Below are 257,118 nucleotides of genomic sequence, written 5' to 3'. Positions count from 1 at the left end.
ACTGATGTGAATGGAAACAATTAAATCACTTTCTTAAAAAGTTTACTTATTTATTTTTAAACAATCTCTACACCCAGTGTGGAGCTTGAACTCACAATCCCAAGATCAAGAGTCGCACATTCCTCTGACTGAGCCTGCCAGGGGACCCACAAGTTAATCTTCTTTTTTAAGTAGGCTCCACGCCCAGCATGGAGTTGCATGCGGGACTTGAATTCCCAGCCCTGAGATGGAGACCTGGCCTGAGAGCAGGAGTGGGACACTCAACAGACTGAGCCACCCAGGCACCCCTAAACCATTCCCAACGAATGCAAGAATTAAGAACCTACTAATTAGCAATATCTTGAATTTTTTTACCTTGGCTCTCGAATTTTTCCAGAATACTAGCTCTGAGTACCTTACTTCCCTTGGGGGAAATGCCAACTCAGAATCTTGTATTTATTTCAGTAGGCTAAACACCATCATTGCCACTGATGTGGAATATACTTGAAGCTTGCTAGACCTTGGTAATTCTGGTCTTTGTACAGTCTGTTAGACCAATGTTCCATCCCACAGCCTATAAACAAGAGCAGATGAAGTAGAAGAGCTATACTAAGGAAACATACCTTTACCCTTAATATTTATTATAGTCTCTGACATGTAGCGAGACCTCAATAGATGCCCATTAAATGCTGAAGAGAAGTGAAGGATAGTATCCTAACATTAGTGTCCTAGGGAGGCCGACTAACCTTTTCATGCAGTGCCAAAATAGATTCTAAATTTATATATGTATCAAAACAGGTATTCATTGTAATGGCACTGACTTTAAAAAATGTTAAAAGTTGAACGTTCTGGGGCGCCTGGGTGGCTCAGAGGGTTAAAGCCTCTGCCTTCGGCTCAGGTCATGATCCTAGGGTCCTGGGATCGAGCCCCGCATCAGGCTCTCTGCTCCCCAGGGAGCCTGCTTCCTCCTCTCTCTCTGCCTGCCTCTCTCTACTTGTGATCTGTCTGTCCAAAAAAAAAAAAAAAAAAAATCTTTAAAAAGTTGAACGTACTGGGCTAAGTCCATGCATATTAAAGATCTTTGGGAACAAGCCTCTTGGCTCAATCAGATTGTTAGTGCAGTGAGAGGGCACTGAGGGTATTGTGGAATGTCAGGTGAGAGGAGAAAGGGTGTAAGGTGTGGGTTCCCATTGAAGTGGGTTCCCAGGTGTGGATTCTGTGAAGGTCTTGGTATCAGAAATCGGTCCCTGTTGGTTACTGTTTCAGAGGCGGATTGGAAAAGAAAGGAGGTTAACTAGAGATTGGGTTGTTTCGTGAGCAGAAGAGAGTGTAGTACCAGTGTGTGTGGGTTGCAAAACAAAGGTGGTGTCTGGGGTAAGAAAGCAAGTCATTTACAGAGAGGATTGTTATGTCATGTATGGGGTGAGTTTAGGAGGTGAGTTTCTTAAGGTTCTTCTGACACCTGGGGAAGTCATCCTGATTGCATGACTTTCGGAGAGACCGTATTTCCTCTTAACTTTGCTCTGGCTTTATCGGTGTCTTCCCAGCCTGATCAATGGCACGATTGCTTTTTTTTCTTTTTGGTCCAATCTGATTTCCATTCTTTCAGTCCTGGATAGCTTTCTCTTGCAGTGTTCATTATTGAATTCCCACAGTGGTCCTAAATGAGTGCTATTATCTCCACTGCGTAACTGAGGAAACCGAAGTTTAGCAGGGTTATGTAAGTCGTCCAAGGCCTATCCGCCCCCATCGAGAAGCCTAGTAGGGGCTTGCTTGTGGGGGTCTGCGTGACTCAGTGCCGTATGCCCCCCCGCCTTGGTAATGTGCTAGGAATGAATGCTTGAGGAAAGCCCTGGCTTTTTCCAATCTCTAGTTAACCCTCCTTCTTTTCCAATCTGCCTCTGAAACAGTAACCAACAGGGACCAATTTCTGATCCCAAGACCTTCACAGAATCTGATGTTACCCTACCTAGACGTTTGAGCATCTTTATTGTACAAAACCAGAATAAATGCAAGAAAGGGTCTTCTTCCTCGTGAATTTTCTGCGATTCAGATCATCACCTTCCCATAAACGCAAATGTAGCCTAAACACGGTGGGCACCTAGTTAACTTAGAGTGCGTGGAGTTGACCGGGCCCCTCCAGCACCCGCGAACCTAAATCAGAAAGTAGCACGTGCTCAAGACATAGTCGGGCGCAAAGAGGCTCCCGCCGGAGGAGTGGGACCTGTGCGTGTGGGGTACCTACCCTTCAGGGGACACATTCGCAAAGGGTCTTTAACCCAGGTGGTGTGCTCTTGGCTTCCTTGAACCACTCTGACCCGGGCATATGAAAGGGGGCTCATCCCCCGGGGCCGTCTAGGATCATGGCAACAGGGAAGGGGTTGGCGAAGGAGAGGAGGTGGGCATACAGGCCTCCTTTCCGTCCGAGAGCCGTGTGCTAAGTCGCGGGCGCCTGGGTGCCGCCGGCTGGGCAGGGACCGCGGCCCGCCCCTCCCAGGGGCGCGTGCGCGCGCGTCGCCGTGGTAACCGCGCCACGAAAAGGCGCTGAATCACGGGCGCGCGCTGCCCCAGCTCCCGCGGAAGCTGCTGCGGGGGGCCGGGCGGGGGTCCCGGGCGGGGGTCCTCGTCGGACAGCGGCAGAGCCCCGCGGACCCTGGGCTGGGCGCAGACGGGGCGCCAGAGCGGCGGCCGGGCTCGCGTTCGCGGCTGGAGGTAAGCGCGCCGCGGTCGCCTCCGCCGGTCCCGGGTTCGGACCCGAGTCGCTCCGGCGGGGCTCTGTCCGGGGGAGAGCGGGCGGGGGCTTCCCTCGGCGGAGCGGCCCCTCCGGTGAGGCGGCAGCAGCGCGCGCCTGCGTGCGCGTGGGAGCGCGTGGGAGCGCGTGGGAGCGCGTGGGCGCGCGCCCGGCGGCGGATGACGCCGACGAGGAGCAGGTGCGACGGCGGGGGATGCTCCCCGCGAGCCCGCCGCCCGGGCCGGGAATGCCTGGCGTCCGCGGGGCCTGCAGCCCGCGGGCGGAGCGACGCGAAGCGGGGGCGGCGGGGAGCCGGGTCCCGCCCGACGCACGGGGCCCGGGCGCCCTGAGTTTCCGAGGTGAGTTGCTGGGGCTCTCGCGGGGGAGCGGGAGGAGCGTCCTCGGCGCGGCGGGACCGCGGCCGGGTCGGGCGGCGGCGCGAGCCCTCACGTCTTTCCCGGCCTCGCGAGCTGCATTCCGTAGCCTGTGGAACCGCGTTTCTAAACTTCGTCCCGTTTGTGTGACGTTTGCCGGCCTCTGCTACGGCGCCGGAACCCGAAGCTTAAAGCCGCTTCACGGCTTCTCTCGCTTCCCTTGGCGCTTGCTCCGCGGAACCGGCAGGAATCAGGGCATCGCCGACCGAGCGCGTCGCCTGGCGGCCGGGGGTCCTCGCTCTCCGCCGTCCCCCCGCGCGCGCACGTGGACACGATGGACCTACTCGGGGCCAGCTTCACCGCCGGCTCCTCAGACCTTGTTGTTGGCGGGCTCCGGGTTAGTGGCTTAGGGAGCGCTGGCGTGGAAAGTTGGAGATGTTTCTGGTAATAGTAAAAGCAAATTGCGCACAGCCTCCTTCGCAAAACCAACCAACCAACCAACCAAAAAACAAGGATTTCTGCGACGAACGTTAGTATGGATCCCTTTATTCCCGAAATGCATGTTCCGTGTCTGAACACTCCAAACTGCTTAGACAGGAAGATCATGGAGACCACTGAAGTTGTGGCAAAGACAGTATTCTGTTTTGGTTTATTATCTTACATCACTTTTCATATAAATGAGGGAAACTGGAGATAATCCAGTCACAGATGTAAGAGTCCTAGAGAAAGCGGAATTCTTCTGTCACTGAGAAAGAGAGATGGGAACATTTATCAAGACTTCTTGGAGCCGCAGTGGACTCCTCACACTTTGCCATGTATAATGCCAGTGCGGGGACGTAATTTTCTTCCAGAAAAACAAAAATAATTCAGCCAAAATCTTTATGTATTAAAAATAATCAAAAGAGAGTTTCAGTAACTTCTCAACGTCAAAGAATGGATTTGCTGTCAGATTTTCTTGACTTAATTTTTTTGTAGCCAAGCAGAGAAAACGCGTGCTCTTTAAATAAATATGCAGAACCAGGCATGACTCTTTCCTGTTGGGGAGCAGTTCATGTAGATTTCCAGGTCAGGTGACCTGGGTTTGGTCGTGGTCCTGCCACTCTGTGGCTCTGTCACATTTGGCAAATTCCCTAGTCTCTCTAAGCCTCAGTTTCTTTATCTGTAAAATAAGGATAATAATAGGACTTACTGAGAGAATTCCTCTAAGAATTAAATGAGGTTATATGTATAAGGGCACTTTGCTCAGTGCCTGACATGCAGTAACACTTCAATAAAAGTTATGATCATCCTTTTTTTTTCTTCTTTTTTTTTTAAGATTTTATTTATTTATTTGACAGACAAAGATCACAAGTAGGCAGAGAGGCAGGCAGAGAGAGAGGGGGAAGCAGGCTCCCCACCGAGCAGAGAGCCGGATGCGGGGCTCAATCCCAGGACCCTGAGATCACAACCCCAGCTGAAGGCAGAGGCCTAACCCACTGAGCCACCCAGGTGCCCCCAAAGTTATGATCATTCTTGAAATAAGTTTTCTTTTCAGGAAGTATGTTCTGTCCTCAAAATAACTTGGCAGTAAAAATAGAATTATTTTGATGTGACAAAACCTTGTCTGATTTATAATGTCAAACCATCATAAACTACATAATTTTTCCTTGTAGTATTATTAAAACAACATAACAATGCGAAATATAATAACAATCTTAAAGGCATGTAATTCCAGATAAGTATATTTAATACCATAAGGAAGAGTTTTGGTTTAGTAGGCCTAGAGTAATTAGTAATTTCTTGTTCTGTTTGTTGTTTTTTTTTTAAATCTGTATTTTTAGACACTATTCATGTGAATTCAATAGTGAGAAGCTATTTTATTTATTTCTACTAAGTGGTAAAAAGAGTTAGGCCAACATAACACCTACTTTTGCATCATTTTTCAGAATCTTTTAACAATAAATGTTTGAGTTTCAGAGCAAAGCTTCTTACAGAAATAAAAGGCAGATAGATAAAGATATACAGTATTGGAGTTTTAGCTCTGTTCCCTTCCAAATGACATTGGTAGAATTACATTAGCAGTTGGAAAGCTTTTCTGTGTCCAAACAGCTGCACATTCTTTTCCTGAAGTTCAAAAAAAAAAAAAAAAGGATTCTAGTAAACATCTATTTAATTTAAGCAGTGTAGCTAGAGTAAGAGCATAATTCAGACCTCAACATGAATTTTTAAAGGTGGGGTCTTTCCATGCTGTAATTGAAAGCACAGAATTATGAGAATAGAGGAGAAATTAATAAATTAACTCCAGTTAATTTGTGGAGTTAATTTGTTACCTTTGTTAATTTGTGAATTTGTTGTTGAATTTGTTAATTTGTTAAATCTGTTGCCACCCTCAGATTTGATGTATTCCATTTTGCAGTATGTTTCTTCATGAGGTGAGGAGGCACACATTGTTCCTTTCTAGGATGAGGAGGACCCTACTGTTCTAGGATTGTGACTAGCAGCATACCTTAGCATTTTTTTTTGGTTTTTGTCCTGCCTTCTGGTCAGTGTAACATACTTGTCTTTTAAAAGAACTATCATCTTCACCATCTCTCTCAAGTGTATTTGTATTTATCAGGAAGTTGAAATATCTTCCGTTAGTTCAGTATCTTCAACCTTCTTGTCCTAAAGACTTGAAACCTCCAAATTCTAGGTGCCCATGCTTCATATTTTGCTGGAGTAAAAGACTTCTCTAGTCATAGGACTGAGATCCCCACTCCCTGTCATATGTGTTTATGAGTGATGACTAACTAGTCTTCACCCTTTTGCATTGGACCTACCTGCCTGCCTCCTTCCTTCCTTTTTTTAAAGATTTTATCTATTTGACAGAGAGAGACACGGCGAGAGAGGGAACACAAGCAGGGGGAGTGGGAGAGGGAGAAGCAGGCTCCCCGCTGAGCAGGGAGCCCAACGTGGGGCTTGATCCCAGGACCCTGGGATCATGACCTGAGCTGAAAGTGGACACCCCATGACTGAGCCACCCAGGCGCCCCTGCATTGGACTATTTTATCCATTGCCACGCTGCAACTGCTCTTCCAAATCTGGAGAAATTTTTTGACCTTATTATTCTAGTCTTCTTCCACTCAGTTGACCAGTCACACTTTTTTTTTTTTAAGATTTATTTATTTATTTATTTATTTATTTTTTAAAGATTTTATTTATTTATTTGTCAGAGAGAGAGTACACACAAGCAGGCAGAGAGGCAGGCAGAGGCAGCAAGAGAAGCAGGCTCCCTCCTGAGCAAGGAGCCCGATGTGGGACTCGATTCCAGGACCCCGGGATCACGACCCGAGCCGAAGGCAGCGGCTCAACCAACTGAGCCACCCAGGCGTCCCTATTTATTTATTTTAGAGAGAAAGAGATAGAGATAGATTTTGCATTGCTTCTGCCTAGAAGTTTAGCCATGTGTTAATGAAAGATCTGTTGTTGCTGTATGCACGTGCTCCACTTAGCCTGGGTTTGGAAGGTCCTGGGTTGTCGAAGCAGAGTCCCTGTGAAGAGGCATGCCTTGGCAGGCCAGGTTTTTTTCTACCTCACCATGGCATGCCTCGGATTTCTTCTAGCCCCTATGCATTAGTTTTTCTAAGCTGCAGTGACACCTGTGAGGGGCTCTGTAATATTTCATGATGTCGGTAGATGTCCACCGTCTTTCCTGCCACACCAGTTTGCTGTTGCCGCAGAACAGAATAGCGCAAACTCTGGGGCTTAAAACAATACCTATTTATTAGCATGAATTAGGGTCTCCCTAGACCCACATCAGGTTATCAGCTGAGCTCATTCTCATCTGGAGGCTGTGGGGAGGAATCTGCTGCCCAGCTCATTCAGGCTGTTGGCAGAAGCCAACAAGACCGAGATCCCCCCTTCCTGCCAGCCGTCCCTGTGGTTGCTCTCAGCTTCTAGAGGAGCTCTCAGGTTCTTTCTAGACGCTCCCTTCATCATCAGAGCCAGCAACAGAATGTTTCTGTCATGCTCAGTGTCTTCTCTCTGACTTCCCTTTCTGTTAGCAGAGGGAGATGACTGTTTTAAAGCCTCTAATGATAGGTTCGGATTACTCCGATGGGCTCCCTGTCTTCAAGCCAACTGATTAGTAACCTTCATTATATCTGCAAAATTATCCTTGCCGGGAATCCTCATGTCATCATGGGAGTAACACCCAGGGATGAGTGTCATGAGACCACCTTAAAATTTCCTGTCACCCTTGCTGATTACTGTTTGCCTGTTTTCCTGACTGCACACAGAGCCGCAGTCAGCCTTCTGTTTCAGTCTTCACTGTGATGCTCCTTCTTTGGTTTTGGTAGGTCTGGTAAGATCATTTGTACATCTTTAATCATCCTCTGTGGATTACCATTTCTCTGGAATACAGGTTATACCCCAGAAGAAGAGACTGCAGCAGATACAATAAGACCTCATGTTCTAGAACTCACTTGGAGTGGAGCAGTGTGTGTTATGGGGAGTGTGTGTGTGTGTGTGTGAGTGTGTTGTGTCCTGCCTGGCCATTCGTCTGTTGGAAGGAGGGTCCCCATGCTGGTCTGCCAGGCTCATCCTCGGCAAACCCGCCTTGTTCGTTTGTATATTCCCAACATTGAGTGCTGGATTCATTCATAACAGGCATTAAATTAAGCTTTTTGGAGAACACTTTTTAATTCCACGGATCTTGAATATTTTGTGTTTATCTGCCTTGTATTTTGTAGTATCTAATTCCTTAATTGTCCCAACTTATTTTGGCTCTGCATTTGAAACCAAATTATGTTCGCTCCTTCTCCTTAATTTTTTTCACTATTGACATTATTTTGTTTGTCTTTTGAACATTCAGGTAAATCTTGCCCTCGTGTGTAACATAGAGTCGCCACAATAGCATTTATCACGTCATAATTCCCATCCCATTGTGTTTGGGTTGTGTTGTTGTTGTTGTTGTTCCTAGTTAGTTATGGAGTGAGCCATAAAAAATGTCATTTTAGTTCCTATATTTTAGATGGCTTTTGCCTTATAATGAGTATTAGAATCTACCTTTACTTTTTCTTCTAATTCCCCAAATATCCTTATATCGTTCTGCTTGTTTATTTTTTGCAAATGAATCTTATTTAGTACTAGAAAGCATTCTGCTGAGTTTTAATTCATACTCCGTTCCTTTGCGAACGTCTTTGACATCTGTTACCCTCCTAGGGCGAACCACGTCTCACCCCCCACTTCCTCTTCCATCATCTCTGTCAGTACGGTCTGTGTAATTCTGCTAAAAAAGAGACGGATTCTCTGTCGCATCTTTGTCATGCTCCTGGCCGCGCCTGGGAATGGGATCTCTCACACTCGTGCCCGTCAAGCTGTGTATCCGTCTGCCCTGCGCAGAGATGCTGCTGCTTCGAGGAACTTTGCTGGTCGTCAGCAGCCAGGTCGTACTAACCCTAATGTCAGTGTTTCTTTCATTAATGCGGTGGATTTAATAACACGGAAACATCTCCTGTTCCTCTCCCACCATTTCACCAGTATGATTCTTAGAAAGCTGACAGATGGGGGCGGCTGGTCCTTGCTCTCTGCCTGTTTTTTCTCCACCTTGTTCCCTGATCTGCCCTCGGAGGGCCCCACAGAATCTGCTCCCTCCCCATTCCACACCAGTGCCCTTCCTGTGTTTAAAACCCAACGGCTGGCTGGATCGTGTTTCCCTTAAATCTGTTTGATCTCCTAATAGGGTGTCATTTATCCTGTAATTGTAAGGCATTATCTCAGTTGCCAGTAAAATCCTGGGTAATCCTCTGTGTTGATTGGCACAGGTTTTCTAGAACTTATTTTACCTTATCAGCTTCCAGTGGAGAAAGTTAGAGTGTAGACTGTGGTACTGAAATGCTGCCAAGTTTTACGGTCTCGGCTTAGCCCCTAGCTGAGTGTATTGTCTAGGTCTCCTTCCGTCTCCCTCGTTTGCCCGTGAGGATGGGGGGGGCTGTGTGCACCCCCCCAGAGGCAGCAGCAGCACCCTGACTGTCCTGCAGGGGCTCCCTGAGAGGTGTCTTCTCCACCCCTCTCTCCAGGCCCGTGCAGGTCCGGGGTGAAGGGGTATGACTCCGGGACTGTTCCTCACCTGCTGGGTCAAGGGAGACTGCTGGGAGTGAGAAGGATCAGGGCTTGCTTTTATCTTCTGTGTTCCCGACCCGTTGAAAACTTCAAGACTCGTTTTGGAGTAACTGGAAACTAACTTCTTTAGCCAATTCATCCAAAATGTTCGTACACCTGTTGAGGGTCAGAATCTCTTTCCTCTCAGATGGTAATGGGGAGGCTCAGCTCGGGCGCTTGGAAGGTGCTGGTTTAATTATCATAGTGCAGGACAAAACATTTACTTGGGTAGCAGTGATGGCCCCATTAGGTAGGGATTGAATTCAGGGAGAACTAAAAGTGCTGAACAATCGAAAACTAAGCTAGTTCCATAATTAAGGGAGATAATTTAAAGCCCCATAATGTACACTCAAGGTTTTACCTGCTAGAATTTTTCTTTTTAATGTAGGAGGAGAGTCTGCAGGAATATAAAACTGGTGTTATTTACGGCGTGAGGGCTGGGAGGCAGTGTCTTAACTTTGTAGAGTTTAGGAAAGATGGTAAAATACTCCAGCAGCTGGCCGATCGGTGCATAAATAAATATGAATATAAATGTCTTTTTACCTTTTCTTCCCCCAGCGTATACCCTGTCACTACATGTGGTCTCTCTGTCCTTTGAATTGTTCTTGGACCTGCTTTATCCAATTATGCCCAAAAGAGCAGGCGGGTCGCCATGTTCCTTTCTAGCCCTACTGTTCCTCTGACTCCCTGAATCCAAGATGTTCCGAGGACCCGCCCCGGCCGGCGATCACCCCCGAGGTTGAAGGCTGCCTCCGCCAAGACCGCTTCCGTCGTCGTGACCCAGTCGTGTGGGAGGCGGCATCGTAAGAGAACATCCCGGGCAGCCTCAGCGGCCGAGTGGAAACAGAAGTGCAGCCCGTGTTGTCCGAGCCGGCCAGCTCTGAAAAGCAGGGGTTTGCCCACTTGGCTTTGTCAGTGAACCACAGGAGGGACGAGCGCTGAGCACAGCCTGACAGCCTGGAGGAAAGTGCTGCCCGCCGATGCGGGCGAGGCCGCCTTGAGCAGTTCTCCTTTCCCTGGGGCAGAGCAGGCAGAGCTGCCGCTGGCTTTTTTTCTGAGCCTGCGGAGGCACCTCCCACCGGCAGCATTTATGTGTCAGAGACCAGAAACACTGTGAATTGTTTAGCAGTAAGGAAATGGTGAAGTAAATTGTAATAATCACCTCCGGGAATGTTGCAAAATAATAAAAAAAGAATAGGTAGGGGTGCCTGGGTGGCTCAGTTGGTTAAGCCGCTGCCTTCAGCTCAGGTCATGATCCCGGAGTCCCGGGATCGAGTCCCTCATCCGGCCCTCTGCTGAGCAGGGAGTCTGCTTCTCCTGCTGACTTTCTCCCCTCTCATGTTCTCGCTCTCTCTTTCTCTGTCTCACACAAATAAATAAAATCTTAAAAAAAAAAAAAAAGAATAATTACGCAGAATGTAACAATGAAGAGTCACTTTTGTGACAGAAGAATAAATGAAAATAACTATTAATCTCAGATGATAGCTTTGCTAACATAAATGTGTACATATTGAATAAATGAAAGGAGAACCTAAAAGAAGAAAATAGCCCTCTGTTAGTATGATTTGATTATAAGTTTTTTACTGCACATTTTTTTTAGGCTGTTTAAAGCCTCCATTAGGGCAGAGCTCACAGACACAGATAGAACCAAGAAAAGCCAGTTCTTCTAGGATATACCTCTTTGGGGTTTTTGCAATATGTAATTTTAAAAAACCATACTTATTCCCTTGATCAAAAATTTTAGCTCAGATAGAGTGCAGCGGCCAAGGGGCAACCAGGTCTCAGTGCCCAGCATGTCTTTCGTAGCTTATTTCAGGTTTTTATTTCAAAAACCGGTGGCTGCCATGGTGAACGCCTACACCTTGGGGCCACAAAGAATCATATTCTGGGGGCACCTGGGTGGCTCAGTGGGTTAAAGCCTCTGCCTTCAGCTCAGGTCATGATCCCAGGGTCCTGGGATCGAGCCCCGCATTGGGCTCTCTGCTCAGCGGGGAGTCTGCTTCCCTCTCTCTCTCCCCGCCTGCCTCTCTGCCTACTTGTGATCTCTGTCTGTCAGATAAATAAATAAAATCTTAAAAAAAAAAATCATATTCTGGGACAAATGCTCCACGTTCCAACCTGCTTTGTCATGGCTGCCGCCTTGGCTCTGTGTTGGCATGTGGACATGACAGAAAGCCCCAGGTATCTGAAGGTCAGAGTTCTTCTCTCTTCTCGCCATGAGGAATTTGGCTTTTTTCACTCTTACACTTAGAAAATGCTCTCTGCTCTTGGTACTCCATGGGTTAGGATAAGGGGGCAAATTCCAGAAAGACTGTCTTTTGAAAAGTACAGAGGATGGTGTTCCAGGTTAGACTGTGTCCCCCCAAAAGATAGGGTGAAGAATTAACCTCTCTCCCTGTGGAATGCGAGTTTATTTGCAAACAGAGCCTTTGCAGAGGTCATGGAGTTCAGATGAAGTCAGCAGGGTGGGCCCTTAATCCCTCGCACTGATGTCCCTATAAGGGAGATGTGGATTTAAGTGCCTAAAGGTACACAGGGAGGACACCATGGGACCACAGAGGCAGAGCCAGGAGTGATGTCACTGCAAGCAAGGGGTGGGAGGGACTGCCATCCAGCACCAGGAGCTGGCAGGAGGCAAGGAAGGGTTCTGCCCGGGCTCCGATTTCAGACTGCTGTCCTCTAGAGCGGCGATGGGATGGATTTCTCTTCTAGAAGTCACCTAGTTTGTTGCATGTTATTATAGCAGCTCCAGGAAACTGACACAGACGGTAAAATGCAAGGATCGTATTAAAGAAGCACGTACTTTCTTGAGTACCTAATGGGGACATAGAAATAAGAAGTGTTCTGGACCTTGGCTTTTAATAGCAGCCTGCGGGGTGATTTTACATTTTGTAACTTCTGATGAATCATATATGACGTATTAGAATTAAGCAATTTAAAGAAGAGAACTCGAGGTTAGGAGACAGGAAAAAGAGGGTTACTCTGAAAAATTATTGGTTTGAAAGAAAAAAATAAAAAAAGTGAAAATACATGACGTTTGCAACCAGTGCTTCCTGTAGAACAAGTTAGATTTTATAAAGGCAAAAATCTGCTAATTTATCTACGTAGGAAGTTTAGGTTTTTAGGAAGCTGAATGCCACTGTATGGTTTTTCATTGCTTATGTTCGCAGTCATTACCAATGCCTTCTAGCACTGCCTGCTTCCCTCTCCCCACTATTCTGGTGAACTTTTATGCTGTTATTTGTGGTCTTTAAGACTTTTTTTTAAGAATATTTTTATTTATTTATTTGACAGACAGCGATCACAAGTAGGCAGAGAGGCAGCCAGAGAGAGAGGAAGGGAAGGAGGCTCCCCGCTGAGCAGAAAGCCCGATGTGGGGCTCGATCCCAGGACCCTGGGATCATGACCTGAGTTGAAGGCAGAGGCTTTAACCCACTGAGCCACCCAGGCGCCCCTGTTTAAGACATTTTGAATAGTGCATATAAATGACCCACCCGATTAAATGTTCCTCTTCCACATCATCTGTGGGTTTTAACTAATAGTTTGTCAGATAATTTTATGGATTTTTAAAAATTTGACAGAGAGCAAGCACAAGCAGGGGGAGCGATAGGCAGAGGCAGAGGGAGAAGCAGATTCCCCCCTGAGCAGGGAGCCCAATGCGGGACTTGATCCCAGGACCGTGAGATCATGACCTGAGTTGAAGGCAGACGCTTAACTGACTGAGCCATCCAGGCACCCCAGTTTTATGTATTTTAAGACCATGACATTGGTGCCTGAACTGGAACGAGCAGATAGCGTTGCTGGAAGTAGTGGCCTTTTTCTCTAGTCACAGAGTAGCCAGAATTACCGTGGTCCTGGATGGAAACCCCCGTTTTCAGGCTATACATCCTGTTGGTTTCTTAGTTCTGCCAGGACCACAGCTCCTGACTTAGGAAGGCCCTTTGCTGTTGATCCCTCCCTATATCATCCATTCCTTCATCCTGATCTGTTTATCAGGCGATGATCATGTCTGCAGGAAGATGGGGGGGAAGGAAATATGTTCACGCAGACCTGACCACCCTCCCTCCTAATTTATCCTCACTATGGTTCCGTCTATGGCTGTGACTGAGCTCTAAATCCCCAGCAGACATTTTGAGCAGGAAGTCACTCTGGCCAGCCGGCAGTGGCCTCTCCCGGTGCATTTCTCCACCGTGCACGTAGGGTATCCTGTCATAGCCTGTCAGCCTGTCATGCCTATAGCATTCTTTCCATCTAGCAGCCTCCTAACAATAGCCAGCTAAAGAGAAGAGAAAGTCCTCTTTTGTCACTAAAGATATATCACTGTTCTATTATAGAAAACAGAAAAGTAGAAAGAAGAGAGAGACAGTCGCGTTCTGCTCTCCTGCCCTGCGCTTATGAATTGGTCATTGCTTCCTTTCTGAAGTGCTCTCAACCTGTAATTTCTAGAAATCCCCTTTATTGCCTTCCTGATAATCAGAACTTTTATCTTAGAAGCCTCCTAGAGCCTCTTTTTTTTCTTCCTCCTGGAACCTCTCTTTTTCCCCATAAATCTGCATGGTTTGCCAAGACTAATTGTACTGTCAAACCTGCAGACTCTTTGTGTATCTTGGGACATACTTTATCTGGGCCTCCCACTGGAATATGAGCTCCTCGAGGGAACCGGATCGGCAGAACCTAGAATACTGCCTTGTGTATGCAGGTGCACAATACACTTAAAAAAAATTTTTTTTTACAGACTTTTTATTTGACAGAGAGAAAGAAAGAGAGCATAAGCAGGGGGAGTGGGAGAGGGAGAAGCAGGCTCCTCACTGAGCAGGGAACCTGATACAGGACTCGATCCCAGGAGCCTGAGATCATGACCTGAGCTGAAGGCAGATGCTTAACCAACTGCTCACCCACGTGCCCCTATATACTTTCTTTTAAATAACAGCTGCATTGAGATATAATTTACATACCACGAAATTCACTCTTTCAAAGTATATAATTTAGTATTTATGTTCCCAGATATATACACCTCACCCTGTCTAATTTCAGAAATCTTCATCACCTAATTTAAAAAACCCTCAGACCCAGTAAGCAGTCCCTCCTGTCAGTCCCTGGCCCCACTGATTTACGATCTATTTTTATGGATTTGCCTGTTCTGGACACTTGATACAAATGAGATCACATGATATGTGTGAGGCCTTTTGTGACTGGCTGTTTTCACTTGACACAGTGTTGTTAGGATTCATCCTCACGTCTCTTTATTGCCTATAACATTCGCTTGTCTGGATATACCACTAGATACCACATTCTGTTTACCCATTCTTTCTTTTAAGATTTTATTTGTCTAAGAGAGTGCGTGTATGAGGGGGGTGGGGGGACAGAGGGAGAGAGAGACAGAATCTTGAGCCGACTCCCTGCTGTGCACAGAGGGCCCCCCCCCCCAACCGTGGGACTCGATCTCCTGACCCTGAGATCATGACCGGAGCCAAAACCAAGAGTGAGCCGCTTAACTGACTGCCCCTGTTTAACCACACACTTGGGTGATTTCTACTTTCTGGCTACTGTGAATAATGCTACTATGAATGTTCCTGCACAGGTTTTTGTGTGGACATATATTTCCAATTCCATACCTGGGAATGGAGTTAGTAACTGCCTAACTATTTGAGGAAGGGCCCAAAGTGTTCTCCAGAGAGGCTGTACCATTTTACATCCCCACCAGCAATGTACAAGGGCTCTCATCTCTCCACATCTTCCTGACCCGTTTATTAGAGGTATTGGATGATTCCATCTTGGTGGGTGTGGAAGGGTATCTCATGGTAGTTTGGGTTTGCATTTCTTTAATGACTGATAATGTTGAGCATCTTTTCATGTGCTCTTTGGTCAGTATGTATCTTCTTTGGAGGAATGTCTGCTCGGACCCTGTGCCCATTTATTTTTTTTTTAACTGGACTATTTGTCTTTGAACTGTCGACTTATAATTCTGAGTAGAAGTCCTTCATTAAATATATGGTCCATAAATATTTCCTGCTGTCAGTTGTGTGTTGATGTTCTCGATGGTATGGTTTGAAACATAAATGTTTAAAATTTTGGTGAAATCTATTTTGTCTAGTTTTCCTTTTGTTATATGTGCCTTTGCTACCATACCTACGAAACCATTTCCTAATCCAAGGTCACAAAGATACATATGTTTTCTTCCAAGAGTTTTTATAGACTTCACTTTTATAATTTTGGTCTTTGATTCAAGTTAACTTTTGTATATGGTGTGAGGTAGGGGTCCAACTTCATTCTTTTGCATGTGGCTGTCCAGTTTCCCCAGAACTATTTATTAAAAAAACTATTCTTTCCTTATTCAGTTGTTCCACCTTTGTTGAATATTAGCTGACCAGAAATATAAGGGTTTATTTCTGGGTTCTCAGTTCTATCCCACTGATTTATGTGTCTGTCTTTATGCCAGTGCCATATAGTCCTGAGTACTATAGATTTGTAGTGAGCTTTGAAATTGGGAAGTGTGAATCCTTCAATCTTGTTTTTTTTCCCCCCAGATTTTTGTGGCTGTTCTGGGTACCTCGTATTTCTGTATGAATGTTACAACCAATTTCTGCAAAAAAGACAGTCATGATTTTAACAGGAATTGCATTGAATCTGTAGATCAGTTTGGGGACTGTTGTTATCATAATCATATTCAGTACTTCAAACCATAAAATAGGTTGTCTTTCCATTCACTTAGGCATTCTTTAATTTCTTAAAAATACTTTGTAGTTTTCGGGGTGCCTGGATGGCTCAGTCGGTTAAGCAGCTACCTTCAGCTCAGGTCATGGTCCCAGGGCCCTGGGATCAAACCCTGCATCGGGCTCCCAGCTCAGTGGAGAGCCTGCTTCTCCCTCTTGCTCTGTCTGCCTTTACTCTCTATCTCTATGTCAAATAAATAAATAAACCTTTAAAAAATAAAATAAAATATTTTGTAGCTTTCACAGTACAGATTTTATACTTTGTTAAATTTATTACCAAATATATATTCATTATGATGTTATGGTAAATGGAATTGTTTTCTTAATTTTATTTTTGCTTGTTTATTGCTATAGAAATACAATTGACTTATATATTGATCTTCTATCTTGCAACCTTGCTAAACTCTAATAGTATTTCATAGACTCCTTAGGATTTTCTCTATGTAAGATTGTGTCATCTGCAAATAGAAATAATTTTACTTCTTTCTAATCTGGATGCTTTTATTTTACTTTCTTGCTAATGTCCCACCCAGAACCTCCGGTACAGTGTGGCATAGAAGGAGGGAGAGTAAAAACATCCTAATCTTGTTCCTGATCTTAGAGGAAAAGTCTGTCACCGTTAAGTATGGTATTACTGATAAGTCTCTATAGATTCCATTTATCAAGTTGAGGAATCAATAGATATCTGAGAATGAGCAAATTTGTATATAATCATTTCTGTATTGTTTATATTTTTTGCTTTTTGGGTCTTGTTAATAAACCTATTCCTAATCAAAGGTTATAAAGATATTTCTGTTTATATTTTCCTTTAATCTTAAAACTTTCCGTCTCACAGTTAGACCTGTAATTCATCTAAGATTTATTTTGTGTACGAAATGAGGTTGACATGGTAACTTTATCATTTCTCTGGAAAGCGCCATTTTTATTCTTATTCTCCTCGGTGGACAATTTGATGGAGATGTAAAGGGAGACAGGACTTGCTACAGGATGGTGCACTGTCCAGCTCTCAAGGCTGAGCCCAACTTTGACTAGGACAGGACCATGTGGCCAAACCCCACCAGTTCACTGTTCCTTCCCTGTTGAGGGACATCAGGAGGGAGCCAAGGCTTCACTTCCAACTTCCAAATCTCACTTGACTGTATTTCAGGGGTTTTAAACTGCAGTCTGAATCCTAAATGCCAAGAAGTCTGAGCAACCTAATTTTTACATTTCCATCTCTACTCTGTGAAGGGATGTAGGAAGTGGTGCAAATGGATTCAGAGTGTCTGGTTTTGTCCATTTATCTTCTAAGGGTCAACTTCTGTTCTTTTTCTGTTCTTTTTTTTTTTTTTCCTGACTATTTTGCCTTCTTCATTGCAGTGTTTTTCATAGATCAGGTCATTCATCTGTTTCTCAGATTCCCTTTTTTTTCCATCTGTTCAAATGTCCTGCCTGCCTTCTCTCTCTCTTTTGATTTTTTTATTTTTTACTAGGAACATTAGAAATGGGGAATAGATCTGTATGCAGTCTGCCATTTTATTTTTATTTTTATTTATTTTTTTTTAATTTTTTTTATTTTAATAAACATATAATGTATTTTTATCCCCAGGGGTACAGGTCTGTGAATCGTCTGGTTTACACATTTCACAGCACTCATCATAGCACATACCCTCCCCAATGTCCATTTCCCCACCACCCTCTCCCATCCCCCTTCCCCCCCCCCGCAACCCTCAGTCTGTTTCTTGAGATTGAGTCTTTTATGGTTTGTCTCCCTCCCAATCCCATCTTTTCATTTTTTCTTTTCCTACCTCCCCCCAAACCCCCCCACCTTGCATCTCCACTTCCTCATATCAAAGAGATCATATGATAGTTATATTTCTCCGATTGACTTATTTCGCTAAGCATGATACCCTCTAGTTCCATCCACGTCATCGCAAATGGCAAGATTTCATGTCTTTTGATGGCTGCATAGTATTCCATTGTGTATATATACCACATCTTCTTTATCCATTCATCTGTTGATGGACATCTAGGCGCTTTCCACAGTTTGGCTATTGTGGACATTGCTGCTATAAACATTCGGGTGCACGTGCCCCTTCGGAGCACCACGTTTGTATCTTTAGGATATATACCCAGGAGTGCAATTGCTGGGTCGTAGGGTAGCTCTATTTTCAGTTTTTTGAGGAACCTCCACACTGTTTTCCAGAGTGGTTGCACCAGCTTGCATTCCCACCAACAGTGTAGGAGGGTTCCCCTCTCTCCGCATCCTCGCCAGCATCTGTCATTTCTTGACTTGTTAATTTTAGCCATTCTGACTGGTGTGAGGTGGTATCTCATTGTGGTTTTGATTTGTATTTCCCTGATGCCGAGTGATGTGGAGCATTTTTTCATGTGTCTGTTGGCCATCTGGATGTCTTCCTTGCAGAAATGTCTGTTCATGTCCTCTGCCCATTTCTTGACTGGATTATTTGTTCTTTGGGTATTGAGTTTGATAAGCTCTTTATAGATTTTGGATACGAGCCCTTTATCTGATATGTCGTTTGCAAATATCTTCTCCCATTCTGTCAGTTGTCTTTTGGTTTTGTTAACTGTTTCCTTTGCTGTGCAAAAGCTTTTGATCTTGATGAAATCCCAATAGTTCATTTTTGCCCTTGCTTCTGTTGCCTTTGGCGATGTTCCTAGGAAGAAGTTGCTGCGGTGGAGGTCAAAGAGGTTGCTGCCTGCATTGTCCTCAAGGATTTTGATAGATTCCTTTCGCACATTGAGGTCCTTCATCCACTTTGAGTCTATTTTCGTGTGTGGTGTAAGGAAATAGTCCAATTTCATTTTTCTGCATGTGGCTGTCCAATTTTCCCAGCACCATTTGTTGAAGAGGCTGTCTTTTTTCCATTGGATATTCTTTCCTGCTTTGTCGAAGATTAGTTGACCATAGAGTTGAGGGTCTATTTCTGGGCTCTCTATTCTGTTCCATTGGTCTATATGTCTGTTTTTGTGCCAGTACCATACTGTCTTGATGATGACAGCTTTGTAATAGAGCTTGAAGTCTGGAATTGTGATACCACCGACTTTGGCTTTCTTTTTCAATATTCCTTTGGCTATTCGAGGTCTTTTCTGGTTCCATATAAATTTTAGGATTATTTGTTCTATTTCTTTAAAAAAAATGGATGGGATTTTGACAGGGATTGCATTAAATGTGTAGATTGCTTTAGGTAAAATAGACATTTTCACAATATTTGTTCTTCCAATCCATGAGCATGGAATATTTTTCCATTTCTTTGTGTCTTCCTCAATTTCTTTCATGAGTACTTTATAGTTTTCTGAGTATAGATTCTTTACCTCTTTGGTTAGATTTATTCCTAGGTATCTTATGGTTTTGGGTACGATTGTAAATGGGACTGACTCCTCAATTTCTCTTTCTTCTGTCTTGTTGTTAGTGTAAAGAAATGCGGCAGTCTGCCATTTTAAACTAGAAAGTTTTCTTTTTACTTTTTGCCAGAGTTCTTTTAATGAAGGTGATTTCCCCCCAGAAAGATTAATGTGAATGTATTTGCTGCCTGTGCTGTGTCTCTGGACAGTCCTCGGAATAATGGTGACCCTTGTCTCCAGGATCTTCCTCTTTACAGAGATCAGATACTTTGAACATCAAGGATGGAACCAACTTTCTGTTCTTTCCAACCATGAAACGAATCCCTGGGTATTTGGTCTGTTACTACAGCATCCTGGTTCTCTCAGCTTTGATGTTAACCTACGCGTGTTAAGTAGTAGCTGTGACTAGAAAGCCCAAGACAAGCCCCTGTCCCCCACGGGTCTCCCATACCACCCTCTGCCAGAGACTCCCTTGGTGCCCAGGAATCTCCTTATGAAAGCCTCCTGCTAGCCTCCTCAGAAAAGAAATAAGAAAGAATAAGACCTAAAGGCTTCCTGACCCACAAACTACAGTGGCCTCCCACCGCCTCCCTAACCTTATGTCCCCGTGCTTTCCCTTCTCTCTGGGCTGCCTTTCTTGCTGTCCCTGGAACACTGGGCACGTTCCCTCCTCAACGTGTGTACATTCGTATCCTCTGCTTTCAGATGCCCACGGGATTCATTCTCTCATCTCTTCTCTTCGATCCGATAAGACTTTCTAAGTTCATTAATTCTTCAGCACTGCCTCCTCTAGTCTGCTACTTAACCCATCTGTTGAGTTTGTTTGTTTGTTTGTTTGTTTTTTGAAGTAATCTCTTCACTTAATGACATGGGACTGAAATTCATGACCCCAAGATCAAGAGTCACTCACTCTACTGACTGAGCTACCCAGGTGCCCCCATCCTTTGAGGTTTGGAGTTTTTCTCGTTGTTGTTGTTGTTGTTGTTGTTATTGGTTTTTGTTTTGTTTTTGTTTTTAAGATTTTATTTATTTATTTGAGAGAGGGAGAGAGATCAGAGCAGGGAGCAGAGGGCAGAGGGAGAGGGACGAGCAGACTCCCCACTGGATGAATAGCCCGACACAGAGCTTGATCCTAGGACACTGAGATCATGACCTGAGTTGAAGTTGGGTGCTTTACCGACTGAGCCACCCAGCTGCCCCCACGTTGAGCTTTTGATAGCAAAGATGATATCTTCTTATTTTTGGAATTTGTGCCTGGCTATTTTTCAAATCTGTCAGGGTCTTTTTGTTGTACAAATCTTACACCTTATTATTGATGTTTTTTCCTTAAGCATTTTTAACATCTTATTTTCTATTTCTCTGTGCCAGAATTCTGTTATCTGAAAATCACAGAAACCTAATTCTCTTGTTTGTTTGTTTGTTTTTCTGTTGCCTTTCTTGAGGGTGCCTATATGTTTTGAAATTTTGAATCCTAAGTTCAGGTTTGTCTGCTCTTGGGAGACCAAACTTGGAATGAAAAGTTGAGCCCAAATCTGTGGTTGCCAATTCTAAAAAGAAAAATTTTTCTTCATACAGAGCCCTGGGGCCGAATTTTTTTTCTTATTCACCCTTTCACCTGCAGGGATCTTTCTGAAAGGTTTTTGGCTCCACGGGGGCACTCTGTTTCCAGCTTCGGACTTGAACGTGCCCAGGGCTCTGGCTGTGCCCTTTCTGTGTCAGCAAACTCAGGTCTCTGGGCTCTAGAAATCTACAGTCTCTCTGGCGGCCGTTGCCTCAGGGTTGGTTTTCTGCCCTGTTTTCTAGCTGCCTGTTTGCTTTAGTGCTTATTCTCTGGGGGAGCAGGTAGGGGTTTAACAGGGTGTTTTGCATCGTATTTTCTCTGGCAACCTCAGTAGTTTACTGGCTCGCCGCCTTGCTAGACCCAGAGATCCAGACCTCCCCACACATGTATGGTGCTGTGTTTTCCATTCACAGTTCACGTCTTTCATGCAATATTGTATCACTGACTATGTGGTAATACGTGAATATTATATATTCATGGGATATACAGTAATACTTAATCATACCTTAATATAGGACATTTGAGATTCCAATTTATTATTTATTGTTATATTGTCTTTTAGTTATGATGACTGATTTTATTTAAAATATTGCTTTTTAATTATCAATTAAAGTATCCATCCCTAAAAACATCAAGATAAATTGAACTTTTACAGTGTTTGGATATAATGAATTTTTAAGAATGCCTTGAGGGGTGCCTGGGAACTCAGTCAGTTAAGCATTCGACTCTTGGTTTTGGCTCAGGTCATGATCTCAGAGTCATGAGGTCGAGCCCCATGTGGGGCTGTGTGCTCAGGGGGGCGTCTGCTTAAGGATTCTCTCTCTCCTTCTTCTCTGCCCCCCTCCTGCTTGCTCATTCTCTAAAATAAATAAGTAAATCTTTTGAAAAAAGGGGTGCCTGGGTGGCTCAGATGGTTAAGGGTCTGTCTTCGACTTGGGTCGTGATCTCTGGGTCCTGGGATCAAGCCTCATGTTGGGCTCTCTGCTCAGGGGAGAGTCTGCTTCTCCCTCTGCCGCTTCCCCTGCTTGTGCTGTCTCTGTCTCTGTATCTCTCTCAAATGAATTAAAAAAAAAAATCTTTTAAAAAAATACCTTGAGGGACGCCTGCGTGGCTCAGTCGGTTAAGGTCTGTCTTTGGGTCAGGTCATGATCCCGGGGTCCTGGGATCAAGTCCCACGTTGAGCTCCTTGCTCAGTGGGGAGCCTGCTTCTCCCTCTGCCTGCTTTGCCTGTTCTGCCTGTAGCTCTCCCTGCTTCTGCTCTCTCTCTGACAAATACATAAATAAAAATCTTTAAAAAAATTTAAAAAAAAAACCTTGAGAGGATCATGCTGGATCTTTTATATTAACTGATAGGGTTTAAAAGGGGCCCCTGGGTGGCACAGTCAGTTAAGCGTTTGACTCTTGTCTTCAGCTCAGGTCATGATCTCAAGCTTGTGAGATTGAGCCTCATTCGGGGCTCCTTGCTCAGCACAGGGTCGGCTAGAGATCCTCTCTTCCTCTTCCTCTGCTCCTTCCACTTGTGCTCTCACTCAAGTAAGTAAATAAATCTTAAAAAAAAAAAAAAAAAAATCTTCACCGGCGCCTGAGTGGCTCAGTCCCTAAGCGTCTGCCTTCGGCCCAGGTCGTAATCCCAGGGCCCTGAGATCGAGCCCCGGATCTGGCTCTCTGCTCTCTCCCCCTGCTTGTGTTCTGCTCTCACAATCTCTCACTCGGTCAAATAAATAACTAAAATCTAAGAAAAAAAAATCTTCCATCTTATACCAATTTTTGTAAAACCTGGTATCCGAACAGTGTTTCAGGAGAGTGTAAGTCACCACGAGACACAGGGTAGTGAGCACGCACCACAGCAGACAGCGTCGTCCGCGGAGGAGTCTGGGAGGCCCTTCATTCTGACAGTGCTTTTCTTGGACTCCGGACTCCATCCTCCTAGAACACACGCCGTGCTTGGAAGCTGTTCATCGTACCAGGAGAAACTGGTATTTTTTTATCCTGTTCCTTCTTGTGTGAAGAGGGATTCCCTCTCTGATACACTGAATGTAAATGGAGTAAAAAACTGTGATATGGCCAGGAGGGATGCTGTAGGGAAGGGCAAGTGGGTGTGCACCCGTGTAAAGATGCGGAAGAGAGAGTTCGAGATGGAAAACTCAAGAGAGAGTTTGAGATGGTCGTGCTAAGAACTGTATTTTAAAAGGTGAAGGCGAGTACCAGAAAGCAGAACTGCGGGTGTTGAAAGTGTCTGGCCGCTCCTTCATAGTGGACCTGGGCATGGGGAAGGAGGCTGTTTTGGGTGCTCTCTGCCTTCAAAGTGGATTAGCGTAAGAAGTCTAAGACAGAACGTCACATTATCTAGAATAGAGGTATATAAAAGCATACTCTGTGAGAAGTCTCACTCCCACCCACATCTCCCCCCTCTTCCAATTCCTTTTCCCACCCTCTACATCTGCCACTTCTCTTTGTTTCTGTTATGTGCTTCCATGATTTCTTTTGCAAATACAAGCAAGCAGGAATCCTGTCTTCTTCAGAAAGGTGTCTTACTATAGACACTGACCTTGCTTGCCTGCTTCATTTAGTATCCAAAGATCTTCTGATATTATCAGTGTGTGTGCATAACATACATGCTAATGTGTGTATATATATGCATACATGTGTGTATGTATGCATGTGGTATATAATGTGCACTGTATGCAATATATTCATAATACATACACTTGTGTATCTATGCATATACATTCTATATTATGTTATACATAATAGTATATATACATGTATGTATCCGTATAGTGTTTGTATATATGTGTGTGTATATAAAATTCTCTTTTATAGGTGCATAGTATTCCATTACCAGGATAGATCATAATTTGTTAACTACTTTCCTGTCAGTTGACATTGACATTTGGGTTGTTTCTAACCTTTTGTTATTATTAACAGTGCTGCAATACCATATGTCATTTTGCGTGTATGCAAATAAAAAACAAAGTAGAATTAGAGATATAATGTAAAATAATTAAATCCATGTTAAAAATTCATAGTAATTTGAATTTTAAAGTTAAGCATCGCAGTTAACTCTTGCTTATTCAAGGAGAGTGCTCTATTCAGCAACACATATACTAAAAGTAGAACAATACAGAGATGATAAGCGTGGCCCCTGCACAGGGCTGACAGGCAAACTTACTCATTCAAGAAAAGAGTTACCATTCATTCATTCATGCATGCATCCATTCCATACATCTGAGCTCCTAGCATGTCCTAACCTCTCCTCTAGTTTCTGGGGTGAGCGTGGCAACCAGTCCAAGTCCCTGCCTCTGTAGTTTACAATATGATGTGTGGAAACTGGGCTTTGAGATGCCTAGGGATGATGGCACCGTGAGGTCACTTGGCAGAGAGGACGAGCGACAGAGAGGGACTGGCAGGTAACACAAGCCCATTCTGCTAGACCTAGTTGCTTAGATTTTCTATTATATTTATTCCTTTTATAACTTAGAAGAAAACTCGATTAGCTGTTTTTTTTGTTTTTGTTTTTTAAGTGTAGAGGCAGCACACAGTAGTGAAAAGAACATATTCTCTGGTATCAGCCACACTTGAACTGGGTTCCAGTTCTTAGACATCTTTGTATTTCTGAGCCTCAGTCTTACCGTCTATGAAATGGGGATGATAATAATGTAATGAGGTGTTAGAGCACCAAACTAATGCATGTACAATGTTGGGGACATGATGAAATAAATAGTAGTTTCTATAGTGCGAATTGTTTTTTGAATACAGTGTGTGACTTTTGGCGATAATGTGGCCTCAGGACACCTCCTGAGGAGGGAGCCCTGACTTTGGCTTGGAGCCGGACGTCAACAGCGTAGGGGAGAGAGTATGGGGAGACTGATGGACATCAGAAAGAAGACTGGGAGGAGGAGGGCAGACGGAGACGTGGTGTGACCAGTTTGCTGTCCAGTCCTGAGGTGTCTGTCCTGTCCAGGCATTTTTTTTAAAAAAGATTTTTATTTATTTATTTGACAGAGAGGTCACAAGTAGGCAGAGAGGCAGGCAGAGAGAGAGGGGGAAGCAGGCTCCCCACCGAGCAGAGAGCCCGACTTGGGCTCGATCCCAGGACCCTGGGATCATGACCCGAGCCGAAGGCAGAGGCTTAACCCACTGAGCCACCCAGGTGCTCCCTGTCCAGGCATTTTTAACACCAGCTCCTGTCATCGTCTGAACAAGGCCGTGTGACATGTACACAATCCCTCCCAGTCCTGGGAGGCCGACCAGTGGCCACTGGGGTCCTTCTTCCTTGACCTGAGTTCATGGGTGACAGCTCATGCAGTGACTTCTTCCAGGATCAAAAGTGAACTCCACTGCTGTGAGATGGGTAACTGTGGGCAAACCTTACCAAAAAACAAGACCCTTAGGAAATAAATATCAGGAATGTTGGATTCTGGCTGTCACATACCAGGTTTTATTTTTTCATACACTCAGCTCCAGCTGAGATGAAACCTGTCAGCTGGCTTTGAAAAAATATTTCAGAGAACCATGGTCACTGTATGTCTTTGCAATTGGGACTGCTGAATTTAAAAAGTTGAAAATTAAAATATGAAAACGTCTTTTTTTTCCCCATGGACTGGGTTTCAAGTCTTTCCCTCACTCTGGTTCTCCCTTTCTCTTGGAAGATGGTAACTCCTTGTGCTCCGTGTTTTGTTCATAAGCTGCTCGTGCCTACGTTAAACGATCTCATACATCAGTGGGGATTCGGCATGATGACGGGTCAAGCGGTTACTTCCATGAGTGAAGAATCCATGTCAGCTCTTTGTCTGGACGGTGTGGCATGTGGACCCTTCTTCTGGAGAGGGACGTATGCTAGTCGTGTTTCTGATTAGCTGCCCAGTGCAGCCTAAGCGTTTTCTCAGAGCTAGTTGTCTGATGAAATACAGTGTAAATATGTCCTAAATATTGCATGATAGAAAAAATGATTTACCCAAATTTCGCATTTAATTGGGAATCCTGTATGCTTATTTGTTAAGTCCGACTGCCCTGTTCATCCCCTTTCCCTCTGTGAGTTACATCCATTTCCCGAATGTAACCTCGCGTGGGCTCTCTTTTGCTGTTGGATTTACTGCGGCTCTTGATGCCGAGCAGATCTAAGCCTCCAGTGACCAAGCATAATAGCAAGAATATTTATTTATTTATAAGATATTAAAAACATTCACGGGACTCAAAGGGTACAAAAGGCTATTTGCTAAAAAAAAAGAGAAAAAGTCTCTGTCCCTGCCCTCTAGGGAGGGCGCAATAAATATTAATGGTTTCTTGTATATTCCTCCGGATGGTAATTTATTTTCAAGCAAATTCATATTTATGTTTCCTCCCAACCCATTCTCTTTTTGCATAAATAGTAAAGCCATAATCGCCATTCTGCATTTTCTTTCTTCATGTCACAAAGGACCTTGCTCAATGCCAGCACGCTAAGCGTCTTCTCTTTCATCACAGATGCATGGGGTTTCACGACAGGAGTAGACTGTAATTTAGTTGACCGATTCCCTGCTTACGGAAGTTTGGTTGCTTCCCGCCTGTTGGTTAGGACTAGGATTGTACCCGGGAGTAACCTACTGTGCATATGATTTCCCGAGTGCCCAGGCTTGTCTGTGCCACAAATCCCCACCAGTGGGATTGCTGGGAGTACACAGTGCCACCTGCCCTCCAGAGAGGCTGCACCGATTACACTTCCATCAGCGAGGACTGAGAATGCCCGGGGGCGGGGGGGCGGGGGGAGCAGACTCTCACCAACAGAAGAATGTGGGAAGGTTTTCTCACATATGACCATCTCGAGGTGAAAAAATGAGATCTCTTTTTATTCCTGATTTTGAGCATCTTTGGGGGATGTGTCCTCTTTTTATTCCTGATTTTGAGCATCTTTTGGGGTAGTTAAAAAGCATTTATATTTTCTTTTCTGTGTTCTGTCTGTTGATGGACTTTTTCCATTGGATGATTATTGGTTTGAGACCATTCCTGTTTACTAGGGAAATTAGTTTTTGTAATGTGAGTTGCAAATATTTTGCCCACTCTGTTGTTTACACTGACTTTATATATGGTGATGTTTCTATGAAATTTTTTGTTTATATCCCTACCTTTTTAAAAAAAATTTATTTGATAGAAATCACAAGTAGGCAGAGAGGCAGGCAGAGAGAGAGGAGGAAGCAGGCTTCCCGCTGAGCGGAGAGCCTGATGTGGGGCTCGATCCCAGGACCCTGGGATCATGACCTGAGCCGAAGGCAGAGGCTTAACCCACTGAGCCACCCAGGCTCCCCTCCCTACCTTTTATTAATGGATCAATTTATTCCTATTTTTTGTTGTGGCTTCTGAGTTCACATCATTCCTAAGCCTTCCTCAGTCAAAGATTATATAGTTATATAATTATATGTAGTCTCCTGTTGTTTTTCTTAAAAACAAAAGCTTTATTGAGCTATAGTTCATATAGCATACAGTTCATCAATTGAAACGGTGCAGTTCAGTAACTTTTTCTATATTCACAAAGATGTGCAACCATCACCACAGTCTGTTCTAGAACTTTTTCGTTACCTCAAAGGAAATCCTGTGCACATTAGAATTCGCTCCTCATTTTACTCCAGTCTCCCAAGCCAGGCAACCATTCACTTACCTTCTGTAAGTATGGATGTCTCTTCTGCTTATTCTGTATAAACAGAATTATTTAATTGGTGGTGGTTTCTGACTGGCTTCTTGCATTTAGCATAACGCTTTAATTTTTTAGCATAATGTCATCAAGGTTCATCTGTCTTGTAGTATAGACCCGTACTTCATTTCTTTTTATTGATGAATAATGCTCCACCTATGGATAGAGCATGCTATCCAGTTTTCAGTTGGTGGGCGATTCAGATGGTTTCTACTCTTTGGCTGCTGTGCTTAATGATTCCGTGCCCACTCGTTCACAAATTTTTATGTGGACACATGTTTTCATTTCATTTCATTTCTCTTGGGATGCGTACACAGGAGTAGAATTGCCGGATCATATGGTAAGTGTGTTTAACTGTTTTAGGGGCTGACAGACTGTTTTCCAGAATGTCCATGTCACTTTACATGCACCAGGAATGTGTGAGAGTTTCTGTCTTTCCATATCTGCGACGGTTTTTATTGTTTGCTTTTTTGATAAGAGTTGTGCTATTAGGTGTGAAGTAGTATCTCTTTGTCCTCTTGATGTGCATTTCCCTGATAGCTAATGATGTTAACCATGGTTTCATGTGCTTATTGGCCATTTATATATTTTCTCGGGACAACTGTCTAGTCATATCCTTGTCTATTGGAAAAATTGTCTTTTTATTATAGAATTATAATAGTTATTTATGTATTCTAGATACAGTTTCCTTATTAGATATGTAATTTATAAAAACTTTACCCCATTCTATGGATTTTCTTTTTACTTTCTTAATGGTGTCTTTTTAATCACAAAAGACTTTAAATTTTGAGGTCCATTTTACCTATATTTTTCTTTTTTTGTTTGTTTTGGTGTCATATTTAAGAAACCACTGCTTAGTCCAAGGTCATAAAGATTTACACCTTTGTTTCCTTCTAGTAGGTTTATAGTTTTAGCTCTTACATTTCAGTTTTTGGTTCATTTTGAGTTGATTTTTGTATATGCTAGGAGGTAGAGGTCAAATTTCATTATTCTGCATATTGATACCTGGTCGTTGCAGTGCATTTGTTGGAAAGACTGTTCTTTTCACACTGAACTATCCTGATACCTTTGTCAAAAGCCAATCCTGTGGTTTATTAGAGTGCTTTTATGTTTGTTTTTATGTTTGGAATTTATCTTAGTATAAGGTGTGAGGCAGGCATACAACTACTATTTTTTTTAAGTGGCTAGCCATTTTTCCCATATCATTTACTTTAATAATTAATCTTTCTCCATTGATTTGAGATGCCATTTTTAATTATGTCCTTTAGTCTTGTAACTGTTTGCCCATTGCTGAGTGTCTGTTCTATTCAGGTATCTATTGTTGCACCTTTACCAGTCTGTTTCAACGATTGTCACTTTATAGTATGTCTCACTCTCTGGTAGGACTAATTTCCCCTTATTTCTCTTCTCTTTCAAAAAATTCTTGCCTCAGGGCGCCTGGGTGGCTCAGTGGGTTAGGGCCTCTGCCTTCGGCTCGGGTCATGATCCCGGGGTCCCGGGATCGAGTCCCGCGTCGGGCTCCCTGCTCAGAGGGGAGCCTGCTTCCGCCTCTCTCTGTCTCTGCCTGCCCCTCTGCCTACTTGTGATCTCTCTCTGTCAAATAAATAAATAAAATCTTAAAAAAAAAAATTCTTGCCTCCCCGTCTTGTTTATTCTTCTGTGGGAACTTTGTAACCAGTTCTGTCTAGTTTCCCATTCCCCCAATTAAAATTTCTGCCAGCATCATTCTTATCGGAAACATAGAAATGAATGGGTTAATTTAGGAAAAATTGACATTTCTGATATTGAGCTTATCCATCCAAGAACACTTATTCATGTTTTTCTCCATGTATTTATTGTGTTTCCCACAGCTTCCCATTTTTAAGTCTTAAAGTGGGCAAGTACCTTGGTGAATTCATTCCTGGGTCTTCTGCTTTTTATTATTTTGTTTGTTTGCTGTTGTTGCTGCACTTCTGTGTTATATCATTTATGTTCTTTTCTTTTTTTAAGATTTTTTTGGAAGATTGTATTTATTTGAGAGAAACAGAGAGAACACAAGCTGGGGAGGACAGAGGGAGAGGGAGAAGCAGACTTCCCATTGAGCAGGGAGCTCGGTGTGGGACTGGATCCCAGGACCCTAATCATGACCTGATCTGAAGGCAGACGTTTAACTGACTGAGCCACCCAGGCAACCCCTTTATATTCTTTTCTTGTTGCTATATTCTCCCATTATTTCTTTTTCTTCTTTTTTAAAAAATTAACATATAATGTGTTGTTTGTTTCAGGGGTACAGGTCTGTGAATCATCAGTCTTACATAATTCACAGCACTCACCATAGCACATGCCCTCCTCAATGTCTATAACCCAACCACCCTATCCCTCCTCATTCCCCAGCACCCCTCAGTTTGTTTCCTGAGATGAAGAGTTTCTTATTGTTTGTCTACTTCCCCGGTCCCATCTCATTTCATTTTCCCTCCCTTCCCCCCACAACTCTCTGTCCTGCCTCTCAAATTCCTCGTATCAGAGAGATCATATGATAATTGTCTTTCTCTGATTGATTTATGTCACTATGCATAATACCCTCTAGTTCCATCCATGTCGTTGCAAATGGCAAGATTTTGGGGGTTTTTTTGATGATTTTTTTGATGGCTGCATAGTATTCCATTGTATATATATACACCACATCTTCTTTATCCGTTCATCTGTTGATGGACATCTAGGTTCTTTTCCATAGTTTGGGTATTGTGGACATTGCTGCTATAAACATTCAGGTGCACGTGCCCCTTCGGGTCACTACATTTGTATCTTTAGGGTAAATACCCAGTAGTGCGATTGCTGGGTCATAGGGTAGCTCTACTTCAACTTTTTGAGGAACCTCCATACTGTTTTCCAGAATGGCTGTACCAGCCTGCATTCCCACCAACAGTGTAGGAGGGGTCCCCTTTCTGTGCATCCTTGCCAGCAACTGTTGTTTCCTGCCTTGTTAATTTTAGCCATTTTGACTGGTGAGAAGTGGTATCTCACTGTGGTTTTGATTTGTATTTCCCTGATGCCGAATAATGTTTAGCACTTTTTCATGTGTCTGTTGGCCATTTGGATGTCTTCTTTGCAGAAATGTCTGTTTCCCATTATTTCTTCTAACTGGTTATTATGAATGGTGGAAATTCTAAGAAAAACTAGACACAACTTAATCTTCTGATTTTTTTTAATTTAATCTTTGGCTTTTTGAGGTTTAAAAATAGACAATTATGTGTCTTCTTTCTACTATATAGTCATCTGGTTCACTGTGGGGGAATGCAAAGTTATTTGTTATGTATACCAGCAGTCCTGAAATCGTCTGTTACTTAAGTGTTTTTAATTAAAATATCCATATTTTTATTTAAAATGTGTGCTTACAGTAAATAGTAGCTTTTTAAAAAACTAAAATCATTAATGTTAATAGGTGAGAAATTTTTAAATTAGAAATCAGAATATATCAACTTATGTTTTAAGATTGACCTCTTTCCTCCAGAAGTTTATAATTTAGTTGGAGAGAAAATACACAGGGTGCCTGGGTGGCTCAGCTGGTTAAGTGACTGCCTTCAGCTCAGGTCATGATCCCGGAGTCCTGGGATCGAGTCCCACGTCAGGCTCCCAGCTCCATGGGGAGTCTGCTTCTCCTTCTGACCTCCCCTCTCATGCTCTCTCTCTCACTCTCTCTCTCTCTCTCAAATAAATAAATAAAATTTTTTAAAAATACACATATATCTGAAAAAATTAATTGCCCCCATAAAGAAGCATATGCTAGCTAGCATCTAAGTGGTTTCAGAATTCTATCAACCACTTTAAAAAAATTACTAAAAGTTCTCATAAAGTTTTGGTCTTATATTGTATTTGAAATCTTCTTTTTAAAATTTTTTTAAAAAGATTTTATTTATTTCAGAGAGAGAGAGAGTGAGAGAGAAAGAGAGCACAAGTGAGGGGAGAGGGAGAGGGAGAGGGAAAAGCAGGCTCCCCACCAGCAGGGAGCCCAGTGCAGGGCTCGATTCCAGGATTCTGGGATCATGACCTGAGCTGAAAGCAGACGCTTAACTAACTGAGCCACCCAGGCGCCCATATTTGAAATCTTATGATAAAGTTAATTAATATATTGGACCCAGAAAATGGAGGCTGCCCTCTGGACCAGCCCACATTACAAATCTAAACCTAAGTTACAGAAAACACCTGTCAAAGAATCCTAACGCGTGCAAATGGCAGTCCTCCAACTCCGCTTTGGCTGACTCACCTCACCTAGGAAGTAGGACCTGCTAGGTAGGTCCTACCTACCTAGGTAGGTAGGAGGAGATGCGGGACCTCCCAGCCAGACTCCCAGCTTCTCATGCCCTTGTATGCATTGCTGCTTCTAATGCTCAGTAAAACTGGCTCTTGCCCCAAATCTCTCAGGAAGCTCCATTGCTTGTGGAGAACTGTACTCCTCCAATCCATGGATTGTTTTTTTTTTTCCTTGAATAAAGGACTTCAGAGTTGTTGCTACATTGTATTATTTTTGTCATTTGACATTCCATAAAGCAGCTGTTTCTGTGTCTCTGCTGTGAGCTTATCTGTACCTAAGCATTTTATATCCCATAAACTGAACAACAACAAAAAAGCCTGAGTAATGTTACTTATTAACTAGAATGACATCTAGGTCCTTATAGTAGTTCAAGATAGGCAGTGGCTTAAAGGAGATAAAATGTTATTTCCTCCTCAGAAAAACTCAAAGGTCGGCAGCCCGGGCTGCTCTGGCAACTCCACGTTCATGCCTTCTAGCACTGGCTAACGTTCTCGAGGTTTCTTCATGGTTGCAGAGGGCCGGCCACTGGAGTACTTTGTACTTTGCCCGTGCTTGGGCTCACCCCATTCCTACATCTCATTCATTCTCTGATCCTATTCCTGAGCCTTACTTAACCTCATCTCTGAGTCGTCACTATCATCCAGAGAGAAAGAATGTATTTGGGACAAGGCTTCCAGCATGGTCTAGCGGTCATGGACACCAAACACTCAGATAAGGAGGGAACAGAATGAGGCCAGAAATATCAAGGGTCAGAAATAACCGTCTAGGAGCACCTGGCTGGCTCAGTCAGTAGAACTCGTGATTCTTGATTCTAAGATTTACAAATTGTATTATTATATGTCATGGCAGTGGTCTCTTCTCATTCATCTTGTGGGAGGTCCTCTCTGGAACAGCTGTAAGTTCCAGCTCCATGTTGAGGGTAGAGATTACTTAAAAATAAAACCTTAGGAGAGGAGAAAGATGGCAGAAGACTAGGGGACCCGGTTTCAACCAGTTCCCTGAATTGAGCTGGATATCTACCGGGCCATTCTGAACACCCACAATATCAGCCTGAGATGTAAAAAGATATATTCGGATCTCTAGAAACGAAATATCTCCGGCTGTTGTTCTCAAGGTCTGAAGTGGAGAGCCGTGATTCTGCAGGCAGATATCGGAAGATAAATGGAAGGCGGGGGGGGGGGGGGGGGAGCTGCCGTAGCCTCCTGAGCCAGGAAGGTGAAATGACACAGGAGCACAAAAAGCCTCCTGGGCTGGGGACCAGGCACAGACTTGCAGACCAGCAGCCGCGGGGAAAGGAGTTTAGGACAGCCCCCCAGACTGAAACCTGGAGCTGTGGAGGCTTGCATGCGAACTGGGGGCGGCTGGCGGTTTTAGAAGCACAAAGAACAGAGACATATCCAGACCTGGAAGTGAGGGCTGAGAGTGCTGTTTTGGGATGCACAACCCAGGACCCTGTGGTTCTTAGCAGCACAGACAGAAGTGGAGTCAGCGTGGCCTGGAGAGGTCACTGAAGGTCAGACTGCAGTCTCTCTGTTCTGAGATGGAGGATTGGATATGGTCACTTCTGCTCTGACTCTCGGAAGAGACATGGAAAGCCACCAGGGAAAGCCACCAGAGAACAAAAGCCCCCCAAAACTAGTTTTCATGGGCGCCTGGGTGGCTCAGTCACTAAGCATCTGCCTTTAGCTCAGGTCATGATCCCAGGGTCCTGGGATTCAGCCCCACATTGGGCTCCCTGCTCAGCGGGAAGCCTGCTTCTCCCTCTCACACTCCCTCTGCTTGTGTTCCCTCTGTCACTATGTCTCTCTCTGTCAGATAAAAACACAAAAAACAAAAAATCGGTTTCACTGAGCCTGTCCACCCCCCCGCCCCACCACAGGCGGCAGGGCAACTCTGCCCAGACGGGGTTGCCTGAGTAACAGTGCGGCAGGCCCCTCCCCCAGAAGACAGGCTGGAAGAGCAAGAGGCAGACAACCCTCAAGTCCCAATAAAACAGGTGCATCTTGGGGCGCCTGGGTGGCTCAGTGGGTTAAAGCCTCTGCCTTCGGCTCAGGTCATGATCCCGGGGTCCTGGGATCGAGCCCCGCATGGGGCTCTCTGCTCAGCGGGGAGCCTGTTTCCTCCTCTCTCTCTCTCTCTGCCTGTCTCTCTGCCTACTTCTGATCTCTGTCTGTCCAATAAATAACTAAAAAAAAAAAAAAAAAAAAAAAAAATTTAAAAAAAAATTTAAAAAAAAACAAAAAACAGGTGCATCTTGCTTGGGTTGTGCTCAGTAGTTTGGACTGTGCATTCCCTCAACCACCCCTCAACAGAATGACTAAGAGGAGGAACCTCCAACCAAGGAAAGAACCAGAAAAAGTGGCCTCTCCCACAGAACTACTGGATATGGATATAACCAAGATGTCAGAAATTGACTTGGGAGTAACAATTATCAAGGCGATATCTAGGCTTGAGAAAAATGTTAACAACAATATAGAATCTCTAAGGGCAGAAATGGGATCTAATCAGGCCGAACTTAAAAATGTGATGAATGAAATGCATAAGCTGGATATGCTGACTTCCAGGGTAAACAAGGCAGAAGAACAAATTCATGAGATAGAGGATAAGATGATAGAAAAGATGGAAATCAAGGCGGTGTGGGAAAAACAAATTAAAACCCAAGGAATCAAACAGAGAGATTAGTGACGGAATGAAATGTTCCAGTATCGGAATTATTGGTATCCCTGAGGGAGTGGAGAGAGAGAGATCTAGAAGATATATTTGAGCAAACTGTAGCTGAGAACTTCCCTAACCTGGGGAAGAAAACAAGCATCCATGTCCTAGAGGCAGAGAGGACTTCCCCCAAGATGAATGAGAACAGACCACTGCCATGACATATAATAATACAATTTGTAAATCTTAGAGCCAAGGAAATAATCTTGAAAGCAGTTAGAGGGAAGAGATTTCTTACGTACAAAAAGAAAAGGGAATCCTCTTACACTGTTGGTGGAAATGCAAGTTGGTACAGTAACTTTGGAAAACAGTGTGGAGGTTCCTCAAAAAGTTAAAAATAGAGCTACCCTATGACCCAGCAATTGCACTACTGGGTATTTACCCCAAAGGTACAGACGTAGTGAAAAGATGAGCCATATGTACCCCAATGTTCATAGCAGCAATGTCCACAATAGCCAAACTGTGGAAGGAGCTGAGATGCCCTTCAACAGATGAATGGGTACAGAAGAGATGTGGTCCATATATACAATGGAGTATTACTCAGCCATCAGAAAGGATGAAGACCCAGCTTTTGCATCAACATGGATGGAACTGGAGGAGATTATGCTGAGTGAAATAAGTCAAGCAGAGAAAGACAATTATCGTATGGTTCCCCTTATTTGTGGAACATAAGGAATAGCAAGGAGGACATTAGGAGAAGGAAAGGAAAAGTGAGGGTGGGGGAATTGGAGTGGGAGATGAACCATGAGAGACTATGCACTCCGGGAATCAAACTGAGGGTTTTGAGGGTTGGGAGCATGGATGAGCCTGGTGATGGGTATTAAGGAGGGCACAGTTTGTGTGGAGCACTGGGTGTTATACACAAACGTGAATCATGGAACGCTGCATCACATCAACAACTAATGATGTACTGGGGTGCCTGAGTGGCTCAGTGGGTTAAGCCTCTGCCTTTGGCTCAGGTCATGATCTCAGGGTCCTGGGATGGAGCTCCGCGTCGGGCTCTCTGCTCAGTGGAGAGCCTGCTTCCCCCTCTCTCTCTGCCTGCTGCCCTGCCTACTTGTGATCTCTGTCAAATAAATAAATAAAATCTTAAAAAAAAAAAAGAACTAATGATGTACTGTTTGGGGACTAACATAACATAATAAAAATAATGTATATGAGAAAAAATAAAAATAAAATCTTAGAAAAAGAAGAAAAAGAAATACCCATTCTATACTTTTTAAATAGCTCCCATGTTAGAATGACCATGTCGAAATACTAAGCTTTCTTTAAAAATGAAAATTATAATAGTATCTTATGAATGCAAAGGTAAGATGTGTTTGGTTTAGGAAAAAGAAAGAAAATATAGGTAAGAAAGGAAGAGGAAAATTATTCTCACCAATTTTCACCTTGGGAGGGGCATTTCTTTCAGATCTTTATGTGTATTAAGTTGATCCATCCAGAGTTTTTGTAAGGTTATGTGGGTTTGTACTATTTATAACGTTTTGAACTTGTTAAGCCTTCTTTTAAAAGTCCTATTTTATCACTATACAACCTAACCTTTGATGGAAATTTTTTGGGAAGGTATCCTTTACTGAGGACATAAAACAACAGGAAGGTGGCAAAAGGCGAGCAGCGGGAGAGAGCATGACCCTTATCAAGGGAATTGACAATTCAGAGGCTGAATAAATCAGTGAGGTCTTGTCAAGGAACCTGGAGTGGAATGTGCTTGCTTCGCAGAACACAGATGTGGCCGGGGGCTGCTGCAGGGCAGGCTTGCGCTCTGACTCTGAAACTTGGTTTCCTTTCATGTAAAATGGAAATAATAAGAACTAGTTCAGAAAGGATTGTTATTTGGGTCATATAGGAAGATATGTCAAAACATAATTTAACCCACAAAGTACTACCTATGTATTTAGAAATGCAAAACTTAGAACGTGTCAGAGCTGAAAAGACTTTTGGTAACAGCTGGTCCATGTGCCTGTTAATGTTGAGGAAATGGAGGCCCATTGTTTGCTCATATTATGTACTAAATAAAGAGCCCCTTAGCTGTGGTACTGAGACTAGGATACAACCTTGTTACTGAGAACCGTTTGCCCTGAGAAAATGGCAATGGATTGCCGTCCAGGTACCACGTAATTGTGAAAGTATATTGCACAAGTGTATCTGCCGAAGTCCTGAGGGGTTGGAAATTTGGCACACCGTCTGCTTGCCAGGTGGTGAACCTCTGGAGTGGCGCTGCCCAGAGCAGTGCCTTTTCTTAATTTGGCCAAAGGTACCCGAAGGTCTGGCGGAGGACTGGTCTTTATCCATGGGATTCTTGAGCAGCTCTACCTGGCTGGCAGCAGCACTGGTATCATCAGGGCAGCATCCTGGGCAGCTGACTGAATGCTGTTCCCGGAGACCCAGCTGCCCTTCTCTTGCCTTTTGGGTAGAGAGTGGTCAGTTACTGCCGATGGGAGGTGGCCAGTCTTCCCTTCTATCCTCTTGCCATCTCAGACCACACTTTCCTTGCTGGACAGAAAGGAAGTTATTGGTGGCAAGTTGTTTGCACTGTCAGGTTTTCTTTCCATCTGGGGTCTTCGGTAAGAAGCTTATGGGACTCTTACTAAATGCTGACATTCCCTGCTTCACTTTCTGGACGTTAGTGTTCTGATGGCCTCTCTTGTTGTGACTTGGAGAAGTGTTAGCCATCTCCTGACTTTTCCTTAGATCACCCGCACTCCTTTCTGGTTTCTTAGTCTATGTCAACTCAGTAACACAAGGCCTTTTGAGGCCCTCGTTGGCCTCCCCTGGGCCTGGGCCAGTGACGGTTGCAGGGTGGGCAGCAGCCTTATTCCAAGGGGTCGATGGCAGAGCTGGTCAGCAAAGTCGAACAGGAGGCATTCTTGTGATTTGAGTTTTTGCTGATAAAGACTCAAAAGCAAGTTCTGGCAGTTCCAAAATCTTCCTTCCGTAGAAAGCTGTGTTCAGTTTTGTTTGCAGACTCCTTGTCCCTTCCAGGTGCATCTGGTAAAGTAAATTTGTTTTAAGGACCCACAAATGGAGGCTGCCCAGTGGCCCAGTGATGGAGGCCATCACAAATCTAACCCTAAGTCAGCCTGCACTTACAGAAACATCTGTCACGGACACCTAACATATGCCAGTCGCAGTCAACAGCTTTAGTGAGCCTACCTGACCCTAGAATATAGTTCCTGCTAGCCTTATAAGGAATCCCCCATCTCCTAGCCAGTCATGCCCTCTTCTTTGTTGCCTCTTCTAATACCTATAGGAGCAGGAAAATTTTCCTTCTAGCCTTCTAGATTTTTTGGCTGCTCTAATAATCAAATTGACACAAGGCAGATCGACAGGAGAAAAACTAATTTCATATGTGTGGGAGCCCCACAAAAATATGAGGATATGAGACCCAAAAGCAAGCCAGGTAGTTAAGGCTTATATATAACATCCTGAATTGAGGAAAAGAGGAGCGGTTTAGAGACGCACAGTGGAGAAAGGCCATTTACAGGAAAGAAGAGTATGTTTGAAAAACAAAGGTTGTGCTGTCACGCAGATAAGTTTCTTAGGTAAAAAGCTGTCTCCAGTAATAGCTCTCTTCCTGGAAGCGGCTGCCTTTCCAAAGTAGATGCAGGCACTTGAGGGGGAGGTATAGACCTTTTCCTGAGTCTTCTGGGCATTGATTACCTTTAGCTCAAAGTAGTCGTCACGCCGAAATGGCATGCTTTGGGACGACCAGTGCTCCCCTTCACACTCTACAGGCTCTCTTTGCGCACAGCCCTTGGGAAGAGTGCCCAGTGACGGTGAGGCACAGGATGCCCCCAACCCATGGATTGTTTTCCCTCAGACTCACTTTGGACTTGTTCTAGCTTTGTCATTTGATCCTCTCCTGTCCCCTAGATTACCACATCAGTCCTGAATAATGGCCAGGAAGCCTGGGGTGAGGCATGTCCCACTCTTTGTTATCTGTCCTCCCTTCCTCCTACGCTCCAAAATTTCTAAATGTTCTGGGTTGCTTCTAGAACGGATGATGCAAGGAGGGGAAGCAAGGAGTTTTGTAGTCTCCTAAAAGGCCAGGTTTATGGGTAGAAGGGGAGGGAACTAAGGTGCAGGTGGGAAAAGAATGGTTCTCACCACAACTACAGTCTCCTTGATGAGAACATAGAGACCTGCACCCACAGCAAGGTCCGACACACTCACAAGGAAGCCTCTACCCAGGTGCGCTTACTCCCAGAAGCCTTTGACGTACTCGAAATAGCAAGTACTCGTGTCACTAGTCCTCTTGCTCAACCATACACCCCAACAGTTAAAACCAGAAGTAGAGAAGACCCCTTAACTGATGCTCTACCTGGGACCCGTTGTTCTTGTGTCTGAGGCATTGACAAAGATGTTTTGCAGTGACTGGAACATTCCAGCCACCAGGCCAGAAAAGCTCTAAGTGATGTAATGCCTGGAAGTCCCTACCCCACACCCGCACGTTCCCTCTCCTGCTCATGATCGTGTGCTGAACATCTGCCCACCCCCGTCTGTGACCACACGCTCTCTGCTCTCTTGGAAATACCCCCTGAAGCTCTCTCCCTGTGAAGGGGTGTCTCTGCTGCTGGCGGGGAGGTCAGTTGGTAGGGCTTAAGCCTGCCACCTCCACCTGCGGCCGGCACCCAAAATAAACCTCTTCCGTTCTCTTTTCCAAACCCTTCTCTCCTGACTGGCTTCTCTTGCAGTAAGTTTACCTGACTTTGTTCAGCAGCCTTGTTGGAAAGCTCAGCCGGGACCTCTGCTTTCTCTTTGTTTAGCATCCTTGAGATTGCCTGGAAGGGGCCAGTTGAAGCAGGACGCCAGGCCTTACCCGTTTCTTTCCTGAGTTAGTGATGACCAGTAACGCTAGTACTGCTTTGTCAGCCTTGGGCAAATCAGTGAACTTTTTTTTTTCTTTTTTGAGATTTTGCTTATTTATTTGACAGACAGAGAGAACACAAGCAGGGGGAGGGGCAAAGGGAGAGGAAGAAGCAGCCTCCCTGCTCAGGGAGCCTGACAGGGGACTCAATCCCAGGACCCTGAGAACATGACCTGAGCCAAATTCAGACTCTTAACCAACTGAGCCACCCATGCTCCCCTCAGTGAACTTTTTTAAGCTTCATTTTCATCCTTTTTTTTTTTTTTCCAGAGATGGAGGTTGGGGGAAAGGCAGATGGAGAGGGAGAGAGACAATCTCAAGCAGACTCCGTGCCCAGTGTGGAGCTTATCATGGGGTTTGATCTCATGACCCTGAGATCATGACCTAAGCCAAAATCAAGAGTTGGATGCTTAACTGACTGAGCTACCCAGGCACCTCTCATCATTTTCTTTCAAAGATTTATTTATTTGTCAGAGAGAGAGAGAGAACGTGCGTGAGAGCACACAAGCAGGGGGAACAGCAGGCAGAGGAGGAAGCAGGCTCCCCACTGAGCAAGAACCCCAATGCAGGACTCGATCCCAGCACCCTGGGATCATGACCTGAGCCAAAGGCAGAAGCTTAACTGACTGAGCCACCCAAGCATCGAAACCCCTCATTATTTTTAAAACAGAGATAACAAGACTGCCTGGGTTGTTATGAAGATCACACTGAAGAAAGTGCCAGACAAAAAGTGCCAATATTACTACATTTTTTTGACACTGTGATGGTAGTGATTATAAGAGACCTTATTATTTTAAATACCACTAGGGAAGAAGAAAATTCTGTCAGTTACCCACAGCACATCATTTTCTTGTCAGAAAATTTCTTCACATTGAAACAGATTTATTTGGACAGATTTTTATAATAAATCATCCTTGTACATTGGTAAAAAGGAACTATAAGTGAATATAAATTAAGGTATTCTTAAATTTCCCTACAGTCTTGATCTACTGCTGCTGAATCATTTGTTAAGGCGGTTAGTGCTATCAGAGTTTTTCCCACACAACATTGCCTGTGTATCATCGTGAGCACTGGGGATGCAATATTTCTTAGAAGAGTGCTTCATACTGTCTTTCTTCCAAGCCAAGATTACCAGTTCTGCATAATCAATATGTACGCACAAGCACTGGCGTCTATTTCCTGCCCAGTGCTTGGCCAACTTAAGACATCCTGATTCCAGGGGTACTACAAGTATGAAAATATGTAACTGTTAGAATTGACAAAATATAGTACTATCATTGATTTCGTCTTATTTCATAGGTTTGGGTTTGTAAGGGCAGCAAGTATTGGGGACAAAAAATTTCCTCTTCCATTTAAGGTCCTTCTAGCTGGACTAAGAGTCAAATTGACAGGAAACAAAAAATTTCCTCTTCCATTTAAGGTCCTTCTAGCTGGACTAAGAGTCAAATTGACAGGAAACAGATTAACAGGAGGAAATCAAATTTAATAGTGTACATATGGGGAATCCACACAGGCATGGAAATTCCAAAGACAGTCAGGCAGTATGAGGCTTATATGATGAGCTAAAGAGAGGGGAAGGGATCTGAGAATACCAAGGGAGAAAGACCACTAGCAGGAAGGTGAAAGGAGGTGTTTGGAAACCACAGGTGCCCTATAATGTAGAGAAGTTTCTTAGGTAAAGAGGAATCTTTGTTAATAACTCTCTTCCTGGGGTGCCTGGTGGCTCAGTTGTTGAGCATCTTGATTTCAGCTTGGGTCATGATCCCAGGGTTGTGGGATTAAACCCCACATCAGGCTCTGTGCTCACTGGGGAGTCTGTGTGAGGTTCTCTCCCTCTTCCTTTGCCCCTTCCCCTGCTCACACACGTGTGTTTGTGTACATGTGTTTGCTCTCTTTCTCTCCCAAATAAGTCAGTAAATCTTCAAAAAAAAAAAAAAATAGCTGTCTTCCTGGTACAAGTAGGCAGTTGAGAGGAGGTAAAGAGTTTCTCCTGAATCTGCTGGGCTTGGATTGCTTTTAACTCAAAATAGTGTTCATGCACAAGTGGCCCATTTTGGGGCTGCCTGCCCTTGGACCCTACGAAAGCATGAAAGCCTCTGCCTCATCCCAGAAAGTATCCTTTCTGTTTGCACAAACTTAGAGTGGACGGTTTGCCTGGAATATGACCCTGTGGTGTTAATAGGACAGGCTTCCCAGTGAGATGGATAAGTCATAGAAATTATCTTGTGTGTTTCCTCATTTACCTATTCTTTTTCTTTTTTCTCATTTACTTATTCTTCTTCCTGTCTGCTTTCTGATTTTCCTTTGAAGTTCCTGAGTTCAAATCTGGTTTCTAAGAAACATCAAAGGAAGCCTGCGCCAGAGGCCTCCCAGGGTCTCCTTGGAAGCTGGACTCCATCCACTGTGTGAGACGGAATGGCACTCCCCACTAGTGTGCTCTCCTCTTTACTGCTGCTGGCCACTGTTGCAGGTAGGAAACCATCACCCTGGAGACCCTAGCATCACACATGAGCTTCCTGTCTTTGGTTTAAACAACTCAGATCAGAAACAAAACCTAGGGAATGAACCTAGGGGAAGGGAAAGAAGAATAAAATAAGACAAAATCAGAGAAGGAGACAAACCATAAGAGACTCTTAATCGTAGGAAACAAACTGAGGGTTGCTGGAGGGATTGGGAGTGGTGGGATGGAGTAACTGGGAGATGGGCATGAAGGAAGACACATGATGTAATGAGCACTGGGTGTTAAGTAAGACGGATGAATCACTGACCTCTACTTCAGAAAGTAATAAACAATGAAACAACTCAGATCAGCCTGAAATGAAGGTGCTATGTGTTTGCTTCCCAATAGAATTATTTTACATGTAAAAGGCATAAAGGCCAACCTCATGCACCAGTGGTTTTCTGGAAATGGGAATTTAAATAGTTTTTTATTGTCATGACGATTTTTTTTTAAAGATTTTATTTATTTATTTGACAGAGATCACAAGTAGGCAGAGAGAGAGGAGGAAGCAGGCTCCCTGCTGAGCAGGGAGCCAGGTACTGGACTCCATCCCAGGACCCTGGGATCATGACCTGAGCTGAAGGCAGAGGCTTTAACCCACTGAGCCACGCAGGCACAACTGTCATGACGAATTTTGAAAACATAAAGTCACAGTTTGTATATACTAGGAAAACTTTATATATTTATTTAAAATAATTGCATAGTAGATCTTTTTGGAAAGCAAATGACCACACTCTTTTATCATAAATCTTTATTTTCATATATTCTGCTCTGCTTGCTCAGTGTGGACATACCCATGACAGGAAATCACTGGTGAGCTGCAGTGCTGGCGATCGGTGTCCTGGCTAGGCCAGCCAGGGCCCTTTTGAATTTACCGAGGACTGAGAGTAGAGATAGGACCGGGGAAACTAAGTTTGTGTGCGGGGATTATCCAAGTGTGGTGAAGCCATAATGAGGCTTACCTGTGTTAAAACAGAAATTCAGCTGAGTAAATTTAAAGATCTAATTAGCTTTATTCAAGGATTGGTGACCTGGGCAGCATTCCGTCGAGAAGGTAGAAGGGAGCTTGAAGGAGCTGTACAAAATGGAATGATTTTACAGGGAGAAGTAGGCAAGGTGACTTTCCCTCAGGGGAAGTCAGAGAGTCTTACCATGCAGATGACCTCAGGTGTAGGATGTAGACGGTCCAGACTGAGAGTTTCAGTTGCATTCCTGGAAGAGGCAGAATCTGCAGTTACAATTAGGCCATCTCAGTAGAGCTTAACATAAATGATTCCATTTGGGGGCTGTTTCTTTTTAACACGGAGAGTGATCCTTGTTAAAATGCAGTTTCCTCTGCTCCAGACCTACGGAACCAGAACACCTAGCAGGTGTGGCTCAGGGGTCCGAAGCAGCTTAAACCATTAGAAGCACTGTTGTAGAGCATGGAGGGGCCCCCTCAGAACACCCTGCTGCTGGAGAAGCCCTGTCATTCCCCCAGAGATTACTAATATTTGAACACTTTTTTTCCCTCCCAAATCCCCACTTTTTCATTCCTTTCTGTCTTTTTCTTGTGATTTTTCCATTAATTTAAAATTCCTGAATTACTTTATTGTAACATTATGTGCAGTTTGCCTGTCTTCCCTCTCTATCTGCTCTACCTTTAACAAAATGCTAACCAATGATTTTACCGATTTGTCAGCAATCATGGAGTGACTATGGACCTAGATTGGGTGGGGACAATGGTAGAGGGTACGAACATGGGTGATTCTTCTCTGGTCTCTTCAAGAGCTTTCGTGGAGTGAGTCTGAGAGAGTCTGAAGTAATTTTGGCCACTTGGCCCAACGGAAGCATGGTTTAGTTGTTAGAAACCCTCTCAGACTTCTTCATTGAGCTCTAAGACCTCTGCGTTAGATACTTCTGTCCATGCGGATCATTCAGGTGATGTTTTTGCAAAACAAAGGGATTATGTACTCCCAGAAGTGTATGGCAGTTTCCACCTGATTGAAAACTGCTTTAAGCTCTTCCAAGTCTTCTGCCACGGCCAGTTCTCCGTAGCCACTGAAACTGTTGGCTTGCTTTAGGAGTAAAGCCTGCCTTCTGGATAGTGGTTTCTGACACAGTTTTGTAAGTTGGTTTTGAGCTGCCTGGTGGCCAACACCAGAGATGAAATGAGGCCGTCTCTGTGGCTCACGCTGTCCAAAAGAAGATGACCTAACAGTGTTTCCAGGGAAATGAAACGTATCTTACCATGTGTGTTTGAAAGAAGTTTCTAGCTTGGGTCTTCATTTAAAGGCCACTCAGGGATGTAGTGGTATCTTTACAAATAAAGGCGGTAGTTTTGAGAGTACAGGTGGGAGTCAGAGATTAACTGTCTGCTGTACACCCTTCATCACTTGGTTTTAATTAGAGATTTTTTTTGTGTGTTCAGCTGGAGGTCTTTTTTCCCTCTCTGTATCTGATAGTAAGCTTTTTGTAAGAAAATAAAAGGCTGAAACTACTAAATAGATTTGCATTTGAGAAAATATCCTTCCAGTTGAATTAAAATAGTTTGTTGCTAGCTTATTCATTTGGAAAGATGCATATCTATTACATCTAATTCCTCTTAAATTGGACCGATTAGACTTTCCTGTAGAGTCAGTGTTTGACACTGAACAGTTCTTAAAAGTGTATAATGATGCTCATGTGTACACAGGTAAAAATAAAAGGGACTCCATTTCTCTTCCCTTCAGTTAGAAGTCTCTCTGATTGTCACTATGAGGAAAGTAACAGTAGTTTAAAAAATTGTCAGTGACGAGCGCTCACAAGAGACCTCTGCCAACAAAGAATAAAGGTGACTTTGCCTTTGGCTCTCAGGGAATGAGAGATTGCTGCAGAAGGTTCTGAAAGTGCCACGGGCTGTCACTGTGTCTCATGGGCCTGCACCACTGTGTCTGCAGAACTCAGCTGGGGGTGGGGGATAGCGCTGCCCTCACACCTGCCCAGTTTGCTGACTGGAAATATTTGTAGCTATTTAGAATCTGATTAGAGCTAGTTGCTGCAGAGGTGCCTGGGTGGCTCAGTCGGTTAAGCAGCTGTTTTCAGCTCAGGTCATGATCCTGGTCTCAGGGTCCTGGGATCGAGCCCCACTTCTTTGTCTCCCTCTGCTGCTCCTCCTGCTTGTGCTCTCTCTTTCTCTCTCTGCTAAATAAAAATCTTTAAAAGAAAACCCAGGGATGAGTATTAAGGAGGGCAGGTATTGCATGGAGCCCTGGGTGCTATACGTAAACAATGAATCATGGAACACGACATCAAAAACTAATGATGTACTATATGGTGACTAACATAACATAATAACAAATAATAATTATTTAAAAATTCTAGAGGGGGAGAAAAAAAAGAACCAAAAGCCTAGTTGTTACAGACCTGTACTGAGGACACGTTTTTCTCTCCTTTGATATTTCCCTGTCAGTTGAGCTATCATCAGAATAACCTGTGAGATTGGAGAAAAAAGAATCAGGGGCATCTGGGTGGCTCAGTCATTAAGCACCTGGCTTTGGCTCAGGTCATGATCCCAGAGTCCTGGGATGGAGCCCCACGTGGGGTGGGCTCCCTGCTCAGCGGGAAGCCTGCTTCTCCCTCTCCCACTCCCCCTGCTTGTACTCCCTCTCTCGCTGGGTCCCTCTTTGTCAAATAAAGAAGTAAAATCTTTAAAAAAAAATCAGTTTAACAACAGCAATAATGTGATGTCCCTAAAGTAAACCTGCATAACTGAATTTTGGGTGAGGAGCAAAATATTATAAATAATAGAAAAGCAGTACACAGATGGAAAAGGATGCTTCTGGGCCCCCCGTGGGAGAACATGGAGAGAGAGGATGGAGCATCCAGTGGGCAGGTGGGCGAGTGTCACGACAGGTGCGGGGTGGAGGGGTGGAGGGGTGGAGGGGAAGGACGCGAGGACAGACATGTCGATGGGTGTGGCAATGGGGGGACTGTGAGGCACGGCAGGGGAATTTCTTCTGGAAATGCTGGCCAGACATGACTTGGCTCCTTTCCTCATCAGAGACTGTGTCCTTTGCAGGTTGTGCCTGTGGCCAGTGCAGCGAGGGGAGGACATTCGCCAATGCCATCATTTCACCAAACCTGAAAACTACCCGAATCGCATGGGTGCCTCAGACCAGCCCCGTGGCGGACTGCACGGCTGCGTGCTGTGACCTGGCCCGCTGTGACCTGGCCTGGTGGTTTGAGGGCCACTGCTACCTGGTGAGCTGCCTGCCCTCCGAGAGCTGTGAGCCCAGGGAGATGGGCTCCGTCAGGTCCTACCTCACCTTCGTGCGCAGGCGGGCCCGCAGGCCGGAGCAGCTGCTCGACTACAGGGAGATGGTGCTCCGCAGGAGGTCCCCCTCGGGACGCTGGGGGGACTCGCCTGAGGGTCTCAGAAAGGACTTGTCTCCTCTGGGCCCCGCTCTCCGCCTGAGAAGGGCGTCGGAGTACTCCGATGACTACAGGGACCCTGAGCAGGACCCCTTCCAGCTGTACACCGACTGGGGCCTGCTCCCGGGTGGCCCCTCCGCTGGAGACGGCCTGCCCTGGGCCGCCGAGGAGCAGGAGGACACTGAGTGGGGCCCAGAGGAGACGTCGGAGTACTCCGATGACTACAGGGACCCTGAGCAGGACCCCTTCCAGTCCCTCAGCAAGCAGGAGTCCAGAGGCAGTGCCGAGTACACCGACTGGGGCCTGCTCCCGGGCGGCCCCTCTGCTGGGGACGGCCTGCCCTGGGCCGCCGGGGAGCAGGAGGACCCTGTGCTCCGTCAGCTGAATGGGTCAGCACGGACCCCGGCCCCGAAACGGTCCTCGGAGAGCAGGACGTCGCCGCCCTGGGTGAGAGCTCCACCTTCCAGAGAGGCCTTGGGAAAGGAGACTGTTCAGCTCCAGGAACCACCCAGCAGTAGCTCTGGGGAAGAGGTGGGCCCGGTAGCTCAGGGTGGGCGGTGCGTGGAGGGGCTGTGCGGGCGGGAGATGGGGGGGCTGGACGCACCAGAACAGAGCCCTCAGAGCCTCCGGGAGCCAAAGGCATCTTGTTGCTCTGCTGCGCCTTTGGGACCGGAGTGTGAAAAAGAACAGTGTTTCTGCCCTCACAAACCAGTCATCTCGTGATGATGACTCGGCACTTCTGCCGTGGGATGCCTCTCCCAGTATCCCCGGGCAATAAGGATCTACAGACGTCCCAGCAGCCGGTCTGTAGACACGGCACACTTCCCCAAAGAAAACTCACAGGCTCCAGGTGCAGTCATCAGGGCCCCTTCCCCAAACCAGGGCTTAATACCCAGCCCGACTGCCGTTAGCCTTCCCCAGAGACGTCCGTCATTCTGGAACTTCCCAGCCTGCACCAGTGAGGTAATCCGCTAATGAGATCCTCTGGTTCCCCAAAGGGAGGGGACCTGCCCTGAAATAATCCCTTTTTGTTGTTGTTTACGATTGCCTTGTCCTGCATTTAAAAACTGACCCTTCCTGTTACCCTTTAGAGCTCCTTACTATTGCTAAATAGGGTGCTGCCCAATTCATGAATTATTCAGTAAACCCAGTTAGATCTCAGAAACATACTTGGTTGAATTATTGTGGGTTTTTTTTTAAAAGATATTATTTTTTAACCAATCTTTTCACCTAATGTGGGGCTTGAACTCACAACCCTGAGATCAAGAGTCACTGCTCCACTGCTGAGCCCGCTGGAAACCTGGAATTGTTAATTAACAGATTTGGCGGCAGTCACAGGGTTGGGGGGGGGGGGCCTGAAGTGCCCTGCTGACGGCATTCAGGGACTATGAGAAACACAGCCGTGGCACTCGTGGGCCCACGGCACTCGTGGACCCCTTCCTCTCAGTTCTCTTTCTTGCCTTTCCCCAGGGCCGAAGGAGAGCCTCCCTCGGGTCTGGGCTCTGCTCTCCTTGTGTTAAGCTCCCGATCTCACTTGCTTTCCAAAGTTCCCCGTCTGTTTGGAATCATTAGCCCCACACTGAGAATTGATGTGATTTTCTGTGAGGTCCCAGAGCAAACCATCAAGACAGAATTCTTGAGATATTTTCAGTGCAAAAGAGGTGGTTTTATCTAAGCTCTGGGACAGGACCCTTGGGCAGAAGGAGCTGCACTGGGATTGTGAAGAGCCATTGGTAATAGACTTTGAAGTTGAAGGAGTAGAGACAAAGGAAGTTTTCCAAAGGATTGGAAGGGGGTTGTGTTGGTAAGAGTTTACTGTTGGCAGAGGCATCTATGACTTCGGGGCTGTAGTCCTTCCACACAAGCAGCAGGTGTGCCCGTTGCGCCCAATGCTCCCGAATGTGGAGACCCTCTCTCTTTTAGCCAGGCTGCGTCCACTCAGAACAAGACGAGCATGCACACGCCTTACTAGAGCCTCAGTGAGCAGGTGACAGTGCAGCGTCTCGGCCAAGAGAAGTCCTGGGCGCAATTCCAACATCTCCCAACGTGGAACCCGGGCTCGGGAAGGGGTGCGACCTGCAGACCTCAGCCTGTGGGAGCTGTAGCTGCCCCTGGGCCCGAACCAGGGTAAGGGCTCCAGTCAAATGGGGGGCTGTGGTCCAGATGGCCAGCAGTTCCTGGTGTGCAGGACAGAAGCAAAAGGAAATGTAGATAAAATTCAATGTCCTTACCTCTTGCAGCCCCTTGACAAATACTGGAGGCGGGCAGAGTGTGACATTCCTCCAGGAAACTCCCAACTGTCTTCAGGCTAGTGCTCCCCTAGAGTCAAAAACCACATTAGCTTGAGGCTAGGCTGGCCCCCAGGACCCTGGGAGTCGTCTTTAAGTTCTGACAATCCTTTGGAAAACTTCCTTTGTCTCTACTCCCCCAACAATTAATGAGTTAATCAGTTATAATTGTTTTATAAGTGAGTCCACTGAACCCCAGATTCATAGATCAAGAACATTGAAATAAATATGCAAATGGAGGCAGAACTGGTTTTTCTAGGGGAAAGTCTCCATGTCTATAGACAAGGGTTATTTTGCAGTATTATCAGTTACCTACAGCTGGTAAAGTTGTACAATAGCTCAAATACAAGAAAGTCTAGAATCAGAGAACTGGGAGAACCTATAGACCGTAGTTTACACTGAAATACAAAATTTGCCCTACATTCTAATTAAGTTTTTTTGAACTGAAGGGAGTTGTAAATAATCCTTGAATTAGTGTTGATAAACATTAGATCTGCAGCATAAGAAATATAATTTTATTCTCCTAAAGTAAGAAGTTTGGAATTAATGACAAAAACAAAGATTTCTCTCACCAAAAAAGTATTTAAAATAACACAATTGTATTAAATAAAGGTGCCCAGAAAATTCCATGGGGTAAAGAATTGTCTTTTCAACAAACAGTACTAGGACAACTGGATATTCCAGTACAAAAACTGAATTTAGATCCCTACCTTGCCCCCCACCTCCAACATCTCTCCCTGCCTTCGGTAGAATAGCTTCCTTATTTAATTAACTTAACAGCATTCATCATTCATCTTTAGGAAAATGCAAATCAAAGCCACAGTGAGATACCCCTTCCCCTGGCTAGCTAGAATTTAAAAGAAAAAGAGCAAGTATTAGTAAGGATGGAGAAATGAGAACCCTCAGGCACTGCTGGGGGGGGGGGTGGAATAAAATGGTACAGGCCCTTGGGAAGTCGTCCAGCGGTACTTCAGGAAGATAAACTTAGTGGGGCACCTGGGCGGCTCAGTTGGCCGAATGTCGTGATCTCAAGGTAGTAAGATCAAGCCCCGCCAGAGGCGCTATGCTGAGCGTGGATTCTGCTTAGGATTCTGATTCCGTCTCCCTCCACCCTTCCCCAACCTCTGCTGGCACATCCACTCTCTCTGTCTCTAAAACAAAACAAAACAAAAACCTTAAAGAAAAAAAAAAAATAAACCTAGAGTCACCGTATGACCCAGCCATTCAACCTCTAAGTCTTTACGCAATAGGAACGAAAACATTTGTGCGTACAAGGACGTGTAGCAGCAGCATTCATAAAATAGTGTGACCAAATAGAACATATTCAAGAACTTTGAAACAAATGCAGATTAAATTTGTAGAGGATAAATGATGTTTCCTGCAGTTTTGTTTTTAAGTAGGCAAGATCAGACAGACGCCTGTACAAGAAGTTGTTTAGAAAGTAATTAAGAGGGGCTCCTGGGTGCCTCAGTGGGTTAAAGCCTCTGCCTTCGGCTCGGTTCTTGATCTCGGGGTCCTGGGATTGAGCCCCACATGGGGCTTTCTGCTCGGCGGGGAGGCTGCTTCCCTCTCTGTCTCTGCCTGCCTTTCTGCCTGTTTGTGATCTCTCTCTCTGTCAAATAAAATCTTAAAAAAAAAAAAAAAGTAATTAAGAATAGAAAAAAGAAATGGGGCATTTGAGACTCTTGTTGACGGGGCCAGGCTATAAACTGAAGGCCGAAATGGGGGGTGGGGGTACCCACTGCTTCCACGGAGGATCCGTTTTCTTTGGGTGGGGTACGTCGAGGAGGACCTGCGTGCTGATGGCCTAGTCAGGAGCTCTGTGTGGAGGTCACGGAGACAGGGCCCAGGAGTGCGTGAGGAACTGGCATGGTCTTCCAGCCTAGAGAGGCGCCATGAGGGGGAAGGACGTGGTCTGGACTGGAGGCAGGAGTGGACTTGTTGTCCCCTCGGCCATGACCTGGTGGTGGCTGTGAACCCTCCGAGAGGCACCTTAGTGTTTCCCTCCACAGTCCGTGGACTCCGTTCTTTATTTCAGCTTGGTGGTAATTTTTCAGGACTCTCTAAAACTAAACAGAACTGGTTTATCTTTACGGAGGCTGTGCGGTCTCCCGATTGGATGGGGGGGCCACCAAAGTGGGGCAACCTGGTCAGATGGAGGCTGGGGCCTGGGCAGTGACGAAGTCACGTGGAGCAGAGCAGAGGGGGTGGACGTTTACTGAATGCCCTGCAGGGAGCAGGGGGCAGGACAGCAGAGCAGCGTGGTCTGCCAAGAGCCAGTGCTGGGGGCAGTAGCTACGGGGGAGGGTGGGGAGCGCGCGGGGAGGTGTGGGGACGGATGCAGTTTTCCCTTTCTGGTACCCATGTTCAGGTGTTCGTAGCCCGTTGGTCACCTGGGCTTATGGATGTTTCCGGGCGGGTCGCCTTGGAGCCTGTCTATTCAGCCGGGGGTTGGGGGGGCACTGTGGGCCCGGAATTTGCTGTGGACGATTTTACCAGTTGTCTGGTCCTACCTGGCACTTTACGAGCCGCGGTGTCTGGTATCCAGTGAATATTCGCAGTGACGCGAGTGACCAGGTGTCCAGTCATAGATGTGCTGGGTCTGCACGTCCCTCAGCTGCAGCAGGGTCACCAGCGTGCAATTTCTGTGGACACCACTGGCCCCTTCCCTGATGCACGTCGGACTTAGAGCTTTGCTCTCTGTGACTTCTCGCCGCACCTTCCCCCCCTGGATCTCCTGCATTATTAGCCTGACTTTCACTTCCTTAGCCCTATGGTCCCTGACAGATGCAGCTCAAAAGAAGCATTTTATTATCATATGATGAAACTTTCCTCTCCGGCATATCGTATATAATTTAAGAACTCTAAGTTAGCTGGGGCACCTGGGTGGCTTAGTCAGTTAAGCATCTGACTCTTGGTTTCGGCTCAGGTCATGATCTTGGGGTTGTGGGATTGAGCCCCACATCAGGCTCTATGCTTAGTGGAATCTGCTTGTCTCCCTCTCCTGCTACCCCTCCCCCACTCAAATAATTAAATAAATCTTTTAAAAAAAACCCTCTAAGTTGGCTAACTAGAACTATAATTTCCAGTTACAATTTATACAACAATAGATGGTGCAAGTAGAGATCATTTACTCTAGAAGCCTGGTCGTTGGATTACCGGACTGTCTTCAGTTTTTGCCTTACGGACTAGTTTAGGAGCCCACTACAGTTATTTTCTCTCTTTCATCTCGAGTGACTGCCTGTGTGTGTTCACTTATAATAACTGTCCAACCCACAGTTTTCTTACATTTTTTTAAATAGATAGCAGAGAGAATATTTGAAAGAGATGGTCCAGGGATGCCTGGGGGGCTCAGTCAGTTAAGCGTCCAGTTAAGCGTCCTGGTTTCAGCTCAGGTCATGATCTCAGGGTCCCAAGATCAAGCCCTGTGTCAGGCTCTGCACTCAGTGGGGAATCTACTTGAGATTCTTTCTCCTCTCCCCACCCCCACTCACACACACATGCACATACACTTGTTCTCTCTCATAAATTAATTAATCTTTTCTTTAAAAAGTAAGAGACGGTCTAGGGTTCTAGCATTCTGTGATAGTAGACATGGTATTTTGAAGACCGTTTATGTGAAAGGTCCGTGACATTGTGTTGCTCAACGAGGTCAACCATTTTTTGTTTGGTTTGTTTTTTTTCTTTCTTTCTTAACAGTTTGTCTTTGTGATTGATCTCCTAGGTTCTAATGCCTTCCCGTCATCCTTCTCCAGCCAGACTGGAGTTCAGCCCAGCCTCCACTGAGGAGAGCCCACTTCTCACAGTCCCCACAAGGAGCCCGGATCATGGCGCTCCAACCCGTCCCGCTAGCCTCATCCCTGCTGAGCCCACCCCATCAGAGCAACCTGCATCTCCGACCACTGCTCCCCGGACAGGTAACTGTGGGAACAATACAGCTGGAAGAAAAGTAGCAAACATGCTGTCGAATTACACTAGGGCAACGGTAAGGTTCGCTCGTTCCCTCCCAGTGCGTCGTCAAGCCTCTCTCCTGTGCTAGAAACAGTGCTCCACACCAGCCACGAAAACACGGACTTTGCCTTTTCCCTCAGTGATCTGTAAGGCAGCAAATGCGAGTGACAGGAGAATAGCTGGTTTTCATATCCTGTGGTAAGTGCTGTGACAGGTGCGATGGGAGTGGAGGGAGACACCCCGCCTGACCTTTCAGAAGGGCCAGGAAAGCCTTTCCAGAGGCGATGATGCTGGGATAGAACAAGCCAGCTGACGTGGGGTTGGCGTGTTGTTCAGGTCGGGGCAGCGATGTGTTAAAGCAATAATGATGGTTCTAGTCGGTGAGAACCCACCGAGCGCGGGGCACTGTGGCATTTTTGGGAGCGCTGTCGGGAGGTCAGTCTGGCTGGCGCTGGTCACGTGGGTGAGAGGGAAGGGCAAGGCGTGAATCCGGAGCGGTGAGCGGGGTAAGACTTTGAAAGACCTGTGATGTGTACTAAGGAATTTATGCTTTATCCAGTGAGTGTGGACAATCTCTGAATGAGTTTAAGCAGGAAAATGAAATGATGAGATTTGTTTTCAAGAAAATAACGTGGAGTTGACTGGCGACAAGAGGATCCGTTAGGACTCGAGGGGAGCGGCCGCAAGGATGGGGAGGGGGAAGCAGCCTGAAGAGCTCTCGTGGGGCTGGGATCGCCAGGATTTGGTGAGGGGCTCACTGCAGGACCCCGGGACTCCGAGGTCAGTGAGCGTGTGGGACCGGACGCTAGAGGAGCAGCGGGCCGAAGATGGAGGACCAGGCGGCATCGGCACAGAGACTGAAGGCTTAGGGCACGCGTGGGACCTTCCGGGAGGGTGGCGGGTGAGCTCGAGAGAGGCCTGGGCAGGAACCTGGGAGACGTCATTACCTCAGGAGCTGGAGGGCCGGAAGGAGTCTGCAGAGCTGGCTGAGGGGCCTTGCCAGAGAGGCCGGACAGGAGGAGGAGGACATGGGCTGAGGGAAGGAGAGAGACTTCCATGCAGGAAGGTGTCATGAAAGAGCCAGGGCTCGCGGAGGCCATGGGCAGCACTGAGGAGCTCCCGTTAGAGTTACTAACGAAGGCGATACTGGAGACCTGTTTCCGAAGCTGTTCTGTGGGGATGACCCTCTCTGCCGTGTTGATTTACTTTGATCCTGAGCTAGTGTACAGAGAAAGGTAATAGCAGAAGAGAAGATGTTCGGTGTTCAGGGAGAAGGAAACCAGTCTGGGAAGTAGGATCCTTGGGTTCTCATAGGACCTGTTCAGGGAGGTGTTACAAGCTCAGAAGAAGTGATCATTTTAAAGTCCTTGGAGCCGAACTTGGCACAGTGTAATCTGGTATGTGTGTTTGTTGAAATGAATACATTTAAATTAATTATTGGTGGATCTCTTATTGTTAACTATTCGTGTAACTTTGAGCAATTACTTGACCTTTATAGGCTCAGTTCCCTCGTCTGTAAAACGATAGGTTGGGACCAGTGTCCCCTTTGGGTCCACAGTTGCTGAATTTCAAGGCAAAGAATTGGGAGAAAGGAGCGCAAGACACCCAGGAGGCCCCTGCAGCCGGCCCAGGAAGGTACTGGAAGGATAGAGTACTGACTGTGAGGACAGGTGCAGTCTTAAGCGAGCCACCTGGCTCCCCAGCATCTCCAAGGAGCTGAGACGTCTTGAACACTCTGCTTAAAAAACAGAAGAAACCAAGGCAAAACTCTTCTTTTCTCTGTGTAATGTCTTGACATGTCTCAACTGTATTTCACAAGTGAGACTGAAGCCAACTGAACACAGCAGTGTTCTGCTGGTTATAGGGAAGGAGAATGAATGTGGTCCTGAGGGCTGTTTTCATGGATAAGTGCTTTGGACGAGCATGAATGTCCCATGGCCTGAGTTAAAATCGCCTTTTTATGGAGGTTGACTGGGTTTTCTCTTGGAAAGCTTCCAAGAGCAAAGCCGTCAGCGGTAATTCACGAGGCTGCTATCAGAATTGAGCAGCGTGTGACTTATGATCCAGAAACACGATTACACTCAGTTTTAAATAAAAATAGCACATACCAGGGAGTCAAGAAGTGCTGATGATAAGTGAGGAAAGAGAGTCAACCCACACAGGAACCCTTGTTACCCAACACTGTGCTCAGTCAGCCCAAATCATACTTTTCTTCACCTTGTCAATGCCCATGGATGAATGAAAATTTATGAAATCTGGCCTGCAATGGAATATAGGTCATGGTATGGTTACTAGCCAGAGGAAGGATGTGTCTTAGATAAGATCAGAGAGAGAGCGATTACAGAAATATGTTCTGTTATCTTATCTAAAAAAAAAAAAATCTAGGGATGCCTGGGTGGCTTAGTTGGTTAAGCATCTGTCTTCGGCTCAGGTCATGATCTCAGGATCCTGGGATCGAGCCCCGGGTCAGGCTGCCTGCTCAGTGGGGAGCCTGCTGCTCCCTCTGCCTCTCCTCTCTGTCTCTCGTGAATAAATAAAATCTTAAAAAAATGAGTAAATAAGTAACATATCTGTCGTCGGGCAGTAGTATAACATCATTATTGTGTGTAAAGGACTGTACCGTTTCCAATCAACTTGCAGTGAAAGAACTCTCGGTGTGGGCTGGCGAGAATCAAATCGTGACTTTGCCGGAGCACGAGGTGGAACTGAAGGCTTCTGTCGTGCCCGCGCCGCCTGCAGGTGAGAGCTTGCCTCCCCTCTGTGACAGCAGAGGCCAGTCACCCTCCGCCCGGCTTCGAGGGTTACTCACAGCAGCACGGCGAGAGGTCGCCCCGAGGGCCGGGGGTGCGGATGAGGCTTTGGTGGTCGTAAGCACTCGACCCTACGGAAGTAGCTGAAAGTGGAGGGAAAACGTGGGAGACTGACCACAGGGCCGAGCCTTCGTCAGTCAGGACACAGAGTCACGCGTTGCTGAGGACACGAGGCGAGGGGCGTGTCAGAGCAGGAGAGGTGTCCCCGACCCAGAGTCTGACCTGCGGCGACCCCCTGCAGCTGGGAAGATTGCCCCGTGAGGAGACGGGCAGTGTCCCCGGAGCTCCTCTGACAGGACAGTGCTGCCCACGGGGCTCTGAGGTTCTCAGGACACCCCACAACAGCTCTTCAAAACATGTTGCTCAAAATGCCCTTTCTTCGGCTTGAGCAACGCTCTCCCCTTCAGCCAACATGGGCGCTGTGCCCTGACCTGTCAGACGTATTCTTTCTCAGGGTATGTTCGCTCTTGTCGTGTTGAATGCTTCTCATTCAGCTCAGTTCCTTCGTGTCCCCCCAGTCACATATGGGTTGGCCTCAGCGCAGAGATGGTATTTGGCATTTGCCTTGAGAGCCGTTGGCTGAGGCCCTTCACCCTTGAACTGCTAGTGTCTCACGGTGGGAGACAACTCCGTCTTCATACGGGAGGTTTAGTCCGTGTTTGTGTCCTTAAACCCCCGCAACAGACGCTACAAACGGAGGTCTCCTTGCCTTTCATTAGAAGGAGGAGAAGTACAGTGGATTACACCTTGTGGAAGTGTCTGTGTAGACAGTCACCCTGAAAGGAAAGCCATCAAATGCTGCATGTGAGATCGGGGACACGATTTTCTTTTTTTCACTTCCTCCATTTCATGAGTTTTCCATAAGCTGTATGTTCTTCTAATGAAACAGAAATTTTACCTTAAAAGGGTAGGAAACCTTGCTATCCCTTACCTGGCTGAGCGCTGGCGGCAGAGTTCAGAGTCTCGGGTACCCCTCCTGCTGGAGTCGGGGCTGTCATCCTCTTCCCTCCAGATGGCCTACGGCGACCTTTCCGAACCCGTGACTACTCGTATTTCTTTTTTCTCTCTCAGAAACCACCTACAGCTATGAATGGAGTTTAGTAAGCCACCCTGGAGACTACCAAGATGGAATAAAAGAAAGACACACGCAAACTCTTAATCTCTCTCACGTGAGTCACTGGACACTGGTTGTCTCTGATGTCCCCGCAGAGAACTCGGTTACCGCTTTAGCTGTCGAACCTGAAATCTGTTTTATGATCAAGGTCAGAAGAAGGTGATAAATGAATAAAGTTCCAACCATGTAGACAGACAGATGGTGAGAGGAGGAGAGAAGACTTTCGGATAACTTGAATTTACTTGAAGGACTTGGCGTATCGGCTTGGAGAAAAGCGGCCGGTTGCCCAGGGGTCTCTGTGGTGAGGCTGCAAAGTCTCTCTTCTAAGTCCCATTCTCTCTTGTTTTCTCTCTCTTTTTTTAATTTCAAAGATTTTATTTATTTATCAGAGAGAGAGCAAGAGAGAGCGTGTGAGCAGAGGGGAAGGGGCAAAGGGAGAGGGAGAAGGAGACTCCCCACTGAGCAGGGAGCCCGCCGCGGGGCTCCATCCCAGAACCCTGAGATCATGACGTGAGCTGAAGGCAGACGCCTCTCTGACTGAGCCCCCCCAGACGCCCCAGTCCTGTTCTTTGCAGGTAGAGACATTCCGGTTATCTCTGCTTCCCAAGCAGGCGCGCTTCTGAGCTGCCAGTAATCCCACCCCAGCTCACAAACGCTCGGGCTGTGAAATATTGCTCCAGCAGGTCCGCCCCTCCCCAGAAGAAACCCGCCCCCCTCCTGGACCAGGAGCAGGAATAAACTGACTGAGCTGCTGGGGGTCTGGTTTCCCACCCGACGATTATCTCTTCTTTGTTCCTGAGGCCACACAGCGGTGGGGGCAGCGGGAGCTCCCCTCTCCCTGCGTCACGGAGCCCGGCTGCTCCGAGTGTGGCACCCAGACCGCTGACCGCCGAGCACACGAGTTCACCAGCTGCTGCCCTCGGCTGCTCTGGCCCCTGAGCGTCTGTGACGAGGCCGTGGGCCTTTCTGGGTGACCTTCGAGCTGGGGGTAGTGTGTGCACCGCCCCAAGGAGACGCCCCCCAGCCCCTGCGCTCTGCTCGCTCCAGGACAGCGGCTCCTGCGAGGTGTTCGGACTTCCTAGGCCGCAGACCTGTCCTGTCTTTCGCGTGTTCACCGGCGTCACTTTCTCTGTGTTGCAGTTGTCAGCAGGACTTTATGCCTTCAAAGTAGCAGTGTCTAGTGACAATGCCTTTGGAGAAGGATTTGTCAATGTCACCGTTAAGCCAGGTAAGCCTGCAGGAGAGGATGGCCTCGAGTTGTGCAGCTTTGTCTCCGGTCCGGGTGCCCGAATAACTTTGCAGTCTACTTCCTATTCTTATATTTGGATTCTCTTTTGCTCTTCTGTTTTCCTTCCTGAGTTTTGTGTAATTCTTAGTCCTTGCTTAACCCTGCTGTTCAAGGTTGCCGGGTTACCGCTGGCCTGAGGGTAGCGATCTGCTGGCCCTTTGCCTTCTCTGCGGCCGCCTCTGTTTCCCTTCCCCGTGACCCAGCCTCGCCTTCTGCAGGGGTGTGGTGCGCCTTTCAGACACCGTCAGCTGAGCCCCCCAGGGGGCAGTGAGCGCTCAGGCCGCCACCCGCCCACAGGACAGCACATTTGTATGAACTAGACACAGGGGCCCATAGTCCAGGTGGGCACAGCCTGCACACCCGAGGAGGCCCACCTCTCTGCCTGCTCTGCCTCCCAGCCAGCCCTCGGGCTTTGCCCATTCAGCCAGAGCTTTACTCCGGGCCGGAGCGTGGTGTTGGGGTCCCCGGGGTGGGGGTACCTGCGGTGGAAGAGTTAAGCCCCAGGTGACCGTCGTAGGAGCTGGAACCGTACTCCACTCCTCCTCGCCTTCTCCTCATGGTCTGTGATGACGCCCTGTGTTATTAATACCCACGGTCCCTGAGCCCGCGCTTGCCCACGGAAATGTAAATCTTCAGACAAGCCCCTAAAACTTAACAGGAAGGTTCCAGAACTTTGGGAAATAATCTCCACAGTTGAGGTCTGTAGGATAAATGCCTTTTTCTTTTTTCTTCTTCTTCCTCTTTTTTTTTTTTTTAAGATTTTATTTATTGGGATGCCTGTATGGCTTAGTCGGTTAAGCGTCTGCCTTCGGCTCAGGTCTTGGTCCCGGGGTCCTGGGATCGAGTTCCACATCAGGTTCCCTGCTCAGCAAGGAGTCTGTTTGTTCCTCTCTCTTTACTCCTCTCCTCTATGTGTGCTCACTCTGACAAATAAATACAATAAAGTAAGATAAAATAGGAAACAAAGATTTTATTTATTAGAGGGAGAGAGTGTGAAAGCGCAAGAGAGACTGGGCGGACTCCCCGCTGAATGAGAAGCCCTATGCAGACTCGATCCCGGGACCCTGGGATCATGACCCGAACCTAAGGCAGATGTTTAAGCAACTGAGCCACCCACGCGCCCCAGGATAAACACCTTCTGACAGGATGTTTAAAACCAATTTTTATTTATTTATTTTATTTGTTTTTTTAAAAGATTTTATTTATTTGTTTGACAGAGCAAGATCACAAGTAGGCAGAGAGGCAGAGGGGGAGGGGGAAGCAGGCTCCCCGCTGAGCAGAGAGCCCGATGTGGGGCTTGATCCCAGGACCCTGAGATCATGACCTGAGCCGAAGGCAGAGGCTTAACTCACTGAGCCACCCAGGCACCCCTAAAACCAACTTTTAAAAAGCAGATGATTTAATGGGGTTATGATCTGTGCTCAGTCAGTGTCCTTTTCTCTCTCACACAGCTGGAAGAGTCAACCTGCCCCCCACAGCGGTGGTGTCTCCCGAGACGCAAGTGCTCACCCTGCCTCTGACGTCAGCCTTCATCGACGGCAGCCGTGGGTATCTGTGACACTCAGGGCCTCTCTGCCCTGCGTGCTGCAAGGTTTCGTGGTGCTGGGAGGGCTCACACACCCGTGCGGACGCAGTGGCGTCTCTGTCGTTGGGTGCGTGGCTCACAGCCCTTGGGCCCCTTCGTCGCAGCCCCTGCCCCGTGCTCCCCTTGCAGTCAGCTGTGACCCAGCTGTCCATGGAGACTTCTTCAGGGCCTAGCTGTTTGTTCTGGAAGTAAAGCAATTCCTAGAGAATCTCCTTTTGATGAGGTATATGTGGTGAACAACTGGAAAATCACTTGAACAGAAGAATGGTTGCCTTCGTCTAGGGTGGGCGGTGCTTGTTCCTTCAGTCGGACATCATTCCTTCTCCTCTGTGTGAGACGGGGCGCGTCTGACTCCGGGCGTCCGTGCCCATGAGAATGGATGAAAACATTCCCTGTGTTTGACAGTATGTTAATATAGACAGATGCAGATCTGTGACCGTGTACAACAAGATACGTTCAGTCTCAGTGTACCCGGTCTTTGCATTTATGTACATTTAACCACAAAGCTACTGCCACACCCTGTGGCGTCCGGAGTGGTTGCGTTGGTCGGTGGGAGAAGGGTAACTGTCCGCTGCTGGGGCTGCTCCGCTTCGCAATCTGCAGCCACACCGAAGTCACACTGACGTGATCATCTGTGCCCACTCAGATATACATAGCCTCCTGACATGTCCTCCTTACAGCATGGAAACAAAGCGTAGTTTAGATGAAAATATTTACGTGAGGAAACGTAGCACGCTTTGATTTCTCCAACACCGGATGGTTTAGGTACAGGAAACTGGGATGATTAATCTGTCACTTGAACTAGTTTGTTCTTTAACTGAGTTGGATGCAGCCGGCTCCCTTCCAGCTCTGTCTCTGTGACTCTATGGAACACATTTTGTTTGCTCTCTTCTAAAGCAGAAAAGGGAAGTTTTCTTGTAGGATATTCCTTTTCTGTGGATTTACACTTTAATGATGTCGGTAGGAAAGGTGTATTGTATTTATATGTAAGCATCTCTTAATTCTTTTTTTTTTTCTTAAAGATTTTATTTATCTGTTTGACAGAGGGAGATCACAAGCAGGCAGGTAGAGAGAGAGGGGGAAGCAGTCTGCCTGCTGAGCAGAGAGCCCAATGCGGGACTCAGTCTCGGGACCCTGAGATCATGACCTGAGCTGAAGGCAGAGGCTTTACCCACTGAGCCACCCAGGCGCCCCACATCTCTTAATTCTTTGTCAGTCTGTCAGTTCAGATACCTTTGGAAAATGCTAGAAAGTTATCACATGCGTTGTTGAGATGAGTAGAAGTAGCATTTCAATGTGGTACATCTGCTTGATTCCTGTTCTTAAAAAAGCAAGAGTGCCTGGCACTGTGGGTTTTTTTTGGTTTTGGGGGGTTTTTTTGGTCTTAGTTCACAACTGAGTGAAAACAGCCTCACTCAAATCTGATGGAAATTCAGGAGGAAAATAATGATGACAGTTTAGGGAGAAGAAGAAATCCTGCTAGCACATAAGACATATCCATTGAAATCTATATAATTAAATAATTTCATGCAAAAACAAATTTAAGCATGAAGATGATAAATTACAAAATTTATGTTTTACTGTTGTTGCATTTCATTCTAGCCTTCAATTATTTTTTAAATTATTTTTATTAACATATAAGGTATTACTAGCCCCAGGGGTACAGGTCTGTGAATCATCAAGCTTACACAATTCACAGCACTCACCATAGCACATACCCTCCCCAGTGCCCATCAGCCAGCTACCCTATCCTTAGCCCCCCACCCCCCAGCAACCCTCAGTGTGTTTCATGAGATTAAGAGTCTCTTATGGTTTGTCTCCTTCCTGATCCCCTCTTGTTTCATTTTTTCCTTCCCTACCCCCTACATCCCCCTGCCCTGCCTCTCAAATTCCTCATATCAGAGAGATCATATGATTAGCCTTCACTTATTTTTAAATCTTTCTAGAAAGTACAGATGACACTAAAATCGTGAGTTATCGCTGGGAAGAAATTAGTGGCCCCTCCCGAGAGGAGAAGACCCCAGCTGACTCCCCTGTCCTCCGTCTGTCTAACCTCATCCCCGGAAACTACACTTTCAGGCAAGTGGTTTCCCTACCTTTGCTGTGCTTTCCGAACGTGTGTTGTGGCTGTTTGCTCAAACTGATGCCTCTACCCTACGCTGGGCTTCTTTTCGTTGTGATCAAGAGGTCAAGGCCAATTACGTTTCCTTGGGAGTTTTGGTTGACATCCACTTTCGACTGACATGCTCGTGGATGACTCTGAATTAGAAGTGCCTGTTTGTTGGAAACATTTGGTTTTGGTTGTCAGGAATGGTCCACGGATGGCCTCTTCTTGCTGTGTCGTTATGTGACAGAAATTGTATATCTTCAAAGTGAGGCAGGGTTGTATGATTTATGTGTTTCTTAGTCTTTTTCTTTTCGTAACTTTTAAGGATATAACTGAAGTGTAATAAAATATGCATGTTTAAGGTATAACACTTGATGAGTTTTGACATGGGAATATCCGGAAAACCATCATCACAATCAAGATAAGAAACATGCCCCTCAACCTGGAAGTCTCCTCATGCCCCTTGGGTTTCCGTCTCTCTCTCCACTCTGTCCTTGGGTAACCCTTGAACTGCTTTCTGTCAGTTTAAATTATTTTGTACTGTCTAAAATTTTACATAAATGGAATCATGTGATATGTACTCCTTTTTACCCGTGTTGTCTTCCTCTCTGCAAATGATTTCAATTCATTCGTGTTGTCTCTATCGAGTCTGTTCCTTTTTATTGCTGAGTACTATTCCTCTCTGTGGGTGCCACAATTTATTTATCCTTCCATCCAGTATGGACATCTGGGCTCTTTGCAGCTTTGAACTACTACAAATAAAGCTGCCACTGACCTTCATTTTAAGTCTTCGCATGGACAGATATTTTCATTTTTGTGGGGTAAATTGTGGAGTAGTGGGAAGGTCCGGTTCTAAGGTGAGTTTGTGTTTAACATTTTAAGAAATTGCCAAACTCTTTCCCAAGGTGGGTGCACCAAAGTCCATTCCCACCTTCAGTATATGAACATTCCAGTCTCCATGTCCTCACCAATACTTGCTATAGTCAGTCTTTTTAATTTTATTTAATTTAATGAGTGGTAGTATCTCATTATGGTTTTAATTTGCATTTTCCTGATGACTAATGATATTAAGCATATTTTCAGCTGCTTACTGGTCATTCATATACTTATTCTGTGACGTATCCCTTTCCTATTTTATTTTTTTAAATGTTCCCTTTATTTTTTTAAGTGAACTACCCCAACATGGAGCTCGAACTCATGACCCTAAGACTAAGGATCGCACATGCTCTATCAACTGAGCCACCAGGTGCCCCTCCTTTCCTTATTTAAAAAATTGCGTTGTCTGTCTTATTTAATTTGAAGAGTCCTTATACATTCTTTTTAAAGGGTTTTTATTTATTTATTTGACACAGAGAGAGATTGGGCATACAAGTAGGGGGAGCAGCAGCAGAGGGAGAGGAAGAAGCTGTCTTCCTGCTGAGCAGGGAGCCCAGCATGGGGCTCGATCCCAGCACTCTGGGATCATGACCTGAGCCAAAGGCAGAGGCTTAATCGCCTGAGCCACCCAGGCACCCCAAGTCTTTATACATTCTGAAACAAGCTCATTATTTTATGTATGTGTTGTGGATATTTCCTGCCAGCATATGATTTTTTTTTTTTAATGTTTCAATAGCTTCTCAACCTTTTGGCTAAGATCAACTGTATTATCTTAATCTTCGAAAGAGCAGGAATTTTATGTTTTGATGAAGTCTAATTCATCAATTCTTTTTCTTTTTCATGCTTTTTGTGTTCTAATTAAGTAATCTTTGCCTGTCCTAAGATAGTGAAGATTTCCTCCTATGTTTTTTCTAGAACTTCTATAGTTCTAGGTTTTTATATTTAGATCTATGATGTCTTTTGAGTTACTTTTATGTATTGTGTGGTATTTTTGAATGTTTAATCAACCTTGCATTCATGGGGTAAATGGTATTTGCTCATGATATCCTTTTTATATAGCATTGGATTAAATTTGCTAATATTTTGGTAAGGATTTTTTGTCTACATGAGAGATATTGGTTAATGCTATTCTCTCTTTTTTTTGCAATGTCTGTGTCAACTTTGGGTATGAGGATCACACTGGCCTAATGAAACAAGGTGGCCTGTGATCTATTCTCTTCTACTTTCTGAAACATTTGTGAACAGCTGGTAGTATTTCTTCCTTGAATGTTTGATAAAATTCCCAGTGAAATCACTAGGTCTGGAGTTTTCTTTCTGGGAAAGTTTTGGATAGCAAATGCAGTTTTTAAAATAGTTGTACGGCTATTTATATTTTCTGTTGCTTTTTTTTTTTTCTTGTGTAGGATTTTGGTAAGTTGTATTTTGCAAGAAAATTGTCTGTTTCATCTAATTTTGTCAAATTTGTTGGCACAAAGGGTTTTATAGTATTTTCATATTATCCTTTCATACTCATTAGATCTGTGGTGATAACCCCTTTTTCATTTACTTTATTGGTGACCTATGTTATCTCTTTTTTTCTGATCAATCTAATTATGAATTTTGTTAGTTTTGTTTATCTTTCCAAAGAACCCCTAACCGGAGCTGTGTTAATTTTGTCTATTTTCTAAGTTGTTGGTTTCTGCTTATATCTTTATTATTTCTTTACTTCTATTAACTTTTGATTCACTTTGCTCTAAGTTCTTAGAGTAGAATCTTGGATCATTCATATTAGATCGCCCTTAAATGTCTATAAAACTTTTAAAGCTTTAATTTTCTTCTAAGTACTCTTTAATTGCATCCTACATATTTAAACTTAACTATATTTTTAAGAATCTACTGATTTCAGAGCAGTCCACCTGTCCATGCATCCATATATTTATGAATCTCCCGAAGTCTGCGTAGGTTTAGAAACTCCCAAGCATCTGACTGGATTCATCTTTGACTAAACCGTTCACAGAGGTACTCTGGAGTGTTTTACATTGTCCATGTGTCATGAAAACATTTGTTTTGGTTTATTCGAAATCTCGGCGTAAGAAGTAGTTTACCCCATTAGGATGGCCATTATTTTTAAAAAATGGAAAATAAGCGTTGGTGAGGATGTGGTGTCGTGGGAACCCTTGGGCGCTGCTGGTAGGAAAGTAAAATGGTGCGCCCATGTGGAGACTAGCGTGGCAGCTCCTCACACATCTGCCATGGGATTGCCGTGTCTGCAGTCGCGCTTCTAGGTGTGTACGCAGCGGGACTGGCAGCAGGGGCTCCGACAGATGCTTGTACACTCGTGGTCTGTTTGGGTTGTTATAACAAGACTACTGTCAATTGGGTGGCTTCTAAATGACAGAAATTTGTGTCTCATGGGCAGTGCAAGGGCAGACTGGGCAGTACAAGATCAAGGTGCTGGCGGATTGGGTGTGTGGTGAAGGCCCGTTCCCTGGTTTACAGGTGGCCGTCTTCTCCCTGTGCCCTCACATGGCAGGAGGGGTGCGGGTGTCTCCGAGGTCTCTTACAAGGGCGCTAATCCCATTCTCTGCCCTCATGACCTAATCACCTCTTGAAGGCCCCACTCCAAGTACCAGTCACATTACGGATTAGGTTTCATCTTAAGAATTTAAGCAGGGGGTACACGGATACTCAGTCTATAACTTCACCAATGTTCATGCCACTTTATGAGGTGCTTTTGATTCTTTTTTTAAAATTTCAACTTTTTATTTAAATTCTAGTTAGCCAACATATAATGTAATGTTGGTTTTAGGAGTAGAATTCATTGATTCATCACTTACATGTAACACCCAGTGCTCATTACATCACGTGCCCTCCTTAATGCTCCTTAATGCTCATCACCCAGTTACCCCGTCCTCTGCATTCTCCTGCCCTCCAGCAACCCTCAGTTTGTTCTCTGAAGTTCAGAGTCTCCCATGGTTTGCCTCCCTCTCTCTTAATTTTTTTTCTTCCTTCCCCTATGTCCATCTGTTTTGTTTCTTAAATTCCACATATGAGTGAAATCATATGATTTTGTCTTTCTCTGACTTATTTCACTTAACATAGTACTTTCTAGCTCCATCCACGTCGTTGCAAGTGGCAAGAATTCATCCTTTCTGATGGCTGAGTAATATTCCATTTTATCTATATCTATATCTATCTATCTATATATATGTGTGTATATATATCTACCTACCTACCACATCTGCTTTATCCATTCATCAGCCGATGGACATTTGGGCTGCTTCCATAATTTGGCTATTGTTGATAATATTGCTATAAACAACGGGGTGCATGTGCCCCTTTGAATTAGTATTTTTGTATCCTTTGGATAAATAACTAGTAGTGCAGTTGCTGGGTCATAGGGCAGCTCTATTTTTAACTTTTTGAGGAATCTCCACACTGTTTTCCAGAGGGGCTGCACCAGGTTGCATTCCCACCAACAGCGTAGGAGGGTTCCCCTTTCTCCGCATCTTCGCCAGCATCTGTCCTTTACTGACTCGTTAATTTTAGCCATTCTGACTGGTGTGAGGTGGTATCTCATTGTGGTTTTGATTTGCATTTCCCTGATGCCGAGTGATGTTGAGTACTTTTTCATGTCTGTTGGCCATCTGGTTGTCTTCTTTTCCGAAATGTCTGTTCATGTCTTCTGCCCATTTCTTGATTGGATTATTTGTTCTTTAGGTGTTGAGTTTGATCAGTTCTTTATAGATTTTGCATATTAGCCCTTTATCTGATATGTCATTTGCAAATATCTACTTCCATGCCATAGGTTGCCTTTTAGTCTTGTTGACTTTTTCCTTTGCTATGCAGAAGTTTTTATCTTGATGAGATCCCAGTAGTTCATTTTTGCTTTTGTTTCCCTTGCCTCTGGAGACATGCCTAGTGACAAGTTGCTCTGGCCAAGGTCACAGAGGTTGCTGCCCATTGCTCTCTAGGATTTTGATGGATTCCTATCTCACATTTAGGTGTTTCATCCATTTTGAGTTTATTTTTGTGCGTGGTGTAAGAAAGTGGTCCAGTTTCATTCTTCTGCATGTGGCTGTCCAATTTTTACACCACCATTTGTTGAAGAGACTGTCCTTTTATACTCGATATTCTTTCCTGCCTTGAAGATTAGTGGACCGTAGAGTTGAGGACCCACTTCTGGGGTCTCTATTCTGTTCTACTAATCTGTCTGTTTTTGTGCCAATACCATACTGTTTTGATGATTACAGCTTTGTAATAGAGCTTGAAGTCCAGAATTGTGATACCACTAGGCTTTGCTTTCCTTTCTCAAGAATGCTTTGGCTACTTGGGGTCTTTTGTGGTTCCATACAAGTTTTAGGATTATTTGTTCTAGCTCTGTGAAAAATGCTGGTGATATTTTAATGGGGATTGCATTAAATGTGTAGATTGCTTTGGGTAGTATAGACATTTTAACAATATTTGTTCTTCCAATCCATGCGCATAGAATGTTTTTCCATTTCTTTCTGTCATCTTTGGTTTCTTTTATAAATGTTCTATCGTTTTCAGAGTACAGGTCTTTTACCCCTTTGGTTAGGTTTATTCCTACGTATCTTTTGGTTTTTGGTGCAACTGTAAATGGTATTGAGTCTTTAATTTCTCTTTCTGCTGCTTCATTGTTGGTGTATAGAAATGCGACACCTTCTGCGTGCTGATTTCTCTTTTATAGTGCCTGTTCTCTTGTGTAGTGGAGTCTTTGGTTTTACTACCAGGGTAATTCTGGCCTCAGAGAGTAAGTTTGAAGTTTTCTTTTTTTTCTATTTTTTGGAACAGTTTGAGAAGAATAGGTATTAACCCTTCTTTAAATGTTTGGTAGAATTCCCCTGGGAAGCCTGGATTTTTGTTTGTTGGGAGATTTTTAATTACTGCTTCAATTTCCTTGCTGGTTATGAGTCTGTTCAAGTTTTCTGTTTCTTCCTGTTTCAGTTTTGGTAGTTTGTAAGTTTCTGGGAGTTTATCCATTTCTTCCAGGTTGTTCAGTTTGTTGACATACAGTTTTTCACAACATTCTCTAATACTTTTTTTGTATTTCTTTGGTATTGGTTGTTATTTCTCCCCTCTTATTTGTGATTTTATTTAATTGGACCTTTTCTATTTTGTTTTTGGTAAGTCTGGCTAGGGGTTTATTTTATTAGTTATTTCAAAGAAGCAGATCCTGGTTTCATTGATTATTTTTCTTTTTCTTTGTTTTTTTTTTAAGTTTCTATGTCATTTATTTCTGTTCTAATCTTTTTATTTCCCTCCTCCTGCTGGATTTAGGCTTTATTTGCTCTTCCTTTTCTGGGTTCTTTAGGTGTAAAGTTAGGTTGTATATTTGAGATTTTTCTTGCTTCTTAGAGGAAGACCTGCATTATTATGTATTTCCCTCTTAGGACGGCCTTTGCTACGTCCCAAAGGTTTTGGACTGTCATGTTTTTATTTTCATTTGCTTCCATGTATTTTTTTAATTTCTTCTTTGATTTCCTGGTTAACCCATTCATTCTTTAGTAGGATGTTCTTTAACTTCTGTGTATTTGTGGTCTTTCACAACTTTTTCTTGTGGTTGACTTTAAGTTTCATAGTATTGTGGTCTGAAAATATGCATGGTGTGATCTCAATTTTCTTGTATTTGTTGAGGGCTGATTTGTGACCCAGTATGTGATCTATTCTGGAGAATGTTCCATGTGCACTCAAGAAGAATGTGTATCCTGCTGCTTTAGGATGCAGTATTCTGAATATATCTGTTAACTACATGTTGTTCTCTTTGTCATTCAAAGCCATTGTTTCCTTGTTGATCTGCTTAGACAATTTGTCCATTGATTTAAGTGGGGGTGTTAAAGTCCTCTACTATTATTGTATTGTTATCAATGAGTTTATGTTTATTATTAATTGATATATGTACTTGGGACTCCCAAGTTAGGGGCATTAATATTTACAGTTGTTAGATCTTCTTGATGGATAGACCCTTTAATTATGATATAGTGCCCTTCTTCATCTCTTGTTATAGTCTTTATTTTAGAATCTAGTTTGTCTGATACAAGTATTGCTACTCTGGCTTTCTTCTGATGTCCATTAGCATGATACATGGTTTTCCATCCCTTCACTTTAAATCTGGAGGTGTCTTTGGGTCTAAAATGTGTCTCTTATAGATAGGATATAGATGAGCCTTGTTTTTCATCCATTCTGATACGCTATTTCTCTTTATTGGAACATTTAGTCCATTTACATTCAGAGTGATTATTGGGAGATATGCAGTTAATGACCTGTAGAGTCATTGTTTCTGGAGATTTTCTCTGTTCCTTTCTAGTCTTTGTTGTTTTTGGTCTTTCTTTCCCACTGTTGCTTTTGGTTTTTCTTTCCCACTCAAAAGAGTCCCGTTTAATATTTCTTGCAGGTCTGGTTTATCGTTCATGAACTCCTTTAGTTTTCGTTTATCTGGGAAACTCTTTAACCTCTCCTTCTGTGCTGAATGACAGCCTTGCTGGATAAAGTATTCTTGGCTGCGTATTTTTCCCATTCAGCATGTTGAATATATCATGCTGCTCTCTTCTGGCCTGCCAAGTTTCTATGGTTAGATCTGCTGCTAACCATATTTGTCTTCCCTTATATGTTAGGGATTTCTTTTCCCTTGCTGCTTTTGGGATTTTTTCCTTATCTCTGTATTTTGTGAATTTTACTGTGATATATCTTAGTGTTGGCCCGCTCTTGTTGATTTTGATGGGAGTTCTCTGTGCCTCTTGGATCGGATGTCTTTTTCTTTCCACAGATTAGGGGAGTTTTCAGCTATAATTTGCTCAGATAAACCTTGTGTCCCCTTTCCCACTCTTCTTCTTAGGGGATTCCTATGATGTGAAATGATATTGTGCTTCATGGAGTTGCTGAGCTCTGTAAGTCTACATTCATGATCCAATATATTTCTTTCCCTCTTCTTTTCAGCTTCATTATTTTCCATAATTTTGTCTTTTATGTCACCTATTCTCTCCTCTGCTTTTTCCATCCTTGTGGTCATTTCATCTAGTCAGTTTTGCATCTCAGTTACAGCATTTTTTATTTTGGCCTGACTCGTTCTTGGGTCTTTTATCTCTGTGGTAAGGGATTCCCTGATATATTCTATGCTTTTCTTAAGCCCAGCTAGTATCCTTATGATTGTTGTTTTCAATTCTGGATCAGGCATATTGGTTGTATCTATATTGATTAGATTGTGGCCGTGTCCTTTTCTTGTTCTTCTTTTTGGGATGAATTCCTCTGTCTTGGCATTTTTGGCTAGGTCTGTATCTTCTTCTTTGTGTTAGGAAAGCCTGTTATGTTTCCTGCTCCTGAGAGTAATGGCTTTGTAAGAAGAGGTCATGTGCTGTCCAGGGCCTGGTGCTTCAGGAAGTGTGTCTGGTCTGTGCCACATGCACTCTGCGGCTGTGTTTTGGCTGCTCTTTCCCTCAGGTCAGCCCTCCGCTGAGTTTTTCCTTGCCTGCACTAAGGAGTGTTTGGACTTCGTCCAGTGTGTGATGAGTTTTAACTAGGTATGCTTTGGTCTGCTTGTTAAAAAAGGCCTGATCCTATTTCCACTAGGCCTGCAGCTTTGTAGCACTCTGATCAGTGGACTTGGCGCATTCGGGGAATTTGTGCTGGTTTTTTGCGGGAGAGGCCTGCTGCCCTGACTCTTAGGCATACTTGCTCTAGCATTGAAGCCCCTGCAGAGGTCAGGGGGTGGGGCTTTTTGTAAGTGGCTTCAGCCTCCCCTGGCAGTGGCGGGGGGTTGGGGGACGAGGAGGGGGGCACTCTGTTGCTCACTGAAATCCAGTGATGCTGTTGGGTGGAGGAAAAAAATGGCATCCACGCTTTCCCTTGGTCCCTGACAGGTGAATTTGTGCCCCACTGTTCAGTAAGCCCTCACAGAAGAATGAAGAATCTGCCCTCTTGTGCCAGGTATCCCTCAGATCTCTGCCTTCACTGTGTCTGTGTTGGAGCTGTCTACCTGGTAGCACATTGCTTCTACGTTTTACTTCTGGCACCTGGCAGAGTTTCAAAACTCCAAATTTTTGGGACTCAGCACTGCCTGGACCCACGATGATCCTCTGGAGGGGGGTCTTGGGGCCCTGGGGCTGGTAGGGGTTTGTCCCAGAAGGGCAGTTGCAGGAAGGTACAGGTACTTGGGGTTTAGAGTAAAGCACAGTAAAGAGCTAGCATCCAGGTTAGCTGCCATCTGCAGGTGCCTCTGCCCTGTGCTAATGAGCGGGGCAGTGCAGTGGCACCCACCATCTCCTTGTCCCCTGCAAGGCAGTGCTGCCTCTCCCAAATGCACTCCAAGAAGGGGGGGCTGTCCCTCCCAGTGTGATGCAGGGGGTCTTCAGACCACACTGCCCACTCCTGGGCCTCTGCCCTCCTCCACAGGAGCACCGCTGTGCCCCCAGGCTCCACACTGGCTGTAGGCAGACTTCTAAAACTTCAGTCTTCGAGCTCCGTTGATTATAAAAACTCACAATAAGAAGCCTCTCTCGTTTTCCCAGTCATTGGCTTTGGGGAAATGTTCTTGTTCAATCCCCTGTGCGCTGCTCGCTCGCTCGCTCGCTCTCTCTCTCTCCCCCCGCCCCTCCTCTGTGATCAGGGCTCCCCACCCTCTGCAGCACCCGGGATTCTTTTCTCCCCCACATCACATCTCTGCACCTCCTACCTTCCATGATGTGACCTCTCTTCTCCCTCTTGTTGGGCAGCCCTCAGATCGATTTCCTGGGTGTTGAGAATGATTTGATATTTACCTAGCTGTGTTCGAGTGACAAGGCAAGCATAAGGTCCCCTTATCCCTCTGCCATCTTAACTCCTCCCCATTTCATTTTTATTTAATTCGTCATCTGGTTGAGGCACGTTACTGCTGCTGTCCCCATTTAACCATGAAGAAATCCCCTTAGGGGCCCGGGATGTGTCTTGATGGCCTGGCTGAGGAGAAGCGACCTCAGATGCTTGGTTTGCTGTCAGAGCCAGAACCAGAATTCGGATCTTGGTTGTATGGAGTGTGTGGGATAGTGTGAAGGGATGCACAGAATGCACATGCCCCATGCACAGACCTCACTACACGTAAGGCCTGTGTTCTTCCCATAGCTTCATTATCATATTCCTGTTAACACCGGTGTAGAATTCATCACTGTTCAGAACTGTCATCTTTACCCCAGATGGATGAAGTGACCATATTTCCTGATCTGTGACCTCATCAGCAGTGAGTTTACCACAGGAGGTCCTCAAGGAGTGTCTGCAGGGAGTGTTCTGAAAACATAATTGTATTAAGTCCTCTAGAAAAGAATAAAAAAATTCAAAAGCTTTGTAGATGAAAATTGATGAGTGATGTACTGTCTCCATGTGCTCAGAGCTGAAGGCAGGACCTAAACTCAACACATTCTTTGTCTCAGGTACTAGAGGGAGGTGTTGGTGTTGGTTGAGGAAGACTTCTTCATCTGGCATCTCCAAGACTAGTCAGAAACCCACATAAGATAAAACTCCATCATGTGACTGTATTACTAGCTAAAAATAAAATAAACCAACAGCAGCAAATTAAAAACAAAAAACCAGAAACCTCAGGTGCTCTGTTCTTTCTCAGTCACATCCTCAAATTTCTGTTTACACCTCTGCTGAGTTTTTCTGAGAAGCGTATTGTGGGCAGACTAAATGGACCATTTGTCTTAAGACTTGGCATCTTCTTGCAATATGATGGCTTCCTCTCCTTTTTGTAGACTGACTGTTACAGACTCGGATGGAGCCACTAACTCCACAACTGCAACCCTCATAGTCAACAGTGCTGTGGACCATCCTCCACTTGCTAATGCAGGACCAGATCAGACCATAACTTTGCCCCAAAACTCCATCACTTTGAATGGAAACCAGAGCAGTGATGATCACCAGATTGTCCTCTATGAGTGGTCCCTGGGTCCAGGGAGTGAGAGCAAAGAGGTGGCCATGCAGGCAAGTTCTCTATCCTGCCTTCAGACTTTTACTTGTCTATCCATCTACCCACCCACCCACCTACCCATCTAACCAACCGCCTACCCATATACCTACCCACCTATCCATTCATCTACCCATCCGTCGGTCCATCCACCCACCCACTGTCCGTCCGTCCACCCACCCATCCATCCATCCATCCACCCGTCCGTCCATCCATCCACCCACCTGTCCATCCATCCACCTACCCATCCGTCTATCCACCCACCCACCCACCCATCCATCCCTGCATCTACCATTCATCCATCCACCCACCCACCCATTCATCTATCTACCCATCCATCCATCCACCCACCCATCCATCCATTCATCCACCCACCCACCCACCCACTTACCCATCCATCTATCCATCTACCCACCCACCTACCCATCTATGAACCCACTCATCCATCCATCCACCCACCCACCCACCCACTACCCATCCATTGATCTACCTATCCACCCATCCACCTACCTACTCATCTAACCAACCATCCATCCATCTGTACATCTGTCCAGCCATTTAAAACTGTTCACACATCTATCTACCTTCCTATCTACCTAAATTATTTTTATGTGGTGTAGATCCAGAAAATATGTTTTATAAGATTGTTTGATATATTACAACTGTTAGAAGAGCACCTAAAGTCATAGATCTTCCAAATGTACATCCTTCTCCCTCATGCATTCTCTATTAGCACAGAATAGAAACTAAGTGGGTCCTGTGTTGATAGCTTGATCTTGAGGCTAGTTTGGGGAAAGTCTGACCCAACATTTGCTCCAGAAATATTATTTTATTATGGGGAGAAAATTTAGAAATAATCCAACATACACTTTATCATCAGGGAATTTTCCTTATTTTGTTTCTCACATTTTTAGAAACTTCATTTCTAAAACAGACCCAGAAATTTCTGGATCTAGTGATTTATTTTTAAGAGCTTTTAGTATCTAAATTTTAATTTGCTCAAATCTTAAATATATTTGTCTAAAGACATACTACCTATCATAGACACTTTTGCCATGAGTGGTATGTGTGCACATAACTGTGTATAAGCTGTTTCCTTCTTCTTTCGGTGATGGCCAGACTATTTGGGTTTTTTTGCTAACCACCTTGCTATTTTCAAGTTGTTCTATTATTTGACAGTTTTCATTTTATTCTTTTTTTGGTTATTTTATGTATGTATGTGTGCGTGTATGTATGTAGGCCTTCACCTGGGCTTGAACTCACGACCCAAAGTGCAAGAGTCTCATGCTCTATTGACCGAGCCAGTCAGGCACCCCTTTTGTTTGTATTTTAATTCCAGGTAACATACAGCGTTCTGTTAGTTTCAGGTTATTATTTGGAAGTTTAATGGGAAAAAGGTAGAATGTTATATTGCCACCTTGTACTTCAAATTCCATCTCATCTGTCCAACATTAGTTTCTTGTTAAAATTTTAGATGAAGTCAGATATCCCACGAATGCTTGCCTACTTTACTTTCTGATGTTTCTGGACAGTATTTTGCAATTATGATGAATTTAAAATGACTGGTTGGGTTTATGGAACTTGAGGGCCATGTTGTAGTGTCCACCTCTGCCTAAGGGTTGTGGTATGTGCTGTTTGCTTCTGTTGGGCTATGAATTCTGATTCAGAGGGCTTTGGATGCAAAACAGAAGGATGGGATATTTTGTATTTCCTTGGTTAAAAGAATAGTCCAGGGGCGCCTGACTGGCTCATTTGGAAGAATGTGCAACTGTTAATCTCAGGGTTGTCTGTTAGAGCCCCTCATTGGGTGTGGAGATTACTTATAAATACAATTTTTTAAAAACCAGAGTTTTCTTTCCTTTAGTTCTTGAGAATTGTGTGCCCAAAGTTCACACCCCAGAATTTATCCATGTCTGCCCGACATGTGTCCAAGCTTCTCCACACCTATCCTTCTGCAGCAGACACTCTGAGATTATCCACAGTAACAAGGTCATTGCCTTGTGACTGATTGACGAAGATGTTAAAAGGGGTGATCTTTTTATTAGCTGGGGCAGTCACCAAGATGACTCCGTAAACTGGAGTCTTGGTCTAAACATCGTGCAGGGCGTCCTGCTGAAACCTGGGATAAATTCACTGCTATTACCTGGAGGGTATGGTGACTTTGAGGGTGTTTGGGGATGTGTGTGAGTCTGCCCACTTCCCATTTGCCACAACATTCCCTGTACCGTGAGCATAAGCATTTATGTAACCATATTAATTGTGAATTAAGTACTAGGAAATTATAATTTTGTGGAGTTTTTCAGAGCAAACTACTTTGCTTTATTTCAAAGTAAAAAAGCACCTTCTCTAAGTTCTTAAAAGCATGTATTTCAAGTTTCACAAGGTCGCCTTGTGATAATGCAAGTGATTTTCTGTCAGTTTTCTTTTTCAATTTTTCATTAAAACCTTTAGCAAATATATGCAGATACATTTATCTTTAGACAACCTTGGGATTTCTAAAAGTAAATAAATTATAATAGGATTTACGATTAAAAATCCTTTCCATGATGCCATGAATCTCAAACATAAGCAGTAATCGGAAATGTTACCAACAGCGACACAATAGCAACAAAGTGAAAGATTATTAACCTGGAGACAAGGGTAGCTATTATATACTCAATTGAAAAAAAAAAATCTTATTGAAAAACTTTATTGTCTTAAGAGTTTTAAAAAATTATTTTTACTTATAATAGTAATTCATGAATTGCTTCTTGTAGTTAAAAAAAGTTAACTTCTGGGCACCTGGGTGGCTCAGTGGGTTAAAGCCTCTGCCTTCTGCCCAGGTCATGATCCCAGGGTTCTGGGATCCAGCCCCGCATCGGGCTCTCTGCTCAGCGGGAAGCCTGCTTCCCCCTCTCTCTCTGCCTGCCTCTCTGCCTACTTGTGATCTCTATCAAATAAATAATAAATAAAATCTTTAAAAAAAAGTTAACTCCCAATAAAGTGCAAATACACCTTGATCATACCCCAGTCTCCTTATGGAGATGATTACTTTTATCAGTTTAATGTCCATCCTTACAGAATCTTTTCTGTGTGTTCTGTGTATATGCATATGTATGCATAGAAATACCTGTCACACTATATGTATTGTTCTGCAACTTTCTCTTTTTGCTTGATGATGTGTCTTTAACATCTTTGCATTTCATTATTTATAAGCTACAGACCTTTTTTTTTCTTTAAGTAGGCTCCACGCCTAGCATGGAGTCCCACTCCATTTCAGTAGTATAAATCTGCCTTATTCTTTTAAGCTTTCCCCAAACTAGCACTGTAGTGTATTATGGTGAGTCTGGCCATGCCTTGTTGATGAACATTTACTTATGTATGTATGTACGTACGTATGCACACATGCATTTATTTAAAGAGAGGAGAGAAACTCAAGCAGACTCCCTGATGAGTGTGGAGCCCAGCACAGGGCTCGATCTCATGACCCTGAGATCCTGACCTGAGCCGAAATCAAGAGTTGAACACTTAACTGAGCCACCCAGGCGCCCCACTGTTACTGAACAGTTAGACTGTTTCCACTGTTTGCAAAGCAAGGCTTCTGTCGGCATCGGGTGTGAGGCTCCTGTGTGCACGGGTGTTCTCTAGGGTAGGTGGTTAGAAGTATAATCACTGGGGAGAGTGTGCTCATTTACCATGTCACTGGATGTTGCCAGATGAGCCTCCAAAATGCCAGATTAATTTATACTGCTTCAGCAGTATAACTTTAGTTTGCATTTTCCTGGGGCACACATATTTCTTTCTCAGGCAGGATCTCCATATTTAGCAAAAGCATTCGTTTTTCATTACATCATACTACTTACTTTTTAAAATTATTTTTTCTTTTCTTTTTCATCTCTATTTGCTATTACTTAGGGCGTCAAGACACCATACCTACATTTGTCTGCCCTGCAGGAAGGAGACTATACATTCCAGCTGACGGTGACGGATTCTTCAAAGCAGCAGTCCACGGCTGTGGTTGCTGTGACTGTCCAGCCCGGTGGGTGAGCTGGAAGAGGGCTGTGGCCCCAGAGATTAAGGCAGAAATGACACCTGGGCTTCTGGGCTTCAGACAAGCCAAATTTGGAGGCAAATTCTCTAAATCTCTTAACTATCAGAAAATCGGGGCTGGAGGAGCTGGATCTTAATATAAAAGCCAGGTTTCTATTGTGGTTCAGAATCTTGTGTTAACTGTGTCTTGAAACCTTGGCATGGAGACCCAGACGGACATCCTCAGGGTCCCTCGAGGGCTCCACTTGCCAGATAGACAGTCCCCCACGTGTCCCACTCTGCTGCAGACCTCCAGGGCCTTCTTGAAGAGTCTGGTCATGATGTGTGGCCTGGTAACTCCGTGGTTCATAGCCAGATGGACACTTGACTCCAGGTCAGCTCCCAATTCGTTAATGGTTTCATGAAAACCCAGGACTCTGCCTTCCTGCAGATTTAAATAACCTTAAGGGCAGTTAGGTTTTTGCTTGACAGTGCTCTTTGCTTTAGAACTTTTCTAGAAAATGCTGCTCATCCTGGTCACTGTCCAGTATACTGGCAACTGAAAATATATTCAACTTATAGGCAATACATTTGTTTATTTTATTTATTCAGTTAATATGTAGTAAGGGCTAGTTGTTAGACCTGGGGATGTGGAATTAAACAAGACAGACTTGGTCTCCGTCCTCCCAGGGCTCATGGGGAAGTCCACTGAAAAACCACAGGATCAGTGCATTTCTAGGGGATGAACGCACAGGTGTGCAGCTGGCCAGGTGAATCTGGAGAGAGAAGGGCAAGGGGAAAAGGTTTTTAGGCAAAGGAAACAACATATAAAAGCCATGGAATGAAAGGGAGTTTGGTAGTTGAAGGAATGAAGAAGAGTGTGGTGGGAAAGAGAAAGCAGTGAGGACGAGGGAGTGTGAGGACAGGGATCAGAAGGCCAAGAGATGTTGTGGGGAGAAACAGGGGCTCACGGCAAGGGCTTTTGTAGTGGTGGTCGCGTGAGTGTTGTATCCGAAGGGCTGGAGAAACCCGGGACCACTGAGCTCTGTTGAGCAGCACAGCGAGGCTTGGACGTGGTCCAGATACTGAGTATTAGCTGCTTCGGTATTTGACTCTGTGACTTTCTTTCTTTTTTTTTTTTTAAAAAGATTTTATTTATTTATTTGACAGACAGAGATCACAAGTAGGCAGAGAGGCAGGCAGAGAGAAAGGGGGAAAGCAGGCTCTCCGCTCAGCAGAGAACCTGATGTGGGGCTCGATGCCAGGACCCTGGGATCATGACCTGAGCCGAAGGCAGAGGCTTTAACCCAGTGAGCCACCCAGGCGCCCCTGTGACTTTCTTTTTAACAAAATTTGACTATTTCAGTTCCGGTATCAATATCAGCAATACTTTATATCTTTTACTTTTTTTTTTTAAAGATTTTATTTACTTATTTGATAGATCGCAAGTAGGCAGAGAGGCAGGCAGAGAGAGAGAGGAGGAAGCAGGCTCCCTGAGGAGCAGAAAGCCCAATGCGGGACTCGATCCCAGGACCCCGGGATCATGACCCGAGCCGAAGGCAGAGGCTTTAACCCACTGAGCCACCCAGGCGCCCTCTTTTACTTTTTTTAATCTTTCTTTTAAGATTTTTTTTTTAAGTAATCTTTATACCCAACGTGGGACTTGAACTTCAACCCTGAGATCAAGAGTCACGTGCTCTACCGACTGAGCCAGCCGGGTGTCCCTTCTATCTTTTACTATTGTTCAACATTTAACTGAAACGGTTCAAGCATTTATTATTTACCAGGCCCTGTGTTAGGCACTGGGGCTACAAAGACAAAAGGGAGTAAGTCCTGCTTGAAAAAGCAACTGTCGACTCACTTCCTTCCAATTCCTGCCTGCCTGCCTCCCCCCCACTGTATCCCCAGTCCTTCTTCTCTGCATCTGCCCATGCTGTTCCTTTTCCTTCTCTCTCGACTCCATGACTTTTGAGTCTTTTCTTTATTTATTTGTTTGTTGGAGAGAGAGAGAAAGTGCACATGCACACAGATGCATGAGGAGGGGGGAGCTGAGCTCAAGTGGACTCCCCACTCAGTGTGGAGTGTGATGTGGTAGGGGGTTCGATCTCACAACCCCGAGATCATGCCCTGAGCCAAAATCGAGAGTTGAACACTTAGCCAACTGAACCACCCAGGCACCCCTTGAGGTCTTTTAAGGAAACCAAACATGTTATGTATTAGGGAACAGTATTTCCTGCTGTCTGGACGCCCCCCCCCGTCTCACCCCAAAACACTGAAGTCTTCGCTCAGCCAAGAGCCTGCAGTGTTTCTCCCAGGACTCCCCCAGGACACCGCACACTCTAATAGCCCCCTGATCCAAATAGGAATAATTTGCTTCAATCAAGAAATCAGGGGATCACAGGCTTCATGCAAATAGATAATAGTGTTTCACATCATTTCTGTAATTCTAGAAAGCAACAGGCCTCCGGTGGCTGTGCCTGGCCCTGACAAGGAGCTGAGCTTCTCGGTGGAGAGCACCACGCTGGACAGCAGCAGGAGCACAGACGACCAGGGCATCGCCCTCTCCCACTGGGAGCACGTCAGGTAGGCTTTCTTACCACTGAGCCGTTGGGGTCACGCCCCTGGCCCAGGGCTAACACTGCCTGCTCTCTGGAGGGTCCAGATTAAACAGTCACCTCGAGCACACTGGGGAGTCAGGAGCATTGTTGCTGAAGAGTAGATCGAGCGTGGTCGGACAAGATAGATGTTCCCTGGCAGTAGGGGGAGGTGGTGCCATGCCAGGTGGATGGGGCCGTCTGGGTGTGGGTGAGTTTCATGACACACAAGGGGCTGGGAGACGTGTGAGGCCCTCGTGAGGCCTCCTGTCTACACTCACTCAGACCATCTGCTCTGCTTTTCAGAGCCTGGTGAGGTCACTAGCCTAGGTTTGCCTGGACAGTAAGCGGGGAGCTGGGTCTTTTCGACGAGAGGGTCCACGATCTTAATGACCACACTGTAATTCCCCTGAGGAGACCCCTGGTCTGGCTCATCCCCTCCTCTCCCATACTCTCTGTCAAGACAGATGAGGGTGTAACCTAATTTCATTCAGAGGAAATGGGAGTGGTTTCTAAGACTTCGTTTGGCAAAGAGATCATTTCACTGATAGCTCAATTTAAAAACAAAAACAAAAACAAAACAGTGGGGCGCCTGGGTGGCTCAGTCAGTTAAGTGTCCGACTCTTGGTTTCAGCTCAGGTCACAATCTCCAGGTCCTGCGATCGAGCCCCACGTCAGGCTCCACATTCAGTGTGGAGTCTGCTTGAGATTTTCCCTCTCCCTCTGCCCTTCCCCCTGCTTGTCTGCTTTCTCTTTCTCTAAAATAAATAGATAAATACATTCTTAAAACAAAACAAAACAAAAAAAACCACAAATCCTCTTCCTAGGAATCCTGTAGGCTCAGTCTAAAGTAGGCATTACTTATGACCTGTAACCTGAACTAGAGAATATAAGTGGATAAAAAGTCATCTTAGAACTCCCTAGAGGCTATGTTTTAGCTGCAAAATGGGGCTCTTATAAGGACACAAATACCATGCCTGCCGTAGTCAGAACGCCGTGCCCGCTTCGTCTGTTGTTTGCCTCCCTGTTTCACAGAGGCCCCGGCGCCGGGCAGGTGGACGATCCCGATGAGGCCGTAGCCGCCGCGCGGGCGCTCCAGGCCGGTGCCCACCGCTCCCGTCTGACCGTGACGGACCCGCAGGGGCTGAGCGGCACGAGCACCCTCACCGTGGCCGCGAGGAAGGGTGAGTCCCGGCACCGCGGCCGGCGGGCGCCTTCTGCTTTCCCGTGTCACAGGCCCCTCAGGCACGGCTGTTCAGGAGCGCTGCCGTTTATCGGTTCGCAGCACACGCCGAGCCGAGGTCGGCCGAGAAGACGCCGTTCGTTCTTCCTCTGCGCACGCTCGCTGCGTCCAGCCTCCGTCTGCGGAGAAACAGCATTTCCTTTCGTGTGTCGAGTGAGCCTTCGGTGGCCTCACGCTCCTTGTGTGACCACCGGCCATGAGACGTGACGGCACCGTGCTCTCTCCTCCCTGGGAGTCGAAGAACAGACATGTTTCCGAGTTCCATAGTGTTTCTTAACTTGTGGTCTAGTCTCGTGCCACTCTGCTTGAGGACCTTTGTTCCAGACATTTCCGTGTCCTCTGTGTCACTGTGCAAGGCTCATGGCAGCTCGCAAATGCTGGGTGCTGGAAGGAAGGGATGCGTGTGCGAATGAACGCAGGGTCATGACGTGTGGAAGCACAGAGCTGTCCAAGGGCGCGCTGGACAGAGAAAGTCAAGGACGACAGAGCAGCCCGGGGCAGGAGTGCTGGGGAGGGCCTGAGCTTCTGAAGGGTTGAGTGTCAGGCGGAGGAGGCGGGGGCCTTCATCCACTGGCCAGGCGGGAGAGGCTGGAGCAGTTTTATCAGCAAAGGACGTAGATGGGGATGTTTTCAGATGTTTATGGTGGAGGTTTTCAACCGTATGTAAAAGCAGAGAAACTAGGCTCAGTGGACCATTATGTCCCCATCGCTCAGCTTCAACAGCTGTGAGCAGTTTGCCGATCTTGTTTCATCTAGCCATTCATATTTTCTTTTAGTTTGGTTGGAGTATTTTAAAGCAAACTCTCGCACCATGTCATTTTACCTGAGAGGGTTGGAATTTTACGAAAGGTTTGATGGGAAGGGAGGTGAGCAGCAGGGAGGGCAGAGGGGAAGGGACTGACCAGAAAGACATCTTAGAGCTGAAGTCCCAGGACTTGATGCCTCGGTGGTTCTGGGGGGAAGAAAGATGGTGGGTGTCTCGGTGACTCAGGGCCAGTGACTTCAGCGCACAGGTGGGCGGGTGCGCCATGCTCTGGCCTCTGTCCAGAGAAGAGCAGTGGGGCTTGAGTTTGGCCGTAGTGGATTTGAGGCGATGGATTGTCCGGAGAGTGCCCGGGGAGCCTCCTGACAGTGTTCAAGATGGCGGGGACATAAGCATGGAAGGGAGTGGCTGCCTTCGTCCAGCCTGGAAGTGAGAGAAGGCCCCGTAATCATTTCTCACAGAAGGAGTTTCGGGCTTATGCAGTCTGCTGCAGTCTGTTTCTGTGGTTTCCAGCCTCCCCGTGGTCCACAGCAGAACTAAGCCTCCTTAACACCAGGTCCTCCCCACAAGTCATACCAGAAGGGGCGTGTGGTGACCGGTGTGGAAACGCTGCTAACGGTACCAGGTACCTCTGCTCTAACCTCTGGGCTGTTTTCTCCAGAGGAAAGTGACTGGTGATTGGCGGGGTGCTCCTTGCTCCCTTGGATCAGCGTCTGGATATCCTCACCCCATGACTTTTGCTTGACTTGCAAGGGGTCACGTAGGGTCCCAGAGGGCACCTGAACAGGCAGGATTTCCCTCACAGCAGTTTCCCTTGTCCTCACAGTGGAGCTGTGCCTTATTCTGGTCTCCCCCGCACCCCATTCTCTCTGGAGCCCCTCTCTCCTGAGGTGATTGTATCAGAAATGGCTCTTACCTTGTTTGTGCTTGTTTAACACCCCGTCGGAGGAGTGAAGCCCTGATTATTTTTGACTCAAGTTTTAATGACTTAAGCAAGAGGTGGCACTTGTAGAAATAAGTATTTCTGGGGCCAGATAGTGTGGACCAGGACATAATGATTCAGAATATATTTTAAACTAAAATATTTTCACTTTCTGGACCCTGATAAGGAAGGTCATTGTCTCTTTTTCAAAAAGAGGAAAACTGTCGTGGTATTAGAAACCTCCCCAGGGTACAGGCTGCGAAATTACAACCACACGTAAACCGAGCTTTAAGGAAGTCTACATGACGGGTGGGAAGCAGTGCCTCTGGACACTGCGGATCTACACACGTGCAAGGGGGAGCCATCGCGGGTGGTCCATGGCCCACTTCTGCCACCTGCATGTCACATCCGTCTCTTTGCTTTCGTTTTTGCTGTCTTTGACGCAGCAAACAACAGCCCTCCCAGAGCCCACGCTGGTGGCCGCCGTGTGCTTGTGCTGCCCAATAACGGCATTACCTTGGATGGTTCGAGATCTACCGATGACCAGGGAGTTGTGTCCTACCTGTGGGTCCGGGACGGCCAGAGCCCAGCCGCTGGGGTGAGTGCTTGACCAGAGTCGTCCCACTTCCATCATGCGGAATCAGTCTGCTCGGGCTGCTGTGAGGAAAGACCACGGACTGGGTGGCTTCCGTGACAGACAGACATGTCTCCCCGTCCTGGAGGCTGTGAAGTCCAAAGTTAAGGCTCAGGATGATTTGGCTGCTGGTCAGAGTTCTCACAGGGGACTTCCTTTTCACTGTGTCCCCATGTGGCAGAGAGGGAGGGCCCTCTGGGGTGTCTCCTTCAAGGATTTTAATCCGTGGAATCAGGACCCCACCCTGTGACCTCGTGTAACCCTAACTACCTCCTCACGGGCCCTGTTTCCAGCACAGTCAGCCACGCCAGCGGCTGGGGCTTCAGCGGATGCGTGTGAAGGCCTGGACACAGCGCAGTGCTCAGCAGCGTTTCTGTTGGGGCCTCATCTCCCTTTCCGTGCTCCCCACGAAGGTGTTTATGCTTCTTGGTTTCCTCGGAGGCCTGGAGGCAGCAAGCGGCTCTTAGATTCAAACAAAGGCTGAAGCCCTCTCTGATGTTTTCCCACCGGACTTTGGGTGGGGCAGGAAACCATAGCCCGGGGGACTTGGACGTGGAGTCTCCACTGGGACTCATTCTGCTCCTTGGCTTCCCCGCTGTTCCTGTTTGGGTCCGAGTGGGTTCTCCCCTTTTCTCCTCATCGTGCCAGATGGGTCAGTTGGCCAAGGATTGCCACTCCCATTTCACAAGTGCAGGAGGCGTGTTGCAGAGATGAAAAACATCTTGGACAAGGTCAACCAAGTCATGCTTAATCAGACCAGACAGACCCAAGTTTTAGCTCCTGGCAGACGTTTCTCCCCATTAGATCCGTCCACTCCTTAGGCTATAAATGTAGGCGCGTTTTCATTCGTGCTGTTGCTAAGGACTTCGGAGTTGCAGATGTGCTCTTGGATGTGCATCAAAGAAGTGGTCATGGGGGCCGGGGGAACAGTGCCTGCGAGGCTCAGTCAGCCAGGTGTCTGACTCTTGATTTCGGCTCAGGTCATGATCTCAGGGTTGTGAAATCGAGCCCCTTCTCCGGCTCCATGGGCAGCAGAGTCTGCTTCTCTGGCTCTCGGTCTGCCCTTCCCCCTGCTCCCACATGCGTGCCCTCACCTTCTCTCTCACATAAATAAATCTTAAAAGAAATAAAGGAAGTCGTCACAGGGAGGGAACTGAATGTGCTTTACGCTTTCTGAAGCGCCTCTGGAATGAGCGCTCTTCAGCCAGAGGGGAGATTAGCTTCGCAGGATGAAGGTTCTCCGTTCAGAGCACACGTTACCTTTGCTTAGCCCCCCCTCTCTTAGCAAGTGCTGACCAGGGGCGTCCAGGGTTCTTCTCTAATTCTTTGGAGCTGGGAGCCCCCTGGGAGCAGAAATACTCTCCTTGGGCTCTTGGGTCATTTGAGAAGGTGAATGTGATACGTTAGGAGGGAACCCAAGGTGAGACTACTGTAAAACTGTGTCAGGGTGCTTGACCCTCATGTCAACGGTTTTTCCCTCTGTTGGAGGAACTGAACGATCTGGTAATGGTTGGACGGCCCTCGGTAAGCGCAGCTCAGATGTCCCGGCCAAGGAATCTGAGCGCCCCGGCGCTTTCTATGGGAGAATCGCTGAGGAGCCCCTCTCTTCAGCTGACCCGCCGTCTCCCTCTCCAGCCTGCCCCTTACAGTCATGCACACATGAAAGAGTTGGGCCCCCGAGGTCTGCGATCAGCAGTGGGCCCGAAGTTGGGAGCTGAGCGTCGGCTGGCGACTGACGTTATTTTGCAGGATGTCATCGACGGCTCCGACCGCAGCGCGGCCCTGCAGCTTACCAATCTGGTGGAGGGCGTCTACACGTTCCGCTTGCAAGTCGTTGACGGTCAGGGGGCCTCGGACACGGACACGGCCACCGTGGAAGTGCGGCCAGGTGCGCCTGGGCTGACGTGCTGGTCTGTAGTCTGGGCGGCCCACTTTCGGGCTCTCTGCAGTGGACAGGGGCCCCCTGGGTGGAGTGGCCCCCGGGGCTGGCTTTGGCTCCTGGCCAGAGCCACGGCACGGCTTTCCCTCCTCTTCGCTGTTTACCCCCGAAAGACTCAGCCTCCAAACCACAACGGTGAGCTGGGATCTCGTGTCACTTCTGTGTTTCTGCGGCTCCCGAGGTGGCCACGGGAGTTTCAGTGTGGGAGTGCAGAGGGGGGCAGCTCCGACGAGGGGCCCCCATATCCCCCATGTCACTGTGACTAGAGCAGCAGCTGCCGCCGCAGAGCCCGAGAGAAAGGTGTGCAGTGCCCAAATCTCAAGGTAGCCCAGAGGCTGTTTAGGTGCCCCTGATTATCTTCCGGGAAGAAATTAATAGACACCAGACTTGGGTAAAACAAGGAGAAAGCCCTCTCAGACAGCAGCCGCTGTACTATTTGGTAAACTGAGTCCAACCTTAGTCCTAAGAAGTTACCAGGGATCATTTTAAACTCTTTAAACCTTTGTGCAGGCCTCGCTCCTTGCGTTGTCCAGCATGATTTCCAAGTGGAAACCCCATGTGCTCTCTTTTCCCAGACCCCAGGAAGAGTGCACTGGTGGAGCTGATCCTGCAGGTGGGCGTGGGGCAGCTGACCAAGCAGCAGAAGGACACCCTCGTGAGGCGGCTGGCAGCCCTGCTGAATGTGCTGGACTCAGATGTTAAGGTTCAGAAGATCCAGGCCCACTCAGACCTCAGGTGTGCGCCGTACACCTGTCTGGCAGGATCCTGTTTGTTTCCTTTGCTTGTTGTTTTGCACACACTTGTATCTCATCCATACATTCTTTTGCTCAAAGGGCAGCAGGAAGGGCAGTGTCATTCCAGGTCCCTCCTACAAGTCTCAGTAAATACTGACTGAGAATGTACCAGATGAGGGAGTGAGCAAACACCAGCCGGAACTGGTCGTTTAGCTCTGCTGTCTTTGGAGGTCATACAAATGGCTGACCCAGAGCGTGTCTCACAGCCAGGCTTCATCTCTGCCCCACATTCCAGGACTGAGGCTTCTCTCGGCGTGAGAGGAGCATTGCTCACCGTTGCTGTCTTCTGAGAGCCTAGGAGGCTAATCCTCCAGCCTTTATTTCTTATAAGATTTATCTATTTAATTATGCTTTTATTTTTGAATGCTTATCCATTCTATGAGTAGTAGGGGAGGGTGGGAGAAGAGAAGGGATATGGGAAAGAAAACCCGCCATTCCCAGAAAATCCATCAGTTACTGTCAGCTACTCTGTTTGAATTGTTTTCTGGACAACTGAAGTTTACTTAGAAAAATACCAAGTTAAAGGAAAATTATATTTTTTCATAGAACTCTATCAAAACAAATCACACATTTCCCTTACTTACAAAATACCAAACATTGAATGGAACAAGTCTGTAAGTCAACAAAACCAGAGGCTATTTCTTTGAAAAATCAATGGAATTGATAAACCTTTAGCTAGACTGACCGAGAAAGTAGAGGACACTCAAATTAGTAAAATCAAGAATGAAAGGGGATAGGGACGCCTGGGTGGCTCAGTTGGTTAAGTGGCTGCCTTCGGCTCAGGTCATGATCCCAGCGTCCTGGGATCGAGTCCCACATCGGGCTCCTTGCTCCACAGGGAGCCTGCTTGCTTCTCCCTCTGCCTCTCTGTCTGCCTGTGGTCTCTCTCTCTCTCTGACAAATAAATAAATAAAATCTAAAAAAAAAAAAAAAGAATGAAAGGGGATAATCCTACCAACCACATAGAAATAAAAAGAATTGTTCTATGACCAATTGCATGTCAACAAATTAGTTAACCTGGATGAAATGGTTACAGTCCTAGAAAGAAACAATTATACCATCTGACTCCAGAAGAAATGAAAAATTTTAATGGACCTATAGCAAGTGAAGAGATTAAGTTAGGAATCAGTAACTTCCTACCAAGCCCAGGACCAGATGGCTTCCCTGGTGAATTCTACCAAAAATTTAAAGGTTTACCACCACTTATACAAGTTCTTCGAAAACATAGAAGAGGAGGGAATACTTTCCAACTCATTCTAGGAGGCCAGTTTTTACTCTGATATGAAAACCAGACAGAAGGGCACCTAGGGGACTCAGTCAGTGAAACGTCTGCCTTCGGCTTGGGTTGTGACCCCAGGGTTCTGGGTCGAGCCCCACGTTAGGCTCCATACTCAGCAGGGAGTCTGCTTCTCCCTCTGCCTCTGCCCCTCTCCCCTGCTCGTTCTCTCTCTCAAGTATATAAAAATCTTTAAAAAAACTAAAAATAAAACCAGAGACGTTCCCAAGGAAAAAGAAAAAAAACTACTGACCAATATCCCTTATGAATATAGAAGCAGAAATGCTCAAAAACAATACTTAGAAACTGCATGCAGCAACATATTAAAAGAAGTAGACACATGGCCAAGTGGGATTTTTCCCAGGCATGCAGGGTACGTCAATAAATGTAATAAACCCTTTTGTCCTGTAATAAAGGATAAAAGCCATATGATCATCTTAGTAGGCACAGAAAAAAGCATTTGATAAAATCCAGCAGCCTTTCATGCTACAAACACTTGTAGGCTCCTCAAAAGCTGTGTCTCCTCAAAGCTACATTTACGTCCTGACCTCTACTACCTGTGTGAGCCTATGCAGGAACAGGATCTCTGCAGACGGAGATAGTTGAGATCAGGTCATACTGCTGTAGGGTGGGCCCTTCACCCAGTGTGACTGTGTCCTTATAAGAAGAGACTCAGAAACAGAAGCCCAGGGAGATGACCACGTGACAATAGAGGCAGAGGTGGGGTGGATGCCTCGGGGAGCACAGAGCGCCGACCATTGAGAGCCTTGAGAGTGGGGAGAATGGTGGGGGACAGGTTCTCCTCTAGCATCTTCAGAGACAGGATGGCCCTGACAACACCTTGATTTTGAGCTTCAAGGCTCCAGAACTGTAAATAAACTTCTGTTGTGATAAGCTCTCCAGTTCATGGTACTTTTAATGGCAGCCTTGAAAACCAATACAGATTTGAATGGAAAGGTCTTCAGAGAAGACTTACCAGTTGCTAATCAGCACATGAAAGGGTGCTCCGCATAGTGAGCTATTGGGAAATGCAAAGCGAAACCCCTTTGAGAAGCACCTCACACCCACTGGGATGGCTCTAATCCAGAAGACAAACCCAACTGGAGCAAACACTGGTGAGCATGTGGAAAAATCGGAACCCTCAGCATTGCTGGTGGGAATGCAGAGCTGGGCGGCCGGTGTAAAAACCAGTGCTGAGCAGGTACCGTGCAGCCCAGAGACTCCACTCCTAGGTCCATACCCAAGAGAAACGATCAGTGTGTGTCCATACACAAACTTGCACACCAACATTTACACATTCAGCCGAATCCATACAGCCCAAAAGGGGAGACAGTGTGAATATCATCAGTGGCTGAACGGGTAAATTCAGTGAGGGATGTTGGTACAATGGACTAGGGTTTGGCAGTCAAGGGGAAGGAAGTCGTGGTGCACAGAACGATGTGGATAAACTGTGAACGCCGCATGCTCGCTGGAAGAAGCAGGACGCGGAGCGCCTCGTGTGTGTGTCATTTATAGCAAACACAGCAGAGCACCTCGTGCGTGTCATGTGTAGCAAACGCACAGTCAGACCGGGAGAGACGGAAAGAGAATGATTTGTTGCCAGAGTCCGGAGAGAGGAGGGCATGGAGGGTCACTCCTTCTAGGGTACAGGGTTCTGTCCGGAGGGGTGACGATGTTCTGGAGTCACATGGCGGCCATGGTGGCCCAATGCGGTGAATATGTGAATGCCACTGAGTAGTACCGTTGGGAAGGGTGAGTGCCAGTGCAAGTAAAGTCTGTCTCAGTCCAAGATAAAAGTCGACGTTGCCCTGTGGACAGCTGAGCCTGTTTCCACATGCGGGCGCATTGCCCCATTAATCTAGAGGTGTGTCTGTCACCCAGTGACTAGACAGCTCTGGGACTGAGGAGTCTATATTCATGAATAGACACAGATCAATCAGTTCCTTGGCCCACAAGAGACGCCCTGTGTCCTTGCCAACCCACCCAGCTGGGGCAGTCAAGACCCTCACCGGTCAGAGGGCAGGGCGGACCTGTCCTGTCGGCCGCCACCTGACCGCGTGGCTGTCCTCCCCCCTTGTCTTCTGCAGCACCGTCATTGTGTTTTATGTCCAGAGTGGGCCGCCTTTCAAGGTTCTCAAAGCTGCTGATGTGGTCCGAAATTTGCACAGACAGCTCTCAAAAGAGAAGACTGATTTCTTACTTTTTAAAGTCTTGAGGATCGACACAGCAGGTATGTCTCCTATGGGAATGTGCCTTCTTTTAGGGGCCAAGTAATATAAATATTTGCTGTCTATTCAGAACTGGGTGGCGCTGAGCAAAGCGTCCCATCAAATTCAGTGCATCAAGAATCTTACAGAAACCTAAATGCCCATTGAGGTTGAAGTGGCAGATTTCTTGGGAAAGGGGATCTAAGATCTGTTTGCAGTCTGACAGGACAGAGGTGAGGTCACATAGTCTTTTTGGACTGACTGGGCATGAAGTCCAATATTAATTTAATTAGAAATTAAATATTGAACTTCATTCCTCCAAGAATATGCCTATGGGATAATTTCTCTGGGAATATTGTAAAAGAATCAGACTCAGCCTTGCCAGGCATGGCTGAGTTTTACTGGAGTGGAAGGAGGAGTGAGGTATGACTATTTTCACGTTAGCATCCAGAAACGTGTTGTACATTTAGTTCTACAGTGGGCTTCCTGCAACACGTTTGCCAACTGCTCTTTGTCTCTGAGGGAAACAAGACCAACAGTGGTCATGGGTCAGGTTTTTTTTTTTTGTTTTTTTTTTTTCATGGGTCGGTTTTTAAAACTATACTCCAGATAGTGGTCATTGTCAGGAATTTCATACTTAAGCATTCAGGACAGTGGTAAAGACAGTGTTATGGGCTGGAGAAGCTGTGTTCATACAGTTTTTCCGCTGGACCTCACACTGGTGTGACAGTGGTGTTTCATAGACCGCTGGAAATGCAGGGTGACTTCTGAGCGCCTTCCACTGTGTCTCCGTCCAAGCTCCTTGTTTGCTCACCTGTCCTGGCACCAAAGTGATTCATGGGTGTAGTCAGAAATGTGGTCTTTGTCCAAGTTCTCAGTCATGACCTTATAAGGAACGTGAATCCCTCATGATGTTGAAGCAGCCGTTCCAGCAGGCGCTGAGGACTGTGAGAATCACGAGAGACACACAATGCTGGGTAGTACGGTGTAGCTTGTGTCAGATGTCTGTCCGGAATTGACATGCTCAAGGCTAACATACACTAATATAATTTTTTAAATAATCCCTTTTTTCTAACTACAAAAGTAATGCCTTATTTATTATAGGAAACTTGGAATATCCAGAAAGGCAAAAAACTTAAACAATTCTCTAGGTCCTTGAGCCTAGAATCCCCACCCTCCAGACTTAACTTTCGTTAGTACCTGATGCATTTCCTTCCAGTTCGTCCATCTCTGGAAACACGTGATACAATCAGGATAGTGGATAAATATTTTTAATCTGTTTTTTAACTTCAAATCAAATCATGATCATTTTTTTCAAATCTTTTACAATTTCTCCCTCAGTAGGGTACTTACAGCTACAGAGCCCTCCATCCTGGATGTGTTCAGGCAGTCCTCTACTCCGGGACGTGAGGCAGATTTTAAATAATGCTCTAAGTGTAGACAAGTCTTTGTGCATATCCCCAATTATTTTCTTAGAATGTATAAATTCTTAGCATGTATCTTTCTTAGGCCAGAGGCCATCTTTCTTGGTCACACCAGTGTGAGGTCCAGGGAAAAAAATGTATTGGCTACATTTTTAAGGCGTTTGTCACCTGGTGTGGAATGGTTTTTTTCTGCCATTTGCTTCCTGATGAGAGAGACCCCCTGGGCCCCCTCTAAGCCATAGAGGCTCTTGACTCAGCAAGATGTGTCTGTCGGGGCCGAGCTAATGCAGAACCACAGTGGGCAGAAGTCAGGCCCCCCCGCTTCTGCCTGCTGCGAGGGCCTCAGCCGCGCCCACCTTTTGCAGGCTGCCTTCTGCGGTGCTCAGGCCACGGCCACTGTGACCCCATCACGAAGCGCTGCGTGTGCTCCCAGCTGTGGATGGAGAACCTGATTCAGCGTTACCTCCAGGATGGGGAGAGCAACTGCGGTGAGTCCGGGGTGGGGGCGGGGGCGGCTGTGGCCAAGGAGTGTGGGGACACAGCATTTTGCAATACCAGAAATATCTGCCCCACTCTGCCACTGTAAACATTCCGCTCTCCTCACCTGAAGCCAAGGAGGAGTGAGTTAAGATCCGCCCCATACCTACCATGCCTGTGGACCTAGGCTTTTCCATAAAACTTCCTGATAAGGAAACCCCCCTGGGCAGAGCAGAATTGGCTAACTGCCCCCAGCATTGCTGAGAGCGTTGCTTTGTGCCCCTGGGGCCGTTGTCTGGGTGCCCCTGCCTTGGTTTGGGCTCTGTTGGCCTTCTAGTGAAATGTTTCCTGGTGTGGACCTGTTGGACGTGGATGAACAGCAGAATCAGGCCCACTCCGGGATGTCTGCCCGGGCTGCACCAACAATGGGACACTCGGTCTCCACTGACCCCGCCGGTGCCCTGATGTGTCCTCTGGGGAGGAATCCATTTTAATGCCCGCCTATTTCCAAGAGTAATTTTGTTGCCTTGGGGACCCAGGTGGATGTATATGGCTGAGAAATTTGAAAATAGCCAGCCCTTGGATCGTTTTTCCAAGGAGCAGATATTTAATGGAGTTAATCCTTTGTCTTTGGGCCCTTGGTTTCTCTGTCCCGAATTGTTGTTGCAAAGCTTTTTACACTGGATGTGTACGAGGATGTGGGAGGAATACAGATCAGGTAGTTCCTGAATTACTGTCTGGCTCTGAAAAGTGTCTTCGTGTCCTCGGCAGCCAGACAGATATTTTATTTGCCTGTTTAAAAACTGAGCCAGAGCTATTTTGGTGGGGAGAGCTATGTTCTTTGTGATTATGGAATTAATATTTTGATGTGTCATACATGGGTGTTCACAGCATACATTTTAATTAATTTGTTTTTGACAAGTCTGTCCTTAAGTCAGCATGAAATATACCTCCTGGGGAGGTCCCTGACCCAGCTGGACAAAAGTAGGGTACTTTTAAGTTGTTCCTGATTTGTTTATAGTGAACCTTGTTTATGCTCTGCGGCCAGACCAATGAGGCCACAGATGGCCTTTGGTCATAAGAACTTGGCTAATATACATCGTGAAGCACGGAAATAAAGTTTTGTGAACAGCGTGTAACCGTGTCTGCTCTGGCTTTCTTGTTTTCCAGAGTGGAGTGTGTTCTACGTGGTGGCGTTGGCTCTCACTGTCCTCGTGCTGACCGGGGCTGTGCCCTGGCTTTGCCTCTACTGCAGGAGGTATGCGGCAGCTCCTTTGTTCATGGCCCTGGGAAAAAGACTCACCAGGAAATGGCAGCTGTAGTAGCCTTTGCTTGGGTTTGTTAAGCTACTGAACCATTTGACAATCACTTTTACATGAAGACAAACGAGGCTTTCAGAGTCCTTTATAGGGGCTGCCTGGCTGACTCCGTTGGTGGAGCATGGGACTCTGGATCTCAGGGTCATGAGTTCAAGACCCACGTTGGGTGTGGGGCAGATAAATGCAATAATCCCAGAGGCCGCTTTTCATAATGCAGCTTTCCTCTTCCCTGCAAGGCTCAGAGATTCTGTATCAAGTCTAGTGTTATTTTCTCTGTCTCACGTTTGTTCACGGAGACACTCCTGGAATAGCCCATTAGCCCTCAGGAGAGGGAGGAGTTCTAGAAGCGCACGATGCAAATTTAGATTTTGCTTCTTCTGTGTGAAGCAACAGTGGACTCTGTCTCAATCCTGTTGAGTAAATGCAAAGCTTTAATCCAGGCAGGAGGATCACGGAAGAGGAGTTTTGCTTGAGGTGTTTCCTTCTTCCTTTTTCGGGGGTGCTGACCTCCGAGAAGCCTCTGAGGGCCTCCAGGTCTGAATCTTCCAGAACCCTGTGCCCAGCCCTCTGTGAGGAGATTTGTAGGGACGGTGATTTCTCAAGTCCCGGAAAGACATCCTACATAAAACACCACCATCCTACACAAAACACTGAATGCTCCCCAAAGAAGAGAATGATTAAAAAAAAAAATGTTGTGATCGTAATTAATAGTTATATTTTGAAACCGCTCATATTATCTTCTTGGTTTTACTTGTGATTGCTTTCCCTTTAGTGATCCCTACAGTGACATCGCAGAAGGCTGGGGAAGGGGAGCACAGGCACCCAGAGGCCTAAATCCAGGAAGCTTTCTAGAGCCATTTGGGACCGTGGGCACCCTGCTGTGCTTCACGTCCAAAGTCCTGCAAAAAACAAAAATAAATGAAAAATTAAGAAAATACACATTCTGCAGTTTTGTGGCCATATGTATTAAGCAGATGACTGTGATGATGAAGAAAGTATTTGACTGTGACCATTTTAAGTATTAACAAGTAATATTAAGTATCTGCCATTCTCTGTCAGCTGTGTGCTCTCTACGCTCTTCAGTCCTCCCAACAACCATACAAAAGGGGGCCGTTTGGACTCCCATTTTACCAGTGGGAGCGTGCGGTCATAGCTGGGAAGCACTCAACCAAGGCTTAGGGGCCCATGCTCTTAGTCACCCTCCCGTGGAAAACTGTCCTCAGCATAACCTCCCCATGGCTTTGAGGTGCATTTTCACATAATCCCCTGAGGCCCGGGATGACGCACGAAGGACTAGCCCAGTTGCTCTCATGCGTTGTGGAAAATGAAATCCTGGGTTGTTGCCACTTAATTTTGGGAATCCGCTATATTTCTGGTTGGTTGGTTTGTTACCCCCTGGTTGCTAGTTTCCATCATCTTTGCATCTTTGGACCTTCTAGGCCAGTATAGTTTCAGGGGGCCAGTGTGGGCGTTCAGGTTTCTCCGAGTGAAGCATCACTCACGGGAAAGCTCGCTGTGCCAGCACGCAGGTGCTGAGAGACGGCCCTCAAGGGCCCCGGCCCGTCAACCCCGGGCTTAGCCGGGAGCCCGCAGGTAGGTGGGCGCCGGGGGCGTGGCCGTGCTGCTCCTGTGTGTGTTCCGGATGCGCGCGCGCCGTGCCTCAGGAGCCCGGAACGCAGACCGGGCTGTGTGCGCGCAGCGTTCCCACCGCGCCGGGCCCTGCGTTCTGAAGGCCGAGTGTTTCCTCTACTGTTTTAACTCCCGGCTCCCGGTTCCCTAAGAATCTGAGTCGAGCTTTTTGTTGTTCCTTTCAGACGAAAAAGGACTAAAATAAGAAAGAAAACCAAGTATACCATCCTGGACAGCATGGACGAGCAGGAGAGAATGGAGCTGAGGCCCAAGCACGGTAAGATGGCCTGCAGGATGCTCCCCGGGGCCTTGAGAGGACCGGATGCGGGCGCTTGCCCGAGCGCTACCTTGGTGGGGGGCGGAACGACAGGCCAGAGCCGGCAAGTTAATGGGGAAGGAACAGTGAGTCTGAGCTTCTGGGAAGAAAAACCTACATCTAGCCCACGGATAGGTGATGGGGAGGCATAGCTGTATCCAAATTCCATGAGATTTTGGTGACGCACTTAGAGGCCTTACCGGGTGAGGGACGGGAGAGGCCTGGTGTCCGCTGAGCCCCCATCGAATGCCCGCAGGCAAAGACTGCTTTTCAAGCAGGTTTTTCTCTCGTGGTTGGGGTGTGGGGCGTGTGACAGCGTTCCACACCAGCTCGCCTCTGAACACTGCCCTGCGGGTCTGCTCCCTGACAGATGCGGCCAGATGACAGGCGGGCTCCAGCTTGGAGCCTTGCCCTTAGCTGACTAGCCAGATGTGGGTGAACCCCATCTTCCACCCAACACTGTCTCCACAAAGCGCACAGACCCTGATGCTCCGAGCCACCTCCCAGCCACCCCGCGAGCTTGCTGGCTCTCCTTCGTTAAGAACCCTTCCTGGCCCTCGGAGGCTGCTTAGCACTCGCTTGTATGGGTCCTTCATAATTCTGCATTTGTAACTACATTCTCACCGAGGGACATAATCACTTTCAAAGTTGTGAGATGCAAAACGTCCGTAGTAAATGCTGAGTGCCTGCCCTCTGCGTGGACACCAAGCAAGGCCCGGGGGGAGCACAGAGCCCCGGCCGGAGAGGGTAATCCTGCAGCAGCCCGGACGGGACTGGCCGAGCACTGAGGTCCGCGTGGCTGACGTCCGGGGAGTGTGGCCAGGGGCTCTGGCAGGTAAACGGACACGAGGACAAACCTAATCAGTGCACGTGTGAGCTCGCCTCTCATCACATCATGGGACACCAGCTTTATACAGCAGCTTTAGACCTAAGAGCTCAGAGTGCTTAATTTTTTTTTTTTAAAGATTATTTATTTATTTATTTGACAGAGAGAGAGAGACCAAGAGAGGGAATACAAGCAGGGGGAGTGGGAGAGGGAGAAGCAGGCTTCCTGCTGAGCAGGGAGTCCAATGCAGGGCTCAATCCTAGGACCATGACCTGAGCCAAAGGCAGATGTTTAACCAGCAAGCCACCCAGGTGCCCATTCTTACACCAGTTTTGAAAGAAAGAGTGGTTTGTGTGTACAGGTCCTTAAGAGTTTCATTCATCACAGCCTTTAGGTCAAAACAAAGTACTGGGGTGCCCAGGTGGCTCAGTCGGTTGGTTAAGCATCCAACAACTCCTTGTTTTTTGGCTCGGGTCATGATCTCACAGTCGTGGGATCGAGCCCCACATCAGGCTCTGGGCTCAGCTTGGAGTCTGGTTCAGATTTTCTCTCTCCCTCTCCCTCTTGATCGTGCACGCTCTCTCTCTAATAAATAAATAAAATCTAAAAAACAAAACAAAAAACACAACAAAGGAAGTACTGGCAGCATGCATTAGACCATCTGTGAAGGGAGGGGAGTCTTCTTCCCTATGAAAACACTTTCATGATATGGAAATGCTCAGCCACGGGGATGTTTAGGCATTGGTTCAGCTAAAATGCACGTGGGTGGCCTCATTAACCTCTGGAGACCCCTATTACTAAATTACCACTTGCTCTAATATTAGCTAGTGATCCTTCTTTAGCTATAGTGTGAGTACAACCTCAAAACCACACTTTTGTCAACCTCGAGCCCCAAGGCCATCACTGCAATCTCATTCCTCTGTCCTTCACGCATAGCATGTGGTGAATAAATGTTTTAATATAAAAATAAGTATAAATCTAGCCTTTATTTATAATCATAGAGCAAAGATACCTCACCTGCCATAAGTACTGAGTTGCCAAAAACAGAGTTTATATTAGAATTAATTTTATCTATGTTTTGTTATTGTTGTTTGCATTTTTGGATAGAATGCTTTAATTAATCAATACCACTGGAAATTTACACTTTTCTTACATGAACAGTGTTTATATAAGACAGTGCAAAACTCCCTCTGTTTAGCAGTAAAATGGCTCTTTTGGAAATCTGCAGGGACTTATTTCTGACATAAGAGCAAAACAGCTTAACTGCCATTTGCAGAAAAGTGATCGCAGACCCACAAAATTAATGAAGTAGAGTCAACTTCCAAAAATACACAGGAAAGCTTTAAGGAAAATAGCTATCCGTAGAATTCCCCGCTATAAAATAAAGGTTGAATAGCTACCTCAAGTTTAACTATGGTTTCAAAAATTTTTTTTTAAATTTATTTTTATATATTTTTAAAGATTTTATTTATTTATTTGACAGACAGAGATCACAAGTAGGCAGAGAGAGAGGAGGAAACAGGCTCCCCGCTGAGCAGAGAGCCCGATGTGGGGCTCGATCCCAGGACCCTGGGATCATGACCTGAGCTGAAGGCAGAGGCTTTAACCCACTGAGCCACCCAGGCGCCCTGGTTTCAAAAATTTTAGGGAAACTCTGAGTCAATGAAATTCAAGAAGGAAGTTAATCATTTTCATTTGAATATTTTTTTCTACCATTGCTAAGTTCCCCAACATCATTTAGGGTCCAAATGACAGAAATTACCCTCGATATCTTGTGGGCTTTCTTTTCTTCGGCCAGTTGCCCCATTTGTTGTGTAAACTTGCAACTGCTAAGCTTCCAACACTTTCAGCATTTAAATATCCAGGTCTTATCATTATAAACACAGATATTCCTACTTGAACAGAAATAAATGAACTATTCACCAGTCAGCGTGGAAAACTAACCATCCCAGGACCCCGGGATCATGACCCAATCCAAAGGCAGATGCTTAACACCTGAGCCACCCAGGCGCCCCTCAACACACTTTGAGGTTGCATTATGTCACCTCCTTCCTCCTAGAGTAACCTCGTCTTTCTCATGTCCCAACCCCCATTCTTCTTCCTGCCGGGCTCTAAACCTATTGTTGGAGCCTTGTTCCCACTCAGCCCACCCTCTCGCCTAGTCTCTCATCCCCTCTCCCCAACACTCTCATGACCCCTTCAGCCCCTCAGGATCTCAGCACTAACTGTACCTGTTTCAGACGTACTACATCCTGTTCCAGGCACGTTACCCGTTTAATCCCAGGGCAGCCAGCAGCTCTGAGACATGTACTTGTGATGATCCCCATTTCACAGAAGAGGAAACTGAGACATAGGAAAGCTTAGCCGCTGGCCGGGTGTGACAGAGCCGGTGAGGGCCCGTGGCAGGTAGGGCCGGGTCACCTGGTTCTTCCAGTATTTCTGGTGCCCCTCGGCACACTTCACGCCCTCCCTGGTTCTCCTGTCCAAATCCCAGCCTGAAGCAATGCCAGCCAATCGGTGTGCGTTTATCCGTTCTTGATCCCTGTGAGACTGATTTTTCAACATTTCTCGACTATTTTGAACTGTCTTCTCATGAGTCTTTGTCTTAAACCCTTAGCTAGATACTATAAATTCTCTGAGAGCAGAGGTCACGTCTTATACCACTTCTGTCTCTTAGTTTGACCACAGGCAATCACATATTCTACCCAAAATATTTTGATGGAACTGAATTGTAAAACCCTAACAGCTTGCACCTAGTGAGTGCCTCCTGAGTGCTGACTGCCGGGCCTCGGCTTCACTCGCACTGTTTCACGGAGTCCTCACCCCGAACCCGTGGAGTGCGTACCTGACCTCTCCCAGTGTTGATGGTTCTGGAGACTGAAAGCCCAGAGAGGTTAGGCATCTTGTCCAGCACCACACAGCTAGCCAGTAAGTGTCAAAGCTTGGGCTCAAGCTCAGGGCTGACTCCAAAGCCCCTGTTGCTGCTCACCAGGGCCTCCAACCCCTGCCGTGTTGTGAGTGTTGCTTTGAAGGTGCAGAGAGCACAGCTGGGTGCATGGGACCTACGACCAGAACAGCAGCTGGGAGTGAAAAGGCCGTTTCCCCCAAGATGCATCTTGTCTGCTTCTCCCCAGGTATTAAACACCGAAGCACAGAGCACAACTCCAGCCTGATGGTGTCCGAGTCGGAGTTTGACAGTGATCAGGACACCATCTTCAGCAGAGAGAGGATGGAGAGAGGGAATCCAAAGGTTTCCGTGAATGGTTCCCTCGGAAATGGCGCTCCCTTCAGCCATTGCTCAAAGGACAGATAAGGAAGCAGCTGTTAACTCGAAGGCTACCCACAGGGATCCCTGAATCCAGGACTGGTGAACTGGAGTTAACACACAGAGCTAACTCCTGTGAGAATCGTGCATTAAGGTCCTTTCACAGCGGGCTGGATGTGTGTCCCTGTATTTAAAAGATCTGTTTTCTTGGAGCGTTTGAGATACGTAACAAAACATTAACGTTGCTCTTTTAGTAGAGATGCTTGCTGATAGGGATACAGTTTGGGTGAGATACGAGGTATATACTTAAGAGAGTTTGTGCTTTGTAGCTGGCACAGTGTTTGTGTTACCTTTGTGAAAATAAGGATGGACTCCTGCGTCTGTCTGCAGACCTCTAGGTAAGTTAAACACACATGCAGAGAGGGCTGATTTCTCTTCGGAGCTGTGATTGCCTTCAAGGACGATTTTCCAGACATGGTTTCTCTGGTCGGGCCCCCACCGTCCCAAGGCTGCTGTGTCTGTTACAATAGCTTATTGGAAGTGTGGGTTGTCTTCTGTGTAGTAAGTTTTCTGTGGTGACCGTGACACCCGAACAGAGCAGAACCCCCCGGGACCTTTATTCCTGGCTATGGCCAACCACTGTTTCTGCGTGCTCTGTAGACAGCAGCTCCTGGGAATCCGAGAGCCGAATGAGAATCACGGGACGAGGACCAGAGGCACAGAAAGGGACGTGGGGGCTTAATGGCCTGTAGGTTGAAAGTTGAAGGTTGCATGGCAACATTCTTGGCCTATTCTTTCTTGTCGACAAAAAAACTACCCTGAAGCCTCTCCTAGCCCCAGTGTACATTAGACAGAATAAAAGTGATTATTAACTGATGGAGCATTGATTATGTCCATAGGCCGTGCATTTGCATTGCCATAGATAGGAATAATGACTCGGCAACTTTGTGCATAGTCTCAAACTCAGAAATACAGTCTGTCTTAATTAGGACGGTACGTTCATGGTCATTGGCCTACAGGTTCTTTCCGTGGTAACAAATTGACATAGACATTCACTTCATATGTTTAAAAAATACATTAAACTTTTTTTTTTTTAACCAAATCTTCTTTTAAATGTATGGGGGGAAAACAGAACGCCACCGAGCAGTGACCTGGAGTGAACCGTAGCCGGCGGAGATGGCAGGCTCATGGTGTTTCTCTACCCACCCAAGATGGGTGGCCCGGGAGGGGCGCCTTGGCATTCTTTGGAGAGATTAGAATAGAGGTGGGGCCCATCACAGATCTGAACCCGTGTTGTGGCCTCAGGCGGGAACACACCTGGAGAGTATCCTGGTGCACAAGTTTCTGTGAAACTGGGATGGCTTTACCACGATTAAGTGGAAAAGCAAGAGGATTAAACGACCCGCATTAAACCGTCAGGGTGAGAACAAATGAGAAGATAGTTCCCGTGGGTCCCTGAACAAAATGAAGCTTGCAGATGCTTTTGTTCTCTCTGGTCGTATCTATCCTCGTGAGATCATCTTGTTTTCAGTTCTTGTACTTTCTGGGGGACAGCAGAACTAAACAGCGTGTAAGCCTATTTTATTTAAAAAATAATTTCTTTGCTTAGGTTTCCTCTTTCCGCATTGCTAGTCAGTTCAGTCTGCTATCTGGGATGTGTGATGTTTTTTACACCAGAATTTATCTTCATAAACTTAATATCTGGAGTGCCTCGTGAGCAGAGTTGGGGGGTTCTGGGCACCCCCAGTCCACCAGGACTTTCTGGACTCAAGGACCGCAGAAGAGGAGGTGGATGGAGCGCAACGATGAAGACGGGAGCGAGCGCGTGCTCAGTGTTTATGTGTGTGATGCACGTATTAGAGATGCCCAGTGGGTCCTTACAGTCAGCCTTGGAAAGCAGATGTGATTATTCTCATGTTGCAGGGAATGACCCGGAGTCCCAGAGAGGTTAAGTACCTTGTGCAAGGTGACAGCCAAAGAGTGCTAGATCTGGGAACCGAATGCAGATTTTTTAAGCTGTCAAGCCCCTGCTTTTCATCCTCCTCCCTGACTACACAAGGACCTCCCACCCTCAGCTGGTGGACAGCAAATTCTGGCCGTTCTTTTGGACCATTTGTTCCTGGGACCCAGAGGACTTCCTTCAGACGGTGGAGAACACAGGACACAGAGAAACCTCCCTCGACCCTCCTGCGGAATCACACGGTGCACCGTGGCTCTGGGTTGCCGAGTGCCACTTCTGCCTCCCCTGGCCTCACTTCCTGCACAGGTGCACCCGGACCTCAGGGGCACCAGGAGCAGTCTGCCCTCCCGTGGCGCATCCCCAGGGCCAGTGGAGGGAAGGTTCTGCAGCAGCTTGGAAGGAGAGGGCTGCCCATGAGACCCTAACAGTCAGTGCAAGAGGAGGGAGCTAAGAGGCCAGCTGTGTTTGTGATGGAAGATCCCACAAGGCTCGCCAGCCGGAGGACGGGGGTCCCAGACGGTCCAGGCCGCCCTGTGCTGTACGTTATTTCCCGGGTCAGACCAGGTCTTAATGGCAGGACAGCATGTACGAGACTAAATCAAGTGTATTTCTGTAACGCCACCTCGGAGCTGGGGGGTACTTCATGCCTCCCGCAGGGGGCTCCTCCCCTCGCTGGGAGCCGGCCAGCTGGCCCGCGACCTGTCCTGTGCAGCCCATGCACCCGTGGCGGTTTTCACGCTTCCAAATGGTTGGAGAAGTCGTAAGGCTGTTGTGAGACTCCAGTGGAGGTCGGATTTCGGTGTGCACCTTGCCGTGATGGAAGGTGTGCCCCTCGCTCCTGCTTCTGCTGGACGTCAGAGGAGCGGGTCCAGGGCCGTCCCAACCCCAAATACCCACTACCTGGCCCTTCGCAGAACCACGTGCCCAGGCCCACAGCTGGGCACTTCCTACCTCCCTCAAGGCGCCCAGCTTGCAGTCCGCTTGAAAGTTTCTCCGCCCCTCCCCTTGCATGTCCACTCCCTCTTTCTCTCTCCATAATAAATACGTTTTTACCAACAAAACAACGCTAGTCATTCCAGCAGGGGTGCCGGCCGGGGCTGGCAGTGTTCTGTTTCTTGCTCTGGGTGCTGGTCATGAGGTGTCCTCAGCTTGTGAAGGTTCTGTAAGTTGATCACTTATTCACTTACGTACTCTTTCTGGCATGCATGTTAGAGTGAATGAAATTTTTAAAATTTTGAATTTAAATTCAATTTAGTTAACTTATACTGTGTTATTAGTTGCACGGGTAGAATGTAACAATTCATCAGTTGCACATAACACCCAGTGCTCATTACATCCAGTGCCCTCCTTAATGCCCGTCACCCAATAGTAAGAAACCTTGCTGAGTGATTTCACTTCCAAAGCCAACTACATATAAAGGGAGAGCATGGGGGATTTCCTTGGTGGTGGTGGTGGTGGTGGGACAGTTCTGTATCTTGATTGTGGCGATGGTGACACAAACCTTCCTACTGATGGGATTAAGTTGGATAACACACACATTCACAGAAAGGAGTGTACAGGGCACTGGGGACGCTGGCCTGTATCAGCAGGATGATACTGATGTCAGTTGCCTGGTAGGAGTTATGTATGGCGGTGAGCACTGGGGGAAGAGGGTGGAGGACATAGAGGAATCCACCGCTTCTGCAACCACCCATGAGGTTGTAATTATTTCAAGACCAAAAGTTGGAAGATGCTGAGGGGAAACAGCCAGCTTCGTGATCAACAGTGCCATACTAAAAGTTCTTCCATTGAAGTACAAGACAACCAGGATTTCTCCAATGGAGCAGTCTCTTTTTGAGGTGAGTTTAGGGAATGGCCAAATTTCTTGTATTTGAAGCCTACTTAGTACTGTCACCTCTGTCCTGAAGGTGACGAGCCCAGAGTTGCAGGCCCGAGGTCTTAGCACAACAGGAAGAAACCACACAGTCTTGCCTAATCTGACACAACACCTGCGAAAACGTCCATGTCCCCTGCATCACCAGGACGGGATTTGTCTGTGGCCTGCACTGTGGCAAGTCCTTCCTAGTTAGCTGAAAAAAGGGATGGATGATAAGTAAGTCTTCAGACTGCCAATTTCCAAACACATTTCCAGTCATTGATACATACCACATGAAGACAGAATATGCTGGTAGCCTTTCAGCGCCCTTAGATGAAGCAGGACCTGCTGTTTTTCTGGAGAGGTTTCCCAGACTATCAATGAAAACCACGCTAATTTGCTTTTTAATTTGTTGCAGGCTAAACTAAGAATGAAGCTGTAGCATTTACATTTACTGATAGAGAATGGAAGAAATAGGAGGAAGATGAAAGTAACACTTGCTTTAAAGCAGAGGCCTAGGCCAAGTGTGTAAAGAACCCTCAAGTTGAGAGGTAAGTGGATAACCTCCTGGTAATCAAGTAATTTTAAAAATCAGCAGCAGGTTCAGCAGAACAGTAGGCATCGTCTACATAGAGCGGGCCTTCCTGGGTTCTTTGATTCCCACATTCAGTGCCCTTCATGCGTTTTCTGACCCTGTCCCATTGTAGAGAAGAGCAGTGTGAAATGCAGATTCCGGTGTCTTGAGAGTCTGACCGGCCTCCCTCCTGCACGTGGAAGGAGCTAGTGTACTTCCATTCGGACGTTCCTTTCAAGGTTCCTCATCCATATAAATTTGTGGGAGTTTTTGGGTTCTCCTCTCAACTGGTTATAATGCCCTTACCAGCTTCCTCATTAATGAGTTAAATAAAATACTTACCATAGGTTCATTTTTTAAAAAACTAAAGCAGGTGAAAAGAAATGCATGAACTCAGTAGAATGACAGAAGGAAACACATATCCAGTGGCACAGTTCTTTCTTCCAGTGAAAAGCTTAATAATAAAATAAAAAATAATGAGCACTGAGTGAAAATATAAGATACATTGTTAAAATAACTAACCGTGATTATACCCAAATAGTAGGATTTCTGGGAATTTCTTCCTCATGCTTCTCTTTATCAGAAAAACTCAAACCTGAGGAAAAGTACATAATGGGTAACAGTGGAGTGAGTAGAAATTTGAGAAAGCTGGAGAATGCTCCTTTCTCACACTTACAAACCATGTAAATTTTCAGTCTGAGTCAGCAAACATTTAATGAGCACAAACCACGGGACAGATCTTTGTGAAGATGCTAGGGTACAGAATTTCACATGCAGGCTCCTGGCCCACGGCATTCACTGACTAGCAGCTCTCCGGGGAGGGAGCACTATTTACACCTGCAGGAGAGGAAGAGTAATTTTCCTTCTACCCTTCTGAGTTCTTGGCTAAATAAAAGCTAGAGGAAAAAAACAGGGGCTTATTACTATGTATGCCTCAGGTGTACATGAGAGATGCCCAGGAAAGAACGAGGAACTCAGAGAGGCAGCTTGAAACTCTGGCTTACGTAGCATCCTCAACAAAGAGCAGTACATTTGTGGAGAAAAGACAGGACAGAGGAAAGCATTTGTAGGCTTTCAAGGGCTGAGACAAAAGCCAGTTGGTAAAATCTGTCCTGTAGATTCCTTTGGTGCCTCTCCAGGCCCACAGGGTCTAGAGTTGTCTCCGGGGATCAACATTTATCCTTCCTACCGCAGGGGTGGGGGCACCTGTGTAAATTAGGTCCTGCTTTTAAGAAAATAGGAGGAGGGCAGAGAGCTTTTCTGGTATCTGTTTATTTTAGACATCTTCAGCTCATGGTAATTGCTATACCAAAGCAGCATACTTTGGGATAGCATATTCTGCTGTATTTCATGCATATCTGAACTGGGCTAATAGTATCCAGTATAAACAGAAATGATGAACTGGAAAGGAGGAAACCACAACCAGAAACCTTAACACAGAAACAGGAAATTCTGTTAATGCAACATTTATTAATTATACACACACACGCACAACTCTGCTGATGAGACTGATACACGTAAACAATTATCAAAAACTGGAAAACAGTTCTAGGCACATTTAAAAAGCAGAACATTCCCATACTTCCCACTACACTTATTCCCAGGTTTTATCCTACAAACTAAGCACACACACAAAATCACAGTATCAATATTATTCAAGTAAAATGCTAACATAGCTGCACATGAATGATTAAAACCCTGGGCTGCAGCCTTTGGAGAAGGCAGGCCCGTGGCACAATCTAAAACTAACAGTTTAACAGTAAAACCAGATTTATTTGCATCGTGCTTCTGATGCTTATTTTCATGGAGTCTCTCCCTAAGAATAAAGGAGAAAAGAAAACAACGCCTGACATAAAATCGTGTTTGAAAGCCACTCAGAGGGTAAGTGCAGATAAGCTATGTCAATGCAAATCCCTGCCTAGCTGGGGAAAGTGAATGGAGTAGTTTTCTCGAGGCCAACAGACTCCTGTTATCCAGTAATTTCATCTGATCACAGGATCATTGCTGGCAAGTTCTTGGTGAGAACTCGTTGGAGCAATGCCCAGAAAAGTACCTTTTACACAGGTGTTCAATGAAATAAAACAGTGCCTGATAAACGCAGGAAGGTCAGATCTCCCTCAGCATCAGTAGCTCTACTACACCTCGGGTTGGCAAACTTTTTCCACAAGCGGCGAGTCCATACTATGGGCTTTGCAGGCCGTGCTGTTGGTCTGTGTTCCCAGTACTCAACTCTGCCGAGACCAGCTGCGGATCCGATGTTGAATGAATGGGCGTGGCTGTGTTTCACTGCAGTACTATGGATGGAATCTGAAATTGGAATTTCCTATAATTTTGTGATATGAAATACCGTCCTTTTGATTTTGCCCCCAATCATTTGGAAATATGAGCCCATTCTTAGCTCTGGGCTACACAGAAACAGGTGGTGGGCTAGGTCTGACTTGTGAGCTCTCTCTCTCGTCTGCCAACCACTGCCTGACTTCACCACACGGGGTTACCTTATTGAAAAATACCCGCCCCCCGAAATGTTCAGTTAGAGACACTTTTCTTTCTTCCCACAACCCAGAACAGTTTTACTCAACAGGAACCTAGTTCCTTCTCAAATCACTTTAAGTACACAATTAAAGACATTGCAGTGAGTCTCTGGACCTCAATTTATGGACCCGGGGGGGGGCCAAATAAGCAAGAAAACGCCAGTCTGCTGCCCAGACAAGGAATCCACTGGCTTACCAAGCTACCCACATACGTGAACTCATTCTCCTAACACCTCCTGGTGTCCGTGTTCCAGACTTCTAACAAATAATGTTACAGCATCTTTATTGTTAAAACAGATGGATACATCCAAATCTTAAGTAATTAGAAAGTTATAGAAAACCACCTAAAACTGTAAAAGAAAGAAACCATCAGTATGCTGCACATGTGATTCTGGACAGGGTGTGGCTGAGATACGTTGGCGGGAGGCGGAGGTCAGCTGGTCTCCTCTGTGGGAACCGGGAGATGGCTGGTGCGAGGCAGGCTAACAGAAGGAGCCCCAGGACCAGGGGTGAGTTCCTCTGTGCCCATGGGCATTCCAGACAGTGACTTAACCTCGGCTCTCCAGGGCTACAGGGAATGATGCTAACTACCAGGGGGCAGGGAGGGGACCCCCCTCCCCAGCATGCCTGCCCTCAGGCTCTCCTTCAAATGCCCAGAATATCCACGGAATGACAGTGCATTCCACACATGGTGGGAAAGGAAAGTTCTATCACTGCTTACTCAGCCACGAACAGCCTTGATTCCTTTTCCTCAGTGTCAGTACGGACAGGAGACACGTCCAGAAAAGCCTAGAATTTTCTGAATCAGAGTTCCTCTTTCAGAGTGACAGGAAACACCGGTCATTTTTGTTTTAAATAATGAACTGTAAAAACTCTTACTGGATAAAGGGTGCCATTCAAGGCCTCACACCCCTTCTGCTAGGTGGATGGGCCCTTATGGAAATCTGTTTTCCTCTCAGGATCGCTGTGGAGAGACTGTGTTTGTCCTCCTGGAGGTCAGGGAGCAGCACCCCGAGAGGACAGGAAGAGCAGGCTGCAGGTGACAACCGCTTCATCTCAGGTAGGAGAGCGGGTGGGCACCAGCCTCCCCCATCTTGGCAAAGCCACAGCTCGATGCCCAAGGGGGGCTATGCTGCTACTACTACTAACGGCCCCTGTACTTACACTGATTTTGTTTTTGCAAATATTTCGCTTTCTGCCCATTGAGCTAAGTAAGGCATACCCGGAATCTCCCGTCCACAGGAGGCACAGGGGTGCTGAACAAAGCTACTGGGGCAGGGTTGGGGGGGGAAGGGGAGGAGACGCCAGGCCTTCCCTTCCCTTCCCTTCCCCCAGCTGAAGCGGTGCAGGGCTCTGCTTTACACTTAGGCTCGCTTCCTAAAGGAAACAAAATGAGATGGAACGCGGGATGGAAATGAAAACATGATCTTTAAGTAGTATATTTAGGACGACGAAGCCTTCAACTTAAAAAATGGTCCAGGGGCACCTGGCTGTCTCCGTCAGTGGAGCCCGCGACTCTTCATCTCGGGGTCATGAGGTCCAGCCCCATGCTGGGTGTAGAGACTACTAAGAAATAAACTTTAAAAAAACAAAAAAAAAGGTCCGGGAAAGGGAAAGGTGCTCCTTCACCGCCCACAGAAACACAGGCAGTTCTGGGCTGTTTCAGAGGTCCGATTACTTCCGCCTGTGCGGCCAGACCTCCGAACGCGCAGCGGGGTCTGCAGTGCTGAGCCGCCGGGTGGCTGGGGGTGCTGTGCCCAGCCCGGCCAGCCTGTGCGTCGTGCCCAGGGCTCTTTCCTGCAGACCTCTGGTCGGAGCGCGGGGCCCCCAGGCGCCCAGGCAGTGATGGAGCCTCTGTGACGGGACCCCAGGGCCGTGCTGGTTCCTGGGGGGACAGCCGCCCCAGGCACGGGGCATCTGTGGGTCCCAAGTCAGGTCCGCAGAGGGGTGGGATTCACCTCTGCTTGAGATGATGAGCACTGGATGAGTCTTCAAAAATGCCTAATCCCAATCACCTACAAGTTAACTTAAAATAATGGATGGCATGTCCCCATATACGTAGGCTATCTTCCTTTTTTATTTTTGAAAAAACTAGCGAATCCTACAAGCCCCCGAAACACACGTATTTGAGTTCCAGATACTCATCAATGCCGTACTTGGAGCCCTCTCGCCCGAGGCCCGACTGCTTCACGCCCCCGAAGGGGCACTCCACAGACGAGATCAGCCCTTCGTTGACGCCAACCATGCCGACTTCCAACTGCTCTGCTACTCTCCAGATCTGGGCCGGGTCTTGAGAGTAGAAATAACCTGTCATGGGGATAGGGGACATACATAGGACAGCCATTAAAGACATCCCATCTGACACCAAGGAAGCCAGGGGCGACGGTGTGTCTTGTGGGGCCTAGAATCCCACTGCTCCCACAGGGCCCTAAGCTGGTCCTGTCCTTGTCTTCATCTCAGACCCGGGGGACATCTCGTTCTGCTCCCGTCCCACTACGAGGGATCACTTCACCACCTAGCAGGACTGCAGCCGTAGCCTCCCCAGGTCCTGCCGTCCGCGGCCCAGTCTCTCACGCACACTCTGCCACCCCAGTGAGACTGTCCTCGTGCTGTGTTTGCCCTACCCTTCCAGTGACTCCCTGCTGTTTACAAAATAAGGTTAAAGTCTTCCGGGTACTTGAACCCAGCGTTTTCAGCATTCCCTTCCATCACGCCATTCGCCAACCATCTTCTCTGAACTCTGCGACCAAACTGTCCTTGTCCTTTCCTCGTTCCTTCTTAACTCCCATGGTCCCCTCCACCCAGAACCTCTCTGCTCCCATCTCTGCATAATCAGAATGCTGCCCATCACTGAGGACCTAGTGCGGGTGCAGCTCCCCTCATCCCATCATGAAGGGAGGGAGCCCGGAGCGCAGTGTCCCAGAGGCTCTGCAGCACCCCTCTCACCCGAGCCCTAGGACAACTCTGTAGGTGCTGTGGGGGACCCCGCAGCGTGGGGGAAGGGCCCCCATGGAGCATCTTGCTCCATACTCCCCTCACTGCGGACACTGAACGTCAGTATCCAGCAGGTGTGTGCGTCTAGTGATGTCAGGGTGACGGGGTAGTGCTGCAGCCGCCCTGACCATCTCCAAACTAAGAGGATGGCGGCCACTGAGGCTCTGTCTGCACACATGCCCCTTGCCTCTTCCACCATCCCTGACGTTCTGCTGCCGCCCTCAGTTTGGGCCAGGCTGCCTGGAGCCAGGAGGAATGGAAGAAAAAGACTTTGCAGGCATCAAATCTCGGAGAATACGGGGCTTGTAGGGTGTGGGCTGCCCCACGAGCTGCCCCACTCTTCTCCCGAACTCCCTCCACTCTCACCAGGGAGCTCCCAAACATAGAAGGACCATGTGGCAGACTGTGCACTTGCACAAACCCCCTTGTGCCCCGGAAAGTAACAGAACACACCCCACAAGGGCGTCTCCTCAAAACCCAGGGTGATGTTTCAAAGGCACGCCCGGCACCAGCTGGAGAAACGGGAGCCTCGCACAGCCCGAGAAGGACCACCTACCTGCCAGCCCCACGTCGGCCGCGTTAGCGATCGCCACGGCCTCCTCCTCCGTGTCGAACCTGCCAGAGGGAAATGCGTGGTCAGCAGAATCTGTCGGCCAGAGTAAGGAGAACCAGCTGTCTTTTCTCCTGACCAGTTTCCCAAATACTGGCAAAGGGTAAATGGCAGTTCTGCACAGAGACCCCAGGGGAGGGGACAGAGGAAAGCAGCCCACGGCTCCACACGCTGGCTGCTCTCTTCCACGAGAACAAGAGGCAAGCAGGCCTGCGGAACACAGTGTATCCGGAACGTCTGACCCCGCGCCTTCCGAAAGGATGATGCTCTGCTACCTGCGGGGGCCACGTAACAATCAGCACCCACCCGAGAAGCAGGCGTCATGCAGCGGAAAGGCATCCAGAGGGGGAGCGCCGGGGCTCTGCGCATGCGGCGCTGGGGGCCTGCTCCTGCCTGAAACGAGGATCGGTCCTTCCAAAGCCCTACGAGGTCCCTTCCAGCTTTATCACTTTATTTCTTGAACAATATCTGAGAAGCATTCTCCTGGGGCAGAGGGCTCTCAGGCCCCCATTCTTAAATTCAGAGATCTGCTGGCCGTGGACGCCAGGCATCTCTCTGAAGGCACTGGGCAGAGGCAGCGGGTCGCCTTGGGCCCCCGTCTACACAAGAGGAAGGGTGGGAGAGAAGAGGGCTCCAGGGGGAGACCAAGGAGGGGCACCCCAGGAGGATCACTTGTCCTGAGGCGGAGCAGCCGCATCTCCTGGGCCTGTCAACTTGCAGACAGACAACAAGCCGTCCTGCCCACCGGAGCACAGAAAGTCAGTCACGGCTGATGTTCCTACGCCCCCTTCCTCACACGGTCATCACATCACTGACTGTGGCATCTCTGAAGATTTTCACCTTCCTGCCAACACTGGACTTGTGCGCCCGCCACCCTGTGCCCACAGCAGAGGGGTGGTAAGACCAGAGCCCACTAGTAACAACCTGTCCCCCTCCCCGACTTCACTTTTTTTTTTTTCCAATCTCACTCTTTACGTAACAACAACCATAATGCTAGCAGGCACTGGGCTTAGTGCTTTATGCACACCACGTTAACTGAAACTTCTGCAGAGCAAGCACTAGTCCTGTTCCTTTCCCAGGAGAGGACCCTGGGGCTCCGAGAAGTCAATCCGTCCAAGCGCACACAGGTAGGACGCAGCAAAGCCTGAATCTACACCAGTTCAACTCCAAAGCCTGCACCCCTCACCACCGACTGCATCCTCTAGGCTCCTTGAAAATGTCAAGTTCACATGCTAGGTAAAACAACTGTTATTAGGACAAAGACAAAAGTTCTTCCCGTGTTCCATTTCTGGTGGGTTAATATGTAGATTGCATTGGCAAGATGGTAACAAAGCCGGGAAACTGTATGATAAGAGGGACTTCTGCCCCAGACAAGATGGCCTGGGGAGCTCCAGGGGCCAACTCTCCCTGAGAACCGGATGCTGGAGGAGAGAGAAAGAATCTGCTCAAAAACCCTCAATCAGCAACTAACACCCAAAACAGAAGACGCTTCTGAAGGCTGAGAAGGTGGTGGAATCCTCAAGGAATGTTGGCCTCAAGTGGGAGAGGGCTGGGGGCCACCCATGGAGGGGTGGGAAGGGCCTGGGATGATGGCAGCCTGCGTCGTGGGGGGAGGGGAGGGGCTGCACCTCCCCACCGTGCCTGCAAATTCAGGTGCTGCTGCCTTCAGACCTGGGTCCCTGGACCAACGGTTCAAGTCTATGGGCAGAAAAGCAGCAGGGCCAGCTCAGGGTGGGGGGCCAGCCAGCACTTGAGCCCAGCCGGCTTGGTGAGTCAGCCAAAACGAGTGCAAACAGCACGAACCAGAGGACTCTTCCCTCGAATGCCTCTCGTTACACCAGAGGTAACAACAAAATACCCCAGGAAGCCAAACCCCAGGAATACCCAGGGCACAGGCAGTTGTGCCGAGACTGGGTCTTCATACTAGAAGCTACTTTCCTGAGGCTCAAATGTATCGGAAGCAGCCCAGACTAAGGTCTAAGCTTTTTACCGCAACTCCGAGGCAGACACTACCAGTCAGGGCTGCGGAGAGTTCCTGGAGCTCCAGACGAGGCCACATGGGAAATGACAAGACACCGGAGGAGCTCTGACAAGGAGAAGGAGACATACAGAATGAGCCACACCGCAGGAGGCGGAAACAGAGCAACAGAATAAAATACAAGAAACGGATAAGCATCCACAGCAACATAAGGGGGAATAATGAAGCGGGAAGAACCCACGATGGGGAAGAACGATCTGGAGAGACGAGGGACGGCAGAGTAGCCGAAGGCGTGTGGTGGACTGGCAGGGTAGCAGCGTGCATGCCTCTGAGGAACGGGGGACTCGGCTGCGGGGGAGGGGACCGAGGGTCTCAGAAGGCTTTGGGAATGGATGAAGACGTGCGACGAAGAGACAGGTGTGAAGAGAAGTGGGGGGTGACACAGACGTGTCACCGTCACAGACTTCCTAGAAGGTCACTTCAGAATGAAAGGAGGGGAGAGGAGTATCTGGAGAAACGATGACCAAGGATTTCCCAGGACTAGAGAGACAGCTCGGATATGAGAGGACGTCGACAGGACCGCAGCCCGGAGACGTGCGTGATGGGCCTCACCCGTGAGACTTCAGGATGTCAGAGACGGTGAGAAGTCCCAGCAGCCTCCAAGAGAAAAAGGAACAAGAGCCCGACAGACACCAGCTTCCTCGGTAACAACCCCGGAAATAAGTAGGTAAGTAGTGATATCTTCAGAGTGCTGAACCGAGAATCTTATCCGGGTGAACTACTACCGGCCTCCGGAAGTGAGACAGAACATCACCGAAGAACCACTGACTCCCTGGGAAGAACTCTTTGAGGATGTGCTCCACTGAGGAGAAAACGGACTTCAGCCCAAAGCGAGACGAAAGAAGGCGAAGGAAAGAATCCCTATTTAGGGATCTAAATAGGTGATAATATTGTTATATGTTATACATGTTACATATTACATATGTTATATGTTATACATGTTATGTATGTTACATATGTTAATATTGTTGTATGTTATATATGTTCTGAGAACCATGAATAGTTCTTGGCTCTTCAGCTGACATAACAGAGCTCCGCTCTGCAGCTCCCCCCCCCCCCACCCCTGGCCTCAAGACAGCACTCCAGCGGTGTTCCTTTCCCGGGGCCCTTCTTCTGCCCGAACCCTCTCCAGTCTTCCTACCGGCGGGGTGATCTTACTTGATAACCGGCGCCAGAGGCCCAAACGTCTCTTCATGGGCGCACAGCATATCCCTGGTGACGTTGCTGAGCAGGGTGGGCTCAAAGAAATTTTTTCCAAGTTGGTGTCGCTTCCCGCCGGTCACAACGGTGGCCCCTTTGGAAACTGCGTCACTCACGTGTGTCTCTACCTGTGTGAAGAGAAAAAGAGAAGCTTGGGAAAGCTGGCTTGAAGATGCCGTGGGGATGATAGTCTCTTGGAGTGTTAAATCTGCAGAAAGCGGTTTTCTTTCTTTTTCTTAAAAAAATAGGTTGAGAATGACATGCCCTGTGCCACCTTCCTCTGCCCTTAGATTCTCCACTGTCTGATCCTGTAATTCGTTGAGGGTCTGGTATGGCCTGATGTCCTTCCAGGCCTGACGCTCTGGTTGTCCTGGGATTTGATCTTCGCACTCTGGAGTCGGCTCCGGGTTCTTGGGCACCATGCTGTCCTCTCGGCCTTCATCCTGTTCTCATACATTCTCCTCACGTGGCTGTTTTGAGAAAGGTTCACTGGAAATGCCTACTTCCTGAGTTCTCCAGGGCATGTCTGATGTCTTACCTGCTACTGGCTGGTGACGGATCGGTCATCCAAAATCATCCTGCTTCAGAACTCTTGAGCACAGGCCTCTACTTCTAGTGTTGCTGCTGAAAGTCATGTTCAAAGACAGTTCTTACTCCTTGGTGGGTACCGGTCCCCCCCCCCCCAAAGCGTTTAGATCTTCTTGTATGTTCCTAACATCCTGGTGTTTCAGCAGAATGTGGCTGCGGTTTTTTCCTTTCATTCCACTACGTAGAATAGTAAAGTCCTTCCCTCGGAGGAATCATTTCCCCTGGCTCTGAGTTTCCATGTTATCTATTTGCTAATGCTACTGCTTCCCTCTCCGGTCTTTCTGGAGCGCCTGTTGCTGAAAATGATAACCCCCTCACCACAGATTAATTACTTTCTTTTCACATTGCTATCATATTTTTCATCTCTTTGTCTTTTGCTTTAAATTCTAAGAGTTCTTCTTGATTCTGTCTTCCATCTTCATCTACTGGTTTTTTATAAAGATTTGACCGTCATGTGTTTAATTTCTAAAAACTTTCCCGTCTCCTTTCCTCATCTTCACAGAACCTGCTTTTGTTCTTTAGATGCTGCTCAAACCACACAGAGAACGCTGCTCGGTTCTCAGGAAATTCCTTTCTGTTCCCAGACTCATCTCTTTCTTGAGGGTCAGCTGTTCCTCTTACGTGCTGAGGGTTTGCCCTAAAGGCGTCATGTTTCCGGATTGTTCACCTTCCTCATGAAGGCCTGGCTCGGTTAACATAAGTGGGCCACACGGGTGGCCTTTGCGGTTTCCATTCTCTCCCCTGAACAAGAGGGCCAACGGCAAGCTCGGGTTTATTCTGATTTGGGAGGCTTCACTTCAGGGACAGCCCCCTTCCCCAAGGGGCAAAGGCAGGGAAGCCCGGCTCTGTCACACCCACCCCCACTCTTGAAGACGGAGCCCAGCCCAGAGCAAATGCCTCTGCTGTCCTGTGTGTACTGGTGGTGCTTGCGAGGACGAATGATATAGGAACAACTCCGGAAACTGTGCAAAAGAACAACCGGTTGGTGCTATGGCTCCCCTACTCCCCTGCCTACTCAGGACCCCAGCCAGTTCTAGATAGGCCCACCTAAAAAATGGTACCCACTTCCCCTGCAGGCTTCCCCTGGGGCATGCTTTGTCTGCGCTGACTTCTGTTAACACCCTCTCTTCTGCCTTCAGAAGTCTACAACCTCTGGTCCACTGGAGCCGTCCCCTCTTCTCCATTCTCAGCGGAATATTCTATGGCACCTCAGGAAAGGTAAATACAGGCTTGGGCACATTCTACCACCCAGACCCACCCTCTTTAAACCCCTGCCCCTACAGGTGCCGAGTCCAGTATCTGCAGCTAATCCCCATTAGCCACAGTGGCTTACTTTGCATGACTTACAGCTCTAAAAATAACTGCATTTAACATATTTAACAAGGCCCACTACTTTGCCCCCAAATAGAATATATGCTTTGCCCTTTTCTGGTCATATTAAATGTCATGTGCAGTTTCCTCCCCTGGAATTTACCCTCTGACGGTTTGTATACTAAAGCCAACACAGTCGATTTTTTTCAGAGGAGGTGTTTTCTCTAAACCCTCCAAAAAGAAATTTTTTGCCAGTCCTTGCTTGAAGTGCTGGGAAACAGCGCCCTCTACAGGGCAATGTTTGTGCCTTCACTTCGGCAACAACCACAAAATCTTGAGGACAGTGGTCTCCCAGGCTGGCAAATTAGCAAGAGCTGGGGCACTTAGGAAAAAAACAAAAACAAAAACAACCAGTGCTGAGGCCCTACCCACACGCCGTCTCCTCGGGTAGCACCCAGCATCTGGAGCTGCAAAAGGCACGGAATGGGTTGGGAACCAGCCCTCTGGGCCTTTGAACCACAGCTAATACAGACCCAAATCAGCCGATCAAATCACAAGGTCCAAAGTCCCCTCAAGTGCTGGTGGTACCCATGGACAGTCTAATGCATGTTCTCTATTAGGGCAATCCCAAGGCAACAGCTACAGGGCTCTGTCCAGCCTCAATGCTCCCCTTGGCTCCCACTGGCTGAGGCAACAGATGTGGGTTCAGCCGGCCCGTCTGCCCACTGAGGCCAGGCAGCCCTGGGGGTCTTGGTCCTCAGGTGACCGACGAACACCAGGCAGGCTGTGCATCCCAGCTGGGGGCTGACCTGGCTTTAGTTTAATTTTGGCTCCTTGGGTGACACCCAGAAGGCTGGCTGTGTCACCCGTCCTTCTTCACACACAGTCCAGCCTCCAGCTTGTCTGCTGTAATGAGTCCACTAAACCCCTTCCAGGAGTACAGACTTATCTAAGGAACATACTGGGTTTTCACATTTTTTGTTTTGTTTTTGTTCTGGATGTTCATATTATAAGAAAGTTCCTTGTAAGCAACTCTAAAAAGGATTATGTTATTTCCCCCTTTATTTATTCAATTCCAGTGTAGTTAACACGTGGCGCTGGGTTAGTTTCAGGTGTACACGACAGTGACTCAGCAATTATTGTGCACAATTATTCCACAGCTCTTTCTTCCACCTCCTCCCCCCGCCCCCCAATGCAGACCACTGGTTAGTTCTCTGTACTTAAGAATCTGATTTTTTTTGTTTGTATCTTTTTTCTTTGTTTCTTAAATTCCACACATGAGAAATCATATGGTATTTGTCTTTCTCTGACCGACGTACCTCACATCATACTCTCTAGATCCATCCATGTTACCGCCAATGCAAGATTTCATTCTTTTTATGGCTGAGTAATTTTCCACTGTATATATATATGCCACATCTTCTTTATTTTTTTTTTTAAAGAGTGTGTTTATTTATTTGACAGAGATCACAAGTAGGCAGAGAGGCAGGCAGAGAGAGAGAGGGCGAAGCTGGCTCCCCACTGAGCCCGATGTGGAGCTCGATCCCAGGACCCTGAGATCATGACCTGATCTGAAGGCAGAGGCTTAACCCACTGAGTCACCCAAGCATCTCCCACATCTTCTTTATGAAAAAGGATTATGTTTTAAAACAGGAGATTATGTTTTAAAACCACAAGGACAAAAGTCTCACTTAGCTAGTGGTCTGTCTAGACTGTGGCTTTCTGGGAACAAAGAGATTCTTCCTAAAAGCAATTTCCCTTTCCTGCCATCTGTAAATCCTGGGTGCGGCTTCTGCTATTCCGTATCTCCCTACCAGGATGCTTTTGTCAAGGACTCTTTGGGAAGGGTATTTTTTTGTCAACAGAAGCCAGCATTTCAGTTGAAACATACATGACTTCAAAAATAAAAAGCCTTCCTTTCCTTTTGGGTACTCAAAAAATTAAAGAACTTCATCTTTCAAGATCCTAATTCCTAGGGCAGCTAGGGATAAGATTATCACCATGTCACAGAAAATTTAGGGAGGGCAGTAGAAGATCTAAAGTGACAGACCTCATGGGCACTCAGTGTAAACCCAGAGCTGGGAAAGCTTACGGGCAGATGAAGCCACTTGATTTATACTTATGGGAAGAAATTTACTTTTTCCTGATTTCTCCATTGTTTCCAAAACAGCTTTGCTGGGCACCTTACCAAAGTGTTCTTTGCTAGTTAAGCCTTTGATATCAAAACCATGAAATTTACTTTAACAAAAAATCAAACAAACTTACCTTTTCTACTGCCTTTTCATCAATTAATGGGCCTTGAGTAGTTCTCTCCTCAAATCCATTGCCCACATGCAGATTTGTTTTGATCGCCTCAGCAAATTTCTTCACGAAGGAATCATGGATACCCCTTTGCACCAAGAAACGGTTTGAGCAAACACAAGTCTAGACGTGGGGTGTAAAAAAAAACAAACAGAAAACCCAGATTCACAGGACAGTTTGTCAGAGGCTGTTGACCCAACCCAAAGAAGTGTGACTGCTGCTACCTCTCTGAATATGAGAACCCTTCCCCAGGTGGGTCCCGTCCTGTGTCCAACCTGCTACATTCCTCCCCACGTGGGTGGGGCTCCGAAGATAAACGTAGGAAGTGTGCATTCCTCCCAGCCTTCTCCGTATCTGCCACACACTGTGGTTAAACAAGTAAGTGAGTACAAATATCTGTGCAAAAAAGAGAAAGCCACCTGACCGAGTTTTTTCCAATGGCCTAAGGAAGCCACTATGAAACAGAGGGAAAGAAAAAAAGAGAATTAAAAACCCTGTAACTCCATGAGACAGGGATGTGGCAGTAACAGAGCAGGGGCAGGATGGAAGACGGTCAAAGGCTGACTTATATCCATCAGCTTATTAAATTGTTCAGGGTTTTGCTGAATGCGACATTTTGAAAATGGACACAAAGCATTCATCCATGTCAGCCTATATTATTGAAAATACTCTTGCTTATTTGTTTTCTAATTAAACCTAATATATATATATTTAAATATGTATTTATTTTAGAGAGAGAGAGAGCGCGCGCACATGTGTGAGCAGGGGGAGAGGAAGAGGGAGAGAGAAAAAGTCCTCAAGCAGACTCCCGGCTGAGTGCAGTCTGACATGGGGCTCCATCCCAGGATCCTGAGATCATGACCTGAGCTGAAATCAAGAGCTGGTCACTCAACCAAATGAGCCACCCAGGCACTCCTAGACCTAATATTTTTCAATTATAAAATATAACCGTATTATAGGAAATGCAGTTATCACTGATAGATTTTCTTCTTGTCTTTTTTCTTAATCATGTATTTTTCTAGTAGAAACTATAGGTAAATAGATACATATAGATATAATTCTGTGTCCTACGCATTTTTATTGGCTTCAAGCAACATACCTCGAAGTTGTAGCTTTAGGAGTGTGACTCTGAAGTTACACCCATTAGCATTTCATGTTTCTAAAAGGAAACACAGGTATTTCTGAAACAACCAAGCTTATTTAAGGTTATATAAAAGGGGAAAAATTAATTACTGAAAGTCAAAAGATGGATGAAAACTACCTGATACAGAGTATTATACAACATTTCATCTTTTTTCCCCCCAATATAACCTTTCAGGAGTTTTTATTCTGTCTCTGGAATGCATTTAAAACTACTTATTGGTGGTCCGCTGAGAGAAAGTACTTAAGAATATTTTGTAAGAAGTCAGGTTCCTGGCAACAGCTTGGAGAGAAACTGGGAGACAGGACCCAGTCCACTGGGTTGTGACCGTGACCCAAGGATATAGGACTTCCAAGTCAACCAGTCTCTCCAGAGTTCCATTTCCTCATCTGTGAAATGTGAGGTCTGTATCAGGTCACTTTGAAGGTCATGCCAGATGTGCTCAGCCAGGATTTCCTATGGAGGTGTGAACCTGAGCCACCCCTCTCCGATGACAGCCTGGACACCCCCTGGGCATACTGTACCATGTGCCTATCAGGCCACCTCCATCTCAGGGACAGGGAGACCCAGGCAAGAGCGTTTTGAGTTTTTTAAGAACAATCTCAACATTTTCCTGCCTTCTTTTCCTTAAGACTGTAGGCCTCAGGCCCTAGCTGTTTGGGCTGTTTTGTGTCTGAGGGGATGATTTTACCTGTTCAGAGAAAAGCCCAAAGAGGTTAAACTACAAAAATAACCAGATTCAAAGAGCAGGAAGACGAAGAGAACAATTTGATTAAAAAAACATTTGCTGTCCAGGGATTACACCTTATTTCTCTTCGGACCCTCTGAGCCTAGAACATCGCTGGCAAAGAGGGCCCTCACTAAATATTTGCTGAAAGTGAGCAAAGAAAGAATGACGGAAGGAACAGGCAAGTTTCCTTCCAGGAGGTGATTAGACGGTAAGAACTTTGTGAAACACACACACCCTGAAAACGCTGCAGGGCTCACCTGTCCAGAGTTCCTGAATTTGGACGCCATGGCCCCTGCCACAGCCTGGTCCACGTTGGCGCTGTCGAAGACGATGAACGGGGCGTGGCCGCCCAGCTCCATGGAGACCCTCTTCACGGAGCCCGCGGCGTGGTGCAGCAGCACCTGCGGGCAGACCCCAGACCTGGTGAGCCGGATCCGACGACCCAGCTACCTGCCGAAGCCTTTGTTTCAAACTCTGACCCGGCAGGGAAACGGCCAGGCGCTCAGCATGGTCTCTGGGATGACTTAGTTTGCACACAAACAGGAGGAAATAGAAACATGCGTTTGTACATGATAGAGACAGGAGGAAGGTTACAAGAAACTAAAGGTAGTTACAGACGGAAGGGAGGGAGTCAGGGGCAGGGGTGAGCCTTCTGAACCTAAGCGTGTTTACATGGTATTGATCCTTGAGCCACGTAAGCACACTGCCTTTTAAAAATTTTATAATCATAATACAGGGAAGATAACAGAGTCACCCAGAAGCCTACACCCTTCGCTTACCACTGATAGAAGTTTAAAGTCTATCGATCCAGAATTTGGCCACACACACAGCTTCCTATAGATGTACTTTTTTTTTTTTTTAAGAAAACAGAATGGTAGATTTAAACAGTTTTGTAACCTGCTTTATCTTCCCAATCAACCACATATCTGGAACATCTTAACATGTTCATAAAACCTTATACCTCCTTCCTGCAGGGTAATGCTCAGGGTAGCACACGTGTTTCTAGAACATTCCCTCAGACGCCTGCATAAACTCCACTGCATGGCTGTTCCACGCATTTATTGACTCGGCCCCACCTGTGGGAAATTTAGGTTTCCAATTCCTTGCTATTCAAAATAATGCTGCAATTATTCTCAGTATAAATTTGTAGAAATAGAATTGCCAGCTCAGTGCACAATTATAAGGCTTTTTAAGGAAACAAAAAGACCTTTCTGTTTCTGTAAGTACCTTCATACTAAATACAATTTTGGCCCCCTTCTAAGAGGTCCATTTCAACATCAATTGTGTGTTTCTGGAACCTTTAATTCTAGATTGTGAAAGGAACGTGCATTCCAGAACTGAGGAGGTACAAGGGAGAGCTTTCAGCCACTTCACATGCAACAAATAATGGGAACTCGTGGCTGCCCCAACGCCTCGGGATTGTCAGAGAGGAACCTCTGTCACGTCACGGTAAGGGACACCCTCCAAAACGTCTCCGGACGGTGATCAGACGTTACTTTATCCCACAGACCTCTTAACTCTCTATTGGAAATCTCCCTAAGAAGGGTGATAAAGATGAACTAGTATTTTCATATGCCATAGGAGAGAAAATACTAGTATGACGTCTGTTTTAAGTCACTGAAGTCTGACTTAAGTCACGTACCTTTCCAGTCGCTGTTGAGCCAGTAAAGGATATTTTGGACACTAGAGGATCAGTACAAAGTGCTTCCCCTACTTCCTTTGCCTTCTTTCTAGAGCAGGGAATAACATTGTACACACCTGGGGGAATTCCAGCCTGGTTTGCAAGCTATAAAGAGAAACAGCAAACAGGGGGCAGCAAATGATCAAACTGGAAAAACAGAAAAAGAGAAATAGATGTTTTAATCCAAAACGTAATGTGGGGTGAGAAAAAACCGAAGCTGACTTTGGGGACAGAATAAGAATATATTTGGAACTACTTGGAACTGAAATAAGATCCTTATTCATGCTAAAGTGATATTAAATGTGTTCTTACACATTTAAATATTTTATAGCATGAATTTCAATGCCACGTTTTTTAAAAATTTAACTAAATTTTTAATGCCACTTTGGTTAAAAAAATAAAATAAAATAAAAAACAAAAAAACCTTGGATTTCTTTCCCAAGAAAAGTCTGGAGAGAGTTCCAGAAGTTTTGGGTTCACTTGTAGAAGGACCAAAGGGACAGGGTGCAGGGGAGCACACCCAGAGCACCGCCTGTGTGGGGGGAAGGGGGCAGGCCTTCCCGCAGGGGACCCCCAGGGCAGTGGTGATGACCGGGAGGCCTCATGGGGGGATCATGCCCATGCTGAAGGCTGGGGGAAACGGAGCCAGCGCGCGGACCCACCGCTGCCTGGGCCGGAAACCTGCGCTCTTTCCACAGCAGCCCTCTTCAGATGGGGCATATTGGGATTACGATAGCTTCCGAATCTCGTTAAAATGAGCACTATGCAAATCTGGGGATTCTGGGAAGACAGTGGGAACAGCAGAGTGTTGGACTCTTGTGAAAATAGGGCAATTACGGGGCCAAACCAAAGCATCAGAGACAACATTTCCAAGACAGGATGTGGTGGGGGCCCAGGACAGTTGTGTTTTACTGCAGCACAGGCCGACTTCAGGTCTGACCGCCCGGGCATCCACTTAAATGCCTGTGTGGGGCACACACTCTGCTGGCCACGCCGCTAAGATGAGGAGCTAGGCAGCCCTCCCTCTGCAGTTTCTGGAAACAGAGGGTTTGGCAACTGGCTTTTGTGCCTGACCAGGGGGTGTGGACATGCCGGTGACAGCTGGGAGCAGCAGCACCTGCAGGAGAAGCTGTAGAGGAAGCCGTCGGAGGGGTCCCGGGGAACCACCCTGGAACCGGGGCAGGCCGGCCCGGAACAGCCCAGGGACTGCCCAGCCCAAGAGCGGGTGCGGCAGCGACTCTGCAGGGAGGAAGGCGGGGGGCAAGCGACAGCACCGGGAACCGTGACAGAGGGGGAGCAGGGCCACAGGGAGGAGCGCTGGGAACGTGATGGGGTGGGCAGGCTTGGTTCAAGCAGGGAAGAAAATGCAGCCAGGAAATCTCAAGAGCAAGGAAACAAGACACTCATGAAGTTAGGGAATGGGCCTCCTGCTAAAAGCTTTGGAAAACTAAGTATAAAAATGAAGCAGGGGCGCCTGGGTGGCTCAGTTGGTTAACCAACTGCCTTCAGCTCAGGTCAAGATCTTGGAGTCCCGGGATCGAGTCCCACATCAGGCTCTCAGCTCCGCAGGAAGCCTGCTTCTCCCTCTGACCTTCTCCCATCTCATGCTCTCTCCCACGCTCTCTCTCTCTCAAATAAATAAATAAAATCTTTAAAAAGAGAATGAAGTAAATGCTCAGAAAAATACCGAAATCGAATCCCATATGACATAGAGGAAAATAAGAGAAGAAAGAGCAGAAAGCATCCTCGTGGACAAAAGCATTCCAGGAAGACACGCCCACAAAACAGATCAAAGCGGTAATTTACTATGAAGGGGAAAATGTACCAAGATACAAAAGAACCACATGAATCAGAATTAGAGAAATTCTGGAAATGAGGTAAGGGAATGCAGGAGAGATTAGAAATATGAGGAAAAACTAATTTCAGAAGTGACAAGCAGCAGTGCTTGGGTAGCTCAGAGGAGCTCACCTCTGGATCTCTGGGTTGTGAGTTTGAGCCCCACATGGGTATAAAGATTACTTAAAAATAAAATCCTTTAAAAAAAATGAGCAGCATGGACCAGCGGCCCTGCCAATGTCACGACAACAGGGACAACTGGCTGTGCCTCCTGATGAAAGGACACAGGAGACCAAACCGAGACCAAACACAGGAGACAAAGGCTGGATGAGGCTTGGAGGTTTTTAAAAACGTGGTCCTGCGCCTTTCTGAGCAACACAGAGGTGTGTTTCCAGATCAACTTCGTAAGCAGGAGGGGTCTGCTGGTCACAGACCGACTCTGGACACTAGAATTTATAGGAAGCGCACCACTCACTCTGTGTACGCCTCAGGAATCTAGTAATAAGTTCATTTACACACATCGCACAGATTTTAGAATTATTTCAAGGAAAACTGTGATGGCTCATCTAAAAGAAGCCTTCCATGCAGTTAATGTTTCCATAGGACTAAAATGTCCAATTTGCCTCTGAAATAAGGTGCTGTTGGGGGAAGTGCCCTGAAGGACAGGAGCTTCTAGTCACTGGGTCTGGAGCTGCACCCAGTCTCTGACAGCCCAGAGCAGCAAACGTAGCAAATGCCTCTGCCTTCTGGAAGCTTCTCCAGCTGACCACAGGGCCAAAGACGGGGGCACAAGGACCCAAATGAGGAGGAAGGGCGGAGGTGACGAGGCCAGAAAACTGACCCCACACTCAGCATGGCTCTCACAGAAGCCCTCCCTGCCGCGAACCTTCCCTGGGGGCCTCCTGGGCCCAGGCACCGTAGAGGCGCTGGCATTCAGCAGTGAACCCAACGGATACAAGCCTCCGTGGGCCCTGCGTGCCAGTGAGTGAGACAGCGGCGTGTCAGGTGCACGGAGCACAGCGGGAAGAACAAAGCAGAGAAGGGATCGGGAGCACAGGAGTCCGAGGCTGTGATTTTCCAAGCAGAGCCACCCTGGAAAGGTGGCATTTGGGGAAGAACTTTCTGGAAGAAGAAAAGGCAGGTGTAGAGCTGAGTCAGGGTGACCCTTCTGCGGTCTGAAGAGCGGCAGGGCCCGACTGGCTGCAGCCGAGGGGTCTGGGGTTTCGGAGTGACAGGGTAAGGGCAGAGGGGGACTAGGGCGAGGGGGTGGAATCTTACAGGGCCTCAGAAGCCAAGGTAGGAAGTCTGGGTTTCACTCTGAGGGACGTGAGAAGCCACGGGAGGGTTTTAAAAAGAATGGCGAGACCTGACTGAATGCCGACTGAACTGGAAGAGGGAGAGGTAAAGAGGAGGTTCCCTAAATGTGAGAAATGCCCACATTTTAGTCATCCTCCTGCTGACTTAATAAAAGTGATGGACAGATGACATTTTTAGGGCAGCCTAAAATATATATCGGCTCTATGTCAGGAAATCCCCATCCATTGTTTCTTTCTAAAACATCTGACTTGGGGGCACCTAAGGGGCTCAGTCGGTTGAGCATCTGCTATTGATCTCACGGTCGTGAGTTCAAGTCCTGCACTGGGCTCTGCAGTGGGTGCGGAGCCTACTTAAAAACTTAAAATAAAATATCAGACTTAAAAGATTTGCTAGTAAATTAAAGCACACAGCACATCCAGCATGAGATGCAGCCAAAGGAGGCTTCGAGTCAGCTTCTTTCCGGCCTGGATAAATGAGTCCATTCGGACTTGTCCGGCTGTGCGCAAACCCGGGGAGAGGCTCACCTCGGCCAGGGCCAGGGCGGAGAAGGGTGTGTGCTCGGCGGGTTTTACCACCACGGTGCAGCCAGCTGCCAGGGCGGCCCCCACCTTCCGGGTGATCATGGCACTGGGGAAATTCCACTGGGGTCAGAAGAACAGAGAAAGTATGAGACTGGGTAGACTGCCCTGTAGTTCAAAACAAGGCAGGTCAAGGAGTCAGTCAACCAATTCCACTGCACAAACAGATTCTCAAAGCGGTGCTCCCGCTCTTGCCCAGGTGAGCACTCAGAACCCCTGACACCTGTCACCTCTGGAGCCACAGGCTCAAAAAGACAGGAAACCTCCCCAGAATCTGAAACAGTACAAGACCATCCGTACTGGGAGTTGGCAACCTTTCTCAGTAAAAGGCCAGATGGTACATATTTAGACTCTGTGGGCTGTACAGTTTCCATCCCAATGAGTCCGTGGTTCCAGTGTGGAGGCAGCCACAGTAAGTACAGGAATGGGCATGGCTGGGTCCCAGTAAACCTTTATTTACAACATCAGCAGCAGGCTGGATTAGGCCTAGGGTAGTTCACTGACCCTTTGGGAGAAAATATTAGCCAAGGTAATTCTGAAAAAGGCAGATGATTTAGGACTTCCTTCTCTCTATTTATGGATAGGTATTTATAGATATCTCCTTATCTACATGAACAACATTTTAAAAATTTTTGACAAATCCTTGTGCTCATGCTGTGCTAGGAAGTCCTTTTAAATCATCATTAATGAAATCCTCATTCCAATCCTCTGAGGCCCTTATTAAACTGGGGAATAACGAGGACATTACTTCAGGGGAACCGAGAGCTGCCAGGTCCCTTGCCCCTGCTCACACAGTCGTGCACAGGGGGCTCTGAGCCACACTGAGTCAGGCGAGGCTCAGGGGGTGTCCGTCTGCATCTCTGCTAAGCCAGGACGGCAGCCCTGAGACCCGCCAGCACCCGAGAGGAGCGGAGGTGGGACGTCGTGGACAGTGGCCACACGAGGCTGGCCACCAGGAGAGAGCAGGGTGTCCCCAGCGTGCCCCGGCTCCAGCCAGGGGCACACGGTGCTGTATCTGGAAACCTTTCCACCCGCAGAACCCGGGCCAGCACACTGATGACACCCTACTGTTGATGATAATCATCGACCAAGCATAAAATGGCCCATTCGGTATGTCATAGCTTCAGTCTTAAAAAAAAAAAATCTTTTTCGACGTGCCAGGCATGGCCTAGAAGCAGCCTTTACACCCGGTCCGAACAGGCCTGGGTCCTGCTGTCGGTCATCCCGCCTCTGCAGGTGTGACCAGGCCGGCATTCCCACGCACCGCTCCCACAGCTGGGTATCCCAGAGGATCGGCGGAGAGCAAAGGAACCGGGAACCGGGACAGGTGACGCAGCCGACGGGGCAGCACACCTCCTCACAAGGAAGAGGGTGGTGTCGTCCCAGTCCCAGTCCCGCTCCATCTCCTACCCCGGGACCCCGCCTGTTTGGCCCGCCCTCGTACCGGGGTGATGACTGCGGCCACCCCGAGGGGCTGCTTGAGGACCAGGGCCCGCCGGTCTCTCGCGGGGGTGTAGATGATGTCTCCGTAGATGCGGCGGGCTTCCTCTGAAAACCACTCCAGGAAAAGGGCAGAATAGACAACTTCCCCCTGCGCCTCCTTCAGTGGCTTCCCCTGAATCAGAAAAGGACACATTGGCTGCCTTCACAGAACAAAGGCGGAACTCTGTCAGGCTGTGCACAGAGCAGACACTCTCCCCTTACAAAACCCCGGGGCTGGGGTGCCTGGGTGGCTCAGTGGGTTAAGGCCTCTGCCTTTGGCTCAGGTCACGATCTCAGGGTCCTGGGAACGAGCCCCACATCGGGCTCTCTGCTCAGTGGGGAGCCTGCTTCCTCCCTCCCTCTCTGCCTGCCTCTGCCTAATTGTGATCTCTCTCTGTCAAATAAATAAATAAAATCTTTAAAAAAAATCATAAGAACAAAAAAACAAAACTCCGGGGCTGTTGAGAAATGCGTGACCCCAGCGGGAACCTGGGAAAGCAGGATAGGTGCAGGCAGAAAGCCAGACCACAAGCTGTCTGCATCCCCGACGTCCCACTTGTTTCTCCTTCTGACATCTCCTCAGTGTTGGGACCCTGCCGGAAAGCCACGATTACAGCTATGGACAAACTTCTGGCACATTCTTAAACGTACAGACATGGTGTGAAAAAAGTCAACCACACCAATCACAGAAAAAATATGGAATGGTGGGAAAGCATTATTCACACAGCTCCACTCAAAATCTAATTCTTCACTATTAATAGTATTACTATTCCCACTGGCAACCACCAGTCTGTTCTCTGTAAGAGTCATTCTCTTTTTCTTTCTTTTTTGTTTCTTAAATTCCCCATATGAGTGAAATCCTACAGTATTTGCCTTCCTCGGAACGACTGATTTCACTTAGTGGACTGGGCTCTAGCTCCATGCATGTTTCTCAAATATCATTCGAGGGTAGAACATCCAAACTGTTGGGCAGATGTGAGGCCTGGCACGAGTTGATATCACATCATCAGGACATGAATTCCTGTTTTCTTTAGCTTTGGGCTTGCCCGTGCTCGAGGCTGAGCATCCTGGGACAGTTTCTTAGGGGAGCAAGTTAGGGCCCTGAACTTACACTTTCGGCTGTAATTATCTTGGCAAGGTCATCCTTATTTTGCATCATTAAGTCGTACCATTTCCGAAGTAAAGAACTCCTCTCCTGGGGAGGAAATAAAAAGAGCAAAAGAACTCCTAAATCACCCGTGTCCTCAGACGGTTGGTGTGTGGTCTCGGGCTCGGGGAGACACACACTGACCGGTCTTCTCCTTTTTTAAATCGGGGCAGAAGCGACGTGTCTATGACATGTTAGTTTCAGGTATGCAGACCTTTCTTTGAGAAGCGATAAGAAAGGTTCCATTTCAAGTTGCATCTAAAGGGGTGTACTGAATCATAAGTTGTAAAAAAAAGAAAAAAAAAAGACTCGTGTCGAACAGCGCAAAGACAGTAACTTCACCACACGCAGCTCTAGGTCCTTACTCGCCCTGGGCACGAGCAGCGAGGTATCTGATGAGTCCAGGCCAGCGCTTACTCTGGGGGAGAGACAAAAGGCTGAGCTCTAGAGGGCCTGGCATGGAGTGAGAAAGCAAAGATCTGAGCCCAGGGCCTGCTCCACACAGAGCCCACCCTTCGCCTGGGAGAGGAGGAGAGGAGAACACGGACACTGGGAGATCCGCAGGCATGCAAAGCAGATTCGGCTTCCTGGCGGGAAACACGATGTCCGGGCCGAACCCTGGAAACCAGGGAGGCCAACAGGCCCTGCTCAGGATGCACGGCCTGTGTTGTGGGTTAATGGTGTTTGTCCCAAACAGATCTGTCGCCGTTCCAGCCCTCAGTACCTCAGACGGCGATAGACTGGGTCTTTCCAGATGTGACCGAGGCAAGCAAGTTACCGTGAAGTTCAAGTTTTAATAAATTTAAAGTTAAAAAATTTTTTAAAGTTTTATTAATCTAAAATTAGGGTGTGTCCTACTCCAACATATAAAAGGGGTGTCCTTGTAAAAAGGCGACTTTGGACACACAAACAGGAATGCACAGAGGGAAGATGAGATTGGGGGGTCACAGGGAAAAGAGTCACCTACAAGTCAAGGACAGAGGTCGGGGCCGATCCGACCCTCCAAGCCCTCTGAGGGAACCAGCCCTCGACTTGGGATCTTGATTCTGCAGAACCGAGTATGTTTCTGTTGAAACCGTTAGGTCTGGGGTATTTTGTGATGACACCCCAGGAAAGCTACTCAGTCTCTGTGAGGAGCTGTGAGAGCACGCGGGTCTCCAACAGGGAGGCGCTCGGGGTCTGGGGCTCGGGGCCCACCTGAGCAGGGATGTGTGGTGGACGGTGGACTTGGAGCCGCCTCTCAGCCGCACTCCTCATCCATACCCTGGCTCAAGTCTGCCTCCTAGAGCCACTGAAAGTACTAGATAAAGCACCTGGAAAGCACGAGAGCAGCACTCGGCTGTGCAGGGCACCTGGCGGCCCTCAGAGCCGGCCTCGTCCTAATCCCCGGAACCTGTGCATCTGCTCCCTCCCACCGCCGAGGGGACTCGGCAGATGCCATCACTTAAGGGTCTGGAGGCGAGGAGGGCTTCTGGAACTGCCCAGGTGAGCCCAGTGGAATCAGGAGGCTCGTTTGAGAGGCACGAGGGTCCGCATCCGAGAAGGCGCGCGCTCCCAGGAGCAGAGGCTGGACGGAGCAGGACGCCGGGAAGGGAAGGAAGCCCCTAGCGATTCCAGAACAAGCACAGCCCCGCCAACACATCTGGGACTTCCGACCCCCAGGACGGTATGGGAATAAATCTGCGTTGTCGGAAGTCACTAAACTGCTGTTAACTTGTTACAGGGCGAAACGTAAGGAACGGCTGAGCGCACAGAGCGAAAGTATCTGGCTGCTGTTTTCCCCCCCGAGATCCCCAGGAGTTCACAAGAAACGAGGTCCTAAAACACGCAAAAAGAAGGACGTGAGGCAATGGAAACCATGTCCCCGGGAGGGCGGGCGGACCCCCACTGCAGCTCAGGGAAGCTGGGACAGCAGCAGGGAGCGTGCTCTGACCGTTCGTGCTCTGACCGCCTCAAACGCAGAGGCAACCCTAGGGCTAGACCCGGAGGAGGGGGCCGCAGAGGGCGGGACGTGAAGGGGCCTAGCGCTGGCCAGGCCACAAAGCAGCAGCGGGCAGGGTGGAGACGGGGCCTGGAGGCGAGAAGGGAGGGTCCGCGCTGCCTTACAAAGGAGCTGCACGAGAGCCCACCTTTCCCGCCACGTAGGTGGACCCGCCTTGCTTGGGAATGCCGAGCCCCCTCCCACTCCTCGGCCAGAAGCTCCGCGGTCCTTGCCAGGAGGAAGGTTCTCTGAGAAGACTCAAGCCTCCCCAGGACAGGCTGACGCCACGTTCACGTTCCAGAGGGGTGGATGTCAGGTGGGTGATGTGACCACAAGCGGACAGCGTCCGTGAGCGGTCCCGGCACCAGCCCTGGGGCCCCGAACAACCACTAAAGCCGAGACCGGGCCGGAAGAGCTTCCCGAACACTTGTCCCACCACCAGGCTCTCCTCCCCTCCCCCATCTCAGCTGGTGGTTCCTCCTTCCTTCTCATTGCTCTGGCCCGAAGCCCTGGCTGACCCCTCTTTCTCTCACCCCAGCATCACCAGGGCCTCTAGCTGACTCTCCAGTCCCAAGAGATCCTTCTGCAGAGCGCCCTGGTTCAAGCCGCCCTCCCCTCTCACCTGGGTCACTGCCAGCAGCCGCCTACCAGGCCTCTGCCCAACCATGCCCCTCCTTGAGCCTGTTCTCCATGCTGGGGCCCAGAGTACCCGTTCCGAACGCAAACCTGATCACAGCTCTGCTGGGAACCCTGGAGTGGTGCCCCACCTCCGTCAAGGTAAAACCCCAGTCCTTAAGACGGCTACACACCCCACTGGACCCAGCCCTGCCTCCCCTTGTTACTACGGCCTTCAGAACTGCCCTGGACTCCGTGCTGTTCCACAAATGGGTCAGGGATGCTCCTGACTCAGCCGAGTTCCTGCCCCTTCTTTAATCTCTGCAGCTGCTGTCTTCAAGGAGGCTACCCTGATGTGTGGGCAGAATCATGCCCCACCCTCCATTCACAGGTTGAAGTCCTAACCTCCAAACAGGGTCTTGAAAGAGGTTATTATGGTTAAATGTGGTCATAGATGTGGGTCTTAATCCAGTATGACTGATGTCTTTACGAGAAGAGGTTAGGACATGGGAAGGTGCCGAGGGAAGGTCGTGCGTAGACGGTATCTACAAGCCAAGCAGATGTTAACCGCACTCGCTCTATTCAGGCAGAAAGCTGGAGGATGGTCGTCGGCCTGCCCAAAGCCCGATTTCTCGACTAGCCTTCCTGTGTTAGGCTAGCAGCCAGGGAGAGCCACCTGTGTGTGCGCCCAGTTGCCCTCCACGGTCAGGTCCCTCTCCCTGCTCACCAGAGCCTGGGCTCGCAGGTGATTTCATGTTAAGCGTACAGCTTCTGCCCACCCACCCCCCACCCCCCCAGGACATTTCAGAAGCTGGAGGGCGGTGCCTGTCCCTAGCCCCTGGCATAGTGCTTGTGACAAAACCGACGCTCCAGACTTTTGGATCATCTCTGTACTTGTTCCTATGACTTTCTGCCTGGTGAATCCCGGTGGATCGGGGAGGGGGAGCCGACACAGCTGGTTTCTCTGTGGGGCAACCCGGGGGCCCCCGAGCGCGCTCACCTTGGCCGAGACGCCCCTCCAGCTGCAGAAGGCCTCGTAGGCGGCGCGCACCGCGGCGCGGGTCTCGGGCACCCCGCAGTCGGCCACCAAGCCCAGCTCGGCGCCGCTGGCCGGGTCGTGCACGGGGAAGGCGGCGGCGGCCGGCAGCCAGCGGCCGCCCACGAAGCCGTCGGTGCGCAGCAGCGCCGCGGACAGGCCCGCCAGGCCCCCGGCGGAGCGGCCCGGCTGTGCCGAGGCGAGCGCGGGCGCGGCGGGCACCGAGCAGCGGGGGCGCAGGCCGAGGCCCGCAGGCGCCGGCGGGAGGCGCGGGGCCCGGTAGCTCCGCAACCGCAGCCAGGTCGCCATGGCCCCGCAGGCGGCGGCAGGAAGCAGGCAAGCGAGCGCGCGCCCGAGTGCAAGGGTCGGGGCGGAGGGAGGAGCGAGGCGGCGGCGGGGACGCGCCGGGGACGCGGAGACGCGGGCTGGAGGCGGTGTAGGCGACGCGGAGCAGCGCCCTCTCCCGCGTCCTTGGCGCTGCACCTGGTCCTCGGTGGCGCGCCGCCTCGCTCTCCGGCCGACCTGGGAAGGCTCCCCCGGAGATGCACCTGCGGGCCTCACCCTACCAGCCTCGAGTGCTCATTTGTAATTATTCCCTAGCTCCCCATCTGCTGCGAGCCAACCGCTCCTTCCCCCACGACCCCCGTCCCTCGCCCCAAACCTGCACGCGCTGCCGCTGGAATTTGTCCTGGGCCTGTGGATGCGCTGGTGGCGTCTGCCCCAGCTGCTAAGGGCAGGATCCCCGCTCTTCGTCGCCGGAGCTCCCGTGCACTTGGGATCTGGGCTGAGGGTTCTCTGCCCTGGCCAAGCGTGGCTCAGTGTTCTGACGCCTGGATGTTTTCCTGGGAGTGTGTTTTCGTATTTTCTCCATGTATTGGGAGCAGGGAATCCCCTGATGCCACAGAGCTTCCGGAGAGAGACCGGCTTGGCCCCAAACTCAGAATCTGTTGTTCACAAGCTCTGTGTGACCTTCGACAAATTACTTAACTTCAGTTCTTTTCTTGTAGAAAGTTCTCTGGTTTATTGTGAGATGACCTATAATTAATTGCTTAGCAGAGTTGCTACATTAAGTTTACAACGTTCAAAGTTCTCGTAGCTGCCCTAGAACAAACCACTAGTTAAGTTAGGCCTCCAACTAGTAAGTGGGACCATTTGTTAGAATTGAGTCAACCGAGGTATACCTACAAGTAGACATAAGCCTAAGAATCTGGAAGCAGGAAGGGAGTCTCAGCTTTAACGAGGACACAAATCCGTATTTAGCACAGCTGTCTTTGGCATCTGTAGGTTCCGGTCCAGCCCATTTCTATGCATTGATTTAGGATCACTAGACTCAGCATATCTCTGCTTCTCCATTCCTACCGCATTGAGTCTGTTGCTGTCTTTTCCAGAGCCTGTGGGCTCTTCTACTTTCTCTGGGACGTTTTCTTATTTGCAAAATGTAGAGGCAGTAACTTTAAGTTTTGACTTTTTTGTTTTGTTTTGTTCTGTTTTGCTGAGCCGGCGTCACTCAGTCCCACATCGAGCAGAAGTGGGAACAGTGGAGTTGTGTGTGTGTGTGTGTGTGTGTGTTGGCTATTTCCTTCTGTATTCTAGTGAAGGAATTGGAGAGAGGAGCTCCTGGAGGGGAGAATGCTGCCAGGTGGGTTATCACTGAGGATGGGGACCTGGCGTCTTTCCACCTGCTGCCTGCAGAGGGCGCCCTGCTGTTGTGACAACTGTAGCCGCCTCTCTGGATCCAAAACCAGTCCGCTTATCCTCTTAAGGTTCTGTTTCAGACTGGGTCCAGTCCCTTTTCCAGCTGACTCCTCCAAAAGGCACACTGCCTGGGGCCCATAGTACTTCTGGAGGCACAAAAAACTGTTGCATTTCTTTTAAAAATCAGGGGGAAAAAAGAACTTTTAGGCCAACAGAGATGTAAACTCTGACTTACTTTCAGGAAGGAGACCACAAAAGCAAAAGTGCCTAAGTCCTAGGAAAGTCATGACATTGGCCTCCCCTTCTCTCTGACGGCCTTGTGCCCTCTGCGAGCCCCCTTTCCGAGTGGGAACAAACCCCCCCCCCCCGCCCCATTCCTGTCTTGCTCCAAGACTCCGATGCCTCCCAGAGCCTGGCTGGGTGTGATGGCTCAGTGGGGCCTAAGAGGACAAGACCATTGGCTCTTGGGACCTTTCTTCTTCACCGGGCCTTGACCTGGGCACCTCCACCTCTACTCCCGCCCTTCTCCATCTGCTCCTCCACTTGCCATAAGGGGGAGATTAGACCTATGTATATAAAACACCCTGTTAGCCGAAGTTCATGGCCTCTGGCCTAAAAGCAGTCAGGAGCAGCTGGGCCCAGTGCCCTCTGGATTGGGAGAGAGCCGCGGGCTTCTTTTCTTTGGGGCTTGCAGGTGGCCAAGCTAAGGTTACAGAACACCTTGGCAGACACCTAAGGGTCCCACATCATCCTGTCTTCTCCTATTCTTCTCTTCCATTTGCTCACCGGAGCATGAGTACAGTTTCCTCCCACTCTTCAAGGATCTCCTTTCTTGCCTTTCACGTATAATATGTATAAATTGAGCTGTAAGATCACTATCATTTCATGAAGAGCTTCCTCGAATTTTTCCCATGGATTAAGTGCTGCAGACCAGATACTTCTTGACAGATACATTCTGAGACTAGCATTTTCTGAATCCTTGTTTCTTGGTCTTAAATCTGTCCCATGTCTCCCGCCCTGCCACGGAATCAGCGTCTTTGCTTGGGGAGCAGGAATCTAGCGTGCAACAAGCTCGAGATAAGGTCCGTAAGAACACCCAGAAGCGAGAGACCAGAAGGCTTGCTCTTGTGTAATCCCATGCAGGTGTCGGTATCTGTTGCCAAATCCTGAACGAGAAGCCAGTGCCAGCTGATCATCATAAAAGCTCTCCCAGCGACTGTGGCTTCGGAGGCCGGGGATGCCGGGCCCCCTGATCCACGTGTGCAAAGGATGCCCGAGGGATCTGCCCTCTGAGCTGAGGTGGCCCAGCATGCGGACCCTCCGTCTAGGCAGGTGAGTCTCTCTGTGTCTCTCTTTTTCTTTTTTGAAGAAAGCAAAGAACGCTTACAGACAAGTTTGCTGGGGTGACCATACTCATTTCATGTTAACAAGCAATCTGGAGGACACCCGGGTCAGAAAGTAGCCATGCCCCCCCCCCGGCTCAGGACATTCACATTTCGGCTGATGGCTTTTTCCCCTCTCCCAGGTGGAGTTTGTTTGCTGTTCTGGTGAAGTTAAACAGTAGTTAAACAGTTGACTGGGAAGTGTTATTATTTTGAAATGAGGCTTGGTTTCCCGTGTCAGTGACCTGCTTAGAGGGAGAGCAGTGGATCTGGGCCCGGGTTTCAGGCCAGTTGCCACAGCTCTGAGCACTTTGTGTCGCCGAGGAGCGGCGAGTAACGAGGGCATGTCTGTTCGCAGGTTCTGGCTTGGCCTGCTGATCGCGCTGGGCTCCCTCTGCCCGGCCGGCTCGCCCTGCGGCATCTCCACGCACATCGAGATAGGTAAGTGCCTGCACCTGGCCATGGGGTGCGGGATGCTAAGTCTGTCAGCGGGCGTTCAGGAAGAGATGTGTAGTAGTCCCACGTATTGGTAACGAGTTTCCAGGACTGCGGTGAGCTGGGACAGGAGGCGGGTGGGTTCCATGTAGGGGCGGGCAGGAGGCTCGGGGACAATGCCTGGTTGATGATCCGGTCCCAGGCTGTTGCTCCAGGTGGGCGAACAGGAGGAGCTGGAGGAACTCGCGGCCGCCGTGCAGCAGGACGATGGGATGGGAGAGGAGGAAGATGGGTGGAACTCGGTAGGACTAAGGAATGTGTTTTTGTTTTCTATTTCCAGGTGGGCATACAGGGCCGCTTGTGGCCACGGGAGTGGGTCCCCTGAGTCAAGTTTTTGGCTCCAGGGAGGGCAAGGAAGCGAGGGAGTCTGACCACTGGCATTAGAGGGGCCTGGGATGATGACAGGACAGGAGCTGGGGAGGACAGATTTGGGGCTGAAGGCTGAGTAGCAGATCCAGGCACAGGGTGGATTTGGTTCTTGAAGTGTATTTGTAGTTTTATATACATATGTGTATATATATATATATATATAGTTTTTTAAATATTTTATTTATTTATTTGACAGAGAGAGATCACAAGTACACAGAGCAGCAGGCGGGGGCGGGGGGGGGCAGGAAGCAGGCTCCCTGCTGAGCAGAGAGCCCGATGCGGGGCTCGATCCCAGGACCCTGGGATCATGGCCTGAGCTGAAGGCAGAGGCTTTAACCCACTGAGCCACGTAGGCGCCCCTGTAATATGTGTATATATTTTAAAAGATTTTATTTATTTATTTGACAGAGGCACACTGAGGGGGGAACACAAGCAGGGGGAGTAAGAGAAGGAGAGGCAGTTTCCCCACTGAGCAGGGAGCCCAATGTGGGGCTCGATCCCAGGACCCTGGCATCCTGACCTGCACCAAAGGCAGACACTTAGCTGACTGGGCCACCCAGGCACCCCTATTTGTAATTTTTTCTAACTCATGGAAAATGTAAGCCAATTTGTAATGCCATTAGAAATGTTTATATTCTATAACAGTTTTCAGATTGATTTCAACTATATCTGATGTCTGGGTTTTCTTTTAGATAAAAACAAGAATATTTTATGGTTAGGCCCCCTGGCCAGAAGGTTCCAGTCAGAACAAGATTACAGTTAAGGTGTGTAAACTTCCCAGTACCAAACAGACCAAGGTATTTATTGAGTTCTGGTGGACAAGAACCTATGATCCCAGAATTTTGCCTCCTGAAAGGGCACAAGAGGTCACTGAGCCCGGTCCCTGTAGTTCACGTACAAGGAAATCGATCTGGAGAGTCTCCCAGCTCGCTCGTTAGAGGGCTGGCCTAGGATTGCAGCTCCTGAGAGCCGGGCCAGTGCTCTTTCCAAACACATTTATTGCTAAGAGGTAGTCAGGAAACAACAGAAAGGAGAATTAGACCCAGCTTCTAATACCAGCTCTGCTGTACACTAAGTACGTGACTCAGAGCAGTTCATTTTCTGTGTGTTCTTCTGTAAAGCCACCATATATCTCCGTGAATTTGAAAGTTTTGTCCAAGCCTGGGTTCTTTGAGATTGAAATTGCTAAAACTAAAAGTGGGCTGTGAACAAGTAGAAATAAAAATATTCAAGAATAAGTATAAATGGAAAGTTTTTAATCTTTGGAATTTTTAAGTAAGATTTTATTTATTTATTTGACAGAGAGATCACAAGTAGGCAGAGAGGCAGGCAGAGAGAGAGGAGGAAGCAGGCTCCCCGCTGAGCAGAGAGCCCCATGCGGGGCTTGATCCCAGGACCCCAAGGCCACAGCCCGAGCCGAAAGCAGAGGCTTAGCCGTCTGAGCCACCCAGGTGCCCCAGTCGTGAGAATTTAAACACAGATGAAATGTGAAATCTTAATGAAATCATATAACTGCTTGCCTTTTTTCAGTAGGTGCCAAAGATCCTAATAGATTATGCTGGATATATGTTTTGTATATATTAATCTATTATTACAATATTAAACATAGTAGTACATTATATATAAATATCTATTAAACATGTTTATAAGATTTATTAAATGCAAACATATTATCAGTCTATATATTATGAATATATAAATATCAACACATTACCATTCAATATATATTGAATATATTAAAATGTAAACATTAATATTTAATAAAATAAGTAACAAATATATGAATGTATCTATTAAATATAAATATAAAGTATATTAAATATATATTATATTACCTATTCTATATATGATATGAATACATAAATATTAATATGTTATCAATATATTAAATACATTAATATAAAACTTTATTTATGTGAACATAATTGAAGACCGTTCCTAACCAGCACAGATTTTGAGGAGTTGTATGTGAGAGACAAAACTCCAACATCTGCCAGTTATTTAGAGGATTTTGTAAATTTCTTGGTTCACATTTTCACTCCTTATGTAAAGCCTGTCGGGAAGCGGATGGTTCTGTGAGTTAGTTGGAATGGGCCTCGTGCGGTGGTTTGCAGCTGGAAATCCCCCCAGTCCTGTGTGCAGGTTACTGGTGTGGGCTGGGAGCCTGTGGCTTCTAGTGTTATGCTTAGAGGAGTGGCTCTATTTTTGTATGACTTACAAAGCTGGATATGATTCACAACAGGAGTAAGGTGTCCCCTTCGAATGTGCCTTCACAAGGCATGTTTGTCTTAGAGATTCTAGGAAGATTCAGGGTGTGTGTGTCTGCGTGTTGGTGTGTGGGTGGAGCAGGTGACCTGGGATTTTTTTTTTTTTTTTTGGTCCATCTACTGTGGCCCAACTGATGATAAAACATTTGAGAGTAATTGACTCATCCGTGGTTTTGGCCATGTGTCCTATGTCCTGCTGAGGGTCATTTATCTCAGTGGGTTGTTGAGGCAAAATAAAATGAAGACACTGGCTGTTTACTGAGCTCCTACCGTGTATCAGCCACTGTGCTCATCACATCACATGTACTTTGTGTGACCCTCTCAGCACGCCTGTAAGGTGGGAATTATTTGCCTACTTTTACCTGGGAGGGAACTGAGCCCTAGTTTAGCAGGGCGTTGGTGCCAGATGAGCAGAAGCTTCAAATCACCACGCAAACTTGATTTGTGTTTTAGCAATATAAATATCATCTGAATCTTATCACGCCTAATGAAAGTGACTAGTGAGTACACACTTAATTTTTGTTTCCCCCTTCCTTGACAGAGTAACAAAATTATTTTCCTTTTATTTTATTTTTTTAAAGATTTTTATTAATTTATTAGAGCACGAGTTGGGGGAGAAGCAGACTCCCTGCTGAGCAGGGAACCCGATGTGGGGCTCAATCCCAGGACCCCGGGATCATGACCAGAGCTGAAGGCAGAGGCTTAACTGACTGGGCCACCCAGGCGGCCCTTATTTTATTTTTTTAAGAGAGAGGGAGAGAGAGGAGGGGCAGAGGGGGAGGGAGAGTCTTAAGCAGACTCCATGCTGAACATGGAGCCTGACTTGGGGCTCGATCCCACAACCTGAGATGGAACCAAGAGTGTAATACACAACCGACTGCACCACCCATACACCCCCACTTTCTTTTAAAATATCTTGAATAAGTTCTGTCTCAGCTACAGTTGAATTTAATTGATTTATTTATTTCTCTCAGGACACAGAGCTCTGGAGTTTCTCCACCTTCAGGATGGGAGAGTTAACTACAAAGAGGTATGAAGTTTAATTTTTTTCTCATTCCTTGTGCATTAACTCTCTTCCATTGGTGCCAAAATAAAGGTCCTAACAGATATTTAGGCAATAATTTTAGGAGTCAATTTTTTTCTTCATAAAACACTAATCTTTAGGGTTATAAAATGTGTATGTCCCCTCCAGTACTGCTTGAACATACAAATATATATATTATATATATACATATAATACATATACTTGAATATACATTATATATATTTCTATTATATAACATATATACAGTTTATACTTGAACATACATACTATATGTTATATAATTAAAACATTTTAATACTATTATATATTTTTATATGTATAACATGTGTAACTTCTATGCAATTATATATATTATATATAACTTAAATAGTATCACTGGAATATTTTAATGATGAATCAAGATTTGAAGAATTGAGAGAGAACTTTTTAAAAAAGGTACATCTTTTTGCTTTTACAAAGAGAGGTCATGCCTGAGATAAATTATTTTTCACCTCTTGACTGTAATCCTATAAAAATTGCATCAGCACAAGGAGCAGGGAATGTTTATTCAGAAGTTCGCTTTGAGATGCTGTTCTGTGTCTCCTCCCACCGTATTCTTGGTAAGACTATCCGATGGCTTTCCTGTACTTATCCTCAAATTGGTTCTGTTCTGACCCTATATACTCTGGGTCTAGGCTAAATAATGCTTTGTGCAAAGATGATTCTTAATACTAACATTTGATAATAGAGATAAATATTCCCTGGTGACATCAGAATTGAATCAAATTATTACCAGTAAGTCTCTGTAATTCAGTATGGAAAGCAGGATGGCGAGATAACGGAAATCTGTCATATTCTCAAACCACTTTTAGACATTAGCTTCAGCTTTCTTACTTGGCAATTGAATAGTATTTGATTATCTTCGTTGACCCTGGTGGAAGGTAGCTAGGGATGAGGAGAGAAGCAAGAACCTGCCAAATTCGTCTTGTGAACCATCAGTCGTGAGTGTGTGCAGAGCGATTTTCTCGTAGAGATACTCATACTTGTATCATTAACTTAATTTGAAATGTGTGAGCGGGATACCGATCCTTCCCCTCCGTATCGGTCCTAATGCAGGTACTGATGTCATCATTGGAAATGACTGCCATGCCCTGAGTGCTTACACTCCACCTTCAGCTTCTGAGAGTCAGACTGCCTCACCTTTTATGATACAACCGATCCCTTTTCATGATGCAGTTGGTAGCTCTGTATGTGGGACTTGTTGTAGTGTCTCTTTCTCCCCATTCACACCTGCTCTTCGGGGACTTCCGGACTCACTGGGGTCTGAATTTTGTTGGTTCTGGAATTATCTTTTGTTAATATATCCAGAGGTGACTGCTCTGTGAAGCCTTTGACTTATACAAAAAGAATAATGCATAAAGCTGAGAAAATCAGCATATTAATTTATAAGAACTGTCAGAAGCAAGCTGACCTCATATTGGTGGTCATTATTGCCCTGATACTTTTTTCCTATCGTTTTCTTATTTAGTCTTGGAGTGTAGTTGATATTGCTAAATTACATATGTACAACACAGTGACTCAACACTTCTGCACATTACTCCGTGCTCACCACTGAGAAGTGTGGTCACCACCTGTCACCACGTGTTATCACAATATTATTCATGGTGTCTCCCGTGCTGTACTTTTTGTTTCCATGACTTATAACTGGAAGCTTGTACCTTAAGTTCCTTCACCTATTTTGCTGATCCCCTCCCTACCCTCCACCTTCCCTCTGGTAACCCGCAGTTTCTTCTCTGTATTTAGAAGTCTGTTTGTTCATGTATTTCTTAGATTCCACATGCAAGTGAATTCATATGGTATTTGTCTTTCTTGGACTTATTTCATTTAGTATTCTAGGTCCATCCATATTGTCACAAATGGCAAGATTTTATTTTTTTATATCTGAGTAATAGTCCTCTGTGTGTGTGTGTGTGTGTGTGTGTGTGTTTAATCAGATCTCCTCTATCCATTTGCATATCTATGGATACCTAGATTTTTTCTATAGTTTGGCTATAAAATCAGGTGCATGTATCTTTTAAAATTAGTGTTCTTATTCTCTTGGGTAAATACCCAGCAGTGGAATTACTGGATCATATGGTATTTCTATTTTTAATTTTTTGAGGAACCTCCATACTATTTCCTACAGTGCCTGTACCAGTTTACATACCCACCAACAGTGTACGAGGATTCCTTTTTCTCCACATCCTCATCAACACTTACTTCTTGTCTTTTTGATACTAGCCATTCTGACAAGTGTAAGGTGATAATCTCACGGTGATTTCGGTGTGCATCTCCCCACTGATTAGTAATGTTGAACTTTTTTTCATATGTGTATTGGCCGTCTGTAGGTCTTCAATAGAAAAATATCCTCAAGTCATCTATTTCTTAATGGGATTGTTTAGGGGTGTGTGTGTGTGTGTGTGTGTGTTCAGTTATAGAAGTTCTTTATATAGTTTGGATATTAAACTTTTATTGGATGTATCATTTGAAAATATCTTCTTCCATTCAGTAAGTTACTTTGTTATTCTGTTGAGTTCTTTTCATCTTTTTTTTTTTTTTCTGTGCAAAATCTTATTTTGGTGTAGTTCCAGTGGTTTATTTTTCTTTCGTCTCCTTTGCCTCAGGAGACTGAGCCATAAATATGTTGCTAAGGCCCATGTCCTATTTTTCTTATACCTATATTTTCTTCTAGAATTTTTATGGTTCCAGGTCTCACTTTTAGGTCTTTAACCTATTTTATTTTTGTGTTTGGTTTAAGAAAATGGCCCAGTTTCACTCTTCTGCATGTCGCTGTCCAGTTTTCCCAGCACCATTTCTTGAAAACACTGTCTTTTTCTCATTGTATATTATGACTCTTTTGTCATAGATTAATTGACCAAGTGAGGGTTTATTTCTGGGCTTTCTATTCCATTCCATTGGTCTATATGTCTGTTTTGGTGCCGGTACCATACATTTTAATTACTATAGCTTTGTAGTGTATCTTGAATTCTGGGGTTGTGATATCTCCAGTTTTGTCCTCCTTTCTCAAGATTTCTTTGGCTATTTGGGGTCTTTTGTGATTCCATACAAATTTTAGTATTGTTTGTTTTAGTTCTGTGAAAAATGCCATTGGTATTTTGATAAGGATTGCATTAATCTGTAGATTGCTTTGGGTAATATGGACGTTTTCACAATATTAATCCTTCCAATCCATGAGCACAGAAATTCTTTCCACTTGTTTGTGTCATGTTCAGTTTCTTTTATCAATATCTTACAGTTTTCAGAGTAAAGGTCTTTCACGTCCTTGGTTAAATTTATTCCTCGATACTTTATACTTTTTGGTGCAATTGTAAATGAGATTGTTTTCCTAATTTTTCTTTTTGCTGTGTCGTTATGAACATATGGAAATGCCACAGATTTCTACATATTAATTTCGTATCCTGCAACTTTACTGAATTCCTTTATTCTAATAGCTTCTTTGGTAGTCTTTAGGGTTTTCTACATATAGTATCATGTTGTCTGCAAAGAGTGACCATTTTACTTCTTTCTTAACAGTTTGGATGCTTTTTTTCCCCCTTGTTTGATAGCAGCAGCTAGGACTTCCAGTACTCTGTTGAATAAAGTGGTGAGAGCAGACATCCTGTCTTGTGTCTGACCTTAGGGGAAAGGCTCTCAGTTTTTCCCCATTGAGAAGGATGTTAGCTGTGGGTTTTTCATGGAAGCCTTTATCATGTTGAAGTATGGTTCTTCTAAATCCACTTTACTGACAGTTTTATCACAAACAAATGTACTGCATCAGATTCTTTTTCTAGAGCTCTTTAGATGATCTTATGGTTTTTATCCTTCTTGTTAATGTGATATGTCACATTGCTTTAAGAATATTGAACCACCCTTGAATCCCAGGAATAAATCCCACTTGATCATGGTGAATGGTCCTTTTAACACACTGTTGAATTTGGTTTGAACTTTTAACACAGTGTTGAGGATTTTTGCATCTGTGGTCGTCAGGGATACTGGCCTGTAGTTCTCTTTTTTTAGTGGTGTCTTTGTCTGGTTTTGGAATCAGGGTAAAGCTGGCCTTGTGAAATGGATTTGGAAGTTTTCCTTCCCGTTCTATTTTTTGGAATAGTTTGAGAGAACAGGAATGAATTCTTCTTTAAATGTTTGGTAGACTTCACCTGTGAAGCCGTTTGGTCCTGGACTTTTTTTTTTTTTAAGATAGATTTATTTATTTATTTATTTATTTATTTATTTATTTGACAGAGATCACAAGTAGGCAGAGAGGCAGGCAGAGAGAGAGGAGGAAGCAGGCTCCCCACTGAGCAGAGAGCCCAATGCAGGGCTCGATCCCAGGACCCTGGGATCATGACCTGAGCTGAAGGCAGAGGCTTAACCCACTGAGCCACCCAGGTGCCCCTGGTCCTGGACTTTTGTTGAGGAATTTTTTGATTACAGATTCAGTTTTTTTACTAATAACTGGTCTGTTCAAATATTCTATTTCTTCTCGATTCAGTTTTGGCAGATTGTATGTTTTTAGGAATTTATCCATCTTTTCTAGTTTCTCCAATTTGTTATGTAACATTTCATAATATTGTTTTATAATTCTTTGTATTTCTGTGGTGTTGGTTCTTATTTCGCCTTCTTTTCTGATTTTATCAAGTGCTTGCTCTTTCTTGAGGAGTCCGGCTAAACGTTTATCAGCCGTGTTTATCTTCTCAAAGAACTAACTCTTGGTTTCATTGATATATATTTTGTTCACTTATTTCCACTCTAAACTTTATTATCTCCTTCCTTCTACCAACTTTGGGCTTTGTTTGTTATTCTCTTTCTAGTTCCTTTGGGTAAAGATTTGATTGCTTTTTTGAGACTTTTCTTGTTTCTTATAATAGGCCTGTACTGCTGTAAGCTTCCTTCCTAGAGCGGTTTTTGCTGTATCCCAAAGATTTTTTTTTTTTTTTTTTTTTAAAGTAGGTTCCATACCCCACATAGGGCTTAAACTCATGACCCTGAGATCTAACAGTCCTGTGCTCTACCAACCAGGCCAGCCAGGTGTCCCCACAAGGATTTTCGGTCATTGTGTTTCCATTTTTGTGTGTCTTTATGTGTTGTTTCATTTCCTCTTTGACTTCTTCCTTGACCATCCGTTGTCACTAGCATGTCATTTAGCGTCCGTTTGTTTCTCCCCTACTTTTTTTTTTTTTTCTTATAGTTGATTTCTAGTTTCATACTGTGATGGTTGGATTCATTATATAGAGTTTCTTTCTATAAAAATAGACATAATTCGCTATTTTAACCATGAAATCCTACAACAGTAGTTATTTGGTTGGTGCTGTCTTTGCCCCACTTCCTCCTGCCTGCCTACAGGAGAGATTTGTCCTTTTCTGATTAGAGAACTGAGAGATGCTCACTGTAAAACCCTCTGAGACAATGAATGTTGACACTTGGCTTTATATCATTCTAGACATTGTTTTTTAATTTATTAGTACTTTCTTCCCCCCAAATTGTACTCTACATACTGTGCAACTTGCTACTTTTCATTTAATATATTGGTGATGTCTTTCCATGTCAAAAAAGATGTTGAGAATCATTTACAACAATTACATATTTTCCTATTACTGTAATGGATCATAATTTACTCAGCCAATTTTATATTTTAACTTTTTACTTGGAAGTAATTGAAAACCCATAGAAAAGCTGGACAGTTAGGCAATCTCTGTGTGCCCTTTACCATATTCCTGTAGATCCTCTGTTGGCATATTTGGCCTTTCATCCTCTCTGTTGTCCCCCAAGGGAAGGAGGTAGAACAGGAAAGGAATGAAGGTCTTTATTTGGCGTCTCAGAATTGCAGTGCAGGGGAGCACAGATTCCAGAGTAACCAGAAAAGTGTCCAGCTCATGCAGGGAAAGCAAGGGGGTTTTTACGAGAAGGAAGAGAGAATTACAGGATTTGCATAAAGCAGAGAAGAAAAGAATGCTGCTGTATTGGTGCTGACCGGTGGAACTGCTTGGGATGACTGTCTTACCGATTAGCGCTGCTATCAAGCCAAAGTCCTGCTGTGTGTTTATTGACTCTGCTGTCCTCATCGGATCCAGATGCCAGTTGCTCTGTTGAAATCTCATGAGCCAACCGCTTGTCAAAGAATTGCTGCTTCCGGCCCAGTTCAGTTGGTTAGTTGGAATGAAAATGGAGTCTCTCATGGCAATTCGACACTACTTATACATACTGATTTCTTTTCCCCTGGACAATTCTCGAGTGAATTCCTGGTGTGGTGCCCATTACCCTTCAACTCATGATTGTGTATTTCCTAAAAACGAGGACACTCCTATGGAGCCACAGCACAATAATCACAGTCAGGAAACCAACATTGAGTAACACGCTCACCCAGTCCTCAGGCTTTATTAAAATCTCTCCAGTTGTCTCAGTAATTAATCTTTCTGGGGACTGATCCAGGACCAGGATCTAGAATAGTTCCTACCTTGTCTTTAATGACCTTGATATTTTGGAAAGGGCACAGTCCAATAACAGTCAAATGTACCCTAATTTGGTTTCATGTGCTAATTCCTCACGATAGATCTCCTTGCAGGTTACCTTTTTTTTTTTTTTTTTTAAGATTTGATTTATTTACTTGAGAGAGCATGTGGGTGAGCACAAGGGGTTGGGGCAGGGGCAGCGGGAGAAGGAGAAGCAGACTTCTGTCTGAGCAGGGAGCCCGATGGAGGACTCAGTCCCAGGACCCCGAGATCATGACCTGAGCTGAAAGCAGACGCTTAACTGACTGAGGCACCCGGTGCCCCTTGCAGGTTATCTTTTGACAGAAACATCACAGAACACAGAAGCGATGCTGTGTTCTCATCGCATCGTACCAGAAGGTTCACGAGGTCAAGTGTACTGTTTTGGTGATGCTGAATTTTTCCTTTCTAAGATTTTCATTGGGTGGTTCTTTAATATTCCTTTCCTGAGATTATTTTGGTGGCGGTGGGTGGGGGTTGTTTCAAGTATGTTTGTAACTGAAGTATTTTATGATGGCTGCTTTAAAGTATTTGCCAGGTAACTCTAAAATTTCTACCATTTCAGTGTTGGCCTCTATTGGTATCTCCTTTCATTCCTTCTGAGATCCCTGGTTCTTGGTGTGATAAGTGATCTTTGATTAAAACCTGGACATTTTAGGCATTAGGTTATGAGACTCTGGATCTTACTGAAATCTTTTGTTTTAGCTGACTTCTTCTGACACCTCTCTGGGAAGGGAACAGATTGGGGAGGGTCACCCACCTCCTGACTCTCCTGACTGCCAACTCGGGGTAGAAGTCAAGGTTCCCTCTGAACCTCCACGGACACCTCTCTGGCCGGGAGGGGTACAAGTGCCCAATTATTGCTCTTCTCTGTGGCCTCTACAGATACTGGGGGGTGTCTCCTCGTGGTGGTGAACTTCCTGCCCTCCCCTGGGCCTCTTCTGATCCCACCCAGTGGGGATGGGGAGAGGTGCCATGTTACTGCAGTTGGGACTGGAGGCCCAGGCTGTCCCCATGGTCTCCCCTGACACGGAGGGGTAGGGACGGGGGACAGATGAAAGTCCCGGTGAGGGTGGGGTCACAGTGTTTTCTATGATGTTCGGCTGGAGTAAAAGGCTATTGTCTAAAAGTTTTCTGTCTTGCTAGGCTGCCCTTTTCCTGGTCTTACGGTTAGAGAAAGCAGGCTTTTGTTGTGGCTTTTGTTTGTGTGTGTGTGTTTGGTTTATGCCCATTAGAGTTTCTAGGTTGGCATGCTTTCCTAGTATCCAGTTTGGGATCTCTGAGGCAAAGAGAAAGCCCAGAGAATTGACCAGTGTCGTCTTCTGGTCCTGCGCTCCCAGACACCTCCACCTCTCCAGGGCTTCTTATGCTCATTTTGTGTACAACGCCCAGGGGTCCTCTTGCTTAGCAAGAGGAATAAGTACATCTGTTCCCTCTTCCTGGAAGCAGAAGTCCTAGTGATGTTAATTTCTATCACCTGGTTGAGATGACGTCTTCACATTTTTACAACGGAAAGTTAATATTTTCTGCTTTTTAATTAGCAAGTAAATAATTTGTGGGGAGAGATCTTGATGTAAATATCCTGTTTCTCATCAAGTTTTAGCCACTGGTTGTAGCATCTATTTCTGATTCTTGCCTGAAATAAATATTATGATGGTTGCCAAATTGTTTATCTGATTCCATCGCTCTTTCTATATTTCTTGGCTTCCTACTGTTAAAGTAGAACCATTCCTTCTTCCCCATTCATATATGTACTTATCCTTGCACATTCATGGTTTTTTATTTAATTGTTTGTGTTACATTATCATTCATCGTGATGCTGACATTGTCCCAGATCCTGCTTCAGGTTGGCTTTTGCGTCTGTTTATCCACCTATTTATTTAAAACCATGAGTTCACGCAAGAATATTTCCAGTTAGGGGCCTTCGCCACAGGAATCGTTCTAGCCTTCTCTGTGCACGCATCTGTGTCCCCTTTCTCCAACACTGAGAAGCCTGGCCATCATTCTCAATATATCCTTTGTGCTCAGTCTCCTCGTTTGTGACCAGTGTCCCCAACCACGTTTGGCAAAACCTTCAGTTCTGACACTGCTACCCGAGTTCTTCTGGCCCAGAAACAAAGAAAAAACAAAACGAAACAGAAAAGACCTCTACAACAGAGGAAGGCTTAATATTCCCTGTTGCTCGTGTATTTCATTGAAATTTCTTTTAAAAAAAATTTATAAGAGTGCACAAGCAGGAGGAGCAGAGGGGGAGGGAGAAGCAGACTTACATTTTTTCATTTTTGCTCATTTGGTAGGTGGAAAATGGCGTTTTTGTTATAGGCTTTATTGGCATTTTAGTTAACGAGGTTAAACATACTTTCAGGTGTTTATCAACTATTTCTATTACGTCCTCTGTGAATCACTTACGTGTTTTGCTCATTTCTGCACATTTTGCTCATTTCTCTACATTCAACGCGTAAGGATGGTTTCTGAAGCTTACCTGCCCCATCGTGTGTCAAATGATTCAGTTATTTTTCTCTTCAGTTTGCTTCCGGTGCTCTTCACTGTGCACAATGCTCCAATTTTTGTGTCGTTAAGTGCATCATTCTATTCTTTTATGGCTTCTGCCTGTATGCTCTCCTTAGAAAAATCATTCCCACTCGAGATTATGCAGTTATTCCTTTCAATTTTATCCTGCTAATTCTGTGGCTTCCTGTTCTGCCTTTAACTCTTTGATTCATGTTGTATATATTTTGGCATAAAGCCGGTGAGCAGTCTGGGAACCTCTTGTTGGTCATGTTAATTTCACGTCCGTGTCATGTCGGCCACGGTGGGTCCCCGCCAGGAGTGGAGCCCCGCACTGCCCGGGGCTGTACCGATCCCACCTGCTGGGGACTCTGTCTTCATTCATCCCGCTGTACGTGGTGTGGGCTTGAGTCTGTTTTCTTGCTCTTTATTCTGTTTCCTTGATCCCTTTTGATTCCAATATCCTACTGCTCTTATTTCTGTAGCTTAGAGATACATTTTTCTATCTGAGGGAGGCGTCCTCCCCCAGTACTTAATCCCTGCCCCCAGCAGCTTCCTATTTTGCTGACACATTTACTTTTCAAAGTTTACTTCAGATTATTTTTCAGTGTTAAATAGTAGCATCTTCTTCACCTAGAAATGCAGATTCAACAAGTTTTAATCATATAAAGCGACCAAGACCAAAGCAAAGTAAATAGTCAATAAAGTTAATTATTATTTTTAAGTGACCAAAGGGCAACTCGCAAGCTATCTTTAGAGAAAAAGGAGACTTATGTAATTGATGGCTTATGGCTTATGTAATTGATGGCACTTGGAGCAGAGCTGCACGCAGAGGTGGGTGGTGGTCTCTGTCCATGTGGGGGACACAGGCCTTCAGCGTTCAGCCTGAAAACCCCCAAGGGAAAGCTCTCAATCAGACGTGCATCTTTGAGCCACAGACTGTGGCGGCCATGGGGATTCTTCAGTCCTTATGAATAAATTACAAAGTTTAAGGTGGGGCACCTGTGGCCTTGGTTGGGCGTCTGCCTTCAGCTCAGGTCAGGATCTCAGGATTCTAGGATCAAGCCCCATCATTGGCTCCCTGCTCGGGGCGGCGGGGAGGGGGGTCCTCTTCCCTCCCTTGCCCTCTACTCCTCCCACCTGCTCATGCTCTCTGGCTCTCTTGCACTCTTTTTCTCAAATAAAATCGTAAAGCTTAGGGGGCACCTGGCTGGCTCAGTTGGAAGAACATGCAGCTCTTAATCTCAGGGTTGTGAGTTTGAGCCCCAGGTTGGGGGGCCGGTAGAGATTACTTAAATAAATACTTTAAAAAAAAAGGTTGAGACTGCACATTTTTACTTTGGCAATCCGAGTTCATCTGTAGATCCTGGAAACCCCTCGGCTAGTTTATGCTGAGCGCCCCCCAGAATTGGAGAACTGGGTGTTTTTGGCCTCTGAGCTCTGGAGGAGCGGGCTCGGGGCTGAGCGTCCAGGAAGGGCTCCCAGAGCCGCGGGCAGAGCTGGCCCGTAGGGTTCCCTGGTGGCAGCCACAGCCCCCTGCCGCCTGCGGGCTGAGGAAGGAGAAGGGGAGGGGGGGCTGCGTGTGGAGTCTGGGAACTGTGGCCACAGCTGCGCCACCTGAAGGGGGTCAGAATGGAATGAGTGAGCCGGTCAACCAGGAGAACACTGAAATAGGATGACTTTTCTTTTCTTTTTTTTTTTTTCCTTTTTAAGATTTTATATATTTGAGAGAGAGAGAGAGAAAGACACAGGGCCGGGGGTGGGAGGGAGGGACAAGTAGGGGGAGCAGCAGAGGGAGAGGGAGAAGCAGACTCCCCGCAGAGCAGGGAGCCCCACGTGGGACTCGATTCCAGGACCCTGGGATCATGACCTGAGCCAAAGGCAGAGGCTTAACTGACTGAGCCACCCAGGCGCCCTGAAGTATGTTCTTTTACCATCTACTTTTACCATAATTTTAAAAGGTAAAGGAGTTTTTAAACCCCCCTAAAAGCCCCAAAGACATCTGACTGTAAAGTACAGGTAACAACTATAAACTTGTATGTAAATAGATCAGTTTATAAATATATATATAGTTGACCCTTGAACCAACACTGGGATTAGGGGTGCTGATCCCCAGGCAGTCAGAAACCCAGATGTAACTTTTGACTCCCCCCAGACTTAACTCCTAATGGCCTACTGTGGACCAGAAGCCTTATTGATCAGTTTACACTTACTTTGGAGGTTATATGAATTATATCCTATATCCTTCTAATAAAGCAGCTAAAGAAAGTGCATTAAAGAAGATACATTTCTAGTACTCCACTATATTTAGCGAAAAACTCTGCATCTGCGTGGACTCATGTGGTTCAGATCTGTGTTCAGGGGTCAGCAGTGTAACTGTATGTGTGTGTACATTGTGTGTGTGTGTGCTATGCCTATGTCTGTATTTCTCTCATTGCACTGACTTTTCACTGGATCGCTGAAAATCTCACCACAAACCAGTCAGTGAACTAGCCTTGCGGAAATCCTGCTCTGCTAGTGGCCAGAGAAGGGAGCTGAAATCAAATGAGTGGTATTTGGTCCTTCTTGGTCAGCCTGTGTTTGCTTGGACAGAACCTGAGGTTCTCTGTTGTAGGGCGTCGTCTTGGATCATGCCCGAGTTTTTACGACGTACATACTTACTCCTTCCTTCCGTCCCCTCCCCAGGCTGCTGCCTCTTGCCCCTAATCTCTGTTTTCCTCTTCCCCAGCTGCTACTTGAGCACCAGGATGCGTACCAGGCTGGAGCCGTGTTTCCTGATGCCTTCTACCCCAGCATCTGCGAGAGAGGTAAGCTCGAGTCTCAGACCCAGTGATGCGGCTTCCACTTGGTTGACAGGAGCAGCTAGGACAGAACTCCAACGGCGTGTTCCCATTATCCTTGGTCACTGACTTGGTTCACATAACTGCATTTTTCATTTAACCAAACCTTACCTACTTAGGTGTAGAAATTCTGAAAATTTTCATGACCCTGTGTGTCCTTAATTTACTGCTTAGTGGCAGAAGAGAAAAGATTTTGAAAGCGGTAGAAGGGTCTGGGTTCTCATTCCTGCGGTGCTGTTAGCCTGTGACCTTCAGAAAGTGTTTCCACGCCTGGGACATAATCATAATAATGCCTCCCTTGCCTCTACCGGATTTTGTTGGTGTTAATGCATATTATTGTGTCGAGTGGTGTGCACATCTAAGGCAGTGGTATCAGTGACCTGGGCTCGGCGGGGCGGGGGGGGGGTGTCAGGACCCCGTGGGCATGGAAGGTGCACTCTGACAGAGAATCGGAGGGGCGTTTTGTAGGAGCTATGCGCCTGGTGTAAGAAGTCTGCAGGAACAGTGCAGGGAGGCACTGTTGCTGAAAGGCCCCTGTGGGGGCCAGTCCTTTAGTCAGGGACTAAAGCCAGCCCCCAGGACCCTAAGTCAGGGATCTGGGGGAACGAATACCCCCACCTCCCTTCCTTTTCTCTGATCTCGTCTCCGTTCTCCCCAGTGGCCGGACCCAACCCAACCAAAGCTGGGGGGCAAAGAGGCCGGTCGGGCTGGTCCCTTCAGGGGCACCGTGTAGGGCAGAGCGGTGGGACAGAGGGTCTGGAGGGACAAATGAAAGACATCCAGTATATTGGTCATCACGGAAACCATATTTGGAGTCTCACGGTCATGGCCATTATCCCAGTGTTTTGTTTTTTAAGATTTTGTTTATTTGTGAGAGAGAGAGAGCGTACAAGCAGGGGGGAGAGGCAGAGCCAGAGGGAGAAGCAGGCTTCCCGGGCAGGCTTTCTTTAGCTTCTGTTCACTGGGATTACAGAGGGGCACAAAAACTTTGCTTAATCTGGCAATTTGGTGAAGGGGACGTTTGTCCAAAGAGCTGCTGTTACCCTTAATTTGGGATTTTTACTGAATTCTGTAAAATAGGAATTGTAAGTTTTATCTCGGGAAAACTTAGAGCAGATCAAATTTCTTAGTTGCAATGTCTTTGAAAATCATTTCAAGAAAAGCCGATGGTTTAAAACTGGTTAGAATGTTTTTACTTTAGGGGCACCTGGGTGGCTCAGTGGGTTAAGCCTCTGCCTTTGGCTCGGGTCATGGTCTCAGGGTCCTGGAATCGAGCCCAGCATCGGGCTCTCTGCTCGGCGGGGGGCCTGCTTCCACCCACCCCCTCTCTTTGCCTACTGCTCTGCCTACTTGTGGTCTCTCTCTCTCTGTCAAATAAATAAAATCTTAGGAAAAAAATGTTCCTACTTTAGTGACAGCAAAACTATTTCAACAGAAGGATCTAAACTCTGGTGTTTTGGTTTCCGTTGCCCCTCGTGACATTTGACAGTCCCCTCCCACCCCCTGCACCCCCCCCCCCCGCACTGCCCCCCGCCGACTCCAGCAGCCTCCACCCACTACCCCGCACAGCCCTTTTCTCCTTCCCTTTAGCACAGAAACGGAAAACCCTTCCAGCCTCCCAGCAGCCCCCGTGATTCCAGATGCTGTGAGCCGGTCCCAGCTTTCTCTCTCCCTCCCAGCTGGCCCTTCTGTTCTAGAGGCTTCCTCTGAACATCAACGGAAGAACACAGGAGGCTGGAAGGGAAGGAGGAGACGTCACCAGCTTTTTTGGGACAGACTCCCGACACCTGCTCTTGTCTCACCAGGGAAGTTCCATGACGTGTCCGAGAGCACGCACTGGACCCCCTTCCTGAACGCCAGCGTCCATTATATCCGGGAGAACTACCCGCTGCCCTGGGAGAAGGTAGGCGTGGCCGGCCCTCTAGGGCCGAGAAGAAATTCCGCTCCAGGCCCGCACCCCCGTCGGCAGCCCGTCCCCACCCAGGCTCCGGGAGAGCTGCTCACCCTTGTACCTTCATTGCCAAGCCCAGGATGCGGTTGGTTACGACCTGAACAAACGACTCGGAGAAGCGCGGTGGGTCCCTGGCTGTTTCTGCCCCGAGAGTGATTCCTCTGAAAGCGCTTCCGAGGCACCGCGAAGCTTCTCGACAAGTCCTTGGTGGTTTTTGTCACTAGAGACTGCAGTGTACCAGCCTCTGTGTTGCTGTGAAGGCTCGGGGATGGAAATCCTATTTATTAAACACCGTAATAGGATTTTTACAAAATAACCCCAGCGCCCGTCCCCCTAATTTGCTCGTTTGGCAGGACACAGAGAAGCTGGTGGCTTTCCTGTTCGGCGTTACCTCTCACATGGCGGCTGACGTGAGCTGGCACAGCCTGGGCATCGAGCAGGGATTCCTTCGCACCATGGGCGCCGTGAGTACGCGCCGGCGGCGGGTGACTCGAGGGCAGTGACGCCGCCGTCCTGCCCCGGACGAAGCCCGGGAAGGAGAACTCGAGGTTACTCGGGGTCATGAGGACGCAAGCGAGACTCCCGCCCCCAGCAGCCCTCCGCCGCCAGCTCCTCCTCTCCATTCCCCTTCCTCCCCGGGCTCCCTGCACATTCGTCCGCGGGCAGGACCCTCACGTGCACCGAAGTCAGCAGTAAATGTGCTGTCCTGTGTCGTTGCAAACAGCATTTGCAAAATTTCATGCTCCGTGCAAGTCGCGTGTCTTGATAAGGACACGAAGAGCCGCCACTTGGTTCTCCTCAGGAGGAACCGCTCCACGTGTTTGTTCTTTTTTTTTTTTTTTTAAGATTTTATTTATTTATTGGACAGACAGAGATCACAAGTAGGCAGAGAGGCAGGCAGAGAGAGAGGAGAAAGCAGGCTCTCCACGGAGCCGAGAGCCTGATGCGGGGCTCGATCCCAGGACCCTGGGATCATGACCTGAGCCGAAGACAGAGGCTTTAACCCACGGAGCCATCCAGGCGCCCCACACGTGTTTGTTCTTTTAAAATTTTCCTTTCTAACGTGCAAAAAACGTGTTTTTATTTGCATGTGGTTGACAGCATCACGTGAGCTCCAGGCGGGCGATGTGGCGATCCGCCAGCTGTGTGCAGCTGTGTTCACCCACCCGTCACCGCCCAGCCCCCTGCACTGCCATTCCCGGTCTTCCCTGGGCTGTGCCTTCGTTCCGTGACTTAGTCACTCCATAACCTCCCACTCCCCTGCGCCCATTTCGCCCATCTCCCCACGCTGGTTTTCTTTTTTCTTTTTTCTTTTTTTTCCGTTTTCTATATGAAAATGCCAGGGCCCCAAACCGAAATGGCACTCTTGTTTCTGGAAGTCCCTCTGGTCCCCAGTTGCCGTTAGTCCCATTCTGTGCAGAGCCTACCCTTGGACTCAGTGGAGACTGTGTCTACATCCCCAGTGGTGCAAATGTTTGCAAGAGCTTTGTCTCCAGACGCTAATATGTGGCGCAGCTGCCACTGTAAATTTGTAACAAAAAAATAAAATCATCATTTTTAAAAAAAATCAAGTCCATCTTTTATGGACGCTTTGCATGGACCAGGTTAGGCGTTCACCTCCTCGCCCCCGGCGTGGCTGCGGGGTGGGCTTTGGGCTACAATCGGTGAAACACATACACACGTCAGATGATTCTCTCTTTCTCAGGTTGACTTTCACGGCTCCTATTCCGAGGCGCATTCGGCGGGTGATTTCGGTACTGTCAACATTTGCCAAAGCTTCTTTTGCGATGGTTCTGTCTCCCTTGTCCTAGAATCACTACTGTACCTTAAATCTGTACTTTTCTCTTCCATGTCGAAAAACCTCTCTCCTTAACTGAGACCATCTCAGGCTGCATTAGGACTGGCTGTGTGGTTCTCTTGAGCAAAAGGGTCATTTTCATATTCTGTGAGGTGGGTAGTCAGTCACCTTGGGAAATGGCTAATAACCAGGCAGGTGTCTAGACGACAAGAGAGAGATGCTTCCGGAAGCGTCTGCTGGCAGAGATGTGCGCAGATCATGGTGGGCTCCCTGCAGTACCTCTTTCTCTCCTGTGTGTGTGTGTCAACTTCAACTTACACTAAAAAAACAAGTATTTAAAGTAAAATACGTATTTTTAATCACAGCTTGCCAGTCCATATATTAACTAGCTTTTTTTTTTAATACTTCATTTAGAGTATGGCATATCTCATTTGCCATAGAGGTGTATTTCCGAAAAGTTGTATATTTCTTTATAAAAAAATCACATTTCATCATTGGCTTATGTCGTAATTTAGAAAAGCTTTACCCTTATATTAGCTTAAAATTCATTACCTGAGGTCACCCTTACTTTAACTTGGTTCTTCTGTCTTTCTACTGCTGTGAATTACCTTGAAATAGCCAAAGTAGATGGTGAATGGGATTTTAAAAGAACTTTGATGGTTCCTCTTTCCTTCAAGTGAAAAACTTTTGGTTATCTGGGTGTTTCTTAATTCATGTCTTACTGGCTAAGCTATGAATGATCACTTTTTCTTTGAGATCTGCTTGTACCTAAAACAGTGAGCAGAAAAAATGTGGGCAAGGTGGCGACCTGATCACCTGACTGTGCAGATCTGTGGAAAGAAGCCGAGTGTCGTCGCTGACCCACCAAGTATAAATATTTTTCTCGTGCTTTAGGAGGAGATGTACTGAGCCAGTTCGAGTTCAATTTTAATTACCTCGCACGGCGCTGGTAAGAACAACTATGCTTACACCTGTGTTCCTTAAATGGCGCTTAGAAGCTGGACCCTTTTTATCCCCATAGAAAATGCAGCCTACGATGCAATTAGGCATCAAAAATTTGTAAATTTTGAAAAGCAAAACTGCAGATGAGAATAGTTTAAGATGCTTTCAACTTGTGACTGACACCATATCAAATGCATATAAAAATAAGATCACGAACACCCGTGTAGCTAACACTTGGCTCACAGCCAACCCTGGGTGTCTTCTAAGTGCCTCCCGTTCTCTCCCTTTCTTCTAAACCGCTCCCGTGGGATTCTTGTTAACCGTTTTGGTGCTTTTCTTAAGAGCTGAATACATATGGATGTGTCCATATACAAAATAGGATATGGTTTTAATCTTGAGACAAATAGAATCGCGGAGCGTGTCTTCAGACTTTGCTTACGTTTCTGGTTCCGAGGTCCGGTCACCTGTGTCTGTCGGGCCGTGGTGGATTTTCCCCGCTGTGTGTCCATCCGTTACCGGGATGGACCACATGGTGCTCCACTCCCGTGGGGACGGATGTGTTAGTGCGCAGCGTGTTTGCTCTACGGGCGGTGTTGCTGTGAACATCTCATACGTGTTTGCACCCCAGGGGAGTCTCTCGTCCTCACCACCGGACACGGAACTGGGAGGGAGTCCTGGGGCGGACGCGAATTCGGCATCAGTGAGCCGAGGCTTTCAGAACGGCCTTCCCAGCTGACCCTGTCCTCGGGTGTATGTGTGTGTTCTACTTCCCCTGTGTTCTCCGGGACTGGTCTTCTTCAACTTAAAAAATAGTCTGTTTGGTGTGTACTGGTATCTTACTGAAGTTTTCATTTGCATCTCCCATTGACTAATGAGGCTCTAAGTTCTTTCATATTTTATGAATCATCTGTGTTTGATATTCAGTGAACATCTTGTTTAGCTTTTAGCCTAGTTTTCTGTTGGTCTGTTTGGCCTTTTTACTCATTGGTGAGTGGCCCTTGTTTATTAGGGCTTCTAATCTTTGGTTGGTTTATCATTGATTTGTTACAAATATCTTTTTATACTTTGGGACATGTTTTTTTACTTATGATATATCTTAATAAACAGAATTTAATTTTAATGTGGTTGACTATATATTTTCCTTTGTAATTTGTACTTCTGATGTCTGATTTAAGAAATCCTTCCCTAGGGGCACCTGGGTGGCTCAGTGGGTTGAAGCCTCTGCCTTCGGCTCGGGTCATGATCTCAGGGTCCTGGGATCGAGCCCCGCATCGGGCTCTCTGCTTGGCAGGGAGCCTGCTTCCTCCTCTCTCTCTCTGCCTGCCTCTCTGCCTACTTGTGGTCTCTGTCAAATAAGTAAATAAAAAATCTTTAAAAAAAAAAAGAAAAGAAAAAAGAAATCCTTCCCTACCTTGAGGGCATGAGGTCATTCTCCTCCTTGGCCTTCAAAAGGTTTTAAGGTTTTATTTTTTTTTTTTTTAAACTTTGTCTTTCATTTACCTGGAGTTAATTTTTTCTATGTTCTGAGATAGAATCTGATTTTATTTCTTTCTGTAGATGTAACTTAGATAGTCCCCAATTCAGGACACTTATCCATAGTCTCCCCTTTCCTCATTGGTCTGTACTGCCCTCTCTGTCAGAAAATTTCATATGTGTTTGGGTCCGTTTGTGGGCTTTCTATTCTGTTCTATTGATCTACTTGTCCATGAGCAATACTGATTTTTTTTTAATTACAGTGGCTTTATAATATATCTTGACATCTAGTAGCTCTGGTCTCTCAGCCTATCCTTTTTCTTCAGACATACCTTGCCAATTCTTTTGCCTTGGCTCTTTCAAATAAAGTGAAAAGAGCAAGTTGCCATGTTCCAAGAAAGATCTTGTTTAGGTTTTGATTAGAATTGTAGTGAATCTAGAGATCCATTGGAAGAACATTAACAACTTTAAAATTTTTCTCAATATGTTTTCTCAAAAGTTTTCTCAATATGCTATATATTGTTTTAAGCCTCCTTTAGTGACTTTAACTAAAGTTGTCTAAGTTTTTCCCTTCAAGGTCTTACATGTTTTCTTCAGTTTTGTTGCAGAGACTTTTTATTTGCTACCGTAAATGGTAACTTTCAGTTCGAGTTTTATTTTCTAGTTGATTGTTGCTATGTAGAATGCAAGTGACTTTCTCATTTTGATTTTTGTTTCTAGCAACATTTCTAATCTCCCTCATCCATTCTAATGTTTCCAGAGAGGTCTTGAATTTACTGTATACTCACAGTGCATCATCTACAAATTGTGACCATTCTGCTTTTCCTTTCTCAGTCTTTAGCCCGTGTGATTCAGCAGAAAGAAGAAAAGTTATAAAGTTTTCAGTACAATAGAGGTGGCGATAGTGAGCATACTTACCTTGTTTGTGACCTTAAAGAGAATGCTTTCAAAATTTCATCAGACACAACGTTTGCCCTGGTTTTTTGTGAATATCCTTAATCAGCTTAAGGCAGTTTCCCTCTATTTCAGTTTGCTGGTAGTTTTTATTATGAATTAACTTCATATGTATTGAACTCTTACTCTGCTTCTGTTGAAATAGCTCCCTCTTTTTTAATCTGCTAATATAGCAATTGTACTAATCTACTTGCCAATATTTAATCAAGTTGAATTCCTGGCACAAAACCAACTTTGCAATAGTATATTTCCTTTTTAATATTTGTTGCATCTCTTGCTGCCTGGGATTTTGTATTTTTATTTATGGGTGAGTTCGTGCTATCATTTCCCTTTCTTCTCTCCTTGTTTGGTTTTGGTATCAAGGTTATGCTGGCTTCGTGATATCAGGAGGAAAGTGTTCTTTCCTTTTCTGTTCTCTGGAAGTCTCTGTAAGATCAAAACTTTGATTGCTTGAATGTTTGGTAGAATTTGTAAAGCTCTCTAGGCGTGGTGTTCTCTCTACAAGGACTTCTTAAAAACTTCAGTCATGGTTATAGGACTATGCAGTTTTTCAGTCTCTTCTTAAGGTGTTCTATTTTTCTAGGGTTTTTCCATTTCATCTAAATGTTTAAAGATTGTGGCTTGAGGTTGTTCTTAATATTTTACTGTCTATTTCTCTTATTTGTACTCGTGTTCCCTTGTTATCCATAATGCTCTTGATCCTGACGTTTCTTGCATTTTTCAACAATTAGTCTCATCTAATATATTTCAGTTTCATTATTTTAAAGAATGGGTTTGGGTTTATTGATCCTCTCTATTATGTGTTCATTTTCTCTTTCATTACTTTTTACTCATATATTTATTTTCTTTAGGTTCTTATGAAATTTGTGGAGTCTTTTTTTTTAAGTTTTAAAATTTAATTCCAGTGTAGTTAACATGCAGTGTCACATTAGTTTCGGGTGTACAATACAGTGATTCAGCAATTCTTTACGTTACTCAGTGCTCATCAAAAGTGTGTTCTTAATGCCCTCCACCTATTTCACCCATCCCCACCCATCTCCCCTCAATTTGTCCTGTATAGTGAAGAGTCTCTTTCTTGGTTTGCCTCTCCCCACCCCCAACTTTGTTCATCTGTTTTGTTTCTTAAGTTCCACATATGAGTGAGATCATACGGCTTTTGTCTCTCTCTATTTCACTTAGCATTGTACTAACTCAATCCATGTTACTAATGGCCAGATTTCATTTTTTATGGCCAAGTAATATTCCACTGTCTGTATATACCACTTTTTCCATTCATCAGTCAATGGACACTGGGCTGCTTCCATAACTTGGCTATTTTAAATAATGCTGCTATAAGCATGGGGTGCATATATCCCTTTGAATTAGTGTTTTTGTGTTTGAGGCAAATACCCAGTAGTGCAATTGCTGGGTCATAAGGCAGTTCTAGTTTTAGCCTTTGAGACACTTCCATCCTGTTTCCCACAGTAGCTGCAGCAGTTTGCATTCCCACCAACAGTGCACAAGGGTTCCTTTTTCTCCACATCCTCCCAGTACTTGTTGTTTGTGGGTTTGTTTGTTTTTTCATTCTAAGAGGTGTGAGGTGATAGCTCATTGTAGTTTTGATTTGCATTTCCCTGATGATGACTGATGTTGAACATCTTTTCATGTGTCTGTTGGCCATTTGTATGTCTTCACTGGAGTCATGTCCATGTTCTCTGCCCATTTTTAATTGGATTATTTGGGGTTTTTTGTATTGACTTATATTCTTTATATATTTTGGATACTAACCCTTTATCATGTATGTCATTTGCAAGTATCTTCTCCCATTCCATATATTTTTTGGCTTTTCTGATTGTTTCCTTCACTGTGCAGAGCTTTTTATTTTGATGAAGTCCTAATAGTTTGTTTTTGCTTCTATGTCCCTTGTCTCAAGAAACATACCTAGAAAAATGTTTCTATGGCTGACGTCAGAGAAATTACTGCCTTTACTCCCTTCTAGGATTTTTATAGGTTCAGATCTCACATTTAGGTTTTTAATCCATTTTGAATTTATTTTTGTGTGTGGTATAAGAGAGTGGTCCAGTTTCATTTTTTTGCATGTAGTTGTCTAAACATCCTAGCACCATTTGTTGAAGAGACTGCCTTTTTCCCATTGGACATGCTTTGTAGAAGATTAATGAACATATAATTGTGGGTTCATTTCTGGGTTTTCTATTCTGTTGCATTGATTAATGTGTCTGTTTTGTGCCAAGATCATACTGTTTTGAACTTGAAGTCTGGAATTGTGATGCCTCCAGCTTTGCTTTCCTTTTTCAAGATAGCTTTGGCTATTTGGGGTCTTTTGTTCTAGCTCTTGAAAGATGCTGTTGGTATTTCGATAGGGATTGCCTTTTTTTTTTTTTTTTTTAAAGTAGGCTCCATGCCCAGTGTGGAACCCAACAAGGGGTTTGAACTCATTAGCCTGAGATCAAGACCTGAGCTGAGATCAAGAGCTGGTCACTTAAAGACCTGAGCAGCCCAGGCATCCTAATTAGGATTGCATTAAATGTGAAGATGGCCTTGAGTAGTATCTACATGTCAACAATATTCTTCCAATCCATGAACCTGGAATGTCTTGTCTTTTTTTTTTTTTTTTAAGATTTTAAAAAAGATTTTATTTATTTATTTGTCAGAGCACAAGCAGGCAGAGTGGCAGGCAGAGGCAAAATGAGAAGCAGGCACCCTGCTGGACAAGGAGCCCGATGTGGGACTTGATCCCAGGACCCTGGGATCATGTTGTGAGCCGAAGGTGGAGGCTTAACTGACTGAGCCACCCAGGCCTCCCTGGAATGTCTGTTCATTTCTTTGTATCATCTTCAGTTTTTTTTTTAATCAGTGTTTTATAGTTTTGTTTATTTCTAGATATTTTATTGGTTTTGGTGCAGTTCTAAATGGGATTGTTTTCTTAATTTCTCTTTCTGCTACTTCATTATTCGTATATGAAAATTCAATAGAATTTTATACATTGATATTTGTGTCCTATCATCTTAGTGAATTTATTTACCAACTCTGACAGTTTTTTTGTGGAGTCTTTAGGTTTTCCATATAAAGTATGGTGTCATCTGCAAATAGTAAAAGTGTTACTCTTTCCTTATCAATTTGGATACCTTTTATTTCCTTTTTTTTTTTTAAGATTTTATTTATTTATTTGTCACAGAGAGCACAAGCAGGGGGAGCATCAGGCAGGTGGGGAAGCAGACTCCCTGTGATGTAAGGAGCCAGATGTGGGACTCGATCCAGGACCCTGGGATCATGACCTGAGCACGTGGTAAATGGTTAACTGACTGAGCCACCCAGGTGCCCCACCTTTTGTTTCTTTTTGTTGTCCGATTGCTGTAGCTAGGACTTCAAGTACTATGTTAAATAACAGTGGTGAGAGTGGACAGACTCGTCTTATTCCTGAACTTAGAGGAAAGAATCTCAGTTTCTCACCATTGAGTGTGATGTTCACTGTGGATTTTTCATACATGGTCTTTGTTATGTTGAGGCACATTCCCTCTAAACCTACTTTGTGGGTTTGTTTTTTTTTTAAATCATGACTGGATGTTGTACTTTGTCAAATGCTTTTCCTGCATCTATTCAAATGATCATGTAGTTTTTATTCTTCTTAATGATGTAATTTGTGTTGATTGATTTGTGAATATTGAACTACCCTTTCAATCCAGGAATATGGTGAATTTTTTTTAAATGTATTATTGGATTTGGTTTGCTGGTATCTTGTAGAGGAATTTTGCATCTGGTGAATTTTTTTAAAATGTATTTTAAATGTATTATTGGATTTGGTTTGCTGGTATCTTGTAGAGGAATTTTGCATCTGTGCTCATGACACATACTGGCTTATAGTTCTCTTTTTTTGTGGTGTCTTTATCTGGTTTTGATATCAGGGTAAAGCTGGCCTCATAGAATGAATTTGGAAGTTTTCTTTCCTCTTCTATTTTTTGGACTAGCTGGAGAAGAATAGGTATTAACTCCTTAAATATTTGGTAGAATTTTCCTGTGAAGCCATCTGGTCCTGGAATTTTATTTGTTGGGAGTTTTTGATTACTGATTCAATTTCATTGCCGGTAATCAGTCTGCTTAAATTTTCTATTTCTTCTTGTTTCAGTTTTGGTAGTTTATATGTTCCTAGGAATTTATCCATTTCTTCTGGGTAGTCCAACTTGTCGGCATATAGGTTTTCATAATATTCTGTTACAGTTTTTTGTCTTTTTGTGATATCGTTTATTTCTCTTCTTTTGGGGGGGTTTGTTTATTTAAAATCTCTCTCTCCTGGTGAGTCTCGCTAAAGGTTTATCGGTTACCCACAAGCCTGAGATCAAGAGTCCCCCACTCTTCCGACTGAGCCAGCCAGGTGCCACTCTTCTGTTGGCTTTTGAGTTGTTTTCTGGGCTGTTTGCACTGATGTGAGTGTTGTCGAGTTTTATCCGTGAGCCGCGATCCATCTCGGTTCCTCCTACTCTGCCGTCTTTGCCAGCGGTCTCCCGTTGAGTCCTGATCTAAGGTCTAGCGTATGATCAACTCTTGTAAATATCCCATCTGGGCTTGAAAAGAATGTTCTCCGATTTTTGACCTAATGTTACATATATCCTTATTGGTGTAAGCTTATTAATTTATTGTTGAAATTATAAATAAAATGACCTTTTATTTTATATTAGGTTGATGTAATAATTACTCAGAGAAAAATTTGTTAAAAAATTTCCCCCAGCGATGGTGAATTTTTTTTTTTCCATTTCTCCTTGAGGTTCTTTCAACTTGCTATATATATATATGTTTTAAAGATAGGTTGTTAGGTACATTCACGTGTAAAAATCTTAGTCTTTCTGGCGAGTTGGCCCTTTCCCTCGTGGCTAGTGACCCTCCTCATCTCTGATGAATGAATCGCCTTCAGGTGTCCTTCAGCAGCTCCCGCGGGAGTTGAGCTCGGTCTCCCGGTTGTGTCCCGTGCTGCTCGAGGTGCTCGTGGCTGGACACAGACTCGCATTTCTTCAGCGAGGATTTCTCTGGACTTGAGTAGGCTGCGTCGAGGCACGTGAATCTAGGACCACGATGAGTTACATTCAGCCCTTGAAGTTTTCCTGGTTACAGAAATGGCAAGAATGCAGGACAGGACATGTGCGGGCCCGGTAGTAGTTACCAGCGGTCGGGGGAGAGCCGTTTTTCCCCTTCTCGATCGATTGTCAGGAGGAAGCCCAATTTCTCTACTGTCCTTTTTAACAGGCTGGGTTTGTTTCTCGCTGATACTCACGCAGAGGCTGTAGCTTTTCGTGCAGTGGCTCCGCGGAAACGGGCCGCTGCGGCTGCTTCCTACGCTTCGGCCCGCGCGTCTGGCGTGCGCGCAGCCGTCGGAGCACCTCCAAGGGCTCGGGGCACAGGCCGCCTTCCACGCTCGCTTACCTCGTCAAGCTTCCAGTTTCAATTTGTTTTGGGCCTTTGGAAAATTTGCACTTTCTTGCTAGTGGGGTGATTCATCTAAAAAAAATATTTTGTTGTTTTGTCTAGCCTGAAGCTATTTTTGTTGCGAGGACACTCTGGTGCACTTATAAATTAAAAAGTGGACATCGCCATAGATTCTTTCCTATCAACATACTCAAATTGTGTTTTATCTGGTTGTGATTTCCGTGTGGTACGGTCTAAGGCTTCAGAAATGAAGCCGGAAGCTGGTTCAGCCTCAGTCTCACGTGTGCGTCTCTTCTTCCAGCTGAAGTAACGGCAGCCGGCAGCCAGACTTAGGTGCTTTTTGCCATACACTGTGTGCTCTGAAACTGGGATGGGGTGAGGAGCCATTTTTGGTGTCTTAAAATAATAACTTTGGGGGTACTCGGGTGGCTCAGTCAGTGAAGCCTCTGACTCTTGATTTCAGCTCAGGTCCTGATCTCAGGGTCGTGAGATCGAGCCCCGTGTCGGCTTCCGCGCCGGACACGTAGCCTGCCTGAGGTTCTTTCTCTGCCCCTCCCCTCCCTGCTCTCGCTCTCAAAATGTAATAATAATAACTTTTGAGAATAGTTCAGTCCTCCAAGGAGTAAAATATATTGTTCCTTGGACTGTGAATTCACAAGACGAAACATTCATTTTCTACGTCAGAGCTAGTTTCCGGTCTTTGAGTGCGCCCTCATGACTGTCGCATTGGGGTGTCCGTTGTTGGTTCGCGTCCTGCGCCGTAGTGTGCTCTGACGTCCGCTGGGAATGTGGCAGTACCAGCCACATTCTTGTGGCTCGTGGGTAGCATTAAATACAGAGTCCACGGAGGGCCCCTTGCATAGCGCCTGGCACGGAACAGTCATGGAGTAAATGGTCATGGCTTTTGCTGCCGATATTCCCTTTAATTTCAGAATCTTCTTTTATTCCAATGCTTTTCTCAGGTACGTGCCCGTTGAAGATCTGCTGGAAATTTATAAGAAGCTCTATGGCCGAGAAGTCATCACCAGAAGTGCAATTGTTGACTGTGCATACCTTCAGTTCTTGGAAATGTAGGTGTGACCCAGACGAAAATTCGTAGCTGAGCTTAGTGTGACTTCCTTAGTGCGCGTTTCGACGTGTTAGTTTCCCGAGTTGGATTTCTGGATTTTTGCTTTCTCCGAAAGCAGTCGCTTGATAGCAGACACCTGTGGATGGGGCCGGTTGTTGATTTGCTTCCCTTCTTTGTCCAAACCTCACTCAACAGACACAATTTTTGTTCATGTTGCAGGTATGGAGAGATGTTAGCTATTTCCAAGGTAAAGGCTTCATTCTTCAGAACCTTCATTTAAAGGATTATAAAGTTACCAGAAAAAGCACTTACTGATAAGTTTTCTTTTTTTGTGTGCCACAGCTTTACCCCACGTACTCCAGAAAGTCTCCATTTTTGGTGGAACAATTCCAAGAGTATTTCCTGGGGGGACTGGATGACATGGCGTTTTGGTCCACTAATATCTACCGTCTGACGAGCTTCATGCTGGAGAACGGGACCAGGTGAGACACTGGCTCGCTTCTCCCGCCGGCCACCCCTGCCCCGTCCCTCCTTCTCCTGGTGCTGCTCTCAGGTTTCCACCTGATCGGATGACAAGGTCTCACGAGGTGCCAGCCTCTCCTAGGCAAGGAGGGGAAGGATGGAAAGTCTCGTCTCAGAACTCGGACGTGCTCCCATCTGGTTACATGTGCTGCTGTCCCTGTCTGAGGGACAGAGAGATCCTGAAGAACCGTGGCCGGTGGGAGGCCCCCGTCCACCTCTGGGCTGTGTCTTTTCTCCAGGGAGGACCCATGCGGTGCACAGGCCCCCACAGCCAGGGTCCAGCAAGCCTCCTCTCCACCTCTCCACCATCTCAAGGTTGAAGGGTTTCAGACAGCCCTGCACGGAACCCCGCACCCCACTCCCACTCCAAAGTGAAATCAGAAATGGGTGCATTTGTAAACCACAGCCTTCTGGGGGAGTCTGACCTTCGGCCCATATGGGACAGCGTCGGGAGCCCGGCTCCTTTTCTGCTCTTGCCCTGCGTGTCCCGGAGGAGCATGAGCCAGAGACTGGGCCCCTGGTGTGTTGAGCGGATAGACGGGGGAGCCCCACTTCCAGCTGCGGGAGCCCTGGAGGCTCACAGAGCCTGCGGCTGCGTGAGGGGGCCTGGGCTCCTGCTGGATCCAGTTTACGAGTCTGCAGAGTACGCAGCCTGCGCCGGCACGGAGTGGGCTTGGGGGGGCGGGTCTGGAGCGGGAGCCGTGGAGGCAGCACCCCGTGCGGGAAAGGGCAGGGTGCGAAGCCCGAGCGGCAGCTGTGGGGTGGGAGAGAGGGTTGTCGGGCTGCGTCTGCACCAGGCGGCTCTTCCAGGTCGAGGGGCACAGGGCTGGGGCTCTAAATTGGAGGGACCTAAATCCGAGTGGCTTCGGGATATTATGTGTGGGATGATGTTCTTCGGCCTTGAAAACATCCGCCAGTATACAGAGGCTGTTAACTGTAACTGCATGCTGGGATCTGAAACAAAATCACCTTGCATGATCAACTCGGTATTAGGCCGTGAGTGTTAAACCTGTTTTAAACAGTTGGTAAACAGGAAACAGTTCCATATAAATACCATTTTTTAACAGTGATATAAGCCTCCTGTGACATCTGCAGGCTCTCCTCCTGTGGCCGGGATTTTAGGCGCACACGATGCTAGGGGATGGGCCTCGGAATTTGCAAGACCTGCCTCTCACTGCTGAGTTATCCCGAGCAAGTAGCTAAACCTCCCTAAGCTTTGTGTTCTCCTCTGCAAAATGGGGGCAGTAACAGTTGTCTGTCACGGGGTTGTCGGGAGGAGCACGCGAGGTCAGTCAGGTAAATGGGTTAGTATGTAGGTGGCACTTCAAGCATGTTGACACTGGTGGTGTTATTACAGAAGGAAGTGAAGTCTGTGTTGGTCATGTGAGAGTGAATGGCTTGTACTTACTTGCTGTCTCCAGCCCGTAGGTCACGATCCTCGAGTGGAGAATAGCGCTAGTGTTCGTTTCGGTTAGGTCGTCCAAATAGCTACGGGCAGCTAGATGTTACTCTTTAATTGGGAGAACTGTTTTTGTCTCTTGATGTCTGTTCTAATTTGTCAAGGCGGAAAATTCCATGAATTGGCTGCATCTTTACACAGAGGAAGATTCGTCAGCATTTGTGGAACTGAATGGGAACTTTGGAGAAAGCTCCAAAGAACGAGGACACAGATTCATGAGGGAAAGAAACAGTGTGCATAGTTTCATATTATAAGCATTTGTTACCTAACTGATAATTATCTTCCAAAGCAATGTGTTGCTTGAAACTCCTAGTGTGTCTTCCTAAAGAAACAGTGAAAGAATGGTGGTCACATTCGCAGCCGGAGCTCTACATAATTCAGAGATAATTCATAGGGGCGCATGGGTAGCTCAGTCAGTTAAGCCTCTGCCTTCGGCTCAGGTCATGATCTCAGGGTCCTGGGATCGAGCCCCACGTCGGGCTCCCGCTCAGCGGGGAGCCTGCTTCGCCCTCTGCCTGCAGCTGCCCCTGCTGGTGCTCTCCTGCTCTCTCTCCCTGTCAGATAAATAAATAAAATCTTAACAAGAACAACAACAAAGATTACCCGTAACTGTAGTGCTCTTATTTATTGCAAGGCTGCCGTCTGGACCCTGGTGGTGGAGTCTGAGGAATTCCCTTCCTCATCCTGGTGGGAATTTGAGGAAGAAACTTTTCCTAAGCTTGAAGCTGGCCCCAAGAAACATTTTGAAAGAAGTTTGCCTTCAGCGTCTCCCCACCTCCTTCTCTGAACTCCTTGCCCCGTGGGGTGGGCTCCACACTGCCCAGCCTCCCTCCGCGATCGCTGTCCACTCTGCCTCCAGAACGGACTCTTCTAACGGAGTCCGCCCTCCCTCCGTGCTTTTTCCGGAGGCGATGGACATTTCACCTCTTCTGTGCTCTCAGTGGCCTTGTCCATTCACAGATCTTTGGTTTTAAAGGAATGAGATTGAGAAACTAAGACCTATTTGAGCAGAAATGGGCATGATCGGGCAGAGAGGGGCGCAGCTAGGAATCCGTTTCTGTCCGTCCTGAACTTCCGGATGGTTCACGTTAGCGTGGGGCTGCTCGGCAGGGGAGTGGGGGGGTGGGGGCAGCTGTGAGTCCGGCTGACCCAAGCGTGGGGCTGCCTGTGTCACCATCCTGCTACCTGCAGTCATCGGCCCTCATCAGTTAGGACCCGAGCTCCTCACCTGCTGCGTCTGGCTCTGCAGTGAGCCCCCGGACCCTTAACAGCTGGGGGCAGTGTGACGTGCAGTGTGACGTGCACGGCCGATTCTCAGTAAGACTGACGCTTGCAAAGGAGGTAAGAAAACGCCTGATTCCTTTGCCTCTCTCCCCAGCGACTGCAGCCTGCCTGAGAACCCTCTGTTCATCACATGCGTCCGGGCAGGCGGGCCATGTGGCGGCCAACCAGCCAGCAGCCAGGGGTAAGTGGATTCCAGAACCTTCCTAGAAAAAGGACATCTCGGGGCACCTGGGGGACTCAGTCGGTTAAGCATCTGCCCTCTGCTCAGGTTATGATCTCAGGGTCCTAGGATCCAGCCCTGCATCGGGCTCCCTGCTCAGGGAATAAATAAAATCTTTAAAAAAAGAAAAAACACGTGCATATTCCCAGAATCACGACCTCGATGGTATGCAGGAATGGAGGTAAAGAGCGCAGCGGTAAGGTGCTCGCTAACCAACAAAAGTGGCATTTAATAGTATTACTAGTATTATTATTATTATAGTATTATTACTCATTATCGTTATGATGCACAACTTTTACCCAGATTCCTCCCCGAGAGTCCCGGTCGATGAGATGGGATGCGGAGGGGATTTTCAGGCCGTTGCGGAGGCAGAGGGCCAGACGCCTGACTTGTATCCCGGGAGGTGGGATTCCTGCTGGGGTGGTGTGCCAGCCGCATGCGCTAAAAGCTGGATTAATACCATAAATACCGATACAGCAGCGTTTCCTGCGCTGTCGCTGCCGGGAGCCGGTGTGGGCACCGAGGGCTCGTCGCGAGCAGGACAGAGCGCATCCCTGCCGTCCTGGGGCTGCGTCCCGGCGGGTGTGTGGGCGCTGAGCAGAGCTCCGGGAAAGGGATGTGCAGTGGCGCGTCCCAGCCCCAGCCCGAGGGGAGCTCTTGGTGAGTGAGCAGTGTTTCGGCCGAGATACTTCAGGGTGAGTGAGGGTTAGACGCTCCTGCAGTCCTAGCGGTGAAGGTTCCTAAGGTCAGAAAGAGCATCGAGCTTCAGGAGAACAACACAGGCAGGTGCCCTTAAGCCCCTTCCTTCCCTCTTTCCCTCCCTCCCTCCTTCCTCTGACTGACTTGAGTGCATTTACATGGGGCTCGCAGTCTCCTGTCGGGGTCCCTCCGCTGGCTGCTTGACACACGTCCCTTCGCTCACTCCCACTGTGGGGGCTCTGTTTCAGTCACTGGGGAAGCCTGTCGGGCTCCTCCAGGCACCTGGTTTGTCGTCTCGTTAGAATGCACAAATTTGCAAATATACTTTTAATGTAGGATTCACTCTAGCACGTCGGAAGTCCGTACGCCCGAATACCAGTTTCCCAAAGAGCTACACACTATTTTGTGACCACATGTGTGAAATACTGAAATGCCTTTGTTTTTGTTTTGTTTTCTTTGTTTTGTTTTGTGTGTAGTAATCTAGAAGAAATCACATTTTTAAAAAAGATTTTATTTATTTATTTGACAGAGATCAAAAGTAGGCAGAGAGGGAGAAGCAGGTTCCCCGCTGAGCAGAGGGCCCGATGCGGGACTTGATCCCAGGACCCTGAGATCATGAACTGAGCCAAAGGCAGAGGCTTAACCCACTGAGTCACCCCGGTGCCCCCAAATCACAGTTTTTCATGCAATAGGACTCTGGGGCTCTGGGAAGTATTTTCAGTAAGGACAGGCTTTTACACCTTGGGAACACTGGACTGAAACTCCATGCGATGTCCCATGAAGGTGTTTCTCTTTGAACTCCCAGGTGCTTGAACGTACGGTCTCTGAGCTGCGATCGACTTGATGTAACCTTCAGCCCCATCGCTGGGGGCCTGCCGTTCTTCAGCCTGACCCATTTTGTTTGTTCTCGCTTTTCAGAAGCTCACGAGTACAGAAAAATGATTTCCATAGGAATTTGACTGCATCCCTAAGTAAAGATGTCAGGAAAAATATCAACCACACCAGAAGAGGCGTGTTCTTTAGCGTGGATTCGTGGACCTCGGTAAGAATCTTCTGTGTCCGGGGCATGGGGTGAGAGGGACACGCTGCCCCCGGGATCTCGTCCTGGAGACTCACTGGTTCTTCTCGTTCACTGAGAGTCGCCTGTGCCCAAGTCAGGTCACAAAAGTCCTTGGCTGCCAAGTCTGGGTTTTTTCCAGAGATGTTCTGAGATGTGGGTCTGGACCTCCATGGCCTTGGGCGAGGCCGGTGGAGCCTGAGGTGGCCCTGGGGCACCCGGGCCAGTCCTGCTTTGTCCTTAGGCCAACTGTGTCAGCAGCATGGTAGGCGGACTGTGCAGAGCCCCCACGGGGGATGCTGCGGGTGAAATCTGGCCATGCTGTCACCGTTTAAGAGTCAGACACTCGACTGGGGGTTTCAGGTGAAAGAGAAATGGACTCTGACCTTTAGCAAATCTGTCTAACTGGGGTGATACATACACAAATAATCATATGTGAATAGAATGCCAGTAACACATGGGTGGGGAGTCCTTTGCCTGTAAGATAAAGCTTAACAGCTTTGCGGTCAATCAGAGAAGGCTTCACGGCAGAGGTGGCATTTGCATTAGGCCCTGAATAGTAGGTAGTATTTCATCAGTGAGCGTGTTTCTCTTGGGGAAGTTTGGGGATATTTGGATGTACGAGCAGACTTGTTTGCCTGGAAAACAAGACAGGGATACAAGGTGGCAGGTGGGAGAGGTCTGGGAAGGGAAGCAGGCGTAGGATTGTGAAGGCTCTTAACGTCTGGAGAAGGGTCATGTGACACCGTCTCACTGGGGCCTCTGGGAGTTGGTCCGGCCCGGGGAAGGCCTGCTGTGTGGGTGCACCGTCGTATGGGGCCGTCATCGCCCTGAGAAGGGCCCCACACTTGGGTCAATGCTCTTGCTGTCTTAAATTCCTTAATAACTTGGCAGCGCCTGGGAGGCTCAGTCAGCTGAGCGTCAGACTCTGGGTTTGGACTCAGGTCATAGTCTTCCCCTCGTGGGATCGAGCCCCGCACGGGGCTCTGCACTCAGGGTGGGGTCTGCCTCCGACCCTTCCTCCCTCCCACCCCTCCCTGCTCACACTCTCTCTCTCTCAAATAAATACATGAAATCTTCAGAAAAAATTCTTAATAACTTCTGAGCCTGGGGCTCCGCGTTTTCATCTTGCACGGGCTCTGTGCGTTCTGTAGCCCGTCGTGACCTGGGGCCCTACCATATAGCACTTACCGTGTTGTCCTGTAGTTCCTTGGATCTGTGTCCTCCGTGAAAGGGGGAGTCCTGCAGGAGAGGGGCTTTCTGTGGGCCAGGCCTGTCCTAGCACCTGGCACACAGTAGGAGCTGCATAAATGCTTCCTGGACGAGCAAGCCGGGCACAGGGGACATGAGGGTGGGGGCAGCACTAGTTCTAGATGAAATGAACGTTTAAGCCATTTTGATTCATTACATTGATCTGATTATGTTCTGCGGGTTCCTATGGACTCTCCTGACTTTGGTCCAGGTAAAGGCCCAGCTCGCTTTCCGTTACTGTGCTGGCGTGGCTGTGAGGGCCATAACCGCCCACCCTCCCAGCACAGGGGGTCATGATTTCCTCCCTAACTGCTCATCCCAAGAGATTGATTTTTTTTAAAATATTTAATTATTTGTTAGAGAGCATGAGAGCAAGCGAGCACAAGCAGCGGGAGAGGCAGGCAGAGGGGAAGCAGACTTCCCGCCGAGCAGGGAGCCCGATTCGGGGCTTGATCCCAGGACCCTGAGATCATGACTTGAGCCAAAGGCAGACACTTAACCCACTGAGCCACCCAGGCATCCGGGATCTTACTTCGTGATAGGAATCAAGGCTTTATTTTTTAGCTCTTGTCCAAATGGGTTTCCTTTAGAGAGTCCAATACTTTTGATGGGAAATCATAGTTTTGTGGATGATGCCACGTGTCTTTTATCTGTAATGTTTTTGTGTTTCCAGGATTCCCTTACTTTTATGTACCAGGCTTTGGAGAGGAACATTCGGACGATGTTCACGGGCAGCTCCCAGCAGTCGTACAAGCATGTGTCCAGTCCCTTGGCATCTTACTTCCCGTCTTTTCCCTACACAAGACTCGGCTGGTAGGTATGAGTTTCTCTCACTCCTGAAAGCTGCTGTCGGTACGAAGTTCACTCAGTCATTTGACAGATGGCTTCGGTGGCACCTGTTGGCGCCTTATATTCCAGTCAACTCCTCAACAAAAACATAACATAGTGGCCAAGTTACTTTAAGATGAAACTGCGTCCTTAAAGTGGGTCAGGATGGGTTTAAGTGCAAGGAACTTTCTCTTTACTGAATAATTACCGTGATGCAGTGTCACAGAACGATCGCAAAGCTTCGACGTTCTAAAAGACGTGATGTTACAGACTTTGGGGAATGTCACGACACCAGAAGCGGATAAGCCGCTAGTACGGTGATCAGGTAGCATCGCTTCATGTGACAAAAGCCTAGCACACCCCCCTTAATAATTGTAGAAGTGGAACGTTGGGGAGTTCTCAGATTTTCACAATCAACCCAAACGGAGCCCAAGGATATGGAGGTTTTGGGGAAACCTATTTTTACAGCCACACTTCTTAGGTTGAAATGACATCGTTTCCCTTGGAGCAGTTTGCTGACAGGCCATCTTTTTTGGGCCCCTGACGCCTTCAGCCCCAGCATAGGCGATGGCAGGTGGATGCTGTGTTTACTGGCCGGTCCCCGTGCATGGTGGCTCTTCTTCCTGACACAGCCGAAGACGGTCTCCAGCGGGGCCTGGGTGGGGGTGTGCAGAGGTCCCTCCCCAGTGTCCAGCCCCGGGAGCCGGGGAACAGTCTGGTCCCTCTCACCAGGTGGTAACCCCTTTAGAAACGACTTTCCTCTTTTATGTCTGGTTGCTTCTGAGGCCATAAGAACTAGAGTAAGTATGTGATTTCTGGTCCTTCCGGCTGCCCCAACAAAGACATTTGAACCTTTGCTCTCTAACTGGTAGGTCATCAACCCGCACTTAGAAACATCCACGAAATCCGTTCAGCATTTCATCTCTTCACAGTACAAGGAACCCGGGGCAGCCGTGGTAGCAGTACCACGGGGGGCTTAACGCACGTGGGTCTCGGGCTCCTTTCTCTTCCGTTTGTTTCCTGCGCTGCCTGAAAGCAGCCGGGGCCGTCGGCCGGGTGCGGACTTCCTGTCTGTCCCCCTGTGAGCCCGGGGTCGTGCATGGCAGCGCTGGGTTTGCGCAGAACGTGATGCTTCGTGAAGATGCTTTCCCCCCGGCTCGGGTCATAAGGTTCAGAAACGCCCAGAGCCCTTCACGTGTCCAGTGTTGCTGCTGTTGGGTTTCATGGTGAGCAGGACCCAATCCCACAGACAAGAGAGCCGCAGAAGGGTTGTTCTCCACGGTCACGCGGGGTGAAAAATTCAACAAGGGGGAGTTCCAGCCGTGGGCTCTAGAGAGAAGCAGGCGGCCGTCTGCGGGGAGCATGGCTCTCCGCAGACACGGGGCGGGCCTCTCTCTCCCTCCCCCAGGGCACTGACCTCGGCTGACCTCAACCAGGACGGGCACGGGGACCTGGTGGTGGGCGCCCCCGGCTACAGCCGCCCCGGCCACCCCCAGGTCGGCCGCGTGTACCTCCTCTACGGCAACGAGCTGGGGCTGCCCCCCATCGACCTGGATCTCGACAGGGAGGCCCACGTGACCCTGGAGGGTTTCCAGGTGAGGCCTCCGTCCCCGAGTCCCCTCTCTCATGTCCATGCACCACACTCCTCAGAGCAAACAGCCAGTGCCGAGGATGACAGGAGCAGCCGTGCTGGTGGCCTCCCTCTGTGGCCACCTGTCCTGTTTAAGAGCCTCCTCCTGTCCTCACCGGGACGCAGGTCCCTACCTGCCCGAAACACACCTGCCCTTCATTCAGGGCTGCCCTGAGTTGCCCGTCAGGATGGGATGTCTTGGGGCTATAACCCTCTCCCGAGTTTTTTTTAAGCCTCCCTTTTTTTATATATGAGTTTTTATTTTGTAAGAATGTAAGATCCACAGAAAAGCCCTAAAGACAGTACAGAGTTCCCAAACGCCCTCCCCCCAATTTCCCCTAAGGTAACGGCTTACGTAACCTTGGTGGCAACGTGTCAGAATTAGGAAACCGACACGGGTGCGTGGCTCCTGCCCAAACCCCAGACGTTGCTCCCATTTCATTCCTCGGTTTCAAGTGGTGAAAACCCCACAGCGACCGTGGGAGAGATGCTGGGCGTGGGGTCGGGGCCAGGGCCTCCCGGCGCACCACGGACCTGGGAGGGTTTCCTCCGGAGTGACTGGCGTTAGTCCTCACGAGGGCAGGAGGGAGGGCGGGCGCCTTGCGACGGGTGACAGGCGAGCGCGGGGGCCTCGGTGGGACGGCGTGTCCCGGGAGCAAGCAGCCGGGCACGGGACGCTGGGCTGCGGGTCGGAGGGTGGTTCTGCTGCGGGGAAACTGCTAAAGCTTTTGCTGTGGAGTTAACGCTGGGAGGACAAAGCTAGACGACCTGCGTGCACAGGCGTCGACCCACCGAAGGTACGGGGTTACCGACTGGCCGGGGGAGCCCTGAGTCCGACAGGCGGGCCTCCGCTGGCTGGCCACGCGTGAGGTTCCACAGTCCCGGAGAGGCAGTGTTTTCTGGAATCTTCTGCCACCACATGAGAACATTCCAAAACAAGTCTACCCATTCCAGTCTACCCATTCCTTACCTTTTTTTTTTTTTTTTTTAAGATTTTTATTTACTAGAGAGAGCGAGCGAGCCAGCACACACAAGCAGGGGTAGCAGCAGGCAGCGGGAGAAGCAGGCTCCCGGCCGAACAGTGAGCCCAGTGTGAGGCTCCATCCTAGGACCCTGGGACCATGACCTGAGCTAAAGGCAGACACTCAACCGACTGAGTCCCCAGGCGCCCCTGCTCCTTCTGCACAAAGCCAAGCCCCTGTCAGACTGTTGGGTAAAACCTAATCCTCTGGGCTCCTGCAGACCGGGAGTGAGGGTGATCCGCTCCCTCAGACGGGGACCAGGAAGGAGGCAGCTCTGTGGTCTCTCCTCCCAAGGACCGTGGGTAACGTGGCTGGTGGCCGGTGGCCAGCTAAAGGCGTGGGCCAGGGGTAGAGCCCTGCCCTCAGCCTGGCTGTGGCCCCGATGGAGGAGATCCTGCGCCTGTCGAGGAATGATGGGTTAACCCAGGGGAGGCCTTGGGGTGCAGCTGGCGATGATGAAGCGAGGCTGGCCTCAGCCGGCCGGCGCCCCTCCTTGCCTTGTGGCCGGAGCAGCCCTTTCTGGTTTATCAGGTTCCCACCTCGCAGGAGAGGACGGTCTCCGTAGAGGCCATCGCACACAGGTGTGGCACGACGGGCCAATCCGTGACTGGTGCGGGTTCTGGGGCGTGTGCGTGCGTGCGGGCAGACCTCCACTTGTGCAAGACCGCTCATTGTTCTCTCCGTCGTGAAAGATCAGGAGGACCCAGTGAGTGGCTTTCGGTCGAGGCCGATTTTAGAGAGCAGGAGATGGAAGCCGGAGAAAACCCACCTCGGAAGGAAAGGGTCCCCGACCAGGCTAGGTTTCCCATCTGTCACCGCAAAGCGGGGATAATAAACAGACCCGCCCCCGTGCGGGTTGGGCCGCGCGCGGCGTCCACAGAATTCTCTGCGCAGACGGGACCGCTCTGCGGCTGTGCCGTCCCGTGGGAGGGCCGTGGGCTGCAGGGGCTTTGAGGACCCAAAATGCACCCACTGCAACCGAAGAGCTGAGTTGTTGGTTTAACGTGACTTCAGCTAATCCGGCCACGTCTAGCTGGTGGCCCCCGCGATGCACGGGGCGGCTCTAGAACGGTCCGAGTGCTCCTCGCGTGGTAGCCGTGGTTGCTGGTGTATGAGGTTCTCATTTTGGATACTTTCCAAAGGGAGTCTGGCCCTTCGTGGGGGACCATTTTCGAAAAACCTAGAACTTGTGAGAATGGACCCTTTTTTTTTTCTGGCACCTTGTCTTCCCCTCCAAGCAGACAAATCTGCCCGAAACCTTGTTGGGGCCGAGCCACCCAGCAGGCGGGGTGCAGATGTGTTCCAGTCGCTGCGGACTTGGCCCTCGGCCCTCGGCTTCCAGGTCGGGTGCCCGGGACCCTGGACTCCCAGGGAGTCGCGTGCTCTTCTGAAGGCTGTGGCTCAGCCCAGCGGTCACTGGTGCCCCTTCAGCCCTCAGGTCGGTTTGGCTCGGCCTTGGCCGTGCTGGACTTCAACAAGGACGGCGTGCCGGACCTGGCGGTGGGCGCGCCATCGGTGGGCTCCGAGAAGCTTGCCTACACGGTAAGGCTGCCGCTGTGGGGGGAGGGGGGCGTCGGGGAGGGGCAGCCAGCCAGACGTCCCGGGCCGGCATTTGTGGGGAGATGATCTCGGGTCCCCTAGTTGGGGTCCTTGACGTGACCTTGGGTTGCCTGGCAGCGCCTAGTTCCTGCCTCCCTGGCCTCCACTTGGTCTCCTGCGTTTCCTGATGACCCCAGAAAGTGTACTCCTTTCCCTCCCCCACACGCTACTGAATGGTAGTGAGGGGACGGGGGTTCCAGGCCCTCGAGAGCCCCCTGTCATCACAGCAGCGCGGTGGCCTCCCTGGTCCCTGCAGCACGGGCTCTCATCTCTGTGACGAGACGAGAGGCAGGGCATCGGCTTCAGCACCCTGTGTGACCCCAAAAGTCAGAGGCCCTTCATCACTCTCTGCCTGCCACAAGCTTGCTTTGTGCCTGTGTCCTCACTCTGTGCTCCTAGACTGTGAGCCATCTGTCGTCTCTGGGCCCGCAGGCCTCCTCACTGGAGGACAGGGCTCAGAGGATCCCTCCCCCTGGAGGGTCTTCTTGCCTTTTTCCTTTAGGAGCAACACGGCACCCGCTGTCACCAGCCTCTGGTCTAGGCCACACTTGACTGTCCCCACACTGCAGCCTCCACCCCTACTCTAGTACCTTCCACACCGTGGTGTCACTGTCCATGGGCTGCTTTTCGGGAGGACAGAGTGTGTCTTATTTATCATGGTCTTCTCCGCCCTTGGCTCGTGGTGGAACATAAAAGCTTCCTGAGTGAGGACAGAGGCCGGCAGGTTTGAAGGCTGGAGCTGGTTTGGGACAGAGCCTGACGTGCACTTACTTCGGCCGTGGATGCTGGCCACACGGCGTGTTCCGAGGAATCGTGGGCCGGGTCAGGGAAGGCCTCGTGCAGGGAGGCAAGCGGTTGTCCAGCCGGCGCACTGAGCAAGTGTGCACGGCGGGCAAGGACAGGAGTGACCGTTGCAGCATTGGGGACTTCAATGCTGATGCAAGTGGCAGCTGTAAAAACTACTCAGCCCAGCGGCACACACACAGGACCAGTTTCTGTCTGTTGCTGAGCCCTGGCCGTGGGGACTCAAGGGGACTTAGGTTCTCATCACCCTGTCTCTTCTGCAGTGACCTGAGTTTCCCAGGTCACCAGCCCCGCCTCTGACCGCCCCATGGCTTGCCTTTGCCTAGGGTGCGGTGTACGTCTACTTCGGCTCCAGACGAGGAGGAATGTCTTCCGGCCCCAACGTCACCATCTCCTGCCAGGTACGGGGACCCCCTCGCGGCCAGGGCCTGCGGGCCAGACCTTGCCGCCTCTGGCCGTCCGCCTCTGAGCGGGACGTGCTCTCCGGCTTCCCCCGCAGGACACGTACTGTAACCTGGGCTGGACGCTCGTGGCCGCAGACCTGAACGGAGACGGCGAGCCCGATCTGGTCATGGGCTCCCCTTTCGCGCCGGGCGGAGGGAAACAGAAGGGCATGGTGGCTGCGTTTTATTCCGACCCCGGCTGGAGCCACAAAGGTAGTGCTTGCAGGAGTGGGGCGGGGAGGGAGGGCCGGAGACCTCCCTGCTCGGGTCTGCCCTCGTGCCCGGGGCTTCTGTCCTTTCTTCCTCCTTCCACTCATTTCATCTGAATTTTCTGATTGCGCTTCCTCTTGCAGCTAAGAGGCGAGAGCGCGTACCTTTATCATCCAGGAGACAGTCCCTGGCTAGACAAAAAGGGGTCCGACGTCCAGGTCCAGATGCAGAGGGGGCCAGCAGGTTGTTGGCAGAGGCTTTCCACGGAAGGCATCCCAGTGAGGCCCCGACCTGTGGCGCGGGGGCTCCCTTTGTATCGCAGCCTCTACCCCCCAGACGTGGGCTCCAGAAACGTTCTTCTCCTATGAAGCGCGGGCTCCATGTCTGACACTGGGGCCCCCTGGGAGCAGCCGGGGGTACGCAGGAGCTCTGGCAGACCCTGCCCGCCCCTGCCACGTAAGGTAAAAGGCTGGTTGTCTCTGTAGAAGAGCTGGGCGTGGAGGCGGCCAACTGGACGGTGCGGGGCGAGGCGGACTTCTCCTGGCTCGGCTACGCGCTCCACGGGCTCCGCGTGAGCAACAGAAGCGTGCTGCTGGTGGGGAGCCCGACCTGGACGAACACCAGTGGGTGAGCGCTCCTGGGGGGCCCGTGCCTGCTGCTGCATGGGGTACGGGGCAGAGGGGCCGAGTCCCCCCCCCCCCCCCCCGCAGGAGAAACAGCTACGGCTGTGCAGCAGGAGCCTTCTCCTTAGAAGCTGAAACGTGAGCTTGGAAGGAGGGAGGAGGAGGGAGGAGGAAGGAGGAGGAAGGGTCCGCCTGGGCTCCCGTGACTTGGTGGCAGAAGCCGCAGGAACGTGTTTTCTCCCAGTTCTGGAGACCAGGGATCCGAGGTTGACGTCGGTGGTGGTGGTCTCGGAGACCTCTCTCCTCGCCTTGCCGGCCGCTGCCTTCTCCTGTGCCCGTCTTTGGTGTCTCTCTGTTCTTACGAGGACACCAGTCCCATTGGATTAGGGCCCCACCCCAGGGACCCCAGCGTAACAACTGCCTCTTTGAAAACCCGATCTCCAGATACGCGTATTCTGAAGTGTGGGGTCAGGATCCAACACGTGGGCTCTGGCGGAACGAGACTGAGCGCGTGGCCGCGGGCCTCCCTGTGGCCGCTCTCCGTGGGGCCGCTCTCAGGGCGGCGAGCCTCGCGTGCAGGGTCTTCGTACTGGGATCCCGGACAGCCCGCGCCGAGGCCCCGCCGAGGATCCCGGGGCCGGGCAGGGGGAGCTCGTCTTTGCTGGGGCCGGAAGACGTGGCCAGCTCCCCCGCCGCCCTTCTGTGCTTCGTTCCAGCCTGGCCCCCCAGTTCCGCGCTCACGCCGAGAAACAGAGCCTCGGACGGGTGTACGGCTTTATGCCCCCAAATTGCCAAAGCTCGTTTACCATCTCCGGAGACAAGGTACGGCCGCCGCTCCCTCCGCAGGAGACGGGGCGCCCTGCAGTCTTTGGGGCCGCACGGTATTGACTGACTGCCCTTCACAGGCCATGGAGAAGCTGGGGGCCTCCCTGTCCAGTGGCCACGTGCTGGTGAACGGGACCCGGAAACAAGTGTTGCTGGTTGGAGCCCCGACGCGTGGTAGGTCACACACGAGACTTGGCTGCGTTTCAGTCAGGGGCCTCCCTGACCCTGTCCTGTGGGGGGAATGTTGTGACGTCTGGAGCCAGACAGACATGATTGCGAATATTTCCTTTTCTCATAACCTGGCGGTTATGAGAACCTCCTGGGGGAGGTTACTTAACCTCCCTGAACATTAGTATCATCATCTGCAAAATGCTAATTATAATGCACCTCAAAGAGTTGTTGAAAATCCCTCATGAGAGTCACCTACTGTGTTTTTGTCTCCTGTCCCGCTGAGCTTAGAACGAGATGGAGGCTCAGACAATCCTGTTTAAGTCAGTTCACCAAGACTAGGTTTTCTAAGGACATATGTTAACAAGCCATTATCTTATTTACTTTATGGGAAAGAGTTTCAAGAAGCCAACAAAAACTTACTCCCTTCAGGCCCCTGGGTGGCTCAGTGGGTTCAGCATCTGCCTTTGGGCTCAAGTGATGATCCCGGGGTCCTGGGATCGGGTCCTGCATCAGGCTCCGTGCTCCCTCCTTCTCTCTCTCCCTCTGCTCATGCTTGCTCACTCTCTCAATAAGTAAAATCTTAAAAACAAAACAAAACCTACTCCCTTGAAGATGATGAAAGTGAATCATGCTTATTGTAGAAATTTGTGAAAATACAAAGACATAGCTAGAAATCGCCCCTTCTCCAAATATTTAAACACACACACACACACACACAGTATGAACTTAAGTTTTTACACCTAATTTTTAAATTGTATGCCCTGAGCGTGTCCTGATGGTACTCAGATTCTACAGTGTGGTTTTCGATACCGATCACATTTGTTCCCATGTGCACATGTCAACTTTTACCACCATCCTGTTGCTGGAAATTCAGGCTGCTCCCAACTTTTCACTACTGTGAATAAGGTGTCTCTCAAACATCGATGTACAGAAAACTCTGCCTCCTGAATGGTTTTTAACATAGATTCCTGGAGGAAGAACTCCTGGGCTGGAGGGTCTACCAGTAAGGCTCTTCTTACATATTGTCAAGTTATTTTTCAGGAAGGTTTTTGTGTCACACAACATTAGAATAATAAGCAGAGTGGATTGGCTAGTATAGGAATGGCTAGATTTTTCTTTTCTCTTCTTTCTTTCATTTTAACGAGGCTCCACACCCAGCGTGGGGCTTGAACTGACGACTCCAGAGGTCAAGGGGTGTGTGCTCTGGGGCCGGAGCCGGCCAGCCACCCCAGAATGTCGAGATTTTCTCATTGCATGATTAAGGACACAGCACTGTAACCCCGGAAACTTGCTGACTTAGCCTTGGAGTAGTTGGGGTTTCTCCCCCTTTCACAGAGACTAGCTGGTGATTTCCAAACTCTTGCAACACCTGTTAGTGGTTTTATTTGCTTCACTTCTCTTTTCACTGCAGTGCTGTGCAGAATTTGTTTTAATGTTTTTCCTGTCTTAGTATTTTCCTGTTCCAGAATACTATATGAAATAAAGATTAATTTAGAGCTCTGTATTATATACAAATTAATCATATTTATTTTTATTTATGAGAGAAAGGGACAACCCCACTGAGCACAGAGCCAGGTGTGGGGCTCAACCTCGGTACCCGGAGATCTCTACCTGAGAGGAACCCAAAAGTTGGCTGCTTGTCCAGCTGAGCCCCCCAAGTGTCCCCAGATCAACCGTTTCAAGACCATTCTCATGCACATGCAGTAGTAAGAAATCATAGAGAGATCCATGTCCCATTTTATCCAGTTTTCCTCAAGATAATACTCGCAAACCACATGTCACAACCAGGCTCTTGACACTGATACAATCCAACACTCAAATCTTATTCAGATTTTCCTATTTTACTTGCACTTTGCTTAGATTTTACCCCATAATTTGTGGGTCCTGGTACAAAACAAAAATGCAGAACCCTCTGTTGAAAAAAAAAAATTTTCCCCTCAAGAAACAGGTCCAGTCAGTTCTGAGCTTTACATAGACAAGTACCCTGAAGCTTTCACATCCAAGGTGGTTGCCTTTTTAATTTTTCTAATATTTTTAGAGAGCGAGCTAGAGCGGCAGAGAGCACGAGTGGGGAGGAGCGGGAGCAGACTCCCCGCTGAGCAGGGAGCCTGATGCGAGGCTCCAACCCGGGACCCTGGCAGCGGGACCCGAACAGAAGGCAGACACTTTACTGACTGAGCCACCCAGGGCCCCTCTGTTGCAAGATTCATCAGATTTTCACGTTGGTGACTGCAGAGTGTTAAGCCGAGTATGGGGCCTGGGGTGACTGTTCTGCACAGGCTGAATGTGTGTCCCGACAACGTGGCTCCTTGGGGCACCGCACCTGTTCTCACACCCGGAGTCAGATCAGGCACTTCCACCCTCATTTTCAATCCACGTGGATTTTCTCATGGTACCTGCATTTTATTATAATCCCCAAATCCCAGTTTTGCGAAGGTATGAGGTCACTGAAAGGAATGTGGGGACCTAGTGTTAGAACTAAGACGCTCGTGTGGGTCCGAGCTGTCAGGCGGGGGAGCCCTGAGCGGGGCTCTCGCTTGGGCCTCCGTGTCCCAGCCGGCTGCACCTTCCCGCTACAGATGCCCGTCCTGTGCGGTCCCGCGCCATCGTGTCGCCGGAGTACGGGAGGCTGAAGCAAGACTCGGTCTGCATTCGGTGCTGTGTCTTCTCTTCATCCTGGGATGGCAGCAGACAGTGTGCCCTGGTTTGTTTCAGATGAGGTGTCCAGAATGGCATTCCTGACCGTGACCTTGCACCAAGGCGGAACCACTCGGATGTACGAGCTGACCCCCGACGTCCAGCCTTCTCTGCTCAGCACCTTCAGCGGGGACCGCCGCTTCTCTCGATTTGGTGGAGCTCTGCACTTGAGTGACCTGGATGGCGATGGCTTAGGTGGGAAAGGAACAGGGCCTCTGGCTCAGAATCGAATCCCTTTGCTCAGCTGACCAGTCCCCTAACTGGATCGTGTAGCCTCTGCCCTCATCACGGACAGCCCAGTGGCCCGACGGCCTTTACAACCGTTTTGAGTCCGGCAGGACCAGAGCCAAGGGAGCTGGACTTCTTGAAGGCGGTAACATGAGAGCCACCCACATCCGTTGTCACCGATGGAGGATAAACTAGGAAAGCAAGCCTTTGCTGGGCGGGGATGAGAGCAGGGTAGACCCGGTGAAGGATGCACTAATCAGACTTGTGGGAGGCTGGGCCAGGATCCAGCAGGGGCAGTGGAAAGGACGACAGTGAGGGGGACATACCTGCTTCTGGTTTCTCTTGCTTGCAGATGAAATCATCATGGCAGCCCCCCTGAGGATAACAGATGTCACCTCTGGACTGATGGGGGGAGAAGATGGCCGCGTTTATGTATATAATGGCAAAGACATCACCTCTGGTGACATGACAGGCAAATGCAAATCATGGACGGCTCCGTGTCCTGAAGAAAAGGTAAGGCGTTCATGCCGTGCTGGGAAAGGCGGGTGCCCACGATGCCTCATAGTCGTGTCCACTGCAGATCCTAGAGTTTTTACCGGGACTGTCGGCGGTCAGGACACAATCACGTGTCTGTTTCTGTAGGCCAAGTGGCCCTGCCTTCTGGCAGGTTTGCAGTGTTTGTCCCTGTGGCTCAAGTCTAGCTGACGTGGTGTCCCACTGGTTCTGGTCACAGTCTGCCACCACTGGGTGGGAGCCCACAGCAGAGGAAAACAGGCCCGGGCCGCTGCACTCATTAAAACGCCCACTCTTATTTCCATTTCACTGTCTTTTTAAAAAGATTTTTATTTGAGAGAGTGCAGAGAGAGAGGGCAGCGGCAGAGGGAGAAGCAGACTCCCTGCTGAGCGGGAAGCCTGATGTGGGGCTCGATCCCAGGACCCTGGGATCATGACCTTAGCCAAAGGCAGATGCTTAACTGCTGAGCCACCCAGGTGCCCGTTTCACTGCTTTTATTCCTTTTCTCAGGTGGGTTTCCTTAAGTTCCCTGAGCATAAAACACCCATTGTTATTTAGTTGCAAAATTAAAATTTATTGTAAAATTGTAGAAAATAGGGCATAAAATTTTTTTAAAAATTCAAAAATCATCTACCTAGAATTGCACTCTACAGAAATAATTAACCTTTCGATGTGTATCCTTCTGGTATTTTTTCCTGACCTCAATGGCTACCGCTTACTGTGCATTTACTCTGTGCCTAGCACTATGCTGAGCACTGCACAGCTCTCCCTCCCTCCCCGGCCCCCTCTCTGACCCACACCAAAGCTGGTAAGTTGGCACTATGCCCGAGGAAGACACCGCAGCTCCGAGAGGAAGGTGCTCTAGGTCCCAGTGCTCAGAAGTGAAAGGACAGGGACCTGCACCAGAAAAATGCACTCTTCGTCATTACACTGTGTGTGGGTATATTTTACTAAGTGAGCTGCTGTACATAATTTTGTAACGTGATTTTCTCTCACCTGGCTTTTTTATGCCTGCTTCACTCTCCTACGGTACCTTTCCTGGCTGCCTACGGTTTTATCTGCGGAGAAGCCACCATTTATGTAAACATCAGTAGCTGTTATTAGTCCCTTAGTCCATTTCATTCCACTGTTATAAAAAAGATACAATGGGAATTATATTGTAAATGGATTTGTAAGTGAATTATAAATGAGGATATATGTGACTACATCTACTTTTGTGCTAAGTTCCTGTAAGGTGACTTTCTGGTGTCTGAGGGCAGCACCCGGGCTCCTCTAGAGTGCAGAAGGGTGCGTGTGGGGCGTCAGTTAACCCCACACGGACCGTAACCAGTCCCCTTCTCCCCCTTTCCTTTCAGGCCCAATACGTACTGGTTTCTCCTGAGGTAAGTACTTCCTGCAGGAATGAAGGAAAACCACGGAAGTGCTCTTTCCCTTATTTTAAACTGATAAAATCCGGTGTTTTTTCCTATTTTACAGGCAAGTTCAAGGTTCGGGAGCTCTGTGGTCACCGTGAGGTCTAAAGACAAGGTGAGTGTGAAGACGGCGCTCCTGCTGTTTACGTGCTAAGGCTGGGGTGGGATGATCTCATTTCATTGTTCAGCTTTTGTCTGAAACACACACACACAAAAGGAACCTCCACACACCGTCCCATTGCTTTCCTGGTTTCATCCCCGAGGGCAGGACCTAGCGAATTCCAGCCTGTGGGCCGCCTCAAGTTTTGTATGGCTCGTGAACTAAAAAAGATTCGTTTAGATGGTTGGGAAAAAAAGGGTATTTCATGACACATGAAATTTATATGAAGTTTAAATTTCAGTGTCCGTAGTCTCCTTGGGCCATGGCCACACACGTCTGTGGCGGCTGCTGTCCCGCGAAGCCTCATATTCGAATACTGACTTGGGCCTTCAGGGGAGCGTGGGCAAACCCTCGCCACGTCCGCCGACCACTGTTAGTGTTTCCTTCCAGACTGCTGAGTCCCTGTAGGCCTCTTGGGGCCCACAGTGTGCACGCGCACTCTTCCACTGGTCATGCCTCATGTTCACGGGCTCCTGTGCATCGAGCTCCCTCCCCGATGGACACAGGCAGAGCCAGCTGCTTGCTGGCTGCAGGGGACTGTCCCAATGCACTGTCTTGTTCCGTTCACTTTTCCCAGATATTTACTGTTATTTCTCCATTATTTCCAATTTATTTACTATCGTGAGCACTCTTGCACAGCTATATAACTGTGCAAATGTCCCTGCTGCTACTTTTGGAAGATTGCTAAGCAGAGGGTATGCACACTTTGATTGTAATGGACACAGTAGTGAAAGGGTTTTATCTTCAACTCTACAGCTAGACCACTGAACCCATCCATTCAGTTACTTTAGAACAGAGACAAAGCCCCTACCTTTGAGGAAGCACACCGTCTACATGCACGGGAAGTAGAGGAAAATGCCCATCAGGACAGGACTAAGGGCTAAAGAGGAGTGCGGACAGGACTAGCTGGGGCACACCTGGCCCCGGCGTTCTGGCGCTGGGGGGACACTGCCCTCTGGTGGCCCACAGTTCAAGTGGCCCTTGCCTGACTCCATTTCTAGGCAAGCCTGAGGAGCAAAAGGTAGGGTTATCCAGAGCAAAAAACCATGGATTACTAAATTTATGGGAGGATCCTCAAAAGGTCTGGTGACAGATTACATCGTAAGCTTGGCTTACACTTAAAATTCATTTTCCAAAAAGATATTACCAAGAACCCTTGAATTATACATCCGCCATGACTTACACCAGCTGCGAGGGGTGCTGTAGATTGTAAGTAACTGGCAGTTGATTCTTTGCTGATTAACACTGCAAGTTCGCCTTTGTCAGTATAGTTCACCGAAGTGGACATTCCAATTAGTTCGCCCGCCTACCTGGGATTGTGGCGTGAAGCCCCGAGTCCAGTTCCGCTGAGGAGTGGACGTGGACAGTCTGAGGAGGAGGAGCGCGGCCGCTCACTGACCTCCCGGAGTGAGCCGGTTAGCGACGGGCTGGAGTCAGGACTCAGTCCACATTTCTGAACCCTCATGTCACTTACCCCATGTCCCCATCTCTGTGCCACCGGAGCACAGCAGGGTGCCTGGACTCGGGCAGGGACTTCACGGGCGTGATGAACAATACTGTTCGTGTCCTCTACAGAACCAAGTCGTCGTGGCCGCTGGGAGGAGCTCTTTGGGAGCCCGACTCTCCGGGGCCCTGCACGTCTACAGCCTCGGCCTCGAGTAAAGACCTCACCACCTCTGCGTCCCCTCTCTGGGCCGAGTCCTCGCCAGGGTGAGCGTTCTGGTGGACAAAGGGGCACCTCCAGGGGAGCCGGGCGGATCCTGCTAGAGGTGGGGCTCCTGGAGTGGAGACAGGCATAGGTGGGACTACGACACAGTGAACGACGACAGAACGACGACAGATACACTGCTCCCTCGTGTCCCTTCCCAGGTTTCCTCCCTTGCTTCCCCTGTACCGAGACTTACTCCCAGCTTCTGGCCTGGCCTCGGCCCTGCTGTACGACCCCTCCTCTCTTCCACACAACACCTAGGTCCTTCTGATGCCTAGAAAGGCTTCTCTGTACTTAGTTAGCTCTTAGGAAAATCTGTCACAGTTTCTCCTAAAATGTCCTTTTAAAGTTGGTGACTCATTCCAATCAAAGTGGAACAGAAAGCACAGTATACAGTACAGAATGGGCAGAGCAACGGTCCGGTGAGGAGTAGGGGGTGTGGGAGAGCCTCGCCACTCCAGTCACCTGCTGGAAGCGAGTGGGTCCTTATGAGAACTGTGGCATTTCCAGGGTTTCACAGAGTGAACGACTAATACAAAACTAAAACCTCCCGTTAGTGCCCTCACCTGCTTTTGTAGAAGTGCTTGTTCTAACAGCTGAACCCAGTGACTCCACTGGTTCTGTGTCCTCCCAAGAGATGCCCTCGTCGCACTGGGCTGGCACAAGCCGTGCCCACAAAACTCGCCCCATAGAGCTCCGGGTGGCGGCCACCGCGCGAGAGCGAGCAGAGAGAAGCGTGTCTTGGCTTCCTCGGTTCCGGGGCTGACTGGTTACTGGTGGAGTGTACATCGGCCAGGCCTGCAGGTGGGGACGCTGGAGGGGGGAAGGCGTTCTTAGGGACCCTGTAGCCATCAGGGAAGAACCATTTTTCCTCCTGGCACTAACAGTAGAGAAAAGTAACTGAGGACAAGATCCCTTTTTAACTTCCCTAGAGGCAGCATTGAGACTGGTTCAAAGACAGGAATCCAGCTGAGGAGTCAAAGTAGAAATCAAGGCAACGCTCCGTGAGTTAACACTGAGCGTAAGGGCAGGGAAGAGGGGGAACAACGGGCATATACCAGAGAGCCCCTCGGGATGACCTTCCTACGGACAGGTGCTAGCCGCTACGTCCCTAGGGAGCAGCACAAGGCGCAGAGACACCATTTGGTTTCATTTGGGTAACAACGAGTGGTAGCTCAACTCGTGTGAAATAACTGTTTAGTTGAAGTTTACTTTTAGGGGCCAGAATTCCTTAACTAGATTCACTTCCGCGTTGAGAAGTCTGTGCGTGCTGGCTGTCTCCCTCCGAGGTCTGTGTTCTCTCACACGCCACGGCTGGAGCAAGGGTCTGCTGCCTTAGCTGAGAGCGAGGGCCTGTGCTGACCATCATCTACCCACGGATGGACATTTTTCTCAGTGTCTAAACACACTAGACCAAACCAGGTTCTCACATAGGATTTTATACAGGATACTTAACCCTCGTAATCCCATACTCAAAAGTGTGAAGTGGTATTCCTAATCCTGAAGGTCAACCTGGATGGCAGAGACGTACACGCCAGCCTGTAGAGTCTGATGCATTATCCCCATAGGTGGGTTACGTTTTCACTCTAAGTATTAACTGTAGTTCTAAACAGATTCTGAAATGGTTAATAGCAAACACAGAAATACCTTGTAGGGTCTTAGTCTCATTAACACAAATCTGCACTTAACTCCATGACCTTTATTTCAAAGATATCAAAACCCATGTACGTATTTGCAATTTTTCTATTACAAAACTTGCTTTAAGATCAAAATGGTTTCATGCCTATAGGGATCTGGAGTAAGTCTGGCAATGAGCTCAGATCTCCAAATGCCCTGTCCACATACCATCCCTCAGACCACCTCCATAGGGAAAGTAAATCCTGAGATTAAAGCGTATTAAATATTGTAGCTCCAAAAATAAAGCTATGTACAACTCCTGGAATAACGAGACCAACAGCTTTTTATTTAGTGGTTATTTCTCACAGTCTGTGCTGTCTTCTGCCACATTTCCTTAGAGGCCTTCCAAAAACAGTCTATTAAGAATCTCATTCCTTAACCTTGTTAAACAGGGGATAAGACTGCCTGCTCACTCACGTAACAAAACATTTATGCTCAATCATTGTTAAGTCAAAGTTTAAAATCGCCTAACTTTGTAGGTAAAGAAGCATCCTGCTATCCACAAAGCAGAACGATCTGACAATTTGAAATCCTCCTTGATCTAATCACCTTCAAGAACTTTATAAACCACCAGTCACTTCTCTGCAACAGACTTAAGAGGTAGTTACGTTTCCCTTTGATTGAGGAAACAGGACTCCTGAAAACAAAATTTTACTCAAGTCCACAAACTAAGTCACACCAAAAGGAAAAAGGCCAAAATTCTATTTCTGTGCCTGACTGGAGTCAAGCCTCTTGGGCTTTTAATTTTTCCCATCACAGTGAAGTCCTATTTCTAAGCTATGTACAGTGATTCTCTAAGATCAAGAACAGCAGCAGTGCTCTGAGGTGTGACAGTGGCCCATGGACTCAGAAGACCATCAAAGATACTTTGTTTTGAAAGTCATCACACACATCTGTGATGCTAGAGAGAGAGACAGCCACATTCCGACACCCACACCTCAAAGCATGCCCCTGACCCATGGGGAGGTGCCAAGGGGGCCACTCCCTGTTGACACCAACCCAGCCTGGGCCATCATATCCGCCAGCTTCTAGTGGCTTCTTCTAACCACACAGGGGAGCAGGGAAACTACTTTGTTTTCTCTCAGATCAGCTACTAGAACAGCATTTTTATCCTCCTTCACCAAACCACTCGGTGAATGGACTCCCAAACCTCCTCCTGTGCCATCCTATTACGGCGTCAGGTGACCCCCACACTGTCAGCACACGGGCTTTACAACTATTAAACGTCTGTCATAGCAGAGCAGCTCTGGCCACTCTGAAGCTGACCTACCTTCTGGTTTTAGGACCCCCCCCCCCCGCCCCCGGTCAAGCTCTGAGGCATAGGCATACAGATTAACTGGGCTCCATACACTTTCTTTTTTGGGGGTGGGGGTGGCTAAGGGGCACCTCCATCTACTCAGCCATCTACTCTACTCCCTCTACTGAAGACCTAAAAAACAGTAACAAAACAAACAGTTTCAACATCACTTCCAAAGGCTTCCACTATAGCCAAGCAGAGAAAAACCGTTTCAGGGGTCAAGAGAATAAAATACTGATTTAATATCAGCTTAAATGGATTCCAGTTAATCATTTCCTTTTTATTTGTCTTATATAAAAAAGACAAGAAAATAAAGTATGTTAAAGATTGGTTTAAAGCACAAGCTTCCAGAGTTTGTTTTAGGGTTAATATGTATTTTTTCCTGCCTTTCCAGTCACCTGAGGGTCAGGAAGCTCCCAAGAACATGATCCCCTTAGAAAGAACTTCTGCTACCCGAGCTCGTCACTGTGGGCTTGTCAGGTTTTCAGGCTTTGCTTGGCCCTGAGACACATATAAATCAGAAAATCTACACAACAATCTATTCTCACATCACATCTATAAAAACAGCATTTTAAGGTTGTGGGAAATAGAATTTTGGCCTTTTACAAAGCATATCCTTTGCTTCTTTCCTCAATTTTGAAAATGCAGGAGTTCTAGCATTACGGAGTGCCATGGTATCTTTATCATCAGACATTGTAATTTTAGTGATTTTGTTCAAGTCTCTGACTCTATAAAAGAAAATAATGAAAGAGTACCAGAAGCTTGCTGTGACTACCACGAAAAGTAACCCAGTCTCTCCTGGGCTAATGTCTCTAGCGGTTTGTCAGGACACTCTTGCCTGAGCCTAGCCCGTCCGGCCTGAAGCTGTGCTTCATTTCCATCCTTTTGTCCGCCTGAAGGGACTTCTTGGGTAAAGAGGCCATCTAAATAAAGCAGAACAATGACTCGTTTTAGTTTGTGTCTGTGTTAAAAGAAATGCCACAAGTAAAAGGAGAGGTAACTAGCAGACGGGAGACTGACAAGGCCCTATCAGTACCCTGAGTATTCATTCCCGGTGTAAACTGGGTGTAGAAATGTAAGAGAAAGGGTCAACCTTTTTTCTTAATGATGACACCATGTTTTCTATATTTCAATCTGGGTTATGACAAAGCCTGCAGCCAAACTGCCAACATCTAAACGCAGAAAGCTCATTACAGAACGATGCACTGAGCACGGGGTACTAAGCTGGCACCGTGCCAGGTGCGGTACTGGAATAAGTGCTTTCCAACTGCTGCTACTGACGTCACTGACGGATGCGGGAATGAAATAACTTGCTCGGAGTCACAAAGCCGGGGACAACACCAGCCCAGGCAGTCGGTGTGCCTGCAGAACTGGACATCAGCCCCTCGACTACACTGTGCCAACCCAGACCCTTCATACCACGGGAGGTAGAGGAGCTTCTAGTTGTCGTCCCAGGAATGACAGCAAACGCCTCCAGATGAGGCCACTTCCCATAAACATAATTCCTGTAATCAGCCAAAACACTCTGTGGTCCTAAAAAAGAGAACACAGAGTTACTTTCAATCACAAAAGGTCAGGCTCCTCAGCAGTAAAATTCCCCAACTATAATTGCCCCAGAGCTTAAAGAAGCCTTGTGTTGTTCATACAGCTCTTTCCTATAGAAAGGACCAAAGAACAAACCTTGATAGCATCCAGAGAATCAGAGAATAGATCGGAAGAAGAGACATAAAAGGGCTTCGATATTTAAAAATCATCTATAAGCCAAACATAACCATTTTTACTTTGTGTTTCCTCCCAGGCTTCGTTTGCATGTATACAAATTTTAATAGTTTTAATCACAGAGGACATACAACCAAATTTGAATTTTTTGCTTTTAGAGCCACAGTTCCCGATCTGTGAGCTGAGGTGTCCTGGGCACCACAGCACCCGAGAGTATTTTAAGTTTTCAAGGAAAACACAATGTCATCTGCAGAACAGACCTAGCTACTTCATAAACAACCTGTTAGGTAATATCACAGAAACGATGTCCTAAAAGAAACTTTGGGTCTAGTAATCCTATGCAATTCCCGAGACACTAGACACTAAACACATCATGAACCAAGAAAGTTTGGGAACCTCTGACTTAAACATCTTCCCGTCATTTTCAAGCTTGTACCATCTGGTAGTATAATGTGCACGTGTCCGTAGACGGAACCATAGGCCCCCACGAAAGGGATCCCATCGCCAGCTATGCCACCGCTGGCTACCAACCTCAGCCTGGGTGGCTCCAGGGACGGGGAGCTCCCCGGCCCAGGCTGGTGTGTCGCACAGACGGTTAGCTCTCACTGGGGGCAACGCACACCATATGAAGGAGAAACCCATCTCTTCAGAACAGGAACTTAGACCTATATCAGGAGGACAAGTACTAACACGAGTTAAATATTTTTGGTGAACACATTTCCAGTTATCCAAAAAGAGGGTGTAGTTTATCAAAAATTACATTTAAATGAGATTTAGAACAATAGATTACTATCGTCTTTGTTGTAGACTGGTTCTACAATCCACCTATGAAGAAAAATCTGAGAATACCAAAATGTGATAAACTAGAGAGAGAAGTTCCAACCTAGCCTGAAATCCCAAACACACACAGAAACTGTGGGAAGACAGCACAGGAGGACCGGAAGCTCACCTCTTGTACGCAGGCACAACTAGACAACACATCAGCGTAAGTAACCAGAGAATGACCTGGAGACTGACAGAACGGACTCCGCAATGAAGGGGCCACAGCAAAGACCTGGCGGGGAGCTCAGTGAAACTGTGGGGCTGTCCGCGAAAGGAAGGAAGCTGCCAGCACGGAGAAGGGAGAGAACCACACTGTCGCACTGGGGAGCCTGCGTGGAAAGCCGAGTCCCCATAACATTTGGCTTTGAAAACCAGAGGGGCTGAGTTTTATGAGTTTTTACAATCAGTAGGACTTAAAACCTGGAATTTTAGAAAATCAGCAGGCTCAACTTTAGGAGAGCAGAGAGGGTGAGAAGAAACTGAGTCCCCACCATTAAAGAGACAACACAACAGCCTGGGGAGATACAGCATAGAAGGAGCATCTGGAAAGACCTGGGGCATACAGCGGGAGAGCAGCTTGCTAACCTCCGAGAGCGCTCTGGAGGAACAGGTCATGAGAGACTCCTCCAGGAACAAAGGACCTGCAGGCGCTGTCTCCACTGCCCCTCCACCCCCAAACACACAGTGCCTGGGGGAACTAGCATGACACTCGCCGATTTGCTTACACTGCACCCACCCTCTCACCGGAGCTTCCCATCCGCACGCTCCAGCCAGGCCGGTCTCAGTCCCAGCACGGGGTCTGTGCCCCCAGAAGACCCGACAAACCTTGCTAACACTGAGGCTCCCATACCCAGTAGGGGGGTTGCATCCACCCTCTCCAAAGCAGGAGCCCATCAAGAGAAGCACCCCACTCCTGGCCCTGTGCAAGCTGCCCCCATAGGGGCCAGCACCACTCCAAAGTACCCGCTGCCGGGAGAGGGGCACTAACCACACACACTGAATGTGGCCCCAAAAGTGGGCTGGCGGCAGATGGCTGGTCAGACTGCAGGCCCTGCCCACCTGTGAAAGCGTCTCGGGGGACAGTGCAGAGAAGCAGTCTGCAGCTCTGCCAAACACCTGGTCTGACCCGGCTCAAGCCCAGGGTGGCCCCAGACTGACCCACTGATGTCACAGGGAGCAAACACGGCCCACAGCAGGCAAAAACAGCCATGTGGACACCTGGACCACAGGCAAACATGGCCCAGCCACACGGGGTCGGTGGGGGGGAACACAGCACACTGAGAGAAGAGCTCTGAAGCACCAGGTTCTGGTGAGCAGGGACCTCGCCCTGCAGGCAGACAGGACCTCTTCCCCACGCGTCCGCCACCTTTGAGGGCAGAAGACACAGCTGACTTTCCTAACACACACACACAAACACCGAGAGGCAGACAAAATGAGACAAATGACTATGTCCCAAATGAAAGAACAGGAGAAGTTCACAACAAGAGACCTAAGTGAAATGGAGATAAGCAATATGCCTGATGGAAAATTTAAAGTAATCATCAGGGGCGCCTGGGCGGCTCAGCCGTTAAGTGTCTGCCTTCGGCTCAGGTCATGATCTCTTAGGGTCCTGGGATCGAGCCCCACATCAGAGTCCCTGCTCAGTGGGGAGTCTCCTTCTCCCTCTCCCGCTCCCCCTGCTTGTGTTCCCTCTCTGTGTCTCTGTCAAATAAATAAATAAAATCTTAAAAAAAAATAATGATCATATACTCACTGGACTTAAAAGTGGAGGACATCAGTAAGGCCCTAACAAGGAGGTAAGAAAGAACCACTCAGAGATGAAGAACACAATAAATGAAATTAAAAATATACCAGGTGGAGTAACTAGTAGCCTTAGGAAGCAGAAGAACAGATCAATGACCTGGAGGACAGAGTCATGGAAAGTAGAGTTGAGCAGGTGAGAGGAAAACAAAAGATCCAAAACAAAAACAGATTTAGGGAACTCAGTGGCTCCACCACGTGTAGTAACACTGGCACTACAGGGATCCCAGAAGGAGAAAAGAGGATAGCAAACTTATGTGAAGAAATAATAGCTGAAAACTTCTGGAATCTGGGAAAGGAAACAAATCCAGATCCAGGAGGCACAGAGATAGCCCAACAAAATCAACCCAGGAGGTCCACGCCAAGACACAGTAATTGGGGCGCCTGGGTGGCTCAGTAGGTTAAGTGTCTGCCTTCAGCTCAGGTCATGATGTCAGGGTCCTGGGTTTGAATGCTGCTCAGCACGGACTCTGCTTCTCCTTCTACCTCTGCCCCAACTCCCTCCCCATCCCACTGCCCCATGCTCACTCTCTCTCTCTCAAATGAATAAATAAAATCTTAAAAAAGACATCAAGTAATTAAAAAGGCAAAAAGTGGTGATAAAGACAGGATTTTAAAAGTAGCAAAAGAAAACAGTTAAATACAAAGGAAACCCCACATGGCTATCAGCTAATTTCTCAGCAGAAAATGCAGACAAGAAGGGAGCAGCGTGACAAATTCAAAGGGCTGAAAGGGAAAAATCCGCAGCCAAGAATACTCTACCCCACAGGGTTGTCATTCAGAGTAGGAGAGAGAAGAGTTTCTCAGAGAAACAAATTAAAGGAATTCATCACCACTAAACCAGCCTTATAAGAAATGTTAAAGAGGACTCTGAGCGGAAAGGAGAGCCCGTAAGAGACAATATGAAAAGTAGGAAACATAAAAGCAGTAGAAATAAGTACATCTGTAAAAGTCAGTCAAAGGACTCAAAGTAAAGGGATGTAAAGTATGACACCTAAAAGGTGGGGGGGGGGGGCGGAAATAAAGAATGGGCTCACACTTAGGCAACCATCAGCTTAATGCAGACTGCTATGCCCAGAAGATGTTATATACAAACCAGCAATAACCACAAACCAAAACCCAGTAATAGATATGCAAAAAATTAAAAAAAAAAAGAGGACTCCAAGCGTAACACTACAGAAAGCCAACTAATCACGGGAAGAGAGCGAAGAGAGAAAGGCACACAGAAGAACTATAGAACAACCATTAAAGGAGTAACAAAACGACGAAAAGCACACACCTATCAACAATTACTGTGAACGTCATGAACGGATCAAATGCTCCAATCAAAAGACACAGGATGACCGAATGGGTAACAACGCGAGACCCATCTCATGGTTCCTACAAGAGACTCGTCTCAGATCTAAGGACACCTGCAGATGGAAGGCGAAGGGACGGAGAAGCATTTATCATGCACACGGACGTTAGAAGAAAGCCAGGGTAGCATACTTACACTGGAAAAAACACTTTAATACACAGACTGTAACAAGAGACAAAGAAGGACATCATAATAATAAAGAAGATAATCCAACAAGATATAACAAGCTGGTTGTTTGGGGGGAAAAAAAAAATCAACACAACTGAGAAGTCAGACTCATCAAAAAGAAAACGAGAAAACTCAAACAAAATCAGAAATGAAACAGGAAATAATAACCATCACAGAAATACAAAGGACTATAAGAGAATACTATAGAAAATTATATGCCAAAAAATTGAATAACCTAGAAGAAGTGGAATTCCTGGAAACATATAACCTCCCAAAACTGAATCAGGAAGAAATAAGGAAATATGAACAGACCAATTACCAGCGATGATATTGTATCAGTAATAAAAAAAAAAACCTCTCAACAAATAAAACTCAGGACCAGATAGCTTCGCAGGTGAATTCTACCAACCTTTAAAGAAAAATTGTATCTGTTCCTCTCAAACTATTAAAAAAAAAAAGGAAAAAGGAAAACTTTTAAATTCATTCTATGAGGCCAACCTCACCCAAATACCAAAACCAAAGACACTACGAAAAAGAGAACTACAGGCCAATATCTCCGATGAACACAGATGCAAAAAAACTCAACAACAACAACAACAACAAAACAAAATACTAGCAAATCAAATCCAGTAATACATTAAACAATCATTCATTACTGTCAAGTGGGATTTATTTCTGGGTTGCCAGAGGTAAAGGGGTATCACATCTGTTGCTTACTCTCAAGTAGTTTTAGGAAAAAGAGGCTGTATATAAAGATAGAACAAGGGTGCCTGGGTGGCTCAGTGGGTTAAGCCTCTGCCTTCAGCTCGGGTCATGATCTCGGGGTCCTGGGATCGAGCCCTGCATCAGGCTCTCTGCTCAACGGGGAGTCTGCTTCCCCACCCACTCTCTGCCTGCCTCTCTGCCTAATTGTCATCTGTCAAATTAATAAATAAAATCTTAAAAAAAAGAGAGAATGAGACAGGGAAGGTGATACATGTTGGTGATAAAAGAATGGGTCAAGGCTCCATGGCAATTCTCTGACTACTCTTAGAAGGGTCTAAAATTATCTTAAAACAAGAAGTAAGAAAAGTTTTTCCTATCCTGGGTTGATCATTGTCAATACTAACCCCGTCTACACAGGCACAGAGACCTTGACATCTGGGGATTTAGTAAACATGTCTGAGCTGTTCTTCAGGTTATCTAGACACGTAATTTGTAACTGATGAGGGACTGATCCGAATCTTGTTCTGCCGGAGCTAATCACCCTGTACTGAGCAAGTAACTGACCACGAACCACTCACCTCCCGTCATAACTGGGTTGCTCTACACCTGGAACTGCATGGAACTATCAGAGAGGAATTTCTAAAAATCCCTTTTAAAAATGGGCATTAAATGAGAAAATAAGTATAAAATGAAAAAAAGGTATAAAAGTGAGTTTGTAGACTGTATATATAGAAACATGATTCTTAACAAAAATGACCTGATCTCGTATAAAGAGTTCTGTAGCCACACACTGGGGGATCTGCAGAGGTCTTTAGAAGTTACCTTTGGAGAATTTCAAGGGTTGGTTATGTTGCACAAGATGTTTTGGTTACTTCTGAACTTTCTAGTAACTACGTGTGGGCTTAAAAGCCTCCCAACAGATGCCTAACACACTTAAATGAAAACCCTCATAGGCGCTACAAATTCAACACCATCTCCCATTCGTTTGCTCTGACCTTGTTCCCTACCTGTCTCCGCCGGGCTCACCCTCTCCTGCCCCCACCGCCCTTGCTGTTCCTTGAACAAGCGCAGCCTGTGTCCGCTCCGGCAATTCCGGGTGTGCTCCCCTCTGCTGAAAACACTTTCCCTCTGACCTTCCCGCTTTCTAGCATCACCTCCTCGGGACATTCTTGACTACCCAGCTTTAAAATGCTCCTTAGCGCACCTCCTGGCAACATCGCATCCTTCCACCCGGCTTCCTCTTGATGACACTTACCACCAAACGTGCTGTGTGTCTGTCTGCCCCTCTCCTTCCCGAGGGCAGACCCTCCCTGCCGTATCCCTGGGGCCGAAAGCAGTGCACACTACAGAACAGGCACCAAAACCCACAATTACAAGATGAAGGAACAAACGTACTGCACTGATTCTTCCTTTCACATCTTATAAAGAATGTGAAAATGACTAACATGGACTGGGCCTTGGAGATCATCCTTGGAAGCGGCGCATAAACTGAGATGGGAGAGGTGAGCAGAAGCCAGCCGGGCAGGAGAGGTGGGAGCCGAGGAGAGCTGTGGCCTGGAGGAAGCCCGCGGGAGAAGGAAATACTGATGTGACACCCGTGGCGAGGGCGAGGTGGCTGGCTTCAGCGTGGAGAGCCCTGCGGGCCAAGGAGCCTGGGTCTTTACTTTAAGGGCAATCAAACGCCAGTGAATCGTTTCACAGAAAAAGTGACCACGAGGTTTTGCTGCTTTTACAGACCACTTTTCAGAAGCAAAGAGTGGTCCTGATGAGAGATGACATGGGTTCAACTAGGATGGCAGCCAAAGAGGGAACAGATCTTTTAAATGAATGAGGACACAATGGAATACTATTCAGTCATCAAAAATGAAATCTTGCCACGTTCAACGCCATGGATGGAGCTAGAGGGCATTATGCTAAGAGAAATGAGTCAGTCAGAGAAAGACAAATAACCTATGATTTCACTCATATGTGGGATTTAACAAACAAAACAGAGGATCAAGGGGAAGGGAAGGAAAGATAAAATAAGAATCAGAGAGGGAGGCAAGCCATAAGAGACTCTTAATCATAGGAAACAAACTGAGGGCTGCTGGAGGGGAGGTGAGGGGAGGGCACCTGATGTAAGGAGCACTGGGTGTTATATAAGACTGAGGAATCACTGACCTCTACCTCAAACTAATATGCTATATATTAATTGAATTTAAGTAAAATTAAAAAAAAAAAGATTAATGAGGACAAAAGAGTCAAAGTGTGCTGAATGCAGTGTAATGTGCAGATTTTCTGGAAATCCCAGAGCAAGATATTTTCTGAAAGACCACACTACGATGATGGGAAGAACTCTGGCACCTTAGTGTTTTATTAATATGAAAAGGCAGCAAAGTGGAGAGTGAAAGTCTTGGGCTCAGATCACAACCATGATTTTCTAGCACTGTGCCCCTGAGCAAATCACTTCAATTTCCTGAGCCTGTCTTCTCATCTATAAAGTAGGGATAACACATCCATCTTCATAGCTGTGATCCCACCAAACAAAGCAAGCAAACTATCAGTGCTGGGAACATGAAAACTAGAAAGGTAATCTTTCATTAGCATGACCTCACTGTGATCCTGCTTACCGCCACAGCATGGCATAATCCTGCGGGAGCACCGCCTCATCCTGTGATCCTGCATCACCACAGCCTCACAGTGCGGTCTTGCAAGAGCAGTCTCTTTGATGGTGTGATCCTCCAAGAGCATTCCTTCACAGTGTAATACTGTTTTGTCAAACCTTTTCTATGTGTGGTTCCATTTTTTGAGAAACATGAGGTAACCACGGTTATCGTTATATTTGCGTTACAACGGGGTCTAAAAATACTGCCTGAATTTTGAATGAATTAGAGTAAACATTTTAATTCACTAGGGGTGTATATATGCTAAGACTCTTTTTTAAAATCCATTTTTTTTTTAAGATTTTATTTTTAAGCAATCTCTACTCCCAATGTGAGGCTCGAACCCACAGCCCCAAGATCGAGAGTTGTGTGTTCCACTGACTGAGCTAGCCAGGTGCCCCTTAAAATCCATCTTAACAAATGATCTTCAAAACAAAAAATAATCCCTAGATCACTGAAATAATAGTCTCACCTCTTCAAGGGAAGATTCCAAATTCATTCCAAAAGCAACTCCCATTAGTCCAAAGAGAGAAAGAGAGAAGGTTCCCATGGTCAACTGTAGGTTCAACCTCATCATCACATTACGGTGGCTAGAGAGGAGAACAGCTTACATCAGAAGGGCCCACTAACTACACATAGCGAATTCATGAAATCATTTCTTAAAACCACATAAATTAAATCTACACCTTTAGAAAAGGACATCTTTCTAGTAGCATTTATACATGATAATGGTATAACTCCTCCCAAAATGACAGTTTCCTTAAAACCTTTATCACTTTAGAATTCCTGTGGTTGTTTGACAGGATGCCTTCTCACCTGTCCAGATTGATGAATATGATACTTTGAGAATCGTCGATCAATACCCTGAGTTCCCGCGTTGCATTGGAGAGGTCCTCGGCCAACCGGTAGTAGTTCTCCAAGAGCAACTCCATCTCTTCCGCGTGGTCGATTCCAGCACTGCTCTTTTCACTTCAATGAAGAGTTAACGTAATTAGCCAACCCCAACACAGGCATCACCCATCTGGTACCAAAAACTTTCTGAATCTGTATATAATACTCAAATATGGATGAAAAAGTGGCCTTGGTTTTTTTCTTCCTGTGACTGAGCTCAATCAGCGAGTGGCTTTATCGAGCGATCCTAAACACTAAAAAGGGTAAAAGCTGAGGGTGCAGGTTCCAGCCCGCAGGCCTGGGGTCACCGTACTTGGCCCCGAGTCAAGGGATTCTCATGCACATACGCACTACCAGATAAAGGAAAATTCAGAATGTGTGAATGCTGATGAATGAGTGCAAATTAGTGAAAATAAGGCAAAACAAAACTAAAAACAGAATAAAAAGCTTTTCCTTTCCAAGGCAGATACATAATGTTATTTTCATATATGAAGAAATATGTCCTTGAGTGATGTTAATAGTCACTTTGTACCCCTCTACTCATATCCCCCACCCCCTACCAAGGAGAGTTAGTGGGACTGAAGTGCTCTGTGAAAGAGTTATATCATAGAGTGTATTAGACACAGACTGGCCTAATAAACAAAGCAAACAAGAGTTACAAATGTGTTCAAGTTCCTGCTACTATATCTGCTATAAAATAGTCCTTATAGTCTTAATTTTTCCTTATTAGAATACAGAAAACTAATTTCCCAAAATGCTTAAAAAAATCTGTACAGATTGTGGAAACTGTACACATTACAGAGGTGTCTCCATAATTTCTAATATTTGTCTAGAAAGAAAATGAAATATTCTGAGTACTTAAAAAATAAACATTTAACTTGATGTGCATAAGAATAAATAATTTCTAATTCTGTAAGAGATAAAAGTTTTCTAAGATAAGCCTTTTTTTCCTAAAAGATTATTTATTTATTTGACAGAGAGAGAGATCACAAGTAGGCAGAGGTAGGCAGAGCTGGGTGGGGGGCGGGGAAGCAGGCTCCCTGCTGAGCAGACAGCCTGATGCGGGGATCGATCCCAGGACCCTGAGCCGAAGGCAGAGGCTTTAACCCACTGACCCACCCAGGTGCCCCTAAGATAAGCCTTTTTTATATCAGATCAAAGTTACAGAATATATGGCAGTGTCTTATCTTCCTTCACCCCTCTTGCCCTGCCCCCATGTGAGTATCTTTCCCTCTCTTCCACTGTACTCCCCAGGCTAAGTTATTCAGGTAGATGTGTCAGCCACTTTGGGGGTCAGGCCCTTGAAGATAAAGGTAATGGTGTGTTTGTATTCATCACAGCCCAGCACAGTTCTATGTACACAGCAGACATTCAATATATCCTCATTACACTAAACATGCATATGGGGAAACAGTGAAACAACTGAGGATAAAAAGTGCCTGTATTCTCTACTCTGGAGAAAACGTTACGTTCTCTAAGAACCATCCTGAAGAAGACAGAAGACTGACCCTAACAAGACCAGTGACAAAGCAGGACTCCAGACTTACAAGACTTGTGGGTCGCTCCACTTCGTGAGACAGAGCTCCTCCAGCAACTCCTCTTCATCCAAGATCTCCAACATGGATTCTTTGAAAATTTTAATATCTGTTTCTAACTCCGACAGACTATAAGAGTAGTTGTATAGAAATGATCAATAACATTAACTTATAAACACTTTTCCCTATTAAAAAATGTACGTTTTTAAAGTATCTTATCAAGTAGACCCACTTATACATTCATGGTAAACACTGACTTGTAAAAGAAATTTTTGATATTCACCATGCACATCAAGAATCAATTTCCATCCAGAAATAAATTAAAGACCCTGATGTAACATTTCATGCAAAAACAGCTTTTCCATAATCATTAGTCTATGTGCCCTTGTTAGCTCAACTTCTCACCTAGGCCACCTTCCGACTTCAAGGCACAGAAAGAAAACCATTACCATTAGCAAAACTAGTTGGTATTTTTAAAACAGGGAATAATCACACTGATTTTATATCTGAATTAATGCTATACATTTTCTATTAGGACTACTAAAAGAGAAGCTTAAGATATTTTTGTCTACCTCCCAAATTGGTAGATCACCCATATTTACCTTTTGCCATTTTGTAGTAAGATGTGCAATTTGCTTCTGTCTACAGAAGAATGTTTGGGATCCACTAAAGCTTCCAATGTCTCAAGGATCAGTGGCTGCAAAATGCTAAGTTTCCCCTGAAGAGTGCTGATCTAGATAACAACATGACCTTTCATAAGAATCAAAACAATCTTTTTAGAATACTCAGGATCAGTGAATCCTCTGATTAAACACAGAAATCTGTAATAGCTAGGTAGACTGGTAATGTTTCAGAACATGGTCACCGAGGGAATGCCTATTTCAGATGATTCATAAACTAGATCTACCAGGTTAAAAGATAACCATGCATGTTACCAGGCTTGCATTTGGTTGATAGGGAATTAACTCTCCTAAGAGTCTTCCCCCACAAACATTTATTATGAAAGGAATGCAAGGTTGATTAAAACCTGCCATTTCATGGTTAAAACACATACTTTACATTTGGTAAACAATACCTGTGTTCTTCGTAAACAGAACACAGTTCAAAATTCCCTCAAAATTCCTATGAAAAAATTCTTCCAAAAACCAAAACATAACTTGGGACTTGAGAAACAAACCAGTGTCAAGTCAAAAGTATACTACTTATTGTTCAGGCATTCAGCAGGAAAGCACTGATACAGGCTATACCCATTGTTAAAATATTGACAGCTGGCAAACAGCATAACAGAATCAGGCAGTTAATTAGTAAAATAAACGAATGGCATAAAAGCCAGCGCGTACTATTTATCTCAGCCTGAGCTCCTGAGAGCTTGCTCAGCCCACGTAGCCTGCCACTAACCACTGGCTGCACCTTCCCTCCTTTCCCTCCCCTGCATTTTCCCTGTTTAGTAACTGTGCTCCAACTGGTCACCATCTCCTGGGCTGGTACTAGCCAGTGCTCCTGCCTCACGAACCCGAGCGAGTGGGGGATGTAGCCATTTCCTACTCCTTCGGTACAGCAGGGGAGACAAAAGAGAAGAGTCCGGGTCCATCCAGTCCTCACCCACTGCACGTCCTCTTCGCCTGCTTCCCTCCCTCCCTCCACGTGGCACGCTCCTAAACCGACCGCTGCACGCAGCCGGCTCCTGAACAGCACTACACTGACTACCGGGGGGTAAGAAAAGATAATGAACAATTTGTGGGGCCAGGAGGGCAGTGACCATCGTTGTTCGGGGCCTGATAGGGTCCCTAAACACCCAGGAACTATCCACATAATAGGGGAATCATTGAAAGAATTATCCCTGGTTCCTATGTCAAAGTAGGTCTCAAACAGAGGCATCATGTAGCTGCCTCCAAGGATTGTACCCACAAATCAGAGTGACGGGGAAAGTATTAGAATGATTTCAGCTATGTTCACTATATGTATGCAGTTTTACAATATACAGTTTAGTTACAGAATAATAGAGAATATTTAAAACTTTTTTGATACATTGTTATATCCTATTTAGGATGTTAAGTATTTTGAATTATCACCCCTCAAATATAATTATCAAAATTATACAAAGTACAGCCAACTTAAAATGTGCTTAACTGAATGTCATAATATGACTCTCAAAGAGACGCTATAAACTGTCCCTAGAGACCTCAGATCTATTTGATTGGATCATATAGCTTAAGAATTAAGTACTTTCTCTACACAGGACCCTCAGGGATATTTTTGTTTGGAGGTAGGGTGTGGTTAGGGATGGTGTCATTGAAACAATACCAACTTGTCTTCCTACTCAATAGCATTTTAAAACAAGAAAAAATTCAAGAAGCAAAATAAAAATAGGCTTACCCAATATTGTAGGAGTGCTTCTATAGCCCTAAACTCAAAAGGTAAAGGGTATGTGACAAGTTGTCCTTCTCCAGCCAACTGAGAAGGGAGTTCCCGGAAGAGCCATTGCTCTAAATTTAAATTACGATAATCTAATATCAGAAGACACTCTGGAGTTATCACAGCTTTCAAATACTGTAAAAAAAAAAAAATTATACATCGATATACACATGCACACATACATGCATATAAGCAAGTTGTATAGCTATGGGAAAAGAATAACATTCATAAAATAGGGTTTAATACTGCTTTAATTCTGGATTAAGCCTAAACCAAATCACTATTAAAAGAAAAAAGAGGGGCGCCTGGGTGGCTCAGTAGGTTAAAGCCTCTGCCTTCGGCTCAGGTCATGATCCCAGGGTGCTGGGATCGAGCCCTGCATCGGGCTCTCTGCTCAGTGGGGAGCCTGCTTCCTCCTCTCTCTCTCTCTCTGCCTACTTGTGATCTCTGTCAAATAAATAAAATTAAAAAAAAAAAAAGAAAAAGTAAAAAAGATATTTTTAAAGAAGGGAAGCCTAAAATATATGTACTTCTACCTCACTCTCAACACAACTGGAATTAAGCTACATATCAAGACTTCCAGGATATCAAGAGACATCCAGGATAATCAGGAGAACAAGAGGGAACAAAGAAAATAAGATAAGGTTTTTTTTTTTAAGATTTTATTTATTTATTAGAGAGCCAAGTAGGCAGAGCAGCAGGCAGAGGGAGAGGGAGAAGCAGGCTCTTCGCTGACTGGGGAGCCCAATGCAGGGCTCAATCCCAGGACCCTGGGATCATGACCTGAGCCGAAGGCGGCCGCTTAACTGACTGAGCCACCCAGGCGCCCCAAGATAAGGTATTCTTAAGCCATATATTTGGTAGACTTTTAGAAAAGATTTAGTTTAAACATTACTACTTTGGCTGAAATGTAAAAGTTGCCTTTTTAAACTGTCACCAAAACATATTAAGCTAATCTGAAATTATAAAGACAAAACATAGCTTTAGTACTAATTTAGAGAGCAAGAAATTAGAAATTTATTCTAAAGACTGGCATCATTTAAGTTAGAAGAGTAGCCTGTGACCTGTATTAGTGATATAAAAATTAGAGATTTTTCACATTTTTCCACATTATGAAAGCTTTTAAACATAAAAGCTGAAAAATTAGCCAGTGAACACCTATAAACATATCATTAAGACTATACAAATAACATTCCTCTAAATTTGCTTTATCACACACGTCTCCCTTCGTCAAAGAGATAATTTTTTAAAAAATGATGAGGGGAAATAAAAAAATTATTTTGATTCCAATATACTTAACAGAGTGTTGTATTAGTTTCAGGGGTACCATACAGTGATTCAACACTTCATATATCACTCGGTGCTCATCACAAGTGCCCCCTTCATCCCCATCGCCTGTTTCCCCCCTCCCGCACCCACCTCTCTTCTGGTAATCATCCGTTTGTTCTCTAGAGTGAAGAGTTTGTTTCTGCCTGTGCTCTTGTCTAGGATTTTTATGGTTTCAGGTCTCACATTTAGGTCCTTAATCCATTTAAAGTGTATTTTTGTGTATGGTGTAAAAAAGTGGTCCAGGTTCAATCTCTGGGATGAGGCTGTCCAGTTTTCCCAGCACCATTTATTGAAGAGACTGCCTTTTCCCATTGCATATTCTTGCCTCTGTTGTCGAAGATTAATTGACCATATAAACATGGGTTTGTCTCTGGGTTTTCTATTTTATTCCTGATTTATATGTCTATTTTTGTACAATTACCAGACTGTTTCGATTACTACAGCTTTGCCATAGATCTTGAAATCTGGGATTGTGATGCCACCAGCTTTGATCTCCTTTTTTAAGACTGCTTTGGCTATTTGAGGTCTTTCGTGGTTTCATACAACTTTTAGGATATTGTTCTAGTTTTGTGAAAAATGCTGTTGGTGGGAGGAAAAGATGGTGGAGTAGGACGCTAGGCTTGTCTCCTCCCACTTATACAACTTAGGTAACTATGAGACCATCCTAAATACCCCAGAAATTAATCTGATGACTGGCAGATCAAACTCCACATATAAAGGTAGAGGCGAGACCACAAAAGAGACAGGAAGTATGGAGATGCAATTTGTGCCCGATGTGGTGGGGAGGGATGTGGTGGGGAGGGAGCCGTGGTTGAAGGGAAGGACTAGAGGCAAACTAGCACGAGAGTGCATGGGGAAAACAAATCTCCACAGCAATTGGCTTGAAAAGCAGGAAAGCCTGAATTTCGTGAGTTAACGCCTGGGGTTTTTTTAAAGGTCAGCATGCTTGGAGCACAGAGGACACTAGGGCAGCTCCTGGAGAAAAGGCAGGGCAAACAGCCCTTGGAAGGCAGCATACAAAGAGCAATCTGAACAGCACCTGGGGCACACAGTGGAGAAATGTTAGCTGTTCAACTTGGAAAGTGCCCCAGAGAAATAGCATTCATGGAGAGACTACTCAAGGGACAAAGGAACAGTTAAACAGCATTTCTCTCCCCTGCCCCTCAGCATAAACACAGAGCCACCCGCAGAAGCCAGCCTAGCAGCAACCCTCATCACCTAACTTGCTTACACCAAGTCTCACCACCCCACAAGCTGGTGGAACGGTCATCTCAGTCCCGCCTGTCTCACTCCCAGCACAGCAGGCTCCCTGCCTCAGAAGACCAGCCCAAACCCCTGCTCATCCCACATCTCCTGACCCAGGAGTTTTACAAGGCCCTGGTTTCCATGGCAGTGGCAAGAGTTCTCATTTCACAAGCAGACCAGAGCATATCTCGTTAAAATGTGCCACATTCAGGCCAGAGACTAAACACTATCCACAACAGGCAAAGAAAACCTCTCCAGATGACTGGCCTGAAGGATAAAGTAGCCAGGACACAATGGCAGAGCTCTGCCAGCACACACTGGAGATACTTGCAGAAGTGCCAGGCCCTAGGAAACAGGGGACACTATATTTCAGGGCACTACAGGACCTCTTTTTCATAAGGCCATTATCTTTAAGAGCAGGAAACATAAATGACTTAGCTAACATGCAGAGACAGGCACAGAGACTTAGACAAAATGAGAAGTCAGAGGAATTTATCCCAAATGGAAGAATAGGACAATGCCACAGCCACAGATCTAAGCAAAACAGATATAAGTAATATGCCTGATGTAAATTTAAAATGATGATCATAAGGATACTCAAAGAACTTGAGAAAAGAGTGGAGAATATCAATGAGATCCTTAATGAGATGAAGCATAATAAAGAGATAAAGGGATCAATAAATGAAATGAGAAACATTTCGCTTGATGGAATGAAGAGAGGGCTGGAAGAAGCAGAAGAATGAGTTAATGACCTAGAAAACAGAGTAATGTAATCAAGCTGAACAAAAAAGAGGAAAAAGAATTGTGCAACAGGAGAACACTTATGGAACTCAGTGACTATCAAATGTAATAACATTCATCTTGTAGGAGTCCCAGAAGACAGAGAAAAGAGAGTAGAGAATTTACTTGAAGAAATAATAGCCGAAAACTTTCCTAATCTGGGGAATGAAACAGACACCCAAATTCAGGATACAGAGAACTCCCAACAAAATCAACAAAGGCACAACCACACCAAGACATATTGTAATTATAATGGCAAAATATAGTGATAAAGAAAAAATATAAAAAGCAGCAAGACAAAGATGATGGTAACATACAAAGGAAACCCCATAAAGTTATATTTTTCAGCAGAAACTTTCCAAGACAAAGGGGTGGCATGATATATTCAAAGTTCTAGATGGGAAAAACCTGAAGCCAAAAATACTTTATCCAGAAATGCTATCATTCAGAATAGGAGAGCAAGAGTTTCCCAGAGAAACAAAAGCTAAAGGAGTTCATGACAACTAAACCAGCCCTGTAAAAAATATTAAAGGGAATCTCTGAGTGCAAAAGGAAAGACTAAAAATGACAGTATGAAGTTTAGAAACACAAAAGCTGTAAAAATGAATATATCTGCAAAAAAAAAATCAGTCAAGGAAGTCACAAATTGAAAGGATGTAAAATATGATCCCATATACCTAAAACAAGGTGGGGGAGGGGAGCAGGGAGAATGGTTCCAAACTTAAATGACTATCAACTTCATAAAGACTGCAATAGGTATAAGATGTTATATACAAACATAATGATGACCACAAATCAAAACCAATTATAGATATGTAAAAAAAAAATAGAGGATTCAAAGTAGATCACTAAAGAAACCCAGCAAACCATGAAAAAAGATAAGGATCAGAGAAAATCCTGAGAAACAACCTCAAAACAAGTAATAAAGTGGCATAAATACATTTCTACCAAATTACTTTGAATGTAAGTGGACTAAACATTCTAATAAAGAGACATAGGTTACTAGAATAGATTAAAAAAAAAAAAAAAAAGACCGTTCTATCAGCTGCTTACAAGAGACTCATTTTAGACCTAGACACAGATTGAAAGTGAGGGGATGGAGAAGCATCTTTTATGCAAATGGAAAAGAAAGCCAGAGTAGCAATAACTTATATGGGAAAAAACAGACTTTAAAACAAAGACTAGATTCCAAACACTGAAAAATCCAACAGGAGATGGAAGAAAAGAAGAGCAGCAATTCTACGACTTTCTGAAAGGTAGGACCTGCAGAGAAGTGAATCCAAAGCGACAGGAAGATAGATCACAGGGGGAGGGGCCGGCTCCCAGCAAGTGGCAGAGCAACAGAGCACAAAATCAGAACTTATTTTTTTTAATTTTTTTTTAAGATTTTATTTATTTATTTGACAGAGAGAGAGAGATCACAAGTAGGCAGAGAGAGAGAGAGAGAAGGAAGCAGGCTCCCCGCTGAGCAGAGAACCCGATGCGGGACTCGATCCCAGGACCCTGAGATCATGACCTGAGCTGAAGGCAAAGGCTTAACACACTGAGCCACCCAGGCGCCCACAAAATCAGAACTTTTAAAAGTTTGCTCCACTAGAAAGACAACTATCATATGATCTCCCTGATATGAGGAAGTGGAGATGCAACGTGGAGGGTTTGGGGGCTAGGAAAAGAATAAATGAAGCAAGATGGGATCGGGAGGGAGACTAACCATAAGATACTCTTAATCTCGCAGAACAAACTGAGGGTTGCTGGGGGGAGGGGGGTCGGGAGAGGGTGTTGTGGTTATGGACATTGGGGAGGGTGCTGTGGTGAGTGCTGTGAAGTGTGTAAACCTGGCGATTCACAGACCTGTACCCCTGGGGCTAAAAATACATTATATGTTTATAAAAAAATAAGAAATTAAAAAAAAAAAAGTCTGCTCCACTGAGGGACATCACTCCACAGAGGCTAAGCCAGGGTGGAGCCCATGTGGGGACAGTGTGGTCTCAGGTCCTGCGGAGCCATAGAAGGATCGGGGGTGCCTGAGTGTCACAGAGCTCTCAGGTATTAGAGCGGGGAAGCCGGCTACAGAGGTGGAGCCGAGGAGTGAGCGCTCAACTCAGGGTACCTTAAACTGTGATCCATGGCACAGTCACACCACTGCTCTTTGAGCAGGGACCCCACAAGTGGCAGACCCGGGGACACCCTCCTGGAAGAGCGGCAGTGATTTGCTGGGTTTGGAGACTCCAGGCAGGGCTGTGTGCCAGAGACAGAGACGCTTGGTCACAGGCTGGGTGAGCTTGGAGCGTGGCCGGAGGCCAGGGAGACAGGCATGATTAAGTGATCTGCTCTAAGGGTGCACTCAGGAGTGGGGCCAAAAGCTCTCGGTTCCTCCAGGCCGGAGATTGGGAGGCCACCGTTTCCATTCCCATCCTCTGGAACTCTATGGAAAGCATTCAGGGAACAAAAGCTCCCAAAATTGAACTCGAGCAGATTACTTAGCCCCGCCCCTGGCAAAGGTGGTGCAATGCTGCCTCGGACAAAGACACTTGAGAATCACTACAATAGGCCCCTCCCCCAAAGGATCAGCAAGAAATCCAGCCAAGACCAAGTTCACTCATAAAGGAGAACAGCGACATTCCAGAGGAGGAGAAAGCAAAGCATGGGATTTATGGCTTTCTCCTCATCATTCTTTAGTCTTGCAAAGTTAATTAATTTTAAAAAAAATTTTTATTCTAATTTTTAAAATTTTTACTCTTTCCTCTTTTAATGTTTTTTAACTAGTTTATCTTAATAATACCTGTCATTAAAAAATATTTCTGAACCTTCATTATTATAGTCATATTTTATCTTTCATTGTATCTAAATTTATTTTTTGTATACACATAGGGTTTTTTCTTCTAAAAAAAATCTGGGATACTATTTTTTTTTTTAAAGATTTTAGTTTTTTATTTGACAGAGAAAGGGAGATCACTAGTAGGCAGAGAGGCAGGCAGAGAGAGAGGGGGAAGCAGGCTCCCCACTGAGCAGAGAGCCTAATGCGGGACTTGATCCCAGGACCCTGAGATCATGACCTGAGCTGAAGGCAGAGGATTAACCCACTGAGCCACTCAGGCGCCCCTGGGATACAACTTCTAATAGATCAAACTATACCCTAAACCTAGCACAGGGCTTTGTTCTAGTCTCCAGCCTGAGCAAATTCTCTCCACTTTCTTTTTCTTTCTTTTCCCAACCAACTTATCAACTCCTTTTTTAGAATTTTTAAAAATTTTTTTCATCTTTTTTTTTTGAAGATTTTATTTATTTGACAGAGAGAAATCACAAGTAGGCAAAGAGGCAGGCAGAAGGAGAGGGAGAAACAGGCTCCCCGCTGAGCAGAGACCCTGATGTGGGGCCCAATCCCAGGATCCTGATATCATGACCCGAGCCGAAGGCAGAGGCTTAACCCACTGAGCCACCCAGGCACCCCTAAAATTTTCATCTTTATAGTCATATTCCATCCCTTCATCGTGTTTACCCTTTTGTGTGTGCGTGCTTGTGTGTGTGTGTGTATATATACATTTATGTATGTATGTGTGTGTGTGTGTGTATATATACATATAAAAGTTTTTCTTTAAAATTATGGGGGGGTAGTTTCTTCTAAGAGACCAAATACTCCCCAGATTAAGTGGGTGGCTCTGTTCTCCTCACCTATCTAATATATAAATTTTCTTTTCTTTTCTTTTTTTTCCTTTTTCATTTTTTTCTGAACTTTTTTTTACCCCCTTTCTTCCCCCCCATGATTTGCGGTCCCTTCTGATTTGGTTAACGCACATTTTCCTGGGGTCCTTGCCACCCTTTTAGTATTTTATTCTCTCCTTCATATATTCTTATCTGGATAAAATGACAAGGCGGAAAAACTCACCACAAAAAAAAGAACAAGAGGCAGTACCGATGGCTAGGGACCTAGTCAATAGGGACAGTGGTAATATGTCAGATCTAGAGTTCAGAATGACGATTCTCAAGGTGCAAGCTGGGCTCGAAAAAGGCATGGAAGATACTAGAGAAACCCTTTCTGGAGAAATAAAAGAACTAAAATCTAACCAAGCTGAAATTAAAAAAGCTATTAATGAGGTACAATAAAAAATGGATGCTCTTACTGCTAGGATAAATGAGGCAGAAAAGAGAATAAGGGATACAGAAGACCAAATGACAGAGAATAAAGAAGCTGAGCAAAAGAGAGACAAACGACTACTGGACCAGGAGGGGAGAATTCGAGAGATAAGTGATATCATAAGACAAAGCAACATTAGAATAATTGGGATTCCAGAAGAAGATGAAAGAGAGAAGGGAGCAGAAGGTATATTGGAGTGAATTATTGTAGAGAATTTCCCTAATATGGCAAAGGCAACAAGCATCAAAATCCAGGACGCACACAGAACCCCCCTCAAAATCACTAAGAATAGGTCTACACCCCGTCATCTAATAGTAAAATTTATAAGTCTTAGTGACAAAGAGAAAATCCTCAAAGCAGCTTGGGACAAGACGTCTGTAACATACAATGATAAAAATATTAGATTGGGAGCAGACTTATCCACAGAGACCTGGCAGGCCAGAAAGAACTGGCCTGATATATTCAGAGCACTAAACAAGAACATGCAGCCAAGAATACTATATCCAGCTATGCTTTCACTGAAAACAGAAGGAGAGATAAACTAAAAGGTTCCAGGACAAACAAAAACTGAAAGAATTTGTAAACACCCAACCAGCTCTACAGGAAATATTGAAAGGGGTCCTCTAAGCAAAGAGAGAGCCAAAAAGTAGACCAGAAAGGAACAGAGACAATATACAGTAATAGTCGGGGCGCCTGGGTGGCTCAGTGGGTTGGGCCGCTGCCTTCGGCTCGGGTCATGATCTCAGGGTCCTGGGATCAAGCCCGCATCGGGCTCTCTGCTCAGTGGGGAGCCTGCTTCCCCCTTCTCTCTGTCTGCCTCTCTGCCTGTCAAATAAATAAAATCTTAAAAAAAAAAAAATATATATATATATATATATATACATACATATACACAGTAATAGTCACCTTACAGGCAATACAATGGCACTAAATTCATATCTCTCAACAGTTACCCTGAATGTAAATGGGTTAAATGCTCCAATCAAAAGACACAGGGTATCAGAATAGATTAAAAAAACAAAACCCATCAATATGCTGTCTACAAGAAACACATTTTAGACACAAAATCACCTCCAGATTTAAAGTGAGGGGACAGAAAACAATTTACCACGCTAATGGACATCAAAAGAAAGCTGGGGTGGCAATCCTTATATCAGATCAATTAGATTTTAAGCCAAAGACTATAATAAGAGATGAGGAAGGACAGTATATCATACTCAAAGGGTCTGTCCAACAAGAGGATCTAACAATTTTAAATATCAATGCCCCTAACATGGGAGCAGCCAACTATATACACCACTTAATAACAAAATCAAAGAAACACATCGACAATAATACAATAATAGTATGGGACTTTAACACTCTCCTCACTGAAATGGACAGATCATCCAAGCAAAAGATTAACAAGGAAATAAAGACCTTAAATGACACACTGGACCAGATGGACATCACAGATATATTCAGAACATTCCATCCCAAAGCAATAGAATACACATTCTTCTCTAGTGCACATGGAACATTCTCCAGAATAGATCACATCCTGGGTCACAAATCAGGTCTCAACCAGTACCTAAAGACTGGGATCATTCCCTGCATATTTTCAGACCACAATGCTCTGAAGCTAGAACTCAATCACAAGAGGAAATTTGGAAAGAACCCAAATATATGGAGACTAAAGAGCATCCTTCTAAAGAATGAATGGGTCAACCAGGAAATTAAAGAAGAATTGATAATGAAAACACAACAATTCAAAACCTGTGGGACACAGCAAAGGCAGTCCTGAGGAAAATATAAAGTGATACAAGCCTTTCTCAAGAAACAAGACAGGTCTCAAATATCTCAAATACACAACCCAACCCTACACCTAAAGGAGCTGGAGAAAAAATAATAAAGAAAGCCTAAACCCAGGAGGAGAAGAGAAATAATAAAGATCAGACCAGAAATCAATGAAATAGAAACCAAAGAAATAAGAGAACAAATCAACGAAAATAGAAGCTGGTTCTTTGAAAGAATTAATAAGATTGATAAACCTCTGGCCAGACTTATTAAAAAGAAAAGAGAAAGGACCCAAATAAATAAAATCATGAATGAAAGAGGAGAGATCACAACCAACATCAAAGAAATAGAAACAATTATAAGAACATATTATGAGCAACTATACGCAAGCAAATTTGACAATCTGGGAGAAATGGATGCATTCCTAGAGACATATAAACTACCACAACTGAACCAGGGAGAAATAGAAAACCTGAAAAGACCCATAGCCAGTAAGAAGATTGAAGCAGTCATCAAAAATCTCCAAACAAGAGCCCAGGGTCAAATGGGCTTCCCAGGGGAATTCTACCAAACATTTAAAGAAGAATTAATTCCTATTCTCCTGAAACTGTTTCAAAAAATAGAAATGGAAGGAAAACTTCAAAACTCATTTTATGAGTTCAGCATTACCTTGACCCCAAAACCAGACAAAGATCTCATCAAAAAAGAGAATTACAAACCAATATCCTTGATGAACACAGATGCAAAAATTCTCACCAAAATACTAGCCAATAGGACCCAACGGTACATTAAAAACGGTACATTATTCACAACAACCAAGTGGAATTTATCCCAGGACTGCAAGGTTGGTTCAACATCCACAAATCAATCAGTGTGATACAATACATTAATAAAAGAAAGAACAAGAACCATATGATACTCTCAATAGATGCTGAAAAAGCATTTAACAAAATACAACATCCTTGGGATGCCTGGGTGGCTCAGTTGGTTAAGCAGCTACCTTCGGCTCAGGTCATGATCCCAGCGTCCTGGGATCGAGTCCCACATCGGGCTCCTTGCTCAGCAGGGAGCCTGCTTCTCCCTCTGCCTGCCACTCTGTCTGCTTGTGCTCACTCTCGCTCCTCTCTCTCTCTCTGATAAATAAATAAATCTTTAAAAAAAAAAAAAAAAAACAAAATACAACATCCTTTCCTGATAAAAACTCTTCAAAGCGTAGGGATAGAGGGTACGTACCTCAATATCATCAAAACCATCCATGAAAAACCCACAGCCAGGATCATTCTCAATGGAGAAAAACTGAGAGCTGTTACGCTAACGTCAGGAACAGGCAGGGATGTCCATTATCACCACTGCTATTCAACATAGTACTAGAAGTCCTAGCCTCAGCAATCAGACAACAAAAAGAAATTAAAGGCATCCAAATTGGCAAAGAAGAAGTCAAACCATCACTCTTTGCAGATGATATGATACTTTATGTGGAAAACCCAGAAGACTCCACTCTAAATACGCTAGAACTTGTACAGGAATTCAGTAAAGTGTCAGGATATAAAATCAATGCACAGAAATCAGTTACATTTCTATGCACCAACAACAAGACAGAAGAAAGAGAAATTAAGGAGTCGATCCCATTTACAATTGCACCCAGACCCATAAGATACCTAGAAATAAACCTAATCAAAGAGGCAAAGAATCTGTACTCAGAAAACTACAAAGTACTCATGAAAGAAATTGAGGAAGAAATGGAAACATGTTCCAACCTCATGGATTGGAAGAAAAAATACTGTGGAAATGTCTATGCTACCTAAAGCAGTCTACATATTTAATGCAATCCCTATCAAAATCCCATCCATTTTTTTTCAAAGAAATGGAACAAACAATCCTAAAATTATATGGAACTAGAAAACACCTCAAATAGCCAGAGGAAAGCCAAAGTTGGTCGCATCACAATTCCAGACTTCAAGCTCTATTACAAAGCTGTCATCATCAAGACAGTATGGTACTGGCACAAAAACAGACATATAAATCAATGGAACAGAATAGAGAGCCCAGAAATAGACCCTCAACTCTATGGTCAACCAATCTTCGACAAAGCAGGAAAGAATGTCCAACGGAAAAAAGACAGTCTCTTCAACAAATGGTGTTGGGAAAACTGGACAGCCACATGCAGAAGAATGAAACTGGACCATTTCCTTACACCACACATGAATATACACTCAAAACGGATGAAGGACCTTAATGTGAGAAAGGAATCCATCAAAATCCTTGAGGAGAACACAGGCAGCAACCTCTTCGACCTCAGTTGCAGCAACTTCTTCCAAGGAACATCGCCAAAGCCAAGGGAAGCAAGGGCAAAAATGAACTATTAGGACTTCATCAAGATCAAAAGCTTCTGCACAGCAAAGGAAATAGTCATCAAAACCAAAATACAACTGAGAGAATGGGAGAAGATATTTGCAAACGACATATCAGATAAAGGGCTAGTATCCAAAATCTATAAAGAACTTATCAAACTCAACACCCAGAAACAAATAATCCAATCAAGAAATGGGCAGAGGACATGAACAGACATTTCTGCAAAGACAACATCCAGATGGCCAACAGACACATGAAAAAGTGCTCCACATCACTCGGCATCAGGGAAATACAAATCAAAACCACAATGAGCTACCAACCCACACCAGTCAGAATGGCTAAAATTTACACGTCAGGAAATGACAGATGCTGGCGAGGATGCACAGAAAGGGGAACCCTCCTACATTTTTGGTGGGAATGCAAGCTAGTGTAACCACTCTGGAGAACAGAATGGAGGGTCCTCAAAAAGTTGGAAATAGAGTACCCTATGACCCAGCAATCGCACTACTAGGTATTTATCCTAAAGATACAAATGTAGTGATCCAAAGGAGCACATGCACCCAAATGTTTATAGCAGTATTGTCCACAATAGCCAAACTATGGAAAGAACCTAGATGTCCATCAACAGATGAATGGATAAAGAAGATGTGGTATATATACACATGCGCATGCGCGCGCGCGCGCACACACACACACACAATGGAATACTATGCAGCCATCAAAAGAAATGAAATCTTGCCATTTGTGATGACGTGTATGGAACTAGAGGGTATTGTGTTTAGCAAAATAAGTCAATCGGAGAAAGACAATTACCATATGATCTCCCTGATACGAGGAAGTTGAGAGGCAACATGGGGGGTTTGGGGGGTAGGAAAAGAATAAATGAAACTAGATGGGATCAGGAGGGAGACAAACCATAAGAGACTCTTAATCTCGCAGAACAAACTGAGGACTGCTGGGGGAGAGGGGGTAGGGAGAGGGTGGTTGGGTTATGGACATTGGGGAGGGTATGTGCTATGGTGAGTGCTGTGAAGTGTGTAAACCTGGCGATTCACAGACCTGTACCCCTGGAGCTAATATACATTATATGTTAATAAATTTTTTTTAAAAAAAGACTATAATGTGAGACAAAGAAGAATACTATATGATAATAAAAGGGACAATCCAACAAGAAGATGTAACAACTTAAATATTTATGCACCCAACATGGGAGCACCCAAATAACAAAACAGTGAATAAAAACATAGAGGAAGTAAATGATATTAATACAATAATAATAGGGGACTTTAACACCCTACTCACATCAAGGGACAGATCATTTAAACAGAAAATCAACAAGGAAACAATGGCTTCGAATAACAGACAGGCCACGTGGATTTAACAGATATATACAGAACATTACATCCTAAAAGAGCAGAATACACATTCTTTTTGAGTGTGTGTGGAACATTCTCCAGAACAGATCATATATTAGGCTACAAAACAAGCCTCAACAAGTTAAAAAAAATTAAACAAATTAAAAAAGACTGAAGTCATACTGACATCTCTACTGACCACAGCGCTATGCAACTAGAATTCAACCACAAGAAGAAATCTGGAAAGAACACAAATATATGCTCATAAACAATGAATGGGTCAACCAGGAAATAAATATAAATATAAGTATTTATATAAAAAAATATTTTATATAAAAATACATTTTTTATAGAAATATAAAAAATATAAACATGGAAACATAGGAAAATGAAAATACAGAGGCTCTAAACTTTTGGGATACAGCAAGTGGTCCTAAGAAGGAAGTATATAGCAATACAGGTCTTCCTCAAGAAGCAAGAAAAAATCTCAACCTAATCTTACACCTAAGGAAACTAGAAAAAGAGTAACAAGCAAAGTCTAAAGCCAGCAAAAAAAGAAAATAAAAAAGATTAGAGCAGAAATAAATGATATAAAAACTAAAAACGCAATAGAACAAATTAATGAAACCAGTAACTGTTTTCTTGGCGGGGGAGGGGGGGAGTCAGTAAAATAAATAAACCCTTGGCCAGACTCATCAAGAAAAAAAGAGAAAGAACCAAAAATAGTATCAAATGAGAGAGGAGAAATAATAACCAACACCCAAAATACAAACAATTTTAAGAGAATAGCAGGAAAAACTATGCCAAACTGCACAACCTAGAAGAAATGTGTAAGTTCCTAGAAACTAATACCCAAACTGAAACAGATAAGATATAGAAAATTTGAACAGACTAATTGCCAGCAATGAAATTGAATCAGTAATTACAAAACTCCCAACAAACAAAAGTTCAGAACCAGGCAGTCTACCAAATGCTTGAAGAAAAATTATTATCCATTCCTCTCAAAGTATTCAAAAAAAAAAAGAAAGGAGAACTTCCAGATTCATTCTATGAGGCCACTATCATCCTGACACCAAAACCAGATAAAATTACTACACACACACACACACACAGAACCAAAGGCCAGTATCTCTGATGAACACAGATGCAAAAATTTTCAACAAACTACTAGGAAATCAAATTCAATAATACATTAAAAATACATTAAAATAATCATTCGCCACAATCAAGTGTGATTTATTCCTGGGATGTAAAGGTGGTTCAATATTCACAAATCAATCAATGTGATATATCACGTTCACAAGAGAAAGGATAAAAACCCTATGATCATTTCAATAGATGCAGAAAAAGCATTCGAGAGCGTACAACATCCACTCATGATAAAAACCCTCCACATTTGTGGGGGGAACATACCTCAACATAAAAGGCCAAATATGAAAAACCCACAACAAACATCATACTCAAAAAACTATGCTTCTTCCCTAAGATCAGGAACAAGATAAGATCCAGCCCCACCACTTTTACTCAACACAGTACTAAAGTACTAGCCACAGCAATCAGACAACAAAAAGGAAAATGAGCATCCAAATTGGTAAAGAAGTAAAATTTTCACTATTTGCGATGACATGATACTATATATAAAAAAAACCTTAAAGACCACCAAAACCTGCTAGAGCTGATACATGAATTCCAAAGTCGCAGAATACAAAACCAATGTACAGAAATCTCTTGTATTTCTATACACCATTAATTAAGCAGCAGCAGGAGAAATTAAGAAAACAATCCTGGGGCTCCCGGGTGGCTCAGTGGGTTAAGCCTCTGCCTTCAGCTCAGGTCATGATCTCAGGGTCCTGGGATCAAGCCCTGCATCGGGCTCTCTGCTCAACGGAGAGTCCGCTTCCTCCTCTCTCTCTCTCTCTCTCTCTGCCTGCCTCTCTGCCTACTTATGATCTCTGTCAAATAAATAAATAAAATCTTTAAAAAATAAAAAAGAAAGAAAAGAAAAGAAAACAATCCTATTCACAACTGCACCAAGAACCATTAAGATACCTAGGAATAAACCTAACCAAAGAAGTAAAATACCTGTACTCTGAAAACTACAGAACCCTTATGAAAGACACTGAAGAAGACACGAAGAAATGGAAAGGCATTCCACATTCATGGGTTGGGAAGAACAAATACTGTTAAAATCTCTATATTACCCAAAGCAATCTAAGATTTAATGCAATCCCTATCAAAATACCAATTGCATTTTTCCCAGGACTGGAACAAACAATCTTAAAATTTGTATGGAATCACAAAGACCCTGAATAGCCCAAACAATCTGGAAAAAGAAAAGCAAAGCTGGGGTCATCACAATTCCAAACTTCAAGCTCTATTACAAAGCTGTAGTCATCAAGACAGTATGGTACTGGCACAAAAAACAGACACACTGATCGATGGAAAAGAATAGAAAACCCAGAACTGGACTCACAACTATCTGGTCAACTAATCTTCGACAAAGCAGGAAAGAATATTCAATGGAAAAAAGACAGTCTCTTCAATAAATGGTTTGGAACAACTGATAGCCTCATTCAAAAAAATGAAATGGACCACTTTCTTACACCATACGCAGAAATAAATTAAAAATGGGTTAAAGACCTATATATGAGACCTGAAACCATAAAAATCCTAGAAGAGAACATAGGCAGTAATTTCTCTGACACTGGCTGTAGTAACATCTTTCTAGACATGTCTCCCGAGGTGAGGAAACAAAAGCAAAAATAAACTATTAAGGACTATATAAAAATAAAGCTTCTGCACAGCAAAGGAAATACTCAGCAAAACTAAAAGGTAACCTACAAGAAGATATTACAAATGACATATCTGATGAAGAGATAGTGTCCAAAACATATTAAGAACTGATATAACACCCCAAAACCAAATAATCCAATTAAAAACGGGTGGAAGACATGAACAGACATTTCTCCAAAGAACATATCCTCCAGATGGCCAACAAAAGACACATGAAAAGATGCTCATTATCACTTATTATCAGGAAAATGCGAACCAAAACTATGATGAGATACCACCTCACACCTCACAGAATGGCTAAAATCAACAAAAAACCAATAGGTGTTGCCAATGATATGGAGCAAAAGGAACCCCCGTTCACTGTTGGTAGAAATGCAAACTAGTGCAGCCACTGTGGAAAACAGTGTGGTGGATCCTCAAAAAAGGTAAAAATAGGGTCGCCTGGGTGGCTCAGTGGGTTAAAGTCTCTGCCTTCGGCTCAGGTCATGTACTCAGGGTCCTGGGATCAAGCCCCGCATCCGCTCTCTGCTCAGCAGGGAGCCTGCTTCCTCCTCTCTCTCTGCCCGCTTCTCTGCCTAATTGTGATCTCTGTCAAATGAATAAATAAAATCTTAAAAAAAAAAAAAAAAGGTAAAAATAGAGCTAACCTCTGATCCAGCAATCGCACCGTCGGGTATTTACCCAAAGAATACAAAATACAGATTCAAAGGGATAGATGTACTCCCATATTTACAGCAGCATTATTTACATAGCCAAGATATGGAAGTGGCCCAAATATCCATTGGTTGATGAATGGATAAAGATGATGTAGTATATGTGTATCATGGAATATTATTCAGGCATAAAAAAAGAATGAAATCTTGCCATTTGCAAAGATATGGATGGAGCTAGAAGTACAATGCTACACGAAGTAAGTCAGAAGGATAAATACCAGATGATTTCACTCATAAATGGAATTTAGGAAAGAAAGCAAAGGAGCAAAGGGGGAAAAAAGGAGACAGATCAAGAAGCTGACTCTTAACTATAGAGAGCGAACTAATAGTTACCAGAGGGGAGGTAGGTGAGGGGATGGGGGAAAAAGATCATGGAGATTAAGAAGTGCACTCATTATGAGGAGCATTGGTGATTAAAATAAAACTTAGGGGCTCCTGGGTGGCTGAGTTAAGCGTCTGCCTTCAGCTCAGGTCACGATCCTGTAGTCCCAGGACTGAGCCCTGTGTCGGGCTCCCTGCTCAGGGAGGGAATCTGCTTCTCTCTCTGCCCCTCATCCTGCTCATGCTCTCTCAAATGGATAAATAAAATAAAAAAATATAATAAAAACGCTGTTGGTATTTTGATAGGGACTACATTAAATCTGAAGACTGCTTTGGGTGGCATAGACATTTTAACAATACTTGTCCTCCCAATCCATAACACAGAGTATCTTTCCATTTCTTTGAGTCACCTTGAATTTTTCATCAGTGTTTTATAGTTTTCAGAGTACACATCTTTCACATCCTTGGTTAAGTTTATTTCTAAGTATTTTGTTATTTTTGGTACAATTATAAATGGAACTGTTTTCTTAATTTTTCTTTCTGCTGCTTCATTTTTAGTGTACAGAAATGCAACTGATTTTCAGGGGTGCCTGGATGGCTCAGTTGCTTAAGCATCTGCCTTTGGCTCAGGCCACATTCTCAGGGTCCTGGAATCAAGCCCCATGTTGGGCTCTCCGGTAAGCGGGGAGTATGCTTCTTCCTCTGCCTCTCCTCCCACTCATGCCTGCAGTCTCTGTCTCTCTCAAATAAATAAAATCTTAAATCTTTAAAAAAAAAAAAAAAAAAAAAAAAAAGGAGGAGGTCTGATGTTTACTGCAGGGCCCACACCATCAAGACCCATGTCTCAACTATTTCTGAATCCTAGACTTTAGCTCACTAAAATTACATAGGTTCAAATTTATTCTCCATCACTACATAAAGACAAATTATATTTAGCATACTCTCAGTAGGCAGGGGAAGATACAATTTATTTTAAGAAGCTTTCAGTTAAAAAAAAATTAAGTTAAAATGATAAACTTCAGGGGATATTCCTGGTCTCTTTGGAGAACCAGAATGTTCTTGGTAGCTGAACTTATACTATGATGACATGTAACTGCATACAACTGAACATGTCTATTATAAATCATGATTCTTTCTCTTATCATTTCAGAAACTAGAGCCCAAATTCAAGCAGTGAGAAGGAATAGAGACTGCACGCATAATTTTTCCTACATAAAACAGAGCAGAGTTATGCCTTTCACGTATAGAATCCACAAAAGAGTTGCACTACAATGACACGTTATAATATAAAGTATCCTATGTTTCACACAGCCACTTCATTACAGAATTGCTTTTAACCTAGATATTGCTCAAGATGGCTAAGAAGTAACCTTTTAAAGACTCCAGTGAGAAACGTAGATGACATAAAGCCCTTTACCTCCATTCTCATGATAATCCTATTGTTTCTGGTTGTGATGCTCATCACATGCTGAAACCTCAAATCTCTGGCTTGAAGACCTAATTCTTGATATAAGTCGGTTTTCTTCTTTTCTATAAAAGAAATATTTTTAACAAAACAAGTGGGCCAAACCAATTAATGGAAGACTTTAGTATCAGAGCACCCCTCCCACCATCACTTTCTACTACCAGAAACAAGCCAAAAGGAGTCTTTTTGATAGCCATTTTTACCTCAAAAACATAAAAATTTGGTCAAACTCTAATAATTCTTTTTTCATCTTATTCATACGTGATAAAATTTCTTTGTATTTAGATGTCTCTTGGGACCAGTATAAAAAACCACAGCCACACACGATTAAGACCGACAGTATCAATTTCTAGCTCCAGAGACAGGTCATTTTTTTAAAATACAGATTATATAGAACTATATTTCCAATGTTTTCTATCTTCAGTATTTTAAATCTGTGAACAGAGAGTTCAATTTTCTTGGTTCTTGGACTAAAACAAAATGAGAAGACAGTCGGTTTTCTCACTAGATTCTTCCACCTGAAAACTAACCTTATTAGCCAAGAGAAAGCATAATGGATGAAGAAACTCAAGTGGTTAAAGTAGCATCTATAGTTGTAGTGTCCAATCACACCTATGACAGAGCGTTAAGTAGAATAGTCATTTGAAGGAGATAATGGGCCAAAAATACCCCAAACAGGAACAGGACATGGGGCTGGAAGCACATGGGAAATCTGACTGAAGTCTGCATCTGAGGTCAGAGAGTAAAGTGATGCTTAATTTCCTTTTTTCAAAGTCACTGTCCGTAAGTGCCATCATCAGCAGAGTGCCATCTAGTGCCCTGTCCCTCCAGTCTTGTCCCTCATTGCCATCACAACGTCAGCAGTATTACATAAATCTGCCTCAAATGTGGAACAGGAGTTGTATACGAGGACCAGGGTGTGGAAAGGGAGACCAAAGAAAAGAAACAAAATGTGCTCCAGCTGGATACTACCCTCTGCTCTTAAAAAGTTCCTTTATCTTTCTGTTAGAGAGAAAGTGGCTCCTGCTAAAAACCAGAAACCAAATCTGGGAGAACACGCACAGTCCAGGTGTTGCCAGTTCCAATTAGGACTGTGGACAAATGCAGAGGATAGACCTCTTTCAATATACACCAAGAATATTCTACTCAAAACACTGCAATTTCTTGATTTCCGTGAGATTCACTCATTCACTGATTTTAAAAAAGTGATTTATAAGATAATGAAAGATACTCACCAAAAGAAGTAACATTTCCTTCTTTGTCAAATTTTGTCTGGAGAGAAAATAAAAACAAAATATTATTTTCTCCCAAATGAGTATGCTCTTTATAGTATTACACCATATGGTATTACGAGAGGTCCTAAACGCGGAAGTGCACAGGCAAGCCTTAACTGCTTCTTTAGGTTAAATTCGGTTATGAGTTAAGGGTTTAAAGAACCCCTTTTTCTTCTGCTAGGACAAATGTGACCTTTGATTAACTTTCTGTCTTGGTTCCCCTGGAAATCTGATAAAGGAGTATGACCTGTGTTACTAGGCAACATTGCTCATGGTAAAAATGCCCAATGCCTGATGGATTTCATGGGACAAGGAAGACTATGAAAGAATTACGGATAGGAAGCCATCCCCCTGCTTCTCCCTCAGTGGGGTGGCTTTTATAACTGGCCGTGTTTCTTGCAGGAAACCTGCATGGGCCTTGGAGATGATTACAAGAGATACCAGCACTAAAAGGCATAGGGATTCTAAACTAACGTGGAACTCACACCCACCTTTAAGAACATCAACTCCTTGCACCTGAACTGTCAAACAAGGTCCAGAGAAGCCACTGGATGGCTGCAAGGATTTCTCTGGAAGAGGAAACACCTGATGCTGTCCTTTGCATTTCTTATCCGTTAGCCTTCTGAACAGAGTGAGACCACATGTGGCTTATCCTGTGACTCTAAGTACTGGAGGCTACGAAGTCTCTCTGGTAAGTGTTGCAGAATCCACAAAGATTTACAGAAAAGGCCTCTTCTGGCTTTTTGAAGAGAGGACATGATGCAGAAAATATATTTATTTCCTATAAAGCAGAGGAAACATTTTTCTGAAATACTTGTCCAGTTTGAATATGTGCTGGAATGTACTAATTACTACTAAATGTGCATGTTCGGCAAGACTCTAAGGTGTAGCTGAAGTTACAAGCACTGGGTCACTACCATGGGAATGTGTGCGCGCTCTGTTAACAGCAACAGAATAAAACCCCACAGTGCATATTGTAGCTTGTTTTTCATAAGCAAAGATCAGTATGAGTACCATAAGCCATCAGTGTTAAAGCCATTGGTGTTAAAAATTATATCAAAAGAAACTTTATGTTTCTTATTACTTTGTGTAATACAGACTAACTTTCCTCAAATTTATTTCACAAATAATGTATCTGCTGCAGAAAATTTGAAATAAAAATACGTCACGTGAAATAAGACAAATTTTAGAGAAAACGATACCAGTATTTTACTGAATGTCCTCCCAGACTTTTCCTACTCATATATATTCATGTTATACTTTTCTGCAATCTCTCCTCCATTTTCAACTTATGAGTATTTTTGCATCTCAGTATTTATCTTCACCATTTTTCTTTAATGAGATATTTTCTGATGAAAAAATCATACAAACTGGTTTTTTTTAATGTTTATCTTGTAAAGTAACATCTAGAGTGAGCTGATTAGCAAGCTCTCATTTCAAACAGTATCAACTAATTTTCTTTTTTTTTAAATTTGTTTCTGGGTACAGGTCTGATTCATCAGTCTTACACAATTCATAGCAAATAGTATCAACTAATTTTCTTAGGTGTTCTTGGTATACAATGATTTCACCTGCAAAGAACCTTCTTTCAATATTTAATATTTGAATTTATTCTTAACCAAACTGGCCAAATGTTCTAGAACATTGAATAACAGCGATAACTTTCACATGTAATTCTGGGGGTTATGTTGTTTGTATAGTTTATAAAGAAAAGAAACTTTTGTAAATAAGCCTAAATAATGATGATGATAATGGCTGATATATGTATTGAATGTTTACATGGGTGAGGATTTTACACACAGTGTGAATTCAAACCTCATAACAATTCTATAAGGTAGGTACTATCACCCCCAGTTTACAGATGAGAAAACAAAGGCATAAAAATGTTACCATACCCTGTTCAGGTCCACCAAGTTAATAGTTAAGAGGCAGAGCTGAGATCTGAACTTAGGGATGCTAGTTCAGAACAAGCACATTACTTTTTTTAATTCAACTTTTTTTTTTTTTAAAGTAAAGCCCGACAAAAAAGTTGCAAGAATATCTTACAGCCAACTCCCCTGTGACTTTCATCTAGAATGCTAATATTTTGCCCCAATGGCCTAATTTTTCTCTTTCGAGAATATGTGGTTGTGGTACACATTATTTCTTATTTTATTTTCTCCTGAAGCTTTTCAGAGAAAGTTGCAGAGATCATGAACCTTCAAAGCATCCACTCTTAAAAATTACACTTCACTGCCTTCAAAATACTTGTGCATATATTACACTGCATAGCACAGGGTCAAGCACCTATGGCTAATAGCCTTCAAGGACTTTACATAAATTCACAAGGAAATCTTGAGTGGGAAGTGCTGAGCTGTGATTTGAACAACCAGTTCTAGGATTAAAGAAAACCTCCACAGTCAGTCAATAGCAAAGTTTCAAGGGTGCTGTTAAGTGAACCTAGCGGACATCCAGGTCATTAGCTAGGCAAAACACAAAGACGAAAGGACTTACAAGTATAATGATTCACTATAAAACAAAAAATAAGTATTGTCTTGGTGGACCAGTCCAACCCAGTTAACTCAGTAAGTATGGGAAATACTTTGTGTAAGTTATCAAATGTACCATATATACTCACCACAGTGAACACTGGGGCTACACTGGCCAAAGTGGCTTGAGAGACATCGGAAGTTCTAAACCGGTGCATTTCACCTGGAGAATAGAGAATTCTCTGTAATCATACAACAGGTATTAACACATGGCTACAATACAACTGTCCTATTATAAGGTCTTCAGACTACTTTACTATTTTTTGGAAACTTTTTCCTAGAGGAAAAAGAAACACTCTTACTTGCTAATGTTAACATCTGTCGGCGATTATGTTAGATTTGGCAGGGAATGGCTTAGGCAAGGTACTAGAACAATTTATGGATTCCAAACACTTTTATTCTAAGTATTACTGGTATCTCAAAGTCAAATGAACAAATGCATAAGTGTTCTGAGATTAAAATGTTCATCTTTTTTGCATAATTTAAAAAGGCTCTTCATGAAAATTATACTGGTACATGTATTTTAGAAAACACAGATCTTAAAATACCACCAGTTTTAGCATTCCAATATTAGGATTATTTGACCTATAAATTATGAAACCCAGATTTTACTTCCTTATTAGCTTTTCCACATTACATAGTGACTACTTAAGAAACAAGCCATTGAACTGGAATGAAGAAAAGTCCTTACTTGAAAAATCAAAATTTAAAGTGTGATTAGACTGAGTTGAAGTGAGTTCTGAAGTGTAATCACATAAATTTAATGACTGACAAAGGACACCATTCAAAATACTAAACATAAAAGCAATGGACAGAAAGTGTAAAAATATTACCAATTATTTTCTGCTTCCAAAGTAATCATGCTGACTCCATGGAATGTGCAGATACATTCTCATTTCGGATCTTATTCCCTCCCATTACATACAGTCTCATGTCATTTGTAGGCATCTGAGGTTTGTTGTTTCTCAAGTTAGATAAAGTGTTTCCCCAAGTTAGATAAAATGTTTCCATTGAGATTTACTTGCTTATCATCCACAAGTTAGATACAATGTTTCGGGATTCTGAATCTCAGTGCTTGTCTTAAAACAGCAGATGGGCTGAAACTGGGTTCCCAAGAGTTATAAAAGGAGGGAATATGGGGAGTACCCCATAAGACTCTCTAGTGAGTGTGGGGAAGGAGGTGGTGCTGTTACTTTAAAAGACTTTTGAGTATAAAACTGAGAAAACTTGAGAACAGCGCAATCCTTTTGAGAGCCATACATTTTAATGTCGCCGGTTTCTGAGTAACATTAGCACCTACATTCTGACATTTGTGAAAATGTTAACATATCATCACGCTCTATCATTTGGCGAAAAAATAAATAACTCCGATTCCTCCTCCTCTCCACTACCCTGACCCCTGCAGCTTGTTACACCGTACTTGAGAACAGATTTTTCTCAGGAGCAACTCTTACTATGAAATCTTTATCTACAGGTGCTTCCCCATTCCTTAATTGAACAACTGGAAAAACGCATCAACGCGCAAAGGGAAAAAAAGACTGGGAAGAAAAACACTTGGATAAGGGTTAACCTGTCGTCAAAAAAAAAACCAAAACTTTTCCCGTAAGAGTACTCCAGCGGGGAGATCTGCAGCTAGGGCGTGAGGGCCCCAAGGGGTCACGGCGCACCGGCGGGTCCGCACTGGGGGCCACCAGCACTCCCGGACGGGCGCCCCAAAGGGCGGACCCGGGTCCGAAGCCTGCGCGGAGCGCGGGGTAGCCACAGCCACGCCGGGTGGGGTCGGGCCCTGGGGATACCGCAAGACCCGCGTACTGGGCTGCGGGGCGGGGAGAGCAGTAGTACCTGCCACGCGGGGCCGGAGGGGTGCGCACAGCGGCGCGGCCGGGCTCTGCCTGAGGAGTTGGGCCGCGCGGCCGCAGGCGGCAACGGGGCGCGCCCCAGGGGTCAGGCTCTGGGCCAGAGTACGCAGCGTGCGCCGGGGCAGCCCCACGACGCTGGGCAGCAGCCGGCTCAGGCTCCGCAGGCATTCCATGGCGCTGGAGCGAGCAGAAGGTTGCCCTAGCACCCCAGGGCCTCATGCCGGTCAGTGGCTGGTTAGCCGGCACCGACGCGACCCGGCGCGGGCGCTTAAAAGTGCGACCGCAGCGTACTGCGCATGCGCGGAGCGCGTCGCGCCTGCGCCTCCCCTACCGCGCATGCTCAGAAGGTGCTTTGGAGGGCGCGCTCCTTGCGCCCGGTGGCCAATCGGAGTTCGCGTCTCGTACCTGTAAAGTGCGGGGGGGCGGGCTTGGGCTGGTGGGCGGGGCGCGCTCACCTGTGCGGCGGGGGTTGTCGGACCTAGATCCGACCCTTGCGCCTTTGGAGAGCTCAGCCGCATGCGGGCAGGGTTATTAGCCGTAGTAACTACGAGTGTGAAGAAATACCCGGGTGTGGATCATGCTTTGCAGTTTCTGGAGGATTTTCATACAGATGATAAAATGCGCAATTTGGAAGTGAGGACGTTATGCCCATTCCTAACTCAGTTTGTATTTAAATTTATTGTAGTAGAAACAATTAACTGCACTATGGAATGAGGGACTAAACTTGTGCGGCTCAGTATTGAGGAACATAAACCCACAAGATTTACACTCTGTATTTAATCAACTGTAAGATAGTGTTAATTTCAAGGAGTCGTTACTTTATGTACCACCAAGAAAGAAAAAATACTGATAAATTATGCTTCCTAATTATATCATTTCAAGACGCATCCCAATCTTGGTCTTTAAATATGGAGGGAAAAAAAGCGGGTTTTAGAAGTGATTAAATACAGTGTACATTTTTTTAAAGATCTTATTTATTTATTTGACAGACAGAGATCACAAGTAGGCAAAGAGGCAGGCAGAGAGAGAGGGAAGCAGGCTCCCTGCTGAGCAGAGAGCCCCATGTGGGGCTCCATCCCAGGACCCTGAGACATGACCTGAGCTGAAGGCAGAGGTCTAACCCACTGAGCCCCCCCGGGTGCCCCTATATGCATATTTTTAAGTGAGTTAATAGACTTGTCCCTTCCACAGTAGTGATACAAGACAGACATGTGTTTCACAGATTTCCATTCAATCACTATGTATAAACACAGCTAAGGAAACAAAACAGAGAACTTTTTTCTTTTTCTTTTCTTTTTTCCCCTGTAGGGTATTGAGAATGAAGCTGAATTAGGAAGCCAGTAGACAGAAGACTTCACAGAAGAGAGGATGTTTGATTTTAGCGTTGAGAGAAAAGGAGAACATAAAGCATTAAAATCCAGAAAGAACTGGGGCGCCTGGATGGCTCAGTGGGTTGAAGCCTCTGCCTTCCATTCGGGTTGTGATCCCAGGGTCCTGGGATTGAGCCCCACATTGGGCTCTCTGCTCAGCAGGGAGCCTGCTTCCTCCTCTCTCTCTGCCTGCCTCTCTGCCTACTTGTGATTTCTGTCTGTCAAATAAATAAATAAAATCTTTAAAAAAAAAATCCAGAAAGAACCTACCTGGTAGATTTTTCATTTTACTAACAGCTTCAGTGATGAAACATATCTTCCAAAAACATGCCTTCAGAGACCACTCTATGAGATAATGTGATAATTAAAAAATAATCATAATAACCCTAGCTCAGTGAGACAGCTCTGTTTAAGATATCCTTGCAAAGTCTTAGAAAAGCTCTGGGACTGGGCCAGACTCATCACCTTGCAATTCATGTCAAGGATTTGGAATTTAATCTGGGAAGAGTGGGAGCCATGGGGTGACTTCAATGAGCAGAGAGGTAATGATCTGATCTATGTTTAAGTGGATCACTCCGGCTGTGTGGAGAAGAGATTACCAAGAGTTAAGTGTAGAGGGGCGCCTGGGTGGCTCAGTGGGTTAAAGCCTCTGCCTTTGGCTCAGGTCATGATCTCAGAGTCCTGGGATCAAGCCCCACATCGGGCTCTCTGCTCAGTGGGGAGCCTGCTTCCCTCCTCTCTCCCTCTCTGCCTGCCTCTCTGCCTAGTTGTGATCTCTGTCTGTCAAATAAATAAATAAAATCTTAAAAAAAATAAAAATAAATAAAAAAATAAAAAAGAGTTAAGTGTAGAGATAGTGATGATGGTGTGTGCCAAGGTAGGTGATGGGGAAGAGGAGACAGGGTGAGCTTGCTGCTACGTAGTGAAGACCGAGTTGACAAGATTTGCAAGAGGGATTAAGTAAAGAGGCAAAGAAGTTGATTCCAAAATGTTTTGCCTAAACAACTGGGCAGTCATGGTGCCATCTACTAGAATGGAAGAAGTTTAGTTGGAGATCAGTTTATGGGATGGCATTTGTTTCTGGACATGTTAAATTTGAAAGCTCTGCTAAACAAGTGTCTAAGCAGAGATATCAAGTAAACAGCCTGGAGTTTGGGGAAGTCTGATATTGGTAGTAGACATAAATATTGGGGGCCATATAAAGATATTTAAAGTGATAAGGGTAAGATCTCTTAGGAAGTGAAATAGCAAACAGAAAACTTCTTATGATTGAGCTCTAGATCCTCTAGCATTTAATGGTTAAGGACAAGAGATGGACCCAACAGAAGAATATGAAAAGGGGTGGCCAGGAAAGGAGTAAAATCAAAGAGTGGAATCCTTGAAGAAATCCTGAAGAAAGTTTCAGGAATGAGGAAGTGCTCAATTATGTCAAATGCTACTGACAAGTAAGAGAGAAATGAGCATTGCCTCTGTTGGAAGTGACACTTTGGAGTTTCCTGGTGATCTTGGTAGGAGCAGTTTCCATAGAGGGGAAGGGAATGGGATCTGGATTGTCATCTTCCTATTCAACCCAAGCCATGACAGAATCCCAGAAAACTTCTGCACCTGTATAACAATTTCTTTAATCTCTTTCCTTAGCTCTGGAGCTCCAAAGCATGTCAGTTGCCTCAAACCAGGCTCACACTCTGGACTGTGTTCTCATCCAGAACTGTTTTGTGTCAGAAATACCAGTAATACACTCTCTGACCCTAACCTCCTGGAGGCTTTATACCCACTACAATTCTAGTCTCCCATCAGACCCTTGCCAGCTCTTCTCCCATCTCTACCTAGCCCAGATTATGTAACTCATCATCTGAAACCACTATGACTAGTACTTGGAACACATGGCATTCCTGGGGTGTAATCATAGAAGACACTTTATTTTTGTCCCTGCAAACCTGCTGAGTGGTGCTAGTCCTTCTCTGGCCTCTTAAAAACTTGGGTGGGTTCCATGACTCTCCTGGTCTCTCAGTCCTACATTCTCTCCAGCATCAATTCAGTAATTGAAAATGTCCACTCCATATACTAGTTTCAATTAAATAATTTGCAATATCAGACCCTGTACACTAATCACTGCTGCAATCTTCATTCAAGAAAAGACTTGATTCCTCTCTTCTTGTTGAGCCTGGAGGCAACGAAGAATTTCTGGTGTGGCTAGATATCACAGTCAGCTCCCCCAATCTCTTCCTACCCCCTTTCTTATTCTGTGACTGCCATTTCTGACTTGCCTGGGGGCAGTGAGGCCAAGTAAGAATGAATGAAACATTTTTACCAAAGACGCCATTGTGCTCTCTATAGTCAGGCCACCTCCAAACTACTAGAACTCATACAGCAATTCAGTAATGTAGCAGGATACAAAGTCAATGTCCAGAAATCAGTGGCTTTCTTATACACTAACAATGAAAATACAGAAAGGCAAATTAGAGAATCGATTCCATTTACTATAGCACCAAAAACCATAAGATACCTCGGAATAAACCTAACCAAAGAGGTTAAAGATCTGTACTCGAGGAACTACAGAACACTCCTAAAAGAAATTGAAGAAGACACAAAAAGATGGAAGACCATTCCATGCTCTTGGATGGGAAGAATAAACATCGTTAAAATGTCTATACTGCCCAGAGCAATCTATACTTTTAATGCCATTCCAATCAAAATTCCACCAGTATTTTTCAAAGAGCTGGAGCAAATAATACTAAAATTTGTATGGAATCAGAAGAGACCCCGAATTGCTAAGGAAATGTTGAAAAACAAAAATAAAACTGGTGGCATCACGTTACCTGATTTCAAGCTTCACTACAAAGCTGTGATCACCAAGACAGCATGGTACTGGCATAAAAACAGACACATGGACCAGTGGAACAGAGTAGAGAGCCCAGATATGGACCCTCAACTCTATGGTCAAATAATCTTTGACAAAACAGGAAAAAATATCCAGTGGAAAAAAGACAGTCTCTTCAATAAATGGTGCTGGGAAAACTGGACAGCTATATGTAGAAGAATGAAACTTGACCATTCTCTTACACCGTACACAAAGATAAACTCGAAATGGATAAAAGACCTCAACGTGAGACAGGAATCCATCAGAATCCTCGAGGAGAACATAGGGAGTAACCTCTTTGATATCAGCCATAGCAACTTCTTTCAAGATATGTCTCCAAAGGCGAAGGAAATAAAGGCAAAGATGAACTTCTGGGACTTCATCAAGATAAAAAGCTTCTGCACAGCAAAAGAAACAGTCATCAAAACAAAGAGGCAACCCACGGAATGGGAGAAGATATTTGCAAATGACAGTACAGATAAAAGGTTGATATCCAGGATCTATAAAGAACTCCTCAAACTCAACACACACAAAACAGATAATCATATCAAAAAATGGGCAGAAGATATGAACAGACACTTCTCCAATGAAGACATACAAATGGCTACCAGACACATGAAAAAATGTTCATCATCACTAGCCATCAGGGAGATTCAAATCAAAACCACATTGAGATACCACCTTACACCAGTTAGAATGGCCAAAATTAGCAAGACAGGAAACAACGTGTGTTGGAGAGGATGTGGAGAAAGGGGAACCCTCTTACACTGTTGGTGGGAATGCAAACTGGTGCAGCCACTTTGGAGAACAGTGTGGAGATTCCTCAGGAAATTAAAAATAGTCAGGGCAGGTTTTAAAGCTGACCTCTTTGTGGGCTGGTCCAGAGTTCTCTGGAAGTCCTCCCCCTCCCCCAGGCCTATCTGGTTGCCATTCTTTTGATATGAACAGTGACCCTTCTGATCATTTATAGAGTCTCCCTCTTCTTGCCTCAAAAGACCAGGTTTCTCTCTTCCCCACATGCTGCTCTTTTGGGCAGGATCCTTTAAAAAAGCAACCCAGACGGATTTTCCCATGGTCAGGTCTATACCCCAGGATTTGTGCACCATTAGAGGGAACACAATTACTTTCCTGGCATAGAGCTGCTATCTATCCCCCGATTAGGTATGAGCCTGTATGACCTTTTTAAGCCCTTGGAGGGATCTTAAGAAGTTCCTCTCACTAGACTTGAAGTAAGTGGAATCTTTCTCTGGAAGATTTTCTAAATCTTTCACATAGTGCCTGGCCTTGAGTCGTCAGTCTTCTAATCCTTTTATGTCTTCTACTCAGATGCTAGGTCCAAGAGTTGTGTAATGGCTCCTGAGAATATTCACTTTGAAATTTACATCTGATGATTCATCTGGTAACGGACTATGGTGCTGGTCCCCCCACTTGACACCTCAGTGTAAACACTTAACATTCCTCAACACCCTTGAATCTTTGCACTTCTTGGATTCATTGATGAACTTGTTTATTTTACAAGTACTTGTGGAGCCTATTTTTAGGTTCTAGGGATAGAGGAGTGACAGAAACAAAGTACCAATCTGTAGTGAGTTGAAAACTGGCCCCTCAGAACCTCAGAATGTGACCCTATTTGAAAGCAGAGACTTTGCAGGTTTAACTAGCTAAGAGCTTCAAGATGAAATCATCCTGGACTTAGGGTGTGTCCTAAATTCAATGACTGGTGTCTTTCCCAGAGAAAGGAGAGGGAGACTTGAACACTCAGAACCATGTGAAGGTGGGGGCAGAGACTGGCGTGATGCAGCCACAAGCCAAGGACACCAGAAGGCACCGGCAGCCAAAAGAAGCAAGGATGGATTCTCCCCTGGAGCCTTTAGGGGGACTGTGGTCTTGCTGAGATCGTTAATTTTGGTCTTCTAGCACGGAGCTGTGAGAAGATGATGTTCTGTTGTTTTAAGCCTGGGTTGTACTTTGTTTCGGCAGCCCTAGGAAATTCATATATTGCTTTCCCCTGGCTTAACTCTTAGTTGATTGGGGCCCATAAAATTCAAGTCTCCTGTTCTGACCTTAATACCACCTGGTAATTATTTTACTACCTTCTCTTAGCAACCCCTCCCCCACTTTCCCCTAATACTTCTAAAGTTTTACTGATATGCTCAAACCTCTTTTTTTTTTTTTTAAGATTTTATTTATTTATTTGACAGAGAGAGACACAGCAAGAGAGGGAACACAAGCAGGGGGAGTGGGAGAGGGAGAAGCAGGCTTCCCGCTGAGCAGGGCTCCATGTGGGCTCGATCCCAGGACCCTGGGATCATGACCCGAGCTGAAGGCAGACGCTTAATGACTGAGCCACCCAGGCATCCCATGCTCAAACCTCTTATTCCCGTCCAGCTCCATCACCAGATGGGGTACTCTGCCATCATTTAAGGTACAAAATAATTTTGCTGAGGGGAAATACAGTGATACAGATCAGAAGTAAATTAGACATTATAGTTTTATGTTTCCCTCCGGTTTAATTTGCTGTTAAGTTCAGACTTCTGTGACTCTTTACTATGTTTTTTTTTTTTTTCCTTTTAGAGGATCTATCCCTTTAATGAAGACATCTTCTTCACACACAGTAGACATTAAAATATCCAAATCTAATGTTACCAGACTCCAGCGCTGAGTTAAATTTTATTTTTCTTTGTCTTACAACTTAAACATGAGTCCTGATCTCTTTGTGCCCATGACCCGAAACCATAAGGCCAGCCTTTAAACCACATTGTCTTCACGCACACAGCACCTGCTGTGGTAAGTCGGCTTCTCTGGGGTCTGGCTCTGTTCTGATCCACCTGGCGGTTTCAGGCGAGAGCCTCCCCACGTTTGAAAACTTTCTGGGACTTTGGCCACAGGAGGGAGCACTATTCCTATGCTTGCTTAATTATTTATTAACTATTTTAACACCTGCTTTCAGGGATGCAGGGAATTCCTAACGTAAGAATCAGAAGTGCAGTTAGTAGATTAGTCAGAATCTTCCAGAGAAACAGAACCAACAGCAGAAAAGGAGATTTATTATGAGGAATTGGCCCCCTCGATGATAATGGCTGAGAAGTCCCACGATCTGCCGTGCCAGCCTCTGCACACTGCAGACCCAGCAAAGCCCGTGATGTGATTCAGTCTTGAGTCTCAGGCTTGAAAACCAGGGGAACCCATGCTCTACGTGCCAGTCTGAGAGCAGGAGAAGATGAGAGCCGTCATCCCAGGATAAGCAGTGAGACAGAAAGAAGGAAGTGGTGAATTCCTCTGCTTTTCTTTTTTTCTAATCAGGTCCCCTAACTATGAAATAATGCCTACCCATGCTAGGGACAACATTTACTGAGTGTATTGACTCGAATGCTAAGTTCGTCCAGAAACACCCTCACAGACACCCAGAAATACTGTTCCATCTACGTCTCAAGGCGGCCCATGAAATTACCCATCACAACTGGATTACCCATCAGGACTCTTAACTCCGTCTCCGTTCTTATAAATTGACGTTCATGCCCACCTGCCATTGCATTTCTCAGTGATAATTTTCAAAATCAGCATGGCCAGGTAGCATTGTACACAAAAGATTGCTGCACCCCCCAGCTGTTTTAAAGAAGTTCTTTGAATAAAAGTGTGAAAACTAACATCCACTTTGAAGAGAGCACGTGGTTTGTGCAGACATCCGGTAATTGATAAAGTCTCCATCTTTATATCCGATCCGCAGGTGTATGGATTGATAAGGTGCTAAATCTGAGTCAGTGTTTTCTTTTCTTTTTTCTTTTTTCTTTTTATGAAGAGTTAGCTTCTGTCGAAAGTTTGCGTTTTGGCTTGGGAAGATAGTGGGCCTCATAAGTGTACACTCTTATGCTTTAAAAAATAAACGTACGTGCCCTTCACACTGTAATACCCTTGAATTGGCCCCAGATAACAGCCAAGAACACAAGACAGCAAATCCGATGAAAAATTACTTTCAAGAATTTCAGATTGGGAGAGACAGAGTTAAATAGAGTAATGACATGTCTGACGTGTGTTCTATTATTAAATGTTACCATTCTAGTCTTCTAAAAACCCAGCTTGCCGTAGGATATGCCATTTTTCTTCTGTCTCCTCTCCCAGCATGAGGGCAAGCTTGGCTATGAATCATCTAGGATAACGTAAGAAGAATGGAATTTCATGGACATGTTCTAGGCTTTCCTCAGTTTATCAAATGTAGGAAGGGAAGTTTTAAAACTGATAGAGATGCATCCGTGCATTTCTAATGCAGCCCTAAATGCTCAAGGAAAAATCTTGTATGATCCAAATTGCAATCCAGGAGGGCATCATGTAAGTTTACGAGAGAGTACAGGGAGTGGTTCCAGATTGAGCCAATGGGTGGTTAGCTAGGTGCCACTTCTGCTCCAACCCTTCCTATTGGGAATGTGTCTAACTCTGTTATTCTTTTCTGCGGCAGTCAGTGAAACTTCGGGGGGCTGGGTCGTGATTCTCAAGGTAATTTCCTACTGATTGAACTCTTGATTTCCATAACGTCTTAAAATCACGATCGGCTGATGATGGCAGGATCCTGTGGAAACAGCTACCAGTTTTGCTTCCTACTTTTCCAGGGACGCTCTAATTTTAGGGGTGGAGACATCATGGCAGTAGCAAGGCCAGAGGCTTGTCAGGGAAGAGCAGGTGGTGGGGCTTCCAGCTCACTTGGAAGGCGCTGGGAAATACTGGATCGTAACTGGATTACACATCAGGACTGATGCCCCTGGACGGGAATGGCGCTCTTTCCAAGTAAATACTTGTGATGTACACTTGGAATCAGGGAAATACAAATCCAAACCTCAATGAGATCCCACCTCACACCCGTCAGAATGGCTAAAATTAACCAGTCAGGAAACAACTGATGTTGGCGAGGATGCGGAGAAAGGGGAACCCTCCTACACTGTTGGTGGGAATGCAAGCTGGTGCAGCCACTCTGGAAAACAGCATGGAGCTTCCTCAAAAAGTTGAAAATAGAGCTGCCCTACGACCCAGCAATCGCACTACTGGGTATTTACCCTAAAGACACAAAGGTAGGGATCCAAAGGGGCACGTGAACCCGAATGTTTATAGCAGCAATGTCTACAATAGCCAAACAATGGAAAGAACCTAGATGTCCATCCACAGATGAATGATTAAAGAAGATGTGGTGTGTGTGTGTGTATATATAGATAGATAGATACACACACACAATGGAATACTACGCAGCCATCAAAAGAAATGAGATCTTGCCATTTGCAGCGACATGGATGGAACTAGTGGGTATTATGCTGAGCGAAATAAGTCAATCAGGGAAAGAAAATTATCATATGATCTCACTGATATGAGGAATTTGAAAGGCAGGGAGATTGTGGGGGGTAGGGAAGGAAAAAAACAGGATGGGATCAGGAGGGAGACAAACTATAAGAGACTTAATCTCACGAAACAAACTGATGGTTGCTGGGGGCTAGGGGGATAGAGAGAGGATGGTTGGGTTATGGACGCAGGCGAGGGTGAGGGTATGTGCTATGGTGAGTGCTGTGAAATGTGTAACCCTGATGATTCACAGACTTGTACCCCTGAAACAAATAATACATTATACATTATATGTTAATAAAAATAATTTTAAAAAACTTGTGATGTACGAGATGCCCATTATTTACATAACCCTAACAAAGAAAAGATTTCAAATAAATGATGACATAATACTCTCTTATAGGGTTTTTTGTTTTGTTTTGTTTTTGAGAGAGAAAAATAGCTGGTGGGAGCAGGGGGAAGGGCAGAGGGTGCCCACTGCTTAAGGAGCCCAGCGGGGGGCTTGATAACCAGGGAGCCGAATAGGGGGCTGGATCCCAGGACCCCAGGATCATGACCTGAACCCAACGCAGACGCTTAACCAAGTGAGCCACCCAGGCGCCCCTCTTTCTTATATGTTGTTTGAAGTTTTATACTTGCTGAAAACTGTTTTTCAGATTTCATTTAGACCTAAGTTTTTGTTGGGTAACTTCCTTGTACATAGTGGGAAAATGTAAGCAAAATGTTGGTAGAGACATTCCTAAAACTTTTTTGCTTCTATGTTAAATCATGGTGTGATCTTTAAAAAAATTCATTTAAAAAGTCAGTTAAGCTTAGCATGTGAGGCACTAACCATGCACATAGCTGAGCTCATGGGTTGGCAATGTGAACGGTATGGCCAGATTCCTCCTTGTTCACAGGACACAATACACCACTTGGTCAAGGGCAGGTGCAAGACTTCATTGTGTGTAAAATACACCCTGATTTAAAGATGGCAGGAAAAATCGTGCCTCTTGGAATAAATGTAGTGTGGTGATTTGTTTCTTCTTTCCTCTTTTCCCCCTTCTGGCTTGAATGCATTCCTGATATTAACTTTTGCTTTGTTTGTCATTTGTTGAGTTAATCATGGGGAAAATCAGTTAGGCAGAGCTCAGGGTGTGCTGGGTTTTTAATAGGTAAGGTTTCACTGCATTTTAACTTAAATGGACTTAAAAAGCCTTCTCGTCTGTTCACATAGATGTTTTCAGAAGTGCTTTTCAATTCTACACCCCCTATGGTTTTATTGCACTATCTGAAAACGTCACTGGGAAATGATCAAACAGGACATAAAACCGAGGGGCTGAAAAATGTATTGTGCAATCACTGAAACTTCTGTACTTAGTTTATAATTACAGTAGAAATCAATATATGTGAGGAGGAAATACTAGGGTGTCTGGCCTCAATAATACTACTTCCTATGCTGTCATGGTCTTGCTGACTGATACAGGTTTTCTAAATTAGAATTTCCAAACTTTGGGGCTCCTGAGTGGCTCAGTGGGTTAAAAGCCTCTGCCTTCGGCTCAGGTCATGATCCCAGGGTCCTGGGATCGAGCCCCGCATTGGGCTCTCTGCTCAGCGGGGAGCCTGCTTCCTCCTCTCTCTCTGCCTGCCTCTCTGCCTACTTGTGATCTGTCAACTAAATAAAATAAAATTAAAAAAAAAAAGAATTTCCAAACTTTGAATGACATCAGAACATCATGGCTCACTATAGCAGCTCTGTCCATTAATCCAGACACTGGACTGCAGTTAATCAGTAACTTCTGCCTCAGTGACATAATTTCCTGCAAAATTGGTATCTTGTAATGGTTAACTTCTCTCTTGGCTGTTCACAGCAGGGGGTAGTTTGCTTTCACCAAGTCCTCTACTTGCTACAGTCCCCTGTGGCTTCAGACATTGTAGCTTAAAACAAAACAAAACAAAAACCCTCCCAGGTGCTAAGAGGTAGTACTATGTTACCTCACCAACTGTCAGTGAGTTAAGGAAACTCTTCCAAAGCACTTCCTAAAAAAATTGGTAGTCCACACTGGGCATCTAAGATTTTGCTGGAAGTCACCTTTTAATGATGGTAGAGTTAGCCAGAGTCATCCGAACACGCTTGCTGGTATCAAAGGATAGTGATTTTATTTTGGATTTTAAAAAAGAGAAAAAGAAAAGAAAATTTGTGCTGGGGTCGTCTAGAATTAAGGTCAGTTAGCCTGTCCGTGGTGTGGAAAAAAATGAATGTGGGGGTGCCTGGGTGGCTCAGTCGTTAAGCGTCGTCTGCCTTCAGCTGAAGTCATGGTCCCACAGTCTTGGGATGGAGCCTCGCATCAGGCTCCCCACTCGGTGGGAAGCCTGCTTTTCCCTCTCCGGCTCCCCCCCCCTTATGTTCCCTCTCTTGCTGTGTCTCTCTCTGTCAAATAAATAAAATCTTAAAAAAAAATGAATAGTGGAGAACAGGCTTTAATGTATTTTCATTGTTTTGTTCTACCTCTCCAAAGCCAAATGATGAAAGGATACTCAGTTTACGAACAACAGTAAAAAACAAACAAACAAACAAAAAAAAACCCAAAAAACCCAGCAACCTCGGATATGCCTTCCTCTAATTTCCACTTCACTTCAGACTTACGTAAATAAGATATTTACGCCGCTTACTTAATGATTATAAGTATAAATAATTTAGATCTGAGAGACAGAAAAACGAAACTTAGCTTGGCAGAGTGAAACCATTCGTAAGGGAGGTGCCAGTTCACAGACTCAAGCCGAAAAAAGTGAGTAACAATTTTATTGACTTGGAATCAGAGAAAGTCTTGCTTCTGGTGAGTGACAAAAATAATTTAATTGTAAGTGAAGGGAATGGGGGACTTCCCTGAAGTGTGGAAAGGATTTTGAACTTAGGTTGTCTTCTTCTGTGAAAGCTTTGTTTCTCCCCATCACTGGACTGCTAAATCACCCCCGAGGAGACATTGCTCTGTTTAAAGAGCTTTTCTTTTCTTTTTTTTTTTTTTTTTTTTTTTAGATTTTATTTATTTAACAGAGAGAAAGATCACAAGGAGGCAGAGAGACAGAGAGAGAGGGGGGAAGCAGGCTCCCTGCTGAGCAGAGAGCCCTATGTGGGGCTCGATCCCAGGACCCTGAGATCATGACCTGAGCCAAAGGCAGAGGCTTAACCCACTGAGCCACCCAGGTGCCCCTAAAGAGCTTTTCTGTTCCAAGAACAAAAGGGTCACAGCCAACTCCTTGTGAGAGAGATTCAACTGTTCCAAAAGTGGAATTACTCAAAGAAAAGTTTCTTTTCTCTTCCTTTTTAAAGATTTTATTTATTTATTTGAGAGAGACAGAGCACCATCGGGGGACGGCATGAAGGGAGAGGGACAAGCAGACTCTGTGCTGAGTGTGGAGCCCGACTCGGGGCTCGATCCCAGAACCCTGAGATCATGACCTGAGCCGAAATCAAGACTCCGACGCTTAACCCACTGAGCCCCCCTGGGCGCCGCAAAGAAAAGCTTCACTATCACATCTCCTTCCAGCTGTCCTGCAGGCAAGGAAAGTCAGCCTAACCGCTTCTTGCCCTGCCACTAAGCGGAACTCATTAAAAAAAGCCAAGCTCGTTATTCTAGTCCTTACGGATCATGACCGATCCATTCTCTCACGGGTTCTGGTATTCCGTAAAAGAGTGTTGTAATTCATTCTCCATTTCCGGAAACTGTGTAAGAATAAAGGAGATCAGTGATCCAAATGATGTACATCCCTGTGTTGGGGAAGGTCATTAAAAAGACATGATTGGCTGGCGCGGTAGACTCGGGCCTCGGAGGCTTCTCCCTCTTCCCCTGTCCTGGGAATGCGGGTTCCCCTTGCTTTTCCCGCTCCCAGAGGCTGCTCCAAGGACACAGCTTTGAGACGGTGAGGTGGTGCTGAGAACACCTGAATGGTACACATGACTGAAACCAGTTACAGCCTCTTTATAAATGTTTTAGATACGGCAGGTGGATGTGGGGATCCATTCGTCCCGCTCCCCACGAGACAAGCCTCACGTGAATGTCCCGTTTGTTTATGTAAAACCGCCACCTGCCAGACTGGAATGGCCTGCTTCTTCCTTCCATGTCTCCTTGCAGCTGGTTTCAAATCGTATCCAGAAAGCTCCCGGGAAGGTATGAACCAACAGGCCAACAGATACACAGAATCAAATCAAAGGGTGAATGAACCAGTAATCACTTCAGCTCTGACTCCTGCCTCACCCTTCTAAGCTGCCTCACGCAACTGAACGATCCTCTGAAGGCTTTTTGAGGGCCTCCTGGGGGCCTTGGTTAAGCATCCGACCCTTGATCTTAGCTCAGGCCATGATCTCAGGGTCGTGGGTTCAAGCCCCAGGGTGGGTTAGGTGCTTAGCATGGAATCTGCTTAAGATTCCCTCTCTCCCTCTCCCTCTTCCTCTGCCCCTCCCCCCACACTTGAGCACACACACGGGCCCCCACTCTTTCTCTCTCTAGAATAAATGAATAAGGGGCGCCTGTGTGACTCACCTGGTTAAGCATCTGCCTTCAGCTCAGGTCATGATCCCAGGGACCTGGGATCGCGTCCTGCATCAGGCTCCCTGCTCAGCAGATAGTCAGCTTCTCCCTCTGCCTGTCGCTCCCCCTGCTTGGGCTCTCTTTTTCTCTGACAAATAAATAAGCCGAATCTTTATAAATAAATAAATAATCTTTAAAAAAGTTAAAGGCTTTTGAAACTTGTGATGATTAGTGTTTTTCATTGGCCACCAGCTTTAAACTCTAAGCCACCAGCTTCCATGCACTCTAAGACCTGTAGGCCTGTCTGCCCCTAGCAAGGGAGTCACTGGGTATAACAAACAGATGTAAACCAGATGCCCTTTAGGACGAACATTGTGTAACTGGAAGTGGGTGTGATTGGCTAGAATCAGGACGGCTATTATTTCAAATAATGAATATTATGAGCTGAATTATTTCCCCCTCGAAATTCGTATGTTAAAGTCCTAAGCCCCACTGTCCCAGAATGTGACTGTATTTGATGCTAGGTTTTTAAAGAGATAGTTCAGTTGAAGTGAGGTTATTGGGGTGGGTCCTAATCCAGTGACTGGTGTCCTTACAAGGAGAAATTAGGACACAGTCGTGGGCAGAAGGAAGACCATGTGAAGACAGAGAGAAAACAGCCATCGACAAGCTATGAGAGAGGCTTCAGAAGAAACCACTTGCTGACACCTTGATCTTGGACCTCAGGCTCCAGAACTGAGAGACGATACATTTCTGTTAATCCTGAGTCTGTGGGACTTTGTCATGGCAAACCCAGCCAACTGACGTCACGGACACCTCAATGTTCTGCAAGCAGGTGCCCTTCCTCTACAGCAGCTCCACAGGTCACTGTGAGCGGATGCTCAGATTATATATTATATATATAATATATCTGGATATATTATATATAATATAATATTAAATATTATATCGGATTATATTTTTTAATATAAATAAGTAGTATTATCTATATTATAGGCTAAATATGTTAGTCTTGAAATATTACCATCATGGATTTATACTTTCTTCTTATGATCATTCACAAAAAAAGTGGTTTAGAATATGAGGATTTTTTAAAAGAAGAAAAAAGATTTTATTTCTTTTTTAAATGTTTTAAATTTTTTGAATTTTTGTATCATTCTATATTTTAAAATAATGATGAAACTCTTAAGTTACAAAAGAACATCCACTTTGCTGCTAAGCAGAATATCATTAAAAATGTATATCAACTGAAAATAGTATGCACATCTGATACACACATACTAGGATTTGGGAATTCCCACCCAAGTTGGCTGGACTATGGGCTATGAGCCATGACTGATTGATTAATTGATTGATTTTTACGTTACGTTAGTCACCATATAGTATTTATTTGAGACAGAGAGCACGAATGGGGGGGTAGGGAGAGAGAGACACGGGGCTGATTGCGGGGCTCCATCCCAGGACCTTGATATCATGACCTGAAGGCAGACGATTAACCACAGAGCCACGCAGGTGCCCCGAGAATGTGAGGAATTTTTTTCAAAATAGAAGCACCGGCATTTATAATTAGTTGTACTGAATGTTCTACATGTATTACCTTGTTTAGTCTTCACTATGACCTATGAAATAGGTACTGTCATTTAAAAAAAATTATTTATTTACTTGAGAGACAGAATGAGAGAAAGAGCACAAGCAGAGGGAACCGTAGGGGGAGAGGAAGAATCAGACTCCACAGAGCAGGGAACCTGATGGGGGGCTGAATTCAGGACCCTGAGATCATGACCTGAGCGGAAGGCAGGCGCTTCACGAAGGGGTTACCCGAAATAGGTACTATGGTTGCTCCCATTTTACAGATGGGAAGACTGGGAGCATAGGGAGGTAAGTACCATGCCCGCTGTGCAGAATCAGAATTCAGTGCCGAATTCCGGCAGTCCATAGTCCGCTAACCACTATGTTCTTTGATTTAAAATACATTCCGGGGCACCTGGGTGGCTCAGTGGGTTAAAGCCTCTGCCTTCGGCTCAGATCATGATCTCAGCGTCCTGGGATCGAGCCCCGCATCGGGCTCTCTGCTCAGCGGGGAGCCTGCTTCCTCCTCTCTCTCTGCCTGCCTCTCTGCCTAGTTGTGATTTCTCTCTGTCAAATAAATAAAATATTAAAAAAAAAAAAAAAAGAAAAAATAAAATACATTCCAGGCATCTCACGCAGTACTGGGGCGGGGGGGGGGGGCATACAGCAGTTATTAAATGTTAGGCGTCTCCTAGTGTCTGAAATGGTACATCGGGGAAAACCCTTAAAAATGTCATGAGCGTTGGCTTCTTGGCCCCGACAGTGATAGAAATGAGACCGGACCCCCAAATCAAAGGCACAGAAAGGCTTTATTGGGGGGATAGCTTGAGCTGAGGAGAAACACAGCACCCACATGATAGTTAGGCCGACCTCCCGGTACAGAGGGGGCACCTGCCTATGCAGAGAAAGTTCCTGCTCAGGTTCCCACTGTGGTCCAATACGCTAATAAGAGAAAGGGGGGGAAACGCGTCATCTTGGTTGGTTGGAAGGGGCTCGTCCTGACTGGTGGATATCGGCAGGCAACTCGGGGTGCCTACTGGTGCTTCTTGGGGTGGGGGTTCTCGGTTTTAAGTCTGGCGTATAGATGGGAGCCATCCTGGCAGCATCCTGGCTGTGCTCTCCAGGAGAAGCAGTTCAACAAGAACAGCCAACAGACAGCACCCCAAGTGCTCAACGTTTCTCACCTGGGGCTGGTTCCCATGGTCCCTAACTGTCTGGAGGCGGAAGGGTTACTGGCCACCACTGGTCTGACAGCAGAACTTCCCCACCAGGGCGAGGATGGGGGTGCTGAGGGGTGTGTGCGCGCGCATGCCTCCAAGACCTGCTTGAACTCCGTTGGAAACAAACCCTTCATCCCTTACTTCTTTCCCTCTTTTGCGTCCTCCCTTCCTTCCTGGATATACAGTTGAGTACTGGGGGGTACCGGATAGAGAAACAGAAGATGCAGATGGATGGAGGAAGAACAGAATATTAGCCACACGGTGTAAATCAGAAAGAGTGTTATGTACAGAGTAGATTCTGAGCTAGCATTTGCTTTCGAAATAATGAATGAATGAATGAATGAGCACATTAGGTAGGCAGCTAAGGTCCAGGACTGGAAGTCAGAAAGTCAGAATGCATCAAGTCTTATAGGCTTGTATACAGTGACTTAGTTCGGAAATGCTTTCAGGGTAACTGGAAAGAAGCCAGGCGAGGATGTGATTTTGGGCAACATCTCGCCAAGGGCAGCTTCCACTTGATCCAAGAGGGGAGCTCTGACACACGTCTTCTGCCTTAGAAGGAAGCTGACTTAAAGCGAGGGGTCTGGGCTGTCACTCGCTTGCGCCCGGGGTGGAGAGTGAGAGGCAGAAGGCAGGTGCGGGGTGATTGGTAGGTGGAAGGTGGGGACAGAAAGACACTCTCAGGCACTCTGCTCTCTGTGGGTTCAGAAGATGTTGCTCCAGCAGCCTCAAGGTCACCTGTAGAGAAGTCTCAGGTGTGGCACATGGAGGACACACCCAGGGTCACCCAAGAGTACCTGGGCTGAGCACCAGCAGGATCTGTCTCAGGCAATGAGGCAACTGACCTCAGGAGTAACCCAAGGCAGGGCTGTCTTCTCCCTGCTCTGCCACGTTCTACTGAGCCTGCCGATTGCTCTCTGTGTAATATCTACAACTGACCACATTCATTCCCACAAGAACAATTTATTTTTAAAAAATGAGAGATAGTGTTTATTTGGTGCACACTACGTGGCACGCACTTCTCCAAACAGGAGCAAGGAGCCCAATGCGATGCGGGGCTGGATCCCAGGACCCCGAGATCACCACCTAGGCAGAGGGCGGATGCTTAACAGGCGGAGCCACCCAGGAGCCCCAACAATATGTATGCATTTTAAAACATTAAATAACTCTGCAACTGTCATTCGTCTTTTGTAATAAAAGTCTATTGTCACTAACAAACATTGAGGGGGTTGATTTTGGAGGTCAGATTCTCTGTCATCTGGAATAAATTATTTTTGGTCCTAGCTATATGCTATCCAATGTAGGAAATGAGCAATCCTTCAAGAGCAAAACTTTGTGCCTAACTGACTTGCAGCAGCTACAAGGATGTCTGCCATGTTGACTCCAATGAATTTAACTGTAGCTGAAAACCTCAGGCAATTTTTTTTTGTCCTTACTGCGAAATAATTGTCTAGAGATGGGAATTCTCCAGGCGGCTAGTTAAATGCCTCCAGAAGGCACGGGGCATTGATGAATCCCTCTGAGAACTTCTGTAGTTTACAAGTGGCCTTATTGATCAAAGAATCTCATTAACCATGCCCCTTGGAATGGGATCTCCAGGAGCTGCGTGTTTATGAAGGAATAGTCATGTAAACCTCAGCGTCTTTGGGTGAAACTCTAATGCAGAGTTGCTTCTGATCTTGAAACACACACACACACAGGGGCACCTGGGTGGCTCAGTGGGTTAAAGCCTCTGCCTTTGGCTCAGGTCATGATCTCAGGGTCCTGGGATCCTGCTCAGCAGGGAACCTGCTTCCTCCTCTCTCTCTCTCTTCCCGCCTCTCCCCCTACTTGTGATCTCTGTCAAATAAATAAATAAATAAAATCTTTAAACACACAAACACAGATATTTAAAATAGTTACTAACTCGTCTTTTTCAATGTGACTAGCTTCTATTAATTTTTTGCCTATAGCCCACTCCCTTGCTCTCATGACTCAAAGCCCCATATTTTCCCAGGTCATATCACAAAGTTGGTCAAAATTAATAAGGCACATGTTGGCAGGTTCCTGCTTCCTATGAAAAGTACAGGTGCATCCCATAACCCTCTGCATCTCCGAACGTTCCCTCCAGTTATTTCTAGGAGTTCCTAGGGAATGAGGTCTTTAAGCAGCACAGTTGTCCCTCAGGCCCTGCTCTAACTTCTTTTGGTTCTCTTTCCTGAGGAGTCTACTGCTTGTGAAGGGAGGTGCCCGCCCCATGCACCGTCGCCTCTGTGGAGTGACGCTGCCTCCTGCCCGGTACCCCGCCGTGGATGCTAGAGTCCTTGGGGTCTGCAGGGTGGGGTCTGCTCCCCGCACCAGAATGCCTCTCTTCTACCCCCCTTCTGCCCACATTGTATTTTACACACGGTATAAAAGGAGGACTGTTTGTACTCAATGCTTTATAGAATTTATAGTGAAATATTTATTTCAGATTTTTCAGCCATAGTTTGCCATCCTCTGGTAATGGATCGATGCAGAAAAGCTAAAAAACAAAGACAAAAACAATAAACTTTCATCTCCAGAAAGAGAAAAAGCAAAGAAAGGGGAAAAGCAAAGTAAACTCAAGAAAATAACAGGAAAGGGAATTGTTGTAAAGCAGCAGAAATTAATGACAAAGGGATAAAGCATCCCATAGAGATGATTAATAAAGCCGAGAGTTGGTATCTTGAAAAGCTTTATAAAATTAACAAAACTCTGGTGAAATTAATGAGTGAAAGAATGCATTATAAAGAAGCAATGGCAGAAACGGAGAAGACAGGACGTGCCGCCTACGCTGCAGACCTTTAGAAGATAAGACTTTACGCCAATGAACTTGAAAAAGAAGGAAACGGGCATATTGCTGAAATATATAGCTTTCCAAATCTGATCAAAACAAAAATGACTAACAAGACCCAAATGACTGCCCTGGTGATTTCACTGGTGAGTTTTAACCAAACACTTAAAGAACTAATTTGATCTAATATCAAATCTTTCAGAGGTGACCATAACTTTTACATAACAAAATCTGGAAACGTTGGGGCGCCTGGGTGGCTCAGTGGGTTAAGCTTCTGCCTTCGGCTCAGGTCATGATCTCAGGGTCCTGGGATCGAGTCCCGCATCGGGCTCTCTGCTCAGCAGGGAGCCTGTTCCCCCCCATCCCCCACCTCCCCGCCTGCCTCTCTGCCTACTTGTGATCTCTGTCTGTCAAATAAATAAATAAAATCTTAAAAAAAAATCTGGAAAGGTCAAAAACAACAAAAAAGCAAATTGCATTAATGCAAAAATTTTAAACTAAATCCAGGAGGCTTACGTTTCTGGACACAATAAATATAATAAGATCTATCGCATATATATACATTGTCAGCAATAACTAGGAAACAAAATTCTTAAATCACGTGCTGAGTCTGATGACTTAGTTATATACTTAGAGAATTTTTTACTTTATTGGTTTTCAAATGCATTGGTGTAATGCTGTCCATAACATGCTCTGATTTTCTTTCCAATATCCGTGGCCTCTTCAATTAGCCTCTCCTCTTTCATTTCCAATCTAGTTTCTTTGTGCTTTCTTTTTGCTGTTGTTATAGGGGAGCAAAATACTAAAATACCAAAATGTTCCTTAAAAAAAAAGAAATGTTCTTAAAAAAAAAAAGAAAAATATGTTAGGGCATGCCTCACAAAAACATCAGGACTTATTATAGCCATAAAGATAGAATAGTTTTGCAGCAAGCCTAGCCAGTCGGACCAATGGAACAGAAGAAGAGAAGCAAAAAAACCGATCTACATTACATTTGGAGAGATGGCATATGGCAGAGATAGCGGCAAGTTATTGGAGACTATGTAATAAACGATATCAACAATATGTTGTCCATAAGAAAAAAATGAAAAATAAAATGAAATTTGATCTCTCCCTCACAGCACACAAAAATCAATTCGTGATGGGTTAAACTGAAATGTGACAGGCAAAACCGTAAAGCTTTTAGAAGGTAATATAAGAGAATATCATCATGACCTCAAGGTAGAAATAATTTCTTAAATAATAACAAAAAGCATAAAGCATAAAGAAAAAGATTAACACCTCTAACTTAATTAAAATAAAGAACTTCAGTTCCAAGAAAGCCATAAATAGAAAACAAAACCCCACAATCAAGGAGGCGATATTTATAAAATATATAGCCAATAAAGGACTGCTGCTGAGAATATATAAGGAGCTACTCAACATCCAAAAAGGTAAGGAGAAAAAAAAATACTTAAGATTAGACTCAATTTTTTAAATGGGCAAAAAATGTGAACAGGATCTTAACAAGAGAGGAAACTTAGATGATCAATAAATATATATGAAGTATATTTAGCTTCATTAAAAATTGGAGAAATTCTTTTTTTTTTAAAGAGAAAGAGAGTACATGTGTGAACAGGTGGGGGGTCACAGAGGGAGAGGGAGAGACAGAGAGAATCTTAAGCAGGTTCCATGCCCATCAGGGAGCCTGACACGGGGCTCCATCCCACGATCCTGAGATCATGACCTGAGCCAGAATCAAGAGTCTGACGCTTAACTGACCGAGCCACCCAAACACCCCAGAAACCAGAGAAGTTCTAACTAAAATCTCCAAGATTTTGCCCCAGATTGGCAAAAATTAAGAGATGACAAACCAAGGTCATGAAGGATGTGGAGACGCAGGCACTCTATGACCACTTTGCAAATCATCTAATGTTGTCTGTAAAGTTGAATGTGTGTGTACCCTTAGAACCAGGATTTCTGATACTTTGTACATATCCTGGAGAAACACCCACACAGGTGCATCAGGAGACATCTACAAGAACTTTACAACGGTATTTCTCATAATAAGAATACAGGCAATCCTAATGTGGAGAATAATAGAATAGATTAAAAAAATAATGACGCAGTTGTCCAACAGAACACCAGATTGCAGTGGAAATGAACTCAGCAGCATGGGCCAACATGGAAGAATCTTCACTAACATGACCCAAGAGTCCAACAAATAATGCGCAAAACGGTATGCATAGGAAAATTCTACTAGTATAAAATTCAGAAGCATGCAATATTAAATAATTTGTTGGTTAGGGCTCCAAAGTGGTCAAACTACACAGGAAAGTAAGGGAGAATGATAGACACAACATTCAGGACAGTGATTACCCACTGGGGTGGGGAGGGGGGGATGCAGGGAATGAGTCTGGCAGGAGCACACTGGGATGTCATGGGGAAATGGTAATATTTTGTTTTTGAGCTGGTGGGGGGATGTACATATCTTTGTCTTTTTTTTTTTTAAAGATTTTATTTATTTATTTGACAGACAGATCACAAGTAGGCAGAGAGGCAGGCAGAGAGAGAAGGGAGGAAGCAGGCTCCCTGCTGAGCAGAGAGCCCGATGTGGGGCTTGATCCCAGGACGTTGGGATCATGACCTGAGCCGAAGGCAGCGGCCCCAACCCACTGAGCCACCCAGGCGCCCCCCCCCCCTTTTTTTTTTTAAGATTTTACTTATTTACTTGACAGACAGAGATCACAAGTAGGCATAGAGGCAGGCGGGGGTGGGGGGGAAGCAGGCTCCCTGCTGAGCAAAGAGCCCGACGCAGGGCTCGATCCCAGGACCCTGAGATCATGAAGGCAGAGGCTTTAACCCACTGAGCCACCCAGGTGCCCCCATATCTTTGTCTTATTGTTAATGTTTTATATCCCTCACATGCATTTGAAATATTATCATTATGCTTTCAAAATATAGTAATAATTTCTTTCTAGAAGGCTTGAGATGAATAAGGTTTATTATTAAGAAGGAAGGAAGGAAAGAAGAAAGCAACGAATGGAAAGAAGAAAGTGAGGAGAAAGGAAGGGAGGGTAGCTACCAAGAGGGTATGAGTAAGAGACTAGGTATTTGTCAGGGTTCAGCAAAGAAGACATTAATGAGGTGATGGCAATCAGGGAGGGCTGCCCAGAGGAGGTGAGTTTTGAGATGGGCCTTTACGAACTGATATGATATGATACAGTAAAGAGGTGGAGAGGAAATGAAAGGAATTCTCATGACGAAAAGAAGATGAACAAAGACGAGAGGAGGCCTAGCTGGTGGTGACCACAGTCCCCTCTGAGGAGTTGAAAAGGAGACCTTGACCCTCATGGAGGTGCTACAGCCCTCTGAGTCCCATAGCCATCTTGGGGAATCCAGGCTTTACGTTCTTGCTCCATCAGAATGCCTTACGGAGAGTGTAGAAATTTCTATTCTTCATCTTCTAGAGCTTAGTTATGTGGAATCTGGAATTCCCTGAAAATAAGGGATATGGGGTCGGGGGATGTGGGCTCCCCGCTGCCTTCTCCTCGCTGTGATTCTGCACCTCAGCTGGGATTTCCCTGAAGTTCTCCTCCCTGTGGAATGAGGTTAGAAACCCTGAAAACCATATGCCCAGAGGCCCCATTAGAATGTGCAGTAAGTTGGAAATATGGCTGTGCCCCAAGAGGGATCTGGAGAGGCTCCCTACAGCAGAGAGCCCTGCGGGTCCCACTCGAGGTGGACTCCAGCTTCATACCTGGGAGAGTGGAACAAGCCAACCAGGGGTGGTAAAATCCCACCTCTTCCAACTTTAGGGGCAAGGGAAGCTCTCAGATTATGGCATATAATACATAAGACATAAATAAAAACACTGCTACTTTCTTTGCACGGAACGCTTAAGTGCCAGGGTTTTGTATAGCTGAGGCTCTCTTGTCATTTAGCTGAGCTGAACGTTTGCCTCATCAGAAGGACAGTGGCTGCACCAGTTTGCATTCCCGCCAGCGGTGTAAGAGGGTTCCCCTTCCTCCTTATCCCCGCCAACACCTGTTGTTTCCTGTGTTGTTAATTTTAGCCATTCTAACAGGTGTGGGGTGGGATCTCATTCTGGTTGTGACTTGCATTTCCCTGATGATGAGTGATGTTGAGCATCTTTTCATGCATCTGGATGTCTTCTTTGAAAAAATGTCTTTTCATGTCTTCTGCCCACTTTTTTTTTTTTCAATTTTTTAATTTATTTTCAGCGTAACAGTATTCATTGTTTTTTCACCACACCCAGTGCTCCATGCAATCTGTGCCCTCCCTAATACCCACCACCTGGTTCCCCCACCCTCCCACCCCGCCCCTTCAAAACCCTCAGGTTGTTTTTCAGAGTCCATAGTCTCTCATGGTTCACCTCCCCTTCCAATTTCCCTCAACTCCCTTCTCCTCTCCATCTACCCTTGTCCTCTATATTATTTGTTATGCTCCACCAATAAGTGAAACCATATGATACTTGACTTTCTCTGTTTGACTTATTTCACTCAGCATAATCTCTTCCAGTCCCGTCCATGTTGCTACAAAAGTTGGGTATTCGTCCTTTCTGATGGAGGCATAATACTCCATAGTGTATATGGACCACATCTTCCTTATCCATTCATCCGTTGAAGGGCATCTTGGTTCTTTCCACAGTTTGGCGACCGTGGCCATTGCTGCTATAAACATTGGAGTACAGATGGCCCTTCTTTTCACTACATCTGTATCTTTGGGGTAAATACCCAGCAGTGCAATTGCAGGGTCATAGGGAAGCTCTATTTTTAATTTCCTGAGGAATCTCCACACTGTTCTCCAAAGTGGCTGCACCAGTTTGCATTCCCACCAACAGTGTAAGAGGGTTCCCCTTTCTCCACATCCTCTCCAACACACGTTGTTTCCTGTCTGCCCACTTTTTAACTGGATTATTTGTTTTGGGGATGTTGAGTTTTATAACTTCTTTATAAACTGGTGCAGCCACTGTAGGAGGCAGTATGGGGGTTCCTCAAAAAGTTAATAATACAACTACATTATAATTTAGCAATTGTACTACGAGGTATTTACCCAGAGGATACAAAAATACTAATTCGAAGAGGTACATGCACCCCGATGTTTACAGCAGCATTATCTACAACAGCCAAACTATGGAAACAGCCCAAATGTCCATCGACAGATGAATGGATAAAGATGTGCGATATATATAATGGAGTATTACTTACCCATAAAAAAGAATGAAATCGGGGCACCTGGGTGGCTCAGTGGGTTAAGCCTCTGCCTTTGGCTCACATCATGGTCTCAGGGTCCTGGGATCGAGCCCTGCATCAGGCTCTGTGTTCGCAGGGAGCCTGCTTTCCCTTCTCTCTCTGGCTGCCTACTTGTGATCTCTCTTTCTGTCAAATAAATAAATAAAAATATTAAAAAAAGAGAATGAAATCTTGCCATTAACAATGACACAAATGGAACTAGAGGGTCTAAGGCTAAGCAAAATAAGTCAGTCAGAGAAAGACAAATACCATATGATTTCACTCGTATGTGGAATTTTAGAAACAAAACATAATGAGCATAGGGGAAAAAAGAGAGGCAAACCAAGAAAGAGACTCTTAATTCTGGAGAACACACTGATGGTTATGAGGGGAGGTAGGTGGGGGATGGGTGAAACAGGTGGTGGAAATGAAGGAGGACACTTATCATGATGAACACCGTGTGATGGATGGAAGTGTCACTATACTGTACCCCGAAAACTAATATGACACTGTATGTTAACTAACTGGAATGTAAATAAAAACAAAAGAAAGAAAGAAAGAAAGGCCTTCCTTAACCCCATGTATCTCTGGTCATTGTCACCACATTCTTTTCTGTTCATAGCCCTTGCCAGTCCCTAAAATGTTCAGAAGAGTGGGACACGATTTTCTCAAGTGCTTAGAGCAGTTGAGCCAATGAACATTATACGAGTACGGGCCTAAAAGGAAGGTGTCCTCGCTTGGGTCTCAGCTACGTCCACACATATCCGAGCATGTCTGCCAGACGGTCAGATGGACCCACCAGGAATGTGTCTTTACGAGCAACTGAGGCAGCCCCGGAGAAAAACACTACCCCTAGAGTAAAGTACTAAGAGAAAGTGGACTTGTCCCAGGAACAAAGGCTGGGACTTGGGAGACAGAGCTTCCAATCCTCATGTACATCCCGATGTGTTATATCCATTCATCAGTTGATGGGGTTGTTTCCACTTTTTTGGTTGTTATAAATACTGTTTCTGTGAACATTTATTACATGTTTTTGTGTAAATATATGTTTTCAATTCTCTGGTATATGCCTAGAAATGGAACTGCTGGGTCACATGAAACTCTATGTCTGTTTTTTTTAAAGATTTTATTTATTTATTTATTTATTTATTTGAGAGAGAGAGAGAGAGAGAGAGCGAGCGCACACAAGTGGGACTTGGGGAGGGCAGAGGGAGAGGGGCAGCTGCTCCCCGTAGATCAGGGAGACTGACGGGGGCTCCATGCTAGGACCCCGAGATCATGATCTGAGCCGAAACTGAGAGTTAAACGACGAACCCACCAAGCCCCTAGACGTCCCTGTGTGCGTGTTCTAACTGCTCCTCATCATCTCCATCAACACATATTTGTTGTTGTTTTTGTTTTAAACTCTTCCAACTATCCTAGTGGGTGTGAAAACAAGAGGTTCTTCTCATACTTAAATTTGATCACTCCCCTCCCCATTTATATGCAATTATTCTCTAGTAGGTTAGCTCCTTTTTTTTTAAAAGGCAGATTATTTTATTTATTTTCTTCATTTTCACTTATTTTTAACACGTTTGTTTTAATTGTATCATAAACACCATACCTCAGGCATTGTTATTACCGTTTCACGTCATCATTAAAAATATTTACCATATAGTTAACAATGTCTTTGTCTATCATTCCTTCTTGTCTTTCACACTTTCATTCAGGACCATTTTTTTACCCTTAAGTTCTTTGGAATTTTCTTCAGTGAATTCCCATTAGTAACAAATGCTCTTAATTTGCACCCATTCTTGAGAAAGATAATTTTGCTCTGTAGAAATTTCATATTCACAATTACTTCCTCAAAATCAAAGATCTTATTTCATTCTCTTCTAATTTCTATTGTTGCTTTTGAGAAGTCAGCCATTAATGTCTTTCCTTTGGAGGTATTTTGTCTTTTTCCACAAACTGCTTTTAGGATCATATTTTGTATATTTTCTATGGCAGATTCACTTCAATATATATAGATGGTGATTGTTTGAATTTATCCTACTTGAGATTCATTTGACTTCCTAAATGTCAGGATTTGTATCTTTCAACAATTCTGGAAAATACTTCAAATAGAGCCTCTGTGTCCTTGTATCTATTTCTTCTTCTGGAATTTTCATCATACAACTGGCAATTAAGTCTTAATTTAGCCTCTGACCTTTCCTTCGTATTTTTCATTTATTCATGTTGCTGTGTAGCTTCTGGATAACTTCTTCAAATATACTTTTCAATAACTCTCTCTTTAGATGTGACTAACCTTCTATTTAACTTCTCTATGGAGTTTTTAATTTTAGTTATTACATTTTTTACATTTTAGTTATTATTTTTTTCACTTCTTACCATTTTTTTAACTTTGGTAATTTCTTAAAGTCTCTTGTTCCTTACTCGTATTTGCAATAATTTTTCTTCTTTAAACACATGAAGAGTAATTATCTTATGTTCTGCCTCTGGTAATTCCAGGACCTTAAATCTTTTCAAGTTTGGCTTGTATCTGTTGTTTCTTCATTCCAGGACCTTAAATCTTTTCAAGTTTGGCTTGTATCTGTTGTTTCTTCAGGCTCTCACTCATGCCTTGTTTTCTTAAAAGTTTTATGTGTTTTGTCTGTGAGCTCATGTTCTCTAGAATATTATCTATGAGATTTATTGGTAGATTGAGTAAGAGCTGTGCTCCTCCGGATAGGATTTGTGTTGACTTTCTCTGCCATCTGAGAGTACTTCTAGCCCAGAATCACTTTAAATTTAATTCTCTGCTTCACATAATTTCTTCACATAATATCTACAAAGATAGAGTAATTAGTTTCAGTAGCTATCCAGAGTCAACTGTTATGATTATCAATTATTGGAGGAAATTTCTCCATCCTTCCTTTCCACCTCTACCTCTAGCATGAATGTGAAATCAAGCACATCTCCTCACTGTACCTGCTCTGTGAAGAGAGTTAATTCTGGTTGCCCATTACCTTTATGGTGTAACATGAGATCACAGGTCCACATGGGGGACTCCTCTCAGTCTGTCCATCCTGGGAAGGTCTCAGACTTATCTCTCGAGTTTGCCTCCCTGCACAGCTATCAGAACATCAGTTCCAGGCCAGTCGAGGGCATGGCCAGGTGTACTTAGGTTTAAAGCTGATTTCAGTACTTGCTTACCTCCCAAGGTTGCTGTTTTCACTTAGCTTTTGGCTCTTCTGAATTATTTTCATTCTTGCCAAATTGGCAGTACATTTAAAAAGATTTCAGCAGGGGCGCCTGGGTGGCTCAGTGGGTTAAAGCCTCTGTCTTCGGCTGGGGTCTTGATCCAAGGGTCCTGGGATCGAGCCCCGCATCAGGCTCTCTGCTCACCGTGGGGCCTGCTTCCCGCCCTGCTCCCGCCTGCCTCTCTGCCTGCTTGTGATCTCTGTCTGTCAAATAAATAAATAAAATCTTAAAAAAAAAATAAAAAGATTTCAACATTTCTTAATCCAGGTGTTTTTGTTTTTGTTTCTTTTTACTGTTTTAGAAGAACAGTGATTCAGGATATTTAGCTTGTGTTGGAGATGGAGTTCTATCAGTATTCTTTCCAAAGAATCACTAAAGGCAGAAATCATATATGAACAAATATATTTCATAATAGCATTGAACGCAATGTTGGCACCTTATAGCAGTGGTTCAGCTCTCCTCAAGATGCCTCGGTTCTGCCTTCTTCCTTCATGTCTGCATCATGCTTGACTTTCAGATTAATTCATTTAAGAAATATTTATTGAACACCAGCCTTTACCATGATGCTAAGTGCTGGAAGATTCAGGCAAGATAATATTTCCCTCTGTGGTTCAGGGAAAATAGAAACCCTCTGTGGAAATTCTCTGTTGGGCTCGCAGATCACATCCGTGTGAACTGCAAAGTTTTTCACTGATATTAAATCTCACCTTGAGGGGCGCCTGGGTGGCTCAGTGGGTTAAGCCTCTGCCTTCGGTCCAGGTCATGATCTCAGGGTCCTGGGATCAAACCCCGCATCAGGCTATCTGCTCGGCAGGGAACCTGCTTCCCCCTCTCTCTCCACCTACTTGTGATCTCTGTCAATCAAATAAATAAATAAAATCTTAAAAAAACCAAATCTCCCCTTGAAATTGTATGTTTTTCAGAGGAGGAAAATAGTAACGTAGGAAAATGTGATATTCAGTTTCTGTATAATTCAAAGATAAATTGCTAGAGGTTCCTTTGGGGTTTATTTTATAGCAGGAAGCAGTATAATAAAAGAAGTTTCAAGTTTATTGTTTCAGGAGATTGTGGTCACTCATCTCATACTCTAAATACCAATAACTCAGCTAGAGTAGGAAACAATTATTTGTTATTGTTCATAACTCTTTAGATATGTGGCAAGTGTTTTTACTAAGCTCCAAACCCAGGTAGGGAGAGGGGTCATAATGAGAAGGAGAAGGATTAGGGCATGTTAGGTAGCTAGAACCTACATGATTTGGCTGTAAATAGGAGAAGAGGGTGGTCCCTCTTATAGATACCTTTGGGCTTTAAATATGGCCAACTGGGGTAGACATCCCATCCCACATCCCTGGATATGAAGATGAGTATAGTCGTTACTGGAACCAGTGGAGTTCACCAGACAAGAGGAAGTCAGGGCTTATCCGAAGCAGGCACCCTTATCCAAACATATATCCAAGACACATGGTCTCGAGGAGTTGTTGCTCTTTCCGAGACTGAGTTAGGAACACCAGTTGTAAAAGTAATGACACTCTTCGAGGAAAAACTAGCAGAATATGTCCCGCATTCTATATACATCTCTAATGTCTTGAAAGACTGGCAAAACTCAGTGGTGGGTAAGAGTCTGGTTTCCTCACTTGATGGAATGAGCACTGGGTATTATATGCAACTGATGAGTCACCAAATTCTACCTCTGAAACTAACAGTACATTGTATGTTAATCAATTGATTAAAAAAAAAAAAAAGAGTCTGGCTTCCTGTGTCGGTGCTTTCATCTGCATCCGGCTATGCATTTTCTCTCCAAAGCTAAGCAACTAGTTTTAGAATCTCTTTAGGTATCAAGTATTTTTTTATTTGCTCATTTGAAAATTTCTTCCAGAGGAGCAGTTTCTAAATATTTTGAAGCTTAATTTTTAAACTTAAAGCATTTTGCCTTTATTTAGTCATCAAATCATTATTTAGTACTATTTTATATATATATATATATATTTATAGCTAATATATATCAGCCTCTGTGTTAGGCTCTCTCTCTCTATATATATGTATATATATGCTAGCCTCTGTGCTAGTACTATTTTATATATAAATATATATATTTTACATATATATATATCAGCCTCTGTGGGATAAAATGGACATAGTTTTTTCCTTCGGGAAATTTGTACCTACACACATATAATTATAGAAAGATTAAACATCCAGTCATACAAAGACAAAAATTAAACGTATGATTTTACAAAGGTTCACAATTACAACTGATAAGACCGTGGAGGAAAATATACAATAAGTACAGAGCTATCTTGAGCTGGGAAAGGAGGAGAAATGACATTTCACCGGGACTTGAAGTACTGGTTGGAACACAAGGCAGTGAGGGGGGCGAGGAGCTGGGAAGTCCGTACAAAGGAACTCGAGGAAGTGGAAGGTCGGGTCTTGACTTGGGAAGCCGCGGGGAGAGTCGAGTGAGAAGGGAATGGACTGAAAGCGTTATGAGGCAGCGTATCCAGGGCTTTGGGATTATTGCGGATGATGTCGGGTATTATCTTATGAAAAGCAGGGACATCCATAAAGTTTTCAGCTGGAAAGTGACATGACTGGATGTGTGTTTTTCAACAGACTTTCAGGCTGGCTATCCTGTGGAGAATGGCAAGTAGGGACACACAACTGGAGACAAGGTGACACTTCTGGTGACGATGGTGGACATGGATTTGGAGATGAGCGAATGGATTCACTTATGAAGGAATACTAGAGAGGGAGAATGGATAGAGGATGGTGACTGACTGAAGAAGCCTTAGAAACCCAGGGAGCAATGTGGTCTGGTTTCGGTCCAGTATCCCACTGGAATTATTATTTCCGCAGAAAGGTAGACTCAGAAGCATTTCAGAGATTTACTCAGGCTCTTGAGGAAATGCCACGTATCTTTATGGTGTTATTTTTAATGCACACTAGAACTTCTTTAAGAATCCTCTCTTGCAGGGCACCTGGGTGGCTCAGTGGGTTAAAGCCTCTGCCTTCAGCTCAGGTCATGGTCCCAGGATCCTGGGATCGAGCCCCGCATCGGGCTCTCTGCTCAGTGGGGAGCCTGCTTCCTCCCCTCTCTCTCTGTCTGCCTGTGAGCTCTCTCTTTCAAAAAAAAAAAAAAATAAAATAAAATAAAAAAAAGACTCCTCTCCTGCCATCTCTCACCCTCAAGGTCTTTCTGACACTTAGGAAGAAGCAGGAAGACAAAACTGTCCTCTCTCTGTGTGTGCACGAACAGTGTCCAGCAACCGTCTCTGAAGGGGCTTCTCGTTCCCCCTCCACTGCTTGAGATCGGGATGCAGGTGCCCTTGGTGGCTTCCGAAATGCTTCTCCCTTTGCTCAGTGGTTTTGGGCTTCTGCACAAGAGAGCACAGCTCAAACCCAAAGTCAGCAAACAGAAGAAGCAGAGAGGTTGAAGAGACGACTGTGTTCGCTGTGGTTTCTCTGCATGGTCAAATGTGTTCCGCGAGCGAGAGGAATGTGTGTTCAGACGGGTCGAGGAGGGCCCCTTTATGGAGAAGGGAGGGAGAGGAAAGGAGAAGGTGTTGGTGAAAACATGAGATTCTATGAGCGCGTTGAGTCCAGGCTGCTTTTTGGCAGTCTAGGGAACCTGTTCAGGAGCCGCCTTGTGAGAGGCAATTGTGAACTTTTCAAAAATTTCAAACACGGCCACTAAAAAGTTTAAACTGTATCAATGTACAGTTAAATAAGTTATACTACACATACAGTTAAATAAATGATATTATAAACAAAGGTAATAAATACACTCAAAACTCGCCACCACCTGTATTTTACCATTATCTATGAAGTTCCAAGTCTACTCTAACAGTATGGTGGGCATACCAAATAAAGGCATGCAACTGTGCCTCTCCTGCCTTCAGTGACATGAGACTGGTAGCTGGAAATCAGCCACATTTGCAATATTTAAAGTACAAAGAGTGGCAAAAGGTATGAATCAAGGCCTTCCCGTCCCCAACAGCCAATAACTAAATACTTGTCACCACATCTCTAAGAGACAACAGGGTAAATAAGTCTGGCCCCAGGAGACAGAGCTGCACTGGAGATACTCCTGTGGAAGGAACCGGAACGTACGTGTGGGGTGGTGGGTTCATGGACTTACAACAAGGCCCCACACTTATGAACGTCCCTGTATTTGGTTTAATGCTTTCCTGTTGCCATCTTGATATTCTTCATTTTTGAACAAGAGACAGCAAGTTTTCATTTTGTGCTAGGGCGGTATAGGTGGTAGAGAGGTTTGGGTGGTCTGGGGGTTGCTTGGTTTACTGCCTTCTTTCCCTCAAAACAGGTATTCTGTCTTGTTTCCTTACTTGGTAGCATATTTGCACAGATAATCTCCCCATTCATTCCCTTAACCTGCGGGTTCTTTACAACTGGCTCACAGAATTCCCTTCTCTCTTTGTATTATTCTCTTCTCTTTGGTCTTCTTTGGAAAACTGTGAACTCTCCAGACATGAATGTATTAGATAACCTGAATAAAAATCTGCTCCAGATTGCGATGTTTTATGCATCCGCCTTTTAGATTCATAGGACATGGTGGTTAGGACAGTTCTGGAATCAGAGAAGGAAGCTTGAAATTTTGTGTGTGACCCGAGGTAAGTTTCTTTGGTTTCC

At 45.9% G+C, this 257,118-nt stretch overlaps 4 protein-coding genes across 13 annotated transcripts; 2 read left to right on the top strand and 2 right to left on the bottom strand.

The window, feature by feature from the left end:
• Nucleotides 1-41,775: 41,775 nt before the first annotated feature.
• On the top strand, nt 41,776-98,925 carry KIAA0319 (the record flags this gene model as incomplete). The annotated part of the gene is made up of 20 exons (XM_080805966.1): nt 41,776-41,830; nt 45,900-46,783; nt 52,265-52,457; nt 55,132-55,230; nt 56,373-56,470; nt 57,556-57,643; nt 59,155-59,247; nt 61,235-61,367; nt 71,991-72,219; nt 76,097-76,220; nt 78,661-78,793; nt 79,840-79,988; nt 82,179-82,330; nt 84,116-84,254; nt 84,881-85,040; nt 88,463-88,605; nt 90,372-90,494; nt 91,654-91,741; nt 93,617-93,708; nt 97,708-98,925. 20 exons carry the CDS (start codon nt 41,776-41,778, stop codon nt 97,884-97,886), a joined length of 3,354 nt encoding a protein of 1,117 aa, XP_080662092.1. The 3' UTR covers nt 97,887-98,925.
• A 7,242-nt stretch (nt 98,926-106,167) lies between these two features.
• Nucleotides 106,168-129,698, bottom strand: ALDH5A1 (aldehyde dehydrogenase 5 family member A1). Of its 2 annotated transcripts, XM_080805403.1 has the most exons (10): nt 129,309-129,698; nt 125,677-125,760; nt 124,528-124,698; nt 123,030-123,146; nt 119,314-119,457; nt 117,929-118,072; nt 115,765-115,923; nt 111,559-111,728; nt 108,309-108,367; nt 106,168-107,065 (listed from the first exon to the last, which is right to left on the bottom strand). In XM_080805403.1, the coding sequence occupies exons 1-10, from the start codon at nt 129,651-129,653 to the stop codon at nt 106,860-106,862; spliced, it is 1,599 nt and encodes a 532-aa protein (XP_080661529.1). In that variant the 5' UTR covers nt 129,654-129,698; the 3' UTR covers nt 106,168-106,859. The 2 variants fall into 2 exon arrangements, with proteins under 2 accessions (XP_080661529.1, XP_080661530.1); XM_080805404.1 differs by lacking the exon at nt 119,314-119,457 and having other exon boundaries at nt 129,309-129,692.
• A 2,964-nt stretch (nt 129,699-132,662) lies between these two features.
• GPLD1 (glycosylphosphatidylinositol specific phospholipase D1) lies at nt 132,663-196,916 on the top strand. 9 transcript variants are annotated; one of them, XM_080805395.1, is made up of 27 exons: nt 132,663-132,862; nt 136,527-136,582; nt 148,340-148,418; nt 150,257-150,354; nt 150,756-150,866; nt 152,108-152,156; nt 153,095-153,149; nt 161,947-162,054; nt 162,273-162,300; nt 162,396-162,535; nt 165,413-165,499; nt 167,156-167,279; nt 169,219-169,358; nt 170,782-170,968; nt 173,457-173,567; nt 174,755-174,829; nt 174,928-175,084; nt 175,225-175,359; nt 175,567-175,708; nt 176,421-176,526; nt 176,610-176,703; nt 179,416-179,592; nt 179,978-180,138; nt 181,495-181,521; nt 181,616-181,666; nt 183,287-183,421; nt 196,431-196,916. In XM_080805395.1, the coding sequence occupies exons 1-26, from the start codon at nt 132,766-132,768 to the stop codon at nt 183,371-183,373; spliced, it is 2,682 nt and encodes an 893-aa protein (XP_080661521.1). In that variant the 5' UTR covers nt 132,663-132,765; the 3' UTR covers nt 183,374-183,421; nt 196,431-196,916. The 9 variants fall into 9 exon arrangements, with proteins under 9 accessions (XP_080661521.1, XP_080661520.1, XP_080661523.1 ...); XM_080805394.1 differs by having other exon boundaries at nt 196,410-196,675; XM_080805397.1 differs by lacking the exon at nt 196,431-196,916 and adding an exon at nt 188,920-190,640.
• MRS2 (magnesium transporter MRS2) lies at nt 185,358-224,624 on the bottom strand. Its single transcript, XM_080805405.1, has 11 exons — nt 224,356-224,624; nt 222,603-222,676; nt 219,947-219,983; nt 218,664-218,776; nt 200,409-200,582; nt 198,635-198,765; nt 198,045-198,161; nt 196,423-196,575; nt 196,079-196,196; nt 187,813-187,926; nt 185,358-187,316 (listed from the first exon to the last, which is right to left on the bottom strand). Exons 1-11 carry the CDS (start codon nt 224,543-224,545, stop codon nt 187,206-187,208), a joined length of 1,332 nt encoding a protein of 443 aa, XP_080661531.1. The 5' UTR covers nt 224,546-224,624; the 3' UTR covers nt 185,358-187,205.
• Between the last annotated feature and the right edge of the window lie 32,494 nt (nt 224,625-257,118).

The sequence above is a fragment of the Martes martes genome, assembly GCF_963455335.1.
Source record: "Martes martes genome assembly, chromosome: 6".
Taxonomy (NCBI): Eukaryota; Metazoa; Chordata; class Mammalia; order Carnivora; family Mustelidae; genus Martes; species Martes martes.
The sequence above is the reverse complement of the archived record's forward strand: the minus strand, read 5'-3'. Positions and strand labels throughout refer to the sequence as shown.

Bases quoted from the DNA above. Each gene is read 5' to 3' on its own strand.
- ALDH5A1 (XM_080805403.1), bottom strand. From the start codon at position 129,653: ATGGCGACCTGGCTGCGGTTGCGGAGCTACCGGGCCCCGCGCCTCCCG. The intron at 123,147-124,527 runs GTACGAGGGCGG...TTCTGACCCCAG, and splicing joins TGGCCGCAGTCATCACCCCG to TGGAATTTCCCCAGTGCCAT. The intron at 118,073-119,313 runs GTACGTGACTTA...GTCTGCCCGCAG, and splicing joins GCTCAACAGCGACTGGAAAG to GTGCTGCTGCACCACGCCGC.
- GPLD1 (XM_080805395.1), top strand. From the start codon at position 132,766: ATGTCTGTTCGCAGGTTCTGGCTTGGCCTGCTGATCGCGCTGGGCTCC. The intron at 132,863-136,526 runs GTAAGTGCCTGC...TATTTCTCTCAG, and splicing joins CTCCACGCACATCGAGATAG to GACACAGAGCTCTGGAGTTT. The intron at 148,419-150,256 runs GTAAGCTCGAGT...TTGTCTCACCAG, and splicing joins CCCCAGCATCTGCGAGAGAG to GGAAGTTCCATGACGTGTCC.
- MRS2 (XM_080805405.1), bottom strand. From the start codon at position 224,545: ATGGAATGCCTGCGGAGCCTGAGCCGGCTGCTGCCCAGCGTCGTGGGG. The intron at 218,777-219,946 runs GTGAGTATCTTT...TTTCTTTTATAG, and splicing joins AGGAAATGTTACTTCTTTTG to AAAAGAAGAAAACCGACTTA. The intron at 187,317-187,812 runs GTATGAAGGGTC...TGCTTTATTTAG, and splicing joins AAGCTCCTCTACCTCCCGTG to ATGGCCTCTTTACCCAAGAA.